Raw genomic sequence first — 269,375 nt, 5'->3', positions numbered from 1 at the left:
CAAAGTAACCAGACAAGGAGGACCAGGCTCAGGGACGTGACCGAAAACCCATCAGTCACTTTAACAGAGCTTGAGAAATCCTCTGCAGCATGGGTGAACAAAAAGAAGGACGTCCATCTCAGCAGCACTCCATGGTTCAGGGCTTTGTGCTTGAGTGGCTAGACAGAAACCACCTAGAGGGAAAGGCATATGACAGCATGCTTGAAATTTTCCAGACTTGAAGGACTCTGAGAGCATGAGGAAAACAAATCTCCCCTATGCTACTGAAATAAGACTGGAGACAAATACAGAGAGCTCATTAAATAAACCCTTTGTGAATTCAATCATTCCTTTTAGTTTTTGGTTTTCAAATAAGTTTGAAAAACAATCTTCAACATATTTTTACTTTATTATGGATTGATAAGTTTAGATGAGCAATCAATTCTATGGCCTGTTTTTGTTGACACTTAATTTATAGCTGCATACAAACAACAAACATTTGTTAATAGTCATCAGCTTTATTTATAAATTAGAAATTTACAGGGTAGCTGAAAATTTACCCATATGTCAAGTTTGTGGACAGAACAGCAATCATGCTGGACCTTATTTCCTTGAACCATAGTGTTTTATTCAGGACAGAAAGGCTCTTTTAATCAATAAAATGTTCTCAAGGAAGAAGAACTCCACTTTATCAGTAGTTATGTGCAAAATGCACTGTAGTGAGTCCCTGAAGAAGTAAACACCCTGAAGATTTGAAACTTCGTACCAAAGAATGAAATATATATGCACAGGCAGAGACAGTCTGTGCTGCTCATGCTGCTCCCCCTGCTGCAGGACATCAGGGAATGACCTGTTGTCTGGACCTTAAAGGTTACTGCGAAATGAAAAAGATCTTTCGTGACTTCTGTAGACTGTATTATTTCAAAGCACTGCTGCATTTTGGGGAATATTGTCTTTCGCACATTCAAAGCCATGTGCTCAGATTTATAAAAAGTCTGCAGCTTTTCAGTTAGTGTGCTCTATTCTGTCCTAAAATAGAACGATAATTTATGTATTCTAATAACTTTTGATTAAATGAAAAAAAAAGGAAATGTATTGTAACGTTGACACTTGGTATGGCTGGTGGCTGTGTTTGCTTTTGGATCTTCAGCAAATATCCAATTAGATTGTATACGGCATTTCTCTTGTTTTAAATTAGTTGAGATATTACAAGGTAAACTCAATACAAAACCAATTACTGTCATGAAGCGCATGGCAAAAAAGAAATGAAATGTGTGAGTGGACCATAGGGTTTGTGTGTGATGCAGAAATGAGGTTGCAAAGTATTTTCTACCCTCGAGCTCTGTGTCACGAATGAGCTTAGTCCTTTGACACACTCTCCTGTTCTGTTGTCATTCAAGGAAGTGATATGTTCAGTTTTATCAGCTGTGAAATTGAATTCTTTATCTTAACAACATTCATGGTGTCATCAACAATTTTGTAATTAAGGAAATCTGCAGCTGAAAGAAGATAGTGAAAAAGATCCTTTTCACAGTTTACAACCTAAAAAGTACTTGAGGAAATTAATTATTATCATCTTGCATGGAAAATAATCCTGATTTATGTCAAATTTGGCTGCAGTTATTTTGTGAGGAGTTTTGTTTCTTCAGCATTTTCCTTTTAAATCAATTTCTGTCTCAGACGTCTGTAGCTGTCTGAGCCCAAAGGCAGTTGAAAACAGAAATTGATGTGTGGATGTTGGGTTCTCCCAATAGTTTTTTAAGGTCTTAACCTTACTGTGCCAAGTGCCTTGAGATGATTTTTATTGTGATTTGGTGCTACATCAATAAAGTTGCACCGAATTAAAAACCTTTTCCTTATACAAAATCCATACATGCAAGCGGATAAATAGTTGTGAAGACTTTGCTCAGAGACAAAAGCTGAGATGCTAAAAAGTTAAAGAGAAAAACACCACAGGGCCAATTTCTGTGCTTGAGAAAATATGTGACCAAGAAGATTAGGATTTAATATTTGAAATGCAAAACAGGTTTTTCAACTGAGGCCCACAAGTGGCAGTCAGGGCTAAGCAAACAAAAGCAACTGATGAAAAACTTGCTGTCAGTGAGAAAAATTAAGATCTACAATAACAGACAAATCCTACAGTGTGGCAGCTGGAAACTCTACACCTAGAGATAATGGTAATGCATTTATTTTTTTCCTTTTGTACATGGCTGAGTGTTGTCCTTGAGCACAGCTCCATCTGCAAAGAAAAAAAAAATCATTTTACCTTTTTTGTGTTTGAATTAGCAATGACTTACAAGACTTCATCTCAGCTGCCAATACTTCTGTCTGTGTCATTATTTTTGATATACTCAGCTGGGTGCTCCAAAGGGAACAGGTGAGGGACTCGAAAGAGATGGAGTGGAAGAGAAAGTGACGCAGAGAAATAGTGAGAAACTAGACTATAAAAACCATGCTGAGCTCCAATGTGTGAGGAGGTGGTGAAACAAAACAGAGCCTTTGGAATAGCGGAAGGGTTGTGAAACCAAATGAAAGAAGAGAGAGCTGTTTCACATGATCTCCTCAGTACTGCTGCAGACTCCCTGCATTCTGCACGGCTCGTTTTCATACACTCTTTCATACCTGTGATGCGTACAAAGCTTCCCTGACCCTATTGAACCATTTAACCAAGATGAAAAACCTCACATGAAAAGCATCACGTTTTAACACACACTGTTTTTCGAGGGGCTCACAGTGCCGGTGAGGCTTCAGGTTTGACGCAGGTTTACCTGCACATTATTGCTTTGGCATAATAAGAGCTTGTGAGTGGGAGATGAAAGTCTTTAGATCAAAGAGAAATGATAAAACAGTAATAGCTGCTGGTCAAGGCCCTTGATAATTACAGCTTTTATATACCATCCTTTTCTTTTCTGCCGCCATAAGTCATTTTCCCCATTTTACTCCTATTTGCTTTTCATTTTCCCTCCTCCTTCTCTCCTTACACAGACTCCATCTCTGAGACGTCCGCACATACACAAAGATAAGTTATAATGCATCATTTTTGTCTTTACTGCTGCTTTTATGTCAGCTCAAACACTAAGAGCATAATAAAAATACACTGCAGTTGTGGATTAGTCGCGTTACTGTTATCCTAGGGGCACAACAACCAATGATGGTTACATACTAACTGGGTCAGTCTCTCAAGCAGTCAATTATTACACTTTATTTATTCTGCAATAAAGAATCTCATTAGAGCAGTCCAGATGATTGACACGAAAGAGTAAACATATAAACACGAAATGTAATTCCTAAGTCTCAGATACAAAGCAAATAGCACTTTATTGATTGACATGATTTATGAGAACACTTAACCAGAAGCTGAACCACAGTCCGGTTTCAAAGTGAGAATAAGCAGATGATTGAATTACTCCACTCCGTTAGGTTGCAGAGACAAAGGCTCGCTCAGCTCGAAAACCTTTGGCACCATTAATGGTCGAAATGGTTGACAGTAAATACAACTTTACATTCATTATGGTTCATACGCTTGTGCGTTATTCTTTTTTATTTTTTTATTTTTTTACATTTTGCCCAGGAGCACGCTGAACAGGAATGCAATGCAATCTCGTTGGAGGCAATTTTCCGGCATGAATCTTTAATGACAACATTCGTCAGGAGGATGGGACGTGTCGCAGCTGATGAAGTGGGCTCATTAAAGGACAATGCAAATGCCTGCAAGTGAGTTTACAAAATGCCAGTGTTGTTTTGTGTTAGGGTTAAGCAGACAACATATAAAGGACACCATCATAAAACAAATTCAGTTACATATGTATTCTAAAATGAGCCTATCCATATGTAAATATACATACACTGTAAATAATGGTGGATTTATCTCTAAAAGACAATAAATATACGCTTTTTAAAGATATTCACAGTGCATGTAGCCAGTCATAATGGTCATGAAATACACATTACTATGTGAAAAATGTATTCCAGTCCTGAATTTATGCATGTACTCCATAGAAAGTGAGAAGACCTAGTTGCTTGCTGATTGGACAGGCAGTGAACTGAGCAGACAAGCGGCTCTGGAATCTACATTCATACGCTGCCAACTGTAGTAAAATGTGCACAGTGTCACTCATTCAAATTTCACTGAATGTGCACAAGGCAGAAAACTGCTAACCTCGACCTCTCCTGCGACAAGCCCTCCCTCAAATGCTTGCCTTTCCTTTTTTTAGTTCCACTTCTTTTTCTGTGTGTTTTCCCCAAATTCACTCTACAAATTAATAGCAGCAGCATTAATTGTATAACACATGAAACAACCGAGCAGCTGGGTGCACAGAAAGACACGTCTAAAAGTTGAAATAAACATTTGCAGAAAAATACACACATTTGTTTGGTAAGTGACGTCACGTAACATATATCCTCAGCTTTGCGAGTGAAGCTACTTCACAAAATGCACAAAAACACACACACGGATGAGTCAGACGCATGGGTCAGGTGACCTATTTCCTCATAGCTGAGTCATCTGTGAAGACAACCCACAGGAGCAGCTTCGCACCAGACATCAGCCTCACATGTTAGTGAATTTCGCTCTACCTGTATCTAATTTATGACGAAAAGCTGCCATATGGTCAAAGTCTTGGCAGAAATACAGATGCTTCACTGGAATACTGCTTCTCTCTTCCCACTCCTCCCTTCCTCTGGATCTGTCTCCATCTCAGCTGTTTACCCTAATTTACTACTATCTGTCATTCCACAGGCTAATCTATCACTATGTACACTACAGACAGGTGATGAATGTGCTCTCATTACGCTATCAAATGAGGAAGTACAAGAGGAAGCAAACAGGCTCTAATAATAGTCTTAAGCAAAGTCTATATTTGGATCAAGTGCCAATTCTGTTAGAGTGGTGTTTGAAGAAAGAAATACTAAATGTGGAATGATTAGGAAATTTGTCCTTTAATCCTTTGTTGTCAAAGTTAGCTTCCTTCTGGGAGCCCCCTACTCCACATGTCACTCTTCCCCCTCCCCAGCTTGTTTTCTGTAGGCCTCATTGAGCAGCTGTATGTCCTCATGATATCCCGAGTTCTCCTGCGTCTGCCGCCGGCTGTTCTGCCGGTGGGCCTCCACAGTGTCAGGTATAGTGATATTGATGGTCTCCGTCTCGGGGTTGCCGCTGCTGGGGATGAGCAGGGAATAGGACGCCGTCTCACCCAGGTCGCAGGAGACAAAACGGTTCTCCCTTCGCGAGTAGCGCAAGGACGGTGAGCGAGCGTGAGTGGACGATTGGCTGATGTTAGAAATGATGGAGACACTGTCCATGGCCTCCTCGTTGTCGCAGATTTCCAGAACCTCAAGGTGGATCTTGACATTGGTGTCCCCCACACCTGCCCCTATACCCATCCCCATTCCAATCTCCATGCCCATCCCTATGTTGCTGACGCTCCCGTCTCCAGCCTTGCCTCCTGACGCTGGGTCGTCTGCATTGGGTTCGTGGCCAACTGACTTAGAGCGATACACCTCCACCTTCAAAGCACAGAGAGATTGATAATACATTCTTGAATAGTATGGAGTCATAATGAAATTCAACATACTGTCTGAAACTTTAATGAACCCAATTTCCCCATAGAGATTAATCAAGCCTGATTGTATTCTCTTCAGTAAAATATAAAACAGTCCTCTCCAAAAGTATTGGAACGACAAGACTAATTTATTTGTTTCTAATGTGCATGGAAGACATTTGTGTTTATGATCAAAAGAAAAATGTCAGCTTGTATTTGATGATATTTACACAATATAACACATTTTATATTAGATCAGCCACATGTTATCTCTAACAAAAGTAATGTAAAATAAATAAATCTTAATATTTGGTTATGAGTCCTTTGTTTTGATTACATTCTTCTTTGAATTTCTAGAAAAAAATCTTCCTATACAACTCTGAATTAAGTCTGCAGTAACGTCATGACTTATATCATCAATAATGATCAGTGAAACTGTTCCAGAAGCAGCTATGCAGCCATAAACCATGACACGTGTCTCAATCATTTCTCCTTCACTTTGCTCTCACCCAGTCCAAAAAATTTTTTTTTTTTTAACTTTTGTGGCTCGACTCTGTACATTTTTGGTAAATTCCAACCTCGTTTTCTGATTCTTCCTGCTGATGAGTGGATCGCATGTTATGGTTTGGCCTTTGCATTTCTGTTCATAATGTTTTCTTGAAATGTTGGTTTGTGATAACTTCACCCCTGCTGTGTGGAGATTGTTGGTCATGTCACTGACTGTTGTCTTTGGATTTTTTCTTTACAGCTCTCACGATGCTTCTGTCACGAGCTGCTGTGTCTTTTTCCTTTCTGACCTGTTCTCTCTATGTCACTCAGTACACCAGTTTCTTTTTTAGCACATTCCAAATAGTTATGTTGGCTATGATCAATGTTCTTGCGATGCATTTGATTGTTTTCCCCTCTTTTCTAAAATTCAAAATGGCTTGTTTTTCCCCAAAGACTGGTTTTGAGTTTTTATTAGTCTCCTGATCTATCTTCATATTTAACACAAGCACACAGGGATATTTATCTTTAACATCCATAAGTAAAAAAAAAGTCTAATTGGATTGAAAAGCATTACCTTCTTGGCATTGTTTGGAGAGATTTTGAGTCCATCACTGCTGACCTCGTAAGTGGAAAGAGAGAGGGTCTTCCCTGTGGGTGCTTGCAGAGATACGGTGCCCTGAAAGGCGCACAATGGGATGGACAGTCCACCCGATGACCTCTGCTTAGGGAAACAAATACGAGCAAAAAATACGAGGTAAACATTATTTACCACTGGATTCCACCATGGCTGCTCATTGTGATATTGACAAGAAGAACAATGAAAATTGGTGATGCTTGAGAAGGTCCTTTTGTCTTTGTTTTTTTTTTTAACCTTCCTGACCTACAGCACTGCAAAAAACGTGACATATTATGACTCCATGTACAAGCTACACAGCAAAAATTGAACTATTATCATTTCGGTGTCAGATTTCCTCATTATTTCTTTTCAGTTTGCCGTCGTTTTTCAACTGCATGACTGATTTATATTGATCATTATATTTCCTGTTTTCCAGTCATGTATTTCTAATGTTTTCATATAGATTCACCACGCTGTACATCTCAATTGTCCTGCGTAAACATGATGTATGTGAGAAAATGCATAATGCTGGTGGGGGAACAGAGAAACATCCAGCAGTGAAGAGACTGTGGCAGGTCTCATTAGGACCTCTAAATTATTTAGATTAGTGCGATGTAATGATCTTATTGTGACTATGACGCACAATAGAAAACAAAGAGGATGTCAATCTTTTGTCCTGCCAGGCTCTGTTTTCCTGTCACTGTGTTTGCATCATTATGAATGGGGAGAGAGGCAGAGATAGAGAGACCATGATGCTGAGCTGAAAACAGATTGTCAACTAAATCAAATGAGGCTGAGAGCCCATCAGTGTGGGAAGTACTTTGACGGGTATGTTTGTGCATGTGTGTGTTTATGTGTGTTTTGGGTGCATTCTGTATATAGTCACGTGCCTTTGTTAGAGGTATTGTCAGTATCCAGTACAGTGAGCACGGCACATTGTTGTAGCAGTGCAGCTTTTGTGGACAAACTCCAGACAATGGATGACCATGACATTGTGTATCTCTGGCACCCAAACCATAAATGCAAATAAAAACATTTCTTATTCTCCTCCCGCTCCACCAAGATGTAAATGTTTATTTATTTCTTTATTAGAAATGGTGACAGGTATTAAATGGTTTGCCATAAAATCTGGAAATAAATAATTATGCTGTTCAGAGGACATCAATATAAGTTTTGTAAATTTGACTTTTATCAGGTTTTTACCTGAAAAGTCACAATAATTATTGGATGGATTACAATTAGTAAAAATAAAAAAAAATGAACCATGTAGCTCATTATCACAAAGCTTGTTTGGCAGACAATTATTTTTGTTCCTACATTCAGCGTACATTAATACCTTTATTATTACCATTTTATTATTATTACATTATTGTTTCTGTAACCAACAGCAACGTGTCAGTCACCAGCAAGTCCATTTCTGTGGTTGACCCATCAATGCCTTTCTCTCCCCTGACAGATGTTTCTATGTCTAAATACAAGGTAAATGTCTCTTTCTGTCATTTCCCCCGTTTGTACAAAGGCCTACAGAGTAAGTATTTCATAGGAGGTCAATCTCATTATTGCACCTATTTGAAATTAGCCACTGTACTGAAAGACACCTGTTACTGATATCTACAGAACCTTTGCTGTGTATTGATTCTGGATTTGTTATTTCCCTGTCGGTTTGAAATCAATAATTTGTCAGTCCCCACCTTGTAGCCTCTTTGCAGAGAATAACATTGTTTTTCCAGCTTCTGATGTCTTCTCTATAGGGTTTTAGTTCACTACATCTGAATGTACATTAGATCTCTATTTCCCCCTTAGGGAGAAGGCTTTTGAATGTGCCCCCCAGCTTGGTGCTTGATAACAGAGAGCATAAAGTCACAGAAAGGGTAAGGATGTCTTTATACTCTAATTCTACCTCACCCTGTGGATGCCGAAGGCTGAAAGGGATGACAATAGGGAGTGAGAGAGAGATGATGGGTAATGACATCTACTCTGCTAATAAGAAACAAAACACAGCCAGGATAAGGTGTAAATCAAAAACTATCTTTTGGTTTTGTGTCCATGTACATGTACTGTACTACCTGCTACTGTTTATATGTCAACTAATGTTAGTTCATGTTTACATCTTTTGGGACTGTGTTTGGGAGTGAAGAAGGTTGCTGCGTCTGTGCTTTATTATTTTTCATATTTAGTGCTTCGCTGTGTGATCATGCATATGCAGTGTGTGGGAGCACACACACATAGTGTAACTGTACTTGTACATACGGACCTCAATCAATACCTAAGACCTTAGGGAGCACAATATATAGAGTGTGTTACTAAGAAACTGAGAAGTAGGACAAGCACATACACACATATACACAAGCCAGCAGCAAGCGTCTCAGACTTATGCATGATGCAAAGTGCGTGCCAAAGCCAAGCTGTAGATGCATGCTCCATGGATTTTTCACCCTCGAGTGATTTTCAAACCAGACTTATAACTAGAGCAGAGGAAGAGAGAAAGTGAGACAGATTTATCCATGTATGTATGCTGCTGCATCTGTTTTGTCCTAGTTTAAGTTTGCGTCAAGCTTGTAATATTATTGTTCTAAGAGTCACCATTACATAGATCAGAGGGTACTAAAATTAAATTTGAATCAGGGTCTAACTTTGCAAAACAAAACTATGTCAAACTTTGTCTGGACTGCCAAATCAGACCCGTGACAATATGTACTGCTGCATGTTGTCCTTCATTCCGGCTGTAGGTGGTGTCCAGCAAGCAAATGTGTGATACACAGACAATTGGAAACATTTTGGGGGGAAATCTGAGCTAAATAGAAGAGATGGAATCAACCCTTCTTTAGATGGTGCAGATGTCTTGTCTAAAAATACGAGGTTGTTAGACGACCGAAAGCATGACAGAGTTGAGCCTAGGACACAGAGACTCAGTCCTACATGCCTCTCTGCAATGACCCTCCCTCCCGAAATACAAAAAGAAGGTAATATTAAGAACCCGATAAAAGTTATATTATAATATTTAAAACCTAACACAGTGCTCAAGCTCAAACAAATGTGGACCTTTACACATACGAAATCTGTTAGTAATTACTTGATTAGTGATCATCGAATTGATTTATCTTGTCTTTGTGAAACGTGGCTGCAGCAGGAAGAACGTGTCAGTTTAAATGAATGAGTCCAATGAATTATCACACTCCTAGAAGCACAGGCCGAGGTGAAGGAGTAGTAGCCGTCTTACCACTCAAGTTTATTGATCAACCCTAGACCTAAACATAGTTACAATTCATTTGACAGCCTCACTCTTAGCCTCCCACAACCAAATTGAAAAACTTAAGAACATGTTCTATATGTTACTGTCAACCATCAGCTACAGTAGGTGTTTGTCTGAATTCTGTTAAAAAAGTTCGGGAAAATCTTCCTTTATCGTTTGCTTCACTACAGTACAATGAAAGGCAGCCACCTTAACTTTGCTCCTTTACAGGTTGATTGTCTTGCTGATAATGCTGCAGCCTCACTGTGTACAACTCTCAATACGCTTGCTCCTCTGAAAATGAAGGCAGTGAATTAAAGGAGGCTCCATGGTACAATTCACAAACTACAACAGGCATCACAAAAGCTGGAAAGGAAGTGGGGTTCTACTAATTTAGAGCAATCCTGCTTCACCTGGAGGTTAATATTTCTTTTTTTTTTTGTCCTTTCAGCCTATCCCGTGAGTTCAGGGTGCCGATCGCCGGATGCCCTTCCTGACGCAACCCTCCCCAATTTCTACCGGGCTTGGACCGGCACTGCACAGCTGGGGATGGGAATGGGCTGTTAGGAGTTCAGTGCCTTGCCCAAAGACAGTCTGACATATAGCTGGGACCAGGGATCAAACCACTGACCCTGTGGTCCATGGAACACTTGCCTTACCAACTGAGCGGGAGAGGTTAATATATCGGTTTAATAATATATAAAAAGCCCTCTGTTGGGCCTAGTATTCCCTCAACGTTCAGCTGCAGTGAATCCATGACTTTCTTTACAAATAAAATTGTTAAGTCAATTACATACCGATATCCACTCTCCCCTTGTTTTTTAAAATCCTTGAAAAAGTAGTTTCAAAACAATTATGTGACCACTTGCACAGAAATAACTTTTTTCCAATGTGAGAGTCACCAACAATCCTCTTTTAGCTTCAGTCACTGGACTTTTTTTTCATTCCCATCCTGTTAGATCTTTGTACAATGACCACAATATTTAAATACAAATCCGAACATGTCATTGTAATATAAGGGCTGATTTATATATTTTCTATAATATAGATTCCAAATTGTTCATATTAATGATTAATCTTCCATAAAAGTTAGTTATGGGGTTCCACAGGGTGCTGTTCTAGGACCAATACTTTTCACTTTATCCTTTAGGCAACAATATTAGAAAACACACATTTCCTTTGCTTTACAGATGACAACCAGCCATGAAAAACCAGATGAAACACAGTAATTAGCCAAACTTCAAGCAAGCCAAAATGACATGAAAGCCTGGATGTCCTCTAATTTTTTATTCTAAATTCAGAAAAAGCTGAAGTTATTGTATTTAGGCCTAGAAATTTCAGAATTATGTTGTCTAACTTTAGATGTCATAGCCTTAGTCTCTGGTACTACTGCTCCCCATAAAATCAAGAATAGAATTTAAAACCTTCCTCCTTATATACAACCCTTAAGGGTAAACTACCATTGTATCCTAAAGACCCCAAAAAAGCATATAATTTCAATACATTACTTTGTTCTTGAGTACAGGCCTACTAGTGGTTCCTAGAATTTCCAAAAGCAGAATGTGAGGTGGAGCTCACAGGTATCAAGCCCCTCTTCTGTGGAAGCAGCTCCAAGTTTAGATTCAGGAGGCAGACACCCTTTCTGCTTTTAAGGCTAGGCTTACAATGTTTCTTTATGATTATACTTAGAGTTAGAGCTGGCTCAGCTGACTCTGAACCATCTCTTAGCTATGTTGCTATATACTTAGACTGCTGGAGGACACAGCTCCTTAGATCTCCTCTTCTCTCTCCCGCTGCATTTATTTGTCATTATTGCATGACATTTACTTTGTGTCTATCTCCCATGGTTGCGCTTCTCCCTCTCTGTCTCCTTCTGTCCGTACCTTTCTGCAGGTATTCTTTGGAGCTGTGTGGCCCTTCAGCCTGCCCAGGGCTTTGTTTGTTGCTTCTTGTTGCTCTTCTTTGTCTCTCTCTCTGCTCTCCACTCACCTCAAGTGGTCAACGCAGATGGCTGCCCACCATGAGTCCGGTTCTGTCAGATTTTTTTTCCTCTCAGCCATCACTCGCTGAATGTGGATGGGTTGGGTTTTCTGTGTAAATCTGTATAGTCTTGATGTGTATGATTTAAAGTGCTTTGAGATTATTTTGTTGATGGGCTCTACGTAAATAGAGTTGAATCGAATTGAATTTACATTACTGTGCTGTGAGTTTCAAAAGTGATGCCTGTGGCTGCACATGCTGTTTCTCTCATCGCTCCCTGTTATCTTCAGTGCCAGGATGCATTCATCATTAAGCCTTCTCTGTTTTGCCCTTGTTTAACAATTCAACTCCAACTCAAACACACACACAAAGGGAGAATTAACCTACTGGTATTACAAGAGCACAGGATGTCAGCGACAAAGACAGAAATGGATTAAAAAGGATTATTGGACAGTGGTTTGTGTGCCTGTGGCAAACCACTGGATAGAGCAACTTGACTCTTAGCGAATCATAAATAGCTGAACATAAATTCAGATCTCAGTAGACAGATCACTGTGTTATATGATATATGGCATAGCTGTGTAGAGTGGGTTTGGGTGACATCGTTTTGCCAAATTCAAACCATATCACAGATATGTAGAGAAACATTTGCAAAGACACACAATAGAGCTAAATGTCAGCGGGTGAATCTTATTTATACTGCCTTCAAAACCACCAAAATTCACGATGCTATATCAATGAAAACAGCTGAGCAAGGGAGTTATGCTGATTTTAGAGTGTCTATGGAACAACGGTGAATGAATATTTGGCTTTGAAAGACAGGCTGGCATTTGTTACAAAAACGCTATACTGTTGATAGTATCTTGATCAATTGCTCTATTAGTCACAGTCCATTAAGGCTTAGCAGAGATAAAGATGTGTAGAGTGTAGAGAGGAGAGTAGAGAGGAGAGTAGAGAGGCTACAGGATAGGAGATTTTACCCATTTTATCTAAATCACGTGCAGCTCCCAGTCTGTCAGCTTGATTTTAAAGAGGCATATTCACAGACGTGGAAAAAAACCCACAGAGACCCAGACTCATAAACAAAATGTCAGATATTCAGGCCGACAAAACCATAAAGCCTGGCTAGTATGGGTGCATTGTAAAAACACAGAATTTCATTTAATTTAAACCAAATGTAAACACTAGAAAGAGAGGTTTGAAAATCCATCAATTTTATGGTTTACTAATAAACCCTGTACAATCACATCTAGAATAATTTACCATATTGCATGCTTACATTTTGTGACTAGGGAAAAATGTGTGAGTGTGTGGAACAACGAGTGGCTGGTTCAACATCAAACATCTTAAATCTGGCCTGTCCGTACCTGTCTGGGTGTTCTCTCTGACTTACTCCTGCACCACTCCCAGTCCGTCAGCTCAATTGTCCGACACTCCTCGTGTGACAGCCTCCTCTCTGGCCCTTCAAACACAGACGACGCGTCATTTTGATCCTGCTCCTGGTGATGAGAGGACAGTGAGGGGACACAGCGGAAGTCGACGTCATCTTCGTGGTTCTCATGGGGAAGTGGAGGACAATCGGCCAGGGCCTCTCCTCCACCGGCCAACGCTTCCAACAGAAGGTCTGAATGAGAGGAGCTGTCCGCTGGACATGTGACGCTGAAATCAAAATTAGGCCCCAGGGAGAGCCCACCGCTTTCTAAAGCATCGAGACGGGCATTAGGAAAGTCACAGTTAAAGAGACTGTGATAAGCCGGCTTCTCAAAGGGTGGACTGTTGTGAGACACGGCGGCATGCGACAACTTATACACTCCATAGCCTTGTTGGAAGGACAGGTTGAACTCAAATCTTTTCATCACTGCCGAAAAAAAAGTCAGGGAGAATAATTTTATTACACCCTCATGCTGCTTTTACTTTAAATCACATTGGGAAACAGCACTTAATTATGTAGAAAAATTCTTTTTTATTGTTGGTAAATTGATATTACATTGTGGTCTACCTGAGGGCTTCTGCACTGGATCCCGTTTGCAGTTAATGAAGCAGCCACACGGCATGTGGATCCAGCGCTCGGAAAGCACAAATAACGGAGTCACCGCAGGGGCAAGCAGAGTGAGAAAGAAGCTCAGAGTCTCCAGGGACGAGTTGCGTGCGTTCACCGTGTGACGCACCAGCACCAAAGTCTGTGAATGAAAGGGAAGGGGAAATTAATTCACTGAGGAGTCAGTGATTCAATATGCATGAGGACATGGGGGGAGGGAGACACGTAAATGAAGAGAAATCACACCGATCCTGCAGCCGTACTGGGCTTCTTTTGCCCTCTTCTTTTGGTTATTATTTACATATGTCGTGAGTGTTGTTTGAGTTACAGCAAACAACAAATTTGGGAAAAAAGCAACATTATAATATTTTGTTTATTAGACAATGAAGCTGTGCTATTATACATGATGTTTAGTATTCTAGCAACAGAAGCAGCATTGTGCTGATATTGATCTTTACAACCACAGACATGTAATTTCTCTCATTTAGCTCCAAAGGATATATCTGCAAATGCAGATGCATATACAAATAATAACTATAGTGAAATCATATTAAGGAGAGTGTGTCCTCGTTCAGACTTGTTTTTCCAAAAAACAAACACAATAATCCCATATACATAAAAAAAAACTAATTGTAAAGATACTGTAAAGATATTGTATCTCTGATCAGTGAAATGAAATTTTCTGTCTAATCATCTCCAGTGATTTTGTTTATTTCCATCGCTCCAAGTCTAAAATGCCAATTCTGTTTGCCCATGATTGTCTGCTGGCTGCACAGCTTTTATCGCCTGTATTTTTTAATTTTTTTTCCTTTTTTGTTTGAGCAGGAACAAATGTTGAAACAGCAGCACTCACTGTGAAGCAATCATGCAAAGTATTTCACGAGGCAACCCCATGAATGCTGCCCTTTAGGTGTTGACTAGAACCTGCCAACTACTGCTGTCCAGGCCTTCAGAGAATGATAATTTATCAGGGCACTGGCTGTGACTAAATACTAGCTAAATTTCAAAGTTTTTATTCATCAAAAGTGTACAGCGTGATAAGATGTTTGAATGGCTTAAACACTTTATACACATTATAAATATATTTATGTGCTGCAATGCTTCACAAGGTTGTCTCAATAGACATTCAGGGACACTCGGGGGTTCTACTTGGCCCACTAAAAAAGAAAAAAAATTCATTTGGCTTCTCATCACATAAAACAGTTTTAATTGAGTTACTTGGTTCTATCCCAAATGAAAACACTAATATCTGTTAGTTTTGTTATTATTTTGTAATAAGACCATGATTTATTATGAATGATGTCCACAGATGGTCAACCCAAACACCTCAACTCTGCTTATCTTCCAAGTTAAATCACTGAAATAGTGAGTTTAATAGAGGCAAGCAGGGCATTCAACCTGAAGTGGGGTTTATTTTAAGATTCTGTCTTGTGGAATCTTATTTTTCAAGGAACTGCAGGTCAGAGGTTTTTCCCTTACAACGAGACAGTTAGATGAAGCTACAGGTTTGTTACAGGTTGCTTCATGGATTTTCTAAAAACAAAATACAGAGCCCAGTACACTATACATCTCATGCCAACTAAAAATGTACATTTGAAATGACACACACACACACACACACACACACACACACACACACACACACACACACACACACACACACACACACACACACACACACACACACACACACACACACACACAAAAAAAAAACCATGGCTAGGAGATATTTTGAGGGATTTGAAATGGTTATGTGTAAATGTTAGACTGTTGCTGTTGGCTTCAGCTACTATGGCACTTGATTTATTACGCAGCTTACCATCATCGGCATCCATAAAATAACTCGGACAACCGCCAGGATCATGGAGAAGCGCTTTTGTGCAAAGACCACTGGCGTGTCCCCGACAGCAGCTGTCCCCCTGTCGCTAACAGTCACTGGGGATAGACCCCTGTCCTCATTCTCTCTGAGTTGTGTCCCGCACGAACTTGGGCTCAGTTCCTTGTAGTCTCCAAAACTTTTGTCGAGGCTGTCCCGGGAAAAGGACTGGAGATCACAGATTGGAGCAGCACCACTCACTCCTCTGGCCATCTCCAAATAGCTTGGGTAGAGTAAAGTCCTCTGGGGCTCTCTGGAGCACAGCAGCTGATAAGTGAGGGGGGTGAAGAAAAACAACAAGCCGCAGAAACACAGGGAATATAAAGAGAAGAGCAGCAGGACGTAGAAGCTGTCGCTCTCTGGGAAACACCCGAGAGACGCCGGCGTAAAGCTGCCCCATCCGCACAAAGGTAACACACTGACAGCCAGGCTGACCACCCACACACCGGCAATAGCCCACATCACTCTGAGAGGCCGGTCGGCAGAGTGGAGCACTCCGAACCTCTTGGTGACATAAAAAGTGTAGGCTGCTATAAGACAAGCCTTCATATTGCTAGAAACACCCTGGAACACGTACAGAAGTCCAGATAAAGTGCACAGGCTGCCGGAGCCCCCACCTCCATTTGTCTCCCACTGGAGAAGCATGAATAGGGAGAGGGGGACCACACTGAGCAGGTCGTCCACCGACATGGAAGCCACAATGAGAGACAGGGACGTTTTCCTCCTCATCCTGAGGAGAGACAGCAAGGAATAGACACCTCCGACGAAGGTAGCAGCGGCGATTGTTACGCACAAGCCGAAAAGCAGCAGGCGAATTTGCCTCTCCACCTCCGAGGGATCTGTCTTCTCGTAGGTGGCCGTGGAGAAATAGCTCTGGTTGGGCGCCGGGGAGCTCAAGTGCGTCGTGGACATCCTCAGTGTTTAACTTCTCTGCCTCTTTTGGCACTTTGAAATAGTCATATCCGACTCATTAGCCTGTGAAGTTTACCGCGCTGCAGAGATGCGTTTGCATCTGCATCTGCACAAGCATCTACAAAAACCAACAGACACAGGAGAAGATGAGAAAGACTCAGGGCAACGTCCGTCTAGGATCCACCTGGGAACGCACCAAAACCAAAGTCGCCAAAGCTTGGACGTGCAGCCTCCAGGTACCGTGCTGGCAGACACTTTCTGTTCAGTGTTCAAACTGCACAACCAGGGAACCGCTTGTCTCCAGCTGCACATTACGCGCTGTCGTCATCACCGTTTCCTCTCACGGCATTTGGGGATGGGCCAAACGCACGTCTACTACAAGCGTGTCTGTGTGAGAGTAGTCCGGTGCATCACACCGGACTACGACCCTCTTCTCGGGTCATGCAACATACAAGCTTTTCCACTGTCTCTCACTCACTGAATAATGCACATTAACCATAACTGAATACAAATGAGAAAAAAAAAAAATCGCATTTTGGTTTTCCTTCAATGCAGATTTGTTTGTGGGCCCCATCGCTTTGTGGTTAATTGCATTTGGAACCCAAATTGACCAGCCTGTGTCTGTGCTGGCCAGTTTCCTCAGCTTGCTTTTCATTGCTCTGTTTTCAAAACCTTTTTAGCTTAATGGAATCTGGAAACCAGATGCCAGGCTTGCAAATAATGAGGGAAACATACATTAGATAAGATTGGAGTGGTATCTTGTGACCATGTACTGTAGCCTGATGCTTTCTGAGCCTGAATACAAACAGAATAAAGTCAGTTTACTGTAAATGGGTCTGACTGGAGCATCCATCCTAAGGCAGGCAGACACATTCAGAAAACTGCAGAAAAATTATTTTAGCGTAGTTTATCTATTCACTATCAATGATGTGTTTAAATGACAATTTAATAAGCAATTATACTGATTGTTCTATAGTAGATGGAAATGCAACCAACCAAATAAAAAAACTGTGGGACCATGTGGCCGGACAGAAGCACATTAGTCTATGTGTGTGTTTCTTCACGTGTTTAAATCCTTTGCCTCCTGTGGAATCAGCCTTGGCTTGTATTTCCTAGTAGTGTTCAAAGATTTGCATGCTCAAGGACTCCTCACCTTGTTTGGATGGCTCGTGGGTGTTCATGTATGCTCCAGGGGACTCACAGATAGAAATAGTGCATCATGTGTACGGTCTGTTTATTACCGGTAGATTTTTGGACTTGTGCCCTTTATGCAAATGTGGATATGGATAAACATGACGACAGCCCACGAGCATTTATTTACAGCACCTTATTATGTTCTCACTCGCTGTGGGATATCACTATATGGTGTCTGTGTCTCTCAGCCGGTGTGCAACAGGAATAATTGCAAATATGACAATGATTGTAAGTGCATCTGACTTCAGGTAATTGATTTAGTGTTTGGACTAAGTGACTTACAGCCAGTCTAATGACTAGACTCACTCTGGGCCACAAGGACACAGTGAGGAGCATACATGGACAAAACACAACTAACGGGTGCATAAACACACACACACACACACACAAGCTATACCAGCTCAGCTTAGCGTCACATACCAAGGTGACCTACTTTATGTGTCTGTTTGTTTATGCATGCATGTGTAAAGGCATGAGGTGAAGCTCTGTGAGGATTTCATAGACTTGTGCACATATTGGAATAGATCAAATGTAGTGGAGCTGTTAGAAAATATGAGAAGCATCATTATGTCAAAACACATCTCATCATAATTTTATGGATGATGGACTAAAAATGTTACACGGAGGTTTGTTAGACGTGTAGAGGAAGAGACACAAAATTACAGACACATGTTCACCCTTTGAGAATATGAAAAATTTATTAAGTGGATTTTAAGTTGAAGTTTACACACAAATATGTAAAGTTTGGGCAAATATTTTGTATCTGTGACCAGCTCTGCTTACACATTAGATCGGCTCATTTTAAATGATACAATTCCAGATATGGACCAATGGTCAATAGCAGAATAACAAACAGAAAGAGTTTAATGATGTTTTTCAGCTGTATCTGTGTTCCCCTAAAAAAAACTACTAAATGAATTACATTCATAAATAAATTAAATTAATCAAATTAATTTTTCCATCCCCAGACTGACACAGAAACATATGTTCCTGCCCAGTGCTAATGAAAATACTAGTATGAGGATATCATAGTCTATTTTTGTAGAGTTCAAAAAATATCATTGTGTATTTTAGAGAGTGGTATAAGAAGTACTCATTTAGAAAGGCAGCGAAGAGAATCTGTTATTGTGTTAAGTTAAAGTTCCAAAAATAAGAATTCACAAAATAATCGTGTGAAATACCAAAAGTAAAAGTACTCTTACTGCAGAATGGTACTGTAATATCACATTAGCGATCATATTTTTAGAGTCTGATGACTTTGCTGGGTAGTAATTTCACAATAGGGCTGAATAAAGTCCTACTGTTGTGCTGTATTTTATTTTAATAATTTGAACCAGAAAACTATGTAGTTCTAAAATTAATGTAGGGGAGTCAAAATATATGGAAGTTATATAGAAATACAAAAGTAAAATGGAAATACCTCAAAACTGTACTTGTACGTTTACACAATTGATTGACCTTTTGAGTCTTTTCTAGCAACTTATGCAAAACTGAATCTGTGAAATAGGACTTTTTATGCCCAAAATTGCTCATGTGTTAACACAATAAGTCTGTTTGCTAACACCTGACAATTTCATTACACCATCTTTTTCCATATTGTGTCTACTTCAATAAACACTGAACAGAGTTTCTTGAAGTCAAACTGAATTGCATTTAAACTAATGAAGAAGGAGTGTGATTGGAGAGTTACAGCCCTCTTACAACATCTAATAAATCATTCATCCATGATATTGGCTTGGAAATGAAAATGAAACCATGGGAATGAAGTAAAACCTCATTGTGTCTCGGCTGCAATTCATCTGGACCATAAAATGGAGGCAGCTAATCAATAATAGATGACTGTAATTTGGTGTAGAAATGCTGTACAATTTTATTAATGCTGTGCTGTGTTGCACATATGCTCTTACTGTATAGCGGTAAGAGCATATGTGTATGCACATAACTGTATGTGTGTTTGAACAAATCACACAGCTCACATTAATCTGTAACTTAGTGGCCTCTGGTGGTGCATTCTCAGTTCAGCACAGCACTGTTTGTAACTTTAAATTGTAGAACTCCATCCCTCCAACCCCCCCACCCCTACCCCCCACCCCCCATCAAACACGAATCCACCTACACCTGCAGGCGTGCAAACACTCACACACAAACACAGTCAGTCTCTCTCTCTCTCTCTCTCCTTCTCTCTCTCACACACACACACACACACACACACACACACACACACACACACACACACACACACACACACACACACACACACACACACAGTCTAAGTGCATCATTATCCCAAGTCACATCAAATATTAATGAAGCAGCACTTGACACACAGATGCAGAGACAGAAAAAGAATAGAATATTCTATTTGCATAGAAGTAAAGAAGGAGTTAAACTGAATGAGGAAGGGAGAATGAATAGTTATATTCACCATATATTTGTAATATCTTAACCCTCAGCTCTCTGCTGAAACATGTAAAATACTAAATAGATCCGACTCATATATAAAACATAATGGTCAAGTCTCAATCAATCAATGTCTGGTTAATCCACTGTACCCACCCACCACCAAGCATTGCTGAATCATGGATAGGAATCCATCTTGCACCAAGGCATGATTTATGGAGGGAGGTGGAGATGAAACTACAGTTGGAAGGACAGGAACTTTTAGTGAACATGTCATGATTCACAATAAATGCTGATATGCCTTTCAGTTCAATGGATGTGAACCTAAGTAAGTTTGCACATATGTATGTTTATAAAACCACAGAAAGTGTGTCTGCCACCTTGTGGGAATGTTTTCTGATCCCCCCCCACCAAACAGAACAATTCAAACCAACACTTTATTCCATGTACTCATGTTTATGTGGTATTATATAAAACTAGACTGCCTCAACGTTCTACTGCCAAACAAATCTGAATGTGATCATCAGAGCTGCTAACATCCAGAGGAAAAGCAGAAATATATTTTCAAATTTAAGAGCCACACTGACAAAATTGTACATTTCAGTTGTGTGTCTGCACCAAACACTTATTTTAAAACCAAAAGGACATGAAACCAGTGTCACTTTCCTCTGTAACATCGATACTTTGATGTTGATTAATTTTCTCATTTATCCAGTAGAGAAGAAAATGCTTTTTGTGACTTGAAGCGGAATATCTCAATTAGGACCTTAGAGCTGTGTGCCATCTGCTGGTTAATTGGCCACAGTGCAGGGAAAAGAGAATGACTCGATTTAGGGGTTAAAGTGAAAAGTTGCTGTAGAGTCATTTGCTGTAGAAAAATAGATGCTTTTACAGTAACTATAGATCAGAAATGGTACAGCTCTCTGAAGCTGCTTAGTATTGCTTTAAATAAAATGGGTGTAATATTGGTTTACTTCATTACTATTTTATCATTTGCTAGAGTTGCAGGTCAGTTGCATCTTTGACCGCTGACTCATCATTATGTAGGTGTCAGTCACTCTCTAATTTAGATTTTTCATCAAGAATTAATAAAAGGTTCATGTTTTATTGGAGTTTTTCAAATCTCAGTGTGGCCTGGTGATAGATACAGGTTACTTTATTTCATTTGATGATTTTATTCTCTTTATCCATAAAAGCCCAAGGTTGCTCATTTTGGCCTTTCAGTTGTAGAGCTATTACTTATTAAATTTGGGGGCGTTTTTCCAGGTGGAATTCAAACAATACAAGCCTTGTTGATTTGCTTAAGGGTTTAAAGCTGACTGGTGTTTGAGTTAGTGTTGGGCTATACAGCATATTGTGTGTTGCTCCAGGAAACAGAAAGCACATTTATTACACAACTTTGTTTTTTTAGACTCAAAGGAGACGTTCAGTTATGTGTTACACTTCTGTGCGTAACAGTGTGTGCTCATGAGTAAGTGTGTGTACATTTTCAAGCCAAGTATTGTTGACCATCAGTTGGCCACACATAGCTTTCCAGCACCTGTTTCCACGGAAACACCGCACTGACGGGAGTTTGCGGTCATACCCAAACACAGTTTTACCTTCTGCTCCCACATACAAATGTTCAGTTTGCATCGCCACTAAGTAAATACAGTTTTGACACTTTTCCAAGAGAGTTGCATAAGTGAATCACAATGTAATACTGAGAGGGTTAAGGGAAGGAGACATTTTAGGTGAAATGAAATCAAAACACTCACTGCCCTCTTACACAAAAATAAGATAAGTTAGCACTTTACCTCTCACTGATAGCTGAATCATAGTGGGGTGAAATTTCAGACATAACAAGATAGTTTAGAGATAATATAAGTCGACAATATTTTAGTAATACCAAGTTCAAAGGGTTTTTGGTACTGACAAGGAAACACGTTAATATGGCAATTAAAAAAATAATTATAAAAATATCTTGTTAATTACCAAAGTCATATTGAGCTTTGTATATGCATTGGATGTTATTATGTAAACAATACGAGAAACAGCAACAGTTGCAAAAATTACATTGAAGCACATGTGCTAGTTTCTGCGTCATACTTTTAGAAGCTGTTTAATGCAAAAGTACCTGTTTCATACTTTATTTGTATGGACAATGGATCATGGACCCCTGCATTAAGGACCTTGAGTGCGTTGGCATATTTCTGATTCTCTGAACAAACCTGATGTTGGTAATACGCAGTGAGCAGGGCAGGGATACGTGGAAAAAAAGCAGGGCAGGGGTCTTTAGGACCAGGAATTCAAAACCCCTGACCTATATACAGTATGATCAACACTTACACCAAGTTCTTATCTGGTTGTTATTTAAGCAATTACTATATTGTTATTAACAAAATATTGTCTTCAGAAGAAAAGATTTTGTTTGGTGCTGATTGTGACTGGTTTGCATTTGTAAAAAACATTTTCCTAATCACTGAACTGGAAGAACTGCTATGCAGTTGTTTGCAGTCAAACTGGAGAAAACAAGGCACATGTCACTTGTGAGCCACAGAGCTGTGGATTCCCACAGTGTTTTTAAAAAAGAGGAGACAAACAAGACATGATTAAAAGAGTGGGGAAACGTAACAAATGCAGATGCCCGCAAACACAGGGTTTGCTGAATGATTTGGTGAGTATGGAAAGGATGAATGATCATAATCTCAATCCACTTCAAACACTTATGGTTCATGTTCTTAGATCTGGTAAAGAGAACTCTCTGCCACCATCATCAAAACACCAAATGATGCAATTACTTTCTGGGGGAATGGTAACCATCCCACAGTAAACTTTCAAAGTCTTGGAGAAACTTGAAAATAAGGGCTGAAGCTAATTTCGAGTCTTGTGGTTGTAGCAGATTACTTCACCAGGATTCGTTTTTGACTTCAATGCATCAATAGGAAGCAGAAAGCCTCCAGTCGTAATTTGGTAATATTTTCCTGTCTTTTGAAAGAATTTAGAGAGCTATCAGAGGGGAAATTATAAATCATATACTTACCTTAATTTATCATCCCAAGGAGAAATAGATTTGGAGAAGGAATCCACACATACACAACACATACAGTCATGTTGGACAAACCAAGAACAATCCATGTACATCTAAGACAATTCTCTGCACATGTTCTATGTATTAAACATAATAATAAAAACAAAATACGTATGTTTATACTTGAGTATAAACTATAAAGAGAAATACTTTATTAAATAAACAAACTTTAGATAGAATAACTCCACCCAGGCTCCATCTATTTTTAGAATAATTTCTGTCATGTGCCAATGAATAAAGGCACATTTCTTATAATACCTCAGAGGTTTAGTGGAAATGACAGAAGAAGAGTAAAAATCTGATCAGGAATGAGAAATTAGTCTTTGTCACGTATAAAGGAATTTTGGACAATCATAGATTCATGCTGAAGGACGGCTATTTATGAACCAGTTGTCTCATACTTGGGTCCTTTCCCTATACCTGGAAATGCCTGACTTAACACACCTGGTGATTAGGACCCAACAATCCCAAGTTTATGGGGGGTAGAGTAAGTTAAACATAAGTTTATGAATTCATATTCTCTGAAGGGGTCATGAGACAAAGTTTGGCAGCCAAGGGCTCGAAAGGACAGGTTCACATTTTCTAGAACAAAAATGAGACATTTCCTAGAGAGACTCTGACAGATTCTAACTTGGTTCGTCCACCATCTCTTTTTTTCTGTTAATGAATCTCTTCATGGTGAAGAGGAAAAATGATCGCAGCAAGCAGGTCACACAAAGTTTCTGATATGTCCACCAGATGGACCTGTTGCTCTGTGGAAAACGGGCCTGTGCGATGGACCAGCTGTGGCCAGAGTCAAACATTAATCATAATGGATCACTGAGGAGGAGGCAAGTGTTCAGAACACAGCCTAAAGCCAAAACTGACTGAACATAACAACGCTACACAATGTATTTGTCTTCTAAACAGCTTTCCAGCCTACTACTACAGTATGATGGTGTGGCTCGCTGACCTGACTGCAGACGGTTGTGTGCAGCTTAAGGTAAACTGCTGCTGCTACAGTCCGGCAGAGACAACAATCATCAAGGCATCTGACTGTGTTGAAATGTGACAAATTACCTTTTTTGCTTTTTTTTTTTAAACTCCAAAGCTCCATCCCCAACAACCTGCACCACACTAATCAGCATAATGAATTCCTCCAGTGTGCCTGTCTTAATTGATTCAATTACATTTAGCAGAAGAAAAAAAAAACAAAAAAAAAACAAAACCGTAAAACACCCCAAAGTAATTTACATGGATGGTTACAGGCGGAACAATAAGGCAAGTCTAGTTTTTATCCAGAGAAACTGATGATGATAAACTATAATTAGTTTTCTTTGTTACAATGGGGTGAAAGACAGCATTCAGTGACAGGAGACTGAGGATATAAAAACATAGTATAATAAGAAGGTGATGTGACAAACCCATCTGTGTGTAAGTGCTGAGCCTTGTTTTTCTTCCCTGCCCATCTGCATGATGTGTGTATATTTCTACATTAACAAGCAGACTGGAGATTTTCATTAAGAGGCCATTAGTACCTCTTTTTCCCTACAGGCCCCATTTCACTACTGTGCTTTCATTCCTCTGATGCAATAACCACAGAGAGGCAGATAGAAAGTGGCGGCAGCCATGGCTCACTGTCACAGGAATTGAGTAAACTGCGATATATCTGGCACCACTTTTAGAATAAAGTAGCTTTTTTGAACCAGAACCATCAAATGCGTTTTTTTTTGGGAGAGAAAAAAAAAAAAGAGAGAGATGAGCTGGAAATGAGGCTGGAAGGAAAAGTGGTGAGAGGTAAATTATGAAATATGGTTGCTCATTAAATAAACATTCATGCATTCTGTGTTTTAATCAAGAGCTAAATGTCTGAATTATCCAAAAAACAAACAGATCATTTGGAATCGAGTCCTGGTCGAAAGGTTTTCTTCACTGACGTCTGTGAGCGAGCTTAGCTATCATCAGCACACTGCTGACAAGCACGACTGGGCACACCTTTAAAAAAAGCCTTTCAAGCAGGCGTGCTATGAAACTAGAGCGCTCTTCAAAAGACTGTAGAAGGGCAGCATCCTCCCAACAAGTCAACTGGCAGCACATTTTATCCTGGGAGGTATGTTTTCAATCTTGGGCTTTCCAATCCAGTGCTCATCTCAGGCAAAGAGAAGCAGGTTGAAAATTTTTGGCTGTTTAAAAAAAAAAAAAAAAACTTTCTTTTGAGCATCACTAAAAATAACAAGTGTGTTTTGCCACAGGAGGGTTTACAGCCCAACATGGATTTTGCTGTGCTTTCATTACAGAACATTAGAGGGCAGTGGCTTAACATAAGGCAGCAGAGCAGCTTCCAGACCAGCCAGAGCCCTTTGAAATACACTGGAGAGGTGGGCTCAGTCGTTAGCAAGTCTCTGTGTTCAGCCTGCTGTGCATTTCACCTTCATGCTGCTTTGACCTCATTCAATGCAGCATTTTTTACCACTCGTCATACTGTATGTTCTCTTACTCACAACATAACACTTTCTGCTGAAACGTCGAGAAAGATGGGAAACACAAACAGCACTTGTTCTCTGGTGCATTGACGGAGGATGAGAAAGAGAAAGATTGACGGTTTGTCCATCTCTGCGCTGACTGTTCAAAGTCAAGTAGAGTAAATAATTTCCTTTCAGAGAATTTGGGACAGTGGGGAAGACAGGAAACAAGAGGTGTGTGTGGTGGGGTGGGGGTGGGGGGGGGGGCGTTAACCCATATAGAAGCGTAAGGAATGTCTCAGATTTTATTGACATGTTAAGACAAATATTGTTTGAAACTGTGCAATGTCTTGTGGACCCACAAAAACCTATATGAGGGCACTGAACCATAACCTACAGAACGGTTATCATAATACTGCCATTAGGCTGCTTTTAATACATACAGTATGGTAAATAAAATATTTAAATAAACTTGCTTAAGTTCAAGTGTTGGAAGCGTTTATAAAATTAGTAACAAAGATCATCTGAAACAGGTAACCAAATCAATACAGTGGGAGTCTCTGCATATCTAAGTAAGCATGATGTAGAGTATGAAATCAGTTTGAAATCTACAGTTAATATCATCGCAGGCCAATCATGTCTGATTAAGTTCCCTACTCACCACCAGCCCTGGACGTCCTGCAAGTTGAAGCCTCACTCTGGGGTGTGTTGGTTTTCTTTTTTTTTCCCATGAACTATTCGAACTAACGTCTTCTTCTATGGCTTCTACTGGTTTCTAACTTTACTAATTCCGTGGGGTCAAATCAAGAACCATCTATAAGCAACATCTAATGGCCATTGCGAATGTTTTTTTAACCCACAAATGCATCTGCTGCTCCCAGGTTACTGACCACAGCCCTCAGCAGACCACCTGAGCCGATGCTGTTGTTCAGAAGAACATTTGTCACTAAGTACAGTGGTTAGTGACACAGGCAAAGCACATACCACAAAAATAATCTTGTTAATCAAATACTTTTCTTTGGACAAAAGCCCATCTCAGGAACTTGTCTAGACATGGTTTTCATTCTGATTGTTACCTGTTGTCACATTTTCAGTATCAGGATTAGTATCAACCCCACCACTGCATCTGCATTGCACAGCAAGGCTCCATGTTGAAATCCATTAATTGCCACCTACATTGAATATTGCGTATGTGAACACAATATTTATGACAGCGAACTGTCAGATTAAAGGAAAGTTTCATTTTGTTTCAACCTGGCATATTTACCATAACTGTGATTAGTGTGGCTCCATGGTGTAAACCTTTCGTGGAGAACTGAGGAACACAAAAGCTGGCTTAAAACAACTTACATCAGAGCAACCAGCGTGAGCCTCCTACAGCTTTTTAAATAAACATGAGTTTTTACATGAACCATTTCAAACCCTTGTCTCTAAGTCTGGCCAAAAGCAAACAGAAAGTAGCCAGCTGGAAGAGCTATAATGCTAACTTATATTGATGTAAACTATTCATCCACACATGCTGAGCTGGTGGTCATGGTGTTATAAATAATTTCTTGTTTGGCAAGGCAGTGAAGAATACAATCCCATAACCAGAAAAGATGGAACACCTTGTAAAATATGAATGAAAAAAACGGAAGGTTATTTTTAAAATTGCAGATCATCTAAAATCTGGGTTTAATTGTATTTAGTACAAATATGACGTCAACTGATAAAAGTGACAAATGTTATTGTTGAAAATCAGCTCATTTTGAACTTAATGCCAACAACATGTTTCAAAAAAGTTGGAACAGGGGCATCAAAAGGTCAACGGCTTTGTCCTTTCAGGGATTTCCACAGCAGAACATGTTCCGCATGTTGATATAGCATGTGTTTTTATGGCTTTCTGCCATAACCCTGCCATTTTTTATCTGGGTTTGGGACTGGCACCAAGGTCACCGGGTGGGGACACACCTGGTGGGATTTGAAACCACTTCCTTCTGGATTCCAACCCAATGCTCTACCACTGAGCCACCAGGTGCCCATCAAATGACTAGAAAAGTTGTGTAGTGCTAAAAAAGGACAACACACACACACAAAAAAACTAAAAGTAACGAGATTAACTGGTTACAGGTCGGTATCATGATATCCCAGAGAAGCACAGTCAGTAAGGGACAAGATTGACCATTCTGTGGGCAAAAAGTCCAACTACTTAAGAGCAATATCAAACTGCAAATAATGTGGGGATTGTTTTCATCTGCGGTTCTTTCTGCCGTTTTATCCAGGCTCGGGACCGGCACCAAGGTGGCCCTCGGTGGCTGGGCAGCCCTACAAGGCAGAAAACCAGTGCTGGTTGATAATGGTGATCTTCAGGCCCCTCAGGCAGCACTGCATTAAAAACAGACATGATTGCGCAGTGAAATGACTGCAAAAGCTCAGGAAAATCTCTGAAAACCTTTTTCATCTAACAAAGTTTGTCACTGCATACACAAAAGCAAGTTAAAACACTTGCCATTGTTTACTGTACAATTTTCAGGTTTCTGTCCAAACTGATCGTGTGATCCTATCTTCACCAAAGTCTCAAATATCAACAAACACAATATTTCTAAGCTGTAAACACAGTCGTGATCTTTCATGTTTTGTTTTTGAAAACACCCATTAAAAAAATACAGTAATGGTGGAAAAAATAATGACAGCAGTGTTTCAGTAACTGAAACAACTTTTGGCAGCGAAAACTTCAATCAAGTGCTTCCTGTACCTGTGGATTAGAACTGCACAATGTTGAAGAAGAACTGGACAATTCTTCCATACAGAACAGCTTCAGCTCTGCCAGATTCTTAGGATGTGTGGTATGAACAGTCAGTCCACAGCATCTCTGTTGGGTTGAAGGCCTGGCTATGACTGGTCCACTCCAAAAGGTGGATTTTGTGTGTCCTAAGGCATCTTCTAGTAGATTTATGTAGTGGATGTTTGGGTCATTGTCCTGCTGCATCACCCAGCTTCTTCTGAGCTTCGGCTTGCTGACAGCCACTAAGACTCTATCCTGCAGGACACTTTCATAGGTACACGTAGATCAAGGTAGGTCAAGGTACGTTGATCATAGGTAGGTCAAGCCTCTAAAGTTTTTGGATGTCACAACCATTGTCTGCCTTATCAGAAATGATGACGAAATTATCGACGGGAGGTTGATCAGCTGGCGCTCTGATGCAGTCCAAACAACCTGGAGCTGAACATGCTCAAGACTGTGGAGGTGACATTGGATTTCAGGAGGGGCCTCCCCTCGTCATATCCTCCAGCCCTGTGTTAACTCTGGAAACATCCAAATTCCTGGGGACCACCAAGACCTGAGGTGGGAGTGTAGCATCAACTCTATCCTCAGAAAGTCTCTGCAGAGATGTACTTCCTGCGGCAGATGAGGTTTGATCCACCTTTTTTTTTTTTTTTACATCAGAAAGTGCAAACCAGTGTGTTCTTCTCAAACAATTCAACCTTCTTCTAATCTGTCGTCAGGACATTTTTTCAGCAGGGTTTTTGAGTGACATCACGAGCCTACTGTTGACATTACTTTTTCCACCATCACTTTGTATGTTTAATGGGTGTGTTCAATAAAGACATAAAATATCTTTTATCAGCTTAGAAATACTGTTTGTTAAACTTTGTAACTTTGGTGAAGATCTGATCACATTTCATGAACAATTTATGCAGAAACCGAGGAAATTGCAAAAGTGCAATTACTTCTTCTTATGACTTTTTTCAAATGAGACCCAGAAACACCACCACCTTCTCTTAGACAAGCTCATTCAAAATGGGTTGAGGTGAAGTGTAAAACTGACCCCAGGTCTGTCGAGTAAAAATTGGAAATTCTTTTTGGAAACTTTGGATGCTATGTCCTCAATGATAAATAGAAGAGGAACCACCTGACTTTTTATTAGTTCATCTCAAAATGCAGCATCCGCGATGACGTGGGGGTGCATTAATTCACACAACGTTGGTAATTTACACAAGGACCATGCTGCAACATTTTCAACACCTCAGTGGACGTGGCACTTACTATCCATTTTCAGATTTTTCTATTATATTTCTATGCAGGTCCTCCCTGACTCCAGGACCTTAATTCGTTCAGGGAAGATTTTGGGTGACTCACCCCACTGCAGACAGACACTAGTTGTGAAACTCCCCTCCAGCAAGAGGCTGGAGTCCATCAAGACCAGAACTACACACCCCAAGAACAGTAATTCCCAGGTTCTCCCGCTGACTAGTAGTGAACTCCACAGCCCACTGTGTCACATTAAGGCAACTCTTGCTGTGCTGCATTTTTCTTACATTTCTTGTGTGAGTCTCAGGGCATATCTCTATGGCTCTATACTAGACGCACATCAGGGACGTGTACTGAACTCTTACGCATTCTGTGCACCCTGTCTTTTGTTTTTTCTCAGATCTGTATATTATACTCATGTGTGCACCAAGACAAATTCCTTGTATGTGAAAGTCAACTTGGCAATAAACCTATTTCTGATTCTGATCCAGATGACATCTTGTTTAGGAAAGGGCTTGTTTATTTCAACGACACAATGCCAAACCACATTTTGCATGTATTACACAATGAAAGAGTCAGGGTGCTAAAATGGCCTGCATACACTGAACACATGTGGAGCATTATGAAACAAAAAATATGGCAAATAGGCCCCGAACTGTTGAGAAGTGTTATAATTTAGCTTTGTAAATTAAAGAAATTGATTTCCTCAGTTCAAACAAATGGTTGTTAAAAGAGGAGGCAATGCAGCACAGAGGTAATCATGGCTCTATCCCAAATTACTTTATAGGTTTCAAATGATCTCCAAACAATTGCATTCTGTTTTGTTTTATCATTTCAAACAGGGCCCAAACTACTATGGAAATGGGGTTTCTAACGTTGGTTTGACTTTCTGTAAATGAATTCTTAATTCATTGTTATTTACACATTATAGCACCGTGGACAACTTCGGTTGTTTTCTGAGGCCTGTGGCAATGTGAACCAGTTGGTCGGTGGAATTTGTCACGATCCAAAAGATGTACTGTAATGTTGTTTAACTGATCCAAAAAAATCTAAAGCATCACTATTTATGGACCATTAAGTAAAGTCTTTAGTACAGCATGCAACATTTATAAAGGCTGGTGAGCTTCCTAGCTAAAGCAATTTTGCTTTTAATTGCTGTACAGTAGTGGGACTCTGTATAGTGGTTTATCGGTCTCGGAGAGTCTGGCACTTGGATGCCAGAGTGAGAGAACACACTCAGGAAAAGGCATGCTAAGTGGCCATGACAGAAGAGAGCTATCAGTGAGCATTCTTCTGGGTGTAGTTCAGACTGATTCAGAACTGTGCGCACATACACGAACACAACAAAACACAAGCAGATACACACACCCACCAACAGAAATAGAAAAGCAATGAACACTTCTTTGAAATAAGGCAGATTTAGTCATTTAAAGTGTGGGAACAATTAAAGGATGAAGAGAGCTGTTCGTAAGGTCTCGGACTTCACTGGGAGCACGGCTAAGCCAGATTTGGAGACGACTACACATAAGCACAACTAAAATCGGTGAATTCTTGATAGCAGAACAGTTTTGGGCCTTGTGTAGTGTGGAACCAAAGTACGACAAACAAGACATAATGTGTCAGACTCTGACCACTAGAAGAACTCAGCCCAGGACAAATGATGAGATCAACAATCTGCTTGACCTGCTGTCAGCATGAGTGAGTTTTAGGAGGGACAGGGGTAGGTGTGTACTGTGAACATGGTCTGTTAGTGCCTCTGCCTGTGTGAAATGAGAAATGGAGTAAACAAGGACACACACTGGACTTCTGATATTATCCATCTACAGAGAAGCAATTTTAGAGCTGCGTTTCAGATCTGAAATTTCATTCAAACATGTTCCACCAGAGAAGCACTTCCAGCAGCAGCAGCAGCAGCAGAACCGGCTGGAGCTCAGACCTCAATTCCTACCAAAATATAAAGGTTTTTAGTGTATTGTATTACTGTATTTTTATTATTGTCATGGGGTTATTTATCATTTGTAGACACATTTTGACAGTCCTAGTGTTGTTTGTTGCTTTCAACCCATTTCTCTCACAAGCCCTCAGTTTGGATTCATGCTTCTGAATGGTAGCAGCATGCGCTAATGTCACTATGTCCTTTCTTGATATCAACACTGAGAGGCAGGAAACAAGGAAATCGTCCAAATTCTATACACACGGGCAGAAAGAAACATCCCACATATTTTCACTTCATCAAGCCGTGATCAGAGTGACACTGTTGACGGAAAGAACTGAGGTGCCAACACTGGGTGGGGGGGCTGGTAGGGTCGCTCTGTCGCAGCAACACATGATCATCCCATAAAAAAACAAAACAACTTTTGCATCCATTTGCAACTTTACCAGGCAAAATGCTGTGTTGACTAATCAAATACACGTGAGCATTTCTGGCCTTGTATGTAATGATGAAGAATGAAAAATTAGTATTACAAAGGACTGTGCAGTGTTGAAGGTTCACTTACTACTTATAATCAACATCCTGGACTGGAGGTGTTTTTCAAAGATCAAGATATTCTGGATCCATTTTTTTTTATTCATTTTTGTTTTAGGTTTTTGTTTATAATAAAATTAAGGCAAATATTTACACATTTATATGTCACACAATAATGGTGAAGACAGGAAAAGTATCAGTGTCCTGATTAGTCAAGATAAACAGAGAATGCAACCTGCACTTGTTTAAAAGACAGTTTAATTATTTGTGCAGCTCCTCTACGCACATCAGGAAACAACTTATTTCTCTGCAGCTCAGTGGATGAGGCTGTGGGTTAGTCACTATTTATCAGTCAGTATCTAATCACTGTCTCTATGCATCCTGTCTTTTGATTTTTCTCAAATCTGTGTGCACCAGCAGTGGAGGGAGCCACAGCTAGATTGTATGGCGGACCCTCTGAAAGAAAGAGAGGGGGTGGGGGGTTGGGCAGACAGGTGAGTGGGGAAAGGGGGTAGATTTAGACTAATGATAGGAAGCGGTGTGCATGGTGCAAATGATTGAGGCGTGTTCCATTCCTGAAATTCAGATTAGTAATCTCTATTTGTTTACCGGCAGTTATTTTTCAGAAACGGCCAGAAGGAAAGTGTATTTTTTCCTCTCTACCTGTTGCTATGTCTACTACCATGGAAATATCTTTATGCATCTTCCTTCATTAGTTGAAATGTTACATTATTCAACCTCCCTCTGATGATGCAGGCAAAGTGCTGTTTTCATGCAAATTCAGACCACAGCTCAGAATGATCTGTCCTGGACTGTATTTTCTTGTCTCACTGGCACCTAAGGCTAGGACCACATTACAGAATAATCAGGCTGGTTTTGGCTTGATTTGTTCTCCAACTTTAACGCCCAATTATGTTGTTTGTACTCACCCTCTCACTGAGCCATTTGTTGAAACAGGGCCGCCACACAGCGCAGCAGTCGCCTGTTTGAATCATGACATCACACTACGAAATGGTAGGTACCATTTGTTACAGTGGAGCCAAAATAGTGCAGGTTTCACACTCGTTTTTTTGCCCTAAATATTAAAATATGTAGGAATTAAACTGTTCAAACACAATAACATGATGGATACGTTAGGTTAGAGTTATTCACGAAATAACAATCATAGGGTTATTAAAAAGTCCCAAACTTCCTTAAAAATGATTTCTTCCTCATCCTTAAATACGTGTTTCAAACACAGTAAAGGTTTATTGTTATTGTGTTTTGTGAAGCAAAGTCTGAAGGCTCTAAATGTCACATCATGGTGTTGCATTGACCCCTGCCATTAGATGATAACAAGTATTAAGCCATATATCATCATCATGTTTCGCAAATGGCACAAACGTCATAATCGGTCTTATTTCAAAGAAGGACATCCTTTCAATTTGCACCTTTGAACACCTGGAGGAGAGTCGGAACCAACTATCAGGACAAATGATCCTGATAGTGTGAGGGGGTTTCTGACATCATCTTAAGGCTCCCAACAGGCTCAGACTCTCCACCTTTACAATCCTGTAGTTTGGTAATAACAGCAATAAAACATTGAGCATAAACCAGCAACAGCCATTAGCAGAAAGCTGACTGGAAAAAATGTCATGAGACAATTCCCATTTTTTTTTTCTCTGCCTTTGTTTCTCAGTACAAACTAATAGCTGGCATGCTAGTTGACCACGACAGTTTATCACAACTGTATAACATGTGGTTGTGGTTCTTGACTAAATTTTCTAGTGTGTGTGTTCTAAAGATTAAAGTATTACAGATTGGTTAAATTAGTCTATCTGTAGTCTCCCTTTTTTTTTTTAATCAGTTGAGATTTGAAAATCCTAATGTGGACTGAGCTTAAACAACACACCAATGCAGCCCCCTGCAATGCTTTGATGCAGGGCTTGGTAATTAGTTTTAATCAAAGGATTTGTATTTTTAATGTAGTTTTAGTAAAGAAATACTGACGATAGTTTAGTCCTGCTTTTTATCAGTGATATATTAAAATTACAAAATGTTCAGGCAACAAAAACAAGCAATAACCAGAAGTGAAGTCAGGAAACATGCAGAAGTAAAGGGCAGGCAAGCGTTCTGAGCCAACACAATAAAGTCCAAAGGAAACAGTTCATAAATCCAGCAAAAAGTTCCCAAGACTACTGAAGAGCCATAACATACATGATTAGATGAGAAACAGGTACAGTACAGCTGGACACCAAAGCTGACGAAACACAATATGATGATCTGGCAAAGAGCAGTGGGAAAACGACAGAGGGGATGATCACAGAATGAGGAACAGGTGATGTGGCTGAGGGGAAAAGTACAGTGCGATTAGCTTACAATATGTGGTGCAGTTGCAATGGTGAAGCAGGTAAAAGGGACGAGGGTGGAAGGCACCTTGTGGCAGGATGTGATACTCTGGGATTCTTTTAAAATGTTATTTATTTAGTTTTAGTCTTGCTTTCGTCATGTCAAAGTTTCCAGTGATGAAATTTAAAACTCCTGAGAAAATAAATGGATTCACTAGAGATTTTTCGCAAATAATAGCTGGAAACCAGGATGACGAAAGTGCTGAGAGCGAACCAGAAGACTAATGGAGGTGGAACTAAAAGGGTAAACTAGAAGATGCTAAAACACAGTTGAGTGGATAATTCTCTGTGGGTTCATCATTGCAAGCAACCTCTTTTCACATTTCACATACTCATTTGATCCATTGTTAATATAAAACAACTGTTAGTGCTGTTTTTTAATGAATAAAAATAAAATATATATTTTCATAATTTTCTAAAAGGTGGGTAGATGCAGGTGATTTGACAACCTGATACTGAAAACATGTACTGACATGCATAAGAAAAAAGAAGAAGCCAAGGAGAAAAAATGGGCATCTCATGAACATGTTACATGTCACAGAAAGCACAATAAAGAGATCGAAACGTGCTTAGTGCACCTCAACATATATCTGCATGACTTTTTCTCAAAGCAGAATTGGAATTAATTCAAGAAGCAGTGCAGAAAGTCAAACAGTTCTAAGTCACCTGCCATTTCTTTCCACCTTAGCAGATTCCTCACTATGGCAAAGCAAGTGCCGACAAGTGGAGAGGATAGTAAGTGATGAAAGGAAATGCCTCACCGATTGTGAGTCTGAACATGACAGCTACTTAATTTAATCATAAAAGCAATGACGCAAGTGAACAGAAAGAAAAGATATTCTCCGGACTTATGGATTTTATAGGAAATGCATGTAAATGCATAAGGAATTGAAAAAAACCTTGAGAATGTCATAAAAAAAAAAAACCCAGATGTTAGAAACACAAGTACATATTTACATTTGTGAGTGTGTGAAAATGTTTTAATCATGTCTTGGGGACACAGAGGTTCACTCCATGCGGGTTTTTAAAATGATTAAAGTGGTTTGGTTGTTTGTTTGTTAGTTTATCTGTTTGGGGGTGTGGTGAGTATTGGGGTCATGACTGGAATTATACATGTACTGTAGTGATTAACTTTATTCTGGTGGAAACCTTTGGGAATTAATGGTGAATGCAGTGTCCTCCCAAGTAAACTAAAACTCTGTGTGTGTAGGTGTGTTTAAAGTGCATTTGCTCATCCAGCCTACTTTAATATTGTGACCGCTTCCCATGTGCACACTTACTGTATTTAATGTTTCATCACACACTGTATTTTATACTGAGCCACATAAATCACTGAAAAGACTGCAAACTAATATCAGGATCATGGACTTGCAAAGAAAAACAAAATACCTTTGTTATTATAGTGGAATTTGGTTTCCAATTCCTTGCAGGAAAAAAAAATAAAAAAATCCTGAATTATCTGTGCTGGTCTGGAAATAGTGGGTACGTTTTCCCTTTTTTCTCTTTGTCTGTTTTCTCCGTTTCTCTTCTCGCTGCTTCATGAGTGGTACAGACCAGTCAGTCTCGCTGAGTGACAGCAGCGAGGTTATTAATGTGTGTGTAGCATAAGTAAGTCCTCGTCGGTGTGTGTTGTGCGTGCCACTCTGTGGTGCTCGACTGCGTGTGAATGTGTGTGTTTATGTTGGCCGACAACACACTTTGAGCAGAACTGGACAGGCCGTCTGTTGCTGATAGGAGACTTACTCCCCTGACAGTTCCTGAATGGAGGTGCTGATAGAACCACCTATCTTAGTGACCTTGATCCAAACCAAAATCCTTTTATATCTCGTTTTCTCCTGAGACATCGAGTGAATTTGCTGCCTCATTAAAAATAAGCTAAAATTGTGACAGACTGTGTGATTCATGCACAAGTGTTTATTAGTCATGGCGCTTGCTTCACTGGTAAACATCATTCATGTTTTAGAAGTTAGGTGTTAGCAAAGTCTTGTGGCTATTACTCAAACCTTTGAGAACGATTCATTCATGTAATGTAAAGATAGAAATGGTTTTTAAGATATAAATTCCCACCCTTTAAGTCAGAGAGTCGCGGTTTGCATCTTATTGCTGCCGGCACAGTTGCTACTTGATTCATGTCTGTATGTTTGTAATGGGGGTCGGTTTCGCCGGGAAATACTACAACAAATAAAAGAAAATTTGTGTGTTTGCACACATGTGGCTATTTTTGCAACAAAACACTCTTTAATACCTGTGCCACACTGGGCACTGTGCAATTAAAATCCAATACTCTCCAGGAGTCCATAACATGCTGGGTTTTACTGACAGCGAACAGAGCTCAAATGGCCAACAGAGAAGGGGCAAGGGGTTTTATTTGAAGAGCAACAAAATGAGGGAAAATATGATCACAGAGATTGCACTGCAGGCAAATGTGAACATCTTTTAGATGCAATGACAGGCAGCTAGTGCAAAAACTGCTGTCAGTTCAGCTTCACAGAAATTCAAAAGCTACGCACACAGACGGAGGTCTCAGGACTGGGATCATGCTGTTTATTACCAGAAGCAATGAAACATGGAAGGTACGATGGGGGGACAAAGTAGGCATGCACGAGCATTTATCTTTCGTGTTTGGAGATGAAGTCAAAGTGCTACATTTTGGGTGTAGTTGTATGTAGTTTAGTGAAAAGAGGTTGAGTTCCACAATCATAAAACATATACTGTATTCTGCAGAAAATGTAAAAGTTACAAATAAAACACAAGTGCATTATGTCCTCAGTCACAATGTGAAGCACAGTGTGCATTTACAGTTGGTAAATTACAGAAATGGCTCTGTACTAACATGTTCGTCTTTTTAAATTATAGTCCTCTGCACATCCAATCAGGTTGTATGGTTTCTTACTTCCACTCAAATGAGGTCTTTCGTCCTCTGTAGTGATGTACTCTGTTTGCTTTCTTCTCACTTCAGTGCTAACTTTCCCTCTCAGACCCGACATCCTAAGAAGTTTGCACAGTTAATTGGTGGTACGTAACAGCAGTGACCCTCTGGTGAACTTCCGTCATCAACGGACAGAGCTGCTAATAGACATAACCTCTAACGGAAGCGTGGTTTGCATTTGTTGTTTGTCTGGGTTCCAACACAAACCACTAAATAAAACTTTTAATTAAGCTTTTAGACGTGTGATGCTGCTAATACTCGTAATGTAATCTTTCACCCTTGGTGAACTATGTAATTTGCCGGGTTAAAGATGTTCAAGAATGTACATTTCAAGGTGCATTTAAGTCGAGATAACTCTGATTCAGTGTGCAGCATGTCCTGCCAGTCTGATAATATTATAACAACATTATGTTGTATACAGTGTAAAGTACATTACAAAGTCCTTACATTTGCATATCCAACTCATTTTAGATTGGAAAAGCAAGTTAGGAAGGAAAACATGAGTCATGCTCAGCTCTTTTTGTTGCTAGCAACTGACAAATGATTCACCCCAATCTGGCTTCATAGTGTTGACATGACAATATGCAGATCTGCATCAGCCAGCAAAAGCCACATGACTCAACCTACAGCTGACCAACCAAAATTAAACATGCTTCAAAGCAGTTTTTTTAAATAGATTTCCTCCAAATCATCCAGTTCCCAAAAATAGACCCAGCCCCCAAATCATCTATTTGAATTAGGTTCATTTTTACCTCATTGAGTGATTTGCAACTCCCACTGATAGATATGAAACATCAGGCTTTTTGTTGTACACACATCCCAACCACAATCCAAAGCTATTAAAAGCACCTGTGTGTAAACACACAGAAATAGGCTGCTCATCATCTTATCACACTGTTCACCTGAACCTGCGCCCTATTTAGGCTCCAGTCACAGCAAGTGCCGCTGACAGGGTCACTTCTAAACGCCGCCCCGACGGAGGAGGCAACGACGGGGAACTTCAGAAGGCTACTTCACCGCCTCATTATATGTCAGAGGCTGCATAAATATGGGATCTCCCCCCAGTGGATCCCACACTTGACCAATTGCGCAGCGCAGGAGTCTGATGCGTTATTTGAATTCAGCGATCCCTCTCTGGCTACAGTACAGTAGGTAGTTGTAGTGTAGTGTTTGTGCACTCCTAGAATAGAAAGCCAAAGGAAGAAGGAGAAGGAGAAGGAGAAGGAGAGAGGCGGGATCGGCTTATTCCTTGTTGAAATCCAGGGGTGAACAAATAGATCGGCTGTAACGGATCGATCAGCACTTCGCGCTCCCTTTGTGGATTTAATGAATGTTTGATCACTGGATGTGATGCCCATATATATCATCGACCGAAAATTTCCCGACACATCTGGTAAGTCGCTCACGCACCCCGGGCGCTTCTTGTAACGCAGTGTGCCATATACTGTACGCGCGTCTCGGTCTGTCGCTGAGTGTGTGTTTCGTTGCGTGTGCGCGGGCGCGCTGGCGTGCGTGCGCGTGCGGGCATTCATTTTGGCGTGTGCGTGCGTGCTCGGTGACACGGGGCAGCGTGCACCAGTTGATTATGCCAGCCCCCTCGGAGTTCCCGACGTGCAACAGGAGATGAGGAGCTCGGACGCATTTAGCTGCGTCTTTGCTCGGTGGCGAATCACGGCGCGCGTGCTGCAGATGAATATTTTTATCTCTACAGTTTTAACACCAAGATGCATTTCGTCGTATTAGAAAACCCTTTAATCCTCTGTCACCGTATCCCAAGCTGAGAACTCCACCGGCCTTGCAGGTCTACTTGAGGAGTGGTAATGCTTCAAGTTTGGTGGTATATCCCTCTAAAGTTATTGTTTCCTCTTGATTGCAATTAAAAAAAAAAAACAATCCATTAGGGAAGCAACTAGAGGTGGACTTCATTTCAGCTAGATCACAGCACCTTCAGGCATCAAGTCTCGTCTCTCAAAAATGATTTTGAAGCAATTGGAGTCTTGAATGTGCAGCTGCAGGCCCAGTAAAACACCATATCCCAGAGACGGTGTTATTTAAAGTTAAAGTAGGCCACATCCCTGCACTTCATCAAACTCTTTTAGCTCAGTGACATGTTCGTGCTCACATGGATGTAGGATGTAAAAAAAAAAAAAAGTGACTGTGTGCAAACAGTCTGGTATCGACTTGTTTATGTGTTGCTTGTGCAGACACATGGGTGTTTTCAGGTGTCTCGGTGAATGATGGGTTTAATTTTGAAGGGGTTTGTGGGGTCTCATAAGATACGGCGACAGTTAATGTTTTATATATATCATGACAGACAGGCAGAGCAGAGCAGAATGAAAAGACAAAGAGAGCGTTCTGACTTTTCGCTACTCCTTTCATGAGCCATTATCTGTGAAATGACAGACACTACGGCACACGGCGTCCTAAACACATCCAGGCAAAACATCAGAGCCGCGTTATCAAAAGTAAAAACAGTGACTGGAGCAGGAGGAGTAAGTAACGAGAAATGAGAGCTCACCTTACAAATGCCACAGAAATAACACAGCCTCCCTCCCTCGCTGGAGAAAACATCTTTAAATGTATCAGTGTCACAGATAAACTAAGAGGCTAACAGGCTCTTTAACTGACACACGACCACTGCTGATGAGTGACTACGAATCCTCTGACTTTTAACTTTTTAATTTCAACGGAGTCGTGTACAGCAGGGAGCATTCTGTGTGAGTCATGGTACATGAGAGGGAAATACAGTAAGTGCTCCTTGAGATTTATACCCAACATGCTTCAGCACACTGACAAGGAGTCACTTAAATGTGATTTAGGGCCTCTTTTGGTCCCATTTTGTTTTTGCCTCTTTCCCCTTCCATCACCACCACCACTCGCTCTCTCCTTCATTTTGGCACATACTCTAACATCACTCTGTCTTTATGTCCCTCTCCTTCCTACATTTTGCAGGCGTTCTATAACTTGGCATGCAATGCATCAGGATTAGAGAGAATGAATATAATATACTGCCTCTCCAACGCGTCTTCTCTGTGCACACATGGTTTTATTAGAGCCGTGGGAACTGCTGTCACGGTGATGTGTTTGTTCTTTTTTTTTCTTTTTGCGCTGTGAGCAAAGTTGATGCAAAGTTTGCAAAGTCCTTCTGCAGCCACTAAGATGTTGTCAAAGAAGTTCTAATTACCTTGTGTCATTCTATCCTATCTTACGAAGCCATGCTGTTGCTGAACATTAATAAATTGTTACCATGCTGGATAATGTATGAAACCACGGCTACTAGGGGGACTATTGTTTTATCATAAAGAGGAACGATGAGGGGGTTGACATTCAGGAAAACTGTGGAGTGTGTGTATGTGATGTGCATACGTGTGTGTACAGTTGGCCGTGTTGTGTGTCTGTCTGCTTGTTCAAAGGAAACGAAGAGACTTTGTCCTTTAGACGTGCGGCGCTCTCATCTGAGACTGCACGCAGAGAGACCCACCCACCTGCACAGGCGCCTCATGACACCCGCTTGTTAAAGTGTGTGTGAAAGTATGTGTGGACGAGTGCTTGTTTGTGCGCCATGATTGCAGGGGGGAGTGCGTGGTATCAGTAAGGGATTAGGGATTAATTGCCCTCAGAGACAGACTTAACTGCTTGTTACATGAACTTTATAAAGTTCTCACTTGGTCCCAGAGAGGGAAACAACACTGCATAGTGAGGAGCAGTGGAAAGGTCTCTCTTGTTTTGTATTCTTCAGAAGTGTGTGTTTCTTCTTTATTTTTTTTTCCCAGACTATATTGCCACTAGAGGGTAAGGACTTCCATTGTTCTCACCTTTTGTTCCAAGTCTTTTTTTTCTTATTTGTTTTCTTATCACTGCCATATGTCTTTCATCTCCCTCTCACTCTTTGTCTTGTTTTTCTTCTGCTGAAGAGTCTGGGAACGGATTATTTGCTTTATTAAAGATGTCAAAACTAATATATTTAGATTAAGTATAGTTACCAAAGTGCCAAAAATACAGACTGAAGGCTGAAACTAACAAGAGTTGGATTTTTTTTGTTTAATGGCTTCAAATGAACTGATTATAAGAATTCTATTTTTAAATTATGAGCACATGCAACAAATGTATGTAATTATGGACCATGTCAAATCACAAATGCTTAACATTTTAGACATCGTTAGTATGCAACTTGTCCTTGGTGCTTGCAGTATATTATATTATAATGAATTATTAAAAACTAATAATTCCTAATTTTCACCTATTTGTTCAATTAAACCCAAAAAAATGTGTCGGAATCCACAGTGAAATGTTACGTGCTCTTGTTTTTTCCTACAGTAAATAAAAACAGAATTAATTTAAACAATACTGTTCAACACTGTTTATCTGGAAACTGCACCAATCAGGAAGCAACCATGTCCGTGGATTTTTATCAGTTCTTATCAGCCCATAATTATTGGTTCATTAGGGAACTTCCTACCTCGTGGTAGGTTGAGTAACTTCTTATCATGCGCTATGGTCTACCTGACTGTTGCAGTAACAAAATTAACTCTGACCTACAAACGTCTTACCTTTATACCCAAAATCTATTTGGGCAGGTTTAGAGAAAACTGGGGATAGTGTGACAACAGTCAGGTCTACCTGCCACAAACACAGGTTTCCATGTCTGCTTTATAAACAGTGAAGAATTGATTATTACTCTCTCTCTCTCCTCAGGTGAGTTGATACAGGTGGCAACTGAAGGAAGAGACTTAAGAATGACCGAGACCAACCCCCCCAAGTCGGCTAAGAAGCCCCGTTGGACGTCCCTGGAGATCGGCCTCATTACCATCGTCTCCTTGCTCTTTATCATCATCGTTGCCCTCGTCATCCTTTTTGCCACACAAAAGACAGGTGAGAGACTGTAGAAACATCTGAAACCTGGAGAAGGTCAGGAAAAAAAGAATGAAAAACTCACGAGTTTAGTAAACCTGACAAAACTAGTGATCCAAACAAGTGTACCCTTTAATTAAAAATAGTTTTGATAGCCACTGGGCTTTTGGGGGCTCCCCCCCCCCCCCCCCCCCCCCCCCCCCCCACCACACTTATTTCTCATAAGAACAAGTGAAGCTTTCAGGAGTTTTGAATACAGCCTCCTTCAAAGACAAGATGGTACTTGCACTCAGCATCACTTCCAGCTGAGTTCAGAGTTAATGGTAAGCGTGAAGGAGCCTGCTGAAGAGCAGCATTTTGTTCAGGTGAGTAGAAGATTGTTGAGATGTGTGCTTTTAAAGCAGAGTGCAAAAGTACAACCACTGAGCCAGAAAGAAGGAGCAGAAAGGTTTTTTTGTTTAATTTTCTTTGTGGTCTCTGGCAGTTTCAGACTCCAAAGTGTTTGTACTGCAAAACATTGTGCTACTTCACATTTCAGACGTTTGTGCGAATTACAAAGAATTCTCTAACCTAATGGACACAGTAAAATTAAACAGACAACAGCTCCCTCCTTTTTATTATCAGATCTGCGTCACAGTGTCACACAAGTTTCTTCCTCATAGATACACCGTTGCTTTGCTTACATTTTATACTTGGATATCAAATTTGTTAAATATTAATTAACCATCGCAGTCTGTGTTACACAACATGACTAGGGGTTTTATTAATCACTAGTAATGTAAGTCCAAGGACGACGATTCACTGCTGTGGTGAAAGAAAAGCTGTCGACTAATATTAGATTCACACTAATAATTACCAGCGTGGGTAGATAGATTAGCGGTTGACACATGGAACAAGTGTGAAGTTCAGCAAGTCAAGAATTAAAACGTCGTGAGGAATAATACAGGTCAATTAAATTTGATGATATGTGCCCAACAGGTTGAGTGAGTATGTGTATGTGTGTGTGTGTGTGTGTTAAACTATTATTATCTTTTGCAGACTCTTGCTTGACAAATATGTAAGCTGCCGTGTCAGGAAAATGAGAGCGTTTAATGATTTTGTTTGTGTTAGCACCTGTGTGTGCACTCATCCACGTGAACATCATGTGCGCTTAGGGTCACATCCTAGTATGCTGGTGTGTTAGCACATGTCAAAATCAGTTTAACACTTAAATTATTCCTGCCAGAGTAAAAGCGCCACTTCTGAGTAATTTGTGGTTCTGTAGCATGTATGAGAAGAATGACAAGGAGAAGAAAATAGGAGGTAGAGAATGAAGAACTGCCATAATGACTGATGACTGTAAAAATCCCTCTGAGTGATGATTTCTTTTGCATTTTCCCTTAGATGAAATCTGCACCACAGCTGACTGCACGCAGTCAGGTAAGTATTCAGTCTTGGTTTTGTGTTTTTTTTTTTTTATTGTCTCATTCGGAATTTTTTTTCCCAGAGGAGGACAGAACAGGAAAAGAGAGACTTGCTGCCAAAGCCCGCTGATTTCAGACATAGACAAAATTCAGACAAAATGGCCCCTGAGTTCAAATAGTGATCAAACAAGCAGAAACTATCCTGATCAGCAGAAACATGTTGCAAAAGGTTATTTTCACGGATCACCTGTAATTGATTGACCTGTAACATTCCTTTAGTTAATTATTTAATCTCCTTTCCCCTTTTTAATTTGACATATACATAATTACTTTATTTCCTCATTTAATTAAAAATTGATCACATGAGAACAGCATGGTAAAAATGTACTGTTTAACGCTTCCTCTAGCTCCTTGCAACAGATGCTGATTCATTTCTGATGCATTCTTGGGGAACCAATGTCCCAATTCAGTCAGATTTGACAGACAGTCTTGTCACAGGAGATCTATCTGCAGCCTCATGTAATTTAATTGCAGCTCAAAAAAGTTTCCGGTACTTGTGCCAAACTAAACCCAATTACTACATTATACTTTTTTACTCACAAATAGATATAAAAATGCACATTAGGCTTTTTACACAGCTATCTGAAGAGCAAATTGGTTATTGGATCTTATTACGTGATAGATTGACACTTTTGGAAAGAAATTTTTAAACTCAAGTCAAATCAAATTTAAAAATAACAAGCTCTATGTCAATGACACTGTGTTTATGAAGTGGTTGTTAAGTGTAAGAAATTATAATATAACCAAATAATAACCAAATATGACACCTAGTTTCACTTTAGTGAAAATAGTCATAATCAAGTAATATGCAATAAAAAAGTAATTAGTAAAACAGGGGAAGTTACAAATCCATCCCTTACAGGAATATTCTGCCTGCTTACATTTGATACAAAATTGAATGTGACAAAACATTTTTATACACCTTAAATCTACATATTAAATAATAATTATTTATTTGTAATAATTTATACAGATTATTATTCATTTCAGGCTCAGATTTGGTCAGTACTATAAGTTTTAAAACAGGTACCTACCACCTTCTTACTCTGCCCAGTGCCACCCAGCCACCCCCACCTCTGGCATTGTCCCTGCTTGCAATATTAAAAAGAAATTACATCATGTTTGTGATATAAACATTTAGCCATTATGAGGGTGTCAGGTGTAATGACTTCCTGGAGTTTTCATCTAGGTGCCTGCTCATCCTAAAGTGAGAAGAAGCGTGCCCTAGGCCACGAAACCATTGCATTAGTCTGGTAGCGGATTTTGTTAGTTTCAGACAGAGCGTATGTATCCTGTGCTTAAGGAGTAGACTTATACTGAACAAACTGATCTTCTAAGTCATGAGAAGGCAAAGATAGTAGTCTTTTCTGACCCTTTGCATACACTTCACATGCACTAATAAGGCATTTGGTACCATCTATGTTGGTTAATTTCCCATCGTACTCCTTCAGTTAGCATTTGTAGTTCTCAGAGCTTGTGTCCTCTCGGTCTGTGCAGCATCTCGTCTCATTGAGAACATGGATGCCAGCGTGGACCCTTGTGACAACTTCTACCAGTACGCCTGTGGAGGCTGGCTTAAAAAGAACATCATCCCAGAGACCAGCTCGAGATACAGCACCTTTGACATCTTGCGAGATGAGCTGGAGGTCATCCTCAAAGGTCCCACAAACACACACACACACCAACAAACACAGTGCCTTGCAAAGTATTCACACCGCTTGAAATTTTCCACATTTTTCATGTTACAAACACAAACATATATGTATTTCATTGGGATTTTATGTGATAGACCAACACAAACAACACATCAGTGTCAAGTGAAAAGAAAATGATAAATCAACTCAACATGATGCTGCCACCACCATGTTTCACGGTGGGGATGGTGTGTTCAGGGTGATGTGCAGTGTTAGGTTTCAGCCACACATAGAGTTTTTTACTTGCACGACTAATAGTTGTCCTGCTGACAGATTCTCCCACCTGAGCTGTGGATCTCTGCAGCTCCTGTAGAGTTACCATGGGCCTCCTGGCTTCTTCTCTGATTAATGCGCTTCTTGTCCGACTTGTCAGTTTAGGTGGACGGCCACGTCTTTGGTAGGTTTGCAGTTGTGCCACACTCTTTCCATTTTCGGAGGATAGATTGTACAGTGCTCCGCGAGATGCCCAAAGCTTGGGTTGTTTTTTTATACCCTAACCCTGCTTTAAACTTCTCCACAACGTTATTCTTGAACTGTCTGTTGTGTTCGTTGGACTTCATAATGCTGTTAATTCACTAATGTTCTCCAACAAACCTCAGAGGTCTTCACAGAACAGCTGGATTTATACTGAGGTTAAAGTACACCCAGGTGGACTAATTTACTATTTAGGTGACTTCTGAAAGTAATTTGTTCCACTGGATTTAAGTAAGTGGTATCAGAATAAAGGTGGCTGAATACAAATGCACGCCACACTTTTCAGATATTTACTTGTAAAAAGTTTAAAAACTATTTATGATTTTCCTTTCACTTCACAATTATGTGCCACTTTGTGTTTGTCTATTACATAATATCCTAATAAAACACGTTTACACAATTTGTGGTTGTAACATGACAAAATGTATGAATACTTTTGCGAGGCATTATACTGTATTTAGTCTGTGACAGGAGTTTTATAGCTGTGTACACAGTGAGTGTTTTCACTTGCTTTAGGAGGAGTGAGAACAGCTTGATTCAGTTGCTCGAGAATATGAGCAAAAGAGGACTCTTCTTCAGGGACTACAGCTCTATAGATATCACAGATGCCATGGGAGTTTGGCTTCAGTGGTGCCTACCATTTGAGCTGAGAGCTTGTCAACAGAGCTGGTATTTTTCGTTTGTCAGGCTTTGCTCAAAGAGACGTCAAAGACGTCAACACATGGTAGTGAGAAAAATCTTAATAGCAAGTTTGCATGTGTGTGTCTCAGGTGTTTTGCCACTTTTGAGCAAGAATTAGTCTCGATAGCATCGTTGTGGTGTGTTTGATGCAGAGACGGTCGACTTGTACTCCCAGCACCCGTTTGTGTGTATGTGTGTGTTTGAGTGAAGATTCACACTTCTTCACGGCAAGTTTTCTGTGAGAAGGCCAGTCCAACTCCTGAGCATCGGGTGCTAAATCTTCAAGGAGCACAAAGGTTTCACAGACAACCGAATCACCCCCATCTACTATAAATTTACAATTTATAGGCCTGTACGTTCCACTATAATAAAGACAGCGCAGATTGGTTGCAGGAGGAACAGAGTGATTCAAAGAGGTGAGAAAGATTGATCCTTGGTGGGAAAGGAAAGCAGGGTTTGAAGTGCTCTCTGGTGGACTCAGATAATTTGCACCAGCCCCAAGTACTTCTGTTCAATCTCAATGGAAAACTAAACAGTCTGTGTGTTGGGGTGTGCTCCTTGTGTCCCTGTCCACTGAAAACTTGCAAGGACAAATGTGAATATGGGTGGTGCTTAAAACTCCTTAGTTTTTGAAAAGTCGGGGGAACTTTAGCACTAAAATTGTTTTTAGCCATCAAAAAAATGCCACTTTTTCCCGAAAACTTTCTCTTTTTTGTGTTTTACAAACAAACATCTTTGGTGGGTGTTTGTGTGGTGACAGATCGCACTGTTCTCACTTAGTTTTTTACTTCTTGATAAACACTTTTACAGATCAATAGCACATTCATTAGGGCCTCTAGGTTGCTTGTAATGCAGTCAGCATTTGTTCAGAGCTGTTACTCAGGAGGGTGGGGTGGGCCTCATAGTGGTAAAAGTGCATCTTTATTCATTCAGTGTAGTGTAATTATAAAAAGTGTTTAATTGAAATCCTGGCTGCTGCACTATGATTCACTCAAACATGAGATTCAGGATGATTCAGAAGTGTTATCCAGATGTCAAATCAACGTAAGCAACAGCTAGGCACCGTACAAAAAATAATGCATGTCAACTTGCTTTTTATAACAAAGTATAGTTCTTCGCTTCTCCTCTGTTCACCTATAAAACTCATACACGGGGAGAGAGGGAAGCTAAACATTACTCATGTTTCTGTGCCAGTGCACGGCATTCTCTCACTTTTCGCTGCGTTAGTATTCATCAAGTCTTACAGCAGTGTTTGCTCCCCGAGCGAAAAAACCTGACAAAAAGCAGAAAACACAAATAACTAACAAGGGAATTATGGGCAAAGTGCAAAGGTCTCTGTTTAGGTATCATTGACTCAGTTGTTGGAAGTCTAAATGTGGTGAACATGTACAGAACTGGTCCTAATCATCAGCAGACAAAATTACCACCAAGCATCCCGTGTGGTGCTCATTCTTTCACGCTGTCTGGCTTAGCAGTAAGAGCTGGAATGTCTTAGGCTGTACTGTATACACACATGTTCAGGTTTACTTTGTGTGAAGGTCGCGGAGTGTGTGGGTTTCAGATAGAAAGAGATTTGATGCATAAGCCCAAGGCACGTGTTGGTTTTGCTGTTTTGAACAGGCAGACGCAGCAGCTCAAATCTTGCCTTAAAGACTGATGTGTGTCGAGGTGCGCGTTCCGGCAGTGTTGTGACCTCCACTCTGGAAGTGACATCAAACATGTGACCTCTGATCCTGGGGCCGCGTGCCTGGATACCACCGCCCACCGGTGGATAGATCCATTTCCTGTCAACAGCTGCAGGGGCCTCGAAACACCTGGCCAATGCAATGCACTCAAGGCGACATGATCTACTACTCTCCTTTCGGCTTTATCCCGTGAGTTCGGGGTCGCCACAGCGGATCATTGTCCGCATGTTGATTTGGCACAGTTTTTACGCCGGATGCCCTTCCTGACGCAACCCTCCCCAATTTCTACCGGGCTTGGACCGGCACTGCATCGCTGGGGAGGGGGAATGGGCTGTTAGGGGTTTAGGGTCTTGCCCAGGGACACTTCGACATATAGCCAGGGCCGGGGATCGAACCACTCACCCTGTGGTCCGTAAGCAACTGCCTTTACCAACTGAGCTATAGCCGCCCACCAACTGAGCTATAGCCGCCCACCAACTGAGCTATAGCCGCCCCCAACTGAGCTATAGCCGCCCACCAACTGAGCTATAGCCGCCCAAACTCAAGGCGACATGATAATAAAAAAAAAAAGTGTGCATGCATGTGCGAGTGTGTGAAGAGCTGTGTAGATTTGTGGTTGCTTGTAAATGCCTCGGATTGTTCTCTGCCGCTGTAAAAGGTCATAAATGATTCATAAATGTGTGTTTTTCAAACCTAGGTGAAACACACTCTGCAGTAATTTGCCTTTAAATTACCAACTAGTTTGTGTCAGGAGGTGGAAGGTAAGAAGCGCAACAGGTCGACAAGAATGACAGAAAGGATATTCATCTCAACTAAAAAAAAAAAAAAAAAAAATGGTGAAGGTAAAATAAAAGGCAAAAAGAGAATGATAAAAGAAGAGATGAGTGGTGGGATACACACAAACCAGAATGAAGGGGGCAGTTACTTTGAGGTGAAGATCTCTGAAGTCAGAGGATGATGGTGTATTGAGGAAAGCTTTGAGGATAGGTCAGGAAATGTGAAACAGCATGTGGTAGTCATCTCCAAGCGCAGCTATGTGTGTGTTTGTCTATCCGTGCGTGAGTGCATGAACGCACTGATGCTTATCTGTATTACATGAGGTGCCTCTCGTATGTTGCGCATGTTGCGGTCTAAAATCTCACAGAACAGAGAGAATTCCTCTCAGAGAGGCGTACAACGCACGAACCAGCTTATGTTTCTTGTAGCAATCTGGCATCGCCCACAGCGTCGAGGTGTCTCCTTGAGGTCGCTCTGACGCCAAGAAAACAGTTCAGATGTTACAAACAGAACCAACAAGATTTAATGTCTTGAAGTTATGTCAAACAACGCTGACCACAAGAAAACTTTTGAGATAAATAGCTCGCTCACATGACCTCACCCCGGTGTCTAAATTCCAGTCAGAAACCCTGCACCACAGCATAAATACTGTATTCCCCATAAACATATCAAATAAAGATAGCTGACCAGAGTTTTGTGTCCAAGTAAAATAATATGAATTTTAATGCCGGAGTCCTTGGCCAACAAAAATACATGGAATAAAAATACTGAATTGAATGAGTTTGTGCCAGCCAGGATGTCTGTGACTAACAGGAGACCTCCTCCAAGGTAATAATTTCAGCTGTTAGCTGTCTCACTGGACCGCTGATGGCATGAAGAAGTTTTGGAAACTGTGGGACTAACTAAGGGACGTGCCTTTGACTGACAATGAGGTACTGAGTAAATGACAAAACTGGTCTGTGGGGTCAGAGGCAATGGCAGGGCTAGTGGAGAAGTCAGGAGCTCACCACAATCAATGGTTTACTTCTTGTTTCCAACACATTTGCTACCTGTATATGAAATAGACCAACTTTCTACTTGTTTCCTGGTTGTATTTAGTGATTTTCTATATGTGAACGGTATTAAACCTTATAATATCTCTTTGCTGAACCGGATGATTCAATGCTTCAGCAACACTACATTTCATTATTATAATCAATCAACAAGTCCTCCAGCTCCATGTCCTATAGGTCTATAGCAGGGGTCACCAACCTTTTTGAAACTGAGAGCTACTTCTTGGGTACCGATTAATTTGAAGGGCTACCAGTTTAACAGGCACTTTTGAAAAAACAAATTTGCCCAGTTTACCATGTTATTATTAATAATTAATTATTAATTATTCATCTATGTGAAGACATGGATCGTGTTAATGATTTCTCACGATAACTATCAAATGTGATTTAAAAAAGAATAGCAACAAAAGCATTAGATGCAGCTCACTGGTAAGTGGCACTACTATGAGCTATTACTTGTGACTAATGTGACTCCAACCTGTGCCGTGTCATAACCTAGGTGCAGTTTTTCTTCTTTTACAGAAGAGTGAGCAAGGTCACTCAGACATGAAGCTGACATGTTGAGATGGTATCAGATTAACAGAAAGCAGTGTGTGAAAGATCAGATGACTTCTCATGATGATATTTATTTTATCTGACTCCATAGTCTCTGGGTCTAGAGGGTTTTCTACCAGTGTAATAGTTCATATTATGTAAAAAAGACACAATATCATAATCCATAAAACAGGCATTTGTCAGTTATCCATAGTCTCTTTCAGGTAGTTAAGGTTTGCTTTTAATGAGCTCTTGTAATCGTTTGGTTGAAGTTAAAAATGTAATTTTCTTTTGTGAAATATGTTTTATCACAATGAGTTTATTACTTCTGGAAAAAAGTGTGCAATGATAATTTGTCTTTTATATCGTCATATTCGATAAAGAACCGTAAAAATCCTTTTTCCGCTGATTGAGACTCATCCTCTTCAACGGTGTCACCTCATTTACGCGTTTCGACTTGATCTATAGCTCCTGCTTGTAATTTATAATGATAAATTGGAAGCAAAACTCAGTGCAGTAGAAAGCAGTCAAGGATAAAATAGCAATGCAGGGAGGAAAAACTTTCACTGAATTTGGATTCTGTGTCATGCTGAGCGGTTTGCTGACGTGATGTCTCAAACAAACATCAGGTGGCACAAAATCCATTCTCAAGAAAATCCAAGCATGCACACACATGGAGCGAGACAGCCACTGTGTGTGTGTGTGTGTGTGTGTGTGTGTGTGTGTGTGCGTGTGTGTGAGTGAGAGACTGACAGGGTAAGCCTTTACTGTGGTTAAACATTAGCACCAGGCAGTCGGTAATCCAATCACACACACAAGATCTGTGCCCTTTTGCAGGAAGCGCCCTGTGAAGGGTCCCTATGTCAGGACTTCATTAAGATTAAATGAGCACATAAATAGTGCACACATGGTAATGAGTCGAAGGGAGGATCAGAAAAATGAAAGGCTAGAAAGAGGCTGAAATTAAATGCAGTCATGCAAGGGATGAAATGAGAGAAAGTAATGAATCAGAGAACTAAGCAAATGAAAATAATTGCAAATAAATAATGAGGCAATTTTGAATTCAATTTAGAATATTTTGGTGTGATTAAGATGAATGAGAGTACAGTGGATTTTCAATGAATTATGCAGTAACACAACAGGTGTATTTAGGAGTGAGGTGATGTAAGAGCTGAAATGACAAATCCAATTAGAGTTTAAAGAAATGGATGAACCACGTCTTAAACATTGCAGCTGCTTTATCCACCTGTCTTTATAGTGATTGGCTTGTCAGTAAGTTCCAAAATTACAAAGGAAAAAAAAAAACAACAAAGTCAAAATGTATTCATCCTTATCTTTTGATCTTAACTCCCTGTGACATGAGTGATGTGTTGTTGCACTCTAGAGAGAGTTCCCTGTCAGTTCCTCATGTAATTTAAGATGCCTCCTCTTTCCTGTATTGATCCTGACAGAGAAAAGACAGACAGAGAGAGGGAGTTCAAGGAAACTTATCACATACAGTAAATGTTTTGGGGGAAGTTGAGGATTAAATGATGATTCATTCTATAAAAAATCCCCATAAAGCCTTATAAGCAGCATCTTCTTGTTTAATCCAGATCCAAAAAAAGGTAAATAAATAAATAATGAATGAATAAGGTAATGAAACAGTATTTGTTGATTATAATTGTTAACTTTTTTTGGAGTCTTCTCTGTCAGACAAATAGTATAGTACAATTTTTTTTTCTTGATAGACCAAACAAAGTACATTACATTAGTTGAACTTTATTGGTGCTGGCAAGTGGGTTTATTTGGTTTTTGACAGAGTCGGTCTTTTTCTCCTTGCTTCCAATCCGCTTGTGAAGATAAGCTAATCAGCTGACTGTAGCTTCAGATCGACAGTTATGACAGTTGTATTGATCTTTTCTACCTCTATATCAAGGGCATCAGAGCAAATGACCTCATTTTCCAAAAATAGCAATAAGTTAACCCCAATTCCATTTCCTGGTTGGGATAATGTCATTTGCAATTAGCTTAACCTTTTCACATATTTGTTTAATACTTTTGCAGAAGAGGCAGAATTAGCTTCAGGTATTTTAAATCACTTGTGTGACGAACTTGACACTTGCTCAGTGTCAACAAGTGGCAGCTTTAGGGATGCAGACAAGAGGAAAGCGATACTCCCCTGATAGGTGGACATTTTACTTCACACTGCAGGCAAACGGCAGTGCTTCCAATTAGTGTTCATCATCTAATAACTTCATTAGCATTATGTGCAATGTGGATGGATTTGCTCAGATGGATTAAAAGACCATAGGCTCCTGGACATAAGAACCCAAAGGGCCACCCACACACGAACACACACTAATCAATATCCTCCCTTCTCTTAATATCCCTGTAGTGCCGGTACACTGCACTAATAAGATATAGCCTTTATTTGCCTTTATATATAACTGCAGCACAGGGACGCATCCCTCCCCCTAACATTACCCATGCTCGTATCTTAACAGCATTTTAGGGAAGTCTGGATTACATTACACTCAGTTAAGGCCGAAAGCATGCGATAAAATCAGCCACTCTCTAGCTAAAATGAGTTCAGCCTATAGAGCAAATAAGGCTTCATGAAATACTATTGTCAACAGGCAACAACCAAGTGACAACCCATTAGAGAACCAACACAAGAAAAGACGCTATGAATGTAATTAATATTAAAACACTAATGTGCAACACTTTAAATCTTTAAAAGTATCAACAATAGCCTGTCATCATAGTCCAATTTCTGTGTCAGTTTGTTCTCAGTGGCCATGAGATAAAAGTGCCTGGTGCAGAACCATCAAAGTCCTCAGCTCATTTCGAGTCTACATTGGAGTTTCACAGTTAACAGCAGATTCTGAAACATCCACAACACAACATAAACATCTGGAAACAATGATTGCAGTTCAGAATAATTGGTCCTTTAGTATCTTCGGCCTTTGAGAATGACCCTCGAGTGATTCAGCTAATCCCATTAATGCTGTTATCCAGGCCAGGCAAAAAAATTTAAGCAGTGATGAATCTCTAAATAGTGAAATGTTATCTTCCTTTTAATTCAACATCAGGTTTTGTCTGTCTGTATATCAGGCTAACAACCCTGTCACAACCCTCTGACCCTAGCGAGCTCCTGTACCTGCAACCGGATATTTTGCTGCAAGATCGGATACATTTAATGACAAAAATATGTTGTCTAGTAACATTGACTGAATATATCAGTATGTTCAGTATCAACACTCTATTTGCAAATCCCCATTTATGTTACATGTCAACATATTCTCATTATGTTCACAGCAAATGTAATGTGGTTGAAATCACATTTCTCAGGAAAACGGAATCTCTTGCAGTTTAGTTGTATAGGAACATTATTTTTAGAACAGGGCTCCAGGTTAATGTGAGCTAAGCTCAGAGGTGCTATTTACTAAGGGTTTCTCTGCTTAGCCACAAACCCATGCAATGATTCCATTGTCCTACTTTACGTATCAAAGTTGCTTGCAATCTTGATGTTTTCCAGAACTCTGGGGTCTGGGCATTTTGGACACAGTGCATCCTCTTCAGTGCATCTATCTGTCCTCTGTGTAGTCTTTGGTTAGTGAGACTCTACAATTTAGATTCAAATGAGGGTCCTGTGGATCCTCTGACCTCCTGGCCTATGCTACACCTTTTCAGTAATTAATTCCTGTACTCCTGTATCAATCATGTGGTGAACCATTTACATGCATTTTGTACGTAGAGGACATTTACCACAGGCAGGTCACAGCTGAAAACATCATAGATAAGATTTTAACTGTTGCATATGTTTTAGATGACCCCCCCAAAAAAATTACAAAACAATACTTTTACAGTGGTTAATAATAAACTTGCAACCCCAAAGATATTAGAATGTATCAATGTGTTCATCTGTTGTGCACAAAGCTACTCTCCTAATATAGTATCAAACAAGTAGTGTGGTGGCACTGAAGCATTGGATCACACCAAACCCTCCCAAACATTCTCTCCATCCTTAAACAAATATGTGCTGTAGATAAAGATAGCCAAAACCAGCTTGCTGTTGGCTCAGTCAGAATTTGATCTCCCAATCCATAAAGTAGATGGCCTTTCTGAAAGGTTTTTCGAAAAAGATTCCTGTGCCACCCAGGATCCCTGATATACTATTGAACCACACTAAACTCCCTACAAACAGGTTCAGGCAGTCTTTCATGAGGGCAATAGTGCAGGCACAGTTTTGTTCTTTTCACGATATGGAAAGACAAATCATCAGCGAATGTTTAATGTGCCTGTTGAGCAGGCGTGAGGTTTACTTGGTTTGGAGGTAATGGGGGGTCAGAGACTGCACTGTGCCACAACAATGCATTTGCTTTCCGTATTAAAGTTACTTGCCATCTTGATGTTTCCAGAACTTTCCCATGAATGCCAAGTCCAGGGTCTTCCATTTTGGACACAGTGCATCCTCTTCAATGCATCTCGCTGTCCTCTGTGTAGTCTTTGAGTCTAGTCTTTTAGATCCAAATGAGGGTCTTGTGAATCCTCTGACCTCCTGGTCTATGCTAGACCATTTGAGTAATTTATTCCTGTACTCAAACCATATGAATGCAACATGTTGAAATGGTCAAACATACTATACCGATGATAACAAAATCATGACACATCTTGTACATATACAATTGAGGTCTAAAGACAAATATTTTTTACTTGTATAGTTCATTGAGGCTTTCAACATAATTTTCCTAGATAGTAACCGTCTGTACCTTTCCTTTAACTAATGGCATAACATATCAATCATGTGGTGAACCATTTACATGCATTTTGTACGTAGAGGACATTTACCACAGGCAGGTCACAGCTGAAAACATCATAGATAAGATTTTAACTGTTGCATATATATTAGATGAACACAGACACCCCCCAAAAAAATTACAAAACAATAGTTTTACAGTGGTTAAGAATAAACTTTCAACCTCAAAGATAATATACTGTATCTTATAAATAATGGTTTAAATAGTTCATCTGTTGTGTACAAAGCTGCTCTCCTAATATCATATCAAACAAGTAGTGTGGTGGCACTGAAGCATTGGATCACACCAAACCCTCCCAAACATTCTCTCCATCCTTAAACAAATATGTGCTGTAGATAAAGATAGCCGAAACCAGCTTGCTGTTGGCTCAGTCAGAATTTGAGCTCCCAATCCATAAAGTAGATGGCCTTTCTGAAAGGTTTTTCAAAAAAGACTCCTGTGCCACCCAGGATCCCTGACATGCTATTGAACCACGGTAAACTCCCTACAAACAGGTTCAGCCAGTCTTTCATGAGGGCAATAGTGCAGGCACAGTTTTGTTCTTTTCACGATATGGAAAGACAAATCATCAGCGAATGTTTAATGTGCCTGTTGAGCAGTTGGGAGGTTTACTTGGTTTGGAGGACAGAGGCCACAGACTGACTCACTGTGCCACAACAATGCATTTGCTTTCACTGCAGTCGCTTTTCAGAAAACATCCAAATTACAGCGTGGGCGTAAAATAGAACCTTGATGAGCTGAACATTTATTTAAGCTCACCCTCATGATCAGTGCTGCAGAAAATGACATTGGGTCCTATAGGAATGATTACATTTCAAAGCTCCAAATATGCACCTCAGAGCCTCGAGGCAGCACAGAAAAGGTGTATTGTTGGCCCCATTCACCTCCCCCCCAGTTGAGGGAGTTTATTGCTCAGCACTTCACTCATTTTGATTAGCTGTCTACGCAGAAACACTGTCTAGCCGAAGGCTGAGTTAACTGGTGTCCATATGCTCACAACAGGTGTTGAAGAGGCAATGAAAGCAGGCAATAAAACAAGCGTTGGTGTTCTCTTGTTTTCAAATGGCCCCTTATGGCCGCACCTTTAGCTTTCTTTTCTATCTACCCATGATGTCCCCGCATTGAGTACCCCGTGAGTACACCGTGCGGATCATCAGTGCTATGCTAAGCCCATTTATAGTCACCCAAGATTAAAACATGAATTGCATGTTGCCACTCTAATTTGTAGCTTATATCACAGCATTGACCACTGCAGAAAATGACCTAAATATTCCTAATTGCCCAAATTAAAAGATTGATTGCACTGCCACAGATAGAGAGTTTGTGTTTATTGCTGATCCCATCGCTCAAAACAAAGACCTTAAGCACATTATAGGGAAACCTTTTGTGATTATTGTGTTTGTTGGTGTCGTAGCCATTGAGCTTTTCAGCTAATCAATCAATTCAACTTCCCAATGCATGTTTTATTATGTACACAGTTTGATATCTTTGAAGTACAATAGTTATTATATTATTCAAAATAATTTTATTTCGCTAGAAGAGTGATAAGTGGCTAACGTCTGCTCAGTAACATTTGAATATTGTCACTTATAATTTGGCCAGTCTGCCGTTACAGTATGTACAACTGTCGCTTTAAAAAGTTACAGCTGAGAAGAATAAACATTTGTTTTCCATCGGCTTTATAAAGCTTGTTTGTGTATGACAGAGTTTTCATTTTAAAATGTACTTTTTCCTCCTTTGTATAATTTATTATTGTCTGCTTTGTCACTGGATGCTATGAATTGCTTTTGAAGCCATTACTTTATGCTTGAAGGAAGTTTCCGACACACGGACAGACAACACGGCTTAATTACTATGATTAAATGCAGTTGGACGACAGCTGGAATCTATTTTGAATCCACAAAGATTGTGAACCTGAGGTTATTAGGAACCTTCTCTTCTCTGTTTTCCTTCCCTCTGTCCACTCGATGCTCCTGTATGCCTTTCCTTCATGCTTGCTGTGTTTCTTTTCTCTGTTTGCAGGGGTCCTTGAAAAAACTGTGGAGGGGGAAGCCACTGCTCTAACCAAGGCTAAGACCCTTTACAAGTCCTGCACAAATGAGAGTGAGTCAGCAGGCATCAGATGCCAACACAGACTTGTCCTTCTGCTGTCCTCATTTCAAATTTCTAATTCTCATTAAAGTCCAAAACAATAAAAGTAATATAAATGTAACAATTGCTGTGTTTTAGCTTTGACACAAATAAATTATCAGTTCAAAAACATTTTTGGCTTAGAAGTCAGATTAACGTCCTCAAATGTGCCAACATTTGCAAAGATTAATACAGCTACATTAGACTTATAATATAATATAATATAATAATAATAACAACAACAACAACAACAACAACAACAATAATAATAATAATAATCATAAGTTTTCCTTTGCTTTTTTAATTTCTGACTTATGAAATACATGTGAATAAATATTCATTAAAATTTTTTTTTTCTTGTTTGTGTTTATTCTCCATTCAAGGTTTAATTGAGCAGAGAGGAGGGGCTCCTTTGCTCGACATGCTGCCAGACATGTTTGAGTGGCCTATAGCTGTGGACAACTGGGAAATCAACTATGGTGAAGCATTGTTTTCTACACAGTCACACACGATAGATGAAAGGTACTGCAATTCTTTCTCCTTCATTGTTCCTTGCATCTCTTATCTTCAGGTAAAACATGGAGGTTGGAAGATGTCATTGCCAAGCTGAATGAGAAATATGGAACTCAACTCTTGGTGAACTTTTTTGTTGGCACCGACGACAGGGACTCAAATTCTCACATCATTCATGTAGGTGTGCAACTGTAGCTAAAAAAGTCCCCACATTCATCTGCAAATTATGAAAACTTTATGTATGAATGTTTCCACACGCACATCCTTCAAGTTTGAAAATAACCACCCACCAGCTTCTTCAAATCCGACTTCTTTGGCTTATAGGATAAATGTTTTCTTGTCTTATTTGGTGCCAGTTTGACCAGCAGTCCAGCCTCGGCCTTTTGTCCAGAGATTACTATACCTGCACTGGACCCTACGCAGAGGTATGTTTACAGTTCAGATGCATAAACACACGTTTTTAATTATAGTGTTCTTACAATTAAGGCATTTAACCAATGCACAGTGAAAACATGGTCATTTAGCATGAGTTAGTTCTGGAAAACAGGACACCCAATAAATGATGAGGGCATCAGTGGAAACATTTGAATTAGCTTGGTACATATTTGCACACTTACATGCTTAATGAGTTTGTGTATACAATAAATAATAATGCGCTCTGAGGCAGTAAATAATGATTAAAATCTAAGAGGCAAAACAAAACAGATCTGGTTGTGTCTCAATTCAGACCAGATGTGTGGGATTGCAGCAGACATCCTGTGCTCTGGTTTTGCTTTAAACTCTGCCTGGGACTCTTGATTGATATGCAGAAAACAGCACTTAAGTGCACTTAGCTTGAGGGGGCTGTGTGTGTATGCGTATCTGTGTGTAAGTGCATGCTGTCACCTCCGGTTTTTTGGTCAAAGGCTAAATTAAAACCAGTGACCTCCACTTCTTCCTGTTAAACTAAAATCAAGATGTGTGCTCGACAGGCGTGTCGGGCCTACGAGCAGTTCATGATCGACCTGGCTAAGCTGGTCCGTGCTGACCGAGCACTGCACATCAATGAAACCAGCATCAGAGAGGAGGTGACACGAGTTATGGACCTGGAGAGGGACATCGCCAATGTAAGCTTGCATCCACACTTTGCAATTTCCTGGCAGATGCTGAAATAGTTAGTAAATTTGTGCCTTTTTGTTCACTGGAGAAATTAATAGAAGGAGACCTTGTTTTCCAGCAGCACTGCATATATTATCTTCTATCTCAGGCTTCACACAATGGGAGAACAACTTCTGACAGTATGGCCCTCCACGCCTCCATTCGTCGCCCAAACCTCTCTCCTCTCTGTGTATTTGTGGCTCCAGTCTGGAGCAGCTGCTGTGTAAAACAAGCTGTTAACCAGCCTGATCCTTACACAACTCTTCTCAGACACCAACAGGTTTCCCAGTCCACGTTTGTCATTCTGTGTCACTCCGCTCTGCTCGCTGCCATGCTTCACTTCCCCTCCACTCGACTAGTGGTTTTTACAAGGCAGTCACAGAGTGCGAGCTCTGACATTTACAGACCTGAAGCCTCCCGAGGCTCCAGCACCAGAAAAGAAATCTGTTTTCTACTGCTGGACCACTCGCTGGAATGGTGCCTGTGTGTGAGGAAAGAGGCGTGTTGTGCTGTGACAGCATTCTTAATGTTTTTTTCTCTCTAAGGCTACTGATCCACCGGAGGATCGTAACAACCCCGTGTTGCTCTACAACAAGATGGAACTGGGCAATCTGAACGCCAACTTTACTCTTCAATTTGAATCCCAGGTAAAAATAAAGTCTCGTCTTTTTCTTTTTGACCTTCCTTCTTCTCCCTAATGTAGTTTTTTTCCCCCCCCCCGGTGTCTGTGCTTGTCTTGAAGGCATTTAACTGGAGTTACTTCACAGCTAAGATAATGGATACGGTGAACATCAGTGTTCCTGACACAGAGAAGGTCATAAACTACTCCCCCAACTATTACAGAAGACTCAACCTCGTCTTGGCCAGATATACAAAGAGGTGTGTGTGTGTGTGTGTGTGTGTGTATGTTTGGAGTATAACAGAGTGTTTGTTAGTGTGTGTTTGTAGGGGCAGGAGAGCACAGGGTGCAATGAAAACTGCTGCTCACTCATTACTAATTAATAGTTGTGTTTTTGTTAACGTTGTTCCTCTCCTCACAGGGATCTGCAGAACTACATGGTGTGGCGTTTTGCTATGAACATGGTGGTGGGCCTGAGCAGAGCTTACAGGGACACCAGGAAAGCCTTCCGCATGGTATACCACAAGGACCCTGACACTAAACCTGCCTGTATATAAACAAGGATCAACAATTTCCAATATTTATATCCATCTATTCATTATCTTTAACCGCTGTGAGGGTCGCAGGGAGGCTGGAGCCTATTACTGCTGCCATCGGGTGAGAGGCAGGTTATCCCCTGGACTATCACCAGTCTATCAGGACCACACACAGAGACACTTATATTCACACCTACAAGCAAGTTATATCTCCAGTTTGTTTCAATGGATGTCTTTCAACTGTGGGGGGGACACTGGAGTACACAGTGGAAAAACCCACGAGAACACAGAAACACACAGCTGAATTCAAACCAGGGACTTTTTAACTATGAGGGGGCAGCATGATGGTGTAGTGGTTGTATGGTTCGGAAATTGTTTATTCCCTAAATTTCTTGTCATCATAATAGGCACTGAGCTAGACATTTTGGAGTTAAGGCGTTTTCAAACCCACCTGGTTGTGTTTGGTTGAAGTGAACCCTGGGTTTCCAGCCCCCTTGGTGTGGTTTGTGTCTGCGGGTCTGAACACAGCAACATGCTCGGGTACATAACGAAACAACCGTATCAAGACGCTGCACTCAATGTGGCCTCGTTCAGGCCATAAATGAACTCTAGAGCGGTTTGTTGGTGGTGAGAACGTAGACCCACCTCCATCGGCCCCAAAACAGCATGAAGCTGAACAGCCATCGGTACAGAACAGGATCTAACTGCTGTGCTTACCTTCATATTCCTTCCCCAGATTCTTTTTACGTGACATCTTGTCACACATTTTGGAAACAGACAAGTCAGGCGTTGAGCTAACAGCAACATGCTCCCAAAGACTGATCTTCTTTATTATTTAATGTGCTCACCATTACAATTTGTCCTGACAACAGATGAAAGGTATTAGATCCTTAAAGTTCTTGCACTTCATTCGAAAGAAACATGTACAGTATATCTGTACCTGTGACCTGTTAGGTTAAAAACAAGTAAATGCAATGCAGTAAGTGTCCAAAATGTCCCCTATTGTAATCCTAGATGAAAACTCCACCAACTCCAGATTCATCTCTGCACAAATGAGAAAGCATCTGGTGGTTGAGATTTGCCTAACTGGAAGTGACCAAATGACATAGCCATCCCCAAAGCCGTGCTGCTGGTATTGCTAAAAATAAACCTGTTGGTGCAAAGTGAAAAACACTATGTAAGACTTCTTAAATTATTCCACAGTATCGCCTGACCAGCCAGGCTCAAGATGTTCGCCCCCAGTTCTGTTCCTATTCTTCCTTCCCTTTTAAAAGTCTAATTTTAACAGTCTTCCTAATCTAATCACTTCCCTCCTGTCTTATTCCTTATAGTCCTAAGTGAAATGGTAATGCATAATGAAGGCGCAGATGAAGAATTGCCATGAGCCTCTTTAACCAGTGTGCTGAGTGGTTTACGCTGCACCTCTAATTGATCTGTGCCTTGTTACTTTCCCTGCAGGCTCTGACTGGAACAACATCAGAAGCGGCAGTGTGGCGACAGTGTGCACTTTACGTCAACAACAACATGGACAACGCTGTAGGACGACTGTATGTGCAGGAGGCCTTCTCAGAAAAGAGCAAAGAACTGGTCAGTAGAGAGTGGATTTTATTTGCCTTTATTGTTGGACATTGTCTGCAAGAATTCAATTCCACGTTTGAACATTCGCAATTGGTATGAGATAATCAGTATACAGGTTGTGTGTTTGCCACAAAACAGTGTAGAGATGTTTATGCATTACTGTAAGTTATTCATACATGCAGTGTAAGAACATATACGTATTTCTGTCTTTTACTCACCAGTGTTTTTGTCACCTTTGTGTCTTATGTCTGTACCGTAGGACTGTACTTTTTTTTTCTTGCACCATTGAAAGTCACTGAACAAGGTCTCCTTGTTATCATGCCCACACCACCCACACTGTAACTCTCAGCTGTGTACGTGTGTGTGTATGTGTGTGTGTGTGTGTGTGTGTGTGTATGTGTGTGTGTGACCATGTACGTCTGTCGTAATGCAGAGTGTCTCACACAGTGTCATCTTCTGGACCTTTGCCCACTCTAGCATGTGGATCTGTGTGTGTTTGTGTTTCTGAAAAGCAACAGGCTGCCCCCCTTTTCAGCATACAAGTGCATATGAACACATTTGCATACTATGTACTGTATGTGTGTATGTGTGTAAGTGTGCTGAGTTGACCTGCAGCTGGGACACATGAAACACTCCTCACTGACCCTTCAGCCAGAGATATACTTCACGTATGGATACTAATTTCACTACAATTCTACTTCCATTTTATGCCACTTATTCCTTTCCTAGTACAAGTCAAAGACAAATATTGTCCTCGTAGAGGCGATCTTACTCAAAAGAGACGAATCTGACGGCCCAGCAAATGCTTCACTCCAGAGATCGTTGTATGATGAACATTGAACATTTATTGTTCTTGGTTCTCAATTTAGCCGATGACGGGTCAATTGTACATGCAAGTTTACGTACAGTAATCTCACAAGCACGTTCACAAACAGCATCATCAGACAAATTTCTCAAAGTATGGCTGAACTCACTGAACCTGCAGAACTCGGTAAGAAACCGTGTAACTCCACAGCTACACACTGAACCTTTTTCTTCTACCTTGTTGCGCTCCACACAACCTTGTAGCCTCTGCTCCAGCTACCGTGTCCCATCAGCATCCTTCAGTAGCTGGTTGAGGTTAAGGTTGAGACACTGTGTAATCTGAGAAATGAACTTGCAATGTGTCATACTGTACATGCAGAATACTGATACTCACCTGTTACTAATTAACCTCATTTGTTGTGAGATTTTCCGCTTGATGTTCCTTTTTTAACACGTAGAACTTTTCCAGTTTTTCATTGCCCCTTGCCCCTACATATTGCTGGCATGAAATGAAAAATATCTCAGTTTCAACATCTGATCATGTTATCTTTGAGCTATTTGCAATCAAATATAGCTTCTGTAGCTTCTGTGCATTCTTTTATTAGTTACATTTGACACAGCATCAGACTTTTTCTGGTTTGGTTTCCAGGTACTGATAAAATGAACATTACTGTGTTCAGTATGTGAAGACTGAATAAATTAAATTAAACAGAAGTGGATTACTGTCTATAGAAGCAAACTTTTATGATATATAGGGATTAAACAGGTATCCCGTTGTATAGAAATGTTAATTATAGAGGTTCTAATGTGCAAACAGGCCTGCATTTATGCCATAACAAACATCTATGCATGCACACAGTACCAACTCACATGCACACACACATGCTGCATGCTAAAAGGTTTTCAGAAAAACCTCATCAGTATGGTCCCTGTTGGTTTGTGGCGAACCACAGCATGTTGTCCGAGTGGTTATGCAGTGTGTTAGCGAGGGGTCTGCTGATTTGATGAGACACTGGAATGCCTCTGTCAGCTGGCTGTGGTGTCAGAATGTGGTTAGGGAGATGTGGAAGAGTGACCTTCTTTGTCATGGTAGTTGTTATTATTTTCCTCCTACACCCTTTGCTTCTTTATTTGCTTTAGTACTTTGTAAAAAATTTTACTTTTTTTTTGGTTTTTGTTGTTGCCAAAAATCCTTTCGCTATCCACCGATCATGGTATGTAATTTGTCTGTCGCTCTGTGTGCAGGGCCATGCTTCTAAATATTATAACTTAGGACTCCCACACATTACACAAATGTTAAACGTCCACCACATGTTCATGAAGAAAAAATATCTTTTGTTGTGGATTTTGGAGCATATAAAAATAAACAATCTCGTTATCTTGACAATAACATTTGCGCCAGTTCTGTGTGATGTGAAGACAAGTATGTTGAAGAGAGAAATGTTGAAGAAGTGTGTGTTTAGTGTTACATCTGCATTTGCTTAAGAACAACAGCATAACCACTTATTATATCATTTAGATTTATGAGCAGACAAAATACCCAACCTAAAACCGGTGACTGCAATTATAAGTAAATGCATATATTTAAATCATGTCAATCGGCAGCATTATCAATAATGCAGTTGCATCTGCTTGCAGTCCATCACATGTCTGCTGTGGAGAATTTTAATACAACACAATGAGACTTTTGTAAATAACTGAGGGGATTACTTTGCATACTATAATTTCAGTTGTCTTTTACAGTCACTAAGCATAATACATGACTTGTTGTTACTGCTTATTATTATTACACCAGAATATAATATTATTTTATGACTGGTGATATTACATAAGGTCAGCGGAATTGAAACCCCGAGTGCCTCGACACTGATGTGTGATACGTTGCCAGAATGTTTTGTGCGCTGCAGCTCTGCACACCTTACAAGAAAAACTCATGATGAACAGTTTGTACTGAATGATAGTGTTGCTTTATATTCATACAGTACATCACGTATCAGTGACAAATTTGTGGCTGTTTCTCTTTTTTTATGTGTGCGTGCGTATCAGATGGAGGAGATGATTAAAGATATTCGGGAAGTGTTCATTAGTAACCTCCATGACCTGACGTGGATGGATGCTGAGACCAAGAGAGCAGCTGAAGAGAAGGTATTGGTTATAATTTTTTGTCTTATTGCACTGCATTGTCTACTGTTCTTTAGGATAAGTGATGAACAACACGTCTGTTTTACTTTCTTCTTCGTTCTTTAGGCCCGAGCTATTCGGCAGCGGATCGGGTACTCTGACAACATCATAGATGATGAATACCTTAACAATGAGTACAAAGATGTGAGTGTGTAATGCTGCGATGGTGGATGTTGCAGAATACAAAGCAGGTTCATTGTACCTGCATATCAGTCCTATGAAAACATCTTGGCCGACTCTTGGCTTATGCAAGCTTTTGCTGGTGAAATGAACGGGTGTTGATAGCTCTCGTCATTGCTAATGCTCCTGTTTCTCTTCTCCTGGCGGTGTGTTGGCGTTAGCTCAGCTACCATGCAGATAGATACTTTGAAAACATCCTACAGAACCTGGAACATGTGCAGAAGAAGCGCCTACGGAAACTCAGAGTCAAAGTCAACAAAGAGGAGTAAGATTCCCCATGGGTTCGGGTTAGAGGGGGAAAATAATGCTCAGCAAACAGGCTTTTACCTCGATGTATAGTAAATCACTAATAATAAATGACTTATTTACTTGTGTGACACACAATCTTGTACTTGTACACGGTGCATTTGCTGCCTCCCACACAAACTCCTACTCACTCTTCCACTAAACACAGCAGGGATGCTAATATTAGTCTGGTTATTATTAAATACAGGTTAATTTAAATATGTTTTATTGAATGTGAATTGTGCTGCGCCTCCTCCTTACTGTACTCTTTTTAAAATTTAAATTTCCAGGTGGGTAACTGGAGCTGCTGTTGTCAATGCCTTCTACTCATCCAGCAAAAACCAAATAGGTATTTTTACGTAAACGTGCAGTTATTCAAAATGTAATATTTTGGAAAGTTTTGTAGAGACAATCCAATTTATTTGTTTCGGTTTGTTTTGTTTTTCTTGGCGTTAGTGTTCCCTGCAGGGATCCTTCAGCCACCCTTCTTCAGCAAAGGCCAGACTAAATCTCTCAACTATGGTGGCATCGGCATGGTAATCGGTCACGAGATCACACATGGCTTCGATGACAATGGTACGATTTTGCACACCGTTGCTTTCTGTTTCCCCCTTGAGGCACTTTTGGCACCTTGCACTGGTGTTTGGACAGAACTATTTCTCTGTAACTGGTACCATTTCAGAAAATGCCATTTCTCTGTGCTGGCTCAGATCAGATTTCACCACACTCATTTTTATCGGGTTATTTGAAGTTATTAAGTATGATGTATTTCAAAGACATCAGAATTACCTTTATACTGATCCACAATTACAAATCGCTTGGAAAAACAATGAAAATGAATACGATGGAATGGAAGATTGCGGGATTTGAGTGCCCTCTAACCAGACAATGTGTATTTTTGGGGTAGAATTTGTTTTGTTGATCAAATCCAGCCACCATCCATCTGGCTTTTTTTTTCATAGGCCGTAATTATGACAAAGATGGTGACCTGAAGGACTGGTGGACACCAGACTCCACTCACAGGTTCCTGGAGCTGTCCAAGTGCATTGTGGATCAATACAGCAACTTCTCTTGGGACCTTGCAAACGGCCTTCATGTATGTCCTGGTAGACAATCTCTCTTCTTCGCTCGTTTTTATATCAGGTTTTGATGTACTGTACAGCTGAAATTTCTCATATTACCCTCAACCTTGCTTTCTTCTCATTTATTTGCTGTCCTGTTTGCCACCCTTTCTATTTTTTTAATTCCCCAAGATATGCAGCCATATCTTCTCCCTGCTTCAGGTGTTTTAATATTTTGTGTTGACAACTCTCTCTCCCGCTCTTTGTCTCTAGTGCTCTGCCCTATCGCTTTGAACAATTCCTTTTTTATACCCTGGGAAAATTATTTTTTCCCAAAGAGTGATATTTGTGATTTGTTGAAATGCAGTAGAAAAAAATATTACAATCTCCCTTTATCCTTTTTTCCTCTACAATCTTTGTGTTCTCTCTCCACATGTCCTTTTTCTAGTTAAATGGTAACAACACCCTTGGGGAGAACATTGCTGACAATGGAGGGATACGACAGGCATATCAGGTAATGAGCCCACAAACAAAGGAGGAAACTTTTATAACCTTGGTTTACAAAAGAGATAGGAGATTTGGTCTATGGCTTGTTGTTGTTAACGGCTTCCTAACAGTAATAGACACGTCCTTCTGAGATGTCTATTACTCATTAGCTGTTGCAAACACAACAATATTTGTCAGTTTGTTGGTCAGAGAAAGAGTATTCACATATTTGAACGCAATATAAGATGATACTTACTTTCTTACTTTAGTTCTCTCACTGTATACTGTATTCTTGGGTAGAATGTAACAAATACACATTACAATGAAATTCTTTCTCTGTATTTAATATAATGTGTCTTGTTTTTATACTGTAGGCCTACAAGAACTACGTTAAAGAACATGGAGAAGAGCCACCACTACCAGGCATTGACCTTTCTCACGATCAACTCTTTTTCCTAAACTTCGCTCAGGTAGTAGATGGATTGATCAATGCGCTATTGGAATGTGTATATATATTGTGGTGTTTTCATAAACCTAAAACCTTTTTAATTAGTTTGTTTGTTTCTGATACTGTGGTGTCTCTGGGTGGTGAAATAATGCTTGGATCACTGTACCGAATGGATTAAACTGGGTGGAAAAATGAAGGCTTTTGCTGTATGGGTGTTAGGATGGATAAATAGGAAGCCGTACAGTCTGCAGTAGTACAGCATGCGCTAATCTTAAGCCTTTTCAGGTGTGGTGTGGAACACAACGACCAGAGCAAGCTGTTAATTCTATTAAAATAGATGTACACAGTCCAGGGAAATTCAGGTAAACACAAAATTTCACAGAATCATGTACTGTGTACATTTCTATGAAAAGTAACATTCTAATACATACAACTAAATCAATTAAATTAAATCTTTATCCACCGCAGAGTACTGGGATCCCTTCAGAATTTCCCCGAGTTTGCCAAAGCATTTAACTGCAACAAGAGCAGTTACATGAGCCCCGACAACATCTGCCGTGTCTGGTGATCCACAGACCACTGGGACGGAGACTGTTCTGACATGGGTTGTCCCTGTCCACCCTTAAGTATCTGTCCCCTCTGACTGTTGGAGCACTCGTGGGTGGCTACGGGAAGTGAAAGCTCCTCTTGACTCATTTTTTGGATGGACCAGGGCTGGTGGACTGACACTGCAGTATGCACTTCCTCTGAGGACAGCATGGGACCGTACTTACACGAACAGATGGCGAACTGTCCCTCTGACTCGTCTGATACTGTAGTTCATTCAATCAGCCTGATTTTTCTGCTACTCACTGGATACAATCACTCCTTTTGTTTCCTTTTCTGTTTTTGTAATTTTACTTTAATAAGTAATTTCTGAAACTACCAATGTTTATGTGTGTCTCAGTCAAGAGAGGGGCAGACAGACAAATGTGCTCAAACCCACTGGCATCTGAAAACGTCACATACCCACCCACAATCATACACATAAAACAGGGCTGAACCACTATACTGTATGTGGGACTGAGCTTGATGGCACAAAAAAACCTCAGGTGGTTTAAGCCTTCACCTATACACTGATACACCTGTAATATACTCTTTGGTTATACATAGATTTAGATTAGGTAAATTATTCCAGAAAATCGGACTTTATTTTGTTCAATAAACCAGTAAGTACTTAACCGCAAACACAGATTACACAATATTGTTCTATGTTTAATGGTAAAGGCCTAATTACAGTTAGTTTCTTGTAGTAGCAGTATTTCAAATCAAACCAAAATGAAGTTTATTGCCTTTAAGATAACAGCTGGTCATGAATCACTTGAGCTGACAGTCGACAGATACCAGATTCCTTTTACATATTCAGAAAACCTCCCGTGTGTCTCTCTGTTGATTCTTAGTTTTTTTTTTACCTGGTCATTATTATCACGGCCTACTGATTTGTATTATATGGTCTGTCATGCTACTTTGTGTGTAGTCACAGAAGAACAAAGGAGAAGGAAATGTAACATTAATAGTTTGACTTTATGGCAACAGGGCTTTTTTTTTTCCTGCCAAGAGTTAAGAGAGATAAAACGATCAATGCTACTCCCCTGTCTTGCTACAGCCAGATGCCAAGTTAGCGCTTAGCTTAGCATAAAAACCAGTCACGGAAACAAATGGCCTGGCTCTGTCCATAGAAACGACGACTGGCACCTCTAAGAGTCACTACTTAATATACTGTGTTATGTTCCGTTTGTTTAATCAGTACAAAAACTAAGTGTGAAAGCACATCATGGCATCTCTGCTGGGTGACACTTGGAGTCTTTAAACTTCATTCTTTGTATGGATTAAACACACAAATTCTACGTTTTTAATATGTGAGTTTTAAAGGTGCCAGGTAGTCAAAAACCGAGCCAGACTAATTTATTTTTAGCATTAAGGTAATATTTAATATAGTGTGGTGAAGTCCTTCTGATCTTTAAAACTAACTCTTGACAAAAACAGTATATTTCACTTTTATCATACAAACTGAAGCAAATATCAAATGATAATATGATAAGCATTGGAAAGAAGGTTAATTGCAAACTGAGGGCCGGCTTTTTGCTGGAAACCCAATGAATCTTTTAAAAGTAAATGTTGTATTAAGTCAGTGGATCCCAATTTAGTCTGGCTTTATTTTCTTTGTTAAAGTGTAACTAGGGCTATGACACAAGGTTGTTAATTGTGGAAAAGTTTTACTTTTGCCTTTTCAGTAATTAGTGCAGTAATGCACTGCTATCGTGTAGACCACTTCTTCTGAGTTTCCTTGTCATTGTTTATACAAGCTTTCTGCCTCTCTGTCACTGTCACTGACTCCCTCAGGCTCTCCTTTCTTTTTGCATCTCTCTCACACTCCACCTGTAGACAGACAGATATACCTCAGTTGCCTGTATTTAGATACTTTATAATAATGAGTAATAATCATGATATGGAGCTTTTTTTTCTTACAAATAAATCTTGAAATAACTTGAGTCTGCAGGGGAGTCATTCTAAAAGTGTTTGTGTGTGTGAGTGTGTGTGTGTGTGTGTGGGCAAGTGTGTGTGTGTGTGTTTGTGTGTGTGTGTGTGTGTGTGTGTGTGTGTGCTAGTGTGTGCATGTTACTTTAATTTCAGGCTTCAACATACATCTGGGCACAATAAAATGACACTTTAATTCTGCTTGAAACATTTTTTTTAATGTTGAACTTAAATTGCTGAGTTGACTGAAATTAATTTTTTTTTTTTTTTTTTACTTTAAAGTATGTTATCTTTTTTTTTATCTCCTTTTGCTCTTCACAATCAGTCAGTGATGTTCTTACTCAGAAGTTAAAGACATTCTGTTTCAGCCAGTATCTCAATTTACACCAGTGTTGACATAAGGGGAGTATGAATGTGGGGGTTTAGTTTAATTTCATAATTCCCATAGAGAAGGAAAAAGGTGATCAAACGTAGCATTAGTCCAAACTCTTTCCTTGCTAATTGGAACTATAAGCATTTGATGAGCAGGGGCTAATGTGTGAAGTTAGTCAAAGGCATGCAAACAAATGAATGTGCAATATCTTTATGGAAGCTCCCAAGCTACATACTAGTAAATATACCCCATGCTGCAATGAACCGGCAAGCACATTTCCTTGCACAGAGCTGGCTTGTTCCCAAGGTAAAACTGAAGAGGTAAGCAGTCAGAGAGAAACAAAACCATAAATACATTAAAAACTTCCCGGGATTAAGGCAAAAGAGAGAATGTATAGGCACAGAGAATGTATAGGACATGGTTAATGAGCACGAACACCACAAATATCAAACTTTGAAGGCAAGTGACAAACATGTCTTAAGGAATAGGGGGAAGCTTAACAGGGGGCAGAGCCAACACACACTTTTGCAAGTACACGAAAATAAGTTGCAAAGTTTGTGACATTTTAGAGGCTGCTACCACGTTATGAAATATCCTATCAATTATAGCATTATCGTGGATTCTTCGAAAACTTCAGTATGAATCCTTCTGATTGGTGGAGCTGACCATTGGCATTTGTGGGCAACTGCTCCAGATTCCTCAAAATGTCACCAATGTGGCAGAGTCATAGAGATCAGTGTCAGGCATCATGTAGTACTTATTATTTCATTCAGAGTGAAAGTATTATAACAAGCCTGTGTGAGTGTGTGTGAATTCATTTCCATTTCTCATTCAAGAGACTCATTCAAATATTGGTTTTAGCTGAATATCAGTTACAATTGCTTATTTGCTGCCTGGCTTCCCCCCTTTTGTTCTCACTGGCTGGTGGCACTTTGGCAAATAATTGAAGGTTCACACCACCCCATTTCCTCGTGCTCTCACCCTCCTTGTCATTAGCAGCGATGCTAACAATCATCACAGCTAACATTTCAGCACTTCAGCACGTTCCCAGGACGATGGATAGAGGCTGTTTTGCACTATGAAAACTATACTCGGCTGATGCTTTATCGTGAGGTAACACGGAGCTTTGGGGGTGGGGCGTCTGTCAGGTATAAACTTCACAGGAATAAGAAATGATACTTAAGTGAAAAAAATGTCTATCGCTGAGAAAAAAAAACACATCAGTAACACTTGTGCACTTAAGGTTTTTGACAGTTTTTTTAGAAAAGTCACACATTCTAGACCTTCTTTTGTTTTTGCTCCCAAAATAAAGTTCTGCTCCCCGCTGTGGCTTTATGGCTAGAAATAGGCACAGTTTTCTTTCATGTGCCCTTTGGGTGGCCCTAACGTTGGTGTGTTTGTGTGCGTGTGTGTGTGTATTTGAAGCGGGGAACTGGGTATGCAGCCTCAGGAATGCCTATCAGTGTGTGTGCCTTCGTGGTTGTAATAACTGTGTAGCAGTGTTTGGGACAGTGTGTGGCGTCTGAGGTGTGTGAAAAGTCAGTACAATGCAGCTGCATGCATACTCGAGGCCATATCACATGTGAGACAGAGATGTGCACAGTATGTATTAGGATAGTCAAAAAGAAAGTGTTTCAGAAGGGAAATTAGCTGGCACGGGGCTCACTTGATGGAAGGGAGCTCTTATTCTGAAGTGCACTCTCACTCTCCTCTCATAGAGGAAGGCCACTGATAACAGCCCATTCTGATTTTGAAGAGACTTATTTTTTTATTGTTAAAAAGTTGGAATTGCCTTGAAAACCAACTGGTATTACGAAAAAAACAGTTCACTGTGGTCTACAGTAGTGTGCTGGTTTGCCAGTCTCAGTCTTTACTTTACGAGCAACAGAAAAACAACACATCGAGGTTTATTAAAGAATGACACAAGTGGTACAGTTGGCCTCTCATACTGAGCATTAAAAATCAAGAAAACTAAAGGCAAACCAGTGAGCTTCAATGATTCAAAGAAGGTTATTTGTACAGTACAACACACATGCTTTACAGATAGACGACAAGCTGATACTGAGACAAAAACTAAACGTTGCCTCACCAAACGTTTTCGCCCTGAACATTAGAACAACTTAAAAACCCACGCCATGAGCACCTGAGGGGTCATGCTGGTTCATACGCTGGAAATTTAAAATCAACATTGTAACTGACAGGCACAAAGTGTGAAGGCTTTAAAACTGATGTAACTGAGTGAGTGCGGACCTTCAGGTCCTGGTCAGCGCTCAGGAGATCGACATCTGAAGCCAATGTGATTTACAGCTTTTTTTTTTCAAAACCAGGTTGAAAAGCATAACAACCGTCTTGCCTAGTGCATATACGTCAGCAGGAAATACTTTAGCTGTATTTCTGAGATGATACAAAACAGATTTGGAGATATGATCCATGTGAGCCCTAAAGTTCGGGTAGATGATGCCGAGTACTATTGGCTACTAAGTCAGAGTTTTAGACATATCTTGCAGGGATTTAGCCTTTGAGGTTTTTTTAAACATATCCTCATTAAGCTCTAATGAGTTCTGTAATAATAATCATAGGCTACGTCTAAAAAGTGTATCAAGTGTATCACTGAACGGTAACATGGATACAGACGTTGGGGCCTAAAACCAATCCTGGAAGAACATTATAGGTTATTTTAGAGGTTTATGAGAAACTGTTTGGCATCAAGAACTACAGAAAGTAAGAGGCAGCCAGTTAACATTGTTAGCATTTGAAGGAATTTGCTGATGAGGGGCATGAGGGGCAGCAGTCAGGTCTGTCCTGTTTATCTAAATAAATCTTACTTTTATCAAAGCTGTTCTTGTCCTACAATATGCACAAAAGCTAAACTGAAACTTTTCTAACTTGATGTTTCAGGAAGATTAATTTTGTTTATCTAAACTTGTACTTAAATGTGAAAGATTGGAGATTAATATGAGTTAGTACATCATTTACTCCACCACCGGTTGGGTCAGGAGGCTGCCCTATTGTTCCTGACCTTCAGTGTCATGGCTGTAATAACTGGAAATTTCCAGCTTCTTCTTATTTGAAAGTCCTGTGTTTTGAAACCTGCACATGTCCACTCTGATCTCATCTCTTACGCAGACCTTTTTGCTTTGGGTTTGTTACGCTCCCCACTGTGCCTGTTGCTGCTGTCAAATCACTAATACCTAATTATAAAACACATCAGTGATATGCACCTTCTGGCCTAATGGTAGATGCAGTTTTCCCCAGCTGCAGTATAATTATAATAATCATAACAACTGATAATGACCATATAATGGAGTAATAATACTTGAAACAACTATCTCCAGGATTAGGTAATCAATTGTGTTAAATAAGGATTTCTTAGCTTAGCTTCAAAATAAACAGAATAAAAATACAGTTTAGAATGCTTTAATATTATCTGACCACATTTCTCTTTGGATATTTTCCCAATAGTGCATCGTAGGTGAGTGTGGCATAATCTCTATGAACTTCATCATGCCGTTTTGCATTTGTAGGAATGTGAAACATTCTGGCTCTGTGTGAAACAGATGTAACTGGATTACTGGCAATGTTAACTAAAGATTTTGCCACTTTAGGAGTTAACAACCCACTACAAATTGTGAAGTTACATAACACCACGCTAACTGTTGGGGGAAGATCTTGTAATCTAAATAGACTGGTTACATGTGCGTGCTACAGTGGTTGGAATGGTTTACTCACTTATATTTGTTTTGGCTAAAAGGTTAAATTGTTCAGATTGGATAGGGATGTTGAGAGATGAAGACAACAAATTAAAATGCAATAGCAAGCAGAAGTGTGTTGAAAAATGATTAACAAGAAAAATTTGAACAGTTTTGCTGCTAATATGACTACAGACAAACGGTAACTGACCTACTATGGCAGCAGCCCTGACCTAACACGGTGAAAGTCATCTCTTCCCTTTGGAGTTTTTGAGATGAATTGCATTTATCCCCCCAGCCTTCAGCCCCTCTCTGCAGGAATGGGAGAAAATGAGAAAATGCTCACAGCAGAGTCTGTAGTGTCACAGCTGTTTTCAAATATCATTCACATAGAGAAGGAGACACATTTAACATTTACTGCACAAATGCTGAAATGTATTTGTGGACACTCAGGACAAACAGAATATAAACACCTATTCAATATATATTACAGTCATGGCTAAATATTTTCCATTAATGTATTTCTATCAATTGACATAAAATTTTACTTCTTATAATCAGCTTTACTGTCTCTAGAATTAATGCAAAACAGCGACATCCTGTGGCCGCTCAGCTTATCTGCACTGTATATCTGAGCCTGCAGTGATCGACTTTAAACTGGTACAATAATCTCATTTCACTTTGATTCATAAATCAAAAATAAAGAACGTTACAGAATGTTTTGTCCATTTAAACATAAAACATAAAACCATGTGCTGTTTTCTGCTCTGGATCTGATTAATTCTTCACATGTTGGTTTACTTAAATGTACTTTAGGCCACATATTCTAGTAACTGATGTCATCTGTATAATTGCAGAGTGGAGGAAAGTCATTCATGCTTTTTTTTTCTCCTCACATTTTGACCAGGCTAGTGCAGTGCACTTACCCTTTCCCTCTTTTTCTTCTTTTTAATCATGTAATTCAGCCTATTTCAGCCTCTCTATTACACATACAATCCAATAATTTAAATTCTAAACAAATCCAGGGGCCTAGTCGTGACTGAGGGTACTGGACAGTTGCTGAGACTGTTTAAAATAACCCATTGCTCTTCTTTCAGCAACAGACAAGTGAAAGATCAGTTTCATTACTTTTACATCTCAGTGCAGTCAGTGACAATTCTAATTAACTGCTTCGAGTTTCCGACTGGCATGAAGGTCATAGCACTTTATTGGTTCGGCTGATATGACCCATTTTCTGTCACAGTGCGGCTTTCCACTTCTTTTTTGACAAGCCGTATTCTGCAGGGGTTTCGCATTTACTACGGCTCCATAATCACACAGACTGAGTTGTTTCCTGCGTTGTTATACTGTACATTTTCATACTCAGAAATATTGGATTCTCATAAGAATATCCCAAATGTTTGAGTCATGAACAATGAGTCATAAAGAGCCGTGGAGTCCATCTTCTCCAGTTAAATCATCCAGGGAAAGTCAATTAGTATTTTATCCCCTCATGTCTGGTTCTAATGCTGCTTTCAGATCTTAAGTGTGTTCAGAAGGTAGCAGCTCTGTAGTTACAAGAAGACCACAGTAGTCCAATTGTGGCTTTTTCTAACAGGGTTTATTTTAAGGTTTTATTGATTTTATTTTTGAAGCACAGCTGGAACTGGCCTAAAGCTACCGCTGTAACAAACTTGAGAATTCCCTATGTGTTGGTGGACAGCATCAGATTCCCATGTTGTGCTCTTTTCTCTTTGAGGTCCACACAACAAGTTTGAGACCAAAGGAATCATCGCTTTACCTCAACACCCCTGGGCTTTGAAACAACTCGCCTCAGGCCAGTTCTAAACACCAGACAAACACCAGCGGTACTGCTAACACTAATGCTTATATTTCCAGTATTTCTACTATTAGAATATCAAGAGAAATTAAAAAATAGTATACATCCTTAGAACTCAATAAACTATAATGATGCCAAAAATTGCATTTATTATTATTATTACTACTATGAAACATCAGCATGAAACATTTGGAGTCACCTTCGTGTGCTGACAAATACATTCCCTTTTAAGTGAAGTGCATCACACTCTGCAAACAAGAAATATAATCCACAATTGCAGAAACACAAGTAATGTACAGGTACCACCACCTACAGACTGATCTATTTCCGACACATTTCAAATCACTGTGGGCTGTGATAGAGGGTTGTGTGTCTTGTGGGTGTTTTGCTGTTGGAGTAAAAAGACCATAAGCTATTACCGCACGTGTGCATGAAAGACTGCATGTATTAAGATGTTTGCCTGCACGTGTCTGCGCCAACCCTAATGCATGGCTGTGCTACAGAACGTTTACATGTCAGACTGATGTTTGCATTTAACAAAACAGCAAAAGTACAGGCTTATTTGACCTATGGAGGCTTATAAAGCTCATAGCTCCTGCTTACTGGAAAGTGGATGTGGCACAACCTGCAGTAACAGCCCGACAATCTAATTCCCTGTTATTAAATGCAGACTTCAAAATGCTCCTTGAAGCTGACAGTGCTACGATTAAACATTTGGAGGCTCAAATATTATGGCAACTTATGAGCTGACATGTCGGGCAAACAGGAGTTGCTTGATGGCTTCTAGCTTAATTTTGAGTATTGACTGAAATATTTCAGGGTTTGCTTTCTTCAGCTTAAAAGTTCAGTATGTTGCCCAAAGTAAAATTGTACAACAAGTGCTTGCTATTGATAAAACAAATTAGCAGCAAAATGTCCTCCAGGCTCGTCTCAGCATAAAATAATTAAAAGTGTGTATGTGTAGCTCTTCACCCAATTTTCTTTCCATTGTTTTTCTCTTCAAAAACAACAAGAGTGTGAGAGACTACTCAAAATAATAAAAGACAGACTTGTTGTAGCCATGGCAACGGCATTGCCAGTCCCAACACCCGATATTTTTGATGCCCAGCTGTGTGACATGAATACACAAAGGATACACAAGGCTAATCCACACGCACAGGTATATCCAGTCGCTATCTTTTGTTTTAAAACACTGCCCGTTTTTGCAGCGACTTGAAAAACTAAAGTGCATCGTATCTGATGTTCATAAAAAAGTACATGTTCTTATTATAGCATGTATTTAATAGCAAAATTGTGTGTATGTATTTCAAATTGTTATGTGTAAAAGACACAGATGATTACACGATATACAGATACAGAAATATGTTTATTTAATCATTTATACCAGGACAGATGATTATTCATGTCAAAGGAAACTATCTTCAGCACTAAACATCATTACCACTAGACCAGGGCAGAAATCCATCACAATCCATTGCTCAATTTATCAGCATTGTAACAGCATTTCCACATCTGCCAAAAAAGGTGTCAGTCTTTATCCAGAAAATTAATATCAAAACATATAGATGGTCTTTTCTTTCTTGTATTCTCTGGAAGAAGAATTTGATTTCTGTGATGAATTCAATTTCTCCATCGCACTTCTCTTTTCTGCCAAAGAAAGAAAATCAAAATCCATTAGCGGTGCACAGGCTAAATTAGACCCCTATGAATTTCAATTGGTCTGACACTGCAGATACTCTACAAATATATTTTGTGCCTCATCCACACACACAAAGCTTAGTCTTTCAATAGCTGTGAGAACATCACTGACATTATACATTTGAAAGCCTCCCACCCAGACCGGAATCATCAAAATTAAGCCCGCAGTGTATCTCCAACTCTAACCCAGATCCACCGTCATACTAACCTCAACCCAACATAATCACCTGTACAAGGTTCAATTGGAATCTTTGCAGTACTTGTTGCAATATCTCAGCAACCTATGTCTGGATCCAAGTGGTGGGTAGTCTGTCAGACCAACAGTGCCAGACTATTACTGTAGTGCTCACTGATGTACATATAAAGAAAAATATGTACCCAAGCAAATAGGAAGACAAAGTAGACAACTGCTGTGCAGCCAACAATCCATCCAACCATCAGCAGAACAGAGAAGAGTTTGTGGGATGAAGCTGCTGGACCCACATCTAGAGAGACAAATATAGACACAGTTACAAAGTGTTGGGAGGATATGGAGAGATTTGGTTCATTTTTACGTCTCTCTCTTCTGGTTGGAATGTGGGTTTCTTACCTCTTTTGGACATGGCGCCTCTCTCCCCTCTAATGTTTTTGTTGTGACGGGTGCATTGCCAGGCTCTGTGCAATGGAGAGTTTACGTCGGTATCCGGCAGGGCCGGGTGGAACAAATCTGGTGGACCTGGAATTAAATCCATCCTTACACTTTATCAGTCCCATCTATCTTAAGCTTGTTCCCCTCTCTTCAACATACAAGCATTATATCACTGACAGAAACTTGATGCTTTTCCTCCATCCTCTGGAGGTCAGTCACGTCAGGTTCTCTGTGGACCTAGTCCCAGCTGTGCCCTGGGCTCTGCTTACTGTATCCCCTCTGGAGGTGCTGCTGCACCTGGGGTTAGACATTTAGTCTCTAGAGGGAATTCTTGGTATTTTTCATTTCAACTACAAACATAATGAATCTATGTAAACTGCCCAAAATTCATGTTGTGTTTTGTTGTAGCACAAGGCCCCGAGTTGTACCTGGCGTAGGCAGTAAAGGAAATAATGTTTTAGACATCTGAAACTATTTTACTATTTTGCTGATGGTACGATAACAAGACTGATTTCACTTTCATCTCTGTCCCAAATATAGCATGAAGATAAAGTTACTGCTGCGAAAAGCTGGTTAGTTCAGAGTCTGGAAACAAGGAAATCTCTATTTTGCTTCTATAGAAAGGTCAAACAAATCCTCCTAACAGCACCTCTAATGCTTGTAACACATATCTACAACCAAAACATGAGTCTTCCAACCTCGAAACAACTTTTGGTATGTGTCTGTTCCAATTCTTTATGCTAAACCCTGGATCTGGATCGTTAAAGATTGAAGAAATACATGTATGAGATTTAAATCTAACTGTCCTCAAGCAAGAGATCTATTTCCAAATATCTTATCCTTTATTCCTTCAGAGGCAGAGGGCAGAAATTAGCAAAAGGAGAAGGCAGCCAAGAGGAGCTGTAAATAGGGGAGGCACTTTAAGATCCAACAAGGGATGAAAGAGAAGAGCAGAGGAAGAGCGAGATCAGGTGGTCTAGAAAGTATAGAGCACAGAAATAATGAAAGACGGAACAAAAAATAGGACACTCATGGCGTAATTGAATGAACACTTGTCCCTGACAGGCCCTGCTCCTGAAAATGACAGCTCTCTCTTTTACCCCTCTAACTCCTTCTCATCTTTAAGAGGCCTCTCTTGTCTATTTCTTCTGCTAATTGAACATCTTCACAAGCACCCTCACGAAGCCCATTTATTCATATGGTGAAATTTCAGAGCGATGAGGTCAAATTGATTGCACCATTACAGGAATTATCCTATACCATCATGGAAGAGTGTTGTTGCTGATGACCATTAAAGATTCAACATTGACTCATGTGCAGTAATGACAGAGAAGCAGATGCTCCCACCATAAGCTACAGTACCACATATTAAGATAAGAGAAATTACAGTTGCATCACCTATTTTGAAGTGGCTTTCCCTGGTGATCTGAATCAACACACCTGGGTTTTGCTCTATTACTGTGTTAACTCTAAATTACTGTCTCCTGCATTCTCTCCTTTCAATAACAAACCAATTTTCTCCTCCTGCTAAGCCTGATTTAGATTCCTATCCCATGTGGTGGTGATTTCTCTATATCAGATGCATCACCGTCCTGCTGCTTCTTTTGGTGTGACAAGAAATGACCCACAACCACTTCACTCAAAGTAAGTTGTGTTACTTAGTTGGGTTATGAGTCTGTGTTCACAACAGGAAAAGGGATCTTTGCTCTGTTTACTCATGCTTTCTTTTAAGAAATTAGTTCATTTTGGTTTTGTTATTGCTTGTTAACTTTTATTTCCCTGTATTTAAATGTTCAGGTGTTAACGGTTTATAGTTTATTCTTCATTTTTCACCGTGCTCCCGTCTTACAAGTGATGCACATCTGTGTGCTGCTTCTCGGCTGCCTTTCTGGGATTGCCCAGGGGGTTTATGGAGGGGATTCCTGCCAGCTGATGGTAAAATTTATTCCAGACAGTGTTTATCGGGCAGGAGATTTAGTGATCGGAGGCCTGTTCCCTGTTCATGTGAAGGCACCTCAGCCTGAGTTGGAATATCAAAGGGAAAAAGTTAATGCTTCCTGTGAAATGTAAGATTTTAAAGAATATGTATTTTTCTCATTGGAACACATACACACACACACACTCTCTCTCTCTCTCTCTCTCTGTCACCACATGTGATTGTTTCTGATGGTCTTGTCATTTGTCTGATTGCAGTTTTCACCAGCGAGCTTATCGCTGGCTTCAGGCTATGATCTTTGCAGTGGAGCAAATTAACAATAACACTGACTTCCTACCCAACTTCACGCTTGGCTACCTTGCAGCTGACACTTGCTTAGCAGAGAGCTCCACACTGTCAGCAGCCATGGCTCTGGTAACTGGACAAGATGTTTATCTGGAAAACTCCGAATGTGGATCTGTGCCTACAGTGCCAGTTATTGTTGGTGATTCACGCACTTCAGCCTCCATTACTGTGGCAAACACCCTTGGAGTGTTTGATATACCCATGGTGAGGATAATTGATGCACTGGAAACACAACAATGATTCATATGCTTGTTAGTTCTGCTGTGAAATACTTAATTACACAACAATATGGCATTTTTCTCTGCTGAATTTACATTTGGTCTGGACAGTGTTACACTGCTGCCTCACAGGATGCACCTCATGGATTCAAACCTAATCCATCTAACTTTGCCTGTGTTTAGCTGTAAGTGAGAATTTGGCCGCTTATGTCAAAAATAATGAAATTTATTTTAAAGGTTAAACAAATGTTTAGAAAAATTCCCCTTGAAAAAAGCAGTCAGCACTTGGGCATTGCATAGATGTTGACTACTATTGAGACATAGACATGTCTATTAAATTTTTTTTAATACTCTGTCTCCTTCTGTATTTCGTGCTGTATAATTATTTATTCCTCACAGGTGAGCTACTTAGCATCCTGTGGGTGTTTGAGTGATAAGAGGAGGTATCCACTGTTCTTCCGCACCATGGCCAGTGATGCTGCAGAAGCGAAGGCAATGGCTGAGCTGCTGCGCTTGATGGGATGGACGTGGGTTGGGCTGGTGTCTGCAGATGATGATTTTGGCAGATTTGGGATTCAGATGTTAATGGAGGCACTCAGGGGAACTGATGTGTGTGTTGCCTACTATGAAATAATTCCAAAGGTGATAAAATGCTTCAATTTGAGAGCATGGCTGCATGCCCTCTTTTCTATTTCATTATCTCCTGTGCCAGTTTCCTTGTGATCAGCAATTGTCTTTGTTTTTAATGCAGTCTCTCTTTTTGATCTCAAGGACTATGCAAAGACTACAATGCAAAGGATTGTTAAAAACATCCAGAAATCCACTGCAAGAGTTGTTGTAGCATTTCTCATAGATTTGGATGCAAAGGTCTAATGCATGAAGGTTTAACTTTCACATCAAATAAATATTTATTATGAAAACTGGATGCAGTCTCTCATCATACACATTTTTTTTGTTATCTCTTTGTCAGGTTTTGTTTGAGGAAGTGGTTGAACAGAATGTGACAGATAAACAGTGGATTGCTAGTGATGCCTGGGCTACATACAGCGGTATTTCAGTCCCTCGCAACCTTCCCTCATTGGCTGGGACAATAGGATTTGCTCTGCGGAGGGCTGATATCCCTGGACTGGGACCCTTTCTGACTCGCCTTAATCCCAACCTGAGTACAACTGATCCTTTCTTGACGGAACTGTGGGAAACATTGTTTGGATGCTCTCTTAGTGCTGGTCTGGGAAGGAAATTGTGTTCAGGCTCAGAGGACATAGGTGAACAAAAGAAACACAAACTTTTTAATTTATTCACGTTAATGTTTCTGTCTTTTTAACTGAAATTATTATTTACTAGCTTATCTTTCCTCTGTAATGAGTCACTTGTAGAAACTGGGAAGAGTGTGTATGCAGATGTATCCCAACTAAGGATCACGTATAATGTCTACAAGGCTGTGTACGCTATTGCTCATGCAATCAAAGAAATGCTGTCCTGTGAACCTGGAAAAGGTCCTTTCTCTGAAGGCCAGTGTCCAGATGTCCAAAAACTGCAGCCTGTGCAAGTAAATTAAATTCTGCTATTTTTTGATGCCATACATGTTCTTTTCAGAAGACGTAAGCAGCTACTTTACTCTATCTCAGATAGCCCACTACCTGCGGCACGTGAACTTTACGACACCTTTGAAGGAATGGATCAACTTTGACCAGAACGGAGACCCACCTGCCTCATACGATATCATCAACTGGCACGTGACAGCCCAGGGTGCAGGGCAGTTTGTCACTGTTGGACATTTTATGTCCTCTCAAATGTCAGATGGCCAGTTTCACATTGATATGGAGCGAGTGGTGTGGGGAGGAGGAAGCAGACACAGGGTATTCATTTATATAGAGTTCTTCAAAGTCCATAATTTAAGAATTGTAACCATTGTGAATTCTGAATATTACTGTAATACATCTGCTTTACCTGATCCTAGGTCCCTGTGTCTGTGTGTAGCAGTCCTTGTCCTCCTGGTACAAGGAAAGCTGTGCAGAAAGGGAGGCCTGTGTGCTGCTTTGACTGCCTGCCTTGTGCTGATGGAGAAATTAGCAACACAACAGGTACTTCACTATAAAATGTGTCTTTTGTTTGAGCTATTTAGTTTATTTAGTTTCTTTGCCAAGGGCATCATAGATTACTACAATGATGCCTGAGTTAGTGAAAAGGCTCCTTTTTATCTACTATCTGTATATTATATATTATTAGACCAACAAATAGATTAAGCGTTGAGCAATATTAAAGATTATTAATGACACTAACAATCAGTTAATGTGGGGCCTTTTCAAATAATCAATGTTGAAATAGTAATAAACAAAAATACTGTGTGACTGCATACTCTTGACCAACACAAACAGTTTATTTTTTTTAATTTTTTTTTATGTTGACTGTGTGGACAAGAAAGAAAAAGATATGATGACAATGATGTTTAGATCTTTCTCAAACTAATGGTCCTACATATGTATTCATAATGTATTTCAAACTCTTTTCAATTTCTAATATATAAATTGAAATGAAATATGTACTAAAAAAATTTTGTATCTTTTACAAACACATCAAAAACTATTGTACTGGTTATGTCCCTCTGGGTTAATGAATAGCTTAGAAAAGTAATCAAAAGGTTGAGAGTTCTAGATTAACGGGAAGTTAAATGGTAAAGAGTTAACTCGTCTACTTGCTCTCTTTCTCTGCCACCTCGTTACTTAACAGGATCGTCAGAGTGTATTCGGTGTCCTGAGCGGTTCTGGTCCAACTCAAACCACACAGTCTGCATTCCCCAGCAGGTGGATTTCCTTTCTTTCAGTGACACCATGGGAATCATCCTTTCCATTGTCTCAGCTGTTGGAACAGCACTGACAGCTGCTACTTTTGCCACCTTCCTTCACTACCGTCACACACCTTTGGTAAAGTGAGGCATCTTCTCAGATGAGCTCCAAAACTTATGCTAAGTGAACAATCTTGTAATGATCCCTACATTTAAAAAACAACACATGACACAGCACAAAGCATATTATCTGTGTGTCCTTACTTCAAACTCCCTCCCTTAGGTACGAGCCAACAACTCAGAGGTGAGCTTCATGCTCCTGGTGTCTCTCAAGTTGTGTTTCTTATGTGCGCTGGCTTTCATTGGACAGCCAGTAGCTTGGTCCTGTATGCTGAGACATTCACTGTTTGGCATCAGCTTTGTGTTGTGCATCTCCTGCCTGCTGAGCCGCACTGTGGTGGTCCTGGTGGCCTTCCGTTTCACACTGCCAGGGCAAAACCTGATGCGTTATGTTGGGCCTGCTCAGCAGAGGTTGGGCATCTCCATCTGCACCCTGGTACAGGTGATTCAACTTTTAAGACTGTAGTACTTTCATGTGCTCAATGCTTTGTATACTAAACATATTGTCATCTCCATTTCATGAACCAACCTCAATGGTGCAGGTACTAATCTGTGTGCTGTGGCTGAGCCTGGCTCCTCCTCAGCCTGCAGAAAGAGACAGTGTGGACAACTGGGGACCCAAAATCATACTGGAATGTGCTACAGGCTCTGTGGTGGGATTCTCACTTGTTCTGGGCTACATCGGCCTATTGGCCTGTCTCTGCCTCCTCCTGGCCTTCCTAGCTAGAAAACTCCCTGACAACTTTAATGAAGCCAAACTGATCACCTTCAGCATGCTGATCTTCTGTGCTGTCTGGGTGGCCTTTGTACCAGCGTACATTAGCTCTCCTGGGAAGTACACTGTGGCAGTGGAGATTTTTGCCATCTTGGCCTCAACTTATGGCCTTTTGTTCTGTATCTTTGCCCCAAAGTGTTTTATTCTTCTTCTGAGACCTGAGAAAAATACCAAAAAACACCTGATGGCCCGATAGGTCAATAAGCTAAGGCATAAAAGATTTAACATGAAATTGAAAGCAATTTCCTTTGGCGACTATTGAAATATACAATGACTATGATAGAAAATAAATATATTAAACAAATTGAAATTAATGTAACTGTTTTTATTACTATGGAATTACAAATGCTTTTTTGAATATGATATTTTGTTACTGTTTATTACTCATGTACAACATACTAAGAACTGTACTAAGACAAAAGTGTTGCAGTGGAATTTGCTGCAAAAGAAATAATACTCTGCATAAATGAAAACAAAGATTTCATTCCATTATAAGCTCATGGGATTTGAGAATGTGATTTGAATCCGACAGCCCATCATGGATAATCACTCAGACAGTACATGTGAGTTTTTGTGTTGAATAATTGGAGAATTGTTCGCTCTCATACATATTACTGAGAAATTCTGTATTGCTGTCTCTCGACTGCATTCTGTCAACACATTTCTTATCAGTACTCCCGTTGCTTTTTACCCAAACAGGAATCTGGCAATTAGATTAGCATAGTGACTCATACTAAATCAAAATAAAGCCATCATAACTATAGCTACTTCAATTTCAGGGGATTCTTGAAAACGTCTAATCTTTCCTTGGCCTGTATAATCAAGCCAAACCACAGGGGCCCCAGTGAATTGTGTTATTATCACAGGGCCATAAGTTTCTGCTGTATTTTCTGTGGTGCTTGTCACCTCTGTGATACTGGTTCTCACTACATAACAGGTAGAAAGTTGAATTTAAAGCTACATGACAAGAGTTACTTTAGTCTACAGGGGTAAATGGCAGATTACAAGGATTATGAAGGGTGCAAACAAGATGCAGTCAACTAAAAAAAATTGGGGTAGGTGTTCACCAAGTCCTGGCTCACCAGATCAATCCCCAGCTCCTCTATTCCATATGTCTAATAGTTGAAAGTAAAGTGTCATGGGAAGAAGCTTTTTGTTTTTTGAAAGAACAGGAAGCTGAGAAAGTTTCTCTTTAAGTTTTTTGAATATTGGAAGGACTGTTCCTAGTCTATAGCCTCTATACCCTTCTAAGACGACTAAGCCAAAGCGCTTAGCTGGATCTACAGTACTGTTGTTGATGCAGACACTTCAACAAAGATACACAGCAAATACCATGTCAATGTGTTTAACTTAAAAAGCTGTTTCTAACCAGCTTCTTACAGGTGCATGACAAAAAGCTGCAACGGTGTGGCTGAATAAAAGAACATGCCTCAGTTTGCCACAAATCTGACTTCAACTTTTCAAATAAGTTGCTTTCCACTGCTTCTCTTCCTGCCCCCCCCACCCCCTTTTTTTTTTTTTAACAGTTTTCTGTATAATAGATCAGCACTTTTCTAAAGATAGAAGGGTTGTGACCATTGGTTAAAAATGCCCTCTAACCTTTCTGTCATTGGTCCCTTCCTATTCCCTTCCACTGCAATCCTATCCTATTATGATATATAATAGTTTATAAAAGCAGGATTGAGCAACTACTTCTGATGACTTCAACATCTTTGCAAGGAATCAAAGATGTTGTATTACTGCCATGATTTGGGAGTCACCACTAGTGCAAAGATTGTTTAAAGTAAAAATTATTGAAATTCTTTAAGCAAGATCATAGTTTGCCATTTTTGTAATATCTAATGCATCTCAAAGTATAAAGAATACACTGTGTGCATAAAATAAAAATGTGTATTTTTTTTTACAAAGTGGCAGAAAACAGCACCTGTCTAGTCCTCTGCTGCAAAATTTTGCATGTAAATTCTTTAAATTCAGTGTTTTTTTTACACCCCTAAACAAAGGATCCAAACATGCAATTCACACTCTCATTCTCTTATCACAATATAACATTTCTACAATGTTCATCCCTTACTAACACGGCCCAATTATCTTGATGCCCACTTAGCTGTGCCTCAGCTCGGCTAAGCTAAGAGATTTCAAGGCCAGTAAAAGAGTAAAAACCTCTTCTTAATTAATGCAACCTGAGACCCTTGGGGCACATTGATTTCACTTGAGCCATGTCTACTCCCAAAAAAAAAAAAAAAAAAGAGACTTGGTCTGGTGTGTTAGAGAAAACCATTCTGAGTGCAAAGATTTTTGATGATTAAGTGGGAGCATTGGTAAAGTGCCACGCTTAACTTCTCCAACTGTGAGTTCACTAAAGCAACCACTGCTTACTTAGGTAAGCAGGTAGGACAGGGAAAAGTGAAACTAGTCAAAGAAAAAGTCTCTGCCATTGTTGACAAAATAGCATGCCTTAAATCTAATGTGATCTATACAGAAATACTTAGGGTATATAAGTAAACTCAGAAAGGGAAGTGTATGAATGCATATGTGTGTGTGTGTACGTAAGTCTAGTGCCTGACTCAGCCTCCTTTGGACAAGGCAAACCTTAGTTGAGCAAAGAACAGTTCTAACCAATAACTCGGAGTACTGCACATCAAAGATCAAAATATTTATCAAGGGTCACAGAGGTCCATACAATACAAGTCAAATTAGAAAACACAACGTGGCCCAAAACCCAACACATTGTAGCCATCCAGAGTGAAATATAGGGTGGGCTTTTAAAAAAGTGCTGGGATTAATCCTGGAAGATGATTGGAGTATCAACGTAGACAGCGGACAAATAAGAAGGCAATGCTAGACATGGAGCTAGACATGGAGCTAGACATGAGCAAGGCATGGAGTTAGACAGGAGCATGACGTGGAATTAAGGAAAGTGGAAAGGAAAATGTTCTCTTTTGTGACCGCACTGTAACAGAGGTAGCTTGGTTTCCTACAGGAATGTAGCCACATTCAGAGTCCATGGCGTGATGTCTCCAAGCTGATTACAGAGAGAGTCAATAGGGGCTGGTACTCACAAATACAGAGTGGCAGGCAGAGGCAAGTCGATAAACATAGCTTGGTTTGAACCGTGGAAAGCAATGAAGACTTTTCATGAAGGGCTTGAAAGTTGCGGTGATTAGCAGACAATCTGGCAGCTTGGCGAAGGAACTGAAGAGGTATATATACAAAGTTATGGGAGCAGGTGAAATTGATTACTGGTGATTAGTGAAGCTGGAACAATGTAATGGAACCAGGAAACAGGAAGTGACTGCAAAATAAAAGTCCTGAGGGTGTAAGTGAAGTCGGGGATCCTGACACATTATTGACCCAAAAGAAATTGAGGAAGTGAACTGAATTGAATTCAAATGTCCAGGTGTCCTTTTGGACTCTAAACTCAAATTTGATTCCCATGTTTTGTAAATGCCAAAGATTATTAGGTAAAATTTAAAGCCATAAAAAGGGAGTAAAAATTGGTGGAGTTGCCCTGTAATGGTGATAGAACAGAAACCAATGAAATGACACCCTTCAACACTGTTCTTAACTGTTCTGTTTATTTTATTTATTTGTTTTCATCTACAAATGTAAAAGGGACAGTAGCTGTAAATAAAATTTTTGTTACATGTTTTATATACACGCCATCAGTTGTTCAGTTGTAACAATGTTTAACTGTATTGTCGATTTTTTTATTTTAATTTTTTTGTCCTTTTGGCTTATCCCCTGAGTTCAGGGTCGCCACAGCAGATCATTGTCCGCATGTTGATTTGGCGCAGTTCTTTTTTTCTTTTTACGCCGAATGCCCTCCCTGATGCAACCGTCCCCAATTTCTACGGGGCTTGGATTGGCACTGCACAGCTGGGGAGGGGAATGGGCTGTTAGGGGTTCAGTGTCTTGCCCAGGGACACTTTGACATATAGCTGGGGCCTTCAACTGCCTTTACCAACGAAATAAAATAAAGATAATCGCTCATGGTTTTCTGACTGATGACAGCATTGAGTACGTTGGAAATCATGCCCTCATTTTAACTTTGAGCCCAAAGGGCTACTCTTTAAAGTGAACCAGAAACACACTGAATTGTTAATAGCGCAGAGAGAGAAGATAAAGATAAAAAAACAGTGTAAAGATGATGGAAATAAATGTAAATCATGTAATACAGTGTCAACAATGCTTTTCAACAATGTCCATCTGATTTTCCCCGCACCTTTCCCTTTTTTTCAGTCCTTTATAGTTAAAATAAAAAACTTAATAATGGGGAAACTCAAGGGTGTCAATACTTTCCCTTGGTGGGCTTCAGAGAACAGGTAAGATATAGTATCAGAATGACATTGAATATTTAATTAAATTACAGTTGCATCACCTATTTTGAAGTGGCTTTCCCTGGTGATCTGAATCAACACACCTGGGTTTTGCTCTATTACTGTGTTAACTCTAAATTACTGTCTCCTGCATTCTCTCCTTTCAATAACAAACCAATTTTCTCCTCCTGCTAACCCTGATTTAGATTCCTATCCCATGTGGTGGTGATTTCTCTATATCAGATGCATCACCGTCCTGCTGCTTCTTTTGGTGTGATAAGAAATGACCCACAACCACTTCACTCAAAGTAAGTTTCCCTCCATGTTACTGAGTTGAGGTATGAGTCTCTGTTCACAACAGGAAAAAGAATCTAACTCTTCATTTGCAAAATGTGCTGTTTGCTCTGTTCCCTCAAGAAAAATGGTCACAAAGTTTCTCTACATGATTTAGTTTATTTTGGCAGTTGCTCCATCACTGTTGCTTTCCTGTATTTATGTGTTCATGTCTCAAGTATTAACTAATCAATGCTGTTTATACTTTGTTCTTCATTTTTCACTTTGCTCCCATCTTCCAAGTGAGGCACATCTGTCTGCTGCTTCTCTGCTGCCTTTCTGGGATTGCCCAGGGGGTTTATGGAGGGGATTCCTGCCAGCTGATGGTAAAATTTATTCCAGACAGTGTTTATCGGGCAGGAGATGTAGTGATCGGAGGCCTGTTCCCTGTTCATGTGAAGGCACCTCAGCCTGAGTTGGAATATCAAAGTGAAAAAGTTAATGCTTCCTGTGAAATGTAAGATTTTAAAGAATATGTATTTTTCTCATTGGAACCCACACAGACACACACACACTCTCTCTCTCTCACTCTGTCACCACATGTGATTGTTTCTGATGGTCTTCTTGTCACTTGTCTGTTTGCAGTTTTAACCAGCGAGCTTATCGCTGGCTTCAGGCTATGATCTTTGCAGTGGAGGAAATTAACAATAACACCGACTTCCTACCCAACTTCACGCTTGGCTACCTTGCAGCTGACACTTGCTTAGCAGAGAGCTCCACACTGTCAGCAGCCATGGCTCTGGTAACTGGACAAGATGTTTATCTGGAAAACTCCGAATGTGGATCTGTGCCTACAGTGCCAGTTATTGTTGGTGATTCACGCACTTCAGCCTCCATTACTGTGGCAAACACCCTTGGAGTGTTTGATATACCCATGGTGAGGATAATTGATGCACTGGAAACACAACAATGATTCATATGCTTGTTAGTTTTGTTGTGAAACACTGAATTACACAACAATATGGCATTTTTCTCTGCTGAATTCGTGTTTGGTCTGCACAGTGTTACACTGCTGTCTCCAAGGATTTCACAGGAACTTCAACTGTTTTAAGCTGTCAAGATATCTTTGAGTTAGTGAAGATTTTGTCTCCCTGCTCATATCTGATATCTCAGAAAAACATTATTTTGACAGGTGCCACCTGCTGTACACATTGAAGCGGAATTTTTTTTTTGTAAATATTTTACAGTAGCTGCTCACTTTTACTAAACATTTAACATGGGTTAAATGTGAAGTTTTTTTTAGCATGACGGATATAACTTAATGAATGTGTCTTTTTTTGTTCTTTACACTTGCTGTTACTGGCTGTATTATTCTCCTTGTGTATCTCATGCTGTATAATAACCATTTATTCCTCACAGGTAAGTTACTTAGCATCCTGTGGGTGTTTGAGTGATAAGAGGAGGTATCCACTGTTCTTCCGCACCATGGCCAGTGATGCTGCAGAGGCAAAGGCAATGGCTGAGCTGCTGCGCTTGATGGGATGGACGTGGGTTGGGCTGGTGTCTGCAGATGATGACTTTGGCAGATTTGGGATTCAGATGTTAATGGAGGCACTCAGGGGAACTGACGTGTGTGTTGCCTACTATGAAATAATTCCAAAGGTGATAAAATGTTTCAATTCTATTATGACTACATACCCATCACTTTCTGTTCAGTTATCTCACATGCCATTTTGTTGCTTTCTGCTAATCTATTTTTCATGTCAAGGACTATCCAAAGATTACAATGCAGAGGATTGTTGAATCCATTCAGAAATCCACTGCCAAGGTTGTGGTAACATTTCTCATAGATCCAGATGCAAAGGTATTTTAATCACTTTAATTTTCACATGAACTACTGCGCGTCAGAGGTCAGAGGTACTAATTCTGTATCTGATTGCTGTTGACCAACCAACAAAAACGTTGTTGGATTTACTGCACTGATACTAAATGTCTCAAAGCTACATCTGTACCTGAAGCAGCATTATTCTGCTGGCACTGGTCATTTTAATTGAAAGAACAAACCAAAATATTAAGTAAATACACAAAGTTAATGGAATCATGCTGGACAGATCAGATGCCATTAACAACCATATCTTCCTTAAACCAGTTCCAGATGGCTAATTGCTGTAAAACTACATGAGCAAATAGAAAATTAGCATTTGGACTATTGTCTTTTTCAAAACATGAAAGTATAAACTAATTATACAAATCAGAAGCCCACATGCGGTTAAATATTTTTCTCTCCAAACACACTTGGTAAGCAATAAAATACAAATTGAAACAAACGTTATACTAATATACTGTAAAGTATAGACGTTAGCATTTCCCTACATTTTTTTCCCCCACATTTCATGTTCATTTCTTGTGTTTCATTTTGGTTTATTTCTTTTAAGGGAAATCATAAATTTGTTCTTCATACACAGTGAATTTTAGGTACGAATAAATTAAGTTTGAAACACACTTTCTATTTATAACCAGCACTGTGAGATCATTGCGGTCATATGTGTGTATTCTGTGGTAATGTTCTTAAATTTCACTGGTCATACAGTAGCCCGCTGCAGTAGATCCAGGCCTCAAGTGATTGTCAGCAGCTACATGAAAAAAACCTATGTGTTAGATTCAAGTTAGTATATATAACCCTAAATGAATTTTAAATCTGAGTTTTGGGGGCTGCCAGGCAAAATAGTAGCTATAGATGTAATCATATATTATGATAAACAGATGCAGTCTCTCATGTTATACTGCTTTTTTTAAAAATCTCTTTTTCAGGCTTTGTTTGAGGAAGTGGTTGAACAGAATGTAACAGATAAACAGTGGGTCGCTAATGATGCCTGGGCTACATACAGCAGTGTCTCAGTCCCTCGCAACCTTCCCTCATTGGCTGGGACAATAGGATTTGCTCTGCGGAGGGCTGATATCCCTGGACTGGGACCCTTTCTGACTCGCCTTAATCCCAACCTGAGTACAACTGATCCTTTCTTGACGGAACTGTGGGAAACATTGTTTGGATGCTCTCTTAGTGCTGGTCTGGGAAGGAAATTGTGTTCAGGCTCAGAGGACATAGGTGAACAAAAGAAACACAAACTTTTTAATTTATTCACGTTAATGTTTCTGTCTTTTTAACTGAAATTATTATTTACTAGCTTATCTTTCCTCTGTAATGAGTCACTTGTAGAAACTGGGAAGAGTGTGTATGCAGATGTATCCCAACTAAGGATCACGTATAATGTCTACAAGGCTGTGTACGCTATTGCTCATGCAATCAAAGAAATGCTGTCCTGTGAACCTGGAAAAGGTCCTTTCTCTGAAGGCCAGTGTCCAGATGTCCAAAAACTGCAGCCTGTGCAAGTAAATTAAATTCTGCTATTTTTTGATGCCATACATGTTCTTTTCAGAAGACGTAAGCAGCTACTTTACTCTATCTCAGATAGCCCACTACCTGCGGCACGTGAACTTTACGACACCTTTGAAGGAATGGATCAACTTTGACCAGAACGGAGACCCACCTGCCTCATACGATATCATCAACTGGCACGTGACAGCCCAGGGTGCAGGGCAGTTTGTCACTGTTGGACATTTTATGTCCTCTCAAATGTCAGATGGCCAGTTTCACATTGATATGGAGCGAGTGGTGTGGGGGGGAGGAAGCAGACACAGGGTATTCATTTATATAGAGTTCTTCAAAGTCCATAATTTAAGAATTGTAACCATTGTGAATTCTGAATATTACTGTAATACATCTGCTTTACCTGATCCTAGGTCCCTGTGTCTGTGTGTAGCAGTCCTTGTCCTTCTGGTACAAGGAAAGCTGTGCAGAAAGGGAGGCCTGTGTGCTGCTTTGACTGCCTGCCTTGTGCTGATGGAGAAATTAGCAACACAACAGGTGTCACTTTTATTAGTTTTAACACATATTACAAATTACAGTTAAATTACAGAATAATTGTTTTTTTTTCCTAGTATGGAATCATTGTGAGAATGATGACATTGAGATGTACAGTATTATGTGACCACCCACTCTGTAAAACACTTTTTCTTAATATTCATTACAGGTCACAGAAAGAGTAATTAAATTTTAGATTTCAAAACCAATTATGCTTCACAAGAATAAATGTTTTAACTTCATGTATATAAATCTGTAGTTTTTTTTTTTTTTTTCAATTCTAGGGATCTGAAATAGTTTTGGATAATTTACTTTTTTCTTTTAAAGGCATTTTTTCTTTAAAATAGGTCTATATGCAATATGTTTTCCTCAGCCTGAATCCACTCTGTTTTACGTAATTGGCCAGCTTGTAAAGCCTGTCAGTAGGCATCAATGTCATGTGAGAGTGGGTGGGCACAACTGTGTATGTTGTTGTCATGTAAATCCAAAACAGTTTAAGTTCTGGACTGACAGCATTTATAATTGGACTAGAGAGCTGTCTGCAGCATATTGACATGATTCTGGGAGCAGCACAAAAACATCCAAAAAGTATTGTGACAGACCTGACAGACTTTTTTGTGTAACTTTTACATATTTTGAGTGCCCATTGTGGAATTTTAGTTTTGTTTAATATGGACACCCATCATCATTTCAGTTAAATTACTACTACAACTCATAGGAATCACATGTTTAACATAAGGAAAAGAGTAAAAATATCCACGAGACCCATCTCTCTTGTGCTCTCTTTCTGTGTTGTTTCTAAACAGCATCGTCAGAGTGTATTCGGTGTCCTGAGCGGTTCTGGTCCAACTCAAACCACACAGTCTGCATTCCCCAGCAGGTGGATTTCCTTTCTTTCAGTGACACCATGGGAATCATCCTTTCCATTGTCTCAGCTGTTGGAACAGCACTGACAGCTGCTACATTTGCCACCTTCCTTCACTACCGTCACACACCATTGGTAAAGTGAGGCATCTTCTCAGATGAGCTCCAAAACTTATGCTTAGTGAACAATCTTGTAATGATCCCTACATTTAAAAAATACCACATTACACAGCACAAAGCATCTTATCTGTGTGTCCTTACTTCAAACTCCCTCCCTTAGGTACGAGCCAACAACTCAGAGGTGAGCTTCATGCTCCTGGTGTCTCTCAAGTTGTGTTTCTTATGTGCGCTGGCTTTCATTGGACAGCCAGTAGCTTGGTCCTGTATGCTGAGACATTCACTGTTTGGCATCAGCTTTGTGTTGTGTATCTCCTGCCTGCTGAGCCGCACTGTGGTGGTCCTGGTGGCCTTCCGTTCCACACTGCCAGGGCAAAGCCTGATGCGTTATGTTGGGCCTGCTCAGCAGAGGTTGGGCATCTCCATCTGCACCCTGGTACAGGTGATTCAACTTTTAAGACTGTAGTACTTTCATGAGCTCTATGCTTTGTATACTAAACATATTGTCATCTCCATTTCATGAACCAACCTCAATGGTGCAGGTGCTAATCTGTGTGCTGTGGCTGAGCCTGGCTCCTCCTCAGCCTGCAGAAAGAGACAGTGTGGACAACTGGGGACCCAAAATCATACTGGAATGTGCTACAGGCTCTGTGGTGGGATTCTCACTTGTTCTGGGCTACATCGGCCTATTGGCCTGTCTCTGCCTCCTCCTGGCCTTCCTAGCTAGAAAACTCCCTGACAACTTTAATGAAGCCAAACTGATCACCTTCAGCATGCTGATCTTCTGTGCTGTCTGGGTGGCCTTTGTACCAGCGTACATTAGCTCTCCTGGGAAGTACACTGTGGCAGTGGAGATTTTTGCCATCTTGGCCTCAACTTATGGCCTTTTGTTCTGTATCTTTGCCCCAAAGTGTTTTATTCTTCTTCTGAGACCTGAGAAAAATACCAAAAAACACCTGATGGCCCGATAGGTCAATAAGCTAAGGCATAAAAGATTTAACATGTAATTGAAAACAATTTGCTTAAGTATCTATTATTGAAGTGTATGGTGTTTTTATTCTCACACATGAAAAATGTATTAATGATTGAATAAATATTGAAATGGATATTAAATATATTTAGTGTTGTTTGTTACTATTTAATTATGAATGCTATTTAAAAATGGTATATGTTCATGGTTTTGTTCATCTACAATATACATGAATGAATACACAATGAATTTTACGATTCATTCAGGTCATAACTTACTATGATGTCACCCTGAAAACCCATTATGGATAATCACTTATCAGACAGTACATGTCTGAGTTTTTTGTTGCATACTCTGAGAACTGTTGTTTTAGTTTATGTTTTTAATCTACTACTTTAATGTGCAAATGTTTCATATCAACTATAGTCCAAAACCTTCTCAGAAATAAAGAAATATAACATTGTACATACTGTATATTGGTAATATAAATATAACCAAGTACATCCTGAACCAAATGTACTGAAAGCTTCTTTTTAAAAACTCTTTAACAATAGTCTGCACTTAATCCGCCAATTTGTCGAATTTCTTAAATTTGTGCTTTTTTTGGTATTTAAAGCTACATTCTTAGCTTGACTCTTCTCTCTCTGCCTACTAACACACCTTCCTCCTCTGCTTCTTGGGCCAACAGTAGCTCAATTTCCAACGGCACCCTGTAGGTCAACAGCCGTGGTGTTCGTTTTTAACCCGGGCCTCGACCGATCCGGTAGGGAAGTCAGATTCGGTGTGGAGGTCATGATTTGCATGTTGGATGCCCGTCCTGACACAACCCTCTGTATTTATCCACACTTGGGACTGACACAAGAAGACACTGGCTTGTGCCCCTTCTGGTTGCATAACGCATACACATATATAAACTAAATAGCATTAGATAAATGCTGCTAGTGTAGCTTTAATTGTGGTAAAGAGACAGTTGAATAACAGAACGTTTCTTTTGTTTTGTTTAACATGAGTTAACTTGGCAAACTAAATTAGCAGAGCAGCCTAATGTGTACAGCTTTGCTGGAGTCACCAGAAGTCAACTTATTAGCTTAGGTAACAGGCTACAAATAATCAGCTAACTCGGACAATACTTTTTCTGTGGTAAACTAATGAAATCTGTGTCCAACTGTCAAACTATGAATGTTAAGTTATTGAATTTAAATACAAAGAAATTTGAACAAGTCTACTATAAATCATTGATGTATTACTGTAAGTTATTGTGCCATGTGCAGTGTGGTGTGGTGTGTATTTTAAAGTTTTTTCCATATTTGAAGTATAGTGGTTTTATTTTGCATACATTTTTGCCTACAGGGCCTCAAGAGACCACTGGTTGGGAAAATAGCTTGACACGGAATAAGGTGAACCTGGTGCCACTAATAGGAATGGCTGGATGTGACCAAAACTCAGCTGGGAACAGCTAAAGTGCTGGCCAGGGAAATTGGAATTTAAGCACAGAATGAGCTGGTGACAACCTTGTGGTAGGAACAGAAATGGTAGGATGAGACAGAAGTTAAGCTGGGAACAGCAGAATAACTGGCTGATGAGATTGAGAAGCAAACACTGACTAAGTATCTGGCATTTCAATACGCACTATTAAATTACTACTAATAATATTAAAATGGTAAATGGTCTGCACTTTTGTACCTATTAGCACTCAAAGCGCTTTAAACTGCTTCTTATTCACCCATTTCACACCAATGGGGAAGGAGACTTTGACATATGATGGGAGGAGTTGGGGATTGAACCAACAACTGTGAAATTGGTAGACAACCGGTCCTGCACCACAATTGCACTCAGATATAGGGGCCTACTACTTGTTTTCTTAATTAAATCAAGCAAAGAGGGCTATCAAGAGCAATCAATCTGCTGTCTTTTAACCAATGAAATGTGTAATGCAGCATAGAGAGAAAAAGCAAAAAAAAGAGTCATTGTAAATGTGTTCGAGTGTCAATAAAACACTACTGACCATTTAACCTTTCTAGAAGCTTTTCCTTTTGTCAGTCCTTGGTGGGCTTCAGAGAACAGGTAAGATATAGTATCAGAATGACATTGAATATTTAATTAAATTACAGTTGCATCACCTATTTTGAAGTGGCTTTCCCTGGTGATCTGAATCAACACACCTGGGTTTTGCTCTATTACTGTGTTAACTCTAAATTACTGTCTCCTGCATTCTCTCCTTTCAATAACAAACCAATTTTCTCCTCCTGCTAACCCTGATTTAGATTCCTATCCCAAGTGGTGGTGATTTCTCTATATCAGATGCATCACCGTCCTGCTGCTTCTTTTGGTGTGATAAGAAATGACCCACAACCACTTCACTCAAAGTAAGTTTCCCTCCATGTTACTGAGTTGAGGTATGAGTCTCTGTTCACAACAGGAAAAAGAATCTAACTCTTCATTTGCAAAATGTGTTGTTTGCTCTGTTCCCTCAAGAAAAATGGTCACAAAGTTTCTCTACATGATTTAGTTTATTTTGGCAGTTGCTCCATCACTGTTGCTTTCCTGTATTTATGTGTTCATGTCTCAAGTATTAACTAATCAATGCTGTTTATACTTTGTTCTTCATTTTTCACTTTGCTCCCATCTTCCAAGTGAGGCACATCTGTCTGCTGCTTCTCGGCTGCCTTTCTGGGATTGCCCAGGGGGTTTATGGAGGGGATTCCTGCCAGCTGATGGTAAAATTTATTCCAGACAGTGTTTATCGGGCAGGAGATGTAGTGATCGGAGGCCTGTTCCCTGTTCATGTGAAGGCACCTCAGCCTGAGTTGGAATATCAAAGTGAAAAAGTTAATGCTTCCTGTGAAATGTAAGATTTTAAAGAATATGTATTTTTCTCATTGGAACCCACACAGACACACACACACTCTCTCTCTCTCACTCTGTCACCACATGTGATTGTTTCTGATGGTCTTCTTGTCACTTGTCTGTTTGCAGTTTTAACCAGCGAGCTTATCGCTGGCTTCAGGCTATGATCTTTGCAGTGGAGCAAATTAACAATAACACCGACTTCCTACCCAACTTCACGCTTGGCTACCTTGCAGCTGACACTTGCTTAGCAGAGAGCTCCACACTGTCAGCAGCCATGGCTCTGGTAACTGGACAAGATGTTTATCTGGAAAACTCCGAATGTGGATCTGTGCCTACAGTGCCAGTTATTGTTGGTGATTCACGCACTTCAGCCTCCATTACTGTGGCAAACACCCTTGGAGTGTTTGATATACCCATGGTGAGGATAATTGATGCACTGGAAACACAACAATGATTCATGTGCTTGTTAGTTTTGCTGTGAAATACTGAATTACAAGAGCATATGTCATTTTTCTCTGCTGAATTCGTGTTTGGTCTGCAAAGTCTTACATTGCTGCCTTACAGGATGCACCTCATGTATTCAATCACCAATACATCTATCTTTAACTCTCTTAAGTTGTCAAGATATCTTTGAGTTAGTGAGGATTTTCTCTCCCTGCTCATATCTCATATCTTTGTAAAGCTCCAAAAAAAAAGGACAGATCCACGTGCTTTATAAAGTGAAGCAGATTTTTTGAAAATACTTTACAGTAGCTGCTCACATCTCAAAACAGTTAACGTGGTTTCATTGCAAAGTATTGTTTTTTAGGATGCCTGATAGAACTTAATGAATGTGTATTTCTATCCTTATCACATAATAACCATTTATTCCTCACAGGTGAGCTACTTTGCGTCCTGTGGGTGTTTGAGTGATAAGAGGAGGTATCCACTGTTCTTCCGCACCATGGCCAGTGATGCTGCAGAGGCGAAGGCAATGGCTGAGCTGCTGTGCTTGATGGGATGGACGTGGGTTGGGCTGGTGTCTGCAGATGATGACTTTGGCAGATTTGGGATTCAGATGTTAATGGAGGCACTCAGGGGAACTGACGTGTGTGTTGCCTACTATGAAACAATTCCAAAGGTGATAAAATGTTTCAATTCTATTATGACTACATACCCATCACTTTCTGTTCAGTTATCTCACATGCCATTTTGTTGCTTTCTACTAATCTATTTTTCATCTCAAGGACTATCCAAAGATTACAATGCGAAGGATTGTTGAATCCATTCAGAAATCCACTGCCAAGGTTGTGGTAACATTTCTTATAGTTCCAGATGCAAAGGTATTTTAATCACTTTCATTTTCACATTAAACTACTATTGTAGCCAGAAGAAAACTTTGATTGTGCTTTAGAAAAAACTGAGTGTGCCGTAGATATTGTTTTTCAGAACAGAAAGTAAACTACCAGGTTAATGAGCCTTAATTTTTTTAGCTGATTGGTGTTGACCAAACAGTGAAAAATTAGTTGTTGGTTTTATTGCACTGATAATAAATGTCTCATTCCTGTGGTTAACTACTATAATAAAGCCAGTCCCAATTTTTTTAGCCAATCCTTCTTCTCCCATCATGCCCTAGAATTTAAACAGCTTTATAATTTCCACGGCATCTGGTTGATGGAGTGGCCACAAACTAGCCACAAGCACCATAAACTCAACTCATGAGCTGTGCTTTAATTGAGGGAATTGATCCTTTAGAATTATGTTATTTTTAAAAAGTGAACTTTTAGTTATGATTAAATTTAGTTTTGTACATATCTACATGTGTATTCTGTGGTAATGTTCTTAGCTAGGGGTTGTGGCTGAAATTTCACTGGTCATACCCAATGCAGTAGGTCCAGGTCACATGTCATACTTTCTTAGTACAGCTACATCTGAAAATTTTGGGTGTGCCAGGTTGACTGGCACCATAGATTTAAATATATATTATGGAAACTAGATACAGTCGCTCATGAGACACTGCTTTTTGTTCATCTCTTTGCCAGGCTTTGTTTGAGGAAGTGGTTGAACAGAAAGTAACTGATAAACAGTGGATCGCTAATGATGCCTGGGCTACATACAGCGGTATTTCAGTCCCTAGTAACCTTCCCTCATTGGCTGGGACAATAGGATTTGCTCTGCGGAGGGCTGATATCCCTGGACTGGGACCCTTTCTGACTCGTCTTAATCCCAACCTGAGTTCATCTGATCCTTTCTTGAAGGAACTGTGGGAAACATTGTTTGGATGCTCTCTTAGTGCTGGTCTTGGAAGGAAATTGTGTTCAGGCTCAGAGGACATAGGTGAGCGAAAGAAATATTCACAAACTTTTACATTTTTTAAAATTAATGTGCAGTATTATTGTCTTGGGCAGCACTATGGTGGAAGCTAGAAGGTTGCAGGTTAGCATCCCCAACTCACTGTGGCCTTTCTGTGTGGAGTTTGCATGTCGTAGGTTTCCTCCGGGTATTTTCTTCCCACAGTCCAAAGACATGCATGCTAGGTTAATTTGTAACTCTAAAACAGCTGGGATAGACTCCAGCCTCCTGTGAGTGTACACAGGTTAAGCGATTTCAGATAATGAATGTCTTTTTGACTGAAATTATTATTTACTAGCTTATCTTTCCTCTGTAATGAGTCACTTGTAGAAACTGGGAAGAGTGTGTATGCAGATGTATCCCAACTAAGGATCACGTATAATGTCTACAAGGCTGTGTACGCTATTGCTTATGCAATCAAAGAAATGCTGTCCTGTGAACCTGGAAAAGGTCCTTTCTTGGAAGGCCAATGTCCAGATGTCCAAAAACTGCAGCCTGTGCAAGTAAATTAAATTCTGCTATTTTTTGATGCCATACATGTTCTTTTCAGAAGACGTAAGCAGCTACTTTACTCTATCTCAGATAGCCCACTACCTGCGGCACGTGAACTTTACTACACCTTTGAAGGAATGGATCAACTTTGACCAGAACGGAGACCCACCTGCCTCATACGATATCATCAACTGGCACGTGACAGCCCAGGGTGCAGGGCAGTTTGTCACTGTTGGACATTTTATGTCCTCTCAAATGTCAGATGGCCAGTTTCAGATTGATATGGAGCGAGTGGTGTGGGGGGGAGGAAGCAGACACAGGGTATTCATTTATATAGAGTTCTTCAAAGTCTATAATTTAAGAATCGTAACCATTGTGAATTCTGAATATTACTGTAATACATCTCCATTACGTGATCCTAGGTCCCTGTGTCTGTGTGTAGCAGTCCTTGTCCTCCTGGTACAAGGAAAGCTGTGCAGAAAGGGAGGCCTGTGTGCTGCTTTGACTGCCTGCCTTGTGCTGATGGAGAGATTAGCAACACAACAGGTACTTTGGAGTGTCACTTTTATTAGGTTTAACAAATATTTTAAATTAATAAATTAATACCTAAAAAATTTATCAATATATAAATTAGTAACCATCCCTAAGCCCATACTAGGCATTTGGATTAATGCTGTAAAGTCAAACAGGTAACAGCAAATTTTATACTTCAAAACCTGTTATACTTATACTCATATAAAATAAAGTGTGTGAAGAGAAAGGGATTTTTATGTAGTTTAACCTGTAAAAATCAGACCAAAATAAGCCTTATAAGAAGGGCTTTAAAAACAAAGCAGGGTGTTTATTTAGGATTTCTGCCTTCAGAAAATTAATAGGGCTCATGAGAAAAGCGCAGATAGTTTGCATTTAAAATAATAATAATAATACGAGTCATAATAATATTTAAACGCTCAAATCTCTAGTGAAGAAGGTTTTGTTTATGTCTGTTTCTTATCTCTATTCCATCATTTTTCCATATACAACCATGATTCCAATGGTTTTGAAATCCTGTTTTCATCGTTTAAAGAGACATAATTTAGGGTTTTGTATTTTTATTGGGGCTCTGCTAAAATAGTTTTGGTTTATTTACAATTTTTAAAATTAAACGTTTTCTTACAAAGGGCATCTTTTTCAAATAATTTTAGCTGTATTAGTTTTACACCCTTATTGGCTTGTGGAAGCCTGTTGGAAAGGTCCAAGGAAAAGAATAAAAATATCCACGAGACCCATCTCTCTTGTGCTCTCTTTCTCTGTTGTTTCTAAACAGGATCGTCAGAGTGTATTCGGTGTCCTGAGCGGTTCTGGTCCAGCTCAAACCACACAGTCTGCATTCCCCAGCAGGTGGATTTCCTTTCTTTCAGTGACACCATGGGAATCATCCTTTCCATTGTCTCAGCTGTTGGAACAGCACTGACAGCTGCTACATTTGCCACCTTCCTTCACTACCGTCACACACCATTGGTAAAGTGAGGCATCTTCTCAGATGAGCTCCAAAACTTATGCTTAGTGAACAATCTTGTAATGATCCCTACATTTAAAAAATACCACATTACACAGCACAAAGCATCTTATCTGTGTGTCCTTACTTCAAACTCCCTCCCTTAGGTACGAGCCAACAACTCAGAGGTGAGCTTCATGCTCCTGGTGTCTCTCAAGTTGTGTTTCTTATGTGCGCTGGCTTTCATTGGACAGCCAGTAGCTTGGTCCTGTATGCTGAGACATTCACTGTTTGGCATCAGCTTTGTGTTGTGTATCTCCTGCCTGCTGAGCCGCACTGTGGTGGTCCTGGTGGCCTTCCGTTCCACACTGCCAGGGCAAAGCCTGATGCGTTATGTTGGGCCTGCTCAGCAGAGGTTGGGCATCTCCATCTGCACCCTGGTACAGGTGATTCAACTTTAAAGACTGTAGTACTTTCATGTGCTCTATGCTTTGTATACTAAACATATTGTCATCTCCATTTCATGAACCAACCTCAATGGTGCAGGTGCTAATCTGTGTGCTGTGGCTGAGCCTGGCTCCTCCTCAGCCTGCAGAAAGAGACAGTGTGGACAACTGGGGACCCAAAATCATACTGGAATGTGCTACAGGCTCTGTGGTGGGATTCTCACTTGTTCTGGGCTACATCGGCCTATTGGCCTGTCTCTGCCTCCTCCTGGCCTTCCTAGCTAGAAAACTCCCTGACAACTTTAATGAAGCCAAACTGATCACCTTCAGCATGCTGATCTTCTGTGCTGTCTGGGTGGCCTTTGTACCAGCGTACATTAGCTCTCCTGGGAAGTACACTGTGGCAGTGGAGATTTTTGCCATCTTGGCCTCAACTTATGGCCTTTTGTTCTGTATCTTTGCCCCAAAGTGTTTTATTCTTCTTCTGAGACCTGAGAAAAATACCAAAAAACACCTGATGGCCCGATAGGTCAATAAGCTAAGGCATAAAAGATTTAACATGAAATTGAAAACAATTTGCAACGACTGTTGACATATACAATGACTATAATCAGACTCACATGCAGAAAATACAAATGAATAGAAAATAATATTGAAATTAATTTAACTGTGGTTTTTAATACTATTACAAATGATTTTTGAATATGATAAGTTGCTACTGTTTGTTACTCATGTACTAAGAACTGTACTAAGACAAAAGTGTTGCGGTGGAATTTGCTGCAGAAAAAATAAAACTCTGCATAAATGAAAACAAAGATTTCATTCCATTATAAGCTCATGGGATTTGAGAGTGTGATTTGAACCTGACAGTCTGCATGTAATCACTCAACAGACAGTACATGTGTGAGTTTTTGTGTTAAATAATTGGAGAATTGTTCGCTCTCATACATATTACTGAGAAATTCTGTATTGCTGTCTCTCGACTGCATTCTGTCAACACATTTCTTATCAGTACTCCCTTTGCATATTACCCAAACAGGAATCTGGCAATTAGATTAGCATAGTGACTCATACTATATCAAAATAAAGCCATCATAACTACAGCTACTTCAATTTCAGGGAATTCTTGCGACCTTCTAATCTTTCCTTACCCTGTATAATCAAGCCAACCACAGGGGCCCCAGTGAATTGTGTTATTATCACAGGGCCATAAGTTTCTGCTGTATTTTCTGTGGTGCTTGTCACCTCTGTGACACTGGTTCTCACTACATAACAGGTAGAAGAATGTTGGATTTGAAAGTACATGACAAGACTTTCCATAGAGAAAACTGACAAAATGCCATAATAATGAAAAGATTTAGTTCACTGGGCAAAATAAATATTCATTCAACTGTGTAGGCTCATGCAAAGGCTCATGCCCTTTAAAACCTTTAATTCTCACTGCACCTCACAATAAAATGCAATTATCCTACAGCTACGGCTGCTTTTCATAAAAAGTTTTGGGTTTTTGGGTTTTTACAGAGATATTCAGATGTGTCTTTTGCGGGAGCAACAACCTAACAGAATATTTGCTGCACAACTCACAAACTACCTTTTGAGACCATTAAGCTACATGAACATTATTCTATTATTTTTTTAACCTTTCTGTATCTGCTAAACCTGCCTCCCTTAAAATACAGTATCATCTCAATATTCTTGACCCAATAGTTTTGTATTACTTTTCTAACCTTTCTCTGTACAAGTAAACTGTTGTCTATCTGTAAAGGGACATTTCTTTAGTTATTAACAAAAACATTTTGGTCAGCATTTGCGTCATAAAGTACTGACTGATGCCAACATTGAGTAAATCGAAAACCAATATACAGAATAAGGGAATAATAAATGATTTCTGCTTTTAAACAACTAATAACTAACTAACATCCACTATCAGCCAGTCATCTCATTGTTTTACATATCTTTTGGCAGCATTTCTCAAAAGAGCTCTTTCTGACTACTAGTCTTCCACACTTAATCCCTCTGGAAATATATTTTACACAGATAAGGCTCATTTTTACTTTGTATTACTCATTTGTTTTATTAAGAAAAAAAAATGTGTTCTTTCATTCAAACTAAAAAAAATATTACTTAACCCTTAAATGGAGAAAATATATTCGAGTTTCTTTGGTTAAATCAAGCAAGTAGTGCTATGATCTGAAGCAGTACTCTTTGTAATGAAATAGAAACTGTGCATCATGAGGAGAAATCAATCTGCTGTCCTAAAGCCACTGGAATTTTAAATGCAGGAAAGAGAAATTACTGATAAAAATGCAACAAAGAAGGATTAAGGTTGGAAATAAATGTAGATCCAGTATTACAGTGTCAATAAAATGCTTCTGCCCATCTGACCTTCCCAGCACCATTCCCCTTTGTCAGTCCCTGATGGATTTCAGAGACACAATGTTGCTCTCTCTTCTAAATTATTCCTCTGCCTCAGGAGGAACAATAGATCAATCAGTGGATAATCAATGTTAGCCTGCAAGCAGCAGTGGAGAGCCAAAAATGTATGGAGCTTTACTTTGTTATTGTAGGAAACAGCCCAGCATGATGTTTATATGTAAAGATCTCTGGTATATGAAAATTTAATTAACCAGTGACTGCTAGGGGTTCCACAGACCATAGCTCAGAGACCCTGGGCCTCATCATTGGAAACTAGTGCCAAATCCTTTTTAGTTGTTGCATTTAGCTGTCCTTCACATTTCTAGTCTCAATGTGCAAGACAGGTCTTGCAGTTGATTCAAGACAATTATATTGTTTTATGTTATAGGGTAACTGCATCCTTGAAATTGAATGTGACTAAAGTCAACGGCTTTAATACATTGGAAAAACTTATTTGCGAAAACAAAGGTGTGTGAGAGCATGGTTTCATATGTCCTGATGTAACAATGACAGGCGGCACTGACAGCACAACACCACCATCTGGTGGATACACTCAAGTACATTAAGTTTAATAAGCTTGTCTCCTTCACCAATTGCACACAGCTTTCCCTCAAATGTCCTCACTTTACATGGAGTTTCATTTCATTCATATAAAAAATAGCAAATAAAAGCAGCAAATAAAAAGTCCACTGAATGAACACAATCCCCTAAAATTTGTCTATGACGACTTTGGACATCAGGTGTTTTCTAGTGTTCTTTTCTGGCCTTAGAAGGATTATGTAGCACTTTGGTGCAAAGATGCAGCCCAGAAGTCCATAACTGGAGGCCAAGATAGCAAACACCTCTGTGACTATGGAATACTTTCCTGGAGAGGTAAGGTAGGCTGGAACGAAGGCTGCCCACACGGCACAAAAAATAAGCATGCTGAACGTGATGAGTCTGGCCTCGTTGAAGTTGTCCGGGAGCTTCCTTGCCAGGAAGGCCAAGAGAAGGCAGAGACAGGCCAGCAGACCAATGTAGCCCAGGACAAGACCAAATGCTATGGGTGAACCTTCGTCACACAAGAGAATGATAATAGCGCTCTCATGTGGCATCTGTTGCTGTGGAGTTGGGGGAGCGACAGCCAGCCACACAGTACAGATAATTACCTGCATAAAAAGAAACATGGCTTTTTTAAACACACAAATAAGTGTCTCCTTAGCAATCCATTGCAAATTTTAGAAAAAAAAAAATCTTACTTGAACAAGTGTACAAATAGTAATGATTGTCTTTTGCTGTCCAGGACCAAACCATTTCATTACATTACGTCCAGGAAGTGTAGCTTTAAAGGCCATTAACACAACTATAGTTTTTCCGAGAACACAAGAGATGCAGAGGACAAAGGTGATGCTAAATGCTGTGTGTCGCAGCATGCAGGACCACTCAGAGGGTCGGCCGATGAAAGCCAGGGAGCACAGGAAACACAAAGCCAAAGAGAAGAGCAACAGGAAGCTCAGCTCAGAGTTGTTGGCCTTGACAATTGGGGTAGTTCTGTGACAGGAGAATATGAAAACCACAACACAAGTGCAGATGGAGCCAATGAGGGAAATAGTCATTAGGATGATGCCCATGGTGTCATTGAAGGAAAGGAACTCCACCTGTTTTGGGATACAGGCTGTCCTGTCAACATTGGACCAGAACTCTGGCAGGCAGCGCACACACTCTACGGCATCTACAGGAAAGACAGAAATTATTTAGCTGATATACTGCAGCATTTCTTCTGAAGCTGTGCTGTCAGATCACATTCTAAAACATACATGGAAAAGTAGGCTTTCCTCACCAGTCTGATTGCTAATCTCCCCAGCTGTACAAACCACACAATCATGGCAGCAGATAGGGAAATTAGGTCTGATTGCCTTCCTGGTACCTGGGGGACAAATGCTGCTGCATACTGACATGGGAACCTAAGAAAAAAGGCAAACACATACTACACTAGTCACAAATAGTCCCACAATGAGAATATATACATTTATATATAGTGCACAAAATGCCATTAACAAAACATAGTTTTGAGATCTGTACTTCGGTTTGGTTGCCATTCCATACAATGTCCTGTTCCTGGATCTTGAGTTTCTGCTTTGCAGCTGTGGCCGTCTCATCAAATTTGCCGACAGTGAAAAACTCCATTTCACCATTCTTCAGCTGCCAGTTAATCAGGTCATACATGGCTGCAGGGTCACCATTCTTATCGAACTTGATTTCATCACCAAATGAGTTCAAATAATCCACCTGCTTTATGTAATGAAGTAGCTAAAGGGGGGGAAATATGTATGATCTTTTTAAAGTAGTAATAATCAATAACAGTTTCACATTACTATACCTATTTTTAATCTAGGCTGATTTAGTGAACATGTGGGACTGTACCTGCCATGGCTGGGTGCTGTCTGTGTCTGGACAGGCCTGAAGTGAAACTGACCCTTTTTCTTTTACACAGCTCCTCATTGCCTTGAGTGAATGGGCAATGGCATAGACCGCCTTGTAGACATTGTAGGAAATCCTTAGCTGTGACACATCTGAATAGATGTTTGTCAAATTACCCAACTTTTCTGCTCCCGAACATGGAGGTTTACTTCCAACATTATGATTCTGACCTTCAGCCTGCAAATGCAGGCTGCATTGAAAGACCTCTTCCCAAAATGGTTTCAGGAAGGGATCTTCAAGGGCGTCTGGGCTCGAGGGATGCAAGCGCAGGAGAAACTCTTTCAATCCAGGGATGTGTGCTCGCCGAATGGCAAATCCCATAGAGCCCTGGAGGACGTGGTGGTACTTTTTAGGGGTGGAGAGAATAGCAGCTGTGCTCCAAGCTTCACTGGCCAGCCACTGTATCCCAGTAAGCCCATCTCTAAATTCAAAATGTATTTAAATGATATTTTTGCAATGATAACATATCAGAAATACAAACTCTGTAAAACTGTGTACGATGAAATGCAAATTCAGAACTTATCGTGTTATAATTGCTATAGTGTCGTGGGAGATGATGAACAGCTGAAGGTGTCATGCCTGAGCGCTTGATCAAACAGTGCTGCTGCATCTTGTTCCACAGCAAACACTAAAATCACGCGAGCCCCAGAGGATCGGATCTTGGAAACAACCGATGAAATGACAGCGTGTGCCCGGTTCTTAGGGATGATCTCATGGAGGGCAACACAAGCACCTAACTTTGTGATCTAAGAGCAAAAGATGAAGCAAATGAAGTGACTTGCTTCATTTTATCTGCTAGGGCTGAAAAATGTATAAATTAAACATAACAATATGTATTGTTATTAAGTGACCCACCTCATTAGCAAAGATATTTGCCCCACCACGGCCATAGGCATCATCCCCAGCAATCACACCCACCCAAGTCCAACCAAAATGCTTGACAAGCTGCACTAGTGCATTTACCTAGAGGTATAGGGAAAACAGATCAAAGAGACAAGCAGATTTATATAATTTCAGAGGTGAAAATGTGGATATCCGTTGTGGAAGCCTTCTAACCTGGAAGAAGTCACTGGGCATGGTCCTTAAAAAAGCAGGAAACTCCGTTTTGTTGCTGAGACAAGCACAGCTGGAAAAATAACTAACCTGAATGGAAAACAAAACATGAGGATATTTCATTATACAATAATCTAGTGAGCCAAAAATTAAATAAAAAATTTCAGTCCAACATAAAATACATTTAAAATAAGTTGTCTAGAATTAAAAAGGCAGTTTCACAAAAAAAAAAAAAAAAAAAATTGAATTTGCTTCTCATAGTTTTAGTTTTGGGGCATGTACATTCAAATAGTATTAAAATTCCCCACGACTTTCCTATATGGAAATGTATCTGGTTGTAGCTGAAAACCTCCAGATGACATCACCTGGAGAATTTTTTCTAATGCACAGCTGTTAAATGACAATGGCAAACTTACCTGTGGCACGTAGAAGACTCCCAGGAAACGGGCCACTACGAGAGACTGAGTGGAGCCTCCATCTCCTATCACAGCTGGTACTGTCCCACGACAGGTGCTTTTACCTTGTGTCTCTCCCTCCTCATCCCCTGCACCCTTCTCACTCCCCATTAACTCCATTGCAGCCTTTAGAGCCTGATGGGGTGAACTGCATGAATCGTAAATCTTATAGCCCAGTGTGATGTTGGGAAGGAGTTTGCCATCTCTGTTGATCTCCTCGATGGCAAATCTCATAGTTTGCATCCATCGGAAAGTCCGAAAGTTAAATCTGGAAAAGAGAATAAAGAGAACACTGTATGCTCTATCTTGAGCCAAATAAAAAAAAAAAAAAAAAAACAGTTTTCAACCTAATTATAACTATGGAGCGCTACTAAAAGAACGTGGTATCACTTTATGAGTTGTTGCCAGTTGTTTTTGTAGTTTAGAGTTGTTTACCTGGTGCACTGTGTGGGAGGAGGCTTAGACATAAAGGACAGACTTGGCTCCACAACCATATCATGAAGGGAAAAAAGTCCCCCTAAGGTGATGTTCCCCTTTTTCTCCAGCACAGGCAGGAACCCCGACCCAGGGATTATTTTACATTGCTGGCTTTGGTCTGGTTGACAGCTGTAGGGAAACGTCCCGCACCATAGGAGACTCAAAAGCATAAACTCAGTTCTACTCCATGAAAGGTTACGTTCTCCTCTTCTCAACCAAAAATAATTCATCCTGTCTTTAAGCTGCAGGAAGGCATCAAATATTTGTCTATACCAGTTCAAATAGTAGATGATTGGATAGTCCACACAAAAGGATAATAATCAATCAAGCATTATGATGACATTTAAACAATCCAGCAATTTGTCGGTGGTCAGTAATAAAATATAAACTAATGCACAGAAAATAATATATCAAGATCCTGTTAACATTATATAAGGTAATACATTAACATACATATAAGGTAAATCTTTTTTTTACACTTCTCATTCTTTCAGAGCGCTGCATCCTCATGGCATTAACACAGCCGAGACAAGCCTAATAACAAGTAAGAGGTGCTGCTTTGTAGTCTATATATTGTCCTTTGCCTTCCTATTACAACCTCCAAAATGACCTAATTTCCCCAGAGCTTGTTATCAATGGAAAAGGATCCCTCAGATTCACAGTAGGTAACTGCAAAGACAAGGACCTGAAATTAGCACTTGACTATAATTGATAAAGACACGTGTGGCAGCCTGTCACCAGGGACTGATGAACATTTAGAAAGACACATTACAACGAGCTGAGAACAACAGAGAGAGCGAATTTACAGATGGGCCAAACATATGGAAACAATTAAACCATATTTGTTCATTAAGATAAAAAGAAAGTGATCTATGATTTGCATGCTTGTATTAAATGCACATTTAATTTGATTTTATTTGTTATACTAATAGCTGATATACAGTATGACTCTTATTTCCTTTCATAATCATGGTTACATCATCAGAATCCAGACATTTTTGATACATTTTCTGTAAGAATAAGCCTTAAATAAAATTTGTATGTGTATGTGGGTTTAAAGAGATTCAATAAAGTGGGATAAATGAGTCATTAGGGTGTTGTGCACATCATTATCAGCTCGAGCCCTGCAGGCTACAAAACAGAATGTGGAGTATGTTGTGCTGCCTCAGGTCATATAAGGTTCTTTATTCATTTAATATGTCCCAGTGTGACTCTCAGAAGAGGGGGGAAAAGGGTGTCTTATAACAGAAAGCTCAGTACGATACACAGTGGTTTTCTTTTCTTGTAAATAAACATTTAACAAAATCTGAGACTCAAAGGATCCTGTGCTCTGGGGGGAATGCATGACTTCGGTTGTGATTTCAAGTGAACAGTAATGACACTGTGTCAGAGTTTTCCTCATAGGAATATTCAGCTCAAGATAATTGAAGCTCCAGAGTGAGGGTGTCGCAGTGAATTCGCCTGAAGCCCTAGAATGTGGAGACAAAGTGGTAAAATAACAAAAAGCCACAGTGGTTCTAACAAAGAGATACAAACTGCTACGAGCGAGTCAATAACAGTGTGATGAGTAGTGGAAATTACAGCATAGAGGTTAATATGCTGTAGAGACATCCAGACAGACAATGAGTTGGAGAGAATGCAGACAAAGAAATAGAAAACAGGATAAGAGCAAGAGGGGAAAAATAGAAAACCATCTTTTCAATTGACTTCTTTGTGTAAGTTAGGACGTTGATGTTTTTGTCAGTTGTTTCCTCACTTTTAAATGACAGTTCACAGACATTTTTCATGTATTCTAACCATTTAGCCTCCATGATCCCTATACTCCTCTCTGCCAGTACTGTAGATCGAGGCAGATGGCCGTCCACTGTTGCCTATTGCTTGCTCCAGGGGAAATTGTTGGGTTCTCGTTATAAATCTTTATAAGCTTGACTTTATTCTGTAAAGTGCCCTGAGATGACTTTGTTGTGAATTGGCGCTATATAAATAAAGTTGAATTGAATTGAATAACTTGTTTCAAGGTCTTTTTAGTGGAGATCTGTTATGGTGGCATCACAGTCTTTCTCTTGTCTGTTTGTTCACTTCTACTATTTCAATGTGTTTGTGTCCTTGTCCAAATCTCAGGTCCAAAAAAGTAAAGATAACTTTTGATGGACAAACTATGACATGAGAAGCAAACACATTAAATTAGAAAGCTACTAACACTCCTGTTAGTAGCACATGTTACAGGCTGAGAGTCAGCACAAAACAAGCAGTCATTTTAAGTGAGCTGTGCTCACTGATGTAGCCCAACTGTTAAGTCATTTAAAAGGAGTCAGTTCTGACACTGACACGAAGCTGGTGGATCGTCAGGATCCTGTGTTTTAAACCAGCTGAAAATGCTTAATCAGATTCTTCTCAAAAGGAACTACAGTAGTCAAACACATGCTGGCTGTTAAACAAATGCATTTTTAAATAGTTTCCTGTGACACAATAGGCTTGACCATGTTCCTAAAGTGATAAAGTCTGCTTTAGTGCTCTGATAATGAGTTAATACTGGCTGGCAGCAAGGTCAAACCTCTTTGATGATTAGAATTTATAATAATATAACATTTCAAATATATACTTTAAAAATTACATTTCTGTCAAAATTGAACTCGTGAGTTCTTAGTTATTGACAAAATGACAAGCGAGATGTGAAACCAGATTCTCTTTTCGCTTGTCCAAATACAAGTTTTATCCTTATTTACCTTAAGAAAATTTGGATCCATCCAAATATTGATTTTTGAAATGTAATTTACAAGGTTGTCAATAGTGTTCAACTGGCCAGATAAAGCAGAATTATGAAGTCTCTCACCTATTGTCCTTGGAATATAAAACTTTTATTTTTAATCTAACTGGTTATCAGAGGCATCATTTTACATGCAGCTTCATGACATAATGATATATAGGGACCATGCTGTTAAATGATTTTTAATCAGTTTCAACTTCTTATTTTTTTACATTTATTGCATAAATGCAAATTAACAAATTAAAGAAAAATTCCCTAATCATTACTACACCAATACTAACACGATTGCCCCTCCTCAAGTAAGCATATAAAATAATTATTAATTAACTGACGATATATTAAATTTAAACTAATGAAATAAATCCACAATAGCGTCATTAGTTGTCCACGATGAACAACATGAATAATAATTAATCCTGAATTATTTCATACATTAAATCATCAGTGGTCATGCCTCATTTAAGTAATACTTAATTATATACTTAATTAATGTACATTAAAGAGTTCATATTTCTCTTATTATTTAAAAAAAGTAGGTCTGGCTAATATGTTTGATAATGCCCTTGTAATTCTGTTTTGAGCTGCCCTCTTTTTTTCTACTTTTATTTCTGTTTTTGTTTAGCACATTGCGGCCTCTGATCTAGAAAGTTGCTACAGCACGTAAGTAAACTTACAACATGTCATCCCACAGCATCAGATATTGACGCTTCCTAGGGCGTCAAGTTGTGCTGCTGTGTACATCCTTACGTGTATGATATTGACACCACAGGCAACCTTTACTTTTGGAGTCTGCAGGAGTGCCACTATGTGATGCTCTGGGAACCACGGCATTGAATACCAACACTGCAAGGACACTTTCTCATTTGTATTGAAAGCTCCAGGAGCGTCACGTTTTGACGTTACGGTATTGACTTTATATGCACACAAAAAATGTGTTACAATGAGGGAAAACAACTTCGGGCTAAGATTAACCCAAGAGACAACATCGGTTAGGGTTAGCCACAAAAACCTTAGGGTAAGGTTAAGTTACAAGACAAATTACATCTGAAAACAATAGTACACACAGTACTACAATCATCACTATAACGTCTCGCACTAGTCACAGCCCAGTCTCCTGTGGAAAAGCCCTGTGTCTTTTGTAACATTCACCACCCAGACCACCTCCCTGTTAGACGTTTTCACTTCATATTCGACGTCTTTTCTTTAGCCATCAAATGTTGAAGCGTCTGGGTTTCCATTGAACTAGACTAAAATCTCAGAGCGTTGACCACTGATGCCAACACGTACCCCAAGTGTCAGAATGTAGGGCAGAATGGAATGGACAGAACGGCACTTTGCGACACCTTGGAAATGAGAACTGTCTGAAACTTACTATAAAATATGGAGGATGTTTGGACAAGCAGGCTAAAACGGCCAACAACAACATGACATGAGCCAATGTGTAGTAGCTATAGTAAATATAATACAGTCATCTGATATGAATTGGGGAGTATGGATGAGTCTACAAAGCAGAGCACTCAAGGATTCAAGTTTTTGCTTTGTTGTAAAAAGTAATGTGGCAAATCAGTGAATTAAAGCAAAACAACATGTCAGGGTTGGTTTTTAGGGTGGACCCAAGTGCAACAAGGAGAGAGGGTGAGTATGGTATCAAAGCTTTATTTATGAATATAACAAAAGACAAGACAACAACTAACATTAACTCACTCTTATAAAAAGGAGGACAAAACTGGCACAATCCCAGACTTCAAAACTAGAAAACAAGGAATTAACTCAGACATAAGAATTGAGGAATTTAACGAGGGCTGAAATTACAAACTAGAAGGCGGAATGGAAGATAATGGGTTAAACGGGTGGTAGATAAAAAAAACAATATAAGTCTTAATACAAACAGAGAAACCTAAACATAAACCGGGGCTATAGAAAGTAAGAATATCCATCGGAGAACCAAAACTAGAAGCCAGCAAGAATGAGGTAAACTAACTAGGGGCAGAATGAATCATCTAACGACAATTAAAACTGTGATACCAGGAAATAACAAATACTGAAAAGCTAAACCAACCCACGCTAGAAAACGAATCAAGCCCACAAGCAAAAAGTGCACAGACAGAGAACTACTACGACAATCAAATTAAACCTCAGACCAAGACACATGAAGGGGAGTCAGGAATCCAAAAACCATGAGACAGGTAAACTTGGAGGCAGGATTTTGCACAGATAACAAAGGCAAAATAAGACAATGATCTGACAGTGAACCAAGGGGGAGAGCTGGGTTTAAAAAGGTAGGGGAACAGGTGAAAACAACAGGTGAAGCTGGAGAAATGAGTTGGGGACAGCAAGCGGAGAAAAGGGGTACAAAATAAAAGTCAGGGGACAGGAAGTGAATGTGAGGGCCAGATCATGACACAATGACATTTTAACTAAATGTGTTTATTCATTTTTTGATCTATGGCGCTGTCTCCACACACAGTTCTGTGGGTTGTATGAGAGGGTTGAGACAAACAGGTTGAAGGACTTGTATGTTTTAGTCCTATTTACTGTTGAATGATGGAGATGGAATAATCTAAAAACACTTTCTAATAATGTAACACACATACAGCTATTCCTTGAGAGTGATGTCATGAAAGAATAGTTAATACAAAATCCCAGATACTGATATCCGGGATTGAAAGAGTGGTAGATAATCCTCAAGTATTAAGGTGGGCTTGTGGGTAGAAACACTGAAGCCCAAAGAGTGCAAATCATTTTTGTTGTGGTGTCAACATGTATGTTAAATTATATAATATAATATGTGAATAAATAATATGTTAAAATCAGCAGAAACTGGAGCTCTGTCATGACATGACAAATACTGATAAAAGGTTGGATCCTTAATCAAATAACTGTGCTTGGGGGCCTGTAGCCTGTAAATACAGGAATCTTGGGGCTGTGTTTGGTAATGTCGCAGCATCCATGCATATAAATGGGAGGGGATGTTTATTTGGCACTGGAAAACCTATAAAGTAATATCTCATCTACTGCAACCACCACAGAGTGACTATAGTTTTGCTTGCATCTCTCTATATTCTATTTAACACAGTCTATTTCATCTGCTTCAACTCACACTGCTCAGAGCCTAATGACGCAAACCTGACTCTACTTTCTTGCACAGATGTCACACTCTACCTCCCCAACACCATATAGTACAAAGTAAATACAGGGAAAACAGACCCTGGTCCTAAAAACATTACAAACACCAAACATATAACCCATCAAAACAAAACAGATCAACTCAACAATTACAATGCAAAATTACAAAGCATACTGTGTAGTTTGTCATCTAAAATAAAATCTTTTTTTATTAAAAGGTTAGGTTTTAGTAGGGACCTCGCATTGAAAAGAGCCGTGTTCATTTTGATTAGATTTGCCATGTTTTTATGTGAAATGAGAATGACCTGGTTTTTTTTGTCCTTCATTTATGAAAGAGATATGTAGGAGTAATTAAATACACAATATATATGTCGGGAGAGGGAGTAGCATGTATTTTAGAAGCAATAATGGTCAGACTACAATATGTGGCATTCAGTGTAAGTGTTCTGCCCTCTGTTTGAGTGCATTTATAACTGCTAAAAAACCTTTCCATAGCTTTGTGTACAGTGTTTTGGGAGCAGCAGCGCCCCCCTCTGGTCAGCTAGTAGTAGTAAGTTTAGAGGCTGGAATTCCCCTAGGAGTTACTGAAGCACGGTAGAGGAGAGAGCGTTATTGATCGCCTGCCGCTAAATTTCTGATAACGTTGTAGCCTCGGACATTATTTGTCCTTTTACAGTGAATAAGTGAGTAAAGTAAAGCAAGAGAAACGAAGAGTGAGCCTTCAATAAAAAAGATTCAAGAAAAGTTACGCCTTGTGCTTATTGGAGGACTTCACACTCACCATGTTAGCTAACTGTCTAGCATAGAACAAGTTCCACTCTTTGTGAGGACAGTATAGTAAAAGGACAACTGCACAGCGGGCACAACTTAACAAGATAATAAGCCGTAAAATGAGTCTACGCTCAGGCAAGCAATATAAGCCAGCTCCTCAACAGAAGGACGAGAAAGTTCACAAGCAGCAAGAACCTAGCCAAGGTGCTGATATCCTTGCTTGGTCAGTTCATTCCCGTTCTTCAAGGCAGTCAAGTCGAGTCTCCTCAGCTAGTTCCTCAGCATTAAGAGCTCGTGCTAAAGCAGAAGCTGCACGCGCCCAACTTACATATGCGGAACAAGAAGCCGATATTATAAAGCAAAAAGCTGATCTGGAAGCCAGTCTTCACATTCTACAAAGCCAGAGAGCCATTGCTGCTGCAACAGCTGAAGCTGCTGCCTATGAAGGAGATGACATATCTAATAAGAGTGAAATTAGTCAACACTTATTAGACTTACCCATTAGTACAGCTGAGCGCACCTCGGAATATGTCTGGCAACACTCTAAAGCATGCTCTGAGGAAACCCCATTCAAGATTGATACACAACAATGCCACAAAAAAGCAAGAGAGGCTTATGAAACAGCCATTCCTAATGATAACAAAATCCAGGTGGTGGAAAAAGGAAGAGCAAATGTGAAACAAGAGGAAACAAATAAGGACTCTGAATACAAATTATTATCCTCAAAATCAGCAGGACAGCCATTTTATCCACTAAACCAGTCTTCATCTCAAGGGGTGCAAGACATCACAAAATATCTAATTCGACGAGAAATGTTAAGTTCAGGGCTTCTTACATTTGATGACAAGCCAGAACCTTACTGGTCATGGAAGGCATCATTTCAAAGTGTTTCTAAAGACCTCAACCTTTCAGCTAGAGAAGAGTTAGATTTAATGATAAAATGGCTTGGTGTAGAATCCTCAGAACAGGCAAAGAGAATTCGATCTGTGCATGTGTTCAACCCCACAGCAGCACTCATCCTAGTTTGGCAGAGATTAGAGGAATGTTATGGTTCACCAGAAGTAGTTGAACATGCACTGCTGAAAAAAGTGGAAGACTTTCCCAAACTTACCAACAAGGACAATGTCAAGCTCAGAGAGCTTGGTGATATTCTTCAGGAAATAGAGTGTGCAAAAGTGGGTGGATATCTGACAGGTTTGTCATACTTGGACACAGCTCGTGGAGTAAATCCAATTGTTGGGAAGTTACCCTACAGTTTACAGGAGAAATGGATTGTTGTGGGATCCAAGTATAAGGAAGAATATGGAGTTGCATTTCCCCCTTTCAGTTGTTTCTCCAGCTTTGTAAGACAACAGGCAAAAGTAAGGAACGACCCCAGTTTTGCTCTAACAACACTCACCAACCAGAGCTCAAAATATGAGAAATACACAAAAAGTGGAAACAGAACCTCTATAAATGTACACAAAACAGATGTTCAAAAAGAGCCTTCAATCCTGCAAAGTATTTTGACTAAAAAGACAATAGAAAGCCCTGATAAGCAATGTCCTATACATAAAAAGCCCCACCCTCTCAAGAAATGCAGGAGCTTTAGAGCTAAGCCTATTGAAGAACGGAAGTCATTCCTTAAGGAGAAACACATTTGTTACAGGTGTTGTGGGTCAACAGAGCATGTGGCAAAAGACTGCAGAGTAGCAGTTAAGTGTATGGAATGTGACAGTGAAAAACACATCTCAGCACTACATCCTGGTCCTCCTATGAAAGACAACCCAGAAGATGATAAAGATGATGGCGGGGAGGTGAGTGAAATGTCTTCTACCCCGGTTACATCTAAATGTACAGAGATTTGTGCTAATGCAAAGAGGCAGTACTCCTGCTCCAAAATCAGCCCGGTGATAGTATATCCCAATGGACAAAGAGAAAATGCTAGAAAAATGTATGCAGTGCTGGATGAGCAGAGTAACAAGTCACTTGCCAAATCTCAGTTTTTTCATCTTTTCAACATCAAAACAGCAGCAGACCCATACACGCTTAAAACCTGCACGGGGATAACCAAAACTGCAGGCAGAAGGGCTGCAAACTTTATGATTGAGTCAGTAGATGGCAAAATAAGGCTTCCACTTCCAAACTTAATTGAGTGTGACATGATTCCTGATGACCGGGAAGAGATCCCACTTCCTGAGGTGGCAAATCAGCATCCACACTTACAGCGAGTTGCAGACAAGATACCTCCTGTGGATCCAAACGCTCCCATCCTTTTGCTCTTGGGTAGAGACATCCTTCAAGTGCACAAAGTGAGGGAGCAAATCAATGGACCCCACAGTGCTCCTTACGCACAAAGGCTAGACTTGGGGTGGGTTATCGTGGGTGATCAATGCCTGGGAACAACACATAGGCCATCAAGTGTCTGTGTCTTAAAAACGCATGTCCTCAGCAATGGTCGTACATCTTTTCTCAGTCCATGCACAAACAGAATTCAGGTGAAGGAGACATTCCATGTTAAATCAACACATCGTAGTTGTTCTCCAGGTTTGTGTACTCAGGATGGATGCATTAGTGGGTGTACAGACACACTGGGATATGCAGTATTTGACAAAACAAGGGATGACGACAAGCTGGCACTGTCAGTGGATGATCAAACCTTCCTTGAAATAATGAATAGAGAAGTTTATCAAGATCAAGCAAACAGCTGGGTGGCACCATTACCATTTCGCTCCCCCAGACAGCACCTTCCAAGTAACAGGGAGCAAGCAATAAAGCGTCTTAGTTCTCTTAGGAAAACACTTGACAAGAAACCTGAAATGAAAAGACAGTACATTGAGTTCATGCAGAAAATGATTGACAATAATCATGCAGAGCCTGCACCTCTTCTGGAAAAACATAAAGAACATTGGTACTTGCCATCATTCGGTGTGTACCACCCCCAGAAACCTGATCAGTTGAGAGCGGTATTTGATTCAAGTGCAGAATATGCAGGAGTCTTATTGAACAAAGTATTACTAAGTGGTCCTGATTTAAACAACACACTTTTAGGGGTTCTTCTACGGTTCAGAAAAGAGCCTGTAGCATTCATAGCTGATGTTCAACAAATGTTTTATTGTTTTGTAGTACGAGAAGACCACAGAGACTACCTTAGGTTTCTGTGGTATGAAGACAATGACCTCAGCAAGAATGTGAGGGACTACAGAATGAAAGTTCATGTATTTGGAAATAGCCCATCACCAGCTGTGGCTATTTATTGTATGAGGCGTGCTGCTGGAGAAGGTGAGAGAGAACACGGCTTTGATGCCAAGCAGTTCGTTGTGAGAAATTTTTATGTTGATGATGGACTTGCATCTGCTCCCACTGAGGAAGAGGCTGTTGACATCTTGAAGAAAGCTCAAAAGATGTTAGCAGAGTCCAACCTGAAGCTACACAAAATAGCATCGAACAGCCACGAGGTAATGAAAGCCTTTCCAGCTGATGAGCGGGCCAAAGACTTGAAAGATTTAGACCTCAGATTAGATGATCTCCCCCTACAGCGCAGTCTTGGAGTCCTGTGGAACCTGGAAACAGACTGTTTCACATTCCAAGTGTCCCAAGAAGATAGGCCATACACCAAGAGAGGTGTTTTGTCCACTGTAAATAGTGTGTATGACCCTCTAGGATTTGTGGCTCCTATAACTATGCAAGGAAAAGCCCTACTTCGAGAACTCTCAACCGAGAGCAATGACTGGGATGAACCACTTCCTCCTAATAAGGCAGAGGAATGGAATAGGTGGAAAAACTCTTTGAAAGATCTACAACATCTCCAGATAGCAAGATGCTACGTTCCATTGTCTCAGTCTTCTGCGCAGAGAAGGGAGCTTTGCCTCTTCTCAGATGCATCCACAATTGCAATCGGAGCTGTTGCCTACCTGAAAGTCACTGACAGTGACGGTCAGTGCTACGTTGGATTTATCATGGGCAAATCAAAATTAGCCCCACGGCCTGCACACACTGTCCCACGACTAGAATTATGTGCTGCAGTTTTGGCTGTGGAAGTATATGAGCTAGTCAGAGATGAGATGGACATTAATCTGGATGCTGTAAACCTTTTCACTGACAGCAAAATAGTCCTGGGTTACATATACAACACCACCAGAAGGTTTTACACATACGTTGCTAACCGAGTGGCTCGAATTCGCAAATCTACACTACCTGAGCATTGGCACTTCATCTCTACAGAGAATAACCCTGCAGACCATGCCACCAGACTTATTAATACATCTGAATTTCAACACACAAACTGGTTGTCTGGACCATCATTCTTAACACAACGCAACTCAGAGCTACCGCAGTCTGATGTCTTCAATCTCATACAGCCTGAAGAAGATGTAGAAATACGACCTGATGTTACAACTCTGATCTCCAAAACCTCAGAATTCAAGTTAAGGTCCCACCGTTTTGAAAGATTTTCTCATTGGATGACTCTGTGTCGCACCATAGCATCACTTATTCGTGTTGCAAAATCATTCAAGACCTCAGGTCAGGCAAAACACCATGGCTGGAGACGTTACATGGAAAGAAGCACCTCAAACGAACTTTCTCAAGCACAAGTTGCGATCATTCTTATTGTGCAGAATGAAAACAAAGCCTACTCAGAAAACTGAACCCCATCATTGATGAAGATGGATTACTCAGAGTTGGTGGTCGTCTGGCACCTGCAAGTCTGACAAAAGAAGAAAAGCATCCACTTATAATTCCAAGCACCCACCACATTGCTACTCTCTTAATAAGGTACTACCATGAGAAAGTAGCACATCAGGGACAACATATCACGGAGGGAGCAATCAGAGCAGCAGGATTCTGGATCACTGGGAGTAAACGTCTGGTCTCATCCGTTATCTACAAATGTGTCGTCTGCCGTAAGCTTAGAGGAACACTACAAATCCAAAAGATGGCAGATTTGCCTGTTGACAAGCTCTCACCAATGCCACCCTTCACTAACGTAGGCCTTGACATCTTCGGTCCATGGATGGTGATGACACGTCGAACTAGAGGAGGAAGTGCAGACAGCAAAAGGTGGGCGGTGCTTTTCACATGTATGTCAACAAGAGCTGTACACATTGAACTTGTTGAATCCATGTCCACATCCAGCTTCATAAATGCACTAAGAAGGTTCTTCTGTGTTCGTGGACCTGCAAAACTTCTGCGGTCAGATAGAGGCACAAATTTCATTGGTGCCTGTAAAGAGTTGAAAATAGATCACAATGATGTGATACTAAACAATTATCTTCAAGAGAAAGGTTGCACATGGCACTTCAATCCTCCACATTCCTCACACATGGGTGGTTCATGGGAACGGCTTATTGGAGTTGCAAGAAGAATCTTGGATGCAATGCTTCTTCAGTCGCCACATGCTCGACTCACACATGAAGCATTGAGCACTTTCATGGCTGAGGTTATGGCGATAATGAATGTTAGACCACTGGTACCAGTGTCCACTGACCCAGACATGCCAGTTGTTCTTACACCAGCACTGATCCTAACTCAGAAGACAAGTGCTCTGTCAGCACCTTCCGGCAACTTTGAACCAGCAAAACTCTATACTAACCAATGGAAGCACGTTCAATGTCTTGCAGACACTTTCTGGAAGAGATGGAGAGGAGAATATCTGGCCACTCTTCAGAGCCGCAGAAAATGGACAGAAGATAAACCCAACATTAAAGAAGGAGATGTTGTATTGCTCAAGGACAGTCAGGCTCACAGGAATGACTGGCCTGTTGGACTTGTCACAAAACCATTCCTCAGTAGTGACAGCAAGATTCGCAAAGCAGAAGTAAGAACAGTAAAAGACGGAGTTGTGAAAGTGTTTCTGAGGCCAATCTCAGAGATGGTTGTTCTTTTGTCTGAAGGAAAGTAAATTAGACTTCTGCATTATTGTATTTGTGTAAGGTTAATAAGTTCTAGTGGTACAATTACATTGTACCAGGCGGGGAGTGTTCTGCCCTCTGTTTGAGTGCATTTATAACTGCTAAAAAACCTTTCCATAGCTTTGTGTACAGCGTTTTGGGAGCAGCAGCGCCCCCCTCTGGTCAGCTAGTAGTAGTAAGTTTAGAGGCTGGAATTCCCCTAGGAGTTACTGAAGCACGGTAGAGGAGAGAGCGTTATTGATCGCCTGCCGCTAAATTTCTGATAACGTTGTAGCCTTGGACATTATTTGTCCTTTTACAGTGAATAAGTGAGTAAAGTAAAGCAAGAGAAACGAAGAGTGAGCCTTCAATAAAAAAGATTCAAGAAAAGTTACGCCTTGTGCTTATTGGAGGACTTCACACTCACCATGTTAGCTAACTGTCTAGCATAGAACAAGTTCCACTCTTTGTGAGGACAGTATAGTAAGTTAGCAAAATTATGTTTCCAATATTATTGGAGTCTACTCTGTCACAATCCCAGGACAGATTAAATTAACTAATTAATGTTAATACACATAAATGATGGGTTGAGGCTGTTTTAGCTATGATTTGGTGCTTTTTTAAGGTTTATTTCTAAACTACTTATGTTGTAACAATAATACATGGTGACAGTAATGATCTAACAGCTCTGTGATGTCAAAAATAAAACACTGATACAAGTACTGAGAAAATGTCCAGAGAGCTGGGAATAAGCTCAGGATGCACTGCAAAAAAGAGCCTCAGAAATCAGTTAACCAGAACAAAATATAAGAGTAAATGTATGTGGTTCTCTTGTGACAATATTTTGCACCTGATTGAAGTGGATGGTCATAACCCCACTAAGTTCATGTAGCTGCTTTCTTCAGAAGGAGAGGAGAACAAAAAAATAAATAGCTTCGGTCAATCAATCATGCGAATGTGTGAATCATCGGGGACCAGCTTTGTCCCAGGTGTCCCAGCGGATGGCACCAAGACGGAGAGGGAGGCAAAGCCAAATTCAGTTAAGAAAACGTTCGGAGTGCTGCTCATGATATTGTTGATCGATCGACTTCGCATTATTGATCGACCTTGACACCGTCAAAATCATCCTATTTGAAGGCACATTTTACAATGGTTTATGTTTACGAAACAGACCATCAGCTAAGTTTTCACTTTAGATGTGTGGCCTCCTGTAATATGTCAAATAAGTTTTTTATTAAGTGATTCTGTGTCACTTGTGACTTGTTTTAACAAAAAAAAATGATGAAGTGGTTAATTATGAAATGTGCAAAATGACCCAAACCTGATTGTAATGTGTAGTGCAACGTTCATAAGAAATTTAGTGGAGTAAAAAGTACAGATATTTGCTCTTAGATGTAGTTGAGTAAATGTCAAAGTATCTTGCCACGAGCAAATGAGGGATGCTGATTATAAATTATCATAATTAAACCTTCAGGGCAGGATTTTGAAGGTTAGATTTGAAAATTCAAAATGTGAGTTTTGAATTCTTAAGTTTTCCTCCGTTGACTACTTCCTAATCCCTATTTAATAGGTAATGTCTAAACATAAAGAAGACCAGTATTTGCCTGATCAAGCTTTACCGGCTACATAAACAAATGTTTAATTATTGATATCATCCATTGTTGTTCATACTCTGTGGTAAAGTTAGCAGTTTCCCAAAAAAAAACAAGCACAACCTTCTTTAAGGACTCAAGTTGCCATCCCAGAGAATTTAGAATTTTCCTACATCATTTACCTACAATATTAATAAAGAATGACGATGAAAAGAATCTCATCAAGATTCTTTATTTTGATGTTCAGTTTAAAAAGTTTGACACACAAACTAAGTTGAGGATAAAAACCTGGATATTGAAGGCTGGCCTACATTGACTTTTTTAGGAAAATAATGTCTTAGTTTACTTTTAATCCGTCATGAAAAACAACATGCGCTGAAGCGTAACAGACACACTTGGGAAGTAGTTAAGGTTGTTGTATATATCATGAGAGGGAAGTGGAATCAAGGCGTCGACCTCAACCTGACAATTTACCTTTTACTCGGGTGGTTTGAGGGGGGGAACGAGAGGCCTTTGGAGCAAGCAAAGACAGGCAGTTGTTTCCAACAGCACAGCTGACATCTCTGCCCTGAGGCTATGAAACAGGAGCTCAGCAGGTGTCGTGTTGGAAATTAATTAATATTGAGTTTTAATGAAAGGTAATGTCTCCTCTTTCAAAACAAGACACTCATGTTCATTAGCAGGAATACAGCACAATCATTATTCAGTGCCAGCTACACTAATTGGTTTGACATTGGAGAGAATATTGTTCAGCTCACTGTGACAAATCTGGCATGTCAGAGCCTGTTTGAGAGTGACAAATAAATGTGATGTAATGTGACAAAGCATGTGCAAAACAAACATTGTGTGTCATAATTTGGAACAAAGAAAAGGCCTTTTTCAAAAAAGCTTGTATCCAAAAAATAAAGTAGAAGTTCTGTACATTTTTATTTACTGCCTTAAGGTCAGTGTTATATTTCTTGCTTGAGTAACCTTGATTCCTTATCACATCTTTAATGAATATAAGCTTGCTCGAAAACCTCTGATGGCTTTGCTCAGTTTTACCTCTAATGTGTAAAAGAAACTTAAATTTAGTGATGACATGTACACTCACCCAACAGACTTTGGATGTTCATCCATCCTCACTTTGGACATAATTTAATATGTCTGTGTGGCATAACATAAATGTCATGCGGTGCAAACTGCTCTGAATGGTCTATGGTCATGGTCTTTGATAACAAAACACCTCACATATGTTGTTATATCCTTACTTACTTCACAGAGAGGAATCAGTCTGTTTAGCACTTTCTGAAGGTCGTTCCAAAATCATCAACAGGTCTCTGCAAAATGTCACATATAGCAAGAAACCATCTTACTTGTGGGCCTCTTCAGGTGTCCACCAACACTAGGGAGAGTAAAAAGATGACCTCAGCCCTGTTTCTGCAGTGCTTTGTCAATCAAAGCATGTGTGTGGTGAATCACAGTGATTTTTATTTTCTTCATATTTCTGATGATCATAAAGCCATGACGTAATGATGTAGAGTCAAAATCCTGAGCATTTTAATTTCAATCTAAGGCTGCACAGGGCAAACATATCTGGTAGAAACCCAAATCTCCCCAAACACATATTGCTTCTGAATATATTTTAGAATTTATTTTAGCATTGTACAAAATACAGAACAATATACAATATAATTTTGATTTAATCAGATTTATGCTCGACACTTCTTATCTTAAATGCTGATTAAAATTTGTATACTTAATTTATGTATGTATTCATCAATATATTTATGGAATTATTTTCATTATTATCATCTTCATCATCATCAACTGTAGCATCAACATCTGATTCCCCCTCACAGATTTTCTGCTATTTCATAATGTTGCCAGGAGATGGCCACATTGTACATGGTATAGGTCTGCTCATAGTCAGAGCCTGCATGATTGTGTCTGAGTGCACACAGCATTTACTTTTGTACTTTACACTAATATTGACATTGTAGGGTAATATTACATTTTATTCTTTTATCTTCTGGTCATTGTACCACAATTAGGTTTGGAAGAAGACTTCATGGATATTGTGATAAAAAAACAGCCTCACATCATTTAAATGTATTTGTATATGTGTAGAATTTTGTCAATGCAGACAACACTTTGACAGTGTCACAACATATTTTTCTATTATTTGTTATTGTTGTGATGTTACTGTCAAAGCTAAACTGTATAATCTGTTTTAGAAATTGATCTCATTTGACATCTAACTAGATGTCTTAAGACATTAACATTTAATTCCTTTATCTAAACTTTGTTCCTTGAAGTTTGTTGAGTTCAAAAGGTAATGTCATGACCAAAAACAAGGCCCCCAAGGCCCTCTCCTCAGTTTCCCCAGTCTCGAGGGCATTGAGAGGCCACAGGTGTGAAGGGAAGTTTCCAGCGTAAACTGAAAGGAATAAGTGAACTCTAGAGGGAGTTTGTTAGTTTGTTCATGTGCTTGTGATTGTGAAGAGTCTGTAATCATGGTCTGACCCAAGGTACCTGCAATTCAACTCATGCTTCTATTAAATCAGACCCCAAACGGCAGATTCCCTGCAGAACTGCAAAGAGTAACATAAACTAATATGGATCTGTACAAACACACAAACAACAATTTTATTTTAATTAAAAAAGACCTAAGAGACATGTCAGTCCCCTTCTAAACATTCCTATGGCTGAAAAATAACAATAACAGCTAATTAAATGTCACATGGCTCAATGCCTTATTAAATTAAGTGGGTTGATTTGGTTTTTTTTGTTGTTGTTGTTGTTTTTTCATTATTAGTCAAAAGTGTAACTTTTAATTCCCTTATTCAATGGTAAACAATAAAAAAAACATTTAAAACTATGATCATTTGTGAAAGCACCATGTACAACTTCAATATGTGGAAACAATTCATTCATCAGCTTTTAGATGAAAACAGATAACACATAAAAACTACATGTTTATCTGTGTGTATACAGTACATTGCACACAACCGTGTCCATCAGTCCTGATATGATCGTCGTGATATGGAAACTATATGTCCACATACGCTGCGCACAATAAAAAAATATAATGTTCAGGGTTGACACTGCTGTTGCTGTTTCAACCATTGCAGTCAAAACTAAAAGTTCTGATTGTGATTTTAAATGTAAAGGTACTGTTTTCCATACTTTTACTGAAAAAGACACCTGAGTCAAAGTAGTTACGCACCTCTGAACGCTACAGTTCCCACTTACAGGCCCTCTTGTCTTCATACCCTCATTTTTTGTATCAACTGACAGGCGACATATGGGAAAAGGCCATTTATACCCTTAAATATTGTTTTTACAAATGAAAACTTTGAGGAGTTATCAAAACTTAAACTATGCTTTTGAAGATTTTAATAATGGTGCCATTTTATTGGGTTCTGATCCATCCCCTTTTTGCCATTGAACAGTTTTTTAGGAGAAAGTCCCTGGATCCAATCTGCCTGCTGACTGTGGCCTTTCTGTGTAGAGTTTGCTTGTTCTTCCTCACTCAGTCCAGAAAGATGTAATAAGGTGATTGATGTATTGTCTGTGGCCCTAGACTGTGTTGTGCCTGAAAAAAGATAAAGATAATGAAATAATTAAAATATAATACGGCATGAAAACCCCAAATCAATGTGCGGAACACATTCTGCTATGGTGAACCCTCAAGGGACAAACCAAAATCCATAAATGTATACTTATAATTATGAAATACTGTACCTGAAGGACCCTTTTGCATAGTTGTGCCCCACATTTCAATAATATCTCATTTCAAAGGAAGAACTGTAGATTTCTGGCAATCCATTTTCATGACGTGGTTATGACATGTATTGTAACATTAATGTTTTTATTTGCTATTCATTGGTATATTATTGTCAGATCTAAACTGTGTGGTTCGCTATACAAACCAATCCAACATGACATCTAACTAGGTGTCTTCAGACATGCAGATTTGATTTTCTTTTTCTAGCTTTTACAAGCAAAATCATAGAAACTTAAAATTCAATATCTTTTTTCATTTCTTTATGTTTGTCTTTTTATTTCCATTCTTCTTTCAATAAGTTTGCCAAGTTCAAAAGGTAACATCAAGGCCGGATACAAGGCTCCTGGGCACAGGCCTCAAGTTCTCCAGTAGAGCTCTCAAGAGGCTCATGAGGCAACAGCCCTGAGGGGAGCAAGCTAAAGAAGAGGTGTAGAGAAGAAATCTAGAGGGACTTTGTTAGTTTGTTTGTGATTAGGATGAGTCTGAAGACCCAAAGCATCTGTACTTCAATCCATGTGTTCCTATTAAATCAGTTTCCCCGGAGAGATGTAAAGAGTTTCATAAACTAACATGCATCTCTACTACCACACATACAACAATTTGTTTTCAATTAAAACACACCTAAGAGACATATCAGCTCTCCACTAAATATTTATTTGGCTGAAAATAACAATAACAGGAAATTAAATATCACATGGCTCAATGCCTTGCTCATTCCATTGGGTTGAGTTGTTTGTTGAAGTGAAACTTTTATTTCCCTTATCCAAGTGTTAAAACTAAAAGCGAGTTCACATGTATGGTGAAATAATCCCCAACCATTTAAAACTTCTGACAGCACTAAACATCTTTCAGCTACATTCATTGCACATTAACACATGCCCCTATTAAATCAGATCCTAAAAGACAGATTCCCTGCACAGATGTAAAGAGTCACATAAACTAACATGCATTTCTACAAAGACTTTCATTTGATTTAAAACACACCTAAGAGAGATAAGAGCTTCCTACTAAACATTCTTTGCCTGAAAAATAACAATAAAAGCAAATAAAACATCACAGTAGCCAAATGCTTTATTAAATCAAGTATGCTGGGTTGTTTATTTTGCGCAGTTACCAAAAGTGTAACTTTAAACTTTCTTATCCAAGGAATCCCAAAAAATGATGCATATCATAAAATAATAGAAAACTCTAAAATCATTCAAAACTACTTTGTAACTATTTGTAAAAACACAAATAACTTCACGTGCATGTTCTATTGTTTATACAGTCATAAAGTACAATACAGTTATTGGGAAAATTAAATTAACTTTATAGAATAACTGGACTGGTATGGAGCTAAACCTTTAATACTATTTAGTATGTACATAAAAATAAATTCCCTTTTTCCACAAGCCAGCCACTGCACTTGATGGGCCTGCACACAGCCTTGACTTATTTCCTTCCAACCATATTTGGGATAAACTGGACTGTGAGTACCCAGACAGCCTTCCCAGAAAAAGATGCTCAGCAGTGACATAGAAATGTAATGTTCAAGAACTGGATAATTTTGGCCATGTCATGTTGGTACACTATAGAGAGACAGATCCCCCAATAAAGGGTAACTTTGACAATTTTCTAAATTAATCGTGTTTTCAACAATACTCATACAGACATCCAATTACAACGTGGACTTGTATGTCTAGCTAATGTGTTTTTATTCCTTCACAGCACAGGTAAATAAGCTAAACCAGGTTGCAGACTGATGCACTAAAGTGAATAGAGGTAATTCGTTGAGGTTGCTGAAATATGATGAATATAGAGTATATAAAGTATTTAACATGCCCATGCTCTGTTAAAAGGAAAACAGGCTACACAGGGAGAAAAGGCAAAGACCAAGGCCAAATGACTGGGTTCTTTCTTCCTTGTTTGTTTTGGTTTTGGTATCTGAGATCAGTATTTCACCAACATGCTCCCCTCCCCAGGTTTTAAAAACAAAAGCATTGAAAAGTATATTCTTTTTTTTTCTTTTCATTCTTTCTTGAAGTTTGTTGAGCTCAAAAGGTACTGTCATGGCTAAACAAAAAGGCCCTAGGGCAAAAACCTGAAGTTCTCCACTAGAGCTCTCAAGGGAATCATGATGCAACATCCCTGAAGCAAAGTTTCCACTGTAAGCTGAAAGAAACAACTGTGAACTCTACCGGGAGTTTGTTTGAGTGCTTGGTATTAGGAGGAGTCTGAAATCAAAATCGTTGGATGACCCAAGGCACAAACACATGTTCACCACATGTGTCCCTATTAAATCAGGGTCCCTTGAGATCTGAGAGTTCCATAAATTAATATGCATCTCTACAAACAACAATTTAATTTTAATTAAAACACAGCCAAGAGGCATATCAGATCGCTAGTAAACAATTGTTTGGCTGAAAAATAACAATAACAGCAAATTAAATATCACATGGCTCAATGCCTTATTAAATCAGGTGTGTTTATTTCAACAGCTGTCAAAAGTTAACCTTTAATTTCCTTATCGTCTTTATCCAAATGCAGAAATATGTAAAAGTGGCAAAAAATGTATCATAACAAAGAAACAAATGTAACAAAAGACAACTTCACTTAGTTATTTGCATAAACACACAGATTTAATTTATATAGTTTAATTGGGTATTAGTGATTTTGGACAGAAGAAAAAAGTTTATTCACAGCAGTTTATGACAGCACTGAACTAAACTATTTTAAAAGTCCGGTTAACGCACTAAGAGCACACATGCATCACGTGGTTTATCCTTAATGTACCAGTTTGCGTCGGGACCCTCTGAACTTTCAGTGTATTACAATGGAAACCCAAACGCTTCAACATTTGACACCTAAACCAATGAAGTAGTATTTCGAGGGGAGAAGTCTCACAGGGATGTGTACAGGGTAGTGGATGGTACAAATAGACATAGGTTGTTTCCGCAAGATTATCGTAACACAATGTGGCACACGTGGTTATGATAAGAAGGCACATATGTGTCGTTGTCACTGTTTGTAGCTTTTTGTTTTTATGTAATTTATCTTGTACCCTAGACTTACCCCGAATACTGTGCCTGACCCTAAACAATGTTGTATTTTAATGTAACCTTACGCTAAAGTTGTTCTTTGAAAGCCTGTTTTTGTGTGTATATAAAGTTCGTGACATCAAATGGTGGTGCTCCTGGGGCATAATGACCTTAAAGTGTATCCATAGCATTAATATCAGACACCGTTGTTCCCACAATTTCAAATAATGGCGCTCCTAGAGTGTCCATTAGTAACGCCAAAGATTACCTATGGCGTCGATATGATACGCCAATGGACGTAAAAAGCAGTGCAATTTAACGCTATAGCAAGCGCCATTACCCGACGCTGTGGGATGAGAGGGTTTTAAACTTTTGCTCGTTGTATTCAAACTAATAGTTGTAAATGGATCACAAAACCCACAAAAATGTATTGTACTCACAAGCATTTTTGAGTACAGAATAATAGTCAAATAAAGTTTTCATCTTGAACTTTTCATTAAAAAAACTGCCCATGGCAGCAAAAACCGCCTGACAAAAACTGTGGCATTTTCCTCATCAGTTCTCGGAAATTAAGGTGTGATTTTCTCCCAGGCCTTATGCAGAGTCTCCCAGAGTTCTGCTGTGCTAGTTGGCCTGGTTGACCTGGTTGTCCATGTAACCAGAAAGAATGCTTGGGGTCTTTGTGATGCAAACAACTGCAGTTATCCCCAAGTACTCATTGCCCAGAGAGAATGTCATGCATCTTCAGTATGGACCAGTATCCATGCTGATTGAGGATGCCTTGCACGTGATGTAGATTTCCCACTCTTAAATTCCAAGTAATACTACACTAAACACTAAAGTTGAATTTTTTAATGTCAATTCTCTATCAAATAAATCCTGTTTGATCCATAATCACATTTTGGAGAATGGGACTGATATCATCTGTCTGACTGAGACCTGGCATAAACCTGAGCCCTACTCAGTTTGGAATGAGTCCTGCCCCCCTGAATATACCTACCTAGAAAAAATGCACCACTGTTTGCAGTGGGGTCTTAGCATAATCCACCGTGAAGATTTGAAACTGTCACCCCTCCCTCTTCCTAAACTGTCTACCTTTGAATGTCTGCCAATTAAATGCAAACATCTCTCTATAACAATTCTTCTCATTTACCGGCCACCAAAGCAACATCCGAGTTTCATCACAGAAATGTCTGAACTTCTTTTAACTTTCTGCACATCATCATCCAGCGTGCTGATATTTAGAGACTTGAACATCCATGTGGACACACCCTCTAATCATTTTGCTGCTGAGTTCTTAGAACTGTTGGACTTCTTAAACCTAAAGCAGAAAGTTGATGTCCCCACTCATAGTAAGGGCCACATCCTTAGTCACTCTATACCACCTCTGACCTCCAAGTGTTCGACCTTGGTGTCGCTGACCACGAAATCATTTCGATTGACTTCCCTTCATATACATAATTTTCCCACCCACAATGCTGCATCCATTTCAGAAATCGGAGAAAAAAACTTCTCTGATTTAAATGCTGACATCCAAAATCTCTCCATTGTCCCACAACTCTCCTCAGTCAGTTAATTACTTGACTACCACAACAATGACCTCCAGAATATCCCTGAGGCCCGAGCTCCTGTTAGATCACAAGTGGTCACTTTCTCCAAATCTTCACCGTGGTTTACAAGTTCCTACAGATGAAAACAGCTATGCGCCCCCTCGAGCGGCGCTTTGTTTCAACCAACTTAACCGTCCTTAAAATAACCTACCGGGAACATAAAAAAAAAAAAACCTAGTCCAGAGCACTTGCCACTGACAGATTACAATATTACTAAAATATAATCAATAACAGTCCCAGCAACTCAAAACAATAAATCATCTACTCAAATCTCAAACCCACACTGGCAGCAATCATACAGAGGAGCAGTACAATAGTTTCATTGCACATGTCACCACTAAGGTGGACACCATCCCCTCATCACTGTCTGTCTCCAACCCCCCACCCCTGGACCTGCCCACTTCAAGGCCAGAAAGCTGTCCGTCACAGTTTTTGGTCACTACAGTGAAGAAGTTGGGGTATCATACAGAGGATGAGACCCTAAACGTGCACCTTGGACCCTCTCCCCACTCCCTTGGTAAAAGCTAATGTCTCAGACATAAGCCCCCACATCACAAGCATCATAAATACTCCCTCCAGAGTGGCAAAGTCCCAACATCTTTGAAAACTGCAATAATTACACCACATCTAAAAAATCCCTCCCTGGATCCTGAAGTTATGGCAAACTATCGTCCAAATTTCCAACCTTCCAATACTGTCAATGGTCCTGAAAAAAGCTGCCTTAGCCCAGCTTCAGGATCACCTCAAAAGATACTATCTGTTTAAAACCTTTCAGTCCGGCTTCCGCACATCACAGAGGCAGCCCAGTCACCAATGACCTCCTAATGGTTGCTGACCAGGGCTTCCCATCGCTTCTCATTCTTCTGGATCTCACTGCCGCATTTTATACAGTGGACCACAAAATACTACATCATCTACAGCATATCGTTGAATTTTCTGGCACTGTTCTGGGGTGGTTTGGGTCCTATCTCACAAATAGAGCTGACTATGTGGCCCTGGGGGATGCAAAATCTCAGTCATATTCAGTCATCTGTGGGGTGCCACAGGGGTCAGTTCTTGGGCCGACCCTTTTCAACATCTACAGTATATGCTCCCACTAGGCCATGTCATTCTCAAGCATGGAGTCTCCTTCCACTGCTATACTGCTATACTCAGCTCTACGTGAGATTGAGCCCAACCTCGCCGACACTTCCATCAGCTCTCACCTGAGGGCAACACAGACTGTGGACTGTTTCAAAAAACATTTAAATGCTTTGCTGTTCAGAAAAGCATTTTAAAGTGATCATTACTTTTTAATGTTATTTTATGTTTTATATTCTTTACATGTTGTTTTAATTTTGCTTTTAATCTGCTTGTGTAGCACTTTGGCATTTGTCAACAAACATAAAGAGCTTTATAAATAAAATTAATTATTATTGCCAAAGCATCCCCAGATCGTCGTGTTTCTGGCTTTTCATCTGCTTGTGTAGCACTTTGAGATTTGTCAACAAATGTAAAGAGCTTTATAAATAAAATAAAATTTTATTATTATTCCAAAAGCGTTCCCAGATCAGCATGTTTCCACTTTCCTGCTTCATTTATGTTTTTAAGAAGACCTCTATAATTTTTTCATGAACTATGTATCTGACACATATTTATCACAATTTAGTGCAAAGGTGGACCAAAGTGAGGAGACTGTGAGAGGGACTGAACTAATAAACACGTTTGTTAGTAAAAGAATCAATAATTAACAGAAATCGTTCCAGGAGGGTATGAAGAAAATCATGACAGGCAAAAGAAATATACTGAGGTACCAAGGATTGCAGAGAAACAATTTACAACAAAAACCCAAAAGAATACTAGACAAATTATAAGGAAACCAAAATGCAACCCACTAAACCTAAACTAAAAACCAGGAAACCCAACTAACACCTGGAAAAGATTAAGGGGATAAATGAACCAAAAGTTGCTGGAATACAGAGTCCAATTCACAAGAGTCAGGCTTGCTAGGGTCAGGTAAACCAAGAGTTCAGCATGTAGGCTGGGAGTGAGATGAGGATCTGGCAGGGGACAGCTGGACAGCTGACATAAATAGTGAGGGGAACAGGTGCAAACAATAAATAGGGATAACGAATGGTAAAGCTGAAGGAAAAGACTAGGGACAGGAAGCGGGGCTTCAAAATAAAAGTCCAATGGGAGGAAGTGTAACTGAGGACCAGATCATCACAATATTCTTTGCTTGGATACAAACACCTCAAACTTTAGATGACTGGGACTAAGTGGACTGATAAATAAAGTCCACTGTTTGTCTATCTTGGCTTTTTGCGAGATCTTCTTGTGAATTCCAAATTTTAGTAGGGTTTTCATCTTAGCAACTCTGCTTATGAGGCCAGCTGACCTGAGTCTTCTACGCATAGTGTCTGTGCACACTGATTTCTCTTGTTTTACTTAATGATGCAGCCAAATCAGGAGTAGCAAGGCATCTGTTTTTCAAGGAGGTCACTTATACGTATTTTTTTTCTTGGGTAGATGTGTACTTTGGTCTTCCACTGTATCTTCTGTCCTGATTGGATCCAGGTACAGCAAGTTTGTAGAGACTATAGTGTACACTTTTTAAAGAATGTTGGTAATGTATTGTAACCCCAGATTGTAGGGGTTTAGGCGTAGCCCTCTAAGAGCTGTCGCTATTGGGTTTATCCCCGGACGCATGCGCAGTCGTGAAGATTTACTTTTGAAGTAAATCTGACTCCCTCAGTTCTACACATAAAGTATATAATACCAGTGTGACCTGAGTTCTGCTCCCAATAAGCCAGCATTTTTACTACAGCCGACTCGGGTGGGAGCAGTGGGCTCAACAGCTTAGAGGGCTACGCCTAAACTAGAATCTGGGGTTACAATACATAACTAAGGTTCTACTTCATATAGGCTTCGCCATTTAAGAGCTGTCGCTATTGGGATTAGGGGGAAGCTGGATGTGGGCAATGCCCCACTGGACCGGAGTCCATAAAAGCACCAAACACACCAGCTCAGATGCACCACAGTGACCATGAACAGAAAGTAGAACATCCTGCATCCTCCTGCATTGAACCCTCTGTGCAAAAAGAGGATGATAACAATGAACCCACACAACCTAAATGCTATTGAGAGAAGGCAGGGATGATAATTACGTACTGTAAAAGTCCCAAGCTCGAGCAATGGATGAGGACAAGGCAGGCACCTGATGCAGAGACTGCACAGGAGTTGCACAAGAAAGACGCATGGTGAGAGAATGCGTATAATGACAAAATACACGCAGCCAGACTTATGTTGGTAGAGCGTGTGGGGAGGAAGGAAAAACCCGTCTAGTGTAATAACTCTAGTTTTGACGGAGGATGTTATTATTTTAGGCATGAGTGTAGGGTTCGGTCTCAAAATGGCCCAACTCCTGTCTTTTTTAATAATGAGACATAAGGGAGAGACTGAAAGCGCGCACAAATCACCCTCTCTTTTAGCCGAGATCAGGGCTAAGAGAAGTGCTGTTTTCAGTGAGAGGAACTTGAGAGAGATCTGAGATATCAGCTCGAAAGGAGGATTCCTGAGAGCACATAAAACCAGTGGTGAATCCCACTAAGGCGTCATTGAACGCATCATGGGCCGCTGCCCTCTCACTCCTTGTAGAAAGTGTTTAATCAGAGGATGTGCAAAGACAGATCTCTCTCCAAAACCTACAGCAGCAGTGTAGGTTTTAATTATGGATAGGGCAACATTTCTCTCCACTAAGAGCTGGAGAAAAGACAGGATTTGAGATAGAGGACATGATGTTGGGTCCATGCTCCTCTCCAAACACCCTCGCTGAAAGGCGGACCATTTTGCTGCATAAGAGGCTGCTGTAGATGGAGCCCTTGCCCATTGAATGATCTGTATAACTGCAGGTGGGAGCCTTAAGCTCTCCAAATGCTCCCATTCAGGGGCCAAGCCCACAGGCACTGGCCTATCAGCAGAAAATGGTGGATCAAGCCATCCAACTGTGAGAGTGCGTATCTGCACCATGGGAGTCTCCACGGTTCGTCCGACACAAGCTGAATCATTGTCAGGAACCAAGATGCACTTGTGCACTCTGGAGCCACTAGAATGACTAATAGTTGCTCTTCCTGTACCAGTGCTAAGAGGCGTGGGATCAGAGGAATAGGGGGGGAGCATAGAGGAGGGCTCTGGGCCGCGGGTGGTGACAGAAGGCATCCACTCCTGCACGGTCATGGCGAACCACAGAGGGCACTGTGTTATTTTGCGGGAGGTGAACAGATCGACAGGGAGCTGTTTCTGTCTTACTGCGGCTAAGCTTCATTCTTCTGTTTTCCAGAGCAGACCTCCAACTCTCTAGATTTCCCTCCACGTGCTCCCTGCTCTCACTGCAAAAGGCAGCTCAGAGTCTACAGTGAGTTTAATCAGCAAGACAGAGAAACATCCTTCTCTTCTAACTCACATCCATCTGTGGGGCATAACCACTAACAACATTGAACATCATGCCTTCAATTTCCAGCTTCAGACTCATCAACTTGTCTGATGCTCTTTTCACCTCTAGAACGTTCCTTACAAACTCCTCTTTCAGGATAACTCCTACTCCATTTCTCTTCCTATCTGATCCATGGTTAAACAACTTTAACCCTGCTCATAAGCTCCTAGTCTTGCTACCTTTCCACCTGGTCTCCTGGACACACAGTATGTCCACCTTCCTTCTCTGCATCATGTCAACCAACTCTCTAGCCTTCCCTACATTCTTAGCTTTCCTCTTCTTCCTCTGCCTAAGAACACGCTTTCCTCCTCTCCTTCTTCGACCAACAGTAGCCCAATTTCCACCTGTACCCTGTAGGTCAACAGCACCAGTGGTGGTCGTTTTTAACCAGGGCACGACCGATCCTGTATGGAAGTCATTTTCGGTGTGAAAGTCATGATTCGCATGTTTAATTTGGCATGTGTTTTACGTCGTATGCCCTTCCTGACACAACCCTCTGCATTTATCCAGACTTGGCGCTGGCACAAGAAGACACTGGCTTGTGCCCCCTTGCGGTTGCATATTCCTCAAATTGAAAATTGTAAAACCTAAATAGCCAAAGTGAATATTTTACATTGATTATAGTTTATTATTTAAATATTTACATTTTTTAAATGGAAATTTAAGTGATAAATGTAACACAGGTACTTAAGCTGAGCTCAGTAGAACCAACTTTAAAACAGTAAGTCATCATATCTATGGGCAACAGCAAGATAACGCAGCAATACACACTGGTAACTTAACCTTGTATGTTGTGTAAAACTTCAGAGTCATCTAAATGATTATGTTGGCTTATTATATATAAAAAAAGAGAATAAAATATTTTATTGGGTTCACTTTCCAGACTTAAATTTTAACAGATGTAGTTTAAGTCTGGAACTGGTTACGCTGAGTTGTGATATTGAAAGGAGACTATACATATTCTCTGTTAACTCATAATCTACCTAAAAGTTCTAAATTCAAAAACAATATTAAACCACACATGGCTGATTAAGGATTTATTAACACTTTGTTCTTCTGTAATTACTTACAGAACGTCTTAATGTTACATTAGCGATGCACTAGCTTGTGGCTTAATTTTTCATGTCCTGTGGAAAAAAAATATTTCCTGTTTTATAATAATGCTAATTAACCTCGTACAAAGATCTTGATTGTTGAAAAAAACGAGTACAAAAGAGAGGGTTTACACACAAATATATATTTGTTGCCTTTAGTATGATCTTCTTTACATATACAGTAATTTCATGTCAAGGCCCAATCAGGGTTGTCATATCTAACTGATATCTGATTGGATAAGAGGCCAGTGAAATCTGCTATCAAATAACATTATAAACTGCCACAGTCTGCCTTGACCACAACCGGGAAGCCTCTTTTTCATCAGGACCTGGGAGGAGAAATGTCCCTAGTCACAGCAGGGCTTGTGTTCATGCGGCTTCTGTTGGCATTTGGAGCAGTGGAGGATGAAGCTCCTGTCTGCCAGATACTGGGAAGCTCAGAGTTTCCTCTACTATCAAAAGAGGGGGAGGTCATGATCGGAGGGGCCTTTTCCATTCACAGCAAAATCAGTCAACCTCCACTTTCATTTACAGAGAAGCCAACACGTCTCACATGTTCCAGGTAATTTTGAGTACCATTTAATACTTTCTTATGAAATTTCTCATCCTTAAATTTATATTTTGCTCTTTTTGTCTCAGTGTCAACCTCAGAGAGTTTCGATATGCCCAGACAATGATCTTTGCAATTGAAGAAATAAACAGGAGTGACTTTCTTCTTCCCAACATTTCCATTGGATACCGTATTTATGACAACTGTGCCTCAACATTATCCTCGATGCGTGTGGTGATGGCCCTAATGAATGGTGATGGCTGGACTGTAGGAAAGAGCTGCTCTGGTCAGTCAGCTGTACATGCTATCATTGGAGAGTCAGAATCCTCTTCAACCATTGTTCTTTCACGCATGACTGGACCTTTCAACATGCCAGTGGTAAGGAGTGGCTGTTTGTATCAAGGTGCTTATTGTGTTATTTTGATTCTCTCCTTATTTTATCCACTTTGATGTTTTCTCAGATAAGTCATTCAGCTACTTGTGAGTGTCTTAGTAGCAGAAACGAGTTTCCTTCTTTCTTTCGAACCATTGCCAGCGACGTCTACCAGGGCCGTGCTCTTGCTCAGCTGGTTAAACACTTTGGCTGGACCTGGGTTGGTGCAGTCAACAGCGACAGTGACTATGGCAACAACGGCATGGCCATCTTCCTGGCTGCTGCCCAAGAGAAAGGAGTATGTGTGGAATATAGAGAGAAATTTCACAGGGCAGAGCCAGAGAAACTGTTGAAAGTGGTAGAAGTGATCCAGAAGAGCACTGCCCGGGTCATTGTTGCTTTCATGGCTCATGTAGAGATGAATAACCTTCTTGAGCAGTTGACCCTGCAGAATATAACAGGTCGACAGTTCATCGGTGTGGAGGCCTGGATCACTGCTGACAGCCTTGTGACTCCTGCCAGTTTCAATGTGCTGGGAGGCTCACTGGGCTTTGCTGTGCAAAAGGCTAATATCAGTGGCCTGGAGGAGTTTTTAATCAAAGATTTCTGGGAGACAGACTTTAAGTGCAATGAGACAAACAACATGGCAGATGCAGCCAATTGTAAAGAAAACCATGATCTCATTGAGTTAAAAGATTACGATGGCGATGTAGCAGAGCTGAGAATGTCAAGTAACATTTACAAAGCCATCTATGCTGTGGCCAATTCTCTCCACCACATCCTTAAATGCTCACACAGTCAGGGCTGTGATAAGCCTGTGAAGGTTATGGCCTGGCAGGTAGATGATGCGATGACTCAAATGTTAAATCCTTGGTTTTGAAAATTGATATGTTGACACACATTATTATCCTGCTTGTTTTTAGGTAGTGGAGTCTCTAAAGCAGGTGAATTTTACCATTAAAAATGGGGAGCAGGTCTGGTTTGACAACACTGGTGCCACTGTAGCCCAGTATGAAGTGGTGAATTGGCAGCGTGGAACGAATGGCTCAATCCAGTTTAAACCTGTTGGGTACTATGATGAGTCCTTGCCTCCAGGACAGAAGTTTGTCCTCAAGAATGAAGACATAATGTGGCCTGGGGGAAAAACAGAGGCAAATATGTCAACAAACAGTAAAAAACTTGAATATCTGAATATCACTAATCTGAAATGATTGTTTCAATTAACCCATGATTTGTCTCTTTTGTTGGTTCAAAGTTGCCTGTGTCGGTGTGCAGTGGGAGCTGCCGTCCAGGAACTCGCAAAGTCCTTCAAAAAGGAAAACCTGTCTGCTGCTACGATTGTATACCATGTGCAGAGGGAGAGATCAGCAACACCACAGGTACTACAGACATGAAATATGAGAATTTTCACACACTGTTTGTTTGTCAGAGTCTGTGTATGGTATTAAAATCTGCTGTGGTACAGTCTCAAATTTATGTTGTAGGAAATATCTAAATGACAATAATAGTAACAATATTTCTATTACAGATTCTAATGGATGCAAAAAGTGTCCTGAAGAATACTGGTCAAATCAAAACAGAGATGCATGTATACTGAAAAAAGTGGAGTATCTCTCCTTCACTGAGGTTATGGGGGTAGTACTTGTGTTTTTTACTTTGTTTGGTGTGGTCCTCACCTTAAGTGTGGCCACTATATTTCTGATCAATAAGGACACTCCTTTAGTCAGGGCCAACAACTCTGAGCTTAGCTTCCTGCTGCTCTTCTCCTTGACTCTGTGCTTCCTGTGCTCTCTGACCTTTATCGGCCGACCCTCTGAGTGGTCCTGCATGCTGCGACACACAGCATTTGGCATCACCTTTGTCCTCTGTATTTCTTGTATTCTTGGGAAAACTATGGTGGTGTTAATGGCCTTCAGGGCTTCACTTCCAGGCAGTAATGTGATGAAATGGTTTGGACCAACACAGCAGAGACTCAGTGTTCTGGTTTTAACTCTCATACAGGTTTTGACTTGTATAATTTGGTTGAAAATCAAGCCTCCTTTTCCTTTTAAAAATATGAATCATTATAAAGAGAAGATTATTCTTGAGTGTGCCCTCGGGTCCCCTATAGGGTTCTGGGCTGTGTTAGTGTATATTGGACTCCTAGCCATTCTATGTTTCATTCTTGCTTTTCTGGCTCGAAAACTCCCTGATAATTTTAATGAAGCTAAGTTTATCACCTTCAGCATGTTGATCTTCTGTGCAGTGTGGATCACTTTTATTCCAGCATATGTCAGCTCTCCTGGGAAGTTCAGTGTGGCTGTGGAGATATTTGCTATTTTAGCCTCTAGCTATGGGATACTTTTATGTATATTTGCACCAAAATGCTTTATACTTGTACTCAAACCTGAACTGAACACAAAGAAACATCTCATGGGTAAAACATGAACAATAATAAACAGAACAACATAAATGTTATCTGTAAGTAAGCATTCAAATTCTCATAATGCTCAAATGTTAGTAATTACATGATTCACAGTATTAATTGTAGTTTATAAGGATTAAATGGTTAAACTGTCTGTTACACATATTTTGAGTGATACTGTTCTCGTTTTCTCTGTGTTTGACAGTCTTTCTTGTATAGTCCCTGTATGCTAAATTACGTATTATTTATTTCCTAAACAATTTTAGGAATAGATTTTAATCTGTAGCTGCTCTATTAGTCACTGCTCCTACGCTATAGGTTTCTCCTCCAGCCTCCAGTGCCACTGTTACTGGTGTCACAATAGGCTGTGTTAGTAGTTTTGCAGTGTCTCTGCTAGAGACACAATTCCATCAGCTAGTGGGTTTTGTGATGTTTAACAAGAATGACCACACCTCCCTGTGAGCAGTTTATTTCAGCATCTAAACTCAGCAACAGTAATCTGTAATTTCAAAGAAATGAAACATTTCATTTTTTAAGTGAGGGTTTTTCTCCTTTACATGCTCTCTGTCTCTTTAATGCATTACCATAACAAAGAATACATCATAATATATCACTATAATTCATAAAACTATAGTGATTAAAAAAACAAAACAAAGGAAAACATTTTCCTTCAAAATAAAACAACAAAAACAAAACAATGTGTAAAGCCACATACATGTAAATTCAAAGTTAGACATTCATAGGGTTTATCTCACTTACATGCTCTCTGATCCCGTATAACATGAGAAGCAAAGTCACACTACGCCTCTCATTAGCATGGCCTCAATAGCACACTCTACAATCACACACTACAGCTCTGCTGCCTCAGTCTCAACAACTGCTTCTGTGATATATCTGTTTTAGCTTTACTTTAGCATTACGAATCTTTGTTTATTGTCTACCTATAGGGCCAGAGCATCCAGCATTGCAGGGGCTATTAGTTGGTGTTTCGAGAACACATTTCTGAAATTATCATTGGCTGTTTATCAGGTAATGCAGATCAGTGTCGTATCAGCCACCTCATGAGCCACTTGCACTGCATTTAAGAGGGTTGCTCTGCCCTTGTCACTATGTAACAAGTGGCACATCAGCACAGAAAAATTGGCTTTAAAAAAAAAAGGATTACATTTTACATTTTTTCCATGAGTGTAATTCCTTCCTCTGTAGATGGGCTTGGGGACTAACCAAATGATACGGCATGATAATGAAACGGCATTGTGTAATTATGATACAAAAGAGGTAGCTGTATTCTGTTCTTGGGAAAAAAACATTTTAAAAAAATTAGATTAATGACATATTTAAAAAAAATTGGCGTTATTAGGACAATTACAACATCTTACAATAAAGAGCAAAATCACAAGTTTCAAAACAAAACAGTCTTGCTTTATGGAACTGCCAATCTGCAGCTACAAGGCAAACTTCATCCCAGCATTCACGAGATAGCTGTTCAGGAGCCGGAATTTATGAAATAACCATGACCCCACAGAACATGGCCACTCCAGCTGCACTCTCCCCCAGTTTCACTTTCTCTTCCATCCCATCAGTACAGGGAGGTTAGGCTGGAATTCCTGTAGACACCTTGACGTTTTCCCCTTCAACACCAGTAAACAGCCTTTCATCATTTAAATATCACACCATCACAGTTACTGAACTGGGTACAATCCATGTGATTGTGTGTGCTCACCAGGCCAATTAGGTAACTTCTGCGATACGCTTCACATGCTGCTGTCCCACTTCCCTGACTTGGGTAATCCTCTCATCAACCTGACAGACGGGAGCATCTACTTAGACAAACCTTAGGCTGCTGACATCCTTGCACTTCTCACTCTGTTTGATTTAAAACGGAATCTGACAATACTTCCTGTCCACTTCTTTCTTTGCTCCTCAGCCTCAGGTCTCTCAGTCCTGAGCAGTTTTCTTTCCCGTTCTTCGCCACCCTACACCTAGCACATGTCCTCTCCAACCATTACACAGACACAGCCACTGACTCACTATCTCAGCCATTTTGGGTAGTGTCTTCCCCTTGCCCTCCAGGCCTGCCCGTCCCTTACCTCCCTGTGAAGCTCCCAGGCTCACTGGTCTAATCTATGAACAGCTGTGAAGTCGCAGATCCCATGTGTTCTGGCCTAATATCAAATCCTGCTTGTGTCTTTTACTACAGCATCACCAAAGCAAAAACTAAATAATATTAAGACAAATGACTCTTGACAAATGACAGCTTCTTCATTAACAACGTAGCAGCCATCAGCTCACAGCCCTGAGTACCAGAGGGAGACATCCTGCTATTTTCACTCTACAGCACATCGCTTTCATCATTGGACACATCAACACCTCCTTTACTCGAGTTCACATCTCCTCCACCTTTCTACAAGATGCTGCAGCCTACTAATCACAGCCATTACATAATACATTAATGCATCTCTCACAGTAAGCACCTTACCGAACACATCGAAGCAGGTCTTGGTGACCCCCCTTCTTAATGAGCCTATTCTCAACCTTTGCATGAGCACTCTTTGAACAAATTTCAGATTTTCTTTCTCAGAGCAACGTTGGTAATATCACTCTGGCTTCAGGACTCATGCTCGTGGAATCAGTGTGGGCTGCAAAACTGCACGTCAGTGTTTGGTCCTAATTCTATCTGGAGTCTTTGACACTGTAAACCACCAGATGCTCCGGTGTGTACTCTCTGATTTAGGTATCTGGTAGAGCTCCTCCTTGGCTTTTAGCTGTTACCTATCTGGACAAAACTAGCACCACAGGGACCACTGTGATGAAGCAGAGAATGAATCCATGTAAAGATATTCAAAAGTAATCAACAAGAAAGGCATGTGAAATGGATCACAATTTAGTGTCTAAACTCATTTCACATAGTGTTGTAAAGGTTCAGTTTGTTGTTACTCCCACGTTTAAATTAGGTGCTGTGGTTAGTGCTGCCACCACACAGCTAGAAGGGTCTTAGTTTGAATCCACCAGCTGGCTGTGGCCTTTCTGCATGGAGCTTACTTTTTCTTTCTGTGATTGTGTGGGCTTCCTCTGGGCGCTCCGGTTCCCTGAAATAGTTCCAAAACATGCATGCTACAGTAGACAAATTCATATGTTGAGATATACAGTGTAGAAAAAACAATGTACTGAATCAATATTTGACACAAAAAAGTAATTTATTGTTTTGTCAGTTAAGAAGTATGATTCTTTTTTTAATTACATTATTCTGTTGTCATCTTGATAATATTTGTTCTTTTTTGTCTTTCTTTGTGTATTTGGTATTGAAGTAATCCAAAAGTAACAGGAAGTAATCAAGGTGCATTGCTTTTATATTGTAATACTTTTAGCTTACTAAATGCAATTTGCAAAAGCTTATTAGTAGTTGTATTGGACTACAGTTGTGAAGAACTTTCCCAACACCATCTTTAGCCAGCAGTTATTTTACCAACAGTGTAAATATACACAATGTACTTCCTGTACTATACATTACTCCTCTTGTGAATTCCAACAGTGCAGATTGCAGTGTTTCCAGTAGCAACACCTATAATTTAGGACAGTAGCATTAAGGGTTCTGGCTCTGTGTCAACATAACAGGCCATTTTTAGACAATACAAAGTTGTAGTTTATATTGTTATTATTGACACACAGACTTGTTTATAATTTAATTTTTGCAAATACTGTTGGGAATTAAGAATTGCACAGTAAATAGTAATAATTTAATGAGCACAAAAAGCGGGCTCACACAAAGAACAGTGAGATATATCCTTTTCTAGTTTACTACAAATCTTTTTTGTGGTTAGGATTTTCAAACACCCACAAGAACCAATCAACATTGTCCTATCTTACTGACATCACATTGGTTAAGAGACCAGTGATCCCCGTCATAAACTAAGATTATAAACTGCCACAGTCTGCCTTGACCACAACCGGGAAGCCTCTTTTTCATCAGGACCTGGGAGGAGAAATGTCCCTAGTCACAGCAGGGCTTGTGTTCATGCGGCTTCTGTTGGCATTTGGAGCAGTGGAAGATGAAGCTCCTGTCTGCCAGATACTGGGAAGCTCAGAGTTTCCTCTACTATCAAAAGAGGGGGAGGTCATGATCGGAGGGGCCTTTTCCATTCACAGCAAAATCAGTCAACCTCCACTTTCATTTACAGAGAAGCCAACACGTCTCACATGTTCCAGGTAATTCTGAGCACCATTTAAAAAAATCTTCTGATGACAATTGTCAACATACATTTTATATTTCGCTCTTTTTGTCTCAGTGTCAACCTCAGAGAGTTTCGATTTGCTCAAACAATGATCTTTGCAATTGAAGAAATAAACAGGAGTGACTTTCTTCTTCCCAACATTTCCATTGGATACCGTATTTATGACAACTGTGCCTCAACATTATCCTCGATGCGTGTGGTGATGGCCCTAATGAATGGTGATGGCTGGACTGTAGGAAAGAGCTGCTCTGGTCAGTCAGCTGTACATGCTATCATTGGAGAGTCAGAATCCTCTTCAACCATTGTTCTTTCACGCATGACTGGACCTTTCAACATGCCAGTGGTAAGGAGTGGCTATTTGTATCAAGGTGCTTCTTGTGTTATTATGATTCTCTCCTTACTTTATCCATTTTTGTGTTTTCTCAGATAAGTCATTCAGCTACTTGTGAGTGTCTGAGTAGCAGAAAGGAGTTTCCTTCTTTCTTTCGAACCATTGCCAGTGATCTATACCAGAGCCGTGCTCTGGCTCAGCTGGTTAAACACTTTGGCTGGACCTGGGTTGGGGCAGTCAACAGTGACAGTGACTATGGCAACAACGGCATGGCCATCTTCCTGGCTGCTGCCCAAGAGGAAGGAGTGTGTGTGGAATATAGAGAGAAATTTCACAGGGCAGAGCCAGAGAAACTGTTGAAAGTGGTAGAAGTGATCCAGAAGAGCACTGCCCGGGTCATTGTTGCTTTCATGGCTCATGTAGAGATGAATAACCTTCTTGAGCAGTTGACCCTGCAGAATATAACAGGTCGACAGTTCATCGGTGTGGAGGCCTGGATCACTGCTGACAGCCTTGTGACTCCTGCCAGTTTCAATGTGCTGGGAGGCTCACTGGGCTTTGCTGTGCAAAAGGCCAATATCAGTGGCCTGGAGGAGTTTTTAATCAAAGATTTCTGGGAGACAGACTTTAAGTGCAATGAGACAAACAACATGGCAGATGCAGCCAATTGTAAGGAAAACCATGATCTCACTGAGTTAAAAGATTACGATGATGACGTAGCAGAGCTGAGATACTCTAGTAACATTTACAAAGCCATATATGCTGTGGCCAATTCTCTCCACCGCATCCTTAAATGCTCACACAGTCAGGGCTGTGACAAAACTGTAAAGGCTTTGCCCTTGCAGGTAAAATGATCTATTGGTTTAAGTATTGAAAGTTTAGTTTTGAAAATTGATATGTTGACACACATTATTATCCTGCTTGTTTTTAGGTAGTGGAGTCTCTAAAGCAGGTGAATTTTACCATTAAAAATGGGGAGCAGGTCTGGTTTGACAACACTGGTGCCACTGTAGCCCAGTATGAAGTGGTGAATTGGCAGCGTGGAATAAATGGCTCGATCCAGTTTAAACCTGTTGGATACTATGATGCCTCATTACCCCCTGGACGGAAGTTTGTCCTCAAGAATGAAGACATAATGTGGCCTGGAGAAATAAGAGAGGCAAATATTTCATGCTAGGATTTTCCATAGCAATGTATTGAATGATTGTTTAAATATTTTTCCTTATTTGTTGGTTCCAAGTTGCCTGTGTCGGTGTGCAGTGAGAGCTGCCGTCCAGGAACTCGCAAAGTCCTTCAAAAAGGAAAACCTGTCTGCTGCTACGATTGTATACCATGTGCAGAGGGAGAGATCAGCAACACCACAGGTACTACAGACATGAAATATGAGAATTTTCACACACTGTTTGTTTGTCAGAGTCTGTGTATGGTATTAAAATCTGCTGTGGTACAGTCTCAAATTTATGTTGTAGGAAATATCTAAATGACAATAATAGTAACAATATTTCTATTACAGATTCTAATGGATGCAAAAAGTGTCCTGAAGAATACTGGTCAAATCAAAACAGAGATGCATGTATACTGAAAAAAGTGGAGTATCTCTCCTTCACTGAGGTTATGGGGGTAGTACTTGTGTTTTTTACTTTGTTTGGTGTGGTCCTCACCTTAAGTGTGGCCACTATATTTCTGATCAATAAGGACACTCCTTTAGTCAGGGCCAACAACTCTGAGCTTAGCTTCCTGCTGCTCTTCTCCTTGACTCTGTGCTTCCTGTGCTCTCTGACCTTTATCGGCCGACCCTCTGAGTGGTCCTGCATGCTGCGACACACAGCATTTGGCATCACCTTTGTCCTCTGTGTCTCCTGTGTTCTGGGGAAAACTATGGTGGTGTTAATGGCCTTCAGGGCTTCACTTCCAGGCAGTAATGTGATGAAATGGTTTGGACCAACACAGCAGAGACTCAGTGTTCTGGTTTTCACTCTCATACAGGTTTTGATTTGTATAATTTGGTTGAAAATCAAGCCTCCTTTTCCTTTTAAAAATATGAATCATTATGAAGACATGATTATTCTTGAGTGTGCCCTCGGGTCACCTATAGGGTTCTGGGCTGTGTTAGTGTATATTGGACTCCTAGCCATTCTATGTTTCATTCTTGCTTTTCTGGCTCGAAAACTCCCTGATAATTTTAATGAAGCTAAGTTTATCACCTTCAGCATGTTGATCTTCTGTGCAGTGTGGATCACTTTTATTCCAGCATATGTCAGCTCTCCTGGGAAGTTCAGTGTGGCTGTGGAGATATTTGCTATTTTAGCCTCTAGCTATGGGATACTTTTATGTATATTTGCACCAAAATGCTTTATACTTGTACTCAAACCTGAACTGAACACAAAGAAACATCTCATTGGTAAAACATGACCAATGTTATTTAGCTCTTCTTTGTTTTCTTTTAAATACACAATATCGAAAAATCTAATTTTTTTCCATGTTTTTTTCCAATTTAATATTGTTCACAAGCTGTTCAAAATAAATGTAAACATAAATTCAAAATGTTGAAAAATGTGATTATGTCTATTTGAAGTACATTTTGTTGATTATCAAACTGAGGATTCACGGTATTTATGTTTATTTAGTGTAAATAAAAAATTATAAAAAACTATCCCAAACTGTCTCTTCATTTTGGGTTTGGGCACAGTGGAGAACTCAGTGTCACTGCAACACTTTTTCCACCATTTTATTGATGGTATGGAAATGATACTGCGCTATTCTACCTATTGGTACTCAAAGCACTTTACACTGCTTTTCATTCACCCATTCACACTCACTATCACACACACTCCTATACTGATGGGGAAGCTGCTATGCAGATTCAAACATTGGGGACCCTGGCCACAAAACGGAGTGGGTTCAGGAAATTCCAGGAACAACATCTGAGATCGCTGTCCAAAGAGGTTCAGTCCTAGGAACAGCTAAGATACTGGTGGTCTTAATAATGAAATGAAGGTCTTGAAACACCATGGTAACTCTGAGCAATCTGTGGCTACACAACCCCATAAGGAACAAGCATGTGCACTGTGTGCAGAGGTGGTAGACAAACTCAATATTCAAATAAAACTGTAAGTATTGGCCTAAATACACCAAATTTTAAATACAGATTATGGTAATTGTGAGAAAAAAAACATTTACATTAAATAATAAAAATAAGAGCCAAACACTTCCTGGTAGTGAGGGTGGAGCTAATGTGAGGACGGGTGGTTAACTCATATGATATATCAGCTTTTATTAGTTAATTTATTACTTCCCAAAAAAACCTCTGAAGGTCTTCTTTGGCATCTGACTCTCAGATGTCGGCAGCAGATTCTTTTAGTTGTATGTACACTGTGAAAGTCAGATCTACAGAAGCCCCACTTCACTACTTCATCCTCAGTTGTAAAGAGTGCAGTGCACTCACATGTCCACAGGACTTCATGATTCATCAGACAAGGCCACCTTCTAAACTTGCTCTGTTGTCCTCTTCTGATGCTTATGTGTCAAAATGCAGGAATTTGAAATAAAATAACTCATTTACTTGATCAGAACACATGGGCCAAGCTGCTATAGTCACAATACCAAAATGATAATGCCCATTTATTTGACTATAACAATACATATATTTTTTAGATCCTCAGGTTGGAAATTAGCAGTATATTTAAATCTTATAAATTGCCCCCTAATTACATCTGCTAACAATTTTATTCACAACGTACAATAGTAATAGCACAATGGTCTTAAATACTCAGGTTTCCATCTCAAAAGAAGAACAGCAGTAGCTAAAGTCTGACATCATCCCAACGTGATTGGCACAGATATAAAGCACTGCTTGGTAAATCAGAAACATATCTTGGTCAGGGACAGAAGACCACTTCACTGAGTATAAGGTTGTGTGTGCATATGTGTGTCTCTTTGGAACGGATTAGTGACTGTGTTTATGTAATGTTACTGTTTGTTCTTTTTATGGGAGCCATTGGAGCAGAGGAAGACCCAGCACTCTGTAAGATGCTGGGGAGCCCAGAGTTTCCGCTGTTATCTAAGGAAGGGGACATCATTATTGGAGGAGTATTCTCCATTCATAGTCAAATCTCAAAGCCTCCACTCTCTTTTACAGATACTCCAGAGCCTATCAAGTGCTCCAGGTACTGTTTGTTGTCACCTTTCTTCAGTTTCTAAATAGAATAAGAGCGATATAAAATCTGAACCTGTTCCTGAAAACTGATTTTCCTCATTTCAGGATAAATTTCAGAGAACTTCGTTTTGCCCAAACAATGATTTTTGCCATCGAGGAAATCAACAACAGCAGCTCTCTACTGCCTAATATCTCAGTAGGTTATAGAATATTTGACAGCTGTGGTTCAACACTGCCTTCAACACGTGCAGTGATGGCTCTAATGAACGGACAAGAAAGAACTTTGGGAAAAACCTGCTATAATCAGTCACCCGTTCATGCCATCATAGGAGCCTCTGAGTCCTCCTCAACCATTGTGATGCTGCAAATTTCAGGGATTTTCCAAATACCAGTGGTAAATATTTATTATAATTTATGCTGCTTTTTGAGTAATTTTAGAGTTTCTATGTTTTTCTAAAAGGCTTGATCAGAGCTACAGTAATATACCTTTTACCATAAAATTGTCTTGATGGTGCTACAATAACAAGTTTTTGGCATATCTGAAAAATATATCAAACAACTTAAAGGAAAAATCTTTCTGAGTTTTGAGCAGGACTTTGCAGGAAATAAAGAGTGTGTTGAAGGTGTGTAAGAGAAAAATATTCAAGCCCAGGCAGTGTGAGATACATGCAACAAAGCGTACAGATGGCAAATTTATTATTCTGCAGTCTGCCCAGTGTAGGGTATTGGTTCGAGAATTTGAGCAGCTACCACTTTTGAAAAGAAGCTGTTCCCGACTCTGTCTGTGTGTACAGATTCTGTCAGTAGGTAGAGGGATAAATAGAGGTTGTCCAGGATTGTTGGATGCAAATGAGGTAGTTCTGTCTCTCTAATTCTTCGAGCTACCTTACTTTTTTTTGCAGCTCAGTGGTTTCAGGGTGATACACTATACAGTAAGTTACAGATTGTGAGAGGTAGTGCTTGCTGTGCTTTTCTCACTATAGGTGATGTGGATCCTCAGGAACTTGATGCTCTTCCCTGTTTCCACCTAATTTCCATTTAATAAGATGATGAGATGGGTAGTCATTTTCTTTCTCCTGAAATCCACAATAATGTGGGCTTAGTGATGCTGAGAACAATAACTTGATTATTGGATTCTAGTGAAGTTATGGTTAAGCTTTGCGCAAATATAGAAATATAGGCAATTAGTGCCTTTTCATCATTACCGTCTTTTAATTTTTTTATTAGATCAGCCACTTTGCTACCTGTGCCTGCCTGAGTAACAGAAGGGAATACCCCTCCTTCTTCAGAACCATCCCCAGTGACTACTACCAGAGCAGAGCCCTGGCAAAACTGGTCAAGCACTTTGGCTGGACTTGGGTTGGGGCAGTTAGAAGTGACAATGACTATGGTAACAATGGCATGGCAACATTTATCACTGCTGCAAGTCAGGAGGGGGTCTGTATTGAGTATTCAGAGTCCATCTCAAGGACTGACCCTAGTCAGCACATTGCCAGGGTGGTAAAAGTGATTCAAAGAGGCAGTGCAACAGTTTTAATTGCCTTCCTTGCTCAGAGCGAGATGAACATTTTGCTCGAGGAAGCACTGAACCAGAACTTGACAGGCGTGCAGTGGGTTGGTGTTGAATCCTGGATAACAGCAGGTTATTTTGCCACTACGAAGTACTCCAGCGTCCTAACAGGGTCCCTGGGTTTTACTATAAGAAAGGCAAAGATCACAGGCCTGCAGGAGTTTCTTTTACAGGTTAACCCAGGTCAGGACCGTCAGAATAACCTGCTGAAAGAGTTCTGGGAGGCAACATTTGGCTGCACGTTTCAATCCAGTCTGGATGGTCAGACCAAGTGCACTGGCTCTGAGAGACTACAGGATATTAACAATCCTTTCACAGATGTGTCACAACTGAGAATATCTAACAATGTGTATAAGGCTGTGTACGCTGTGGCTCATGCGATGCATAATATGTTAAAATGTGGACAAAGTGGTGAAGCAGTGAAGCAGCAATGTATCTGGAACTATCCAGAGCCACAACACGTAAGATGTTGCCTTCATGAGTTACTGTTTGTAAATATTTAATAATAAATAATTTTATAATAATTATATAATAATATATTACACAATATATTTTTTATATATACTAGGTTATGAAAAATCTCCAAGCTGTGAATTTCACTCTTCAGTCAGGAGAAGGAGTCTATTTTGATAGAAATGGAGACCCTGTAGCAATTTATGAGCTGGTGAATTGGCAGAGAAACCAAGCAGGAGATATTGTGTTTGAGGCTGTGGGGAGCTACAATGCTTCACAACCAAATGGAAAACAGTTTACCATGAATGGAAGGAACATAACATGGGCTGCTGAATCCCTGAAGGTATCAAGTGTCTAATAAAAACTCATTATAAAGTTTGAGTCAGTTGATTATTGACGAGCAAAATTTCACTAGATAAATGTGCAAAATCAAGGTCTAATGCTTAACTTCCCATCGCACAGATGTACTCCAGTGTTTGGAATGCATGAGAAACGAATTACAGTGTGTGTTGCGTTTGCATTGTGTTACAGAGGCCACGATCTGTGTGCAGTGAGAGTTGCCCACCAGGCTTCCGGCAGGCTGTGATTAGAGGTAAACCCAGCTGTTGTTTCTCCTGCATCGCGTGTGCAGCTGGAGAGATTAGCAACTCCAACAGTGAGTACAATCCATAATCATCTTTCATTATGTTAGATTTGTATGAAACGTATGCTATACCAACAGCCAGGACTTAGGCGCTTGAGTTGTAACTAGCTATATCAAACATTTTAGTGTTTGATGTTTTACCTTCAGATTCTGCAGAGTGCTCACGTTGTCCACTCGAGTACTGGTCAAATGAAGATCAAAGCCAGTGTGTACCAAAGGTGATTGAGTTCCTATCTTATGGAGAAACCATGGGGGCCCTTCTTGCTACTTTCTCATTATTTGGAGCAGGTTCAACATTGGTGGTGTTTTGCGTCTTTTTTCAGTTTCGTCACACACCTCTCGTCAAAGCCAGTAACTCTGAGCTGAGCTTCCTGCTGCTCTTTTCCTTGACTCTGTGTTTCCTTTGCTCCCTGACCTTCATAGGCCGACCCACTGAGTGCTCCTGCATGCTGCGCCATACGGCTTTTGGCATCACCTTTGCATTGTGCATGTCTTGTATCTTGGCTAAAACTATAGCAGTGGTGATCGCCTTTAAAGCTAAAAGGCCTTCAAACACATTTCCTCAATGTTCTGCTCCACTTCAAAGAACAAGTGTTCTCGGCTGTACTTTACTGCAGGTCTTGGTTTGTGTTCTGTGGTTAACTCTTGCTCCGCCATTCCCCTACAAAAACACAGCACATGCCAATGAAAGGATTATTCTTGAGTGTAATTTAGGCTCACCTATAGGGTTTTGGGCTGTGCTGGGGTACATAGGAATTCTGGCTGTTCTATGTTTCATACTTGCTTTTTTAGCACGAAAACTACCTGATAACTTTAATGAGGCCAAATTTATCACCTTCAGCATGTTGATATTCTGTGCAGTCTGGATCACTTTTATTCCAGCTTATGTCAGCTCTCCTGGGAAATTTACTGTGGCTGTGGAGATATTTGCTATTTTGGCCTCTAGTTATGGTTTGCTTTTCTGTATATATACACCCAAATGTTATATTTTACTATTGAAACCAGACAGAAATACTAAAAAGCATATAATGGGGAGAAAGTCATCTTAAAAAAAATATACAGACTTCTTACTTAATCATATATGCTGCAGTTTTTATAAAAATGGAAATACTCTGCCTACTAATTGATACCTTTAAATAAAAGACTTACTCTATATGTATTTTCCTTGAGCAATTTTGCAAAGAATATGGTCTAAAATAATCATTTAGTACATTAACCTTCCTAAACCTCATTTCTAAATTGAACCATCTTAGCAGTATTGCATTGCATGCATTAAAATGCTGGCTATAAAAGTTTAGCCATCTTGAAAGCAACAGCTTTAACTTCCTTGCAATTAATCTCCTGTTTTAAGGAGAAAGTTGTCTCCTTAATATGAGCTGAAAAATGTGTTGAGGGTCATTAAAGTTTAATTTATTGTCCAAATTTTAAGCAAGATACAAAACAAACAACACCAGCTCATGTTTTCTCAAAGACACTCAAAGACAAGCTTTCTAAAAAAATAATTATTGTAAGAAATTGAAATTCATCCCTCAGTTACACCACAGGCACTGTCATTGGTGGAGAGAAACACAATATTCACACTCTGCATCCAACCCCTGTGGCTTCCCATTCACTATAAAATGTTCAAAGTTGAGGGGTTTGATTCTTGGGCCTTGCGTGGAAAACAGTGAAGTGAGCGATGCTGCTGATAGCAGATGTGCTCCTTCTTTCCCTTCTGACTGTCAGAGGAGGAAAGCTTGTGTGTCAGACATATGAGACAAAAGAACTGCCTCAGTTTTCTAAGGAGGGAGACATCAACATTGGAGGCATTTTTTCCTTCCATCAGAGCCCAGTGAGCCCAGTTAATCCAACTCTTCAAGTCAACCAAGGAACAATCCGGTGTGAAGGGTAAGAATAGAGAGTAAAAAAGTATACAACTGCACATTTTATCCATATTTTATGTATAAATCCTTTTTTGTCTATACTGTGAGCAAGTTTCTTTTTTTTTAACTTGGCACAAATTGGTTGTTTGCTCCATCTCATCTTTTTCAGACTGGACCCAGGAGAACTTCAGTATGCATACACTATGATGTTTGCCATAAATGAAATCAACAACAGCTCTGAACTACTGCAAGGAGTGACACTGGGCTACAGGATATTTGACTCCTGCCCCAGTATCCCTCTGTCCATTAGGGCATCTTTAAACCTGATAAATAGGTACGAGAGTGGTGAAGGCAGCTGTAACAAACTCTCTACTGTGCATGCTGTCATAGGAGAAACCACATCCACCTCCACAATAGCCATTGCACGCACCATGGGACCCTTCCATATACCTGTGGTGAGTGTTTGGGGCCTGTGCACAGGAACTTGTATTGTTGAATCAGAAGTAGTTTACTGTGTAATGCTTTATTGCTGCTATATTTTTTTTAGGTAAAGACAGCCAGGCTTTAATAGATGCAGGAGTAAACGCATGTACTACTTTTATCTTTTACTACAGTATATTTGTGTTTCAGATCAGTCATTCAGCTACTTGTGCATGTCTTAGCAACAGAAGAGACTACCCTTCCTTCTTCAGAACCATACCTAGTGATATTTACCAAAGCAAAGCTTTGGCAAAGTTGGTAAAACACTTTGGTTGGACCTGGGTTGGAGCTATTAGAACTAATAGTGACTATGGGAATGATGGCATGGCCACCTTTCTGGAAGCAGCTGAAAAGGAAGGTGTGTGCGTTGAGTTCTCTGTGGCTATTTATAGGACTGACTCCAGGAAGTGGTTCTTAGAGGTGGTGGAAATTATCAAGAAATCCACCTCTAAGGTAATAGTGGCATTTGCTGATGGAACAGACCTTGACATCCTTTTCAAAGAGCTTCACGCACAGAATGTGACGGGCCTGCAGTGGGTTGGGAGTGAGGGCTGGATCACATATCGTTATATTGCCTCTCAAATAAACTATGCCGTTGTCCAGGGGGCAGTGGGCTTTGCAGCACTCAATGCTCACATCCCTGGACTGCAGGAGTTCATGGCTAACAGCAAGCCCTCTACCACACCAGGCGACCAGGGACTGATGGAGTTGTGGGAGACTGTGTTCAATTGCACACTGACACCCCGAGCAGAGATTCCAGCTCAGGATTCAGTCAAACCCTGCACTGGACAGGAATCCCTTTGCGACAAAAACACACGTTTTACAGATGTTTCAGATGCCAGTCTGCTAAATAATGTTTACAAGGCTACATACGCTGTAGGTCACGCACTGGACATGTTATTTAGTTGCAAAGATGGAGAAGGACCTTTTGAGAACAACACTTGTGCTGATAGGAAAAATGTGAATCCTTGGCAGGTAAACACAGCAGAAACTGTTCCAGCAACAAAACTACAGGATGTGTTAATGCAGTCGATGCAGTCCGATAACAACATCACTGTTTCCCCACAGGTACTGCATTATCTAACCCAGGTCAACTTCACCACCAAGACTGGTGAAAATGTGCACTTTGATAGGTTTGGTGACCCTGTGGCACGTTATGCACTGGTAAACTGGCAAAGGAATGAGACAGGTTATATAGTCTTTAAGACTATTGGCTATTATGATGCATCCCAGCCTGAGGGTCAACAGTTTAAGATGAAAGCTGAAGTAAAAGCCATCTGGGCAAATGAGAATCTTCAGGTAAGTCCATGTTAACAGCCTGCCCTGATTCGCTTTTTTAAACTTTAGTTTGGACGTACCATTAAAATTTTTTACTGTAAATAAAAAAAAAAAATGTAGATCGCAAAGTAAATATTCCCTATATTTGTGACAATAGGTTATTTATGGAAACAATAGTTGACACCTGTCACTGTGATGCAGGTTCCAACATCCATTTGCAGTGAGAGCTGTTTGCCAGGGACTCGCCAAGCTTTTGTAAAGGGGAAGCCAACCTGCTGTTTTGACTGCATTACCTGTGCTGATGGGGAGTTCAGCAACAGTACAAGTGAGACAGCAGGATTCCTAGCCTTTACACTAGCACTCATTGTATTTGTGTTGGGAAAAATCACTGTCGACACTTTGCTGGCCTATCTAAAGTCGTGCTTGCTGTACAGCCTAAACATGTCTATGCTTTCAGATGCAGTGAAATGTGACAAATGCCCTCCTGAATACAAGTCCAACAAGGAGAGGAGTAACTGTGACTTGAAAGCAATTGAGTTTCTTACAGTGTGGGAATTGATGGGTATACTGTTGGTCACCTTTTCTGTCATTGGTGCCTTCTTGGCTATTACTGTAGCCCTGATATTTTTCCATTACAGGCAGACTCCCATTGTCAGGGCCAACAACTCTGAGCTGAGCTTCCTGCTGCTCTTCTCCTTGACTCTGTGCTTCCTGTGCTCTCTGACCTTTATCGGCCGACCCTCTGAGTGGTCCTGCATGTTGCGACACACAGCATTTGGCATCACCTTTGTCCTCTGTATCTCCTGTGTTCTGGGGAAAACTATGGTGGTGTTAATGGCCTTCAGGGCTTCACTTCCAGGCAGTAATGTGATGAAATGGTTTGGACCAACACAGCAGAGACTCAGTGTTCTGGTTTTCACTCTCATACAGGTTTTTATTTGCATTGTTTGGCTGATAATCAACCGTCCTGTCCCCTTCAAAAATATGGACCATTATAAGGACAAGATTATTCTTGAGTGTGCCCTGGGGTCACCTATTGGTTTCTGGGCCGTGTTAGGGTATATTGGACTCCTAGCTGTCCTATGTTTTATTCTGGCTTTTCTGGCTCGGAAACTCCCTGATAACTTTAATGAGGCCAAATTTATCACCTTCAGCATGTTGATCTTTTGTGCAGTGTGGATCACTTTTATTCCAGCATATGTCAGCTCTCCTGGGAAGTTCAGTGTTGCTGTAGAGATATTTGCTATTTTGGCTTCTAGTTATGGAATGCTATTTTGTATTTTTTTGCCAAAGTGCTACATAATTTTATTAAAACCTGAGATAAACACAAAGAAATATTTAATGGGTAAAGTGACGCCGAGAGTTCTTTGAGTTGTTTGTCTTTTCACAACAATAGATATTTTTTTCCCATATGAATTAGTTTGTACTTGGCTACTTAAAAGGAAATTAGTCATTTCTAGGCTCACTGTAACTGTACTGAAATTAATGAAAATTTGTTAAAGACTTATGAAAAGAGGACTGATATTTTATCTTAAAAGGCTATTGCTCAGATGACCTGAAAATTAAGTCCTTTGGCTTATCCTGTGAGTTCAGGGCCGACACAGCGGATCATTTGCCTGCATATTGATTCGGCACAGTTTTTATGCTGGATCACCCTTCCCAATTTCTACCAGGCTTGGGCGGGTATGGCCCAGGGACACTTCCACATGTGGTCGAGAAGAGCCGACCCTGTGGTCAGTAGGGGGGCATTCTTTGGATAAGTGGATTAAATATTATTTGTATACAAATAAAATCTTATGTATCAGATAAGTTTTCCTGGGCTAGGCTGTAATTGGTTAGACTTTTGCTTTTTTGTAATAAACTATGAAAAATGAACAGATGGGCATTGAAACATCTTTTAGCAAATTCTCTTGACTCTTCAACACAAAAGAGATATGCATATTCATACATGTACACATTAGTATTCATGTTAAGTAGCTAGGCACATTTGCACATATTCTTGGCTCATACATGCCAGAGATATTTACACATAGCATTAGTTAACATCAGGCCAGTTATACAGGAACAGTTACACACACAGTGTAGGATATTCGAAACCAATGAACTGACCCATGCAGAACATGGAGACTTCATGTCCAAAGGCCCCAACCAGCCAGCCAGGTCTTAAACCTTATGACCTCCCAGCGGTGAGGCAGCGGTGAGGCAGCGGCATCAGCCCCTTCACCACTGTGTCCATACCCATCATCATAAAGAACACAGTTTTACTCTTAGCATAAAAAATTGTGCTCTGCAACAAATCAACTACAAAAGTGAGAATCACTGAACCTGGAAGGACCAACAATCATTAAGAGGTAATTTGTTCAATCAAGAAAAAGGTACTGATTAAGTTATCGCTCATAACACTAATTATTGAATCATTATTATGATTATTTTGGTGTTTGCATTGGGGCTCCAATGAAGAAAGCTTGGGAACCACTGACTACCAGATTCTTGTTCAGAGGAAACAGATGTACAGAGTAATTTTTGAGCAAAACTCTGACAAAGTGAAACAACTCTACTATAAATATATGCCAGTATACTATGTTGTTCTCGCATCGGTTCAGCATTCCAGTGTCCTGTGCAACACAGTATTAACTACATGTTACTTATACTGTCATTCCATAGTGTGATGTTTTGTTTTGTCTGTTTAAGAAAATGATGCAGCAACATGTTGCTGCAGTGTTCCAATACAGTGATGAAGCTGACAATAACTGTGCCACAAACCATGGTAACATCACAGTGTGTAGCTACAGAGTTTCATCATCATGCCCTATAACACTGCCCGCATCATGAACTTCTTTAAAAGCCCTACACAAAAAACATTGGAGCAGTCCAATGTTGTACATTGGGCATTATGATACTTCACCTGTCAACATATTTGCCATTCCCCGAACAACTGAAGATTTATTTTTTCACATGGCATTAAAGTTGTGTTATCAGCAACTCCACCAACACATACTCGTTCTGCAGGCGATGGAGGAGGCCTTTGGTGTTTGATGTTGGAGCATGCCAGGGCTAGATACGTCATTCCAGATAGTGCGTCCTCTGCTGTCTGTCCAAAAAAAAAATTGCTTGTGATGTTGATGAGATGCTGTGGCCTGACGCACATGGAGAATTAAGATGTGCTTGTTGTCGCGGAAAAACTGTAAGGCAAAAGTTAGGAGGAAAAGGCAACTCTCAAGTGAATGATAATGGTGATTTTAATCAGCAAAATGGAGAAACATGCAGAGCAGAACAGAACTACACTCTAGAGTGGGCCAAGTCAGATTTGACCCAGATGTGTAGGTTCTTCAGCCTTTTATACATTTAGCTCAACAGCTGGGTTCGCACAAAGAACAAAGGGATGAGTAAATGCAAATCAACCTTCATACAATGTGGTCAGGAGTCTAATTAGTGAGTTTGTCACTTTGTCCTTTTGTCTTCCATGTCTTTTAAGTCCTTGAGACTGATCATCTGTGCTGGTTCAAATTTTCAGATGTAGGAGGTTTTATGGTTGATATCTAGCTAACAAACTTCTTTGTGAGGCCAGAGACAGGATGTCTTGCTTGGGAGCAAAAGGTGAGAAAGAACTGCTTTGAGCAAGTTTGATACTGGGTCTGCCATCAAGTGTGAAAACAGTGAAACAGTGTTACCTAGACTTTGAAATTTCTCTCAAGCTTGTCAAAATAACATTATGAAAATAATGTATATGAAGATTTTGTTCTTTCTCCTGCTTCCTATAAAACAGCGGGATTGTGTCACACATTTCTCCCACAGTGGGCAGACATCTCACTTTAGCTTCTCTAGTGGGAGTGAGTCTGCTGGGACATTTGCTGGGACAGTTAATCTCCTATTTGGCCAGCAGAGGATGCTCACTGCCAGCAAATGTTCCACCAGCCGTTGACTCAATTAGCGCTACTGGCAGCCTCCAGGGGAGACCAGCTTTCCCTGCGGGGCTGTCATGGCCACTTTGTTCTGCCACCCTCGCCTCCCTTTTCAAGTCAAGAGTGACCATTGGTTTGCATTGTATTTTGGCTTGCCCCTTCTCAGGGAGTCACCCTGAGTTGCAGAGGCAAAGTTTGGTTTTGACATCAAGTTTGTGAAGATGGATGTGCAGTTTTGCATTAGTCTTATTATTAGCTTATTAGCATTGGTCTCTTGCATTGGCATAATCTTAAGAAATGTGTGTTGGTACTTAGGGCACAATTACTGAAACCACTTATTTGACTAACTATTATCCTGGTTTCCTATACTATAAGCAGATTTTCTGCTTTACACTCCATTCATTATCTGTAACCGCTTATTCTGTTCGGACCTTGGCACTTAGGCCTATCCCAGCTGTCATTGGGCAAGATGTGGGATACACCCTGTACAGATCTCCAGTCTATCTCAGGGCCCACACAGAGATATAAACAAACTAATACTGCAGAACAGTACTGTGTAAAATACTGAACTACTGTAATCATTTACCAAGTATAGTTACCTTAGCTATAGCTACCGTACAGTAACGTTTCGTTCCATACGGGAAAATCATTTAGTATATAGCATGTTTTGTGATTAGGATTTTGATGTAAAAATACCATTTTGACAAACATTAAAAGTGCTTTACAATGTTGATTCCAATTTACGCATTCACACACACACACACACACTCACACACTGATGACGGTGGCTGCCATGCAAGGTGCTCGGCTGAGCCACCGGGAGCAACTTGGGGTTCAGAGTCTTGCCCAAGGACACTTTGACATGTAGCCGGGAGCAGGGATCAAACCACTGACGAGTGGGGATCAAATAACTTTCTATCTCTTCCAGACTTTTTAATCAAATTCTGATAATTAAAAGATCCAATCTGTGGAGTTTGTGAAATACATTCTGCATTTTATAGTTGCTCCTATTGCAATGATTCTCTGAGGAAAATGGTTTTTGGGCCAGTGTGTGTCACTTTATCACCACAGAAATTGCAATGTATAACCACTGACCACTACGCCATATTTTCTTCACTGTCCAGCATTGATTCTAGTGTTTGGATTATTCTTGTCGCTAGTTAAGAATTGGGAAAAGGGCCAGTTTTGATTCAAAATGGTATTGAAAATTTTAGGGATAATATATTTTTTTATCCTTTTGTCTTTATTTGAATATGTGCATTTGTGCATATGTGTATTATAAAGAATGGCTCAAAAAATGGGAGAAAACTAGGGGTTTGAAAAACATTATAGAATAAATGAGAATATCACTACTATGCCAAAAAAATATAAGAACATTCCTTTCATTTGCTTCAAAATCGATTTCTGCACATTTCATCAACTTTCTAAAGTTATAGTAAAAGTGCTGTAAAATCCTGAATATGTTTACACCTAATAAACTTCTACATTACATTATGTCACGTGTTGTGATATATAAGCTAGGTCCACTGATCTAGCTTTTATATCTGAAATATACACTGAAATTATATTTCTAATGCAAAATCAATTTTTGGATTAAAATTTAGTCAAGCTGTCTTTGTTTAAGGGGTTTAAAAAGGTGTATAATTTTTTTTTAAAACAATGTAAAGGCTACAAAAGCATCTAACCGCAAATATAAATTTGATTATATACTGCAGCTTTGAAATGTAATATATATATGTATATATGTTTAAACATATATATACATGAATAAATAAAGTTGAATAAATTATTCAACTTGTACAGTTTTAAAATACATGGTGTTAACAGTAAAATAGTCGGATAAATAGGAATAAAACTTGTTCACCTCCCTCTTCTTACCCAACCCTTTAAATCCATAGGGATAAACTGGTGTTCTCTTATTGTTTTGTTCATTATTCTTAAGTTACTTCAAATGTATAAATACCAGTACAAGCCTTTGAATTACATTATGGTACAGGTGATACCATCCACTTTACGCCTCTTAAACAGCATGACGGCCACACACAAGTGGCCAGAGCAGGGCTGGGCACTTTTACAGCTGCTGTTGGTGGCATCTTTCTCTCAAGCTGAGGAGCCATTGTGCAGGAGGAGAGGAGATCCTGAGATTCCCCAGCTCTCGAAAGATGGTGACATTATAATGGGGGGAATGTTCTCTTTCCACAGCAGCTGGAAAGACAGAAAGGAAACCTACAAACACAAACCACTGCCACTAGAATGCACTGGGTAAATTATAGATATAAAAAAAAAAAAAATCAATTTGATTTCTCTATTATTTATAAGAGTAATCTGATAAAAAAAAATATAAACAGGTAGAAATTGTTTAATAATTATTCATTAATGATTTACAGTACAGAAATACCATTTGTTTTTATTGCTTCTAGTCAACAATTTCAAACTGTGTGCGTTAAGTTTAAATTTCAGAGAGTTCCAGATTGCCCAGGCTATGCTTTTTGCCATTGAGGAGATTAATGACAGTACAGAATTACTACCTGGCATCTCTCTTGGTTATAAATTGTTTGATACTTGTGGCTCTATTGCCAGAAGTGTGCAGGTTACACTGGCCTTGGCAAATGGTCATGAAGTTGAGTTTGAACAGTCTGAGACACCATGTACCAGAACTGCACAGGTACAGGCAATAATGGGAGAAACCTCCTCCTCTCCTTGCATGGCTGTAGCTACTGTCATCGGACCCTTTCATATTCCACTGGTGGGTAGAATTGATTTTTATTTTAATTGTTGTTTTGCAACTATTCTAGACTATAAGAAAATGTAAAATTGTAAATGTTTTAAATGTAACGTCTTTATATCAAAAGGTCATTTTAATTCTTTTAGATCAGCTACTTTGCCACCTGTGCTTGTCTCAGTGACAAAACCAAGTACCCATCCTTCCTCAGAACCATACCCAGTGACTACTATCAGAGCAGAGCCCTGGCCCAGCTGGTCAAACACTTTGGTTGGACTTGGGTTGGAGCTATAAGAACTAATGATGATTATGGCAATAATGGAATGGCTACATTCACAGAAACTGCACAGCAGCTGGGCATCTGTCTGGAGTATTCTGTGTCTTTCTTCAGGACAGATCCACCAAACAAAATACAAAATATAATAGAAACTATCAAGCTGTCTACTTCTAAGGTGATTGTCGCTTTCCTCTCCTACTTGGATATGGATGTATTAATGAATAAATTGTCTCAACACAACTTAACTGGATACCAGTGGGTAGGCAGTGAGAGCTGGATATTTGATTCCCAAACTGCAGAAATGGATCAGCATCACATTCTGGATGGTGCTATAGGCTTGTCCATCCCCAAAGCACATGTCAGTGGGATGAGAGAGTTCATATTAGATGTAAAGCCACTAATTTCATCAGGTAGTGACATATTTTCAGAGTTCTGGGAAACGTTATTTAGCTGTAAGTTCAATCAGTCAAAGTCATCAGCAGAGAGTCAGAGAGAATGTACTGGACATGAAGATCTGAGTGGATTGCAGCACAGCTTCACTGATATGTCACTTATGCCCATTTTCAACAATGTCTATAAAGGAGTGTATGCTGTGGCCCATGCACTTCATAATATTCTTGGCTGTAATGAAACATGTAACTACAAGGTGCAGCTGGATCCATTCATGGTGAGTGAATTTTTAAATATTTAAATTCTGGTAATAAAATTAAGTCACAAAATTAAGTCACAAAAAAGCCTATAATCCCATATTGTTTTAGATTTTACAGCGCACAAGAAATGTTCATTTCAAAACAAAGGAAGGAGATGAAGTTTACTTTAATGTGAATGGAGACCCACCAGCAAAGTATGAAATTATAAACTGGCAGCCAGGAGAAAATGGCATAGTGGACTTTGTCACAGTTGGTCTCTATGATGCTTCTTTACCTCCAGACAAACAGCTAAGTCTGCAAAATAAGTCTTTAATATGGACACAGAACTCAAAACAGGTGTGCTATAATTTTACCCATTTCATTAATAATGATCTTTTATCTCTCTAAATATTTATTGCAGTTTATTGTCATATTTTGCATTGTAAAAATCTGTTTACAACAGCATGATTTAATTAAAATGAATGTACAGGTTCCTGTGTCAGTTTGCAGTGAGAAATGTCCCCCAGGAACTCGCAAAGTTCTGCAGAAAGGAAAACCTGTCTGCTGCTATGACTGTATCGGATGTGCAGAGGGAGAAATAAGCAACATTACAGGTCTAGTGATATTTAATAAAGTAAAAAAAGATAAAAACACATATGTTTAATTCATGTAGCAACTGTTACTTATGCAATTATTAGAGTCTATGCAAAAAAAAACTAAATGACTGCAAACAACATAATTAGCACATTGAACGTCTGCTTTAATACATTTCAGATTCCATCACCTGTGTGAAATGTCTGCCTGAATTCTGGTCCAATGAGAGAAGAGATGCCTGTGTAAAGAAGGAGGCAGAGTTTCTATCATATGAAGAAATGATGGGAGCACTGCTCACTGCAGCATCTTTATTTGGAACATGCATGACTGCTGTTGTAGCCTTCATCTTCTTCAGATACAGGAAAACTCCTATTGTCAGGGCCAACAACTCTGAGCTGAGCTTCCTGCTGCTCTTCTCCTTGACTCTGTGCTTCCTGTGCTCTCTGACCTTTATCGGCCGACCCTCTGAGTGGTCCTGCATGCTGCGACACACAGCATTTGGCATCACCTTTGTCCTCTGTATCTCCTGTGTTCTGGGGAAAACTATGGTGGTGTTAATGGCCTTCAGGGCTTCACTTCCAGGCAGTAATGTGATGAAATGGTTTGGACCAACACAGCAGAGACTCAGTGTTCTGGTTTTCACTCTCATACAGCTTTTAATATGTATCCTCTGGTTAACAATTTCTCCTCCTTTTCCATTTAAGAATTTTAAAGTAACCAAAGACAAAATCATCTTAGAATGTGCTCTGGGATCAACTTTAGGCTTTTGGGCTGTACTTGGGTACATAGGTGTTCTGGCCACATTCTGTTTTATTCTTGCTTTTCTGGCTCGGAAACTGCCTGATAACTTTAATGAGGCCAAATTTATCACCTTCAGCATGTTGATCTTCTGTGCAGTGTGGATCACTTTTATTCCAGCATATGTCAGCTCTCCTGGGAAGTTCAGTGTTGCTGTGGAGATATTTGCTATTCTGGCCTCCAGTTTTGGGCTGTTAGTTTGTATTTTTATTCCAAAATGTTATATTATCCTACTGAGACCTGAGAAAAATTCGAAAAAGAATATGATGGGGAAAGGGTCATCAAATAAATTCTAAAATATTAGATACATATACAGAAAACACTGCAGCAGGGACATTCTAATCAAACCTTTACACAAAAAAAGAAGATTATGGAGAAAGGGTCACCAAAAACATTCTAAAAACATTTGGAAAAAAACATATAAATAACATAGTGTACATGAAATACAGTAGCAGAGACGTTATACAACAACTGTTTACAAAATAATTTGGTAATCAAGCATATAATTTTTTTTAATGCAATATGTAAACAAAGTAGAATATGATGGGGAAGGGAGCACTAAGGACATTCTGACATTTTAAGAAAACCACTGTAATAAAGATATTTTAATGCCATTACATTTTTAACACAAAAATCCTAATGGACCAACAAAGAGACACCTATTTTAATTTTATGGACTAACTGTATTGTTTCGATGCAATATAGTTAGTTTGTGACATAGTATATGCGGATGACAGAATTACTATAAAGTAATAAACTCTTTATTACTAATAATGATATATTTAGTAAATATAAATAACTGCAGAAGCTCAATCTATTTTTTTTCAGAAAGAAATTTTGCCTGGTTAACTTACCAACTTAATATCATCTTTTACTACACTGACTTCCACTGCAGCATCTATGAATGCTGTTGTAGCATTCTATCCAATCCCTCTAATTCTTACAGTCACCGGAAAATAGTGGAACAACAATACCAATAAATTTGGCTTTGTGGTACTTTGAAGATATTTGGGGTTTAAAATTAAAAGAGAAATATAAGACAAAAGTTGCTAATTTAAGCTTTTACATGATAAAATTTATACAAAGATATGTCAGACAACATAAAAAAAAACTGAGCCTTTTGTTTCAGATGACCCACATCTTAAGTGAGTAATAGTACTGACTGTTAGTAAGTTCTCAAACCTGATGCAGAATTAGTTGGAAAACAGGACAGTAGACTTTAATGATCAGAATTGAGAACCACTGTGTTAGATTATTGAAATAATAAATACCTTCAAATGACAACTCTTGGGTTTAGCCTTGGCTTTTGTCTTTGAGGACTGTTACAAAGGTCTATATAAGGACAAGAGAGCTGTCTATGGGGTAAAATGAGCCATTTTACATTACAATCAAACAGAGTAAACAAACACTGTACATAGCCAGTACAACAATTTGAAATGTCCTAGAAAGAACAGAATTATTGCTGGACAAGATTAACATAATAAGTAGGCCAAGGAAAAGAAGAAATGCAGATTTATTATGAGGTCTGTGAACAAAAAAAAAAAGTCATTGACATCACCAACAACCTCCACAGAGCAGAAGTAAGGGTTTCACAGTTTATAGTTTATAGAAAACTTCCTGAGCAGAAATACAGAGGTCATACCACAAGGGCCCAGTTCCTGGTCCTCTTGTTTTGTTTCATCTATACTACATCCCTGTGTTCTATCATCCATTTATGTGGCTTTTCGTATCACTGCTATGCTGATGACACACAGCTCTTCCTATGCTTTCCATCGGATGACTTCGTGCATTTCAGCCTGTCTCTCTAACATCTCTGCTTGGATGAGAGAAAGACATCTTCAGCTCAACCACTCGCAGACTGATGTTCTTGTCTTCCCAGCCAGACCTTTAACACAACACAACATCAGCATCCCACTAAGTCCGGCAGAAATCTGGGGGTCGTCATTGAGGACCAACTGAGCTTTACAGATTACATCTACTCAGTCTCTAGGGCATGCAGATTTGCCCTCTAAAACATCAGGAAGATCAGAGCCTGCCTCACGGACTATACAACCCAAGTGGGTTACTGGTATTCTTAAGTCTCAATTTTATTTAGGCGATTTAAAGACTTACTGAATATGATCTCAAATATCAATTTCCGTAATTCATTCTCGACATAGAATTTTAGAGAATGTCACATTAAACATTAAAGACTTCACTCGTGTGACCAATGTCTACTCGAAACAGTAAGTAAGTAAGTGGATACAAAGAGTCACACTGTCAGCTACAAATCAAATCTTGCTTCATATTCTAAAGCAAGGCTCCGTTTACAGCATATTTGATGAGATTTTGAAAAGCTAAATTGCCAAATTGTTTATCGACAGTTCTGGTTTACTCTAGATTTTTGGAAGTATTGAGAACTATCACAAAACTACTGTGATACTAAAGACATCTTAAAAACCCAATGAATCTAAGACAAGTTCTGAAATGTTCTCATATTTATTAGATCCCTAAGACCAGTATATCGTAATTACAAGAAACTTATCTCGTAAATACGAAATAAGGGCTCTGATTTTTTTCTTTGGTGAATGCAATGCGTTGCCGTAAAAACCGAACCTTCATCTGGAAAAGAATGTATAGCAGAAGTTCAATGTGGAAATTAAGAATTCCATTTTTTAATGCAAACATAATTACTTGATTTAATTTCTAACAAGGAGATGAATTAAATATAATTGTGCGGACAACTCAACATTTTTATCTCAGAAATCTTAGGTAAATATATATAAAATAGGGTTACAAGTGAAACATCACAGTTTTTCCCACCTGATGCAAATAGTATAAATATCAACTCGGCTTCTTCAACTTCTTTAGTGTACATGTATTTGATTCCACCCAGTTGTTTATTTCTCTCAGACAGTATGACGTCCACAAAGAAGTGGCCAGAGTGGGGCTGGGGAGTTTTACAGCTTTTGCTGGTGGCATCTGTCTGTGAGGCAGATGAACCAGTATGCCAGCAGAGAGGGGATCCTGCGAACCCCCAGCTCTTTAAAGATGGTGACATTATACTGGGGGGAATCTTCTCTTTTCACAGCAGCTGGAAAGACAGAGAAGATAACTACAGAAACAAACCACTGCCACTGGAATGCACGAGGTACAGATACAAAACAGGTACAAAAGTTTACCAAAGTAAGGATTAAAATTATTATCTTATTATTGATATTGACAATATAATATTTACTAGTGATTGTATTATTATACATATTTATATTGTATTTTATTATTTCTCTTAAAATTTGCACTGCTGGTACAAATATTTCAAACTGTGTGCATCAAGGTTAAATTTCAGAGAGTTCCAGTTTGCCCAGGCTATGCTTTTTGCTATTGAGCAGATTAATAACAGCACAGAGCTACTACCTGGCATCACTCTGGGATATAAAATGTATGATACTTGTGGCTCCATTGCCAAAAGTGTGACGGTTGCAATGGCTTTGGCTAATGGTAATGAAGTTGTGTCTGCACAGTCCAAGGTTCCATGTACCAGATCTGCACAAGTACAAGCAATAATGGGAGAGACCTCATCCTCTATTTGCATGGGTATTGCAAATGTCATTGGACCTTTTCATATCCCACTTGTGGGTAGCATTGGTTATTTTAAACATTATTTTTGTGAAAAAAGTATAGCATTGTAAAAGCTGTTTCTTTGTCTCTTAAGAATATATGTGACTTTGTGGATGTTTTAAATTTACCATATTTATCTCAGGAGGCCTTTTTATCTTTTAGATCAGCCACTTTGCCACCTGTGCTTGTCTAAGTGACAAAACCAAAAACCCATCCTTCCTCAGAACCATACCCAGTGACTACTATCAGAGCAGAGCCCTGGCCCAGTTGGTCAAACACTTTGGTTGGACTTGGGTTGGAGCCATAAGAAGCAATAATGATTATGGCAACAATGGAATGGCTACATTCACAGAAACTGCACAGCAGCTGGGCATCTGTCTGGAGTATTCTGTGTCTTTCTTTAGAACAGATCCACCAAACAAACTACAGAAGATAATTGAAATTATCAAGCTTGCCACCTCCAAAGTGATTATTGCTTTCCTTCCCTTCCCAGATATGGATGTGCTAATATATGAGTTGTCTCAACACAACTTAACTGGGTACCAGTGGGTAGGCAGTGAGGGCTGGATAATTGATTCCCAAATTGCAGAAATGAATCAACATCACATTTTGGATGGTGCTATAGGCCTGGCCATCCCCAAAGCACATGTCAGTGGCATGAGAGAGTTCATATTAGATGTGAAGCCACTAATTTCATCAGGTACTGAAATGTTTACAGAGTTCTGGGAAACATTATTTAGCTGTAAATTCAAGGTGTCATCAACAGAGAATCAGAGAGAATGTACTGGTCATGAAGATCTGAGTGGATTGCAGCACAGCTTCACTGATATGTCACTTATGCCCATATTCAACAATGTCTATAAAGGAGTGTATGCTGTGGTCCATGCACTTCATAATATTCTTGGCTGTAATGAAACATGTAACTACAAGGTGCAGCTGGACCCATTTACCGTAAGTAATATCTAAACAATTACATTCCTAGAAAATTTTAATTGTTGCAGTCTGTCTATTATGCTGACATATACATATGTCATACAGTAATTAACTGAATACATTATGTTCTAGATTTTACAGCACCTAAGAAAGATTCATTTCAAAACAAAAGAAGGAGATTATGTTTACTTTGATGAGAATGGAGACGCACCAGCAAAGTATGAAATTATAAACTGGCAGCCAACAGAAAATGGAATTGTGGGTTTTGTCAAAGTTGGTATTTTTGATGCATCTTTACCTGCAGACAAACAGCTGAGTCTGCAAAATAAGTCTTTAATATGGACACAGAACTCAAAACAGGTGTGCTATCATTTTACCCATTTCATTTATAATTATTGTTTGCTGTGACAGTTTTCATCAACATGAAAGAGTTTTGCAACAACAATAGTTTTAAAAACTATCCAAAGTGAGTGCTATGTATATATATATATATTTGCAGGTTCCTGTATCAGTTTGCAGTGAGAAATGTCCCCCAGGAACTCGCAAAGTTCTCCAGAAAGGAAAACCTGTCTGCTGCTATGACTGTATAAGATGTGCAGAGGGAGAAATTAGCAACATTACAGGTCTAGTGATATTTAATGCACAGTTTTGCACTTTAGAGAGAAATGGAAAAGCTTTTTTAGTCTCACATGGTAATCTTAAGAAACTGAAGAGTTTCTAAAACAGGATTAAACATTAATTAAAAATAAATTAAAACTTTTTAAGGCAGCTTTGTAAAGTTTGTGTTGTTTGTAATGTCATGCTGTATTACAGTGTAAATGTACAAAATAGAATATCATGCTATCTTTAAAAATGTTAAAGTAAACCAAAAAAAATTACAAATTAAAATCAATAATGACAAAAAGTTACCCACAAAGCATCTGGTAATATTGTTCTTTCTAATATGTATAGATGTGATGCTGAAAGACTGCCGACAAGATACTCAGCACATCTAACATCTGCTTTTTATTGTTTTTCAGATTCTATCACCTGTGTGAAATGTCTGCCTGAATTCTGGTCCAATGAGAGAAGAGATGCCTGTGTAAAGAAGGAGGCAGAGTTTCTATCATATGAAGAAATGATGGGAGCACTGCTCACTGCAGCATCTCTATTTGGAACATGCATGACTGCTGTTGTAGCCTTCATTTTCTTCAGATACAGGAAAACTCCTATTGTCAGGGCCAACAACTCTGAGCTGAGCTTCCTGCTGCTCTTCTCCTTGATTCTATGCTTCCTGTGCTCTCTGACCTTTATCGGCCGACCCTCTGAGTGGTCCTGCATGCTGCGACACACAGCATTTGGCATCACCTTTGTCCTCTGTATCTCCTGTGTTCTGGGGAAAACTATGGTGGTGTTAATGGCCTTCAGGGCTTCACTTCCAGGCAGTAATGTGATGAAATGGTTTGGACCAACACAGCAGAGACTCAGTGTTCTGGTTTTCACTCTCATACAGGTTATGATATGTATCCTCTGGTTAACAATTTCTCCTCCTTTTCCGTTTCAGAATTTTAAAGTAACCAAAGACAAAATCATCTTAGAATGTGCTCTGGGATCAACTTTAGGCTTTTGGGCTGTACTTGGGTACATAGGTGTTCTGGCCACATTCTGTTTTATTCTTGCTTTTCTGGCTCGGAAACTGCCTGATAACTTTAATGAGGCCAAATTTATCACTTTCAGCATGTTGATCTTCTGTGCAGTGTGGATCACTTTTATTCCAGCATATGTCAGCTCTCCTGGGAAGTTCAGTGTTGCTGTGGAGATATTTGCTATTCTGGCCTCCAGTTTTGGACTGTTAATTTGTATTTTTATTCCAAAATGTTACGTTATTTTATTAAGACCAGAGGAAAATACTAAAAAGAATATTATGGGGAAAGGGGCAACAAAGACAAAGTATACATAAAATAGCATGTCAAATATACCACTGTACCACTTCATTGTTACTAATACATTTGTGACATAGCATATATAAAGTACATACAAAACCAACCACACCTTCAAAGTTTTTTATCTTTTAAAAGTAGACCACGGTTTGTTGTGCAGTAGCACATGGCTACATGTCGAAATGACCTTGGGTAAGAACCCAAACCCCACAACACAGAGTCCCAAGGCAAGCACTTCTAATGGCAGTCACCATCATGAGTGTGCATGTGTGAACATTGTTAAGCAATTTGTGTAAAAGCCACTATATAAGCTGACCAGCTTTCAATGTTTAGAAATGCTTGCAATAAAGTAAAAATATCATAAATGTGTAGCTTGCTGCACTAAAAATTAGGGCACTGCTAAAGCTGTTTGTTTATCTCATCAGAGGCTTTATTTTTCAGTACAGTGACCAACTGAATAATCATCTACTAGTCCACAGTCTTTCTCCAAATTTACTGAAATATAATTTCTTTGTTCTGTGTGAAATATGAATTTCTGCTACAATGCTGTCTCGTATAATTGTCTAAACCTAGCAACTACAATATGGATAGGTCGTTGAATAAATTGAAATTACAGATGTCATCTGTGCTTCTCTATAAAAAAAGAAAAAAGATATTTTATCATTTCTCCATTTAAACAGATGTGCATGCACAAACACATGTGAGGAGAGGTTCTGGTTCTTTAATAAAATACATGGAAAGTTATTCTTTTCCAAAATAATCCTCTGTGTTCTCCTCAGAAAACAAGTCAAAGAAATGTCTTTATCAGACTCATGGCATGGTAAACCCCACATTTGTTTATACTTTGATATTTCTATTCATGAATCCAGTTTGCAAAATGAAAGCATATTCTAGTCATTCTTTTTTAGGATACGTTAAAGCTCAACAAAAGAGTGTGAGACTGCAGGGCTTTGTGAATGCACAGGAATCACACAGAACGTTTAGGAAAGTGAAGAGTCAAGAATTTACAAACGAAGTCCGAATATGGTGGCACCTCAAAAATTGTTGTGGTGGCTGAGGAGAACGTGGTGCACCCTGTTTCATGGCAATAGTGTGCAGCATTCAGCCTACTTCTTCCCCTGAGCACTCTCCCTTAGAACTAGCAGACGACACATCAGAGCCCAGGTCACAACCACCAAAACATCAGAGAAACAAACAAGACTCATCCTCAAATGTAACAGAATACCCTCACTCAGGTCCACAGTCACCACACAAACATGTTTTGAACTGTTTTCTAGTTATTTCCCAGTTTGGTCCTGAACCTTTCCTGGTGGCAGCCAACACATTCCCTTGTCCCATTTCTGTTCGTGGGTTGGCCGACACCCTGCCTCTCCCTGTTTTAGCCAAAATCCCATCAGTTCCTGAATTGGCTGATTTCCCGCCTAAACTAGAGCCAGTTCCTGACTCAGTTGGGATTAGCTCCTGAGTTGGCCAACACCCCATCTGCACCAGAGCTTGTTCCTGAGTCCGCTTCCCTTATTACCAAGTCAATTGACAACCTGCCTGTTTCTGAACCTGTTCCTGGGCTGGTTGACACCCTACATGTTCCTTATTCTATTACTGAGGTCAGAAACAGCCTGTGTGTTCTCATCCCTGTGTCGACCGACATCAAGCTCGTTCCTGAGCCTGATCCTGTGTTCGTCTCGAGGTTGGCTGACGTCTTGCCAGTTCCTATTCCCATTCAGCTGACACTCCACCAGTTCCTGAGTCGGCCGATTCCCTACCAGTTCATGAACTGGCTGCAATCTTGTCTGTTCCTGGGTTGGCCAACATTATACCTGTCCCTAAGTTGACTGAAGCTGAGTCTGTTATTAAGCCTGCTCCTGGGTCAGCTGTTGCGTCATCTGTTCCTGTGCTTGTTCATGGCACAGGTTGACTCTCATCAACGGAGACTTGGTCTGCTCATCAATGGGTGAACACTCCACTCCTCCTGAGGCTCCTGGCAGTCCCTACAGTAAATCAGCTAACACCTCATCTATGCCAATCTTCACATCTGTTCCATCATGGGCAGACACCACCAGCAATCTAGAGGGGCTTGTCCCAATCTTTCGATGGGGCTCATCCAGGTCAGCGCCATCTGTGGTCCAGAAGGGCCTGCCAAGGTCAACACCACTTGAAATGCAGAAGGGTCCATCTTTGTCGACACAGCCTGTGTTCTGGAAAGCTCCATCCTGGTTTACACCACCTGTGGTCTGAACGCAGCCATTCAACTCAATGCAGCCTGCAGTCCTGAAACGGTCATTAGGATCAACTTGATCAGTGCTCCTGTTCTCGAGGGGGTTTGTACCACCACCCTTTTCTCCACTCAGACTGCCTCTGCTGCATCTGCTCTAATTCCTGCTTCTGTCCTGTTTCCTTTCCCTGCTCCTCAGAGCGTAGCTTGGCCACAGCGTTTGTTCCTGGACAGGTTCCTCCCTGACTCTGCACCCTGGCGCATCATCAACTTGGCCACAGCTTCTTCTTCTAGAGGGTTTGTGCTCTGTTGTATGCTAACATCCTGACTTTGGCAACAGTCTGCTGTTTTCAATGCCACAACCTTTGTCACCAACTATTTTCCTCGAAAATTCTCCTCGCCTCCCAATCTACATCAAAGCCCATAAGTCCCATACTTAGATTGCCAGCCTAGGGTCATGGCCACTTTTATTTACATTGCATTTTTACAGCATGATATTAGAGAGAATAATAGTGTGTATTGTACCCACTGGAATGGGCCTTTATAGAACACTTCCCTGTCATAGTGCAGGTCTACTTGTGGTTGCCAGATTCTCTAAAAGTAGAATGGGGGCAGAGTCTTTATCTTTTAAGCTCCTCTCCTGTGGAACCAGCTCCAGGTTGATATTTGGGAGGCTAATGCCCTCTCTACTTTTAAGGTTAGACTTAAAACTTATGATAGAGCTTAAATGTAGAGCTTTTTTTTTTTTTTTTACTTTTAAGGCTAGACTTAAAACTTTTCTTTTTGATAGAGCTTATATGTAGAGCTGGCTGAGTGATTCTAAACTAGCTCTTAGTTATGCTTCCATCACCCTCTCTTCTCCTCTCGTCTCCATGCATACCGTGTGTATGCTACCATTGCATTTCCTTTTCCCTATAGTTGTGGTTCTCCCATTCTCCATACCCGTCTGGAAGTATCCCCAGCTTAGGAGCTATGTGTTCCGTAGTTGCAGTCAATGCCTCTACCAACCTGCCCGATATTTGTGTATGTTGCTTGTTCCCCTTGTTGCTCTTTTTTCTTGTTTTTTTTCTCTGTTCTCTATTCACCCCAGGCAGTTGAAGTAAATGGCTGAGCTTGCGAATTTTTGTCAAACAGCTGCACACTGTAGAAACTTGACATGGGGTCTAAAGGAACAATGAACTGAATTAACAAACTTTTTCCTGGACAACCGGTTTATCATACATATAACACATCTGAATAGTGTGTAATAACACAAAAAGTGACAACACAAATAAGCACCTCCCTTCTCCCACCCCACGTGGGTCCACGGGGATGGACTTGTATTACATTATTATGCAGTTCTCTTACCTAAGTATATGTATAAATACCAATGCAAGCCTTTGATTTACATTGTTGTACAGGTAATTCTGTCCAGCTCTTAATTTCAGTCAAGAGGATGATGTCCACACACAAGTGGCCAGAGCAGGGCTGGGCACTGTTACAGCTGTTGTTGGTGACATCATTCTACCAAGCTGAAGAGCAGATATGTCAGCAGACAGGGGATCCAGAATACCCCCAGCTATCTAAGGATGGTGACATTATATTAGGGGGAATCTTCTCATTCCATAGCAGCTGGAAGGATAGAAAAGATACATACACCCGCAAACCCCTGCCACTAGAATGCACCAGGTAAATTCTAAATGTCGAATATTAGTTTTAATTATTATTCATTCTTGTTTATAATAATGCAATTAAATGCTTACTATACTATTGTAATATTTCTATTTCAACAATTTTATGCAACAATTTAAAACTGTGTGGATCAAGTTTAAATTTCAGAGATTTCCAGATTGCCCAGGCTATGCTTTTTGCCATTGAGGAGATTAATAACAGCACAGATTTATTGCCTGGCATTTCTCTTGGTTATAAATTATTCGACACTTGTGGTTCTATTGCCAGAAGTGTGAGGGTTGCACTGGCCTTGGCAAATGGTAATGAAGCGGAGTTTGTACAGTCTGAGACACCATGTACCAGACCTGCACAAGTACAGGCAGTAATAGGAGAAACCTCCTCCTCTCCTTGCATGGCTATAGCTACTGTCATCGGACCCTTTCATATCCCACTGGTGGGTAAGATTGATATGAAATTTTATTTTTGAAAAACTTTATTCTGCAAATATTGTACTTTCTAATACAAAATGTGACCCTTTGAATGTTTTACATTTGTATCTTGGGAGGTCTTTTTATTTTTTTCAGATCAGCCACTTTGCCACCTGTGCTTGTCTCAGTGACAAAACCAAGTACCCATCCTTCCTCAGAACCATACCCAGTGACTACTATCAGAGCAGAGCCCTGGCCCAGTTGGTCAAACACTTTGGCTGGACTTGGGTTGGAGCTATAAGAACTAATGATGATTATGGCAACAATGGCATGGCTACATTCACAGAAACTGCACAGCAGCTGGGAATCTGTCTGGAGTATTCTGTATCTTTCTTTAGAACAGATCCACCAGACAAACTACAGAAGATAATTGACATTATAAAGGCTTCCACCTCCAGGGTCATTGTGACTTTCCTCTCCCACATGGATTTGGATGTGCTAATGTATAAATTATCTTACTACAACTTGACTGGCTACCAGTGGGTAGGCAGCGAGGGCTGGATATTTGATTCCCAAACTGCAGAAATGGATCAGCATCACATTTTGGATGGTGCCATTGGCCTGGCCATCCCCAAAGCACATGTCAGTGGCATGAGAGAGTTTATATTAGATGTGAAGCCACTCAATACATCAGGCAATGATATGTTAAAAGAGTTCTGGGAAGCATTATTTAGCTGTAAGTTCAATCAGTCAAAGTCATCAGCAGAGAATCAGAGAGAATGTACTGGACATGAAGATCTGAGTGGATTGCAGCACAGCTTCACTGATATGTCACTTATGCCCATATTCAACAATGTCTATAAAGGAGTGTATGCTGTGGCCCATGCACTTCATAATATTCTTGGCTGCAATGAAACATGTAACTACAAGGTGCAGCTGGATCCATTCACAGTGAGTAAATACATAAAATCGTCTTTCAAAAAAGTCAAAAAGTCACAAAATATAATAAAAAACTGCAAACTGTTGCAGTCTGCCATGTCATATTGTTTTAGATATTACAACACATACGAAAAATTAACTTCAAAACAAAGCAAGGACATGATGTTTACTTTAATGAGAATGGAGACCCACCAGCAAAGTATGAAATTATAAACTGGCAGCCAGGAGAAAATGGCATTGTGGAGTTTGTCACAGTTGGTCTTTATGATGCGTCTTTACCTCCAGACAAACAACTGAGTCTGCAAAATAAGTCTTTAATATGGACACAGAGCTTGAAACAGGTGAATTATCAATCAATTCCTATTATATCTATTTACTCATAGTAATGCATCAAAATTAATAGGAACTCTGTAGAGAAAACTGCTTTTTGAATTGCTGGTAGATTTTATAATTCTCGTGTTGTTCATGCAGGTTCCTGTGTCAATTTGCAATGAAAAATGTCCCCCAGGAACTCGCAAAGTTCTCCAGAAAGGAAAACCTGTCTGCTGCTATGACTGTATCAGATGTGCAGAGGGAGAAATAAGCAACATTACAGGTGTACTGACAATTAATGCCCAGTTTTGTACTTCAACATACTACAAAAGAAAACAATTATTTAATGAAAATGAGGGGAATGGCAATGTTTTAAAAATTTCAAAGTGGCATTAAAGTAATCATTCAAACTTTGAGTCTAGCTTACACAAAAAAAGTTTGTTGCTTGTTAACTAATGGGAAAATTCCAATTGGTCACATTTGTATTGTTTTCAACCCCCTTTGTATCAAATGTAACTTTGCAGACCACTAACATATTTTATATGTTAAGTAAAGCAATACTAAAAAAAATACATTGAAGCTTAAAATAATAAAATAAAAATAAAAAATAAATAATGCTATTGGATTGTTTTTTTTCATCCAGCATTACATAAGAATTGTCTGACTTATGTTTCCAAAATAATGAAGCAACTCTAACATCTGCTTTTTATTGCTTTTCAGATTCCATCACCTGTGTGAAATGTCCTCCTGAATTCTGGTCCAATGAGAGAAGAGATGCCTGTGTAAAGAAGGAGGCAGAGTTTCTATCATATGAAGAAATGATGGGAGCACTGCTCACTGCAGCATCTTTATTTGGAACATGCATGACTGCTGTTGTAGCCTTCATCTTCTTCAGATACAGGAAAACTCCTATTGTCAGGGCCAACAACTCTGAGCTGAGCTTCCTGCTGCTCTTCTCCTTGACTCTGTGCTTCCTGTGCTCTCTGACCTTTATCGGCCGACCCTCTGAGTGGTCCTGCATGCTGCGACACACAACATTTGGCATCACCTTTGTCCTCTGTATCTCCTGTGTTCTGGGGAAAACTATGGTGGTGTTAATGGCCTTCAGGGCTTCACTTCCAGGCAGTAATGTGATGAAATGGTTTGGACCAACACAGCAGAGACTCAGTGTTCTGGTTTTCACTCTCATACAGCTTTTAATATGTATCCTCTGGTTAACAATTTCTCCTCCTTTTCCATTTAAGAATTTTAAAGTAACCAAAGACAAAATCATCTTCGAATGTGCTCTGGGATCAACTTTAGGCTTTTGGGCTGTACTTGGGTACATAGGTGTTCTGGCCACATTCTGTTTTATTCTTGCTTTTCTGGCTCGGAAACTGCCTGATAACTTTAATGAGGCCAAATTTATCACCTTCAGCATGTTGATCTTCTGTGCAGTGTGGATCACTTTTATTCCAGCATATGTCAGCTCTCCTGGGAAGTTCAGTGTTGCTGTGGAGATATTTGCTATTCTGGCCTCCAGTTTTGGGCTGTTAATTTGTATTTTTATTCCAAAATGTTATATTATCTTACTGAGACCTGAAAAGAATACAAAAAAGAATATGATGGGGAAGGGAGGACCAAAGACATTCTAAAATATTAGATAAATATACATAAAACATGGCAGCAGGGACATTCTAATCAAATTTACACAAAAAAAAATATTATGGAGAATGGGTCACCAAAAACATTCTGACACATTTGTAAAAAACATATAAATAACATACTGTACATGGAATACAGTAGCAGAGATGTTATACAACAACTGTTTACATAATAATTTGGTAATCAAGCATCAATTTTTTTTTGTGCAATATTTAATTTACCATTGCAATATTTTACCTCTGTAAATAATTAATCTCTGACTTAACCTGTGGCATGTCAGCATGAATTACAATTTAATATACTATCATATTTTTAAATATTTAAAAACTAAAAATAAATACACATGTTAAACAGTTCAATTATTTCTTTTTAAACAGTTTTTAACATTATCAGAGATTAAAATGATGAAACAACAACACGTCTGTGTCAGCTATTTATGACCCACATGGGTTATACATTAGGACCTGATTATATGTACTTTCAATTGTTCAGAACCTCACACATGTAAACAGTCTGACGTTGGCAGAAGGATATGACAGAACGAACAGTTCAGTCAGCAATTTGCCCTGGATATTATTTTTTTCATTACATTAGCTGTACCCTAGCTCTTCTGGAGACTTGTGCCTGGTCCCAATTATACTGAAAGGGATTGACTAGGGATATGAAATCATATTGAGTGCTCCCTAATTTTCAAGTTTTATTTTCAGGTTTCCCCCTTAAAAAAGGGGTTGTAAGGGGTAGTGGTTGAAAATATGAAATGGGACAACTCTTCAACACCCCTTACTTGGCCATTAGAGGTAAATAAGTGTTCTGCTTTGTTATGGATATATGGATACGTCTTTAACATTGCTGAAACCTACACATACTAATGTTACTGCTTGCAGTTAAAATACACTCTTAGCAGTACTACATAGCTTGTTCTTGTTTATGCACTAAATTTATAGACAATACTGAACAGATTAGATACAACCAGGACAAAGTCAACTAGGAAATTTTGACCTTTAGTCCACTGCAGAAGCACAATTACTCTCTATCTCTTCTCTATCTATCTCTCTAGAGAGAATAACCACGACCGGTATGATTTATAATCTTCACAGAAGGATTTACTCCTCCCAAATACATACAGGTAACCTTTTCTTGGTAACACCAAGAAAGTATCCTGGTAAATACCATGAATGCAGAAAAGGCTTACTTTTCCAGTACAGTTTCAACTTACTTACTGAGTAAATAGTCATTTTTTAAGTATAGAAGCGTTGTTGGTCACTAAGTGCACATACATTTACATATATTGTACATGTTACAGTAGAATAGATACTCTGCATTTAATCCATCCACCTAGGAGGAGCAGGGGGCAGCCACAGGCGGAGCCCAGGGAGCTTGCTGAAGGACACACCTGGTGCATGCACTGGGATTTGAATTGGGAGACTTCTGTACCCCTGGCTAAACCTCTTCCCATTGAGTCAACAAACTGCTGTGTAATTACTAACCTTGCAAAATTTGTATGATTAACATTTGTGTTGATTGCACAGAAAAGAGAATAAGCTACTAACATTTATATAAGATCCTGGTATTACCATGGAAGCAGACAAGGCTTTCTTTTACAATTTCACCTTACTTACCGAGTAAATAGTCATGTTTTACATAGTAACCTTGCATTATTTACATGCAAAGGTTGGTGTTAATTGCTTGCAAAATTGAATAATCTAGTTTACATGGTAAGATCCTGGTAATATCATGGAACAGAACAATGTATCATAAGCACATTGTAAAAATATCTATCTAATACTCCTTTGAAAAAATCAGCAGTAAAGAACTTTATTGTTAACAAACAACAAAACATTCCCAATAACGTATAAAAGGTTACATGAAGATAAAGCCTGGAGTTCGTTCTTTGATTTCAGCCTTTATCAAAAGAAATTTTAAGTTTGTAAATGGTCATGTGGACAATCACTACCCTTGAAAGAACATTTATATAAACTGCTTTCTGTATTATCATTATGTACATGGTAATTAGCATCAACCATTTACTAATGTTTCTAAAGACCTTAAAAGGCACGTATAGACCCTTACTTAATATCAACAGTAGCCAACTGTTAACAATTGTTTGATGCTTATATTTTATTACTTAACTGTTAATAAGCATTAATTAGCTTGTAATATGTATGTAAATGTATGTAATTAGGTAAAGTGAGTGGATGCAGTATAAATTGTAAGTAATATATAAGATCATACCTTAGTTAATATGAACTCCATTTGGAAATTATTATGGTTAACAATTACTTAATGCTTATTAAGTCATTAACTGTTATTTAAAATACCCTAAAGTAAATTGACACCTTGTTAATTATTTAAAAAAATAAAAAGGTGCGGCATAATTCCAAAGTTTTGTTGGATAATACTTAAAGTTATTTTTATTTGCCTTATAACCAGGATGTTTTAGTGTTTTGGCACATCATTTTTCTTCCCCCAGCCTGGTACTATAGGTCCACAGATATGAAATATCAGTTTGTGTGTGTGTGTGTGTGTGTGTGAGAGAGAGAGAGAGAGAGAGAGAGAGAGACATCTAAAATGTATAAATGCCAACACAATATTTTGATCTACATCAAAGGCCATGTCATTCCATGCAGTTGTTTAGTTTTCTTTGACAGCATGGCGTCCACACAGAAGTGGCCAGAGTGGGCCTTGGCACTTTTAAAGACATTGTTGGTGGCTTCTTTCTCACAGGCACAGGAGCCAGTATGTTGGCATAGAGGAGACCCTGAGAACACCCATCTATCTAAAGGTGGGGATATTATATTAGGGGGAATCTTCTCTTTCCACAGTAGCTGGAAAGACAGACAGGAAAGCTACACTCACAAACCAGTGCCTCTGGAATGTATCAGGTAAATTATACAGATTTATTTCCCCCCACATTGATTAAATATGTGATTTTAAATACCTGTTGTGTGTATTACCACCATGAAATACTTGTATTACATATTTTGTTTCTATTTCTAATTCTACTACTAGTACACATTTTTAAAACTGTTTACATCAAGTTTGAATTTCAGAGCGTTCCAGTTTGCCCAGGCTATGATTTTTGCCATTGAGGAGATTAATAACAGCACTGAGCTACTACCTGGAATCTCTCTGGGATATAAAATGTATGATACTTGCAGCTCCATTGCTAGAAGTGTGCAGGCGGCACTGGCCTTGGCTAATGGTAATGAAGTTGTGTTTGCACAGTCTGAGACTCTATGTACCAGACCTGCACAAGTACAAGCAATAATGGGAGAGACCTCTTCCTCTCCTTGCATGGCTGTCGCTACTGTTATTGGACCCTTTAATATCCCAGAGGTGGGTAAGATGAGTGCATTCAATATTATATCTATATCAAAATTTTATATTGTGAACAGTTACTCTAACTGTTCACTGCAAATGTAAATCCATGTATGTTTTTAATGTTACATTTTTATTTTAGGAAGTTGTGTCTTTTATCTTTTAGATCAGCCCATTTGCCACCTGTGCTTGTCTCAGCGACAAAACCAAGTACCCATCCTTCCTCAGAACCATACCCAGTGACTACTATCAGAGCAGAGCTCTGGCCCAGTTGGTCAAACACTTTGGTTGGACTTGGGTTGGAGCTATAAGCAGCAATGATGATTATGGCAATAATGGAATGGCTACATTCACAGAAACTGCACAGCAGCTGGGCATCTGTCTGGATTATTCTGTGTCTTTCATTAGAACAGATCCACCAAACAAAATACTAAATATAATTCAAATGATAAAGCAATCTACTTCCAAGGTAATTGTGGCTTTCCTCTCTTTCTTGGATCTGGATGTGCTAATGTATCAGTTTTCTGAGCACAAGCTGACTGGGTACCAGTGGGTAGGAAGTGAAGGCTGGATCTTCGATTCCCAAACTGCAGAAATGGATCAGCATCACATTTTGGATGGTGCCATTGGCCTGGCCATCCCCAAAGCACATGTCAGTGGCATGAGAGAGTTTATATTAGATGTGAAGCCACTCAATTCATCTGGTGCTGAAATGTTTACAGAGTTCTGGGAAACACTGTTTAGCTGTAAATTAAAGTATTCAAAGTCATCAGCAGAGAATCAGAAAGAATGTACTGGACATGAAGATCTGAGTGGATTGCAGCACAGCTTCACTGATATGTCACTTATGCCCATATTCAACAATGTCTATAAAGGAGTGTATGCTGTGGCCCATGCACTTCATAATATGCTTGGCTGTAATGAAACATGTAACTACAAGGTGCAGCTGGATCCATTCGTGGTGAGTGAGTAGTCTTTACATTAAGTCACACCAAAATAATTAAAATATTGAAAAATAAATTGTTGCAGTCTATGATGCCATTGAGTGATAAAAAAAAGAAAAACACACAGATTGAAATATTTACCTGAATTGACACGTCTTTTTAGATTTTAAAACACCTAAGAAAGATTCATTTCAAAACAAAGGAAGGAGATGAAGTTTACTTTAATGAGAATGGAGACCCACCAGCAAAGTATGAAATTATAAACTGGCAGCCAAGGGAAAATGGCATTGTGGACTTTGTCACAGTTGGTCTTTATGATGCATCTTTACCTGTAAACAAACAGCTGAGTCTGCAACATAGGTCTTTAATATGGGTACAAAACTCCAAACAAGTAAGAAAACAATTCATCATCATAAATATTTATTACTATACAAATATGTATTACTGTCATTATATAGCATTAAAATAAGTGGATTGCCACAGCGTTTTAAAGTGAGTGCTGAAACATTTTTGCATACTCCTGTTGTTCATGCAGGTTCCTGTGTCAGTTTGCAGTGAGAAATGTCCCCCAGGAACTCGCAAAGTTCTCCAGAAAGGAAAACCTGTCTGCTGCTATGATTGTATAAGATGTGCAGAGGGAGAAATAAGCAACATCACAGGTCTGATAATATTAAAGAACATTACAGGTTTGGTAATACCTGCTTCTGAACATCAATCAACAACAGAAAAGCTGTCAATCTCATGTTTCAATCTTAAAAAAATCCTTTTTTGTTTTCTGTTCTATTTTACAAAGCTTCATTACAACTCTGACAAAACAAACGAAAATAATACATATGTATTTAATAACAAGGCTTGGTTTTATTCTATATACATGATCATCTAATGATCATGCCATGGGATTGTCATATGGTTTTACATTGGTATAATGTACTGTGTACTGTTTTATATGCTTAGGGTTAATGAAGAAGTTATAAAACTATAATCCTAAAGTCTTACATCTGCTTTAATACATTTCAGATTCTATCACCTGTGTGAAATGTCCTACTGAATCCTGGTCTAATGAGAGAAGAGATGCCTGTGTAAAGAAGGAGGCAGAGTTTCTATCATATGAAGAAATGATGGGAGCACTGCTCACTGCAGCATCTTTATTTGGAACATGCATGACTGCTGTTGTAGCCTTCATTTTCTTCAGATACAGGAAAACTCCTATTGTCAGGGCCAACAACTCTGAGCTGAGCTTCCTGCTGCTCTTCTCCTTGACTCTGTGCTTCCTGTGCTCTCTGACCTTTATCGGCCGACCCTCTGAGTGGTCCTGCATGCTGCGACACACAGCATTTGGCATCACCTTTGTCCTCTGTATCTCCTGTGTTCTGGGGAAAACTATGGTGGTGTTAATGGCCTTCAGGGCTTCACTTCCAGGCAGTAATGTGATGAAATGGTTTGGACCAACACAGCAGAGACTCAGTGTTCTGGTTTTCACTCTCATACAGGTTATAATATGTATCCTCTGGTTAACAATTTCTCCACCTTTTCCATTTAAGAATTTTAAAGTAATTAAAGACAAAATCATCTTAGAATGTGCTCTGGGATCAACTTTAGGCTTTTGGGCTGTACTTGGGTACATAGGTGTTCTGGCCACATTCTGTTTTATTCTTGCTTTTCTGGCTCGGAAACTGCCTGATAACTTTAATGAGGCCAAATTTATCACCTTCAGCATGTTGATCTTCTGTGCAGTGTGGATCACTTTTATTCCAGCATATGTCAGCTCTCCTGGGAAGTTCAGTGTTGCTGTGGAGATATTTGCTATTCTGGCCTCCAGTTTTGGACTGTTAACTTGTATTTTTATTCCAAAATGTTATATTATCTTACTGAGACCTGAGAAAAATTCAAAAAAGAATATGATGGGGAAAGGTTCATCAAAGACATTCTAAAATAGTAGCTAAATATACATAAAACAGTGCAGCAGAAAGATTCTAAATACATTTTTACACAATAGTGTGTTATACAGACACATATCGAATAGTTGTATCACATACCACAGTATGTTTCTTCTTTATCTAAATAAAATGTGACACTGCATATGGGGTCAATAGATTTTAATACAATGTAAAATGCAATCATTTTTGCTAATATTTGTTATGTAAGTAAAAATAAATACACAAGCTTCATATTGACTTGCTTATTAACTGATTATATTTGATATAGTTCACAACATGTAATCTGACACATTTGACATAAATTATTTTGTTGTGGTCAAACAGTTGAGAACAAAGAAAAATTAATATCTCTTTACTGAATTTCTTTTTGTGTACGCGCAAGTAAAGTGACACTACATTCTGAATAGTTGCCAAATAGTCACTCATTACTTCATGATCGGTTAATCATTACTTCCTGTTTTTGTGTAGCTTTAGGTAAAATGAAAAATAATAATAAGAAATTAATAATTAGGTCTTCATGGATTACAATTCTACAGCTGCATTATGTAGAATACATCTGAAATTTAAATCCCATCTGATCCATCTGATATTTAGTCAAGTCAACAATAAAATTTAAGTGATAAGTATAAGAAAAATTTACTCTGGACACATACAATAGCAATGTTCACGTACGTGGGGATGCTTACTCAAGTTTTTTTTTTTGTAATTATAATTCATTTAACATTACACTGCAATAGTAATAATCTATAGCAGTATTTGAATTACAAGTCAGTGGGTCCCAAGCCTAGTCCCCAGGGACCCCATGCCCTGCTTGTTGAATTTATCGTACTGGAGTACTTATTTTCATCTGGTTCTATAGATAGATATAGATGGGTATCATCAGCATAGCAATGGCAATTTATGTTTTCGAATATTGCTGCCTACAGGAGACATATATAAAGTAAAAATTATTGGTCCTAACACAGAGCCTTGTGGAACCTCAGAGCTAACCCTTGTGCGCAACCGTTAGCTTACATCACTTTTTAAAGGATTTTAGAAATAAAGGGGAGATTGTATATTGGTCTACAATTGGCTAAAACACCTGGGTCAAGACAGGGTTTTTAAGTAGTGGTTTGATAACAGCTACCTTATACGCCTGTGGTACATAGCCTGTTTTGAAATATAGATTAATGATATCTAATACAAGCTTATTTATTAAGGGTAAAGCTTCCTTGAGCAGTTTAGTTGGAATAGGGTCTTGTAGACAGGTTGTTAGTTTAGATTAGGTTATAGTTGAAGTTAGCTCAGTGAGATTTATGGGTGAAAAGCAGTCAAGGAGGGATTGGGGCCTTGATGATTCTAGCACTGTTGTACATGAGAATCTATCTGTAATATTTGGGGGGAGGAACTGATGAATTCTCTAATAGCTAAAATTTTATTCATAAAGAAAGTCATGAAGTCATTGCTGCTCAGAGTTAAGGGAAAACTAGGCTCAACAAAACTATGGCTCTTAGTCAGCCTGGTCAGTTCTTGTTTTCCTCTCTTAATTATGAATAATATGCTGTTCTGGCATCACAGAGAGCTAAAGGTAACCCTTAGTGCTGGTATGAAAAGCACAGGGTTTTCGGTCGATTACAACAGAAACCCAGGAATATCTATGATGGAAGCATAAAGCAAGCACTTAAGCAGGTTTGGTGGATGGATGGTACAACATGGTGGTGGATGGTACAACAACTAGACACAGGACAGAGACTGACTTTGACTTAAGAGCAAGATGTTTACTGTATGTAGGTATTAAAAGTTTTTACTGTAATTACTTTAGCTTTTGACTTACCCTGAATTTTGCTGCCTAACCCAGCTGTGCTTGTACATACAGAGCATCCAGTATTATAGTATAAGTATAGTATCCAGTATAAGTATTCACAATACACAATACATTTTCCACATTTTGTTATGTTACAGCCTTATTCTAAAATTGATCAAGCTCATTATTTTACTCACAATTTTACCATAAATTGACCCTAGACCCTATTCCAACTAAGCTGCTCAAGGAAGCTTTACCCTTAATAGATACATTCATATTAGATATCATCAATCTATCTTTAGAAACAGGCTATGTACCACAGCCCTATAAGGTAGCTGTAATTAAACCACTACTTAAAAAACCCTGTCTTGACCCAGGTGTTTTAGCCAATTACAGACCAATATCTAATCTCCCCTTTGTTTCTAAAATAATTGAAAAAGTAGTCGCAAAACAATTATGTGATCACCTTCATAGGAATAATTTGTATGAAGACTTTCAGTCAGGATTTAGAGTTAGTACAGAAACAGCACTGGTAAAAGTCACTAACGATCTTCTCATGGCCTCAGATAATGGACTCATCTCTATACTTGTTCTGTTAGACCTTAGTGCTGCATTTGATACCATTGATCATAACATTTTATTACAGAGACTGGAACATGAAATTGGAATTACAGGAACTGCACTAGGTTGGTTTAAATCTTATCTGTCTGATAGATTTCAATTTGTTGATGTTAATGATGAATCCTCCATGCACACAAAGGTTAGCTATGGAGTTCCACAAGGCTCTGTGTTAGGACCAATACTTTTTTTTTTAAATATGTCTCCTTTAGGCAACATTATTAGAAAACACTCCGTAAATTTCCACTGTTATGCTGATGATACCCAGCTATATTTATCTATAGAACCAGATGAAAATAATCAGTTAATAAAGCTTCAAGCATGCCTACAAGACATAAAGGCCTAGATGTCCTAAATTGTTTTACTTCTAAACTCAGACAAAACTGAAATCACAGTATTTGGGCCCAAAAATCTCAGAGATATGATGTCCAACCATATTGTTACTCTAGATGGCATAAGTCTGGCCTCCAGTACTACTGCAAGGAACCTTGGAGTTATTTTTGAACAGGATTTGTCCTTTAACTCACATATAAAACAAATCTCTAGAACAGCCTTCTTCCACCTACGGAACATTACCAAAATTAGGAGCATCCTGTCTCAAAGTGATGCTGAAAAACTGGTCCATGCATTTGTTATCTCTAGGTTGGACTACTGTAATTCCCTACTTTCAGGATGCCCCAGTAACTCCCTAAAGAGCCTGCAATTAATCCAAAATGCTGCAGCAAGAGTGCTGACTGGAACTAGCAAGAGAAATCATATTTCACCTTCACTAGCTTCTCTCCATTGGCTTCCCATTACATTTAGAATAGAATTTAAAACCCTGCTTCTTACATATAAAGCTCTGAATGGTCAGGTTCCATCATATATAGAAGACCTCATAGCACCATATCCTCCCAGTAGACCACTTTGATCTCAGAATGCAGGCCTACTTGTGGTTCCCAGAATTTCCAAAGGTAGAATGGGAGGTAGAGCCTTTAGCTATCAAGCTCCTCTCCTGTGGAACCAGCTCCCAGTTCAGATTCGGGAAGCAGACACCCTCTCTACTGTTAGGTCTAGGCTTAAAACCTTCCTCTTTAATAAAGCATATAGTTAGTTATAGTTATGCTGCTATAGGCTTAGACTGCTGGGTGACCTACCCATCGATAGACTGAGCTCGTTTCCTTCTCCTCTCACCCCACAATTGTCACCACTGTATGACATTAACTCTGGCTGTTTTCTCCAGTAGTTGTCTTTCTCCTTCTCTGTCTCCCTCTCTCAACGAAAACAGGTACCCTAAGCATCAGCATGTAAGGCAAAAGTGACTAGACAAAACCACGCTTTTTGATGCCTATGTAATGAGAATTAGCTGGTTTGATGGCCTGGTTTTTTAAAAAAGCACTGGAGTACTGTTTAGTGATCCAAGTCCTATTTTCAAATGAATATAAATGTTGCATTTCATTTGAAAATGTGTCATCCGCTGGTGTTGTTACACTATTTTGATAAAATCAAAAGTTAATGCAGTCAACCCCAACCAAGTCTTAAATGCATAAATTAAAATCTTTGCATTCAGAGGTTGGACTTTTTGTATTGTAAATTATTTTCTGATTGATATTAGAAGACAATTCAATATTTTACCACCACCATAATTAGGAGTCTAGGAGTCTATGAATAATAATGGCTTTAATTTCTGCATAGTTCATTCAATGATTCCAACCAAAACTTTAAAATAAATATTTTTTTTAAGTACAAAACACAATCAGCACAACTACTGCAAACATTTAGTCGAAAAATATATTATTTACCATGAGGTTACAGGTTCAAAATCCTCTAGTGCTTGAACACCTCCTTCCCCTTTAGCCAATCTTACACTATAGGTTTAATCATAGTAAACATCACTGTTATTTTTACAGTACTCAAACAATGTATAAATACAGACACTAGCATTTGTTTGTTTATTTCTCTCAGACAGTATGATGTGCACACAGAAGTGGCCAGAGCAGGGTTGGGCAATACTGCAGCTCTTGATGGTGGCATCTTTCTCACAGCCAAAGGAGTTGGTGTGCAGACAGAGAGGAGATCCTGAAAACCCTCAAATGTTTAAGGATGGTAACATTATATTAGGGGGAATCTTCTCTCTCCACAGCAGCTGGAAAGACAGACAGGAAACCTACACCAACAAACCACTGCCACTGGAATGTATCAGGTAAAGATAAGAATGTTTTTATAAATGTTTTTTACAAAATGTGCTCTACTGTGTGATGTAATTCAATCACATACTTCTATTAAATGTTCTATTGTTTCTATTTCAACAACTTCTTTGAAAATGATCATGAAACTGTTTGCATCAAGTTTGAATTTCAGAGATTTCCAAATTGCCTTGGCTATGATTTTTACCATTGAGCAGATTAATAACAGCACAGACGTTCTACCTGGCATCTCTCTGGGATATAAAATATACGATACTTGTGACTTTATTCCCAGAAGTGTGAGAGTTGCACTGGCCTTGGCTAATGGTAATGAAGTTGTGTCTGCAGAATCTGAGACATGTACCAGACCTGCACAAGTACAGGCAATAATGGGAGATACTTCTTCCTCTATTTGCATGGCTGTAGCTACTGTTAATGGACCGTTTAATATCCCACTGGTGGGTAAGATGTAAATTTGTGAAAATAATTTTGTTATTCAACAGGAAGTAAATAAGATCATGAGCATGATTGTGATTTAATGTTTTTTTTATCATTGGAGGTAATTTCCATATTTCTTTAGATCAGCCACTATGCCACCTGTGCTTGTCTCAGTGACAAAACCAAGTACCCATCCTTCCTCAGAACCATACCCAGTGACTACTATCAGAGCAGAGCCCTGGCCCAATTGGTAAAACACTTTGGTTGGACTTGGGTTGGAGTTATAAGAAGCAATAATGATTATGGCAATAATGGTATAGCTATATTCACAGAAACCGCACAGCAGCTGGGCATCTGTCTGGAGTATTCTGTATCTTTCTTTAGGACAGATCCACCAAACAAAATACAAAATATAATTGACATTATTAAGGTTTCTACTTCCAGGGTGATTGTTGCTTTCCTTCCCTACCCAGATATGGACATACTAATGTATAAGTTGTCTCAACACAACTTGACTGGGTACCAGTGGGTAGGCAGTGAGGGCTGGATCTTTGATTCCAAAATTGCAGAAATGGATCGACATCACATTCTGGACGGTGCCATAGGCCTGTTCATCCCCAAAGCACATGTCAGCGGCATGAGAGAGTTCATATTAGAATTGAAGCCAGTCAATTTGTTTGATAATGACATAATAATACAGTTCTGGGAGACATTGTTTAGCTGTAAGTTTAATCAGTCAAATTCATCAGCAGAGAAAAAGAGAAAATGTACTGGACATGAAGATCTGAGTGAATTGCAATCCAGTTTTATTGATATGTCACTTATGCCCATATTCAACAATGTCTATAAAGGAGTGTATGCTGTGGCCCATGCACTTCATAATATTCTTGGCTGTAATAAAACATGTAACTACAAGGTGCAGCTGGATCCATTCATGGTGAGTGAATACTTAAGTACTTATATTCTACTTTACCATTAAGGTGCAAATTAATGACTAAGATTTTGAAAACTTCATCATTGAAGTCTAATGTGTTGTTCAACCAATGCATTTAGACAAAGTCTGTGTATCTAATTTGTATCTTCATAGATTTTACAGCACATAAGAAATATTAATTTTAAAACAAAAGAAGGAGATGAAGTTTACTTTGATGAGAATGGAGACCCACCAGCAAAGTATGAAATTATAAACTGGCAGCCAGGAGAAAATGGCATTGTGGACTTTGTCACAGTTGGTCTTTATGATGCATCTTTACCTGTAGACAAACAGCTGAGTCTGCAAAATAGGTCTTTAATATGGGCACAAAACTCCAAACAAGTAAGAAAACAATTCATCATCATAAATATCATATATGTATTACTGTCATTATATAGCATGAAAATATGTGGTTTTCCAAAGCTTTTCAAAGTCTGAAAAATTGCTGAAAAATTTTTGCATACTCTTGTTGTTCATGCAGGTTCCTGTGTCAATTTGCAGTGAGAAATGTCCCCCAGGAACTCGCAAAGTTCTCCAGAAAGGAAAACCTGTCTGCTGCTATGACTGTATAAGATGTGCAGAGGGAGAAATAAGCAACATTACAGGTCTGATAATATTCCAGTTTTTGCAATTGAGAGAACCACTAAATGACTGTTACATGCCAATCTCAAATAGTAGAATATTGTTGTTTTCTAATTTCCAAAGTAGGAGTTTTTAAAATTTATGATGTATAAAGATTCTGGCTTTTATTTATTTTAACAGAAAAGTGATACGATACGATTGAAATGTGCATGTGTATCAAAATGTAACTGTTCAGCACACAATATGATGATTATATGTATTTGAAAATGAAAACGTTAAAGCAAATAGCTTATACTTAATATGATTGTGCCAATATTGAACATGTCATGGGTTTGTCATACAGTAATCCATGCAGCATCTGGTAATAATGTACTGCCTCATCTAATATAAAAACAAAATCCAACACTAAAACCAAAATACTCAGCACATATAACATCTGCTTTTTATTGCTTTTCAGATTCTATCACCTGTTTGAAATGTCTGCCTGAATTCTGGCCCAATGAGAGAAGAGATGCCTGTGTAAAGAAGGAGGCAGAGTTTCTATCATATGAAGAAATGATGGGAGCACTGCTCACTGCAGCATCTTTATTTGGAACATGCATGACTGCTGTTGTAGCCTTCATCTTCTTCAGATACAGGAAAACTCCTATTGTCAGGGCCAACAACTCTGAGCTGAGCTTCCTGCTGCTCTTCTCCTTGACTCTGTGCTTCCTGTGCTCTCTGACCTTTATCGGCCGACCCTCTGAGTGGTCCTGCATGCTGCGACACACAGCATTTGGCATCACCTTTGTCCTCTGTATCTCCTGTGTTCTGGGGAAAACTATGGTGGTGTTAATGGCCTTCAGGGCTTCACTTCCAGGCAGTAATGTGATGAAATGGTTTGGACCAACACAGCAGAGACTCAGTGTTCTGGTTTTCACTCTCATACAGGTTATGATATGTATCCTCTGGTTAACAATTTCTCCTCCTTTTCCATTTAAGAATTTAAAGGAAACCAAAGACAAAATCATCTTAGAATGTGCTCTGGGATCAACTTTAGGCTTTTGGGCTGTACTTGGGTACATAGGTGTTCTGGCCACATTCTGTTTTATTCTTGCTTTTCTAGCTCGGAAACTGCCTGATAACTTTAATGAGGCCAAATTTATCACCTTCAGCATGTTGATCTTCTGTGCAGTGTGGATCACTTTTATTCCAGCATATGTCAGCTCTCCTGGGAAGTTCAGTGTTGCTGTGGAGATATTTGCTATTCTGGCCTCCAGTTTTGGACTGTTAACTTGTATTTTTATTCCAAAATGTTATATTATTTTACTGAGACCTGAGAAAAATTCAAAAAAGAATATAATGGGGAAAGGTTCATCAAAGACATAAAATCTTATATAAATATACATAAAACATGGCAACAGAGACATTCTAATCAATTTTTTACACAATAGTTTGTATACAGAACAATATTATTAAATAGCTGCTTCACATAACACAATATGTTTCTACTTTATCTAAATAAAATGTGACATTGCATATGGAGTCAATAGCTTTTAATATAAAGTAAAATGCAACAATTTTTGCTAATATTTGTTATGCAAGTACAAATAAATGCACAAGGTTTATATCAAAATGCATACTGACTAACCATATTTTATATAGTTCACAACGTGTATTTAAACATTTGATGTGACTTGTTTTATTATGTTGTGCTCAAACAGTTCAAGAAAAAAAAGTACTTAATTTCTTTCTATCGTCAAGTAAAATGACACCAAAGTTTAAACGGCTTTCGGCTGTTTCGCCACACCAGAACACGTTCCGCACATCGATTTGGCATGTATATTTACGGCGGATGTCCTTCCTGCCGCAACCCTCTCATTTCTTTGTCTGGGTTCGGGACCGGCACCAAGGTTGCCCTTGGCGGCTGGTTGGGGCGGGATTCAAACCTGCTGCTTTCTGCATCCCAACCCAATGCTCTACCACTGATCCACCAGGCCCATGACACCAAATTTTAAATAAATTGCTTAATCATTACTCTGTGTTTGTCTGCCCTTAAGTAAATTGAAAGTTAATACTGTAGCGCCCCACGGCTTATGGGAGCAACTGTGGGAGGCGGCGAAGCAGAAGCTAAGACTAACACTAACTGACTTAGCTAACTAGCTATTCGGCTAGCATAGGTGCTAGCAGGCTAATAAGAGAGCAACTTGTCCAAAATGACAGACAGAAGGGAGAACACTTGTGCCCCATACACTGCACGACTCCAAGTGCCTCAAGCTGCTTAACAGGAAGTAATGATAAGACAGCTATTGTCTTTTTGCAGCTACTTCTAGCAATAAAGATAGCTGAACTTTATTTTAACACTCCAACGATTACGGTTACGAGGATCCATGATAATCTTAACTCTTAATGGGCAGATAACAGTTCTCATAATCCTTAACGTCATTCGTGTGGTCGACAACAGGGAGAATCAATGGTGCCAAAACCAGGGGGGCAGGCGGAGTCAGGTCAGTAAACATATCCTGGTCTAAATCGTGTATAGTAGGATGAACTCAATGTAGGCTGGAAAGTAGCGGTGAGAATGCAAACCATCTGGCAGCTTGGGTAGGGAACTTTTTTCATTTTCATTTCAACTTTATTTATATAGCGCCAATTCACAACAAAGTCATCTCAGGGCACTTTACAGAATAAAGTCAAGATTATAAAGATGTATAGAGAGAACCCAACAATTCCCCCTGGAGCAAGCCATAGGCAACAGTGGAGAGGAAAAGCTCCCTTTAACGGAAGAAACCACCAGTAGAACTAGGCTCAGGGTGGACGGCCATCTGCCTCGACCGGTTGGGGTGAGTGGAAAGGGGAGAGAGAAAAAAGCAGAGCAATAAAAGCGACAACAAAACATCGGGCAGGTTGGTAGGACCAGTAGCTGCACGCTGAAAGACACACAGCTTCCGCAATCTGAACTGGAAGCTGGTTCCACAGGAGAGGAGCTTGATAGCCAAAGGCTCTACCTTCCATTCTACCTTTGGAAATTCTGGGAACCACAAGTAGGCCTGCATTCTGAGATCGAAGTGGTCTACTGGGAGGATATGGTGCTATGAGGTCTTCTATATATGATGGAGCCTGACAATTCAAAGATTTATATGTAAGAAGCAGAGTTTTAAATTCTATTCTAAATTTTTATGGGAAGCCAGTGGAGAGAAGCTAGTGAAGGTGAAATATGATCTCTCTTGCTAGTTCCAGTCAGCACTCTTGCTGCAGCATTTGGATTAATTGCAGGTTCTTTAGGGCATTACTGGGGCATCCTGAAAGTAGGGAATTACAGTAGTCCAACCTAGAGGTATCAAATGCATGGACCAGTTTTTCGCCATCACTTTGAGACAGGATGCTCCTAATTTTGGCAATGTTCCGTATGTGGAAGAAGGCTGTTCTAGAGATTTTTTTTATATGTGAGGCAAAGGACAAATCCTGTTCAAAAATAACTCCAAGGTTCCTTGCAGTAGTACTGGAGCCCAGACTTATGCCATCTAGAGTAACAATATGGTTGGACATCATATTTCTTTAGAGTTTAGAAGTAAAACATTGTGGGACATCCAGGCTTTTATGTCTAGTAGCATGCTTGAAGCTTTTTTAACTGATTATTTTCAGCTGGTTCCATAGATAAATATAGCTGGGTATCATCAGCATAGCAGTGGAAATTTATGGAGTGTTTTCTAATAATGTTGCCTAAAGGAGACATATACAAAGTAAAAAGTATTGGTCCTAACACAGAGCCTTGTGGAACTCCATAGCTAACCTTTGTGTGCATGGAGGATTCATCATTAACATGAACAAATTGAAGTCTATCAGATAGATAATTTAAACTAACCTAGTGCAGTTCCCTTAATCCCACTCTCATCTTCCAGTCTCTATAATAAAATGTTGTGATCAGTGATATCGAATGCAGCACTAAAATCTAACAGAACAAATATAGAGACTAGTCCATTATCTGAGGCCATGAGAAGATCGTTGGTTCATACAAATTATTCCTATGAAGGTGATCACATAATTGTTTTGCAACTCCTTTTTTAATTATTTTAGAAATAAAGGGGAGATTAGATATTGGTGTGTAATTTTCTAAAACATCTGGGTCAAGACAGGGTTTTTTAAGTATTGGTTTAATTACAGCTACCTTATAGGCCTGTGGTACATAGCCTGCTTCTAAAGATAGATTGATCATATCTAATACAAACATATCTATTAAGGGTAAAGCTTCCTTGAGCAGTCTAGTTAGATGAGGTAATAATTAAAGTTAGCTCATCGAGGTCTTTGGGTAAAAAGCATTCTAAGAGGGATAGGGGCCTTATTGATGATTCTAGAGCTGTTGTACATGAAGATCTATCTGTAATATTTGGGGGGAGGATCTGGTGAATTCTTTCTCTAATATCTACAATTTTATTCATAAAGAAAGTCATGAAGTCATTGCTGCTCAGAGTTAAGGGAAAACTAGGCTCAACAGAACTATGGCTGCAGAAATGTCAACATAATCAACTTGTGCACAAGTAACGTGATGAAAGATGATGATGAAAGAATAATTTCTTTAAATTTGTTTACAGCTTTTTCAGTGGAATTCTATCCTAACTGCTGTCTATTCTGTTATTGTAAATTCAGATGTTATTAGAAAATGGTCAGACAGAAGACAGTTATGAGGAAATATTGTTAAATTGTTCGTTTTATTGCCATATGTAAGGGCAATGTCTAGAGTGTGACTAAAACAGTGAGTGAGTTATTTACCAATTGAATCTAATAATGAATTAAACGCAGTGCTGAGTCAGTTACTGTCAGCATCTACATGAATGTTAAAGTCACCCACTATCATGACTTTATCTGTATTAAGCACTAAATCAGATAGAAAATCAGAAAATTCTATTAAAAACTCTGAGTAAGTGGTATATTAAACAAAATGCTCAATTTTGGACTCATCATCTTCTGATTGACAATGTCACACATGTCTTTCTTTATTAAAGTAACCAGATGTTACCACGGTGCTGCGGAAACTTTGTTGAGTGAACGCTGGCACTGCTGGCTGCCGCTGCTCGCCAGAATTTGAATGTTTTTTGCTGCCTAATACTCCTAATCATGTTGTCTAGTAAGACCTGCTTTTGGTCCGTGCTCTTCTGGGCTATCTTTGCAACTCTACATTAACCTGTGTCTGGAATCATCAAGTACTCAGCTGCTGAGCTCCATCGGCTCCAATTCCACTCTCACAGCCTTCACCGCAATTTCTAACTTAATACTCCCTTGCCCCTCTCATGACACACATAATTCACCCCTTGCTTATCAATGAAATGGTTCTCTCTTCTCTCAAAACAGCTGCTCTCTCTCACATACTCAAAATGCCTATTGCAGATCCCAATGACCTCGATAATCCACATGCTATCTCCAATCTTCCTTTTCTTTCTAAGATTTCAAAATAAATTCTCACTTCTCAGCTTCATGACAATCTAACACACAATAATCTTTATGAACAATTCGAATATAGTTTCTGCCCTCTGCATTACACTGAAACAGCTTTACTTTAAATCACCAATGATATCCTCCTGGCAACTGAATCTGGTCTTTTGTTCATCCTTGTTCTTCTTGATCTGAGTGCAGCCTTCTACCAACAATCAGGACCTGGATTTTATGATTTCTTCCATCTTGCTGATTTTTGGTATTCAACTGGTATATATGGCAACTCAGCTTTAGGTGTCCTATGGGGAAAGGGTTCATGAGCAGAAGGTTGAGGTCTGGAGGAGCTGGTGTGACAGGATCTTTGATGTCTGACTGACAGTCTCCTGTGTCTGGCGGTGATGGTAAGCTGAGGCTTGCTCTTTGTGATCCCTCAGAAATAAGAACGAGCAGCCTGTATAAATTTACTTTTACTTAGTTGATGTGATTTCTGAGATGGCTGTGTGATTCCACTTTAGTGGCTAGGGAAGGAAGAAGCATGGGACTGGTATGGGCCAAGAAGTGGACATAGATGATGATTCCCAACTCCCAGCAGAAGGCCACCCCTCTTTTGGGATTTTTTAAAAGTAGAGCTTCAGTTGTTGGGTTTTTGTTTCAAGGTACCATTGTATCCTGTTTTAATCAATGCTCAGTCTTTATGGGAAAAAAGTTTATTATAAAAAAAGTTTTATAATAATGTTGAGCTGTTTCAGAGGTGTCTTATCTGGGAAAGCAAATAAATCACTGGAGTATTGTTAAGTGATCCAAGTCCTATTTTCAGATAAAAGTAAATGTTGCTGTTCGTTTGAAAATGAAGGTCCAACAGTCTGGAGAGAGATTGTTAGAGGCACAGAATTAAAGGAACTTGAAGTCCAGTGTTTACACAATCAGTGATGATTTAGGGTGTTCATTCATCCGCCGTTGTTGGTCCACTATTTTTATCAAGTCCAAAGGTAATGGTCATCTCCAGCCAAGCATTGAATGTTTAGATGAAAATGTTTTTCTGTTAAATATTTTTTGGACTTTTTTCTTTATTGAATGTTCATAGGACATAATCCAGTATTTTAAGACATTGGAGTTTTGACTTTTGGACTGTAAGCTGTTTTCACTGCAATCAAAACAAAACATGGCTTCAAATATTTTATTTTAGGTGTCGTGAAGATGAGATGCACAAGTATTTTGAGCAGGTAATGAAGTGCTTGAAACCAGGTGTGAAGGGGTGGTGGGGACAGACAGGTGGACGCATAGGTAGAGTAGGAGAGGAATTAGATACAGAATTAAATGACTAGAGAGGAAATATCTGGTATACAGAGGAATCGACTGGCCATTTATTTATGAGGAATCAAAATTTGCAGCCTATAAGTTATAATGGCTGTAATTTATTTTTAAATAGTAAAAAAAAAACAGCACAACTACTCAAAATATTGTTGTCTGAAGACATTATTTACCGTTGGGAATTAGGGCCAAAATCGTCTAGAGTTTAAACACCTCCCTCCCTTAGCCAATCTTATTCTATAGGTTCAAAGATAGTAAACATCTGTTATTTTTACAAAAATGAATAAATACAGACACTGGCTTATATATAAATATAATATGTGTCATCCCTTTGTTTATTTCTCTCAGACAGTATGATGTACACACAGAAGTGGCCAGAGCAGGGTTGGGCAATACTGCAGCTCTTGATTGTAGCATCTTTCTCACAGGCAAAGGAGTTGGTGTGCAGACAGAGAGGAGATCCTGAAAACCCTCAAATGTTTAAGGATGGTAACATTATATTAGGGGGAATCTTCTCTCTCCACAGCAGCTGGAAAGAAAGACAGGAAACCTACACCAACAAACCACTGCCACTGGAATGTATCAGGTAAAGAGAAAAATGTTTTTAAAAAGTTTTTTACAAAATGTGCTCTACTGTGTGTTGTAGCAAAATCACATGCTTTCATTTGATGTTTTATTGTTTCTATTTTAACAACTGCTTTAAAAATCATCATCAAACTGTTTAAGTTTGAATTTCAGAGATTTCCAGATTGCCCAGGCTATGATTTTTACCATTGAGGAGATTAATAACAGCACAGACCTTCTACCTGGCATCTCTCTGGGATATAAAATGTATGATACTTGTGGCTCTATTGCCAGAAGTGTGAGAGTTGCACTGGCCTTGGCTAATGGTAATGAAGTTGTGTCTGCAGAATCTGAGACTTCATGTACCAGACCCTCACAAGTACAGGCAATAATGGGAGATACTTCTTCTTCTCCTTGCATGGCTGTAGCTACTGTTATTGGACCCTTTAATATCCCACTGGTGGGTAAGATTGATACAATTTAAATTTGTAAAAATAATAATGTTATTCTTAAGACAGTTAAATATGCTGATGAGCATGATTGTAACATAATGAATGGTTTATATTTTTATGTTGGGAGGTAATTTCTCTAATCCCTTAGATCAGCCACTTTGCCACCTGTGCTTGTCTCAGTGATAAAACCAAGTACCCATCCTTCCTCAGAACCATACCCAGTGACTACTATCAGAGCAGAGCCCTGGCCCAGTTGGTCAAACACTTTGGTTGGACTTGGGTTGGAGCTATAAGAAGCAATAATGATTATGGCAACAATGGAATGGCTACATTCACAGAATCTGCACAACAGCTGGGCATCTGTCTGGAGTATTCTGTATCTTTCTTTAGGACAGATCCACCAAACAAAATACAAAATATAATTGACATTATTAAGGTTTCTACTTCCAGGGTGATTGTTGCTTTTCTTCCCTTCCCAGATATGGACATACTAATGTATAAGTTGTCTCAGCACAACTTGACTGGGTACCAGTGGGTAGGCAGTGAGGGCTGGATCTTTGATTCCCAAATTGCAGAAATGGATCAAAATCACATTCTGGATGGTGCTATAGGCCTGTCCATCCCCAAAGCACATGTCAGCGGGATGAGAGAGTTCATATTAGATGTGAAGCCAGTTTTTGGTAATGACATAATAATAGAGTTCTGGGAGACATTGTTTAGCTGTAAGTTTAATCAGTCAAATTCATCAGCAGAGAAAAAGAGAGAATGTACTGGACATGAAGATCTGAGTGAATTGCAACCCAGTTTTATTGATATGTCACTTATGTCCATATTCAACAATGTCTATAAAGGAGTGTATGCTGTGGCCCATGCACTTCATAATATTCTTGGCTTTAATAAAACATGTAACTACAAGGTGCAGCTGGATCCATTCATGGTGAGTGAATTCTTAAGTACTTATATTCTATTTTACCATTAAGGTGGAAATTAATTAATAAAAATTATTAGACTGCATCATTGCTGGTCTAATATAACCAATGCATTTAGACAAAGTCTGTGTATATCTAATTCATATCTTCTTAGATTTTACAGCACATAAAAAATATTAGTTTCAAAACAAAGGAAGGAGATGAAGTTTACTTTAATGAGAATGGAGACCCACCAGCAAAGTATGAAATTATAAACTGGCAGCCAGGAAAAAATGGCATTGCAGAGTTTGTCACAGTTGGTCTTTATGATGCATCTTTACCTGCAGACAAACAGCTGAGTCTGCAAAATAAGTCTTTAATTTGGACACATAATTCAAGACAGGTAAACTGTTACTCGATCACTGTAACTCTACTCAAAGTATAATTTTCATAACATTGCATCAGAATACAGTAAGTATGAGGTTTGCAATTCAAACATTTTTACATGCTGTAAAATGTTCATATTATTGTATGGAGAAAAAGTGGTTTGCCACAACTTTTCAAAGTCAGTGCTGAAACATTTTTGCATTCTCTTGTTGTTAATACAGGTTCCTGTATCAGTTTGCAGTGAGAAATGTCCCCCAGGAACTCGCAAAGTTCTCCAGAAAGGAAAACCTGTCTGCTGCTATGACTGTATCAGATGTGCAGAGGGAGAAATAAGCAACATCACAGGTCTGATAATATTCAAGTTTTTGCACTTGAGAGAACCACTAAATGACTCTTACATGCCAATCTCAAATAATAGAATATTGTTGTTTTCTGTTGAAAAGTGAGACGATTCGATTCAAAATGTGCATGTGTATAAAAATGTAACTGTTCAGCACAAAATATGATTATTATATGTATTTGAAAATGAAAATGTTAAAGCAAATAGCTCATACTTAATATGAACAATACCAATATTGAACATGTCATGGGTTTGTCATACAGTAATCCATGCAGCATCTGGTAATAATGTACTGCCTCATCTAATATAAAAACAAAATCCAACACTAAAACCAAAATACTCAGCACATATAACATCTGCTTTTTATTGCTTTTCAGATTCTATCACCTGTTTGAAATGTCTGCCTGAATTCTGGCCCAATGAGAGAAGAGATGCCTGTGTAAAGAAGGAGGCAGAGTTTCTATCATATGAAGAAATGATGGGAGCACTGCTCACTGCAGCATCTTTATTTGGAACATGCATGACTGCTGTTGTAGCCTTCATCTTCTTCAGATACAGGAAAACTCCTATTGTCAGGGCCAACAACTCTGAGCTGAGCTTCCTGCTGCTCTTCTCCTTGACTCTGTGCTTCCTGTGCTCTCTGACCTTTATCGGCCGACCCTCTGAGTGGTCCTGCATGCTGCGACACACAGCATTTGGCATCACCTTTGTCCTCTGTATCTCCTGTGTTCTGGGGAAAACTATGGTGGTGTTAATGGCCTTCAGGGCTTCACTTCCAGGCAGTAATGTGATGAAATGGTTTGGACCAACACAGCAGAAACTCAGTGTTCTGGTTTTCACTCTCATACAGGTTATAATATGTATCCTCTGGTTAACAATTTCTCCTCCTTTTCCGTTTCAGAATTTTAAAGTAACCAAAGACAAAATCATCTTAGAATGTGCTCTGGGATCAACTTTAGGCTTTTGGGCTGTACTTGGGTACATAGGTGTTCTGGCCACATTCTGTTTTATTCTTGCTTTTCTGGCTCGGAAACTGCCTGATAACTTTAATGAGGCCAAATTTATCACCTTCAGCATGTTGATCTTCTGTGCAGTGTGGATCACTTTTATTCCAGCATATGTCAGCTCTCCTGGGAAGTTCAGTGTTGCTGTGGAGATATTTGCTATTCTGGCCTCCAGTTTTGGGCTGTTAATTTGTATTTTTATTCCAAAATGTTATATTATCTTACTGAGACCTGAGAAAAATTCAAAAAAGAATATGATGGGGAAAGGGGCAACAAAGACATGCTAAATTGTAAAAAAAAACATAAATTTAATAGGGTTGCATTGTAGTTTAATAAATTTTTTTTATAAAATAGTGTGTTATACAGACTAATAAATAGATAAATAGATAAATAGAGATCTTTATTTATTTTATTGAATAGATGCATTTTACAACTGTAATACTTCTTTTCCTCTGTATCAAATTCATTGGTCACATAGTGTAAGGTGATCACACAGCATTAATACAAAATGACATGAAATCATATGAAATGAAAGTAATCCATTATCTGTAACTGCTTATCCTGTTTAGGGTCACAGGGAGCTTAAGACTTTCACTGGATGAGAGGTGGGGTACACCCTGGTTGCCACACTATCTCAGGGCCAACACAGAGATATAGATATTCCCCTCCCCAGCTGTGCAGTGCCGGAGGATTGCGTCAATAATAATCAATATTTAACTTGACCCTAACATGGAATCTACCAACCAAACGTGCTGCATGAGAATTAAATACCTAAAAGTAAATACCCCAAACTGACTGCACTAACACGCTGGGAGGTCGTTTTAATTAGCGGGGGTGAAAAAGCACGGAAAAAAGTAGGACCAAATCCATGAATAGACTTCTACACAAGAGACATACAGCTTTTCACCATAGGAGAGTTTTGGCTTTCAAGTCCCATAAAATGTGTGTTGTAGTATAGAAATTTTCGAGTAAATTTAGACCAACGTTACACGTACATGTTAATGTTTATGCTAACCACTAGCTGGCGCTGTGTGTGTTAGTGTGGCAATGCTAGTATTGCATGAGAATTATAACACGCTCGTTCATCAAATATGCAGTGAACGTACCCAATGTTACTTAACTGTAATGGTAATTTTAGTAACTTTCCGTAACTGAAAAGCTCAGCAAACGGCCAACTTATGGCTAAATATGTAGACTGTAACAAAATAAAAAAAAATGAATAAAGGTTTTGACATGGTTTGTAATCAGTTTTTTTCTTAAGCCTTAATTTGGTTCCTATTAATTTTAACTAGCTTTGCCAAAACATTAGAACCATGTCTTAATATAATGGATTCCAGTACGACTCCTACACCAGCTATGACTTCAATAATAAACACATAGTAGAATTATCACCTTTCTGACATTTTCAACATAAAACAAATATATAATTCATGGCACTGCTGCTGTATTGGTCTGCATTATATTGAACAGGTGGTCATAATGTTATGCCTGTATAATGCAACTTGTTGCTTTACTTGGCATGAGTTTGTGTTGTTAATGCTGTTTTGTCTGTCAAATCAAGATTTGCCTTTATTTGCACAATAAAAAGACAAATGTTCTTACTTTTTACATTTTTCAGTAACAAATTTATTGAAAGTTATTACTCAAGTGAGTGTCTACCTTCATGTTGTTTGCTATTAAGAAATAAATTTTGGTTTTTTACAGCATAATGCCATCTTTTTTAACATAATTTTAGTGTTTATCTATTAGTATAAATGCTTAAAAGCTGGAAAGTGCTTAAATTTGAATTTTTAAAACATTTTTGAACCCTGGTAACCAGCTGCAACACTTCCTGGGGTTTTCTAACTTTTACCGCTGGTTCATTCATAACTACAGCGAGGTGGTGGCCCCTCTGCTTGCTCTCACTTTTTCTAAGAAGCCATTCATCTGAGGGGAGGAGGCAGTGTACCTGTTGTCACCTCAAAAGGTTGTTCACCAGTGCTCCCATTCTAACTCTCCCTGACGCAAGGAGAAAGTTTATAGTAGAGGTATAGTAGAGGCCTCCAACTCCACATTTGGAGCAGTACTATCCCAGCACCCAGAGGGTGATGGTAAGGTGCAATCCTGTGTGTTCTTCTCAAGATGCCTGATGGAGGCTCAGAGGAACTATGATGTAGGGAACCAGTAGCTCCTAGCTATCAAGCTAGCTCAAGAGTACTGGACACTCCAGTTGGAGAGGACTGAGCAGGTTTTTCTGTTCTGGACTGACCACAGAAACTTGGAGTACGTTTGCTTTGCACGCTAATCTTGTTGGCCAGTTTTCTCCAGATTTGACTTTGTCCTGTCTTACCATCATAAAACCTCAAAATAACAAGCCAGGTGCCTTGTCTTGTTAGTTTGAGGTTGAGGAGAAGCAATCATCCACAGCCTGCTTCCATGCGGAGACAATCCTACCAACCGTAAGGTGGTGGCACAACTGGATGCGGACCTGCCATCCTGGTAATACTAGGACGACTGCACTGATTGCTCAGACGTACCGGTAGCTGACAGTGATAAGACCATTGCTAAAAACAAGATGCCCCAGTAAGCACGCGTTGGTTTCCTACAACCTCTGCCAGTCCCATCCCTTCCCTGGTCACATTTGTGTTTGGACTTCATTACCGGTTTGTCCCCATCTAACTTATTATACTTACTGTAATTACTAGACTCTTCAGCACAATGATCTCACAGTGGTAGAACAAACTACCAAACTCTGCAGGCCCAGCAAACTCACTCCCAATATTAAAAAAACTGCTGAAAACAGAACGTTTCCTCACCTCCCTATGCACTTAAATCTATTTATTAAAAATAAATGTCTTTCTGCTTTTGCATCTCATGCAGTGTAAACAATTTTACGAGAGGACTTTGCTTTGATGTTTTCTCCTTGACTTAGACTTTTGACTTAGACTTTTGGCTTTTTGCTTGCCTAGTACCTCATTTGTAAGTCCCTTTGGATAGAAGCGTCTGCTAAATGATTAAATGTAAATGTAATGTAAATGTACTGTGGTGGATCATTTTTTTTGTCCATTCTGTGAACTTAGCTTTGTTGCCATCTGACAAAGGAACAGCTGAGCTACTAGTGCAGCATGTTTTCAGGCTTCAGGGACTGCCTGAGGATCTATTATTGGACCAGAGACCTAAGGTTGCTAAGGTTCCAGCAAGCGGCTATGCATCTCAGGTCAGTGGAGTTTGGACTGAAGATTTCTAAAATACTGTACATCTGTTTTTCCTTGAAATAGCCTGACAGAGCATTACTGTATGTCTATAAAGTGATGTTCCTGGAAACAATCTGCAATTTCTTTTTACTGCACACTTTCTTGGATAATACAAACATTTGATGCATCTATAATATCATACAAGATGATTATATTACAGAGTATCAGGCTGGGAATGCACGAAGCACTAGCTCATTGGGTACCACCTGTGGCTGCACACTGTTGACCCCACAAGGCGGATGGGTTAAGTGCAAAGAAAGAAATTTCATTGTGACATGCACTTACTTTTTAGATGAAACTGTCAGAAAGGTAATAATTCTACTCTGTTAATTATTGAGGTCATAGTGGGTGGTGGAGTCGTACTGGAGTGCGTTATAAGAAGAGGTGGTTGTAATGTTATTAATTAAAATAAATGAGGGGGGCAAACTACATGTCTGCTGATGACACACAGCTCTTCCCGTCCTTTCCAGCAGACTTCACACATTGCTGTCTGTCTTTCTGAGATTTCTGCTTGCCTGAGAGAGTAACCGCTTCAACTCAACCTCAAAAGTTCTAGTCTTTCCTGCAAGAAATGACGACCAACTGAAATTTATTGACTACATCTCCTCTGTCTCTAGGGCATGCAGAGTGGGCCTCTACATGATCAAAAAGATCAAACCCTAACTTTCTTATTATGCAACCCAACTCATTGTGCAGGCACTTCTTATATGTCAACTACCACAATGCCCTGCTGACAGGGCTACCAGCAAGTATAATCAAACCCTTACCTTTAATGACATATTTAAAAAACTGTTGAAAACGAGACTCTTACATTTTCTGTGTGCTTAAATCTAAAACTAAAAACGTGCAAAGATGTGCATTTATTGTTCTGCGGACCCAGAAAGAGAGACGGAACCAGCGAGTTAGGAAGGTGTAAATGATTTATTTTAGTGAAGGTATAGTAGATTGGGTCAGGGGAAAGGGGAGCGCTGCCGGGAGGCGATGTCTGGGGAAAGGAGAGCCTGGTCCGAGGAGCTTGATGCTGGTGCGGGGGTGAGCAATGGAGCGGCGAGTCACAGGAGGAGGTGGAGTGGTGATCGTGGGGGAAGGAGCCATGGAGACGAGGAACCGAGGGGATCGCTGAACACAGCAGGGCGGCCGGAGTTTCTGAGGGCAGGGAGACAAAGAGCAGGTTAGCAGTTTTTCACTAACATGTTTTTATAAAGAGCCTAGTGTACACGAGTACCAAGGACTGGAAGAGATTGGTTTTAACTGAGATACGTGGAACACGTGATACACTCTGATATTTCTGGGAAGTTTGAGTCGTACAGTGGATGGGTTACTTATTGTTTCAATAGGGAAGGGGCCAATATATCGGGGGGCTAATTTTTGAGATTCAACATGCAGAAGAATATTTTGAGTGAAAAGGTAGACTAGACAGTCTGACCTGGTTTGTAGGTGGGGGCCGGGGTTCTCCGACGGTCGGCGAGGTGCTTGTTTCTCTGTTTTGCCCGGAGGAGGGCTGCCCTGGCTTCTCTCCAAAGCATACGGCAACGCGGATATGTGCGTTGACGTAAACAATATCGTGAGGGATTCCATGGAGACGGACAACATGCTGGGAAGTTTGTTCTGAGCTATATCTGAGAGCTAAGAAGTTGTTTCTGTGGCTGTAGGTAATTTTGGCAGGGGGACAAAGTGGACAGCCTGGAGAAGCGATCAACGATGGTGAGAATAGTGGTATTTCCATGAGATGGCAGAAGTCCTGTGACAAAGTCCAAGGCAATGTGCGACCATGGGTGACTGGGTATGGGAAGGGGTTGAAGGAGGCCATCTGGGGTTTTTTCCCTGGGCGCAGGTGGCACAGGCCGCCACAAACTCCCGGGTGTCCTTAACTAGAGACGGCCACCAGAAGTGTCTCCGGAGGAGGGGTATGGAATGGTCTGCCCCGGGATGACAAGCAAACTTGGAGCAGTGGGCCCACTGGAGGACCTGGAGCGAACCCGAGACTGTACGAAAAGGAGACCGGGGGTCCGGTGCCGGCATCGGGCTCCTGCTCTTGGGCCATGCGCACATTCCGTTCAATTTCCCAGGTGAGGGCTCCCAGTACACATGATGGGCAGAGAATGGGTTCGGGATCATGGGGAGATGTCTCGGGGGCTTAGATGCGGAACAAAGCATCGGGTTTGACGTTCTTCGACCCGGGGCGGTAGGTGAGGGAAATATTTAGGCACTCAAAGAAAAGGGCCCATCGGGCTTGGTGGGAGTTGAGTTGCTTGGCAGTCCTGAGGTGAGGGAGATTTTTATGGTCAGTCCAAATGATAAATGGTTGTGGCCCCCCCTCTAGCCAATGGCGCCACTCCTCCAGTGCTAGCTTGATCGCCAGGAGCTCGCGATCACACACAGAATAGTTCCTCTCGGCAGGGGACAATTGGCACGAGAAGAAGGCGCAGGGCCACAGCTTCTGGTCGCCCTCACTGCGCTGGGAGAGAACGGCACCCACGCCAACTTCTGAGGCATCCACCTCGACTATGAACTGGCGAGAAGTGTTGGGCTGAGACAGGATGGGTGGAGAGGTGAACAGTTCTTTAAGTCGGGTGAAAGCGCCCTCTGCTTTCTCAGTCCAGTGGAACAGGGCAACTGGAGATGTTAGTTTGATCAGGGGGGCGGCAACTGTGCTGTAGTTTTTGATAAATGGGCGATAAAGGTTGGCGAAGCCCAGAAAGCGTTGCAGCTGTTTCCTTGTTCCAGGACTTGGCCACTCCGTGCCTGCGCGTGTCTTTTCGGGGTCGGGCCTCACCTCTCCCTCACCAATAAGAAATCCTAAGAACGACACAGTTTTGACTTGAAATTTGCACTTTTCCGCCTTAACAAAGACTCTGTTCTCCAGTAGCCTCTGTAACACCTGGCAAACATGTTGTTGGTGCTTGTGGAGATTGCATTAAAAAATTTGTATGTCGTCCAAGTAAACAAAAACAAACCTGTTGATGAAGTCACGAAGCACACTGTTGATCAGAGATTGAAAAACCGCTGGAGCATTAGTTAAACCGAAAGGCATTACCAGATACTCGAACTGACCGAGTGGTGTGTTGAACGCTGTTTTTCACTCATCCCCCCTCGCGGATTCGGACCAGATGGTAGGCGTTGCGGAGATCTAGCTTGGTGAAGATGGCTGCACCCTGTAAGGACTCAAAGGCAAAGTTAAGCAGTGGGAGAGGGTGTTTGTTGACAGTTATGTTGTTTAACCCCCGGTAATCTATGCATGTACGGAGCGTCTTATCCTTCTTGCTAACAAAGAAAAAACCAGCAGCGACAGGGGAGGAAGATGGGCGGATGAGACCGGCCTGTAGAGACTCCCTAAAGTATTTCTCCATGGCCTTGCTTTTGGGGCGAGAGAGGTTATACAGGCGTCCTGTGGGTAAGGTCGCTCCAGACTGGAGATCAATATTACAGTCGAATGGGCGGTGGGGAAGGAGTGACAGGGCTTGCTCTTTATTGAAGACTGGGGCGAGGTCATGATAGGCTGAGGAAATGAGAGACATGTCCGGTGTGGGGGAGGTGTCCACGGGAGGAGAGCGGCGACCAGGGAATGGTGCTGAAAGGAGACAAGAGTTGTGGCAAGAGGTTCCCCAGCCGATTATTTTATTGGACTGTTTTGTGTGAAATCTCTGTGACTACTGATCCATCAAGGGTTCTGACCTTTAAAGGCTGATCCAGGGGAATGAGGGGAAGTGATCACTGTTTAGCTAGGGAGGCGTCAAGTAAACTATGCTCTGCCCCAGAGTCTACCAGCACCTGTAGGGGGAGGGAGACTGACCGGTAAGAGAGATTTGTGGATACTAGTAGCCGGGTTTGAGGGTTGTCGGGGAAAACGGCTCCACTCATCAAGGCCCCCAGTCTCCCTGATGAGCTCCCACTTTTGGCCGTGACTGTGGAGGAAGGAGGAACCGAGGGGTTAGCTGAACACAGCAGGGCAGCCGGAGGTTCTAAGGGCAGGGAGACAAAGAGCAGGTTAGCAGTTTTTCACTAACGTGTTTTTCTAAAGAGCCTAGTGTACACGAGTACCAAGGAGGTTACTGAGACGATCTGGTGACTTGTGGCGTGAAGGAGACCAGTATATGAGCTGCTTTCATTAGGATGAGTGATTGCCTGCAGGTGTGGCCGCAGCTGCGGTCCAGGTGCTCTAGGAGAAAAAAACACAACAGACAGGGAGAGAGAGAGAAAGAGGTGGGGGGGAGGATGAAAGGGCAGATGCTGTGACAAGGAGGTGTAACCGTTTACCAAAATGTATAAACATGGACACTAGCTTTTCTATATTAGGGTAGAAAATACTGTTGTCTGTTTGCTTATTTCTCTCAGACAGTATGATGTGCACACAGAAGTGGCCAGAGCAGGGTTGGGCAATACTGCAGCTCTTGATGGTGGCATCTTTCTCACAGCCAAAGGAGTTGGTGTGCAGACAGAGAGGAGATCCTGAAAACCCTCAAATGTTTCAGGATGGTAACATTATATTAGGGGGAATCTTCTGTCTCCACAGCAGCTGGAAAGAAAGACAGGAAACCTACACCAACAAACCACTGCCACTGGAATGTATCAGGTAAAGATAGAAAAACTGAAAATTAAAATGTTAAAATTTTTTCACAAAATGGGCTCTATGTATGCATGTATCATATTTCTATTTAATTTGTTATTGTGTCTATTTCAACAACTGTTTGCAAAAACATTTTATACTGTGTGCATCAAGTTTGAATTTCAGAGATTTCCAAATTGCCGTGGCAATGATTTTTGCCATTGAGCAGATTAATAACAGCACAGACCTTCTACCTGGCATCACTGTGGGATATACAATTTATGATACTTGCTGCTCTATTGCTAGAAGTGTGCAGGTTGCACTGGCCTTGGCTAATGGTAATGAAGCTGTGTCTGCACTGAGTGAGGCTCCATGTACCAGACCTGCACAAGTACAGGCAATAATAGGAGAAACTTCCTCCTCTCCTTGCATGGCTGTAGCTACTGTTATTGGACCCTTTTATATCCCAGAGGTGGGTTACATAGCGAATAAGATGAGTGCATTTATGTATCATATGTATTAAAAATTTGTTTTTAGTTACACTAACTGACCAAACAGAGCAAATGTTAACCTATAAATGTTTTAAATGTTACATTTCTATTTAGGGAAGCTGTGTTTTTTCTATAACTTTCTAGATCAGCCCACTTGCCACCTGTGCTTGTCTCAGTGACAAAACCAAGTACCCATCCTTCCTCAGAACCATACCCAGTGACTACTATCAGAGCAGAGCCCTGGCCCAGTTGGTAAAGTACTTTGGTTGGACTTGGGTTGGAGCTATAAACAGTAATGATGATTATGGCAACAATGGTATGGCTATATTCACAGAAACTGCACAACAGCTGGGCATCTGTCTGGAGTATTCTGTTTCTTTCTTTAGGACAGATCCACCAAACAAAATACAAAATATAATTGACATTATTAAATATTCTACTTCTAAGGTAATTGTTGCTTTCCTCTCCGTCTTGGATTTGGACGTGCTAATGTATCAGTTGTCTCAACATAACTTGACTGGGTACCAGTGGGTAGGCAGTGAAGGCTGGATCTTTGATTCCCAAATTGCAGAAATGGATCAACATCACATTTTGGATGGTGCTATAGGCCTGTCCATCCCCAAAGCACATGTCAGTGGCATGAGAGAGTTCATATTAGATGTGAAGCCAGTCAATTTTTCTGGTAATGACATAATAATAGAGTTCTGGGAAACATTGTTTGGCTGTAAATTCAATCAGTCAAACTCATCAGCAGAGAATCAGAGAGAATGTTCTGGACATGAAGATCTGAGTGAATTGCAACCCAGTTTTATTGATATGTCACTTATGCCCATATTCAACAATGTCTATAAAGGAGTGTATGCTGTGGCCCATGCACTTCATAATATTCTTGGTTGTGATAAAACATGTAACTACAAGGTGCAGCTGGATCCATTCATGGTAAGTATATTCTTAAATGCTTAAATGCCAACTTTTACAAAATTGCATTGCAAAACTATGGCTAAATTTTTGAAAACTAGATTTTTGCAGTCTATGTAATATCCAATATGTATCTTCTTAGATTTTACAGCACATAAAAAATATTAGTTTCAAAACAAAGGAAGGAGATGAAGTTTACTTTAATGAGAATGGAGACCCACCAGCAAAGTATGAAATTATAAACTGGCAGCCAGGAGAAAATGACATTGCAGACTTTGTCTCAGTTGGTCTTTATGATGCATCTTTACCTGCAGACAAACAGCTGAGTCTGCAACATAGGTCTTTAATATGGACACATAATTCAAGACAGGTAAACTGTGACTTGATCACTGCAACTCTAAATTTGTCATATTATTGTACTAAATAAATGGTTTGCCACAGCTTTTCAAAGTCATTGCTAAAACATTTTTGCATACTCTTGTTGTTCATGCAGGTTCCTGTGTCCGTTTGCAGTGAGAAATGTGCCCCAGGAACTCGCAAGGTTCTGCAGAAAGGAAAACCTGTCTGCTGCTATGACTGTATAAGATGTGCAGAGGGAGAAATTAGCAACACTACAGGTAAATGCAGGTTGTTTTGCACTTAAGAATACACGTGCCAATCTTAAGAAATGTAATATAGTTGTTTATTTTCCAAAGCAGGACTTTTTTAAATCAAGATGTATAAAGATTCTGGCTTTTATTCAAGCTTTCACACCAAAAAACAATTAACTGTTAAAAAGTGAGAAGGTTTCATCAAATTGTGTATGTGTTTCAAAATGTAGCTCTTCAGCACACAATATCATGATTATCTTTAAAAAAGTTAAAGCAAGTAGCTCATACTTGAAATGACTGTATCTCAGACAGACCATGTGGTTGTCTTAAAGTAATGCATGCAGCATCTGGTAATAAGGTACTACAGTGTCTAATATGCATAGAGCAAAAAAGCAAGCAACCAAAATTCTCAGCATATCTAACATCTGCTTTGCTCTCACTTGTTAGATTCTATCACCTGTGTGAAATGTCCTCCTGAATTCTGGTCCAATGAGAGAAGAGATGCCTGTGTAAAGAAGGAGGCAGAGTTTCTATCATATGAAGAAATGATGGGAGCACTGCTCACTGCAGCATCTTTATTTGGAACATGCATGACTGCTGTTGTAGCCTTCATTTTCTTCAGATACAGGAAAACTCCTATTGTCAGGGCCAACAACTCTGAGCTGAGCTTCCTGCTGCTCTTCTCCTTGACTCTGTGCTTCCTGTGCTCTCTGACCTTTATCGGCCGACCCTCTGAGTGGTCCTGCATGCTGCGACACACAACATTTGGCATCACCTTTGTCCTCTGTATCTCCTGTGTTCTGGGGAAAACTATGGTGGTGTTAATGGCCTTCAGGGCTTCACTTCCAGGCAGTAATGTGATGAAATGGTTTGGACCAACACAGCAGAGACTCAGTGTTCTGGTTTTCACTCTCATACAGGTTATAATATGTATCCTCTGGTTAACAATTTCTCCTCCTTTTCCGTTTCCGAATTTTAAAGTAACCAAAGACAAAATCATCTTAGAATGTGCTCTGGGATCAACTTTAGGCTTTTGGGCTGTACTTGGGTACATAGGTGTTCTGGCCACATTCTGTTTTATTCTTGCTTTTCTGGCTCGGAAACTGCCTGATAACTTTAATGAGGCCAAATTTATCACCTTCAGCATGTTGATCTTCTGTGCAGTGTGGATCACTTTTATTCCAGCATATGTCAGCTCTCCTGGGAAGTTCAGTGTTGCGGTGGAGATATTTGCTATTCTGGCCTCCAGTTTTGGACTGTTAATTTGTATTTTTATTCCAAAATGTTATATTATCTTATTAAGACCAGAGGAAAATACAAAAAAGAATATGATGGGGAAAGGGGCAACAAAGACATGCTAAATTGTAAAAATAAAACATAAATTTAATAGGGTTGCATTCTAGTTTAATACATTTTTTTATAAAATAGTGTGTTATACAGACTATTAAATAGACATCTTTACTTATTTAATTGAATATATGCATTTTACAACTGTAATACTTCTTTTCCTCTGTATCAAATTCATTGGTCACATAGTGTAAGGTGATCGCGCAGCATTAATACAAAATGACATGAAATCATATGAAATGAAAGTACTGCATTATCTGTAACTGCTTATCCTGTTTAGGGTCACATGGAGCTGAAGACTTTCACTGGATGAGAGGTGGGGTACACCCTGGATGCCACACTATCTCAGGGCCAACACAGAGATATACATAAGAAAGTCAACCATTCACACTCACATTCAGGCAATTTAGAGTCACCAAACTTCACATGCATGTCTTTGAGCTGTGGGAGGAAACCAGAGTACCCATGGAGAGAACATGCAAACTCTACACATTTAGCCAGTGGATTAGAACTGGGAACTTTGCAGTTGGGAGGCGGCATAGCCAAGCACTCCAGCAATGTGCTGCTCTTAACTACACTGCCAAGAAAAAATACATTTGGAAACCCTTAGCATCTTTTGTATTTCTAATATGTCTTTTCAGTTGTTTGTTTTATTCAATGAAACGAACAAAAGCATATTTGAGCACAGAATATTGGTTAAATAAAAATTGCATGTTAAACTTTTAGCACTAACTTCCTGACAAATTTGTGGCATTCCACTGATAAGTTTTTTAAAGAAATTATAAGCAGAAAACTCACTAAATTTGCTTCTTGCTTTTCTTTAAACTTTCTCGGTTAGTCACAAGTTTGCGACAGAAAAACGGATTAGCGCGGAAAAGTTGATAACGCTGAAAAATAGTAGAACCAGGCCAATGTCTGCAGAGGTTTGGGAGTTTTTATTGATATTTAAATAAATTCTTCATTCACAGCTCTCAGGGGTGAGACCATCTCCATGGTTACCCACCCTCCCCCTTCCCCGCAACTTTGTAGTGAAGTTTGTTAGGGGGAATTTGCCATGAAACAAAGCAGAAACCCTGACACATCACTGCAGAGCAAAGTGTGAACTTTATTAATGAACCCGTTAATATTAAATATGTCTGACACTCAGATTGGAGAGGATTTTAAAAGTCATTAAAACCGTGTTTACGTTCATCTCACCTGGAAAAGACTCTGGACATTGGGGAGACCCTGACCCTGTGAAGACCTATAACTGGTCTTGCACTTTAGTGGGGCAGTATGGCTGAAACCTGCTTGCACACCCCTCTTCAGCTCTTTTCCACTCAACCGTTGACCCTAAGTACTTAAAGTCCTGCACCTTCTTCACCACTGCTCCCTGTAACCTCAGCATTCCACCTGGATCCCTGTCATTCACACACATGTATTCTGTCTTGCTGCGGATAAGCTTCAATCCTCTGTTTTCCAGAGCAGACCTCCACCTCTCTAGATTTTCCTCCACCTGCTCCCTGCTCTCAATACAAATAACAATGTCATCTGCAAACACCTCCACCTTGAACTCCTCTGTCACACCTACAGCACACCTCATCACTGTCAGCTCTCATACATGTCCTGCACCACTCTAACATACTTCTCTGCCACTCCAGAAGTCCTCATACAATACCACAGCTCCTCTCTCTGCAGCCTGTCATACGCTTTTTCTAAATCTACGAAGACACAATGCAACTCCCCATGACCTTCTCTGTGCTTCTCCATCAGCGTCCTCAAACCAAATACTGCATCTGTTAAACCATATTGCTGCTCACAAATGTTCACCTCTGCCCTTAGCCGAGCTTCCACTACTCTTTCCCACAACTTCATTGTTTGGTTCATCAGCTTTATTTTTCTGTAGTTGCCACAGCTCTGCACATCTCCCTTGTTCTTAAAAATTGGCACCAGTACACTTCTCCTCCAGTCCTCAGGAATCCTCTCACTCTCCAAGATCTTGTTAAACAAACTAGTCAGAAACTCTACTGCCACCTTTCCTAGACACTTCCATACCTCCACAGGTATGTCATCAGAACCAACTGCCTTTCCACTCTTCATACTCTTCAACGTCCTCTTCACTTCACTCTTACTAATCTTTGCTACTTCCTGCTCCACACCAGTCACCCTTTTTTTATTATTCATTCTCTTTCATTTTCCAAATTCAATAACTCTTCAAAGTTCTCCTTCCATCTTCCCATCACACTCCTGGCACCTGTCAGTACATTTCCATCCTTATCTTTAATCACACTAACACCTGCTGCACATCCTTCCCATCTCTATCTCTTTGTTTGGCCAAGCTGTACAAATCCACCTCTCCCTATTTAGTGTCCAACCTAGCATACAAGTCCTCATATGCTCTTTGTTTGGACTTTGCCACCACTTCCTTCAACTTATGCTGTATCTCACTGTACTCCTGTATACTCTCTTCAGTTCTCTCAGTGTCCCACTTCTTCTTAGCTAACCTCTTTCTCTGTATACACTCCTGAACTTCCTCGATCCACCACCAAGTCTCCTTGAGTACCCTCCTACCTGTCTCTCTGATCAAATTAGCTGTAGTGGTCCAGTCATCTGGAAGCACCTCCAAACCACCCAGAGTCTGTCTCAGCTCCTCCCTGAAAACTACACAACATTCTTCCTTTTTTAACTTCCACCACTTCATCATCTGCTCTGCCTCAGTCCTCTTCATCTTCCTCACCACCAGCATCATTTTACACAGCACCATCCTGTGTTGTCTGGCTACACTCTACCCTACCAATGCTTTACAGTCACTGATCTCTTTCAGATTACAACGTCTACACAAGATGTAGTCTACCTGAGTGCTTCTACCTCTCTTGTACTTCACCCTTCATGTTCCTGCCTCTTATGGAAGAAAGTGTTCACTACAGCCATTTCCATCCTGTGGGGATGCTCTTCATCACTTCATCTAACTCACTCCAGAATTTCTCCTTTTCTTCTAACTTACATCCTACCTGTGGGGCATAACAACTCAAAACATTGAACATCACCCCTTCAATTTCCAGTTTCAGACTCATCAACCTGTCTGATACTCTAATCACCTCTAGAACATTCCTCACCTACTCCTCTTTCAGAATAACTCCTACTCCATTTCTCTTCCTATCTGACCCATGATAGAACAACTTGAACCCTGCTCCTAAGCTTCTAGCCTTGCTACCTTTCCACCTGGTCTCCTGAAAACACAGTATGTCCACCTTCTCTGCATCATGTCGATCAACTCTCTAGCCTTCCCTGTCATAGTACCAACGTTCAAAGTCCCTACTTTCAGTCCTACATTCTTAGCTTTCCTCTTCTCTCTCTGCCTACTAACAAACCTTCCTCCTCCTCTTCTTCGTCTTCGACCAACAGAAGTTTGTGTCACGATTTGCATGTTTGATTTGGCATGTTTTTTACGAAGGATGCCCATCCTGCCACAACCCTCTGCATTTATCCAGACTTGGGACTGGCACAAAAAGACATTGGCTTGTGCCCCCTTGTGGTTGCATTCGTGTCTTACCATCACAGAACCTTGAAATAACAAGCCAGGTGCCTTGTCTTGTCAGTTTGAGGATGAGGAGAAGCAATCATGCACAGCCTGCTTCCACATGGAGACAATCGTACCACCCGTTAGGTGGTGACATGACTGGATGTGGACCTGCCATCCTGGTACTACTAGGACAACTGCATTGATTGATCAGACGTACCACTGGCTGGCAGTGATAAGACCAGTGTAAAATCTAATGCAGTACAGTACAGCAACTTTGTCATGAATTCTGCTTTTACAATGTTATAATTTCTCAGGTTTTTAGTTTAAACTGTCAGAAAGGTAATAATTCTACTCTGTTAATTATTGAGGTCATAGTGGGTGATGGAGTCATACTGGAGTGCGTTATAAGAAGAGGTGGTTGTAATGTTATTAATTAAAATAAATGAGGGGGCCAAACTACATCTGCTTCTGTCATCCACTCACATGGCTTTTCCTATCATCGCTATGCTGATGACACACAGCTTTCCCCGTCCTTTCCACCAGATATCATACATTGCTGCCTGTCTTTCTGACATTTCTGCTTGGATTAGAGAGTAACATCTTCAACTCACCCTCAGAAGTTCTAGTCTTTCCTTGCAGATCTTTGATACCACACAAGATCAGCATTAACATAGGCTCTTCAGTTATTGTTCCCACTAATCCTGCCAGAAATGTCATCAATGACGACTGAACTGTATTGACTACATCTCCTCTGTCTCTAGGGCATGCAGAGTGGCCGTCTATATGATTAAAAAGATCCAACCTTAACTTTCTTATTATGCAGCCCAACTCATTGTGCAGGCACTTCTTATATGTCAACTACCACAATGCCCTGCTGACAGGGCTACCAGCATGTATAATCAAAGCCTTCCCTTTAATGACATGAGATTTAAAAAAACTGTTGACAATAAAAGTCTCACTTAAATCTAAAACAAAAAAATCCTTTTTGTTCTGTATTGCACACTTCTTTTCATAGCACTTTGTAGCGCAAATGTAAAATTTACATTACATTTACAGTCAGTCGTGTAGCAGACGGTTTTATCCAAAGCGACTTACTAGTGAGGTTGAGGCAAGCAAAAATCAAGGAGAAAACATCAAAGCAAAGTCCTATCAGAAAAGTGTTTTGTTTCATTTCAGGAGATTTAAGTGCAAGTAAGAGCAGAAAGGAAGTATTTTTTTATATATTAATTTAGACAGAATAGATTCTATCAATCAGACGTTGTTCATTGGCAGCAGATGGGAAGGATTGTAGACCTGAATGAGGGAGTTGACGTAAGCAGGAGCTGTTGAGTTGATCACCCTGTGGGTGAAAGACAGAGCTTTGGACCTGATACGAGCAGCTACAGGAAGGAACCTTGGAGTTATTTTTGACCAGGATTTGTCCTTTACCTCACATATAAAACAAATCTCTAGAACAGCCTTCTTCCACCTATGGAACAGTTACAAAATTAGGAGCATCCTGTCTCAAAGTGTTGCCGAAAAACTAGTCCATGCATTTGTTACTTCTAGGTTGGACTACTGTAATTCCCTACTTTCAGGATGCCCCAGTAACTCCCTAAAGAGCCTGCAATTAATCCAAAATGCTGCAGCAAAAGTGCTGACTGGAACTAGCAAGAGAGATCATATTTCACCTTCACTAGCTTCTCTCCATTGGCTTCCCATTAAATCTAGAATAGAATTTAAAACCCTGCTTCTTACATATAAAGCTCTGAATGGTCAGGCTCCATCATATATAGAAGACCTCATAGCACCATATCATCCCAGTAGACCACTTCGCTCTCAGAATGCAGACCTACTTGTGGTTCCCAGAATTTCCAAAGGTAGAATGGAAGGTAAAGCCTTTAGCTATCAAGCTCCTCTCCTGTGGAACCAGCTCCCAGTTGTGATTCGGGAAGCAGACACCCTCTCTACTTTTAAGTCTAGGCATAAAACCTTCCTCTTTGATAAAGGTTATACTTAGTTATAGTTATGCTGCTATAGACTTAGACTGCTGATATTAACTCTGTGTGTTTTCTCCCGTAGTTGTCTTTCTCCTTCTCTGTCTCCCTCTCTCTGTCCCTTTTTGCAGGTGTCCCCGGCTTTGAAGCTGTGTGTTTTCCAGCGTGCAGTTACTGGTCCTACCAACCTGCCCGATGTTTTGTTGCTGCTTTTGTTGCTGTTTTTCTTTTCTCTCTTCACTTTCCACTCGACCCAACCAGTCAAAGCAGATGGCTGCCCACCCTGAGCCTGGTTCTACTGGAGGTTTCTTCAGTTAAAGGGACTTTCCTCTCCACTGTTGCCTATGGCTTGTTCAAGGGAGAATTGTTGGGTTCTCTCTATACATCTTTATAGTCTTGACTTTATTATGTAAAGTGTTTTGAGATGACTTTGTTGTGAATTGGGTCTATATAAATAAAGTTGAATTGAATTGAATTGAAGCCAGTATATAGATCTGACAAACATGACATGACCCCTTTTTGGCTGACTAAAAGAGAGGCGTGCTGCCGCGTTTTGGATCATCTGGATCATCACCCTTTTCCAAGGGTTTGATTGTGGATACTGGTAACCCCATTAGCAAAGCATTGCAGTAATCAAGATGAGATAGGACCAGCACCTGTACAGTGAGTTGGGTTGTATATTCCGTATATTCTGATCTTCCTGATGTATTACATCAGTGCTGGCAAAAAAAGTGCCAGCAAATTACTAAATGAAAATGTAAAGTGATGCTAGTACCATTACTACCATCTTATCCTGTTCTTAATCAATACTCAGTTTTTATGAGTTAAATAAATGTTTTATTGTATTGTTGAGCTGTGTCAACAGCATCTTAATTGGGCTAAAGAAAAAAGTTACTGGAGTATTACTAAGTGGTCCAAGTCATTTTTTCCGATGAAAGCAAATGTTGCATTTAATTAGAAAATAAAAACCCAAAAGTCTGGAGAAAGAGTTGGAGAGGCACAGAATAGAAGTAGTTTGAAGTCCAGTGTGAAGTTTAGACAGTCAGTAAAGACTTAATGCTGACAGTCTACAGATGTTGATGGTTTTATTTCAAACCACCTGTGGTGATGTACAGTACAAAAAGGATATTTTTGTTTCTGTCAAAATATATGAATCTGAATGTATAAATTAAATCAATGTTTTCATTTTTTAATTTTTAAAATGTAAAAACTTAAAATATGAAAAACAACAAAACAAAAAAAAAAAAAAACAGCAAAGCTACTGTGAAGATTCTTGTCTGACAACATATCACTTACCATGGGGTTACAGGCTCAAAATCGCTTAGTGTTTGAGGAAGGAGGTGTAACCGTGTACCAAAATGTATAAACAAGGACACTAGCTTTTCTATATTAGGGTAGAACATAGTGTTGTCTGTTTGCTTATTTCTCTCAGACAGTATGATGTGCACACAGAAGTGGCCAGAGCAGGGTTGGGCAATACTGCAGCTCTTGATGGTGGCATTTTTCTCACAGTCAAAGGAGTTGGTGTGCAGACAGAGAGAAGATCCTGAAAACCCTCAAATGTTTAAGGATGGTAACATTATATTAGGGGGAATCTTCTCTCTCCACAGCAGCTGGAAAGAAAGACAGGAAACCTACACTAACAAACCACTGCCACTGGAATGTATCAGGTAAAGAGAAAAATGTTTTTACAAAGTGTTTTTACAAAATGTGCTCTATTGTGTGTTTTAAAACAATCACATACTTAATTTAAAGTTTGTATTTCAACAACTGCTTTAAAAATCATCATCACATTGTTTGCTTTAAGTTTGAATTTCAGAGATTTCCAGATTGCCCAGGCTATGATTTTTACCATTGAGCAGATTAATAACAGCACAGAACTACTACCTGGAATCTCTCTGGGATATAAAATATATGATAATTGTGGATCTATTGCTAGAAGTGTGAGAGTTGCACTGGGCTTGTCTAATGGTAATGAAGTTTTGTCTGCAGAATCTGATACTTTATGTACCAGACCCGCACAAGTACAGGCAATAATGGGAGATACTTCTTCTTCTCCTTGCATGGCTGTAGCAACTGTTATTGGACCCTTTAATATCCCACTGGTGGGTAAGATTGATACAAGTTAAATTCTTAAAAATAATATTGTTATTCTTAAAGTAGCCACCTTACGGTGATGAACATGATATTGACATGATATGACATTATGTAACATAATGAATGGTTTATATTTTTATCTTTGGAGGTAATTTCTCTAATCCCTTAGATCAGCCACTTTGCCACCTGTGCCTGTCTCAGTGACAAAACAAAGTACCCATCCTTCCTCAGAACCATACCCAGTGACTACTATCAGAGCAGAGCCCTGGCCCAGTTGGTAAAGTACTTTGGTTGGACTTGGGTTGGAGCTATAAGCAGCAATGATGATTATGGCAATGATGGTATGGCAACATTCACAGAAACTGCACAGCAGCTGGGCATCTGTCTGGAGTATTCTGTATCTTTGTTTAGAACAGATCCACCAAACAAAATAGAGAAGATAATTAAAACAATCAAGTATTCCACTTCTAAGGTAATTGTTGCTTTCCTCTCCGTCTTGGATCTGGATGTACTAATGTATCAGTTGTCTCAACATAACTTGACTGGGTACCAGTGGGTAGGCAGTGAGGGCTGGAACTTTGATTCACAAATTGCGGAGAGGGATCAGCATCACATTCTGGATGGTGCCTTAGGCCTGTCCATCCCCAAAGCACATGTCAGCGGCATGAAAGAGTTTATTATTGATGTGAAGCCAGTCAATTTGTTTGATAATGACATAATAATAGAGTTCTGGGAGACATTGTTTAGCTGTAAGTTTAATCAGTCAAATTCATCAGCACAGAATCAGAAAGAATGTTCAGGACATGAAGATCTGAGTGAATTGCAACCCAGTTTTATTGATATGTCACTTATGCCCATATTCAACAATGTCTATAAAGGAGTGTATGCTGTGGCCCATGCACTTCATAATATTCTTGGCTGCAATAAAACATGTAACTACAAGGTGCAGCTGGATCCATTCATGGTAAGTATATTCTTAAATGCTTAAATGCTAGTTTTTACAAAATTGCATTGCAAAACTATGACTACACTTTTGAAAACTAGATTGTTGCATTCTATGTAATATCCAATATGTATCTTCTTAGATTTTACAGCACATAAAAAATATTAGTTTCAAAACAAAGGAAGGAGATGAAGTTTACTTTAATGAGAATGGAGACCCACCAGCAAAGTATGAAATTATAAACTGGCAGCCAGGAGAAGATGGCATTGCAGACTTTGTGTCAGTTGGTCTTTATGATGCATCTTTACCTGTAGACAAACAGCTGAGTCTGCAACATAGGTCTTTAATATGGACACATAATTCAAGACAGGTAAACTGCAACTTTAAAACTGTCATATTCTTGTACTAAATAAATCTAAATAAATTTCAAAGCCAGTGCTGAAACATTTTTGCATACTCTTGTTGTTCATGCAGGTTCCTTTGTCAGTTTGCAGTGAGAAATGTCCCCCAGGAACTCGCAAGGTTCTGCAGAAAGGAAAACCTGTCTGCTGCTATGATTGTATAAGATGTGCAGAGGGAGAAATTAGCAACACTACAGGTAAATGCAAGTTGTTTTGCACTTAAGAATACACGTGCCAATCTTTAGAAATGGTATGTTGTTGTTTACAAATTTCCAAAGAAGGACTTTTTAAAATCAAGATGTATAAAGATTCTGGTATTTATTCAAGCTTTCACACAAAAAAAAAAAAACAATTAACTGTTAAAAAGTGAGAAGGTTACATCAAATTGTGTATGTGTTTCAAAATGTAGGTCTTCAGCACACAATCTCATGATTACATGTATTTAAAAAAGTCAAAGCAAGTAGCTCATACTTGAAAAGACTGTATCTCAGACAGACCATGTGGTTGTCTTAAAGTAATCCATGCAGCATCTGGTAATAATGTACTACAGTGTCTAATATACATAGAACAAAAAAGAAAGCAACCAAAATACTCAGCATATCTAACATCTGCTTTGCTCTCACTTGTTAGATTCTATCACCTGTGTGAAATGTCCTCCTGAATTCTGGTCCAATGAGAGAAGAGATGCCTGTGTAAAGAAGGAGGCAGAGTTTCTATCATATGAAGAAATGATGGGAGCACTGCTCACTGCAGCATCTCTATTTGGAACATGCATGACTGCTGTTGTAGCCTTCATTTTCTTCAGATACAGGAAAACTCCTATTGTCAGGGCCAACAACTCTGAGCTGAGCTTCCTGCTGCTCTTCTCCTTGACTCTGTGCTTCCTGTGCTCTCTGACCTTTATCGGCCGACCCTCTGAGTGGTCCTGCATGCTGCGACACACAGCATTTGGCATCACCTTTGTCCTCTGTATCTCCTGTGTTCTGGGGAAAACTATGGTGGTGTTAATGGCCTTCAGGGCTTCACTTCCAGGCAGTAATGTGATGAAATGGTTTGGACCAACACAGCAGAGACTCAGTGTTCTGGTTTTCACTCTCATACAGCTTTTAATATGTATCCTCTGGTTAACAATTTCTCCTCCTTTTCCATTTAAGAATTTTAAAGTAACCAAAGACAAAATCATCTTAGAATGTGCTCTGGGATCAACTTTAGGCTTTTGGGCTGTACTTGGGTACATAGGTGTTCTGGCCACATTCTGTTTTATTCTTGCTTTTCTGGCTCGGAAACTGCCTGATAACTTTAATGAGGCCAAATTTATCACCTTCAGCATGTTGATCTTCTGTGCAGTGTGGATCACTTTTATTCCAGCATATGTCAGCTCTCCTGGGAAGTTCAGTGTTGCTGTGGAGATATTTGCTATTCTGGCCTCCAGTTTTGGACTGTTAATTTGTATTTTTATTCCAAAATGTTATATTATCTTATTGAGACCAGAGGAAAATACAAAAAAGAATATGATGGGGAAAGGGGCAACAAAGACTTGCTAAATTGTAAAATAAAACGATAACTTTATTAGGGTCACATAGTGTAAGGTGATCGCGCAGCATTAATACAAAATGACATGAAATCATATGAAATGAAAGTACTGCATTATCTGTAACTGCTTATCCTGTTTAGGGTCACATGGAGCTGAAGACTTTCACTGGATGAGAGGTGGGGTACACCCTGGATGCCACACTATCTCAGGGCCAACACAGAGATATACATAAGAAAGTCAACCATTCACACTCACATTCAGGCAATTTAGAGTCACCAAACTTCACATGCATGTCTTTGAGCTGTGGGAGGAAACCAGAGTACCCATGGAGAGAACATGCAAACTCTACACATTTAGCCAGTGGATTAGAACTGGGAACTTTGCAGTTGGGAGGCGGCATAGCCAAGCACTCCAGCAATGTGCTGCTCTTAACTACACTGCCAAGAAAAAATACATTTGGAAACCCTTAGCATCTTTTGTATTTCTAATATGTCTTTTCAGTTGTTTGTTTTATTCAATGAAACGAACAAAAGCATATTTGAGCACAGAATATTGGTTAAATAAAAATTGCATGTTAAACTTTTAGCACTAACTTCCTGACAAATTTGTGGCATTCCACTGATAAGTTTTTTAAAGAAATTATAAGCAGAAAACTCACTAAATTTGCTTCTTGCTTTTCTTTAAACTTTCTCGGTTAGTCACAAGTTTGCGACAGAAAAACGGATTAGCGCGGAAAAGTTGATAACGCTGAAAAATAGTAGAACCAGGCCAATGTCTGCAGAGGTTTGGGAGTTTTTATTGATATTTAAATAAATTCTTCATTCACAGCTCTCAGGGGTGAGACCATCTCCATGGTTACCCACCCTCCCCCTGTCCCGCAACTTTGTAGTGAAGTTTGTTAGGGGGAATTTGCCATGAAACAAAGCAGAAACCCTGACACATCACTGCAGAGCAAAGTGTGAACTTTATTAATGAACCCGTTAATATTAAATATGTCTGACACTCAGATTGGAGAGGATTTTAAAAGTCATTAAAACCGTGTTTACGTTCATCTCACCTGGAAAAGACTCTGGACATTGGGGAGACCCTGACCCTGTGAAGACCTATAACTGGTCTTGCACTTTAGTGGGGCAGTATGGCTGAAACCTGCTTGCACACCCCTCTTCAGCTCTTTTCCACTCAACCGTTGACCCTAAGTACTTAAAGTCCTGCACCTTCTTCACCACTGCTCCCTGTAACCTCAGCATTCCACCTGGATCCCTGTCATTCACACACATGTATTCTGTCTTGCTGCGGATAAGCTTCAATCCTCTGTTTTCCAGAGCAGACCTCCACCTCTCTAGATTTTCCTCCACCTGCTCCCTGCTCTCACTACAAATAACAATGTCATCTGCAAACACCTCCACCTTGAACTCCTCTGTCACACCTACAGCACACCTCATCACTGTCAGCTCTCATACATGTCCTGCACCACTCTAACATACTTCTCTGCCACTCCAGAAGTCCTCATACAATACAACAGCTCATCTCAGCACCCTGTCATACGCTTTCTCTAAATCTATGAAGACACAATGCAACTCCCCATGACCTTCTCTGTACTTCTCCATCAGCCTCCTCAAAGCCAATACTGCATCTGTTGCTCTCTTTCTAGGCATGAAACCATGTTGCTGCTCACAAATGTTCATCTCTGCTCTTAGCCGAGCTTCCACTACTCTTTCCCACAACTTCATTGTGTGGCTCATCAGCTTTATTCCTCTGTAGTTGCCACAGCTCTGCACATCTCCCTTTTTCTTAAAAATGGGCACAAGTACACTTCTCCTCCAGTCGTCGGGCATCCTCTCACTCTCCAAGATCTTGTTAAAGAAACTAGTCAGAAACTCTACTGCCACCTCTCCTAGACACTTCCATACCTCCACAGGTATGTCATCAGAACCAACTGCCTTTCCACACTTCAACGTCCTCCTCACTTCACTCTTACTAATCTTTGTTACTTCCTGCTCCACACCAGTCACCTTCAGTGCGTTCTATTTCATTTTCCAAATTCAACAACTCTTCAACACATTTCCATCATTATCTTTAATCACCCTAAACTTCTGCACGTCCTTCTCTATCCCTTTGTTTCGCCAACCTGTACAAATCCACCTCTCCCTCTTTAGTGTCCAACCTAACGCTGCATCTCCCTGTACTCCTGTCTACTCTCTTCAGTCCTCTCAGTGTCCCACTTCTTCTTAGCTAACCTCTTTCATACACTCCTGAACTTTCTTTTTCCACCACCAAGTCTCCTTGTCAACTTTTCTTTTTCAAGAGAGGACAACATTTTTCCTTTTTTAACTTCCACCACTTCGTCCTCTCCTCTGGCTTATTCTTCTTCATCTACCTCACCACAAGAGTCATTTTACACACCACCGTCCTGTGTTGTTTGGCTACATTGTCTCCTAACAATACTTTGCAGTCACTGATCTCTTTCTGTAACGTTAGACCAAAGTTACATGTGATTGTAACAGTATTTTTTGTAACTTTCCACAAGTGAAAAGTTCAGCAAACGTTATCTTGCTGCATAAGGAGAACTTATGGCTAACTAAGTAGGCTGTAACAAAGTGAAAAAAACAACAACTTACTTTTACTTCCTGCCCCTGTTCCCTAAGCCATACTTCCTTGTTAGTTTCTTTAGCATCTTGTTTCTTGTTAACTGATTGTTTTTACCTGTTCCCTGCCAGATCGTATCTCCTATACGGAGGAGATCCTATCTCCTTGTATGTCTCTTTATATGGACAATCAATACTTTTGGACATTGCTCTCCCTGTTGTGTTCCCTCAGTGCTCAGTGTGAACCCCAAGTTTGGACTATCTCTTGTTGGAGAGGACTGAGCAGGCTTTTCTGTTCTGGACTGACCACCGAAACATGGAGTATGTTTGCTCTGCATGGTAATCTTGTTGGTCATTTTTTCAGAAGGTCTGACTTTGTCCTGTCTTACCATCATCAAACCTCAAAATAACAAGCCAGGTGCCTTGTCTTGTCAGTTTGAGGATGAGGAGAAGCAATCATCCACAGCCTGCTTACACATGGACACAATCCTACCACCCGTTAGGTAGAGACACGACTGGATGCAGACCTGCCATCCTGGTACTACTAGGATAACTGCATTGATTGCTCAGACGTACTGGTGGCTGGTGGTGATAAGACCAATGATAGAACAAACTACCAAACTCTGCGCGCCCAGCAAACTCACTCCCAATATTCCAAAAATTGGTGAAAACAGAATGTTTCCTCACCTCCCTATGCACTTAAATCTATTTATTAAAAATACATTTCTTTCTGTTCTTGCAATTCATGCAGTGTAAAAACTTTTCTAATAGGACTTTTCTTTGATGTTTTCTCCTTGACTTAGATTTTTGCTTGCCTAGTACCTCACTTGTAAGGTCTTTTGTATAAAAGCATCTGCTAAATGACATATAAATGTAATGTGATCGATCATTTTTCAGTCCCTGCCAGATCTTTGATACCGCACAAGATCAGCATTAACTTCATCAGCATTTAGTCTTCAGTGATTGTTCCCACTGTGTCTGCCAGAAATTGAACACTTCTTCTCGTAGCACTTTGTAGCTCACTTGTAAGTTGCTTTGGATAAACATTTACGTTACATTTACATTCATCGTTTAGCAGACGGTTTTATCCACAGCGACTTACTAGTGAGGTACAAGACAAGCAAAAATCAGGGAGAAAACATCAAAGCGAAGTCCTATCATTTCATTTCAGGAGATGTAAATGCAAGTTTTTAATTTTTTTTTTAGATAGAATAGATTTAAGTGCATAGGAAGGTGTGGAAGAGTTCTGTTTTCAGAAGTTTTTTGAATATTGGGAGTGAGTTTGCTGAGCATGCAGATTTTGGTAGCTCGTTCAATCATTGTGGGATCATGGCGCTGAAAACGTTTGCTTGGTGTCTTCTGTGTGGTGCTGGGACCACCAGACATTGTTCGTTGGCAGCGGATGTGAAGTATTCTAGGCCTGAATGAGGGGGTTGAGGTAAGCAGGAGCTTTTGAGTTGATCACCCTGTGGGCGAGAGACAGAGCTTTGAACCTGATGCGAGCAGCTACAGAAAGCCAGTATAGAGATGTGAACAGTGGTATGACATGAACCCTTTTTGGCTGATTAAAAAACAGGCCTGCTGCCGCATTTTGGATCATCTGCAAGGGTTTGACTGTGGATACATGTAACCCCATTAACAAAGCGTTGCAGTAAATAAGACGAAATAGGACCAGCGCCTGTACAATGAGTTGGGTTGTATATTCCGTGAGGCAGGGTCTGATCTTTCCGATGTAGTAGATCAGTGCTGCCAGAAAAAGTGCCGGCAAATTACAAAATGAAAATGTAAAGTGATGCTAGTACCATTACTACCATCGTATCCTGTTCTTAATCAATACTCAGTTTTTATGGGTTAAATAAAGGTTTAATTGTATTGTTGAGCTGTGTCAAGAGCATCTTACTTGGGCTAAAGAAAAAAGTTACTGGAGTATTACTAAGTGGTCCAAATCATTTTTTCCGATGAAAGCAATTTGAAAGCATTTGATTTGAAAATAAAAACCCAAGAGTCTGGAGAAAGAGTTGGAGAGGCACAGAATAGAAGTAGTTTGAAGTCCAGTGTGAAGTTTAGACAGTCAGTAAAGACTTAGGGTCCAAATTAAAGCTGACAGTCTACAGATGTTGATGGTTTTATTTCAAATCACTCGTGGTGATATACAGTACAAAAAGGATAGTTGTGTTTCTGTCAAAATATATGAATCTGAATGTATAAATTAAATCAGTGTTTTTATTTTTGTAAATTTAAACTTTAATAATTTACAATATGAAAAACAAGAAAATGAAACAGCAAAGCTACTGTGAAGATTCTTGTCTGATAACATATCACTTACCATGGGGTTACAGGATCAAAATCGCTTAGTGTTTGAGGAAGGAGGTGTAACCGTGTACCAAAATGTATAAACATGGACACTAGCTTTTCTATATTAGGGTAGAACATAGTGTTGTCTGTTTGTGTATTTCTCTCAGACAGTATGAGGTGCACACAGAAGTGGCCAGAGCAGGGTTGGGCAATACTGCAGCTCTTGATGGTGGCATCTTTCTCACAGGCAAAGGAGTTGGTGTGCAGACAGAGAGGAGATCCTGAAAACCCTCAAATATTTAAGGATGGTAACATTATATTAGGGGGAATCTTCTCTCTCCACAGCAGCTGGAAAGACAGACAGGAAACCTACACCAACAAACCACTGCCACTGGAATGTATCAGGTAAAGACAAGAATGTTTTTAAAAATGTTTTTTACAAAATGTGCTCTACTGTGTGTTGTAACAGATTCACATGCCTTCATTTGATGTTCTATTGTTTCTATTTTTACAACTGCTTTGAAAATCATCATCAAACTGTTTGCTTTAAGTTTAAATTTCAGAGATTTCCAGGTTGCCCACGCTATGATTTTTACCATTGAGCAGATTAATAACAGCACAGACCTTCTACCTGGCATCTCTCTGGGATATAAACTGTATGATACTTGTGGCTCCATTGCCAGAAGTGTGCAGGTTGCACTGGCCTTGGCTAATGGTAATGACATTTTATCTGCACTCACGGAGGCTCCATGTAACAGACCTGCACAAGTACAGGCAATAATGGGAGAAACCTCCTCCTCTCCTTGCATGGCTATAGCTACTGTTATTGGACCCTTTAATATCCCACTGGTGGGTAAGATTGATACAAGTTAAATTCTTAAAAATAATATTGTTATTCTTAAAGTAGCCACCTTAAAGTGATGAGCATGATTGTAACATAATGAATGGTTTATATTTTTATCTTTGGAGGTAATTTCTCTAATCCCTTAGATCAGCCACTTTGCCACTTGTGCTTGTCTCAGTGACAAAACCAAGTACCCATCCTTCCTCAGAACCATACCCAGTGACTACTATCAGAGCAGAGCCCTGGCCCAGTTGGTAAAGTACTTTGGTTGGACTTGGGTTGGAGCTATAAGAAGCAATGATGATTATGGCAACAGTGGTATGGCAACATTCACAGAAACTGCACAGGAGCTGGGCATCTGTCTGGAGTATTCTGTATCTTTGTTTAGGACAGATCCACCAAACAAAATAGAAAAGATAATTAAAACAATCAAGTATTCCAATTCTAAGGTAATTGTTGCTTTCCTCTCTGCCTTGGATCTGGATGTGCTAATGTATCAGTTGTCTCAACATAACTTGACTGGGTACCAGTGGGTAGGCAGTGAGGGCTGGATCTTTGATTCACAAATTGCGGAGAAGGATCAGCATCACATTCTCAATGGTGCCATAGGCCTGTCCATCCCCAAAGTACATGTCAGTGGTATAAAAGAGTTCATATTAGATGTGAAACCACTCAATTCATCAGGCAATGACATATTAATGAAGTTCTGGGAGGCATTATTTAGCTGTAAATTCAATCAGTCAATGCCATCAGCTAAGAATCAGAGAGAATGTACTGGACATGAAGATCTGAGTGAATTGAAACATAGCTTCACAGATATGTCACATATGCCCATATTCAACAACATCTATAAAGGAGTGTATGCTGTGGCCCATGCACTTCATAATATTCTTGGCTGTAATGAAACATGTAACTACAAGGTGCAGCTGGATCCATTCACGGTGAGTAAATGCTTAAATGCTTGTTTTTACCAAATTGCATTGCATAACTATGGCTAAATTTTTGAAAACTAGATTGTTGCAGTCTATGTAATATCTAATATGTATCTTCTTAGATTTTACAGCACATAAAAAATATTAGTTTCAAAACAAAGGAAGGAGATGAAGTTTACTTTAATGAGAATGGAGACCCACCAGCAAAGTATGAAATCATAAACTGGCAGCCAGGAAAAAATGGCATTGCAGACTTTGTCTCAGTTGGTCTTTATGATGCATCTTTACCTGTAAACAAACAGCTGAGTCTGCAACATAGGTCTTTATTTTGGCCACATAATTCAAGACAGGTAAACTGTGACTTGATCACTGCAACTCTAAAACTGTCATATTATTGTACTAAAGAAATGGTTTGCCACAGCTTTTCAAAGTCATTGCTGAAATATTTTTGCATACTCTTATTATTCATGCAGGTTCCTGTGTCAGTTTGCAATGAGAAATGTCCCCCAGGAACTCGCAAAGTTCTGCAGAAAGGAAAACCTGTCTGCTGCTATGATTGTATAAGATGTGCAGAGGGAGAAATAAGCAACATCACAGGTAATAGCAGGTTGTTTTGCACTTAAGAACACACATGCCAATCTTGCCAATCACGTGCTTTCACACACAAAAAACAACCATTTAACTGTTAAAAAGTGAGAAGGTTTCATCAAATTGTGCATGTGTTTCAAAATGTAGCTCTTCAGCACACAATCTCATGATTATATGTATTTAAAAAAGTCAAAGCAAGTAGCTCATACTTGAAATGACTGTATCTCAGACAGACCATGTGGTTGTCTTAAAGTAATCCATGCAGCATCTGGTAATAATGTACTACAGTGTCTAATATGCATAGAACAAAAAAGAAAGCAACCAAAATACTCAGCATATCTAACATCTGCTTTGCTCTCACTTGTTAGATTCTATCACCTGTGTGAAATGTCCTCCTGAATTCTGGTCCAATGAGAGAAGAGATGCCTGTGTAAAGAAGGAGGCAGAGTTTCTATCATATGAAGAAATGATGGGAGCACTGCTCACTGCAGCATCTTTATTTGGAACATGCATGACTGCTGTTGTAGCCTTCATTTTCTTCAGATACAGGAAAACTCCTATTGTCAGGGCCAACAACTCTGAGCTGAGCTTCCTGCTGCTCTTCTCCTTGACTCTGTGCTTCCTGTGCTCTCTGACCTTTATCGGCCGACCCTCTGAGTGGTCCTGCATGCTGCGACACACAGCATTTGGCATCACCTTTGTCCTCTGTATCTCCTGTGTTCTGGGGAAAACTATGGTGGTGTTAATGGCCTTCAGGGCTTCACTTCCAGGCAGTAATGTGATGAAATGGTTTGGACCAACACAGCAGAGACTCAGTGTTTTGGTTTTCACTCTCATACAGGTTATAATATGTATCCTCTGGTTAACAATTTCTCCTCCTTTTCCATTTAGGAATTTAAAGGAAATCAAAGACAAAATCATCTTAGAATGTGCTCTGGGATCAACTTTAGGCTTTTGGGCTGTACTTGGGTACATAGGTGTTCTGGCCACATTCTGTTTTATTCTTGCTTTTCTGGCTCGGAAACTGCCTGATAACTTTAATGAGGCCAAATTTATCACCTTCAGCATGTTGATCTTCTGTGCAGTGTGGATCACTTTTATTCCAGCATATGTCAGCTCTCCTGGGAAGTTCAGTGTTGCTGTGGAGATATTTGCTATTCTGGCCTCCAGTTTTGGACTGTTAATTTGTATTTTTATTCCAAAATGTTATATTATCTTACTGAGACCTGAGAAGAATACAAAAAAGAATATGATGGGAAAAGGGGCTCAAAAGACATCCTGAGATTATAAGAAAACATATATAAAATATCTTGGCCATTCTATTTTACACAGTCAAATGGACGCATATTTTTATTTTATTGAATCACTGCCCACTGATATACCTTTCTAATGTATATATTTCATTTGGGACTTTTGGTGAACAATATCATAATTCTATGGAATAAACAGTTTGTCAAGTGAAATCTGCTGTGCTGTGTTACTAATTTCACAATCTTTGATATATTTATAACATGTCAGACAATAACCTTTCATTATACATTAGGTAATGATCAAAACTTATATAGCAGATTTCTGAAAGCTCTTTAAAATACAAAACACTTGACATGTAGCTTCTCATTAACCCATTCACAAACACACACAGTAATGACTGGAGAGCTCCCACGCAAGGCACTGGCTTGACCATTTTAGAAAAATGTGGGTTTCAGTGTCTTTTCCAAGGACACCTTGACATAGAGACAAAAGGAGATGGTTACCCCCCCGCAGAATCAGTGGAGAGGTTTTTATGCCATCATGATCCTTGCAGCTGCTATCCAGGGCAACAGGTTCTACCAAGATTCCCAGGCCATTGATAAATATGCCCACTGGGGAATGTGCAACCTCGCCCAGAATAGAGAAACCTGTGCACCCTTCTGTAGCTAGACCTGAAAGGGGAGTTCATTGGCAAGTATCTTGTGGCTGGACCTTGATCCATGCTGGTTATAGCCATGTAAAATATCACCAGACTGTCAGGGAAGGAGCCAGAACTAGTGTGAGAGGTTGAGTGGTACCAACAACAGTCGAAGTCTCCTTGAGCAAGACACTGAACCCCAACTTAGTTGCTCCCGGTGAGAGTTGGCCAGCTGGATAGCATCTCCCCCATCGGTGTATGAGTGTATTTTTATTCCAGCATATGTCAGCTCTCCTGGGAAGTTCAGTGTTGCTGTGGAGATATTTGCTATTCTGGCCTCCAGTTTTGGACTGTTAATTTGTATTTTTATTCCAAAATGTTTTGTTATCTTATTGAGACCTGAAAAAAATACGAAAAAGAATATGATGGGGAAAGGTCCAGAGAAATTGTAAAATCATAAAAATATAAAACATCTTGGCAAAGAAGTTATAGTGCAATTTTAATATCAACACAATATTGAGTTAAAAAGATACCTATTTTAACTTTTTTTATTATTATTTTTTGTACCACTGCAATATCTTCAACTGTATATAATAGCTGTACAACATAGCATACAGGCATGTGACAGTGTATTATCACCTTAACCAATATTTGTAAGTCAGAACAAATAAATGCACAAAATTAATACCTAGTGGTCTACTGTTTTTTACAAAATTGGAAGCAGTTCAAAGTGTAGTATAATTTACATTTGCCCTAACAACCATGTTTACATTAACATTAACGTGTTAGTTTTCCACGGTTAGTCAATGGTAGAAGTACAAAACAACAAAACAAATGCAACTAAAATAACAAAAACCAAATGCATTTTACAGTGTTGTAAAAACAGAGTAATAGTGGGGTTACAATTTCATAATAAGATAATGACTATTATATTTAGGTAATAACAAGGTAATGGGAATAGAATCTTAGGAGTTCTATATGTACAAAACGCAAATGCAACCACACGGGGACACTAGGCTGGAAAGTTGGTTGATATGGTGCAGGAGACCAGGTGAAAAGGTAGTGAGGTTAGAAGTTGCTTCCACGTGACTGGACCACTGCAGGTAATGTGAACAGGGAGATAGGTAGGATGGTACTGTACTCGGTGTGTCATCGGGAAAGAGGAAAGTTCACAAGGTGACTTGGTGGTGGAACGAGGAATTTCAGGATTGTATACAGGAAAAGAGATTAGCTAAAAAGAAGTAGGACACTGAGAGGACTGAAGAGAGTAGACAGGAGTACAGGGAGATGCAGCGTAAGGTGAAGGTAGAGGACAGAGACACAGATGTGCAGCAGGTCAGGATGATTAAAGATAAGGATGGAAATGTATTGACAGGTGCCAGGAGTGTGATGGGAACTTTGAAGAGATGTGGGAAAATAAAATGAGGAATGAGGAAAATAAAAGAGAACAGAGATTAGAAGAGGTGACTGGTGTGGAGCAGGAAGTAGCAAAGATTAGTAAGAGTGAAGTGAGGAGAGAAGAGGATGAAGTGTGGAAAAGCAGTTGGTCCTGAAGACATACCTTTGGATGTATGGAAGTGTCTAGGAGAGGGGGCAGTAGAGTTTCTGACTAGTTTGTTTAACAAGATCTTGGAGAGTGAGAGGATGCCAGAGGACTGGAGGAGAAGTGTACTGGTTCCTATTTTTAAGAACAAGGGAGATGTGCAGAGCTGTGGCAATTACAGAGGAATAAAGCTGATGAGCGAAAACAATGAAGTTGTGGGAAAGAGTAGAGGAAGCTCGGCTAAGGGCAGAGGTGAACATTTGTGAGCAGCAATATGGTTTCATGCCTAGAAAGAGTACAACAGATGCAGTATTTGCTTTGAGGATGCTGATGGAGAAGTACAGAGAAGGTCATAGGAAGTTGCATTGTGTCTTCGTAGATTTAGAGAAAGCGTATGACAGGGTGCAGAGAGAGGAGCTGTGGTATTGTATGAGGACGTCTGGAGTGGCAGAGAAGTATGTTAGAGTGGTGCAAGACATGTATGAGAGCTGTAAGACAGTGGTGAGGTGTGCTGTAGGTGTGACAGGGGAGTTCAAGGTGGTGGTGGGTCTGCGTCAAGGATCAGCTCTGAGCCCCTTCTTGTTTGCTCTGCTGATGGACAGACTGACAGATGAGGTTAGACAGGAATATCCATGGACTATGATGCTTGCAGATGACATTGTGATTTGTAGTGAGAGCAGGGAGCAGGTGGAGGAAAATCTAGAGAGGTGGAGGTCTGCTCTGGAAAACAGAGGAATGAAGCTTAGCCGCAGCAAGACAGAATACATGTGTGTGAATGAGAGTGACCCAGGTGGAACGCTGAGGTTACAGGGAGCAGAGGGGAAGAAGGTGCAGGACTTTAAGTACTTAAGGTCAACGGTTCAGAGCAACGGAGAGTGTGGAAAAGAGGAGAAGAGGTGGGTGCAGGCATTGCATGCAATGCAGCAAACATTGATGGCAAAATGACACAGGTAATGATTATGATGATCATAAGACTAAGTAGCAGTCATAAGTTACAGTTAAACAGCATTTAATTTAAATCCTAAGAAAAAAATATGAAGTCCGTTAATATTCTTGTTTTAGTTTCACTTCCCCTCCCACTTCCACCTCATGTTATTGTGCAGCTACCACAGCTTGTAAATTTATAAATAGCAAAGCCGATTAAAAGCCAAAATGCCACAAAGGAAAGCATTTCAACATGAAGACAAGATAGTGGAGATTAGAGAGTATGTGAGAGGAGCTAATCAAGGTGGCTAACAACGAAAAAAAAGCTGCTTGGGCAAGTAAAGGACGTGCATGAGCTCAAGCAGACATCGTTGGTTCTGGTCAAATCCTCTCTGGCCTAGTCAGTACTGACACTTTGCTGAGAAAATTGTTTAGTGCGTGCTTTAAAAAGTTTCTAGTCTTTAGTCTTGAGTCCACAACTAATCTGTGTCCTGCACAGAAACGCTGCTGCTAGTAATGTTTGGATTAAAATTGGTTTCTACGTTTAAGTAGCTTGATTAAAATCTAAAAGGGAACAAAAGGAAATCCATAAAAAAACCTGAACATCAGTTCTGCTTATCAATTCAGATTCTATCAACTGTCAGCCTATGTGACCACAGCAAGTCAAAAGTGTGGCTTCACTTTAGAAAAGACAATGACGAGATACTCCATACTGCATGGAGGAAGCTAATCTGCTGCAAGTCTGACTGCACATTAAACCTGACCAAATTTAAATTAGCACAGTGTTAAACTGACAGATTAGACAGTGTTTGACATCTTGCAGATTCCCATTTGGGACTGTCTCCTCGCTGCACAGGAGATAGTCCCAACAATACCCAACACGACTTTTAGGGGTAGCAGTTAGTTGCTCTTTTCTGCACCTTGAAAGGGTATTTAATGCTATTACCGCATTAACCATCCATTCATCCATTAGTTGTAATCGAGGTTGATGAGGTATAACACAAATGCTACGGCAAGGTGGAAAGCCAGGATGACAGGTCAGGGGGGAGATATCATCATCACCCACATGTTCAGAGGATCCAAGCCCCAATAACAGCAACAACGACAGACGAGCTTAATGCAAGATCAGCTGATCTGGAATTAAAGATCATGGCTAAGATGGAAACCTGGAACCTCTGTGGCCGGTTACCAAGAATAAGTGAAATACCTTCTGAAAGTCTAGCAGAGGATGTGAATGCAGAACTACGAACAATCCCAAGTATGACCATGGCTATATGATCAACATAAGCCATAAGGTGCAGTATCCTCCATTGAAAGGCTAGGATCAAGATATATTGGCCCACTATTGGAATTGCAGAAAGTCATGATGCTAAAGAAGTACATCCTGCCTCAGAAGCACAACAAACTGCCTCAGAAGCACAACAAACTGTCCACACCTGATGCCCTGGAGACTGCCAAGCAAAGGCTCACAGCCCTGGATACCCAGCTGAAGAAGTACAGTTGAAACCAATAGAATAAACAGGATGTTCTCCACTGAGCCGTCCTAGGTATTACTCCCAGTAGCAGGGTAAAACCATGAGAGCAGAACAACCGAGGCAGAAGACTAAAGAATAGTGTTGAAGCATAAGGGAGAAGGAGGCATCACATAACAACTTTGTCCAGTAGTGGCAGACCACAGGGACCTTCCTGAACAAGATCCAGTAACCATCACAATGACAGACATCCAAGAGAGGGTGTCAAGTATGAAGAGCTGGACAGCACCAGACCCTGACATGATTCATGCCTAATGGTTAAAGAAGCTAACTTCACTCCATGAGGGCCTGGCAGCAAAAACTAATGAGGTGCTAGTGGATGGGACCCACACTGAATGGATAACCAAAGTCCGCACAGTCCTGATCCTGACGGACCCCCAGAGGGGAGCTGTACCATCCAATGACCCCCTGGTAACATGCCTCTGCACAAAATGGAAGCTCCTGTCAGGCATTGTAGCGGCTAACATGGATCAATACATGAGCAGAGCCCAGAAAGGAATTGGCAGTAACTGTCACGTTTAGGTTAAGGGATGGACCCAAGAGAAGAGACAGAGCGAGGGTTTGCAAAATAAGGGGCTTTTATTGAAAGAGATGTAAATGATGAACAGGACCAGCACACGAAAGGAGTTAACTTGAAAACAAGAGGGGAACCGAATTACCAGAAATAAACACAGCTCAGGCTCAGGGGACAAGTTAGAGAAAGAACTAACAGAGGCTACTGATAAACTAAGGCACAGATAAACGTTAAACCACTAGAGCGGGTAAACACAAGGGTAAGGCTAAGGAGACTAAGAAATATCAAAGAACAAACTACCGAACAAAGGCTAAGACGTAATAATGATTAAAGTAAAACGGAGCACAACTTAAAAACACACTGGAAGGGAACAATACCTTGAAGCCCTCCAGTACGTGACAGGAGACCCAGCAGGGAGCCGTGCAGGTGGCCGGCGGCGACGGCAGAAGCCTTCCGGGGGCCGGACGGGAGGCCGGCGGCGACGGCAGAAGCCCTCCGGGGGCCGGACGGGAGGCCGGCGGCGACGGCAGAAGCGACGTAGAGGAGAGCTGGTAGATTGACAAGAAGGAGTGTTGGCTGGCCCGGAACCAGGAACAGAAGCAGGGTCAGTAGTGGGCCGGACCACGGCCGACCCCGAGCCAGGAACTGGAACCAGAACAGGAACAGAGCCAGGCCGGACCACGGCCGACCCCGGGCCAGGAACTGGAACCAGAACAGGAACAGAGCCAGGCCGGACCACGGCCGACCCGGCGGCAGGAGCGGGAACAGAGCCAGGCCGGACCACGGCCGACCCGGCGGCAGGAGCGGGAACAGAGCCAGGCCGGACCACGGCCGACCCGGCGGCAGGAGCGGGAACAGAGCCAGGCCGGACCACGGCCGACCCGGCGGCAGGAGCGGGAACAGAGCCAGGCCGGACCACGGCCGACCCGGCGGCAGGAGCGGGAACCAAAACAGGATCAGAGCCAGGCCGGACCACGGCCGACCCGGCAGCAGGAGCAAGAACCAGAACAGGATCAGAGCCAGGCCGGACCACGGCCGACCCGGCGGCAGGAACAGAGCCAGGCCGGACCACGGCCGACCCGGTGCCAGGAGCAGGAACCAGAACAGGAACAGAGCCAGGCCGGACCACGGCCGACCCGACGCCAGGAACAGGAACAAAGCCAGGCCGGACTACGGCCGACCCGGCGCCTGGAACAGGAACCAGAACAGGATCAGAGCCAGGCCGAACCACGGCCGACCCGGCGCCAGGAGCGGGAACAGAGCCAGGCCGGACCACGGCCGACCCGGCGCCAGGAGCGGGAACAGAGCCTGGACCAGAGTCGAGGCTGGGCGAGGCGGAGAGCGACCCGGAGGCAGGTGCCGTAGCAGGACTAGTGTCGAGGCCGGACGAGGCATCGAGTGACCTGGAGGCAGGTGCTGTAGCAGGATTGTCATCGGGGCCCGGCGGAGCACTGACCGTCAAAAGGCAGGCGCCCAAGTAGGATCAGAGTCGGGAGCTGGACCTGGTTACATAGAAACAGGACAAACAGAGACGGGAGAAACGGTCGCCGACCTCGGTGCCGGGACAGAGACAGAAACAGGACAAACAGACGGGAGAAACGGTCGCCGACCTCGGCGCCGGGACAGGAACAGGAACCAGACGAGGGGTCGCCGACCTCGGCGCCGCGACAGGAACACGAAGAGCCAGAGCAGAATCACCAGAAGCAGTGTCAACTCTCCCGGGGGGTTGGACCGAGGTGGTGGTGTCGACGCGCCCCGGAACAGGAGCTGAGGTGGCGGCGTCGACGCGCCCCGGAACAGGAGCAGGTAGAGTGGTGGCTGACCCAGACTTCTGGACCAGATCTGGGCAAACAGGGACAGGTGTAGAGCCAGGGCCGGGTGAGATGCTGACCAGGCCAGAGGCAGGATCTGAGACAGTGACAGGAGCAGCAGAATCAGGTTCAGGGGCAGGAGCTGGGACCGTGAGAGAAGCAGGAACAGCAGAATCAGGTTCAGGGGCAGGAGCTGGGACTGTGAGAGGAGCAGGAACAGCAGAATTGAGTTCAGAGGCAGGAGCTGGGACTGTGACAGGAGCAGGAACAGCAGAATTAAGTTCAGAGGCAGGTGCAGGGCAAGTAGAAGCAGGTTCAGGTCCAGGGGGAACCACAACTTGGACAGGCAGTGGGATTATGGCCCCCAGCATGGCCCGAAGGTCCCTTAGACTGGCCAGATGCATGATAGCAGCCCCCATTTCCCGTAGCCAAGGCCGGGACAGAATAAGGTCCTCCATGCGCTGGACAATGGCACAGCTGGTAGCAGGGTCATGGAGGGAGACCTTCAGCTTGGCCTTGAGTACAGTCAGAAGATTGTCAATAACCTCGAACTCCGCCCTTTCCCTAGCTTCCTGGGCTGACATAGCTGGAGTGCTAGATTCTGAGGTGGTGCTAGAGAGAGGCTCCTTGCTTGGGGTTTCGGAACAGCTGCCGTGCTGGGCCCTTCGACGTCTTGCTGAGCGTCTCCTGTGCATGGAGGGCCCTTCGACGTCTTGCTGAGCGTCTCCTGTGCATGGAGGGCCCAACAACCTGTGGCTCTGTGGAAAACTGGTCAGACTTGCTCGGGAGTGAGTGGGGGAGAGCGTCTACCGGACATGAAGCCAGCCCAGAAACAAGAGCTGAAACCTCAGGTATAGATTGAGTCGACATTAGGGGAGCCAAAACAGGAACAGGTGGGCCGCAGACCGGCCTAGGGGGAGGCGGTGCTGTGGCAGACTCTGGGGCAGTGTGAGGGATATCAGGGACTTTGTTTTTGGTCTGAGGTTTGGACCTTCTACGTCGCGGGCCCACGCCTGGAGAACAGAATGCCAGACGGGTCCCTTCATAACCGGTCAGGACCGGAGTCTGGTCTTGAGTCTGGGGTCTGTACCCCGAGACAGACATGAAAGCCCTTGTGGCATCCATGGGGGGAAGGGAAAAAAGAAAAAGAAAGAAAAACCACTCGCACGTCTCTGGTTCCTAGTCTGGCCAGATCCAACTGTCACGTTTAGGTTAAGAGATGGACCCAAGAGAAGAGACAGAGCGAGGGTTTGCAAAATAAGGGGCTTTTATTGAAAGAGATGTAAATGATGAACAGGACCAGCACACGAAAGGAGTTAACTTGAAAACAAGAGGGGAACCGAATTACCAGAAATAAACACAGCTCAGGCTCAGGGGACAAGTTAGAGAAAGAACTAACAGAGGCTACTGATAAACTAAGGCACAGATAAACGTTAAACCACTAGAGCGGGTAAACACAAGGGTAAGGCTAAGGAGACTAAGAAATATCAAAGAACAAACTACCGAACAAAGGCTAAGACGTAATAATGATTAAAGTAAAACGGAGCACAACTTAAAAACACACTGGAAGGGAACAATACCAAAGTAACAGAGTTGGGGGAGCACATACACACAAGGACTCTGGGGAGGCAGTCACAAACAAACTCAACATAAAGCACTGGCAAACTGAAGAGCACACAAGCAAACCTAAACATGAAAAAACTAGGATAAAACAAGCGGAGAAAACTAGGGACTAGGCCAAAATACTGAATTAAACAAAAGGCAAACCTCATACCAAAACCACACAGGAAACACAGAGTCCAGAATACCAAAGTCCAAGATGCTGGAGTCCAGATTTCCCAAGAGTTCGAGAAACATAAGTTTCAGGTTTTACCAAAAGTCCAGAGTCTACTGTGGGGTTGGTGAGGATAATAACGGCAACAAGGAAGATAGTAATCACTATGGCAGAGACCACATTAACAATGACGAGGATCTGGCAGGGGAGTGAAGGGAAGACTGAACTTAAATAGAGGGTGGAACAGGTGCAAACAATGAGGGACAACAAGGGCAAAGCTGGGGAAAAGAACCAAGGACAGGAAGTAAGGAGAAGGGGCCACAAAATAAAAGTCCAGGGACAGGAAGTGCAACAAGACCCTGACAGTAACACCAGAGAAGCAAAGCACTAGCTACTGGTAGATAAAGCACTCACTAAATACTGCAAGACCAGACATACCAACCTGTGCATCGACATTGACTACGGCAACTATCAGCTGTTCTACATAGATGACATCAAGCTGTATGCCAGGAGTGAAGGAGACATCGTCTCACTAAAACCACCAGGATATACAGCCAGGTCATTGGAATATCATTCGGACTGGATAAGTGTGGTCAGATGATACCATCTGACCATGGTATTCAGAACTGATGGGATTGTTCTACCTGAAGGCAAGATAGCAGATGTTGAGGATAGCTACAAGTACCTTGGGATCCCACAGGTAAATTGTAACCATGAAGAGGCCACAAGGAAAGCAGTTACCTATAAAGTACCTATACAGTACCTATAAAGAGTAAGGGAAGTCTTGAGAAGTCAGCTTAATGGAAAGAACAAATTCCAGGTGATTAATACTGCCTTCCCGGTCATCAGGTACCCCGCTGGCATAATAAGCTGGCCAAAAAGGGAGATAGAGGCCACTGACATCAAGACAAGGAAGCTCCTTACAATGCATGGAGGGTTTTACATCCATTCCAGCATACTGAGACTTTACACTAAGTGGAAGGAAGGAAGCCAAGGATTAGTGAGTGTCAGAGCCACTGTCCAGGATGAAACAACCAAGATCCATGAATACATCAGGAAAATGGCCCCATGTGATGACGTGCTTAGTGAATACCTCAGGCAGCAGAAACCAGAAGAGCAAGGGAAATAGGAGCAGGAATCCTCATGGAAGTACAAACGCCTGCGCGGTATGTAAGACCGTCAGATAGAAGTAGTGGCGAAAATCAAATAATCCTACCAGTGGCTGGACAAAGGTGGACTGAAAGACAGCACAGAGGCACTAATCCTAGTAGCACAGGAGCGGGCTCTAAGTACAAGATCAATACCATACCAGGCAAGACTCCAGGTGCAGACAGTCCAGCACATAACAGCCGGATGCAAGTATGGGGTATGGGCTGAAGAACAAGGGGGCCGAAGAACAAGGAAAAAATGGCTGTAGTGGTAGATGTAGCGATTCAAAGTGATAGAAGCATCAGGAAGAAGGAACACGAGAAGCTCAAGAAATCCCATAGTCTCAAAGAGGAGTTAGAAAACATGAGGAAGGTGAAGGCACAAGTGGTACCCGTGGTAAAACTGGGGGCTGCGACCCCCAAACTTGGAGAGTGTCTCCAGCAGATTCCAGGAACAACATCTGAGATCTCTGTCCAGAAGTGTGCAGTCCTAGGAACAGCTGAGATACTGTCCAGGACCCTCAAGCTCCCAGGCCTCTGGAAGATGACCTGAGCTTGAAGGAAGGAATAAGATTGCCCCAAAAGACTGGGTGAGCGGGGATTTTTTTAATACACACATATATACACTGATGCCCATAAAGTTAGAATAATTTAGTTTCCAGACACATTCATACATTCCTCTTTTTTGCAAAGGTTAAATGTGGTTAAATTTTCAACGTGACATGGTTGGAAGAGACTGATCGATACAGTATTGAGAAGCTATAAACTTTTCTATTCCAGCACTTTTATTCCAACGTTATGGGCAACTATCTATCTATCTATTTATCTACCTATCTTCTTTTTTACTGTGTAACTTGCTCTTTACTTTTTACAGTGTATTGGTTCTTACATTATTATTGCTATGTTTACTTTTTTTATATGCATAAAATTGTGACCATCTACCAAGGTTCAATATATTCCTGCATACTACAGTTTACGTTATTACTATATATTTTAGTTTATGTGTGTTTTTGGACAGAGAGAGTAAGAAGAATGCAAACTGTGCTTTTAAGCTACTGAGCTGTTTATCACTTGTAGATTTAGTCACAGCTAGGACCTGACAAACACTGGTAACCTCTGTAGCCACAAAACGGAACTCTACTATACTAAACAATTTGGTTTGTGAAGGTTTAACTAGACTATATTTGTCCCGGACAAATAATCTTCACCCAACTTTATTTTTCAAAGTTTACTCTTTGACTATAAATTAAATTCATTCTGCCTTGATAAGAACATTAACAGTTGGGTAAATTATTTGTTAAAAATACAATATGGAGCCCTGATAATTATTATTGTTTAATGACTCTGGGCAAGACACTGAACCCCTATCAGCCCATTCCCATCCCCAGCTGTGCAGTGCTGGGGATGGGAACTTGTGGAGGGTTGCATCAGGAAGGGCATTCGACGTAAAAACTGTGCCAAATAGATATGCGGACAATGATCCGCTGTGGGGACCCTGAACTCACGGGATAAGCCGAAAGGGAAAAAAAAAAACACATATGAAAAAAATAACATATATTTAAATTAGGTTTACACCCAGAAATTATCTAGTGTTTTGTCACCTCCTTCCTCCAACCCGACTTTAAAGACATGGAATGATTTCGACATTAACATTAAGGTGCATGTGATTTCAACCAGAAGCACATAGTTTTGAGAAAGTATGACATCCAGACAGAAATTGCCAGAGCTGGGCTGGGCGTTTTTACAGTTATTGGTGGTATCTTTTTCTCAGGCAGATGAGTCAGTGTGTAGGCATAGAGGGGATCCTGAGAATCCCCAGCTCTCTAAAGATGGTGACATTATACTTGGGGGAATCTTTTCTTTTCACTACAGCTGGAAAAACAGAGAGGATAACTACACAAACAAACCACTGCCATTGGAATGCACCAGGTACAGATACCAAGCAGATATAAAATGTGCCAGAATATTTAAAAATAGGTGTCATAATTAATTTGAGTGGTGTTATAATTTAATAAATACAATATTCCCTGTATATGTATTTTCCTACTAAATACATTTACCTAGTATTTTATTGTTTCTATTTTAACTTTTACTGATAATAAAAGTTGTTTTCACCTGTATGAATAAAGTTTAAATTTCAGAGACTTCCAGACAGGCCAGGCTATGCTTTTTGCCATTGAGGAGATTAACAACAGCACAGACGTTCTACCTGGAATCACTCTGGGGTATAAAATGTATGATACTTGTGGCTCCATTGCCAGAAGTGTGAAGGCTGCACTGGCCTTGGCTAATGGTAATGAACTGTCTGCATCTTCAGAGGCTCCATGTACCAGACCTGCACAGGTGCAGGCAATACTGGGAGACACCTCTTCTTCTACTTGCATGGCTATAGCTACTGTCATCGGACCCTTTCATATCCCACATGTGGGTAAGATTAGTGCATTTAAAGCCATATTTGCGAAATACAGTATTGTTAATCTGCAAACTGTTACTTTAGCTTCAAGGGCAGATGTGACTGAATTTTATAAACTTTGCATTTTTTAACTTGGGAAGGTCATTTCTTTTATTTTTTAGATCAGCCACTATGCCACCTGTGCTTGTCTCAGTGACAAGACCAAGTACTCATCCTTCCTCAGAACCATACCCAGTGACTACTATCGGAGCAGAGCCCTGGCCCAGTTGGTCAAACACTTTGGTTGGACTTGGGTTGGAGCTATAAGAAGCAATAATGATTATGGCAACAATGGAATGGCTATATTCACAGAAACTGCACAGCAGCTGGGCATCTGTCTGGAGTATTCTGTATCTTTCTTTAGAACAGATCCACCAAACAAAATACAAAAGATAATTGAAATGATTAAGCTTTCGACTTCCAAGGTGATTGTTGCTTTTCTCACATTCATAGAAATGGATGTGCTAATGAATAAATTGTCTAACCTCAAACTGACTGGGTACCAGTGGATAGGCAGTGAGGGCTGGATCATTGATTCCCATACTGCAGAAATTGATCTGAATCACATTCTGGATGGTTCAATAGGTTTGTCTATTCCCAAAGCACATGTCAGTGGCATGAGAGAGTTCATATTAGATGTGAAGCCACTCAATTCATCAGGTACTGAAATGTTTACAGAGTTCTGGGAAACATTATTTAGCTGTAAATTCAATCAGTCAAAGTCATCAGCAGAGAATCAGAGAGAATGTACTGGACATGAAGATCCGAGTAGATTGCAACACAGCTTCACTGATATGTCACTTATGCCCATATTCAACAATGTCTATAAAGGAGTGTATGCTGTGGCCCATGCACTTCATAATATTCTTGGCTGTAACAAAACATGTAACTACAAGGTGAAGCTGGACCCATTCATGGTGGGTGAATGTTTAAATACTTAAATTCAAGTTTATAGGTAAAGTTGGAAAAAATTGTTGCACTGCCTATCATGCTGTTGAGCCAACTGGATGACATTGTGTTTGTCATAATTAAATAATTGTATACATTTTTTAGATTTTACAGCACCTAAAAACCATTAAGTTCAAAACAAAGGATGGAGATGAAGTTTACTTTGATGAGAATGGAGACCCACCAGCAAAGTATGAAATTATAAACTGGCAGCGAAGAGAAAATAGCACTGTGGACTTTGTTAGAGTTGGTCTTTATGATGCATCTTTACCTGCAGACAAACAGCTGAGTCTCCAAAATAAGTCTTTAATTTGGGCTCAGAACTCAAAACAGGTAAACTATCATTTATCAGTGTATGTAATAATTACAGTAATCATTATAATATTGCATCTGAATTAATACAAAGACAAGAGCTTCTTAAATTTGATTATATGTTTTTCTCATACTCTTGTTGTTCATGCAGGTCCCTGTGTCAGTTTGCAGTGAGAAATGTCCCCCAGGAACTCGCAAAGTTCTCCGGAAAGGAAAACCTGTCTGCTGCTATGACTGTATAAGATGTGCAGAGGGAGAAATAAGCAACACTACAGGTGTAAGACTTTATGCAATATATTGTACTTCAGCAAACCACAAAGTCTGTCTTAGAGAAATGTTTAAATAATTTTAAATTTAGGATTACATTACAATAATTAATAATTCAATCCTTAAATTGTAATTAGTTTACACTAAGAATGTTAATATCATGATACATATAAAGAAAGAAAACTAAAGTGAAAATTTTAAAACAAAACAAACTCCCTTGTCAACCAAAAACACATCAGCTAAACACACCAATATGATATGTTTCTTCACTTCAAAAGTCACGATTGTTGTTTTTTAAGAAATATTGCCCCACATCAGTATTACCAGAGCCATTGAACTCAGCATGCATGACATCTCCAGTCGAATTATGGTGACGGATATTAGGGTGGACAATATTTACACTGATTACTATTTTTGCAATAAGGATATGCCAAAAAGTGGTGCCTCTGCTTGCTGTTCTTTAAGTGTGAGACAAAAATGGAGGTCTGTTGCACAGACGAAAAAGCTAATCCAGGCTGCTTGCTAAACACTAAACAAACATTGACAAAATTCAGTGCTTATCTTAGGATTTGTGAACTACACAAAACTTTTAGAAAATGACCTGAGTTATACTTTAAAATGACAGAGAGTTATCATACAGTTATCCACATAGCATCTGGTACTGTCTGTCGTGCACAGAATCCTAAAAAAATATATATATAATAATACGAAAACCAAAATACTCAGTAAGTCTTATAACTTTTTTATTATTATTTTTCAGATTCTATCACCTGTGTGAAATGTCTGCCTGAATTCTGGCCCAATGAGAGAAGAGATGCCTGTGTAAAGAAGGAGGCAGAGTTTCTATCATACGAAGAAATGATGGGAGCACTGCTCACTGCAGCATCTTTATTTGGAACATGCATGACTGCTGTTGTAGCCTTCATTTTCTTCAGATACAGGAAAACTCCCATTGTCAGGGCCAACAACTCTGAGCTGAGCTTCCTGCTGCTCTTCTCCTTGACTCTGTGCTTCCTGTGCTCTCTGACCTTTATCGGCCGGCCCTCTGAGTGGTCCTGCATGCTGCGACACACAGCATTTGGCATCACCTTTGTCCTCTGTATCTCCTGTGTTCTGGGGAAAACTATGGTCGTGTTAATGGCCTTCAGGGCTTCACTTCCAGGCAGTAATGTGATGAAATGGTTTGGACCAACACAGCAGAGACTCAGTGTTCTGGTTTTCACTCTCATTCAGCTTTTAATATGTATCCTCTGGTTAACAATTTCTCCTCCTTTTCCTTTTAAGAATTTAAAGGAAACCAAAGACAAAATCATTTTAGAATGTGCTCTGGGATCAACTTTAGGCTTTTGGGCTGTACTTGGGTACATAGGTGTTCTGGCCACATTCTGTTTTATTCTTGCTTTTCTGGCTCGGAAATTGCCTGATAACTTTAATGAGGCCAAATTTATCACTTTCAGCATGTTGATCTTCTGTGCAGTGTGGATCACTTTTATTCCAGCATATGTCAGCTCTCCTGGGAAGTTCAGTGTTGCTGTGGAGATATTTGCTATTCTGGCCTCCAGTTTTGGACTGTTAATTTGTATTTTTATTCCAAAATGTTATATTATCTTACTGAGACCTGAGAAAAATACAAAGAAGAATATGATGGGGAAAGGCGAGCCAAAGACATTCTGAAATCCTTCCTATAAAATGCTAGTTCTAGTTCCATTCTAGTGCCATTTAGATTTTTACAAAATTAATGTTAAAAAATTACAGTCAAATAGACATCTGTTTTCCTTTACCTGATAGTTGTATCACAACAATATTGCATTTGGGTAATGGCATATGAGAATCAGCATTTAATGTAATATAATCATATCAACAAATAAATGTAATAAATGCAAAGGCCTAATACCCTGTTGCTTACTGATTTTACAATATTTGATAATAATCAGAAAACAAAAAAAAATGTATGTGTTTAATCTATGTGTGCAGACACAGCAAACTTAGAGTTTTGAACTTGGTGAAAGATGCATCTTTAACGAACAAAAAGACCCTATCATTTGTCTGGTTCTGCATTGAAAAAGTAACTGTGATCAACCTAACATAAAGTCTTTCAAAACAGTCTGCTGAAAGACCCTAATGAGGCATTGGTAAGGACTTGATGCAGGGGTTGAAGGGATACTTTACAGAAAAGCTGCCAGGAGATTTTAGCTGGTTTTGCCACAAGATCATGAGACTATTCTAAGAGTAACACAGAAATGGGACATCCGGGGGTTTAGAGAATTCTTAGCCTAATCAGGGTCATATTTAACTGGGCCTGCATGCACAGGGACACAGAACGCTTTGTCATTAGACATTTAAACACCTGTGGCACAAAGCGTTCCACACAACAAGAGCCTCTCCAGTACCTACAGTGACAAAACAGCCGTTTGAGCTAGTACCTATAGACTTTCTGCATCCTGAAGCCTTTAAGCAAGAATTTGAGAACATCCAAGTATTAATGGACCACTACATCCATTTTGTACAGTCCGGTGCCACCAAGGACAAATACTGACTGCTTACCCTCTCCCTGTGTTCATGGACTCTGAGCCATTTGTTCATTCAGAAGAAACTCGTTTGTTGGACTCTGATTTTCGTTATTGTGGTCTGAGGTTTTGATTTTGGTTTGGACACCTTGCTTAATGTTTGTCCCTGTTAGTCTGTTTTTGTTTAGGCTTAGTGACTGACTTGCCAGCATGAAGGAAATGGAATTGAGTGACTAAAAATGAAAAGCTGGAAACAGTAAACAGGGCTGAAGAAAAGAAAAAGAGAGAAAACATGAGGGAGTGAGTGAGGGCAGAGGCTCATGGGAAGAGAGAAAGAAACAGAGAAGGAGAGACAGGGGGGAGAGGGCATGTATAGGAATTGACAGAGGGTAGGGTGTGTGAGTGGGTAGATGAGTGCAGGGAAGGCAAAAGGGGAAGGTGAGCAGAGCTGGATTCCAATGGCCCAAGGTCAGACGTCCAAATTGAGCTGGAACCCAGCAACGATAAACCCTTTTCAGGAGGTCAGCGAATAGTGCGAATAGGAGACACAGAAGGTGGGATGTCAGTTGACCTGGCTTGGGAACAGGAGAGATGCTAGTAGGCTGTGGAACAGGAGTAGGACTGGGAGTGATGTTGACGCACTGAGGAACAACCAGGGCATCAGCCAGGCATTGGCCGGCCGGAGTAGGAAAAGGAGAGGTAGCGACCATCTCAGGAACAGTAGGAGGTAGAATGCTGCCGACTCAGGGACAGGAACAGGTCCCGAGCGGGCCCTTCCAGACCACACGCCATATCAACCTGAGAGAGCAGGTGGTCAGCCAGCTTGGGGGAGCAGACGGGTGGTCAACCGGCTTGGGGGCAAGAGCAGACAGGTAGTCAGCCGGCTTGAGGGCAGGAGCAGACTTTGACCAGCAGAGGGCCCATCAAGTCAGGACTGAGGGATTGTCAGCTGACTCATGAGCAGTTTCACAAGCAGGCGGGGTGGTGGCTGACCCAGAGTCTGATGAAGAAACATACAAGATGTCAGCTAACTAAGGTACAGGGCCAGAAGAAAGGACCCAGAGGCAAAAACAGAGGCAGACAGGATGTCAGGTGACCGAGGAAGAGGCAGATTCTCTGACTGGCCTATTCCAGAGGTAGGCCAGAGGTAGGTAGAGGTAGACCAGGTAAGGCACAGACCAGGTAAGATGATGCTGGTGGTGGTATGGGGAGAGCAGTGTGATGATGAGATAGTTTGGTATTTGGACCCAGAAACACAGAACACAGGAGGAAGGTTAAAAATGCGTATTAACAATAGGAACTGTGAATGACAAACAGTGTTCTGAAGGTTGCAAGTATGCTTTCAGGATGGCAGTATTCTGAGGGGTTGGGGATAATTCTGGACATTGTAAATGGAGATGGAAAAGAATGCTGAGTTCAGTTGGAGGGATAGATGAGTAGATCGGGAGCCAGACAAAATGGAGGAACCAGGAGAGAGGTAAGATGGCGGATGACCAGGTGAGTTGAAGTGAGCACTCTTCTCTAATGTACCAGAGTTGAGTAGCAGGCTGAAGGTGATTGTTGTTTTATTTCTGTGAGAGAGCTCAGGGCACAGGTGAGTATTTCTTTTGTTGCAGGAAAGCACAGGTAAGTAGCAGGGAGTAAGCATACAGGTTACCAAAGTTCCAAAGTCAGATGTCTACATTCCAATGTCCAAATTACCTGTCCAAAATCCAAGGCCTGATAACAATCCAAGATCCAAATAACAACAGCCAAACGTTCCAGTATAAGCAATCCAACAAATAACAAGCAGAAAGGGCCAAAATGTGAAGGTGAGCAGAGTCAGGCGTCAGATCCATGACAGTCGAGAGTTAGAAAACCAGTTAATGCCCTAGCTGCAAAAAATGTTGTGATATACGAGACTCTCATTTGATGATTTAGGCAGCACTGTGTGAGTTTTATTAGCGACTGTAGCAGCCGTGTTCACATAGCAAGTTAGCAGAGGCCTACACCTATAGTTGTAGTAATGGAATGTGACAGTAGCTTTGATAATAAGCCCGTGTGTGTCGGAGTAGTTCATTGGTTCCTATAAATCGGTTTTAGGGAGCGGGATGTTGTAAAAAGTGATCTGTTTTAAAATGTAAAGGACTTCTTGTTTTGTCCTCAAATGAATTTGGGTGAAATATTTGTATTTGGTATAGTTTCTTAATGATTCCCTGTGTACAAGGTGAAAACAGTAAATTGCCAAGTAAAAAATCCCAGTAAACGGCCAAATTCTGATTGTCATCCTAAAGTGTATTTTAACATGTTACAGAAAATCCCTTCATTAAATGTGTAGCACCAGTTTGAGCCTTCCAGATGTCATTCTGTGTGCCGCAATATAAGCAGGTAAATGTGATAAAAGAATGTAAATCTGAATGTATTACTAAACATACTATCAATCTTTTCTTCTAACATGATCAGCATATTAACTTTAGAGGTTTTTGCATTTAACCTAAACTTCCACTAGTAGCCAATAAATTGACTCTGCAGGTTTAATAGACTATATTTTTGTTCTCTTTTACATTTACATGTGCATAGTTGATATGAAAACTGTATTTAATCATAGAGTTGAATTAATTATTCTTTGTACTTTAGTAATTCTTATTATTAATTATGTTAATGTAAAAGATATTTTAAAAAAGTTGTGCATAACAGCTGAATATTTGTGTATATTACCACATGAATGCAGAAACAGCAGTTAAAATGGTCTTATAGTACAAACATCTTTGTGTTTCGACACCTCCTTTATTTCTTCACACCACTTTAAAGTCACAGATGACGCATCCCTTTTTTTTATTTATTTTTTTTACATTTGACATGTATAAATGCCAACACAAGCCTTTCCTTTACATTTAGCTATGTGTAATTCCACTCTGTAGCTTGTTTCTCTTGACAGTATGACATCCACAAAGAATTGGCCAGAGCCGGGCTGGGCACTATTACATCTTTTAATGGTGGCTTCCTTCTCTCGGGCACAAGAGCTGGTGTGCCGACAAAGAGGAGATCATGAGAACCCCCAGCTATTTAAAGACGGTGAAATTATATTAGGGGGAATCTTCTCTTTCCACAGCAGCTGGAATGAAAGACAGGACACCTACACCCACAAACCACTGCCACTGGAATGCACAAGGTACAGATACAAAACAGGTACTAAAGTTTTTCTGAGTGTTGTAATTAGACGTATGAAAGAAAATATATATATATATATATATATATATATATATATATATTTTTTTTTTTTTTTTTTTTCTTTCATTTACTATTCTGAGGTCAATATTTCAACCTCTTTTACTTTAAGTTTGAATTTCAGAGATTTCCAGATTGCCCAGGCTATGATTTTTGCCATTGAGGAGATTAACAACAGCACAGAGCTACTACCTGGCATCTCTCTGGGATATAAACTGTATGATACTTGTGGTTCCATTTCCAGAAGTGTGAAGGTTGCACTGGCCTTGGCTAATGGTAATGAAATTATAACTGCACCCTCTGAGGTTTCATGTACCAGACCTGCACAAGTACAAGCAATAATGGGAGAGACCTCTTCCTCTCCCTCCATTGCTATAGCTACTGTTATTGGACCTTTGTATATCCTTCCTCTTGTGTTAGGGTCGGCACCGACCCATTTTCAGTTTTAAATGCATAAAAAAACCATATACATTTGTTTGTTACATCAAGGCTTTTTGACTTTGTCAGTAACCTCTATTTCAACAAAATAAAAAACATTTAAAACTTCTAACTAAATTATGAAATGCTCTTAATGAAATTATGACATTTGTGATGTTAGGGTCGGTTTCGACCCACTTCTAAAAATAAGGTTATAAAGCAATATTTAGAGCAAAAACTGAACCAATAAGTGCACTGTCAGCCTAAACACTGACAGCCAGCTCCTCTCCCAATCATGTGAGCTTTAGGTGACTCTTGTTTTCCTGTATAGCTGCACAAATACAGAACAAACAAACAAACATGGACGCGTCCAGACGTGTGAACTCAGTATTGAATTGGTGACTTGCAGAGTTCACATCTCCAATTTACAGCTTCAAAAATGAGAAAGATTTTAAATAAGCGAAGTTCTGGATAGTATTTTTGGTAAAAATGAGGAAGTAAACACAGAGGAACAAAGCGACATGCATAAGCAGGTTTCTGAGGAGGAAGACAATGTAAAGTTTCATCCAGAAGAGACAGACACATCTGATGAGTCTGATAAGGAGGCCACCATTGAAGAATTTGCTGAAAGTCCAAAGATGGTAAGATCTTTTGGAGGTCAGTACCTCATGATGCACATGGCAGGGCAGCTGCTGCAAATGTCATCAAAATGACCCCTGGATTCACAAGGTTTGCTGTGACGAGAGTCAGTGACATCAAGACATGTTTTGAGCTTTTTATGCCATTGTCACTAAAAAGAGTAATTCTTGCTTTGACAAACCTTGAAGGAAAAAAAAGTCCACGGTGACAAGTGGAAAGACATTGATGAGGAACACCTAGATGCTTACCTTGGTGTTCTTCTTCTTGGTGGAGGGTACAGATCCTGCAATGAGGCCACTGATAGTCTCTGGGACGCATCAACAGACAGAAATATTTTTCGCGCAACAATGTCACTTGGTATAAAAATCTGGGCAGCCTGAGATTCAAAAACAAGCTATGCCTGGAATTTACAGATTTACACAGGCAAAGTTGCTGGTGGCATCCCAGAGAAAAATCAAGGAAAACGTGTGGTCCTCGATATGACTACTGGACTGCAGAGTCACAATATCACTTGTGATAATTCTTTGTACCAGCTATGACCTTGGATAAGAGCTTCTCAGGAGGAAACTTTTAGTGAAATTTTAGTGAAATAATTTTATTTTTTGGCTTTTCCTTGAAGTAAATGTATATGGGTCAAAACTGACCCATAACACCATAGATGTTACTATTGTTAAAAATATAAAAAAAAAAAAAAACTGAACAAAATTATTAAAGTGATGTGTTCTAACAACCCTTAATAATGGTAAGGTAACAAAACAATCTTGTATTTATTTATATTTTTCTATTGAGGTTCATTTTACAATGTTCTTATACTAAGATTGAAGGGTATGCTGACAAAAAAAAGCCCCAAAGGGCCCACACCTAAAACATTAAAACTAATATTTTCATTGAAAAAGAAGCCTAACAAGGTAACCAGCAAATGAGAAACAAATTACATGAGAAATAATTTTTTTTTTGTGTATTTTACAGCTGATTTAGGACACGGGTCAAAACTGACCCGTTAACACAAGGGATGGTAACAGAAAGCTAACACAAGAGGAAGGATATACCACTGGTGGGTAAAAGTGATACATTTAAAATTATATTTGTGAAATATGTTTATTATTCTAGAAGTTAATACTCCTGCTGCTATTGCAAAATGTGATATGTGCATATTTCTTTTATCTTTTAGATCAGCCACTTTGCCACCTGTGCTTGTCTCAGTGACAAAACCAAGTACCCATCCTTCCTCAGAACCATACCCAGTGACTACTATCAGAGCAGAGCCCTGGCCCAGTTGGTCAAACACTTTGGTTGGACTTGGGTTGGAGCTATAAGAAGCAATAATGATTATGGAAATAATGGTATAGCTATTTTCACAGAAACTGCACAGCAGCTGGGCATCTGTCTGGAGTATTCTGTATCTTTGTTTAGGACAGATCCACCAAACAAAATACAAAATATAATTGAAATGATCAAGCTTTCTACTTCTAGGGTGATTGTTGCTTTCCTCTCCCACTTTGATTTAGATGTGCTAATGTCTAAGTTGTCCTACCACAACTTGACTGGGTACCAATGGGTTGGTGTTGAGGGCTGGATCTTTGATTCTCAAACTGCAGAAAGGGATTAGCATCACATTCTGGATGGGGCCATAGGCCTGTCCATCCCCAGAGCACATGTCAGAGGCATTAGAGAGTTCATTTTAGATGTAAAGCCCATCGGTTCTTCAGGTAATAACTTGTTAGAACAATTCTGGGAATCTTTATTTAGTTGTAAATTCAAGCAGTCAAATTCATCAGCAGAAAATCAGAGAGAATGTACTGGACATGAAGATCTCAGTGTATTGCAACACAGTTTTATTGATATGTCTCTTATGGCTATATTCAACAATGTCTATAAAGGAGTGTATGCTGTGGCCCATGCACTTCATAATATTCTTGGCTGCAATGAAACGTGTAACTACAAGGTGCAGCTGGATCCATTCACGGTGGGTGACTTCTTAAGAACTTATATTTCGGGTTAAAGTTACAAAAATTTAGTAATACATACATACATTGCATTCTGTCTGTTGTGCTACTAAGCTAACAAATCTATACAAACTTTGACAAAATTCACTAAATTTATACATATTGTTGTAGATTTTACAGCATGTAAGAAAGATTCATTTCAAAACAAAAGAAGGAGATGAAGTTTACTTTAATGAGAATGGAGACCCACCAGCAAAGTATGAAATAATACACTGGCAGCCAGGAGAAAATGGCATTGTGGACTTTGTCACAGTTGGTCTTTATGATGCATCTTTATCTGCAGACAAACAGCTGAGTCTGCAAAATAAGTCTTTAATTTGGGCACAGAAGTCACAAAAGGTAAACTATCATTCTATGAGTGTAACTAACTAAATAAGATTTGAAAATATAGCAGCTTTCTAAAGTGAGTGTTGTTACTTTTTCATACTCATGCAGGTTCCTGTGTCAGTTTGCAATGAGAAATGTCCCCCAGGAACTCGCAAAGTTCTCCAGAAAGGAAAACCTGTCTGTTGCTATGACTGTATAAGATGTGCAGAGGGAGAAATAAGCAACATTACAGGTCTGGTGCAAATATATGCACTTCAGTGAATTATAAAACACATCTGCCATAACCAAATCTCATTCTTAAGAAACCAAATAAATGCTCTAAGAAATGTTTGTCCCTAAAGGCAAAATATATCTGAAAAATTACCACCTACAGAACATTAAGATTTGGGGACAATGCATCTGTGCTATATATACAAATATGCTACAACAGCATGGTGTTGTACACACAGAGTAAGTGTTTCTGGCCTTTTTTGCAAATTTAACATCTGCTTGAATACATTTCAGATTCTATCACCTGTGTGAAATGTCTGCCTGAATTCTGGTCCAATGAGAGAAGAGATGCCTGTGTAAAGAAGGAGGCAGAGTTTCTATCATATGAAGAAATGATGGGAGCACTGCTCACTGCAGCATCTTTATTTGGAACATGCATGACTGCTGTTGTAGCCTTCATCTTCTTCAGATACAGGAAAACTCCTATTGTCAGGGCCAACAACTCTGAGCTGAGCTTCCTGCTGCTCTTCTCCTTGACTCTGTGCTTCCTGTGCTCTCTGACCTTTATCGGCCGACCCTCTGAGTGGTCCTGCATGCTGCGACACACAGCATTTGGCATCACCTTTGTCCTCTGTATCTCCTGTGTTCTGGGGAAAACTATGGTGGTGTTAATGGCCTTCAGGGCTTCACTTCCAGGCAGTAATGTGATGAAATGGTTTGGACCAACACAGCAGAGACTCAGTGTTCTGGTTTTCACTCTCATACAGGTTATAATATGTATCCTCTGGTTAACAATTTCTCCTCCTTTTCCATTTAAGAATTTTAAAGTAATCAAAGACAAAACCATCTTAGAATGTGATCTGGGATCAACTTTAGGCTTTTGGGCTGTACTTGGGTACATAGGTGTTCTGGCCACATTCTGTTTTATTCTTGCTTTTCTGGCTCGGAAACTGCCTGATAACTTTAATGAGGCCAAATTTATCACCTTCAGCATGTTGATCTTCTGTGCAGTGTGGATCACTTTTATTCCAGCATATGTCAGCTCTCCTGGGAAGTTCAGTGTTGCTGTGGAGATATTTGCTATTCTGGCCTCCAGTTTTGGACTGTTAATTTGTATTTTTATTCCAAAATGTTATATTATCTTACTGAGACCTGAGAAGAATACAAAAAAGAATATGATGGGAAAAGGGGCTCAAAAGACATCCTGAGATTATAAGAAAACATATATAAAATATCTTGGCCATTCTATTTTACACAGTCAAATGGACGCATATTTTTATTTTATTGAATCACTGCCCACTGATATACCTTTCTAATGTATATATTTCATTTGGGACTTTTGGTGAACAATATCATAATTCTATGGAATAAACAGTTTGTCAAGTGAAATCTGCTGTGCTGTGTTACTAATTTCACAATCTTTGATATATTTATAACATGTCAGACAATAACCTTTCATTATACATTAGGTAATGATCAAAACTTATATAGCAGATTTCTGAAAGCACTTTAAAATACAAAACACTTGACATGTAGCTTCTCATTAACCCATTCACAAACACACACAGTAATGACTGGAGAGCTCCCACGCAAGGCACTGGCTTGACCATTTTAGAAAAATGTGGGTTTCAGTGTCTTTTCCAAGGACACCTTGACATAGAGACAAAAGGAGATGGTTACCCCCCCGCAGAATCAGTGGAGAGGTTTTTATGCCATCATGATCCTTGCAGCTGCTATCCAGGGCAACAGGTTCTACCAAGATTCCCAGGCCATTGATAAATATGCCCACTGGGGAATGTGCAACCTCGCCCAGAATAGAGAAACCTGTGCACCCTTCTGTAGCTAGACCTGAAAGGGGAGTTCATTGGCAAGTATCTTGTGGCTGGACCTTGATCCATGCTGGTTATAGCCATGTAAAATATCACCAGACTGTCAGGGAAGGAGCCAGAACTAGTGTGAGAGGTTGAGTGGTACCAACAACAGTCGAAGTCTCCTTGAGCAAGACACTGAACCCCAACTTAGTTGCTCCCGGTGAGAGTTGGCCAGCTGGATAGCATCTCCCCCACCGGTGTATGAGTGTGCGTGTGATTGTGAGTGTGAATGGGTGAATAAGAAGCAGTGTAAAGCGCTTTGAGTGCCAATAGGTAGAAAAGCGCTATATAAGTGCAGACCATTTAGCATCAGACAAATAATGACACATTTTTGACATGCCATTGTTTATTATAAAAATGACGCCAAAAAGAAGATACTTGTTGGCGATACTAAGTACCCCACCAGGATTCAGTAGATTGTAGATCTACGTTTTGCAGCAGTAACTTTAAGTAATCATTTCCTCTATGATTTATCATACGTCTGTCTTTTACATCATTGTGGAGAAATTGTGGCCCATTCTTCTTTACAACATTGCTTAAGATTTCAATTGGGTTTACATACTGACTTTTACTAGGGCATAAAGGCTTGTAGGTTGTAAGGTACTGAAAGGGCAGGAACCCCACCCATTTTGCTGACATGAGCTTATGGCATACACCCCTCATGATATGGCCCACCAGGGGGTGCTGTCCCACAGTCTTTCCCTCCAGACTGACATGGCAGGCAGAAATAGCTGCTAAGTACACCTTAATTGTGGAAAAAGCCTTCCCTGTATCCAACATGTCCTGCAGGAAAGTCAAAATCACTGCTATGGAACACTGGAAGGGAATCTCCTGCTGATCAGTACACCATTTCTCCAAAATCAGCCATTTCCTACTATAGAGAGACCTTGTTGATTGTCTACATAAAAATTTTGCAGCTCTTTCAAGGAACAAATTTTACTTGCACAATAATTGGAATTCTGACAAGGTTTCGTTAGGAGCCTGTGGCAAAAGTGGTGGAAGGGGAGGGTATGTTCCACCAGGTAAAGGGCCCCTCAGAAGACGCTGGCCTACTCAAATTCTTGGTGGCCAGATGGTGACACTAGTCAACCGAAGGCAGAATACAGAATGGAAGTGCATCTGTTTGGAGCCACTTCATCGCCCAGTTGTGCTAGCTATGGTCTCATGTGATTTGGAGAAGACAACACACATCTGTTTGATGCCTGCACAGTACATACGGTGCTGCAAAACTTTTATGTAGATGACTGCCTAAAATCGGTTTAGACTGTTGAGAAGGCAAAGTCTCTTTACCACAGTTTGAAGACTGTGTGTCAGACAGGTAACTTCAAGTAAAATAAATGAATTAGCAACAATCGAATGGTGTTAGCAGCCATTCCAGTGGAGGAGAAGGCGATAGAAATAATGGACCTAGATATGGATCAAAATGCACTTCTAGCGGAAATTCAAGTTCAGGGTTGTTATTCAAAGTAAGCCCCCCACCAGAAGAGGGATTCCATCCATGCTGAGCTCAGAGTATGATCCACTGGGAATACTTGCACCTGTGAATTTATATGCCAGGAAAATTATGCAGGAGCTTTTTAAGATGAGATTGGGATGAGATGAGATGGTGCCTGAAAAATTTTGTCTTGCTCCTTTTTCAGGACCAGGAACTATCTTAAATAGAAAATGCTTTGACTGTGTTCAGGACTGTGATTGCTCTTTTCTCCAGCAGAGAAGATATCTCTTCCCAAAAGATTCAAGCAGCTTTGCCGACTGTCACTGCGAGTCTTCTTGGGGCCTTAGGGTGAGCTGAACATCCCGTTGTCAGCACACTGAAAAGAACTACGCCATCTGAATGAGCTCTGGAAGGGAGCCTCAGGCAACCGGATATTAAGCTTGGCAGCCGTGCATTTGCACACCTCCTGCAAGAAATCCAGTATAGGAGAGGATGCATCTCCCTCCCCTGCCTGGGCCACCCTCAGGGGTGCATGTTTTGCAACCCAGCCTGAAGGTGCCATTGAGGAGTCATCAACATCTTCGTCAAACATGAGAAGCTCCGACACAGTTGGTTTCCCGAACTCAGCCCAGATCCCAGATTCAGCACCAGGATCGGCATCTAGATTAGGTTCAACAGCTCCGGGGCCGCCTGCGTAGAGGCCATCAACGGGTAGCCGCTGGACAAATTCGTCTGATGAGCCAGTCAGTGATGGAGCACCTTGATGGGGAACCAACTGCAGTGCAAGCACTCCTCCAATGACTCAAGGGCAGTTAGAGCGTGTTTCAGCCGAAGGCACATCATGCACGACAGGTGGGTATCCCAGCTAGACATTTTATTGGCTCACGGACAGACTTATGCCTGTGTTTTCTCTTCTGCCTTTGCAGTTGTATTTGCGATGGCCGTGGTCACTATCAGGGGTTAATAGCTGTGAAGCTATGATGTGGTGTACTGGTAAAGCTAACTTGGTGTGGCTAGAAAATAGCAGGCCAGCTGGGAGTGTTGTGACTTCCAGAAGACAATGGGTGAGTATTGCTACTCTAATGGTTTAACATTAACCATGGAGAGTAACTAAAGATAGCTCGGGGAGCATTGCTACTCAAAAGTGCCACCACTTGGTTGGAGCAACTGTAAGAAGTATTGCTACCTCCCACAGTCCTCAAACTACTGTTTGGTGACAGTGAAGGGTCCGGGTACTGAGTCTGTGTTTGTGTCTTTGGACAAATAAGCTTGGTCATGGAGAGACATCTGGCTAGAGAAAGAGGTATAATGGAACTTTGCTCGTAGCAAGAAGAGGTTTTTGAATACGCAGTGTCACTCCCTTTTATAGGGGGAGGGCTTGCCCCCTCCTCGACACTGACATGCTTAGTCCCAGCCAATCCTTGCTGTCAGAGTGAAATGAGAGCTTCTTATGAGGTCACGCTGAACGTTCCCAACGTGAGACACGACAAGAATGCTATGATAAAGAACTACGTACCCTCTAACCGCTAGCAGTTATGTGGTACTTAGTATTGCCAACATTTATTTCTTTTTAACGTTATTTTTGTTATGAAACAATAGCACTGTGAAAAATTTATGTCATTGTTTGTCTGATGTGGTATAACACAAAGTTCGCTACAATCAGATTTTTTTAAATATGTTTTTTAGATAAAATAAACATAGACTTACATAAGGGGGCAGTAACTTTTGCATAGAGATGGAGATATAGTCAAGCTTCCCTTCTCACACTGGCTCTGGAACCAAACTCCTGAACAGGGGTTGGATTATCTTCTTTTCCACTGTTGCCCCAGGTGAGAGGTGTTGGGCAGGTGTGGGAAGACTCACATGCTGCCAGGCAACTGAAAGTTGCTGACAGATAGGTTATGTTTGTGCTTATAAACCAAACACCAGTTCAGACTATCTGGCCGTACTGGAAACCTTGGGTGGAGTCCCTGAGAAGGTCCACCTGGGGGATAGTTCTGCTGGAAGACTTCAACGCCATATGGGAATTGATTTAAAAAAAGCCTAGAGATTTCACCTGCCTTATCTGAACATGTGTGGTGCTATGTAATTGGATGTTTGTGCACAGAATTTCTCATAAGTTAACTAGTACATCAGAGGCCTCACAACATTCATTAACTTTGCTGGCAGACCTGATAAACCCTAATATGTAGTCTGGGTGTGCTGGCAACACCTGGCTGTGGCTCCTCTCTGACCCACCTGAAGAATTTATCCTGCATTTCAAGAGAGACTGGGTCAAGGAATCTATTGTGGATGCAGCTACTGGCCAGAAGGTTGTTGATGACAGAGAAATCAGTGTTTATGACCAAGATGGCGGCGCGAGCAAATTGCGAGACTTTCGAACTGCAATGTTTTTATCTTCACGGAAACATGGCTACACAGCGGCATACCGGATAATACTATTGACCTAGCAGGACGCCACACACTCCGGGCGGACAGAACACAAGAGGGCTCCGGCAAGACTAGAGGTGGTAGATTGTGCATTTACTTTAACAAAGCTTGGTGCACGAACTCTGTTACTGTCATGAGTCATTGTTCAGCCAACCTTGAGTTTCTCATGGTTAAATGCAGAACCTTTTATCTGCCGCGTGAGTTCACTTCGAACATTATAACAGCAGCCTATGTTCCCCCGCATGCTGATGCCAAGCTTGCTATGAAAGAACTTCATGCAGCCATCAGTAAACAACAGACCGCTAACCCAGATGCTGCGTTTAATGTTGCGGGTGATTTTAATCACTCAAACCTAAAAGCAGTGCTTCCCAAATTTCACCAGCATATTTCCTGCCACACCAGAGGAAACAAAACCCTTGATCATGTTTACACAAACATGGCTGGAGCTTATGTTGCAACCCCCTTTCCCCACCTAGGAGAGTCAGATCACATCTCTTTGTTCCTCACCCCCAAATATGCACCCCTCATCAATCGTGTGAAGCCATCAGTAAGGACCATCAAAGTGTGGCCTGCAGGGGTAGATTTCACACTCCACGAAAGGTTTCTACACACAGACAGGAGTACATTTGTTTCTCAGGCCACCAGTGGCTCTCACATCGACATCAACTGCTACACCTCCTCTGTATTGGATCACATCCACTCCACCATAGACAATGTCACTACTCAGAAGCAGATCACCACATACCCTAATCAGAAGCCATGGATGGACAAGGAGGTGCGCCTCCTGTTGAAGGCACGCAACACTGCCTTCAGATCAGGGAATGCACAGGCCTACAGCACATCCAGAGCTAACCTGAAGAGGGGCATCAAAAAGGCCAAGCACTGCTACAAGCTAAAGATAGAGGAACACTTTTCCAAATCCGACCCTCGACGCATGTGGCAGGGCATCCAGGCCATCAGTGGCTGCGGGGGTTAAGTGGGTGGTTTTGTAGTCACTGATGTCCTCTTCTTAAACAGGCTCAATGACTTTTATGCACGCTTTCAGAGAGACAACACAGTAACTGCTATCAAGCTCAAACCCTCATCTGACCACCCTCCAATCACACTCTCCACCACAGACGTCTGCAGCACACTGAGCCAGATTGGTGCGCACAAAGCCGCTGGACCAGACAACATCCCAGTTCGTGTACTCAAGGCATGTGCTGAGCAGCTCGCTGGGGTTTTCACAGACATTTTCAACCTGTCTCTTGCCCAAGCAGCTGTGCCGACATGCTTCAAAAGCACCTCCATCGTGCCTGTGCCAAAACACTCCGCTCCAAAGTGTCTGAACGACTACAGCCCTATAGCTCTGACACCTATTGTCATGAAGTGCTTTGAGCGGCTGGTCCTGGCACACCTGAATGACTCTCTGCCATCCACACTGGACTCTCACCAGTTTGCCTACCGCAACAATAGGAACACAGAGTTCCATGGCACTGCACTCTGTGCTAACACATCTGGACAATAAGAACACTTACGCACGTATGCTGTTTGTTGATTTCAGCTCAGCTTTCAACACGGTCATCCCATCCAAGCTAATAGCTAAACCTGGGCATCAACACCTCCCTCTGCAACTGGATTGTGGACTGACCAATAGACCACAGCAAGTCCGATCTGGCTCCATCTGCTCCAACACCACCACAATCAACACTGGTGTACCCCAGGGCTGTGTACTGAGCCCCTTCATCTGCTCCCTCTTCACCTCTGACTGCAAGCCTGTGAACGGATCTAACACCATCATCAAGTTCGCAGATGACACTACGGTGATTGGTCTCATCAGCAACAATGATGAGACTGCCTACAGGGAGGAGATTCAGCAATTGGCCACATGGTGCAATGACAATAACCTGCTCCTTAACACCTCCAAGACAAAGGAGCTCATTGTGGACTTCAGGAAAGAGTCAAGAAATACACATGACACCATCCACATAAATGGAACGGATTCAAGTTTTTTTTTTTTTCTTTGGAAATTTATTTAAAATGAAAAATGAAAGGATTGTGTGTACGTAAATATTCTCAGCCTTTGCTTAATACTTTGTTGAAAGCACCTTTAGCACCAAGGAAGGTATTGGCCAAGTGGTGAGCAGTACCTGGTTTCATGACACTTTGCATTTAAGCCAAATAGTTCTGTTTTTGTTTCATCAGACGAGAGAATTTTGTTTCTCTAAGAGTCTGGTCAGAGAGTCTTTCAGGTAGGCTGTCATGTGCCTTTTACTGATGAGTGGTTTCCATCTGGCCACTCTACAATACAGGCCTGATTGGTCAAGGGCTACAGAGATGGTTGCTCATCTGGAAAGTTCTCCTCTCTCCACAGAGAAATGCTGGAGCTCTTTCAGAGTGAACATCGCCTACTTGGTCACCTCCCTGACTAATGCCCTTCTCTCTTGATCGCTCAGTTTGGTCGGCCGGCCTGCTCTAGAAAGAGTCCTGGTGGTTTCCAACGTCTTCCGTTTACAGATGATGGAGGCCACTGTGCTCATTTAGACCTTCAATGCTGCAGAATTTTTTTAGTACCCTTCACCAGATCTTTACTGCGATACAATTCTATCTCAGAGGTCTACAGACAATTCCTTGGACTTCATGGCTTGGTTTGTGCTCTGACGTGCACTGTTAACTGTGGGACCCTATATAGACAGGTGTATGCTTTTCCAAATCATGTCCAATGAACTGAATTTCACACAGGTGGAGTCCAGTCAAGTAGTAGAAACATCTTAAGTATGATCAGTGGAAACACCAGAGCTCAATTTTTAGTGTCATAGCAAAGGCGGTGAATACTTGTGATTTTTTGGTTTTCATTTTTAATAAATTTCCAAAGATTTCAAAAAATCTTCTTGCACATTGTCATTATGAGGTATTGCTTTAAGATTTTTGACAAAAATAACGAATTTGATCAATTTTGGAATAAGGCTGTACCACAACAAAATGTGGAAAAAGTTAAGCGCTGTAAATACTTTGTGGATGCACTGCACTTATAGAAAAAGTAGTTAAAATACTCTGCTAGTCCAAAAATCTTTTTGTGTTTGTACAACTCCTTCCTCTCACACCATTTTACATTTACAGACATGACACATCACTTTTTTTCATTTCAAGTGTATAAATACCAATATCAGCCTTCTCTTGACATTTAGGTACATGTGACTTTAACTAGTGGCTTTTTTCTATTGATATTATGACATCTACACAGAAGTGGCCAGAGCGGGGCTGGGCACTATTACATCTGTTATTGGTGGCTTCTTTCTCTCAGGCAGATGAGCTGGTGTGCCGACAGACAGGAGATCCTGAGAACCCGCAGCTCTTTAAAAACGGTGACATTGTATTGGGAGGAATCTTTTCTTTCCACAGTAGCTGGAAAGACAGAAGGGAAACCTACACAAAGAAACCGCCTCCACTTGAATGCATAAGGTAAAAACAAAACAGGTACAAATGTTTACCAGAGTAATACATTTTTGAAATTATTTTAGTGTATCTACAGTATTATTACAATCAAATGCTATAATTTTGTTATTTTTCTATTTCAACTTCTAATTACTCTTCTTACAAATATTTAAAACTGTGTGCATCAAGCTTGAATTTCAGAGATTTGCAGATTGCCCAGGCTATGATTTTTGCCGTTGAGGAGATTAATAACAGCACTGAGCTACTACCTGGCATCTCTCTGGGATATAAAATGTATGATACTTGTGGCTCTGTTGCCAGAAGTGTGGCAGTTACACTGGCCTTGGCTAATGGTAATGAAATTATATCTGCACCCTCTGAGGTTCCATGTACCAGACCAGCACAAGTACAGGCAGTAATAGGAGAGACCTCTTCCTCTACCTGCATGGCTGTAGCTACTGTCATCGGACCCTTTTATATCCCAGTGGTGGGTAAGATTAGTAAAAATAAAATTATATTAATGGAAATAATTAATTTTTCAGCAAACCATTAGTCCAAATGTTATCTTTACCTTGGGAGGTCTTTTTATCTTTTAGATCAGCCACTATGCCACCTGTGCTTGTCTCAGTGACAAAACCAAGTACCCATCCTTCCTCAGAACCATACCCAGTGACTACTATCAGAGCAGAGCCCTGGCCCAGTTGATCAAACACTTTGGTTGGACCTGGGTTGGAGCTATAAGAAGCAATAATGATTATGGCAATAATGGTATAGCTATATTCACAGAAACTGCACAGCAGCTGGGCATCTGTCTGGAGTATTCTGTGTCTTTCTTTAGGACAGATCCACCAAACAAAATACAAAAGATAATTGAAACAATCAAGTATTCCAGTTCCAGGGTGATTGTTGCTTTTCTCGCCCACTTGGATTTGGATGTGTTAATGTCTAAGTTATCTCAACACAACTTGACTGGATACCAGTGGGTAGGCAGTGAGGCCTGGATCTTTGATTCCCAAACTGCAGAAATGGACAAGTATCACATTTTGGATGGTGCCATAGGCCTGTCCATCCCCAAAGCACATGTAAGTGGCATGAGAGAGTTCATTTTAGATGTAAAGCCCATCAATTCTTCAGGTAATGACATATTAATAGTGTTCTGGGAAGCATTATTTAACTGTAAATTCAAGCAGTCAAATTCATCAGAAGAGAATCAGAGAAAATGTACTGGACATGAAGATCTGAGTGGATTGCAGAATGGTTTTATTCATATGTCACTTATGTCCATATTCAACAATGTATATAAAGGAGTGTATGCTGTGGCCCATGCACTTCATAATATTCTTGGCTGTAACAAAACATGTAACCACAAGATTCAGATAGGCCCATCCATGGTGAGTGACGACCTAAATAGTATTAATATTTAAAAATGTAATGTTATATAAAAAAAAGAGCAAAATGTCAAAAAATACATTGGCGCTATCTATTATGCTGTTAAACCAGCTACATATGGTTATTTTATTGTTTTAGATTTTGCAGCAAGTAAAAAAGATATATTTCAAAACAAAAGAAGGAGATGAAGTTTACTTTAATGAGAACGGAGACCCACCACCAAAGTATGAAATTATAAACTGGCAGCCAACAGAAAATGGCATTGTGGACTTTGTCACAGTTGGTCTTTATGATGCATCTTTACCTGCAGACAAACAGCTGAGTCTGCAAGATGAATCTTTAAGTTGGGCTCAGAACTCAAAACAGGTAAACTATCACTTCATCACTGTAGTTAATAATTATTCTATTTTGGTCATAATTTTGCATTCAAATTATTAGTTTTGACCACAACAGCTTTTTACATTGAGTGCTGATACACTTATACTTATAATAGTATAATAATTTTTGTATTAATACAGGTTCCTGTGTCAGTTTGCAGTGAGAAATGTCCCCCAGGAACTCGCAAAGTTCTCCAGAAAGGAAAACCTGTCTGCTGCTATGATTGTATAAGATGTGCAGAGGGAGAAATAAGCAACATTACAGGTCTAGTAATACTCGATCCAAGGTTTTGTATTTCATTGTACCGTAAAATAACATTGTCATACCCAGAATCCTGAATATGTCAAAAATGTACTAAAAACTAAAATGTGATTTGTTAATTTGACCAACCTAATTGTATTTTAAAAATAAAAGCTAGTTCAGATATATATGAAAAAGTTGTAAACAATATGTAGCTCCATTAAAACTGTTCTTAATGATACAAAAATTAGCTGTTTTTTTGTTAACAGGTGAGCATATTATGATTGAGATGCTCCTTTTATACCCAGTCTGTGCAAGCAAAGAATGTTGATGCTCACAAATGTTTGATGTACATTTTAAAAGATTTCTCAATGAGTTTATAAACACTATTTCTTAGTGCACGACTACCAAAAACGTAGGTCACAATCTACGGTACGTAAAGATTCTGGGACTTCATTGGAAACCTGTGGTTAAAGTTTGAAAGTGGAAAAACCTGTTGAATGTGTGAGACCTTTAAGTCCTTAAGCAGCATTTCATGAGAAACCCTCATGTTGGCACGATGAGTATAAGCACAGTGGCTTGGAAAAACTATGAAAAACCACTACTGCATCCAGAAATTCACCCTAAAACTCTATTTCTCTTGGAAGAATCAATATACTCATTGTGCACAGAAATGCTCTTGATATCTAGGGGCATTAGATCATGTCAGACAGACCTAAAGACAGTGAGGACATGTTCTGTGGCTAGATGATGTTTCAGCTTGTCATAAGGAACAATGGACATTGCGTTTTAAGTGCCAAATACAAAAAAATCTTGTGAAGGTGAAAAGTCTAGTATTGATAACTCTTTTTCAAGGGTGCCATGTATAAGTTTGAAAGTACTATGGATGCAAAACCATATATGGAGATTTTAGAGAGACATATGCTGCTATTAAGGTTTTGTCTTTTCCAAGGAACTCAGTGAATTTTTCAGCATGTGGCTTTTTAGACTGACTGTGCTATCTGAAGTCCAGATCTGTCTCTTATTAAAAATATACAACATGTCGGGGGAAAATCAGACAATGGCATCTACAGGCACTGATAGCTGAAGTTCTGTTTCCAACATAAATAGATAGAGATTATGGTTGGAGAACTGCAACTATTAGTATCAGTTTCAGTTTCCAAATGATTGAAAAAGTGTAATTATATAATTATGATAATGCTTTTTGACTGTGTTTGAGTGCATTAAACTATATTTGCCCATATTTACAAAAACTAAGATACTCAGTGAGTCTTACATCTGCTGTATTACTTTACAGATTCTATCACCTGTGTGAAATGTCCTCCTGAATTCTGGTCCAATGAGAGAAGAGATGTCTGTGTAAAGAAGGAGGCAGAGTTTCTATCATATGAAGAAATGATGGGAGCACTGCTCACTGCAGCATCTTTATTTGGAACATGCATGACTGCTGTTGTAGCCTTCATCTTCTTCAGATACAGGAAAACTCCTATTGTCAGGGCCAACAACTCTGAGCTGAGCTTCCTGCTGCTCTTCTCCTTGACTCTGTGCTTCCTGTGCTCTCTGACCTTTATCGGCCGACCCTCTGAGTGGTCCTGCATGCTGCGACACACAGCATTTGGCATCACCTTTGTCCTCTGTATCTCCTGTGTTCTGGGGAAAACTATGGTGGTGTTAATGGCCTTCAGGGCTTCACTTCCAGGCAGTAATGTGATGAAATGGTTTGGACCAACACAGCAGAGACTCAGTGTTCTGGTTTTCACTCTCATACAGGTTATAATATGTATCCTCTGGTTAACAATTTCTCCTCCTTTTCCATTTAAGAATTTTAAAGTAATCAAAGACAAAATCATCTTAGAATGTGCTCTGGGATCAACTTTAGGCTTTTGGGCTGTACTTGGGTACATAGGTGTTCTGGCCACATTCTGTTTTATTCTTGCTTTTCTGGCTCGGAAACTGCCTGATAACTTTAATGAGGCCAAATTTATCACCTTCAGCATGTTGATCTTCTGTGCAGTGTGGATCACTTTTATTCCAGCATATGTCAGCTCTCCTGGGAAGTTCAGTGTTGCTGTGGAGATATTTGCTATTCTGGCCTCCAGTTTTGGACTGTTAATTTGTAATTTTATTCCAAAATGTTATATTATCTTACTGAGACCTGAGAAGAACACAAAGAAGAATATGATGGGGAAAGGGTCACCAAAGACCTTCTGAAATTTCTTTTTTTGTTTTATTGAAAAGCTGTACCATTGCACTAGCTTCCCGCTATATGTATTTCATTTGTGACATAGCTTAATGTAAACATCTTTGGATTAACTTGGGTTAGTTTCTCTAGTCAGACAGTTCCCTAAGTACAAAAATGCAAATATGTCTTTAGTCCAATGTTATGTATGTGTCTCTGTATTTGATTTATTTGAGACAACACCAAATAAATATTCTGGCAAGAAAAAGTTTGAAAACACCTACAGTACACACAAAGTGTTGTTATCTTTTGTTGGTTATTATTAATCAAATGATTGTAAATAGAACACAAAACACAAAAATTGAAAAATTTATATTTGCGTATTTGAGCGACAAAAAAATGGTCAAATCAAATTTTCATGTTAAACGTTTCTTTAATCAGGAGTTACTGTCTGACAAATCTATTGCATTCAATTAATAACTTTTTGCAAACATTAAGGTGTAATCTTCCCCCAGGTCTTTTTCAGGCCAGCTGCCCTTATTCTCCTATTCACAGTGTCTCTGCACACTGGTTTCTCTAGTTTTATTGAACAATAAGGCCAATTTAGGAGCAGTAAGGCATCTGTTTTTCAAAGATAACACTCCTTGTCTTTTTGGGCAGATGTGCCCTTGGGCCCTCCAATGCATTTCCACAAGATGTAACATTAACTACACTTTTACAAAAAAACAACAAACAAAACAAAGTTTGTCAGCAAGTTACACATTCAATTACATAACATTTAAAAATATATAATTTCCCCCTTTTAAATTTAGGTTTAAATGCATTATTTGCAAGCAGCCATTAAAGTAATACCTTAAAAAACTTACATTTTAAAGGTCCATACTCATGAACACAATCTTGATGCTTCTACGTCCTTCTTTCTTTGATCTTTTGGCACATCCTGTAAGTTCAGGGTCAGCACAGCAGATCATTGGCCTGCATGTTGATTTGGCACTTTTTTTTATGCCAGATGCCCTTCCTGATGAAACCCTCCCCAATATTTACAGGGCTTGGGACCGGCACTGCATGGCTAGGGACAAGGATGGCCAAGTTGGGGTTCATTATCTTGCCCAGGGACACTTGGACATGTGGTAAGGGAGAACCTGGTGCAAACCTCCGACCCTATGGTTGGTGGGCGCCACCCTACCAACTGGGCGACTGCCCTTCCATGCGTCTTTTCCGATGACCCTCCTCAAAACCAATTATTTTAACTGTCATCTTAACCACATGTTTTGCATGCAGCTCAGTTGGCAAAAGATGACTAGCTTGATTCACAGTACACTAGAGTAA

General features: G+C 40.1%; 20 protein-coding genes and 2 pseudogenes across 24 annotated transcripts; 20 read left to right on the top strand and 2 right to left on the bottom strand.

The window, feature by feature from the left end:
• Positions 1 to 3,278: 3,278 nt before the first annotated feature.
• On the bottom strand, positions 3,279 to 17,665 carry LOC137129417 (probable G-protein coupled receptor 149). Of its 2 annotated transcripts, none has more exons than XM_067508543.1 (5): positions 15,694 to 17,665; positions 13,836 to 14,016; positions 13,204 to 13,694; positions 6,583 to 6,729; positions 3,279 to 5,484 (listed from the first exon to the last, which is right to left on the bottom strand). In XM_067508543.1, the coding sequence occupies exons 1-5, from the start codon at positions 16,660 to 16,662 to the stop codon at positions 4,972 to 4,974; spliced, it is 2,301 nt and encodes a 766-aa protein (XP_067364644.1). In that variant the 5' UTR covers positions 16,663 to 17,665; the 3' UTR covers positions 3,279 to 4,971. The 2 variants fall into 2 exon arrangements, with proteins under 2 accessions (XP_067364644.1, XP_067364645.1); XM_067508544.1 differs by having other exon boundaries at positions 6,583 to 6,726; positions 15,694 to 17,663.
• A 20,862-nt stretch (positions 17,666 to 38,527) lies between these two features.
• On the top strand, positions 38,528 to 69,148 carry LOC137129339 (neprilysin-like). 4 transcript variants are annotated; one of them, XM_067508372.1, is made up of 23 exons: positions 38,528 to 38,955; positions 42,258 to 42,434; positions 43,797 to 43,832; positions 45,374 to 45,535; positions 57,598 to 57,678; positions 58,089 to 58,184; positions 58,277 to 58,395; positions 58,575 to 58,643; positions 59,190 to 59,324; positions 59,901 to 60,002; positions 60,098 to 60,234; positions 60,396 to 60,489; positions 61,969 to 62,097; positions 64,939 to 65,037; positions 65,140 to 65,217; positions 65,415 to 65,518; positions 65,829 to 65,887; positions 65,995 to 66,114; positions 66,501 to 66,634; positions 67,048 to 67,113; positions 67,460 to 67,555; positions 67,819 to 67,895; positions 68,002 to 69,148. In XM_067508372.1, exons 1-23 carry the CDS (start codon positions 38,913 to 38,915, stop codon positions 68,099 to 68,101), a joined length of 2,313 nt encoding a protein of 770 aa, XP_067364473.1. In that variant the 5' UTR covers positions 38,528 to 38,912; the 3' UTR covers positions 68,102 to 69,148. The 4 variants fall into 4 exon arrangements, with proteins under 4 accessions (XP_067364473.1, XP_067364474.1, XP_067364476.1 ...); XM_067508373.1 differs by lacking the exon at positions 38,528 to 38,955 and adding an exon at positions 40,169 to 40,309; XM_067508375.1 differs by lacking the exon at positions 38,528 to 38,955 and adding an exon at positions 41,128 to 41,276.
• Positions 69,149 to 80,111: 10,963 nt separating this feature from the next.
• LOC137129027 (extracellular calcium-sensing receptor-like) lies at positions 80,112 to 84,632 on the top strand. Its single transcript, XM_067507806.1, has 11 exons — positions 80,112 to 80,323; positions 80,451 to 80,742; positions 81,156 to 81,398; positions 81,528 to 81,623; positions 81,727 to 82,021; positions 82,133 to 82,305; positions 82,385 to 82,615; positions 82,717 to 82,840; positions 83,487 to 83,680; positions 83,825 to 84,103; positions 84,204 to 84,632. Exons 1-11 carry the CDS (start codon positions 80,112 to 80,114, stop codon positions 84,630 to 84,632), a joined length of 2,568 nt encoding a protein of 855 aa, XP_067363907.1.
• Positions 84,633 to 89,676: 5,044 nt separating this feature from the next.
• On the top strand, positions 89,677 to 94,904 carry LOC137128974 (extracellular calcium-sensing receptor-like). Its single transcript, XM_067507711.1, has 10 exons — positions 89,677 to 89,962; positions 90,445 to 90,687; positions 90,794 to 90,889; positions 91,837 to 92,131; positions 92,243 to 92,415; positions 92,495 to 92,725; positions 92,827 to 92,950; positions 93,754 to 93,947; positions 94,092 to 94,370; positions 94,471 to 94,904. Exons 1-10 carry the CDS (start codon positions 89,705 to 89,707, stop codon positions 94,897 to 94,899), a joined length of 2,322 nt encoding a protein of 773 aa, XP_067363812.1. The 5' UTR covers positions 89,677 to 89,704; the 3' UTR covers positions 94,900 to 94,904.
• Positions 94,905 to 97,239: 2,335 nt separating this feature from the next.
• On the top strand, positions 97,240 to 103,197 carry LOC137129226 (extracellular calcium-sensing receptor-like). The gene is made up of 12 exons (XM_067508163.1): positions 97,240 to 97,264; positions 97,533 to 97,746; positions 97,875 to 98,166; positions 98,626 to 98,868; positions 98,975 to 99,070; positions 99,770 to 100,064; positions 100,410 to 100,582; positions 100,662 to 100,892; positions 100,994 to 101,117; positions 101,878 to 102,071; positions 102,216 to 102,494; positions 102,595 to 103,197. Exons 1-12 carry the CDS (start codon positions 97,240 to 97,242, stop codon positions 103,021 to 103,023), a joined length of 2,595 nt encoding a protein of 864 aa, XP_067364264.1. The 3' UTR covers positions 103,024 to 103,197.
• A 2,302-nt stretch (positions 103,198 to 105,499) lies between these two features.
• On the bottom strand, positions 105,500 to 111,165 carry LOC137129225 (extracellular calcium-sensing receptor-like). The gene is made up of 11 exons (XM_067508162.1): positions 111,152 to 111,165; positions 109,313 to 109,483; positions 108,839 to 109,145; positions 108,426 to 108,512; positions 108,225 to 108,332; positions 107,949 to 108,115; positions 107,313 to 107,790; positions 106,971 to 107,198; positions 106,729 to 106,852; positions 106,148 to 106,620; positions 105,500 to 106,057 (listed from the first exon to the last, which is right to left on the bottom strand). The coding sequence occupies exons 1-11, from the start codon at positions 111,163 to 111,165 to the stop codon at positions 105,617 to 105,619; spliced, it is 2,598 nt and encodes an 865-aa protein (XP_067364263.1). The 3' UTR covers positions 105,500 to 105,616.
• A 6,556-nt stretch (positions 111,166 to 117,721) lies between these two features.
• LOC137129224 (vomeronasal type-2 receptor 1-like) lies at positions 117,722 to 140,791 on the top strand. Its single transcript, XM_067508161.1, has 9 exons — positions 117,722 to 118,283; positions 119,124 to 119,933; positions 135,767 to 135,897; positions 137,768 to 138,003; positions 138,081 to 138,369; positions 138,453 to 139,202; positions 139,288 to 139,515; positions 139,620 to 139,743; positions 139,893 to 140,791. The coding sequence occupies exons 1-9, from the start codon at positions 117,722 to 117,724 to the stop codon at positions 140,789 to 140,791; spliced, it is 4,029 nt and encodes a 1,342-aa protein (XP_067364262.1).
• A 3,992-nt stretch (positions 140,792 to 144,783) lies between these two features.
• Positions 144,784 to 147,743, top strand: LOC137129221 (extracellular calcium-sensing receptor-like). The gene is made up of 6 exons (XM_067508157.1): positions 144,784 to 144,974; positions 145,055 to 145,343; positions 145,427 to 146,176; positions 146,263 to 146,490; positions 146,572 to 146,695; positions 146,845 to 147,743. Exons 1-6 carry the CDS (start codon positions 144,784 to 144,786, stop codon positions 147,741 to 147,743), a joined length of 2,481 nt encoding a protein of 826 aa, XP_067364258.1.
• A 1,512-nt stretch (positions 147,744 to 149,255) lies between these two features.
• On the top strand, positions 149,256 to 153,202 carry LOC137129220 (extracellular calcium-sensing receptor-like). The gene is made up of 6 exons (XM_067508156.1): positions 149,256 to 149,497; positions 149,593 to 149,881; positions 150,715 to 151,518; positions 151,626 to 151,853; positions 152,042 to 152,165; positions 152,301 to 153,202. Exons 1-6 carry the CDS (start codon positions 149,256 to 149,258, stop codon positions 153,200 to 153,202), a joined length of 2,589 nt encoding a protein of 862 aa, XP_067364257.1.
• A 629-nt stretch (positions 153,203 to 153,831) lies between these two features.
• LOC137129219 (extracellular calcium-sensing receptor-like) lies at positions 153,832 to 157,144 on the top strand (annotated as a pseudogene).
• A 4,599-nt stretch (positions 157,145 to 161,743) lies between these two features.
• Positions 161,744 to 164,991, top strand: LOC137128967 (extracellular calcium-sensing receptor-like). The gene is made up of 6 exons (XM_067507703.1): positions 161,744 to 161,937; positions 162,124 to 162,421; positions 162,547 to 163,341; positions 163,433 to 163,660; positions 163,794 to 163,917; positions 164,078 to 164,991. Exons 1-6 carry the CDS (start codon positions 161,852 to 161,854, stop codon positions 164,989 to 164,991), a joined length of 2,445 nt encoding a protein of 814 aa, XP_067363804.1. The 5' UTR covers positions 161,744 to 161,851.
• A 2,679-nt stretch (positions 164,992 to 167,670) lies between these two features.
• LOC137129218 (extracellular calcium-sensing receptor-like) lies at positions 167,671 to 174,323 on the top strand. Its single transcript, XM_067508155.1, has 11 exons — positions 167,671 to 167,825; positions 168,009 to 168,306; positions 168,455 to 169,243; positions 169,358 to 169,585; positions 169,725 to 169,848; positions 170,245 to 171,154; positions 172,754 to 172,831; positions 173,055 to 173,249; positions 173,348 to 173,462; positions 173,556 to 173,653; positions 174,275 to 174,323. The coding sequence occupies exons 2-11, from the start codon at positions 168,043 to 168,045 to the stop codon at positions 174,321 to 174,323; spliced, it is 2,850 nt and encodes a 949-aa protein (XP_067364256.1). The 5' UTR covers positions 167,671 to 167,825; positions 168,009 to 168,042.
• Positions 174,324 to 174,830: 507 nt separating this feature from the next.
• Positions 174,831 to 178,319, top strand: LOC137128920 (extracellular calcium-sensing receptor-like). Its single transcript, XM_067507607.1, has 6 exons — positions 174,831 to 175,024; positions 175,163 to 175,460; positions 175,591 to 176,385; positions 176,487 to 176,714; positions 176,845 to 176,968; positions 177,406 to 178,319. The coding sequence occupies exons 2-6, from the start codon at positions 175,197 to 175,199 to the stop codon at positions 178,317 to 178,319; spliced, it is 2,325 nt and encodes a 774-aa protein (XP_067363708.1). The 5' UTR covers positions 174,831 to 175,024; positions 175,163 to 175,196.
• Positions 178,320 to 181,401: 3,082 nt separating this feature from the next.
• On the top strand, positions 181,402 to 184,522 carry LOC137128936 (extracellular calcium-sensing receptor-like). The gene is made up of 5 exons (XM_067507646.1): positions 181,402 to 181,665; positions 181,814 to 182,608; positions 182,755 to 182,982; positions 183,127 to 183,250; positions 183,609 to 184,522. Exons 1-5 carry the CDS (start codon positions 181,402 to 181,404, stop codon positions 184,520 to 184,522), a joined length of 2,325 nt encoding a protein of 774 aa, XP_067363747.1.
• Positions 184,523 to 188,917: 4,395 nt separating this feature from the next.
• Positions 188,918 to 192,455, top strand: LOC137128943 (extracellular calcium-sensing receptor-like). The gene is made up of 6 exons (XM_067507653.1): positions 188,918 to 189,111; positions 189,258 to 189,552; positions 189,675 to 190,469; positions 190,620 to 190,847; positions 190,987 to 191,110; positions 191,545 to 192,455. The coding sequence occupies exons 1-6, from the start codon at positions 188,933 to 188,935 to the stop codon at positions 192,453 to 192,455; spliced, it is 2,532 nt and encodes an 843-aa protein (XP_067363754.1). The 5' UTR covers positions 188,918 to 188,932.
• Positions 192,456 to 198,567: 6,112 nt separating this feature from the next.
• LOC137129217 (extracellular calcium-sensing receptor-like) lies at positions 198,568 to 201,749 on the top strand. Its single transcript, XM_067508154.1, has 6 exons — positions 198,568 to 198,831; positions 198,972 to 199,185; positions 199,219 to 199,760; positions 199,907 to 200,134; positions 200,340 to 200,463; positions 200,836 to 201,749. The coding sequence occupies exons 1-6, from the start codon at positions 198,568 to 198,570 to the stop codon at positions 201,747 to 201,749; spliced, it is 2,286 nt and encodes a 761-aa protein (XP_067364255.1).
• A 7,325-nt stretch (positions 201,750 to 209,074) lies between these two features.
• LOC137129216 (extracellular calcium-sensing receptor-like) lies at positions 209,075 to 212,601 on the top strand. Its single transcript, XM_067508153.1, has 6 exons — positions 209,075 to 209,268; positions 209,416 to 209,713; positions 209,877 to 210,671; positions 210,793 to 211,020; positions 211,144 to 211,267; positions 211,688 to 212,601. Exons 1-6 carry the CDS (start codon positions 209,090 to 209,092, stop codon positions 212,599 to 212,601), a joined length of 2,538 nt encoding a protein of 845 aa, XP_067364254.1. The 5' UTR covers positions 209,075 to 209,089.
• Positions 212,602 to 219,541: 6,940 nt separating this feature from the next.
• On the top strand, positions 219,542 to 223,050 carry LOC137129215 (extracellular calcium-sensing receptor-like). Its single transcript, XM_067508152.1, has 6 exons — positions 219,542 to 219,735; positions 219,873 to 220,170; positions 220,332 to 221,126; positions 221,248 to 221,475; positions 221,580 to 221,703; positions 222,137 to 223,050. Exons 1-6 carry the CDS (start codon positions 219,557 to 219,559, stop codon positions 223,048 to 223,050), a joined length of 2,538 nt encoding a protein of 845 aa, XP_067364253.1. The 5' UTR covers positions 219,542 to 219,556.
• A 5,081-nt stretch (positions 223,051 to 228,131) lies between these two features.
• On the top strand, positions 228,132 to 231,566 carry LOC137129212 (extracellular calcium-sensing receptor-like). Its single transcript, XM_067508146.1, has 6 exons — positions 228,132 to 228,325; positions 228,472 to 228,769; positions 228,911 to 229,705; positions 229,819 to 230,046; positions 230,170 to 230,293; positions 230,653 to 231,566. The coding sequence occupies exons 1-6, from the start codon at positions 228,147 to 228,149 to the stop codon at positions 231,564 to 231,566; spliced, it is 2,538 nt and encodes an 845-aa protein (XP_067364247.1). The 5' UTR covers positions 228,132 to 228,146.
• An 11,605-nt stretch (positions 231,567 to 243,171) lies between these two features.
• On the top strand, positions 243,172 to 247,071 carry LOC137129057 (extracellular calcium-sensing receptor-like). The gene is made up of 6 exons (XM_067507866.1): positions 243,172 to 243,347; positions 243,548 to 243,842; positions 243,993 to 244,787; positions 244,924 to 245,151; positions 245,282 to 245,405; positions 246,158 to 247,071. Exons 2-6 carry the CDS (start codon positions 243,582 to 243,584, stop codon positions 247,069 to 247,071), a joined length of 2,322 nt encoding a protein of 773 aa, XP_067363967.1. The 5' UTR covers positions 243,172 to 243,347; positions 243,548 to 243,581.
• A 3,781-nt stretch (positions 247,072 to 250,852) lies between these two features.
• LOC137129210 (extracellular calcium-sensing receptor-like) lies at positions 250,853 to 255,918 on the top strand (annotated as a pseudogene).
• Positions 255,919 to 263,693: 7,775 nt separating this feature from the next.
• LOC137128947 (extracellular calcium-sensing receptor-like) lies at positions 263,694 to 268,078 on the top strand. The gene is made up of 6 exons (XM_067507657.1): positions 263,694 to 263,887; positions 264,050 to 264,347; positions 264,457 to 265,251; positions 265,388 to 265,615; positions 265,768 to 265,891; positions 267,165 to 268,078. Exons 2-6 carry the CDS (start codon positions 264,084 to 264,086, stop codon positions 268,076 to 268,078), a joined length of 2,325 nt encoding a protein of 774 aa, XP_067363758.1. The 5' UTR covers positions 263,694 to 263,887; positions 264,050 to 264,083.
• The last annotated feature ends 1,297 nt before the right edge of the window (positions 268,079 to 269,375 follow it).

Source organism: Channa argus, chromosome 6 (assembly GCF_033026475.1).
Source record: "Channa argus isolate prfri chromosome 6, Channa argus male v1.0, whole genome shotgun sequence".
In the NCBI taxonomy this organism is placed as follows: Eukaryota; Metazoa; Chordata; class Actinopteri; order Anabantiformes; family Channidae; genus Channa; species Channa argus.
The sequence above is the reverse complement of the archived record's forward strand: the minus strand, read 5'-3'. Positions and strand labels throughout refer to the sequence as shown.

Coding starts and splice junctions, on each gene's coding strand:
- LOC137129417 (XM_067508543.1), bottom strand. CDS start 16,662: ATGTCCACGACGCACTTGAGCTCCCCGGCGCCCAACCAGAGCTATTTC. Junction 14,017..15,693: donor TTTTATGGATGCCGATGATG/GTAAGCTGCGTA, acceptor TTTCATTCACAG/ACTTTGGTGCTGGTGCGTCA. Junction 5,485..6,582: donor CTCCAAACAATGCCAAGAAG/GTAATGCTTTTC, acceptor TGTGCTTTGAAG/GTGGAGGTGTATCGCTCTAA.
- LOC137129339 (XM_067508372.1), top strand. CDS start 38,913: ATGCCCATATATATCATCGACCGAAAATTTCCCGACACATCTG. Junction 65,218..65,414: donor TTAACAATGAGTACAAAGAT/GTGAGTGTGTAA, acceptor TGTTGGCGTTAG/CTCAGCTACCATGCAGATAG. Junction 65,519..65,828: donor GTCAAAGTCAACAAAGAGGA/GTAAGATTCCCC, acceptor TTAAATTTCCAG/GTGGGTAACTGGAGCTGCTG.
- LOC137129027 (XM_067507806.1), top strand. CDS start 80,112: ATGCACATCTGTGTGCTGCTTCTCGGCTGCCTTTCTGGGATTGCCCAG. Junction 80,324..80,450: donor GTTAATGCTTCCTGTGAAAT/GTAAGATTTTAA, acceptor GTCTGATTGCAG/TTTTCACCAGCGAGCTTATC. Junction 82,306..82,384: donor AAAAACTGCAGCCTGTGCAA/GTAAATTAAATT, acceptor ACTCTATCTCAG/ATAGCCCACTACCTGCGGCA.
- LOC137128974 (XM_067507711.1), top strand. CDS start 89,705: ATGATCTTTGCAGTGGAGGAAATTAACAATAACACCGACTTCCTACCC. Junction 90,688..90,793: donor ACTATGAAATAATTCCAAAG/GTGATAAAATGT, acceptor TTTCATGTCAAG/GACTATCCAAAGATTACAAT. Junction 92,132..92,242: donor TTCAGGCTCAGAGGACATAG/GTGAACAAAAGA, acceptor AGTCACTTGTAG/AAACTGGGAAGAGTGTGTAT.
- LOC137129226 (XM_067508163.1), top strand. CDS start 97,240: ATGACCCACAACCACTTCACTCAAA. Junction 100,583..100,661: donor AAAAACTGCAGCCTGTGCAA/GTAAATTAAATT, acceptor ACTCTATCTCAG/ATAGCCCACTACCTGCGGCA. Junction 102,495..102,594: donor CCATCTGCACCCTGGTACAG/GTGATTCAACTT, acceptor TCAATGGTGCAG/GTGCTAATCTGTGTGCTGTG.
- LOC137129225 (XM_067508162.1), bottom strand. Junction 107,791..107,948: donor CTGTTTGATCAAGCGCTCAG/GCATGACACCTT, acceptor TTTTGAATTTAG/AGATGGGCTTACTGGGATAC. Junction 106,621..106,728: donor GGAGATTAGCAATCAGACTG/GTGAGGAAAGCC, acceptor TCTTTCCTGTAG/ATGCCGTAGAGTGTGTGCGC.
- LOC137129224 (XM_067508161.1), top strand. CDS start 117,722: ATGGAATGTGACAGTGAAAAACACATCTCAGCACTACATCCTGGTCCT. Junction 118,284..119,123: donor TCCCATCCTTTTGCTCTTGG/GTAGAGACATCC, acceptor ATTGTTTTGTAG/TACGAGAAGACCACAGAGAC. Junction 119,934..135,766: donor GAAAGTCACTGACAGTGACG/GTCAGTGCTACG, acceptor GTATAACTGCAG/GTGGGAGCCTTAAGCTCTCC.
- LOC137129221 (XM_067508157.1), top strand. CDS start 144,784: ATGCGGCTTCTGTTGGCATTTGGAGCAGTGGAAGATGAAGCTCCTGTC. Junction 144,975..145,054: donor ACACGTCTCACATGTTCCAG/GTAATTCTGAGC, acceptor TTTTTGTCTCAG/TGTCAACCTCAGAGAGTTTC. Junction 145,344..145,426: donor GACCTTTCAACATGCCAGTG/GTAAGGAGTGGC, acceptor GTGTTTTCTCAG/ATAAGTCATTCAGCTACTTG.
- LOC137129220 (XM_067508156.1), top strand. CDS start 149,256: ATGTGTGTCTCTTTGGAACGGATTAGTGACTGTGTTTATGTAATGTTA. Junction 149,498..149,592: donor GAGCCTATCAAGTGCTCCAG/GTACTGTTTGTT, acceptor TCCTCATTTCAG/GATAAATTTCAGAGAACTTC. Junction 152,166..152,300: donor AGAGATTAGCAACTCCAACA/GTGAGTACAATC, acceptor TTTTACCTTCAG/ATTCTGCAGAGTGCTCACGT.
- LOC137128967 (XM_067507703.1), top strand. CDS start 161,852: ATGGGGGGAATGTTCTCTTTCCACAGCAGCTGGAAAGACAGAAAGGAA. Junction 162,422..162,546: donor GACCCTTTCATATTCCACTG/GTGGGTAGAATT, acceptor TAATTCTTTTAG/ATCAGCTACTTTGCCACCTG. Junction 163,342..163,432: donor TGCAGCTGGATCCATTCATG/GTGAGTGAATTT, acceptor ATATTGTTTTAG/ATTTTACAGCGCACAAGAAA.
- LOC137129218 (XM_067508155.1), top strand. CDS start 168,043: ATGCTTTTTGCTATTGAGCAGATTAATAACAGCACAGAGCTACTACCT. Junction 169,244..169,357: donor TGCAGCTGGACCCATTTACC/GTAAGTAATATC, acceptor ATTATGTTCTAG/ATTTTACAGCACCTAAGAAA. Junction 173,654..174,274: donor ACAGCTTCTTCTTCTAGAGG/GTTTGTGCTCTG, acceptor TTTTCCCTATAG/TTGTGGTTCTCCCATTCTCC.
- LOC137128920 (XM_067507607.1), top strand. CDS start 175,197: ATGCTTTTTGCCATTGAGGAGATTAATAACAGCACAGATTTATTGCCT. Junction 176,386..176,486: donor TGCAGCTGGATCCATTCACA/GTGAGTAAATAC, acceptor ATATTGTTTTAG/ATATTACAACACATACGAAA. Junction 176,969..177,405: donor AGAAATAAGCAACATTACAG/GTGTACTGACAA, acceptor ATTGCTTTTCAG/ATTCCATCACCTGTGTGAAA.
- LOC137128936 (XM_067507646.1), top strand. CDS start 181,402: ATGATTTTTGCCATTGAGGAGATTAATAACAGCACTGAGCTACTACCT. Junction 182,609..182,754: donor TGCAGCTGGATCCATTCGTG/GTGAGTGAGTAG, acceptor ACGTCTTTTTAG/ATTTTAAAACACCTAAGAAA. Junction 183,251..183,608: donor AGAAATAAGCAACATCACAG/GTCTGATAATAT, acceptor AATACATTTCAG/ATTCTATCACCTGTGTGAAA.
- LOC137128943 (XM_067507653.1), top strand. CDS start 188,933: ATGGTGGCATCTTTCTCACAGCCAAAGGAGTTGGTGTGCAGACAGAGA. Junction 189,553..189,674: donor GACCGTTTAATATCCCACTG/GTGGGTAAGATG, acceptor ATATTTCTTTAG/ATCAGCCACTATGCCACCTG. Junction 190,470..190,619: donor TGCAGCTGGATCCATTCATG/GTGAGTGAATAC, acceptor GTATCTTCATAG/ATTTTACAGCACATAAGAAA.
- LOC137129217 (XM_067508154.1), top strand. CDS start 198,568: ATGATTTTTACCATTGAGGAGATTAATAACAGCACAGACCTTCTACCT. Junction 200,135..200,339: donor GGACACATAATTCAAGACAG/GTAAACTGTTAC, acceptor TTGTTAATACAG/GTTCCTGTATCAGTTTGCAG. Junction 200,464..200,835: donor AGAAATAAGCAACATCACAG/GTCTGATAATAT, acceptor ATTGCTTTTCAG/ATTCTATCACCTGTTTGAAA.
- LOC137129216 (XM_067508153.1), top strand. CDS start 209,090: ATGGTGGCATCTTTCTCACAGCCAAAGGAGTTGGTGTGCAGACAGAGA. Junction 209,269..209,415: donor CTGCCACTGGAATGTATCAG/GTAAAGATAGAA, acceptor GTGTGCATCAAG/TTTGAATTTCAGAGATTTCC. Junction 211,268..211,687: donor AGAAATTAGCAACACTACAG/GTAAATGCAGGT, acceptor CTCACTTGTTAG/ATTCTATCACCTGTGTGAAA.
- LOC137129215 (XM_067508152.1), top strand. CDS start 219,557: ATGGTGGCATTTTTCTCACAGTCAAAGGAGTTGGTGTGCAGACAGAGA. Junction 219,736..219,872: donor CTGCCACTGGAATGTATCAG/GTAAAGAGAAAA, acceptor GTTTGCTTTAAG/TTTGAATTTCAGAGATTTCC. Junction 221,476..221,579: donor GGACACATAATTCAAGACAG/GTAAACTGCAAC, acceptor TTGTTCATGCAG/GTTCCTTTGTCAGTTTGCAG.
- LOC137129212 (XM_067508146.1), top strand. CDS start 228,147: ATGGTGGCATCTTTCTCACAGGCAAAGGAGTTGGTGTGCAGACAGAGA. Junction 228,326..228,471: donor CTGCCACTGGAATGTATCAG/GTAAAGACAAGA, acceptor GTTTGCTTTAAG/TTTAAATTTCAGAGATTTCC. Junction 229,706..229,818: donor TGCAGCTGGATCCATTCACG/GTGAGTAAATGC, acceptor GTATCTTCTTAG/ATTTTACAGCACATAAAAAA.
- LOC137129057 (XM_067507866.1), top strand. CDS start 243,582: ATGCTTTTTGCCATTGAGGAGATTAACAACAGCACAGACGTTCTACCT. Junction 243,843..243,992: donor GACCCTTTCATATCCCACAT/GTGGGTAAGATT, acceptor TTTATTTTTTAG/ATCAGCCACTATGCCACCTG. Junction 244,788..244,923: donor TGAAGCTGGACCCATTCATG/GTGGGTGAATGT, acceptor TACATTTTTTAG/ATTTTACAGCACCTAAAAAC.
- LOC137128947 (XM_067507657.1), top strand. CDS start 264,084: ATGATTTTTGCCGTTGAGGAGATTAATAACAGCACTGAGCTACTACCT. Junction 264,348..264,456: donor GACCCTTTTATATCCCAGTG/GTGGGTAAGATT, acceptor TTTATCTTTTAG/ATCAGCCACTATGCCACCTG. Junction 265,616..265,767: donor GGGCTCAGAACTCAAAACAG/GTAAACTATCAC, acceptor GTATTAATACAG/GTTCCTGTGTCAGTTTGCAG.